Source organism: Acanthaster planci, linkage group LG16 (genome assembly GCF_054643075.1).
Source record: "Acanthaster planci isolate LZ-2023a linkage group LG16, COTS_SCS, whole genome shotgun sequence".
Taxonomy (NCBI): Eukaryota; Metazoa; Echinodermata; class Asteroidea; order Valvatida; family Acanthasteridae; genus Acanthaster; species Acanthaster planci.
This window is the reverse complement of record NC_141792.1, coordinates 13282154-13489144: the sequence shown is the minus strand read 5'-3', so window position 1 is coordinate 13489144 and position 206991 is coordinate 13282154. Positions and strand designations below refer to the sequence as shown.

Genomic DNA, 206991 nt, shown 5'->3' with positions numbered 1-206991 from the left:
CTCCGTCCTCCACCCCACGACATGACTTGAGTTTAGGTTAGAAGCAACACACCTCAGGTCAACCTTCTCGCCCTCCTTCTGATTGCCCTCCAGTGTTAGGATCCACGCAGACACTGTTGGCTCTGCAATGGCATCCTTTAAGACTCCACCTGACCACCACAACAGCAGCATCAGGAAAGCAGAGTACGATGTCAAGTATCCCACCTTCTCCATCTTGTTGAAATGGTTTGAGATTGATTATTAACCAGCATAAATTAAATGAACTGGTGGAGTACTTCCGTGTTTGGTACCTTGAATTTTATGTCTTGCAGGATATTTTTTACACACACACAAAGGCATTCTCCAGCAAAAGGGAAGCACCCAGCGCTCACGTTTCATTTTACATAACAGTAGTAGAGGTCATTATGTTGCAGTTGGGCCCTGTTGGTATGCAGGATGGAAAGTTTTGCTCAACCATGACACGTGTTGCGGTATACGCAGTGATACTGCCAAATAAGAATAAACAAAATTTTCATTTTTTCGTCCGTCAATGGTCATTGTTCAAACTTGGGCTTCATGCTCAGATGCGACTACAGGCTTCAGCTTTATACCCTAAGCCTCCCCAATGTGACACACTCCGGCTCACTCCAGACCCATTTTCTGCGACAGAAATATAAAAATGTGCATTGTAGAATCTATTCGGTTACAGTGGTAAACGATTTAAGTAAGAGACTGATGCCTAACTGACACCGAGATTTGTAACATGGCTTGTATCCAGACAAGTGGTGTATACCGTTGACGGCGTCATTCGGAGGGTGAACACGGTGTCATGTTCCATGTACTATCGTTAACACAGCGTTAAAGATTTCAAGGTTAAAAGTGGTATTGCATTTTGAGGGCAATTAAAAGCTTAAACACCGAACAAATGAGTTACATCTTACAACAACAATCTTAGTTAGGCTAAGTTGTTGAGATTTTCACCGAAATTTTCTGTTCCTCAACGCAACATAGAGGATTACACTCCATCTGCTCGATTCTTTAGATTTAGTTTCGTCTAAGATTCGTTTCCGGTTTTGCAGTGTCTGGTTAAAGCAGTATCGTTAATTGAGAGATTAGCTATATCTCTTGAAATGTTAACACATCTACAATTGCCTTTGCAAAAAAATATTAGTTGCTTCATATCAATGACATCAGTTACATTCAACATCCCAAATGCAAATCAGGACATGAATCAAGTGTTCTGAAAGGGAATTCAACAACAAAACATGCTAATCTGGATTACCAAAACTTCAGTATGAATTTTATTTACAGATATTTAATGTTACACTCTTTTATTAATCAATCAAGGAAACTATCCACCATTAAATACCACTCGTTCCCATTCCTGTGTCCGTTAAAACCGAACTTGACAAACTGAGTTGTTGCTCATTAATTAAAGAAATATTTCCTGTATGTAATAGATACCTAAGTTGATATACCAATATATCTGTTGACTGAGTAGCATAGCAAAAGATGCCAAAGTTGCCCGTTCCCAGGGTGCATACATTATCTAGCAATCAATTTATCTATTATCCAGCAATTTAGATCTTGTCTCTGTCATAAATATTCATGAACACGAAGGACCATGTCTCCTTGGTACTTTTCAAGAGAAAAAATTAAAAGGTGGAAAACCATCGGAAGTCAATTATATCGAGATAAAATAGGAAATGATAATGTTGGTAATTAATTAATTAATTTACCCTGGGAAGAGGGAGCGGCCTCTTTTGGCGAGTCCATTGGAGCTAATTAATTCATGCGTATACGGTTTTAGGTTTTCTTCATCTGTCCATTATCCCACGATTTGCTCGTGTTCTTCACGTCTTTATGTACAATGAGTTGATTTATTGCTTCGCAGTTAATCTGTTTCAGTGTTATTCCCATCTTTCTGGTGGGGTGTGGCGGTATCCTTCGTTGCCACCTCCTCCGTTGCTGCTTCCATGTTGTCAACGTTAGTTTCCTCATCCGGGGCAGAGTTACACGTAGTTGCTTCTTTAGCTGCAAGTTCGAAACACTCCCTGTTGTCACCAACGGTTGATTTGTGAGTCTCTGTGTAAGTATCAAAGGTTGACACATGTGTTACGGGTTGAGTTGGGCCCTTCGTGAGGCATCTCTGCCTTCGGTTGCAAAGGCAGATAGTAATGGCGACCACAACGACGACGAGGACGCCCCCAGCGGCCACGGCGGATGCAATGGCCGATGAATGAAGAGGTTCAAGCGTTGTGTATTCGGAATTAGGTTCTGTCACAGTGGTTTGTTCGGACTTATCCACATTTGTCACATTTATAGGACCTATGGAACAAGAGTCAGTCATATTAGGAAAGGATTTCGAGGAGATAAAGCAGTGGAATAATGCACCTTCATGCGAGGCATCCACGGTAAGATTTAGTGAGCGTGAGATTCTATCCCCGTTGTTTAGAGCTGTCCACGTAACCGTGCTTGAACTGGGTGGAGTTTGAGATATCGACATCCTGACTGTTGGATTTCCATGCTCAGATGAACATGTCATGTTCAGCTGTGTTCCAATGTTGACAGTTATAGGACCATCAGGGGAACAGATAGGGAAGGACTCATCGGGAAAGTATAAGACGAATAACGATACTACAGTAGTGGCTACGATGCTTGTATTGGAAACGGATTGGTTGTACACATTGCAGAGATAGTCACCGGTGTCGTTCCTCCGTAAATTACTGATGATGAAGTCTTGAGTGATGTTTCCATTTTCCGTCTGATTGGTCTCAACCATAAATCGCGGGTCCGTCCCTGCTACAGCATCTGCCCCGAATCGATCACGTGCCGTCGCCCACTCCACCACGTGATCTTCCTGGAGATTCGAGGCGACACATCGCATCTCAACCCACCCGCCCTCCTTACGCTCGGCAATCGGTGTTACGATCCACGCCGACGCTGTTGGTTCCCCAGTGACGATTATCGAGGGCCCACCGGTGTGAAGTGCGTACCAAACGCCCAGCAGAGAGAAATACTTCGCGATCATTCTTTCCAATTTTATAGCTCTGAAATTAGCTTCAGTTATATTACAGTGAACAGCCAATGCAAAAATAACAGTTAAGAACATACCGTGTCTATAAACTTGGTGACACAGACTTCCGCGTTTTTCATTTCCGTCAACAATGCAATGAGCGCCCCCAACCAGGAAACAAACTTTCTTTAAATTCTTTTCCCGTTGGCATTGCTAAAAGGGGTCATCAGAGATTGCAGGATGTCAAGCAGGCTTGGCATTTCAAGTTTCTCCCATGACTTGCTGGTTCCATTCATGGCATGACACTGAGATTATGCAAAAGCTGTATTCAAAGAACGCAGAAGGAAAGGACGCCCCCAGTGGTTCCTAAAGTATTGAGCGAATAAGCCGAAAAAGGCTAAAAGGCACGTACTTCGAGAACAGAGAACTTGTAGGAGACAGCGTATGGCCGCGCTGATTGGGCAGACCTCGAGCGCGCGTGTTGCAGTTCCCGAATGACATCGGACGAGCTACATTTTCAGAAGGGGCTGTTGGAATAACGAATCGATTAAATTGTATGGGGAATTTGCTTGTTTTAAGAACATGACCCCCTTTTCCGAGGTCAGGAATTCTAGGGAAACTATTCAAATTGAGCAAATTTGGGAGAAAATTTCTACTGAAAACATGTTGGGAAAATTCCAGAAATGCAGGACATTTTTCTAAATCGTACATAGGCAGTTTTACATTTGACAAAAAAATACTTGCACATTATAGAAGATCCTGAAAGATTTCAAAACAAATCACGCCAAACAAAGCAGCAGAAATAACAGCGTGGTTCTTGCAGGGGGATAAACAGTCACACTGGAGAAAATCACCCAGCGATCAATTGATCTTTTTTAAGTCCTTCAGTTTCTTCAATGTTAACTTTATCCTCTTTCATAAGCTGTGAACGTTTTATAAACAGTTATTTAAAAAAATATCAAATTAATTGATTACAATATACTTTCCTCCCCATTACCCGTGCACTCCAGGTTAAAGGCTCCCTTTTTTAAATGAATTACTTATTTTATGAAAGTTATCACCCAGTCACTGACTGGGTAGGTGTCTTCTAAAGCTAGTGTTTTAAATTCAATAGTGTTTAACCTTCTATTGTCAGGTACTTCGGTTCCGATTCGTACTGTCTCTGAAGTTCCTCCCTTGGTTTTTCGTAGTCGTCTTCCAAGATCTGGTCCTCCATTTCAATCGTCTGACTGTATGTGTGCTGAGGGCGAGTTAGTCCTACAGGTGTTGGCTCTGTGTACATTTTGTCACTGGTATCCGTCGGTTGAAGCTCTGCGTACGGGTCAGTCCCTGGAACTTGGCGCTCTTTCTTCTTGAGTTTCTGATGATGCCACTGCCTCACGAAGAAAATGTTGATGATGAAGGAAGCAGTGAAGAGAACAAGTCCAACACAAGCAAGGATGATCCATGTCGTTGTGTTGTCGGTCATCTCTTTGTCTGTTAGCTGCCAGGTGGTACTTGTGCTTCGAATGGAACTCATTTGAGATGTTTCTTTGAAATGTTCAGGTGTAGTGACGATTACTTGATCTGTTGTTTTCGCAGGGTAGTCGAAAGAAGTTGTCCCGGATAACACAGTGATTGGTCCAATCAAACACGAACTCTGTTTCCCAGGGAACTCCCGTTGTGATGTGATCGTGAAATTGAAATAGTTTCCCTCATCAGCTTCAGCGATTGTCAGCTGTAAGGTCTGAATTTCGTTGAGTCCATCCGGTGAAATAGATTGAACCCAGTCGTAATCAAAACCAGGTGTAAACCTGTGAATGTCTACTTGAGGATTTCCTGGTTCGGTGGTAACATTCATGCGAACCGTTGTTCCTGCTTGCACTGTGAAAGGACCATCGGGGTAGCAGCGGGGGTAGGTTGGTGCTGGGAAAAAGACCAGGATAAAGTCAAACACTGCGGAAGTCAGAATTGAAGCACCAACCGACCAGGAATCTTTGATCTCACATTTGAAAGCAGAAGAATCACTTCTCTTGAAGTTACTGATCGTAAGAACCTCTATCCTGGACGATGGGGAAGAAGAAAGGACCTCGATTTCATATCTCGGTACCAAACTCGTTCCATTTCTTGCTATTATTTGCATGGAGCCCATTATCAGGGAAGACCATTCCATGATGTTCTCCTCCAGCAAATCTGAAGCGTCACACCTCAGCATCAACGGATTATTTTCACGCACGGTAAATGGGTCACCGGGCGGCAGAAGCTTGCTGATATTCACCTGAGGCACCACCTGTGAATGCACTCTGACGAATAAATTGACACTAAGAACAAACATCGACAGGTGCAGACACCGACACTCACGATCCATGATCATAGATGACGAGCACTAAAGGAGTTTCTTTGATAGTTGAAAGTAGCAACGATAATCCGCTAATGAGACAGCGAATACTTGTCAAAATACAGGCCACCTCGCTATTTATGATGGAAACTGCATCAACAAGGAATGCATTCTTTTGGTTGACCTCATTGGTTCATTTTTTCACAGTTATCAGTTCGGTTTTACATGGTACAGTATTTTCCCCCTCAACCCTGTAACCGCTTGCACGGACAATGGTTTTACCTCTGCGTTTTCAGCAGAACTTTCTATTAGAATAGTGTGACCTCGGACTCAATGTAATTATGCAAAAACGATCACTCTGGAATTCAAGGGGGTTTCCCAAAGTGTAAAGCCAGCCCTTTGATATAGTGATGCCCGAAAAGGAACAAAAAAGTGATTGCACTGTTGCGGGGACATCCGGCTGTCTGAATTGAAATTTTGGAAGTTGAAGTATTTCACCTTTTTTTCTCTTCTGTCGTTTTCCTCTTCGTGAAGAGTCACATGACGTTACTATTAAAACGTTAAGCCAAGATGCTTGCGTGAAGGCTACCCTGTAACCAGTCGTCTATCCGGGTGCCAAGGGTTCACATTTTTAACACGTCATATTTTGTTGGAAATTTTGCGTCTTGGCAAAATTGGAGAGAGTCTTTGACCTAATGTTCTTCTTTCACGTGAATCCTGATGAGGCAGACTCGTTTGCATGCGAACCCATCCATAAACCAGTTTGCCCGTAGACTGATTTCAATCAATTATGTTTCTATGCATCACTGTCAGCACGGTACAAATTTCCGGGAGTGAGAGCACTGTATAGAGTTTTCATGGGACTTCTCCCCGTGGCTTAGTCTGAGCAACGCATGTAACTATGAATGAATTGAGTAGGCTTTCTTGAGGGTGTCGCCTTGAAGTACAACCTGTTGTCTCATTCTTTATGTGAAGCTTGTAGGTGCACCATGAGAAACGATCTCTTTTGGATTAAAAAGTCGGGTTCTGAAAAGAACTGGTGAATTCATGGTGCATTAACAAGCCTCACCTAGTCCAGCCATCACTCTGCAAAGTTTCAAATCTTACCTGTCTCATTAATTACCTGTGAACTGGCCTCCCACCCTAGTCTGCCTATAGGTTCATACTTACGCCCATTCATTCAGCCTTTATTTCCATTATACTATCACATCCACCAGTCTAACCGACGCAGTACCCAATCCACTTATCATCATGTCCCTTCCGCAGTCTGACCTATCCAATGAGTTACCAATAGTCAGGCCAATATTGTTCCCCTACAGCATTTCACCCCACCCACCTGCCTCACCCCACTGTAGCATTGTAAGCCCCTCCTACAAATCATCGTTACATACATGACCCCTCTCATGAACGTATTACCCATTCACAAGGGAAAAATGACACTAATTTCATTCATATTACAGCGGCAGCAGAACTATATATTTCGCGTCATCTACAGTTTTCCGCGAGCGTTTGGCAAAAGTTTGGTTTCAGTAGCAAACAACCCCTTTAAATGAATACAAGAATTTTTTAAGTCATTAATTGAACAAAGTATTGATCACAAAGTACACAAAAACTATAAGGAAAGTCCTGCAATGTTACATGAAAATATATCGAGAGCCAAATGTCATGAATTTTCTGTAAAACAAAGCAGTTCTAAAAACTTAATATTTGAAGGTTGCATATTGCGTGTTTAACTTGTAAGGTGAACCGATGCCTGTCTAAAAACAAAGTTCATGAAATTCCGGATAACATTTTTACGCTTAGTCCTTACTGAAACAGACTTGATCTAGCTTTTTGCTACAATAGACACAAAAATCAAAGAATTTCAGCAGGAAGTTCCTGGTTTGGGAAAATTATAATTATATACATAGTATGAACATAGTCCTGTTTTCCATTTAGGCTTAACCGTACTGCATGTCTTTGTATCTCCGTAGTTTTGTTTTTAAGAATCGGGACTATCTGAAATAATTATTAAATTTAAAATACTATTCACTTATCGCCCTTTACATGCATAATACATCCGCATAGTTTACTTCTTAACATGAATTCATGCATTTTTTAAAATTAATGCACATTGTCAAAGAGCATTTTTTACCTTACGAAATATCGCTTACATAACAAAGGTCTTAAACTGATAAGAAAACAGTTACGTTTACAACTGGCTAAGTGCAGTCATGTTTTTTTTCCAATGTTAGTAACATACGACTACGCAGCAGCATGTCTAAATAATTTGGCTGTCTTTCCAAGACTGCAGCGACATCGTTAGATATTTACAAAAAGTTTTCTTTCTTTATCTTGATTTTACTGATACCGTATATCATCATGACGAAATCGAAATTTGATTTAGAATTTAACGCGTAAACAAAAGCAATCCCATGTTCACTTTCTAACGACTTAAGGATGCCAACAATGAATAAATTAGATTATAAAAGAAAAGGTGTGGTGTGAAATCGGAAGCTCATAAAATACCGACTTATTAACCGCGTTGCGCATGTCTCACACAGACCATTTGGCAAATAAGACAACATAGATGTATAATAGGAGTCCCAGTTTCACGTAAGACCGGCAAAAAACCGCCATGAGCCTCTATGTACTCTCAAAAGTGTAATATGTAATAATTATGTTGTTTGGTACAAGACAGTTTAAGTAATTTGACTGACTTGTGCATATCATTTGTACACTGATTCCTAGAAGAGATCATAAGACTTTACATTATCTTTATAAAGTGAGTGCTTGTATTAATTACACCGAAAATGAAGCATTATAACCGTGACATTTTAATCTGCCAAAATGTTCACACAATCTGTAGGTAGACTAAAATGATGTAAAGACCGCGGCGCGATCAAAACAGAGACAACAATTTTTAATGCCGTGAGAATAAAAAGGCCAAATTTAACCAAAGCAAAACAGTTCGGATTATAAACAACAAGAAAGCTGACAAAAACTTTAAAAAGGTTTATTTTGCCCATATCGTGCTTTCAAATTCGCAGTTTGCTTGTAGACTGAATTTACTTCAAATCTAAATCCGCATAAACCATATTGTCACTGGATGGCTGATTAAGAAATGGTTCTTGGCAAGGCCTATTTTGTTCCTGTTTTGAAGGGACCGAGATCTGAGCGTAAGAAACCTCGTCATTGTTCGGCGTTGCTAGAGGAGAAGGAGGGGGTGGGGTCAGGGTTTGTGATCTCCTTTCCTGTAGGTCATCAGTGACTTCATTGTGCTTGCTCGCACGCTGTGCTTTAGGTTTATAAGGCTCTGGCTTCTTAGGAACTTTAACTGTCGGTGGAACTTTGGCTATCGGTTTGAGAGCTGTGATGGGTGTAAGCCCTGATGGTTCAGAAGTACTGTCTGGGTCAGTAGAATCGAACACAGGATTGCTGTACTTCTGTTGGGTGGCGTCAAAGGATTGGTATCTTGTTTCGGCTGCCGTGCTAGGAGGAGTCACCCGTAACTTTGTACTGTCATCATGGCTTGTTTCTTTGATAGGGGTGCGAATCTCGATACCTGAATTGCCTGAATCTGTGGAACACCGGGGACCCGTCACCGATGCTGGGTCTGGGTTTACCGAAGCGCCGAATCCGTCATTTCTGCGTGTTACCACGTCTGAAGCTTGTTGACTGATTGAAGGCATCGACTTCGAGTCAGTGTCGTGTTTTGCCGGTGTTGAATTTGCACTTAAAACACCTCGCTTTCGGCTAATGACGACCAAGGCCAATATGAGGACAAACGCAGCTACTCCACCTGCTGAAGTACCTGCTATTATTGCCACATTAAACGCTGAGGGAGTAGGCGTTGTTGCATCAGGGTCCACCATGGTCTGGCTGGAGTCAGGGTTAGAGTGTGAGGGTGTGGTTGTTACACAGCTTGTAGCAGGTGATTCAGTTGCATTGATGACGACAATTGGCCCAATGACGCACGATCGTGCTATGCCAGGGTAATACATGGATGAAATCGTACATTTAAACGTAGTGTCATTATCAGCATTACTCACAATCAAATCTAATGACATCACGATACAGTCATTAGCAGTTAACATCAGCCAAGAATAGTTCTCGCATTTTGTACTGCTTTCATGAATTTTTACATCGATTGCAAGGTTTCCATCAGTTGATTTACATAGCAGATTTAACTCTGTTCCATAGTCTACTGTAATGGCTCCTGGGTGGGAGCAGATAGGGAAATGCTCTTCAGGGAAAAACAACACTGAAAGCTGCACGCTCGCGGTAACAACAATTCTGCTGCCTCCGCTGCTAAATATTTCATGAACACTACATATATATTCATTAGTGTCGCCTCTTACTACATAAGTTATTGTGAATTCCTGAGTGGTCGTGCCATTTGTCCGTATTGTCTCAAACCTAAACGTGGAAGAAGTTGCTCTAGTACTGGTGCCCCATCTGAGAATAACTACCGGATCTTCAGTCCTCCACTCCACGATGTGACTCGAGTTCAGGTTGGTAGCGACACACCTCAGGTCAACCCTCTTGCCCTCCTTACGATCAGCCTCCGGTGTAATGATCCACGCAGACACCGTTGGTTCTCCAGCACTAACCACCAAACGTTGGTCATGGAAGAAAACCATACCCAGGAGGAAAAGATGGAGCCACCTCGTTCTTTGCATGGCTCTAGTTGTTTGATGTTCTCTTAAACAAGCTCACAGTCCACTCTTGATACTTGAATCAGCAACTGATTTTTCCTAGCGTTGAGGTGTTCCCATTATGAAGCACTTACATGTGTTAGTTTCTATTACCATACCTCCAGTGAAACAAATTTATTTCCACACGTATGTGCAATACGTACACTGTGTTGGATTCTAACAATGATGAAATATTTCCATGCCGCTTTTCTTCTCGTATGCTAACCAGGGTCAGCTATGCCGGAGCATAGGTCAAATTGAACTGGAACATCACAATGATCAACCCAGACGCTCGTTGTGTACCCAGTATTCTACATGTTAACGACAATAAAAAAACATCAACAACAACAACAATCCACGCATAAATATTACTCCGCTACTGCAAACTCAGGCATCGGCGTTTCGCACCTTTTCCAGAGAATTTGCAGGTTTCTCAATAAATATAAATGGCTGATAGCCTTTTTCTGTGATTGTATAAAAATCCTGTGCGTGCAGCATGATTGAAATGAACGAACTCTGAGGACATAACAAAGATATTACTGAAAGGTTTGTGGGTTTCCGTGCTGATTAAAATTAGCATGTAACTTTGTGTTTATATTGTGTATTGTATGATTTCAATTTATCTAGAACTTGATAAATTATATTATTAATTCGATTGATTAAAACAAAAATTCATGACCCATTATAAGAATGTTTGTTCATAAATTACTCGCTATTTTAACAGCCTTCTGCTTTAAAACGAAATTTCTCTTGTATTTATACAGCTGTATGGCCAATAGTTTTTGAGGGTTAGTTTTTGTTTCATATTAGCAGATGTTATACTAAACAATATACATAATTCAGCTTATAAAAAGAGGAACTGAGCGAGCGAGTCAATCCTACCACATTTTGACTTAGAAGTTTATACACTGATTATAAATTTACAATGTTTCAATATTGAAATTACATTTTAAGCGATACACCAATATTAATGTGCAGATTTCGAAAACCAAGCAGCATTATGTAACTCTTCCGTCACGCAATATCGCCATCGCTCGTTAATTGTCGCGTCATTCACAATGAAGTACATACCTCGAAGCTTATGTTACTGTTCATATTTTAAAAAGGGTCAACCATGTCGCAAAACGATTGTAAACAGACCAACTTTCAGCGGGCAAGTAACTTCCAATGTATTTGGCAGTGGAGGAATTGATTTAATGTCGCTACTAAATGAAGTTACTAAACTAACAAATATTACAGCGTCATCAAAACACCAGCTCCAATATACAGAAAAGGTCTTATTTATTCATATGAGAATGGCTCAACTTCCTCAGCCCATTTAGTCTTGGATATCACCCTCCCTTTAATTTGCCTCTCGGAACCTTCCGATTCCTCATTTGTAGTAACTGATGCACTTGATCAAAAACATTATTTTATCTAAATATTTACTCAGAAATCTGTAGGATAATGAAACTTTACCTGGTTTTGGGCATGCAATAAAAATAATAGTAGCATCCTGATGTTTTCTAAGCAAGTCTATTTAAAGTCATATTAAGCGTGAGAAAGACTAATATTTTGATGTACCCTCTGGTTCTAGGTAAACAACAGAAATGGAAAAAAAAAACTTTCTTCCTCAAATTCACAAATGTGAGTCAAAATGATCCATGTACATGCCCGTATTATCAGTAAATGGACCGCAGTAAAACCTTGAGGACTTTGTTAAATCTTGATACTGAAGCACCTTTGACAGAGAATCTTCCGACAAAGAGAACATGGTTGCGAGGTTTAAAATCGCAATGAAGCAACACCATTCACTAAAACACCCTTGAAATTGCGATCCAAAGATTGACAATAACGGTCCGTGAGATTGCAAGGATTGATTCTTAAGTGACTCCAAATGACCTTGTACGTTGTGGAAGTTAATCATTAGTGCAGTAAAATAGTTTCACATGAAGTGTTCATCTAAATTTTCGATAGATATTATGAATAATAAACATTTGCAAGGTTTATCCATGAAGGCCACGAGCATCCTCATGACGGTTTCCCTGCTAAGATGGATAAATGTTCGATAAATGTTGATTTAGATGTTGTTCTCATCGTTCTTTGGAGCGCCCACTGCTTCATATTTGTCCTCGGGTTGTTCGTAGTCATCTGCTGTCTTTTCATTCTCAATGTCAAGTGTATTGTAGTAGGTATGTCGTGTACTGGTCGATCCTTTGGTAACCGGCTCTGTGTACGCTGTGTTACTATCATCCGTCGGATGCAGCTCCGTGTATGGATCGAATTTAGGTACCTGCGTACTGGTTTTCTCTGTCAGACTATTGATGAGTCGTCTTTGTTTATAAATATGAAGGATTAAAAGGATGATTATGATGCAAGAGAGAGCAAGGAGAGCGAAAGCAACCACAAAGGCAACGATCCATGGAGTAAGAGGACATGGCTCAATAATCATGGTTCCTCTTGTTACACTTGTAATTTCTGACTCTGGACTTGTTGTGGGATTCGGTAGAATTGTGCGTTTTGTTGTTGGAGATACTGACACAGCTAGCACACGAAAGGGTCCAATGAAGCAAGAGTGCGTTACACCAGGAAAAGTCATCGATGGGACAGTGCATACGAATGTAAGATTGTCATCGTTAACGTCTGGAATCAAATCAAAAGCTAGGGTTGACACACGATTGCTTGTTGTTAATACCCATGCGTAACTGTTTGACATCATTGGTTGTCCAATAACCTTTATATTGGTGTTACTTGTATTAACTGAACATCGTATATTCAGCCGTGTGTCAGCATCTACTGTAATTGATCCCTCAGGGGAGCAGACTGGGAAGGACTCATTGGAAGAGTACACTCTCAGTCTGATGGTAGAGTTGGCAACAGTCCTGCTTCCTCCGTGCGGCAGGGGATCGTAGACATTACAAAAATACTCATTTTCGTCACTCCATTGTAAATTGGTGATGTTGAAACCTTGAGTAATTTCCCTGATCCCTGTCTGCTTTGTATCGAACATAAATCGTGGATCATTTCCTCCAACAGTAGCGTCACCCCATCTCAATGTTAGATTCTCAGTCCTCCACTCCACCACGTGGTCTTCCTCCAGGTTTGTAGCGACACACCTCATCTCAACCGGTGTATCAGAGCACACCTTGTGACTAGATTAAAGTTTTAATTTCGCACAACAGTTTTTTCCCTTTAAACGTGACCAGAGATATGGCTGTAGGGTTGTGAACAACGAGTGTTCAGGAAATTATATCTATGAATGATGGCGATAATGCGATGTCATCAACTCAGAGGCATACCTTCAGGAGTTACATAAATGATCGAGCTTTGTGTAATTTGTAATATTCTGGTATTTTTGTCCTCATCTTTTGACTCTCGAACTGCTTCATAGTGCTCTTAATTCTGTTGTCGCTCGTAATCATCTGTATGTTCATTCACTTCTTCCAGTGACTGACAGATGGTGTGGTATGTTATTGTAGATTGTCTAGTCTGAGGTTCCGTGCATTCTCTGTTACTATCATCCCTTCGCCTGTGCTCCATATTCGGATCAGCTCTGAGCACAGGCGCTGTCTTTTTGATTAAAGCTTCATTGAGACGTTTGAGTATGTGACTACGAAAAATGACAAGAAGGTTGATGATAAAAGACAATACAAGGAGGGTGAGAGAAACCACGAGGGCAGTGATCCATGGATCAAGGTTAGATGACGGAGGAGTGGGATCAACTGTTATCATGGCAATATCTGTATCGATTCCATCCTTCGTTCTCACATTTATGGGTCCCATGACACAAGAATGGGATGTACTGGGTAAGGTCAAGGATGGAATGAAACATTGAAATGTAAGATTGATATTGGAAACATCAAGGATCACATCTAGTAACCTGAATGATTTCGACAATTGATGATTTCCAATTATAACATTTGGACATGAGAAATTGTAATTTCTGAATTATGATTGTCTGATAAACATTGCATGTTTAGCTGCGTCCCAACGTCTACTGAAGTGGGTCCACCGGGGGGAGCAGATAGGGAAGGACTCATTAGGTGAGTACGCCCACAGTCTGATGGTAGAGTTGGCAAGAGTCATGCTTCCTGCGCTCTGCAGAGGCTTCCTGACATCAAAGACATACGTGTATTTATTTTCGTCACTTCTCTGCAAATCAGTGGTGTTGAATTCTTGAGTAATTTCCCAATCCCTGTCTGTTTAGCCTTGAACATAAATCGGGAATCAATTCCTCCAAGGGTTTGGTTGCCCCATCCCAGTGTTCTTATCGGGTGTGAGTCCTCCACTCCACGATGTGATCTTCCTCCAGGTTTGTAGCGTCACACCTCAACTCAACCCGTCCACCTATTTTTATGGCCTCTTTCTGGTGTTAAGACCCATGCAGTCACTATTGGTTGTGCTGTGGCAGTCATGCAGCGTGCGTGAACACCACATACATAGCATGAAAAGGTGAGCCTTGGATTCTTTTTCTACGTTTTGATACAAAGTTGGAGGGTTACTCTCATGTAATCATAAAAAAAAAGTACCAAAAACATCCATTTGGAGCAAACGGTGTCGTGTGGGGAATGTCTTTTTAAACACACATGTATATTTCTATGAGAAGGCTTTGAAAACTGAGCAGCATTCACAATGGAGTAAAGAAATATAACCTAATACCACCTTTCATATTCTAATAAGGGTCAACCAAATCACAAGACGGGGTTAGTCTGGGACATCGGGGGAAAAACCCCTAAACACCCCCAATCACTATGATTTCACTATTTCCTTGATAATGTATTTAGTTAGACAGTCCTGATGTTGATGGCGAAATATTCACACACAAAAATTTAAAATGCATGAATTCAGTGAGGCGCTAGGTTCTCGGTGTATAATGCAAAAAAAGTGCTTGCTAGGAACAACATTTAAAAAAAATAAAAGTAATCCACGTAAAACCATTTGTCTTAAGGTGAGTTAGTACTCGGAGTTTATACGCACTGAAATGTAATGCTCATGTGGATAGGATGCACTCTTTGAAAAAGGAATACATAAACGGACAGTTCAACTGTTCAAATTGCTATATAAATAGTTGTTAACGCGTTGTTCACATTATTTACATTTAAGCTAGAGTTGTGGATATATACAGATCTGGTAATATTTTTTCTCAACTTTGGACAAATACAGAAGCATTGAAAGTATAGAGCGATGAAATTGATATAAATGAAACCTCCTGTAGTCATCTATTTACAGCCATACTAAGCGCAAGAAAAAGTATCAAGTGTTGGGATAAACGCCACGCCTCTCAGCGATTAATGATTGGAGTTGTATGATGTGAATTTTGCACTGGAATCGTCTACCAAAGACCTTTACCGAACGGTGCAAACTCCAATGACGTCAACTTGGAGGTATATTTTAAAATCTGGAATGTGTGTTTTTCTCAATAACTCACGGAACCATTTCTACGATATAACCCGTACGTTTGAAGGAGGTCCGCACAAGTCTGAGCCAAAATGAGTTGCCAAAACCTTCAGATTAGGCAGATTTGGATATTGAGGGACGTGTTGCACAATATCTACCTTAGATTACCAAACTGTTTTGCTTTGAGCAAGAACTTGGGATTATGCTTAAAAGCGTAAAAGAAAAAACTCCAAACACTCTTTAATTTAAGTAGCAATTGTATGTATAGAAATAAAAAAGAGTTAGTCCTCGAGGTCATTGAAATTCACGTCAAGTATCCAATTCTACTTCCAAAACACACTGAAAGAGCAATGAACATTTGAATGTTTGACGGATTTAGATCTTGTTCTCATCGTTCTTTGGAGCGCCCACTGCTTCATATTTGTCCTCAGGTTGTTCGTAGTCATCTGCTATCTTTTCATTCTCAATGTCAAGTGTATTGTAGTAGGTATGTCGTGTACTGGTCGGTCCTGTAGTAACCGGCTCTGTGTATGCTGTGTTACTGTCATTTGTCGGTTTCAGCTCCATGTATGGATCGGATATAGGCATCTGCAGGCTGGTTCTCGCAATCAGACTATTGACGAGCCGTCTTTGTTTTAAGAGTTGAAGGGTTAGAAGGAGGGTGATGATGCAAGACAGAACAAGGAGGACGATACTAACCACGGAGACAGCAATCCATGGAGCCAGGGGACATGACTCGACAAGACCTGTCGTGGGATTTGGCTTTCGTGTTGTATCTTTGGTAGTTGGAGATTGTAACACACCTCGCACATTTATGGGTCCAATTATACAATAATGCGTTTCACCATGGAAAGTCATCGATGAAATAGTACAAACAAATCTAAGATTGTCATCAGTGACACCTACAATAACATCCAGTGACCTAGATGATATGCCACCGCTGGTTATTGATGACCATAGGTAATAGTTGGACGCCATCGCTTGCGGTAGCCCTGACTGAAAAATCCCAATTCGGGGTTCACCTATATCAGCTGAACATTGCATAGTCAGGTGTGTTCCATCGTTTACTGTAATGGGTCCCTCAGGGGAGCAGATAGGAAAGGACTCATTGGACGAGTACACTCTCAGTCTGATGGTGGAGTTGGTAATAATCTCGCTTCCTCCGCTCTGAAAGGTTTCCCTGACATTGCAAGCATATTTGTTGCTATCTTTCAGTTGTAAATTAGTGATGTTGAATTCTTGAGTAATTTCTCCGATATCTGTCTGCTTTGTCTCGAACACGAATCGGGGATCACGTCCCGCATTAGTCAGGTTACCCCATCTCAGTGATACCGGAAATGGATCTTGAGCCATCCAGCCCACAATGTGATTTTCCTCCAGGTTTGTAGCGACACACCTCATCTCAACCCGCTCACCGATTCTCCGATTTCTCTCGGCTGTGACTATCCACGCAGTTGCTAAGGGTTCTGAACTGACAACCCTCATCAGGAGTCCGTTAAAATACAACGAATGCAACACACAAAGTAAAAACAAACGCAATGAGACGTGATCCATTCTGCTCTTCACCTTGTTAAGGTCAATTTCCAAAGGAGGATTTTTGAAGTCCGATTTGAATCATTTTCATCTATGGCAAAAGTCATAACACACATGCAGCTCTGTGCGATGAAGGCCCGTGTAGTCTGCAATACGAGGTTTTGCCTCACTTCAGTTCTCCGTGTGAGCGAGTCTTATGCATGATTGAACATGGACACAGACACAATTCAGCAGAGTTCATTCATCGAATTTTTATTCTAACCAGGGTCAGCCGTGATCAGAACCTACAAATAACTATGAATCTGGCCTAACAAATGGAATCCCATCATCCTGTGCGTATTGCATCTTTGAAATTTAACGTACGCTACGGACGTGCCCCAAAACCTCTTAAAATCTTGCAGATTAAATGTAAAGTAGCCTGATGACTCTCTGGCCCAGTACTTTTCTTATCAGTTGGAATCTTGCAGCACAACTGCAATCCCACTTTCATATTCTGTGTATATTTCGTGGGTTCTGCAGTAGTAATAGAACATACATGGTTTTCACTATGTCTCACGCTGTCTAGTCAGTTGCTTACCTTTTGTCTGCGTGCCTGAAACTGAAACCTGTTCTGCTTGAAATTCACCCTTGTGCCTAATTTGCCTGTATTCCAATCTCCTCAGTGATTATGCTGATGTGGCTTTTCATATTGGTGACCACATATTTTATTTTTCTCCCATAGCCATGGCTTTGGTGTATACAGTTATAGCTGCTGTTTTATCAAATGTTGCATTATTTTATTAGCGACTGAGTAGAAATATTCACATAAACCTCCACCTTCCATCACTATAAAGTGGTAGCAGATTGATCACCATAGGCTCCGCTTTTCCTTTATTATTTAACTTCAGTTAGTGCATTGCGTATATGTCTCTCATATTTCTGAGTAAAAGCAGTCGGTTTAAATCTTCCAATTATAGATAAAAATACACCTGACTTATTCTTATTCAGTTTAATTTTACCTGCATGTCTAGCCCGATGTGCCATAACTTACAAACTTTATTAACGTCTAACGTCTATTTGTTACTTTAATTGACTTATTGAGAAAGAACAAATGTAAAATCCAGGCTTAATATTATAGGCTCATGTAAAGAAACATACAGCGTGTTAAAAACACTTTATCCAAAACCGATTCAGCTCATGTACGCATTCAGCGTAGTTTCTGTATACATGTATATTCATACGCGTATGAAGATCTTAAGCTTAACGGTAAGTAAAGTGGGCAATGTACACGCTAAATAAGAACATTTGAGCAAAGGCGAAACTCTTTAAAGTACATGTACAAACGATCGTAATGGCCGTTGCAATAAAAATGTAGAGATTGATAACCTCGCTATCCAATAGCAGGATTTACAAGCCTCAACAGTGTTTTGTCGAATCACAACTGTGTTGATTGGAAGAGTTTTCCTGAAAGTTGAAACCGTGGCTTTATCGTACGTTGAGAATGAAGTATGAAGAAGTAATTACACGGTGTACATGTATAATCTTCTACAATGAAACAAATATAATCAGTTTATAGTCACATCGTCTCCTCAGAGTTGGGGCGATTTTTCATAACTCTTGCGTACACAGCCACTGGCTCCTCCGAGATTACTGGCTGACCGACATCTTCAGATGAGTCTGGTTCTAAGTTCAAGTCAGCATAGACGAGGTGATCTGGTAGTGATGGCGTGTCACGATCGGTGCTGGTCTTGATCTGTGGAACTGAGACCTCAGTGTACATTGTCATTCCACCGGGCGATGAGGGCACAGCATAGGGGTTCTCACTGGCTGTAAGGGCGTGGACATCGGTTGGTGGGAGGGATGGGGTCGATTTGGGTCGAGTTGACTCCCCTCTACCCTGATGGTCAGCAGTGCCGTCATGAGGATCGCTAGCACGCTGGCCTTTGGGTTTGTAGGGCTGTGGTTTCATAGGAGTTTTAGTGAAAGGTGGCACCATGAAAGCAGTTGGTTTGAGAGTTGCGGAGGATCTTTCTCCCAACGGTGCGGTGAAACTGTCAGGATCCGCAGAATCAAATACAGGATTGTTGTATCTCTGTTCGTCATACTGGTCACTCACTGCGTCCACTGGTGCTTGTGGTTTGTTTGGTTTTGCATACACAGGTGGGGTGTATTCGGTTGGAGTTTGCTTGGCTGACGGTGATGGGCGAGCATAAAGGACGCCTGCCTCTGGTTCTGGTCTTACATTTATCCTAGCCTGGCTCGGTTTGCGGCAGGTTTCTTGCTCATAATCCTGGGTATCATCTTGATAGTCAAGTGCTGCGTTTTCGTAGACGCGTGACTGACTGATCGTGTGTGCGCTAATGATTGGGTTAGAGTTCAGCTCTGTGCTTGATTTGGAAGAGGTGCGTTTAGTAACACGGAGACCTCGATGTCGACAAATCAGAATCAAAATCAGAATTGCAGCTGCTCCACCAACTGATACACCTACAGCTAGGGCCGTGACTAGTGCAGATGGGTAATTAGCTTCCGTCTGTAATCCAGTTTCCTCGGTTGTCGTTCCTGTAATAGAGTCAGTCTCGACGAGTACTTGAATTGGCCCAAGTAAACAAGAATATGTCAGGGAATTGTTCATCACAGATGAAATAGTGCATTGGAATGCTAGATTGTCATTGGAAGTGTGAACTGTTAAATTTAATGACCTGAACGATTTACCATTTGTGATTCCTGTTGACCACGTGTACAATGATCCTTGAGAAATCATGATTGGGTGGTTACCAACTTCGGATGAGCATTGCATGTTTAGCTGTGTTCCACTGTCTACTGTAATGGGTCCCTCAGGGGAGCAGATAGGGAAAGACTCCTTGGACGAATACACTCTCAGTCTGATTGTGGAGTTGGTAATAATCTCGCTTCCTCCGCTTTGTAAGATTTCCCTGACATTACAAGCATATTTGTTGCTATCTGTCAGTTGTAAGTTAGTGATGTTGAATTCTTGAGTAATTTCTCCGATATCTGTCTGCTTTGTCTCAAACACGAATCGGGGATCACGTCCCACATTAGTCAGGTTACCCCATCTCAGTGATATCGGAGTTGGATCTTTTGTCTCCCACTCCACCAGGTGATTTTCCTTCAGGTTTGTAGCGACACACCTCATTTCAACCCGCCCACCTACACGTATCGTCTGATCTCTCTCCGGTGTTACGATCCACGCAGTGGCATTTGGTTCTGAACCGACAGGCATCCAAAGCATCCAAATCCACAGCAACCAAAATGTGAAAAATTGATCCATTTTTGTGTCTTCGGTGTTAGAACTGCTGAAATCCGATTCCAACAATGCGGATAAATTTTGAAGAAGTATGTACATGTAGACCTACAGTACAGCAAAGATAGTTATGCGTGAACAGTAACACGTTCCGTGTGGGGTCATTTGTCATTCTAAAATACGTTTTTGGCCGTGTACAGTTCGGGATGCCGGCTTTATACACCAATGAACTTCAATAATGAAAAGGTTATGTCTGGCTCTTTGTTCCTATTGTATATTATGCCGCGGGTCAGATGTTTGAGTTTACGCAAAAGTAGATCCTAGAATGGTCCGGCCCACGCATCGCAACACACGCACTGCAACATACAGACAACATCTTTACATAAAGTAAACTGTGAGATGAGTTTGGGTAGGCATGCACAATATTGCGAGTATGTCGGATCGGTGCATGAGTGAATATCCATGTAATTGAATTATCGTATTCGGGGTCAGCTATTCCCATATTCACAGTTTAGACTGTGCTTGGACCCACTAAAACCTTGCATTACATGGCTTGAGCTACTAATACTACGCATTCACCTTCTGAGACCGCCAGTTCGCTGATTTCCTCTGTTTCTTATAGAATCGTCTATTTTTAGCAATTGTTTAATTTATTATTTAAAGTTATTTTGAAACAGCTCAGCCGACCCTCACGACGGTACCTAAGTACCTAACAAAACATGAAAATGAGGCATTGAACAGATAGGCCTATTTAAAACTTTTCAACCCCCGCCCTCACCAAAAATAAATTAATAAAAATAGACGAAAAAAGGAAGGGGAAGAAAAAAGAGGGAGGACCCAGCCCCATAAATGTGACAAAGGCGTAAAAAGGGTCATATAATATTGCCTTATTGCACCACAGAGCGTGTAGGATCCAAACTGGCTCCGGACCCCCACGCTGTAAGGGCTTCGCGCTACGCTCTCGTAGGCATAAAACCATTGCTGCTTTAGCTTACGTCTCCCCCTCCCCCTTTGGAAAATCATGGATCCGCCCCTGAATACACTGAAGAAAAATCAACAAAGCCACGGTTGTTCTCACAAGAACAATATTACACACCCATTGCCATCTAGAAACAGCTTGTGTTTCTCTGCACTATCAAGTATTCACTTGACCTGTACCTCTTGGAGATAGATGTGAAGAAGTACATGTACCTAGTATACGTAAATCTGCAGATGGATTACGTGCAACAGGCAATCAGGTTTAGTGTACGCAGTTTATTTTCACAAAAATTATTTCCGCGTGCGGGCTTTACGTGCAAAAATGTAAGAGACCAACTGCATTGAATGGACTGCCAATAATAGTACCGTATGAGCAATACCAAACTGCGTCACTGCCATTGTCAAAACACGTCAACGGGTGAGGAATTCGAGTCTGCAAATCAAACGCACATTGAAACTACTTTATTTCCTGTTTATTTTATTTTCGAGCAAAGTTGGAATCCAAACACTGCTGAGTAATGTGACAGTAGGTTTCACTAGTATCTCAGATTGATATGTCTATAAAGGGTTTGCATGGCTGCCATCTTGCACTGTCAGTGATTTTATTCCACGTGGGTATGCACAAAAGAGGTTTCCAGTGAAACAAAAGAACTGCCCTGCAAGATGGCTACAACGCAAAGCCTCTATACGTACTGTACAACCGTTCGCTTGCACTAGAAGCATCTATTAACCGAACCTTTCGCATGAGAGGCCACGCCTCTCAATACTGGCATTTTTAAGAATCAAATTACTTCCTATGGGCGTTACGCACTACTGCAGTGGGAAGTCATTGCAATAGCGATAGTATTCTCGTTAGTGCTATAGTTATCCGCCTCGCACAGAATCACCCCCTCGTCGGTTGAAAAGAGCCACGTTAGCCCGGAGTGTTCAATTTACTGGTAGCGATGCGACGTCATACATTTTCTAGTCGTTCGTCTACCAACAAAGTTCAGTTCCGATCAAAGGAAACTCCGTTGCCAAAAAAAATAAATAAATAAATGAATAGCGCCATCTCTTGGTCCAGCTAGAGGCCCATAGGCAAAAGTAAGGTCACACTGTTTTCATACACACCATCAGAAGATGTTTAGTACCTCAACCCGTAGAGAAGCTCAAAGGATTACTGACAAGTCTACTAAATTGGGACTGACGTCGACACGATCCAAGAATAACAGCAGCCAATGACCACGTGCTGTTATGCGCTCACAATTATGACAGAAGGTCCAGGAGTCTGAAATTGTGGGCATGGATACGCATGCGGGAATCCTTAGCATTGTCATGAAGTTGTGTGGATCATGATCGAATAACTATGTTAGGCCTACGGAACATTACTAGCGTGTTAAACTTATCTCCAATCAAAAAAATTTGTTAGTTTGAGATTTTGTTTTGACTTCAGTACTTCAGTCGGGAAACTTTAAAACTCTCGCACAGTGTTTGATGTGCACGGGACGGAGGATAACTTATATTTCATGAACGGCCGTGGAAATTTGAAGGGGGATTGCTGGACATCACATGACGCTAGGAGGCGCTGTTCGTGATACAGATGCATATTTTATGCTTACTCAAACCCTAATCTTATATGAAAACAGCGTATTTAAAGGTTCTGTACTTTGTTCTCCCTTTTCAGTAATATTGGATACATTTTGGTTGTTAAGTTTAAAGCTTCCTTGTAATCCGTCTTTTTCTCGCCACGAAAAAACTGGAGCGATGATCCAATAATCCACCCCGGTAGTCCACCCCAGGGGATTCATACCCCTGGCATTCTCGCAATCAAAACACTAAAGTCTGTATTGGCGTTTGTTTTAATGCTTCGTTATCTCGCAAAAAGAAAGTGTTGTGTTATCACTTAGTAGTTATTAATTTACAGTGATATTTTGTTGGATTTCACTTACAGTACAAAACTTCTAATAACGGCCTATAGAGATTCCCAAAATTTCATAAACAGGAGAAGCAATAACTATAGTATTCATGATCTAATTAAAATATCATATGCAACATGCTGTGTGAAATAGCGATGGCTAGGATTACTTTAAATTGACTAAACTGTATTATCCGAAGATACAAGATACAAACATTTAAATCGCATCCGCCAGTTATCTTTCTGTCAGATTTCATTCTATTTGTAATATCATTTTGTATAAGTTAAAAAGCACAACCATGAATGCTCCAGTATTAAATAGCATGTTCGTGAAACCGAAAAAGTATTTCTTGAATCTTTCATAATTTTCAAACGTTAACTATCTTGTTTTGATGTTTACTCTCCGGCTTCGCTTTAGGTAGAGCCCGGGTTGACCACGCGTATTTATTAGCCTTGGCCTACTCTTGAACATTATGCTTTTAATGAAGTTTCAAACTGTAATTTAATCGACAACGGCTGCATGCTGATGTTATTTGTTACAATGGGAACAGTGGGGGCGCTATATTGGCGGCGGTGGCGGCGGTGGTGGTGGTGGTGGTGGAGGCCGAAGTGGTAGTGACAGTAACGAAGGCTGCGAACGTGGTGATCTTCCTTGATGTGAAACACTTGCTGAAACATTTGCTGGTATCTCATGATCTGGGATCATCGGAGGTTGATCTGTGTTCATGCTGGAGAGTGGCGATACATCCCGATCGGTGACGGTTACAAATCCGTCCAAATCTTGAGCGGACGCGGAGGTCGTCGCTGGTTTCTCCATCTTTGTGACGACTTTATGTCTTCCCTGATCAGAAACGGGGCTTTCCTGATCAGCGACAATCGCAGACGTTTCCTGACTTGTAGAATCGTTTGGGATCTGGCTTTGAGCTGGGCTCATGACCACACTGTACAGGGGGATGCTGCAGGTATCCGAGACTGATTTGCCATCATCGATATCTGTGATTGCGTAGGCATAATCTGTGACGCCCTCTTGTGTCGTGAAGATTTCCAAACTCATGGCGCGCTGGTCGTCATACTCGTTGGATTTGGGATGAACACGCGCGACTGAGGAGGATCGAGACGACTTTGCTTTCTTAGTGCTGAACATCCCTGCAGGAGCGGTTAACATGAGACACGCTATCATGCATAGTGTGATGAGCACACCGAGCGAAGAAGCAAGGGCTATTACAGTAGTGTTTTGAGAGCTAGGAGAAGACTCGGAGATAAGATCGATTGCAGTCGTTAACCCCGAGGATGTTTCCATGGTAGAAGAATGCTGGGGCGCAGCTGAGGTCTCAACGCTGCTTAAGATGAGAGGGCCAATGCTGCATGATTCCTTCAACGCTGGGAAGTAACGCGGTGAAGTGATGGTACATATTAAGGTCACACCTTCATCTTCAAGTCCTACCGTCAGATCTGAAGACCTGATGAGATCGCCGTTGGTTTCTGTGGCAACGAACGTATTGGTGACATCCTCCGAGTATCGATGCACAGTTATCGTCACCGCTGGGCGGCCTGGATCGCTCCTACAGCTCAGCGGGATCACATCACCGACGGATACGACTACCTCGCCGCTCGGGTTGCAAACAGGAGGACTGGTCGGAAAATAAGTGTCTGTGACATTCAAGATGACGCTGTCTGTGGCTTCAATGCGGCTCCCGCCGCCATCTTTGAGGGATCGCACATTGCAGATATAGGTACCAGTGTCGCTCAGTCTGAGACGAGAAATATCCATGTGCTGAGTAATGACACCTGTCGCCTGGTCCAAAGCCAGCTGACTTACGGCTATATTGTTGGTGAAAGACACTCCATTCCAAACCAGGGTCTTGTTCGGCGTTCTCCATTCAACTACAGGGTCTTGGGCTAGGCTTACGCCGATGAAACTACACCGTAGTCTCGCCTCACTTCCCAACCTTACCTCGAAAGCAGGTGTAACGACCCTCAAATTCACCGACACCGACTGTGCCAAGACTAATACCTTTGCGTTCACTAAGGTATAGAAAACGAAGACACCTACTACGAACTTCATCTTAACTTAATCCAATTGGAATTTGTAGGAAATAACAGACACTCATTGGATATTGCTGCATCTGAGGAGTTCCTTCACTCTGAAGATTCCCGCAGAACATTCCTCGTTGCTTTGCAAGACAGTACTTGTTCCAGTGTTGTTAAGGATCCATGTCCTGTGAATTGCAGCTTTTTTAAACAGATCGTAGAGGCTTACACGGTGGACTGTTTTCTTAATGAACAAGACAAGCAGTCCTACTTTGGTGGCTTGCGGTATTTGATCCAGATCCGGAGTACTTCAACGTCCTGGTGATGACTACCGAGCAGTAGTTTTAATATGCCGAGATAGAAGTGGAAAGGACTTCAACTTAAAAGACTTGTTACCTTCTCATTCTTTACTCGAAAGCAAACAATCGGTGACATCTGCTGCTTGTTCAACCACTGCGTCATCGATTAAAGATAACAGTCAACTTCGGTATTCCAAAAACAAGTTTGTTATTGTTTGCCTCTCAGTGAACAATGGTGACCTTTCCTTGGACGTGTTGCTAGTAAGTTCCCATTATTCTGGAGAATGGGAGTACCCATTCACTTACAGCTTGTCAATCATATTCAATTGTCGCTGCTCGCTTAACCATATCCATGGGACAACAGGTAGACAAACGAACTGTGGGAAAACTCGGTGTGCCTGGAAGTGAGTACACTGAATGGCCTAGATCGTACTGGGATCAACAGGTGTAATACACCATCATCGTCCTTTCATCAAAGCGCTCCATGATTTCTGTTGGAAATACATTATTAGTAGGCCTAGGTCCACAGAACAGTATTCAGATTATGATCCAAACGATGGAAATGAACAAACTCGAAAACTAACAAGGCAATACTGAAGCAATTAAATTCTTAATCTATTTAAAATCGAATCATTATTCGAAAGCTACAAGAAGCATATATCTGCTCCTATTCACTGCAAGGCGGCATGGCCAACACTATCGTTCATGATCCAGTGTATCTTCTGACCTGTTGCATCTTGGTTTCTGGTCAACAATTTGCCTTGATTGACCTTCAGTGATTCAACACCTGAGTCTGCTTGAGCCGACCACGGCGTCGTTGAATTATTCAACCCAACACACAGCTCAGCTAAAATATGAAAACAAAAATTCTGTTTCAGGGTGTAAGTGGAACGTTCCATTCTATGGTCGTACGTGAAATTTTTCCGAGTTGGGGGAATAAACTCACCAAAATCTACCCACAATTCTCTGTGCACCACGCCACACCCTTCACAAATGTAAAAGATGAAATACGCGTTGGTTCCCAGACTACCAATGAATCGATTATGCAAATGAGTAGCTGTTAGTTGATTTCAACCTGTTTTTTGTTTCCTAGACAACACAAATGCATAACATATGGCAGATGGTCTGCTGCTTATAGGTATAGCTTTAAATAGATTCGATTACACGAAATCGATATTGCAGAAATATTAAAGGCATAATCATGGGAGGCAATGTAGGCCTATTACTAATTAGAAAACCACGTAGAAGGTCCCTGACTCAATTAACTTTTAAACTGAAAGAAGGCATTAAATATTCGAACATCAAGAAAACTTAATCTGTAGTTGTTGTGTAAAAGAAATAGGAATTGTTTCGGGACCCTACCTTATCGTACGACTTTTTTCTTGAAACCAAAATAGTGAGGAGTATTAAAACGATTCGATTTTTGCTGTGAAACCAAAACTACGGTAATTTGAGGGGGTTTTTTTTGTTCGTTTGTTTCTTTTTACTTTCGTTACTTTTATGTGTTTCGTCTCCAGACGTGGGTTGCTATGTCCTGAATGGCAGTGAAATAACTGGAACACTTAATTCCAATTGCAAAAAAAGTACCAGATCCTCTCAATGAATTTCAGAAATCTTGTTTTAATCAAACTCCACTGCATGTAATTAAAATGGTTTAGGCCTACGCGTTGTGCAGAAGTAAATTTGAATTAAAAATCACACAGTCAAAGAAATTCTTCATTTTGCAAATACCAAACACCAGGCCATTCGGCTTAGCATCAATATATGCCGATACATGTAGACCGACCCATTGCATGTAAAGGCAGACAGTAGTGCATGTGGTGAATTTGAATCAACTACTTCATGTCAATGCACTTTGTTACAAAACCCTGCCATTCCACTGAGTGGGGTTGAATTCACATTATATACATAATGATACATACTGTGCATGACGTTTTCAAAACCAAACTGCGCAATTAATGCCAAACGAACGTGAACAACCAAGGTATAGAAAATCAACAGACGGCTTTTGGAATCAGTTTCAATGCGGCGGTCCTTTGTTGCACCCTTTCCAGGGAGCCTGGGAGATGAGTTAAAGTTCGGTCCATACAAAATACATACAAATGTGTACGTGACATTTTTAAAAAATATACTGCACAACAAAATCCATGCATGTGGGAAAGCTAACACCGGTATTTTTGTTGACACCTACACAATTACAGTTCACTTGACACAGGAGGCACGCAAACAGTTTCAAATTTTGTAGGAAAAGAGTCATTGCACCAAGTCGCGAAGGACTTTGCCGGTATGGTCGAGGACAGCCTGGTCAACAAACCGCCACAGTTGTTTTAAAATGGTTCTTTCTGCACTCAGTTTTTATAGGCTTCTTCACGTCCGATGGAAGTGAAAATGACAACGCACGTTGTTAAGCCTTTGAAACAGTCCTGGTCATCGGCTTATACCATGGTGAACAAGGGGCTACTGTCTCACCCATCACTGTCTTGCACTAGCTGGCTTAATGGGATCAGCAAGCCCATTAGGTTTTCACTGAATCAGGGCATCCGAGTGGACCACTTCGTGTGAGAGTGCTGGTTATGTCCATGCGCACTATAAAATATGCCGGGACCTTACGTTGTCGACACAGACACTTTGTTCCTTCCATTAAGACGTGCCAATTAACTGAGCCTACCAGCATGACATAATTCACGTAAAGTTTAAATTACTCCATAATGCATATCACAGTGGTTGGAGCTTTAAAGTCGGGTGCCAAAGGTCATCTACTGGCATTGTGGACGTGGTATTGACACAATGCCGTTATACTATCACGATTGTACATCATATTGTGAAGCGCTTTGGGTTTCATTGTGAGCAACGCGAGTGTCTGTTGCTGCAGTACGAGACGACTAACGCCACGGTAATAGTGCGACATGTTTCACAGACCTGCCCGTGTTGATCGGCGTGTACGCGGGGGCCGCCAGGCGGCTTACAAGGATCTTCACGTATGGGTAAGTTGTGGTTTGTCTGTTGCTCATACTTTCCGGTTAGAGGTGTGTTAGTGAACTTTGGAGGATCATACATGCAGTCATCATGCCTCTATATGATGCAGTGCATCGAGCAAAAAGACATCTCCATATGCAATCGGGACTAACTAGGCCTATCTAGCCAGAAACTACACTGAAACTTCCATGTGTGATAGGACTATCAGGCTTGGGTTCTCAATCAAAACACATTACCGAAGACTTTTCAAGTCGAAACACCCTGAGGATTGTATAGGGCATGACCTTTGATGGTCAGAGGTAAATGGACCAGTTTTCGGGGACGTGGACGATTACATTAGCAAATGACAATAAAAACTTCGTAGAGCTAACAGAATATTCCTGGCCAGCTTTGAGCTTTTTAAAGATAAGGTCCTGAAAACATAAGTCAAGTTCAAGATCTCAATGCAAAGGGGGAATTTCCACGGGTATGTAGTTCCGGACTCGCAGAGTGAAGCCGATTGGCCAAAGCAAATCAAATGTCAATTACAAATCAGCAAGCGTTAAACATCAAAGACAATTGCATTTGCTATTTAGTGTCCTTGCGGTAAGCATGGTTGTGAAGAATAATACTCCAGATGCAGAGTATGTCGAGAAATTCAAATGTATGAGCTCCTTTAGTTTCAATTTCCAGGTTTCCCCAAAGGTGAGTCTTCTCGAACGACCTTCACCCCGGAGATCCACTTTCGCTCAACTACACTTTAATAACAAATTATAGTCACTATCAGAATAACGGTTATACGTGAGTTGGGGGGGGGCGGAAGAACTTTGTATCAGTAGGGTAGGCCCCAGGAAACCTGTTGTGCAATCATTGTAATTAAAATAACAAAGCAGCCTCTGAGGCGCCGGTAATGAATAACCTCTATAAAATTAAAGCAAATATAAACTGCATTCAACCTAACAGTTGTAGGCCCTACATGATTGTGTCACACACAATTTAGATAAGGAAAGTAAGCCTAATTAGATAAAGTTAACGCCAGATGTTCAGTTCATTATCATATGTACCGTCCGCAACTGTTGAGGTATTGCATGTTTATCAACTTTCGTACTTTGCAAGCCCCAAGCTTGCTTGGGTTTCCCATGCACCTGTCGCCATATGGAGGTTCGAGGCTAAGTTATTCACGACAAGTTGGGATTTTTGCTTCACGAATTCCTTTGATCAATCGTCTTTGGTTTCATTCAAAATAATGAATAAACTCAAAGCCATGAAATTGCTATTACGAGAGTTTGATGAGTTGGAAATTCTCACAATCTCGCACTCGGTCGTGCGCAAGGTGATCTAACTTGTGTGCATTTTAGAGTATTTTTCGTTTTCAAGAACGGGCACCTGGTACATGAATGCAGCACTTTAAGCGTGCACTCCGTGCATTTACGTTTTCAAGAATAGCGATCTTTATGCCACTAGTTAAAACGACTTTTCATTAAATTTTGGGCAATGCAATACATGTACGCATAGATTACATTCATGTCAACTTTTTCCAAACTTTTTTTTGGCCCTGTTTTGTTTTCACGAGTTAAATTTTGGGTGTAGGTTCGTGAAAACGAAAATCTGTCTATTTCGCATCAGTTGTAATATTCTCGCGCACTACCGGTTGTCACTTCCTAAAACCGAAATTTTTGATAACGCGTTTTTCATGAACTGACATCCAATTGCAGGTGAGTGCCGGTACTTCATGGTATCTTTGACGAAGTGTGGTTTGTTTGAATTATTCCCATCATTTCTGCATGGCTGTAATAGAACGGGCTGTCAAATCACTCTGCAGAGTGGCAACATGAATTTGGATTTTTTTAGCTTGCCGATGGAATTAATTGGGACCGGTTTGTCGTATTAATATTGACCTGAAGTAGTTCGGTTTAGTAAGTAATTTTGTTGGAATAATTTTTTTCTGGTTTTTAAAGCCAGAACTTACAGCATATCATTCGTCATTGACTTCATTGTGGAGGGATAGATCCTTCTTTTGTATGTTTGCCTTCTGTTATTCAAGTTGGAATGGTTTCATGCCAATAAGCATGCCTATTCAATAGCCTAGGCCGGCCACACCACGCTGGGAATCTGTTTAGATTCTTTGTGTCTGTAAGGTTTTGTGGCCCGTGAAGTTGAGGGTTTGGTTAACCCACGGAGAAAAGTCTACTCGTTCCTCCATGGTGTAACAAATAAATAAGTGGAATACCGGAAGGTACGGGGTGTGATAAAACCATTCTGTGTTTCGAGTAATGGTTCTGAAAGAACCAGTGGTTTAATTTCTTCAGTAGGGATGCTTGGTGCGATGATTTGGAGAAACTTTCATCCGGAAGACGAACAGGCAGGCACATCGTTCGAAATTTCGAGTGGAACACTGGTTGAACGCTGGTTCTTTTCAGAACCACCCATAATCAATATAGGCCCCTACTTGGAGCACTGGTTCTTTCAAAACTCTTCATGCGCATTATATTGTTCACATGGGGTTACTGCAAACGTCGTATTTAGTACTCCCCCAAAAGAATGACAATTACAGTGTAGGGTGTTTGCTGATGTGTGTGAAAGTTGGGCCCTCAAAGTGAAGTTGAGAGGAGACATCATTTCAGTAATGAATTGCCACCAGGAGGTGTTTGAGGGATGATCATATTCAGAGGAAAGTTTCTCAAAGTCATCGAATACACCACGGTAACCACGAACTCAACAGAGATTGCTTATAGTGAAAATGAGCTTTATTTATGCAACTGATTTGTTTCCGTTCTTCACTAAAGATGTTATAACCATTGTTATCGGTAGTTTACTGGTCTGCATCGATATCACGTCGTGCACTACTGCAGACGGCACTTTGGTATTTCATTTTATATTGATTGGTGTGAAGGTTGACACGTACATGTAAAACAGTAAAGGCTTTTTACAGTGCGGAGAGTACTTGTAGTTACTTCCTCAGTGTAGAATTTTGGTTTGAGTTTTTCTTTAGCGCTCAAGTTCACTTTTATCGACAATGACCATTTCATTATGCTCTTTGTACTGTGTCGACACTAGGTTCCTAGAGTGCACGGCTAAGTTATGAGGCAACTCATCTGACGAAAAGGTGTGAAGACGACAAATATTTCAGCTTTTTCAAACTGTGATGTTACGTGTACACCTTGATTGAAAGACAGGAGAAGCGTCGGTCCAAGATTCCTTCGGCAGCATCTCTGACAAGTCACATTTTATCAACGATGTACTTCCTCAAGAATTTAGTGCGTCTGAAGACGGTCAAATTAAACCCAGAACACGAACCACTTCGGCGATGTCTGAGCACGCTAGATCTCACACTCCTTGGTATATCGTCCATGGTGGGCGTGACTTTGTACGTTCTGACAGGTGTTATTGCTAGTACAGCGGGGCCATCCGTCATACTGTCTTACATTTTTGCCTGCACAGCGGCCATGTTTGCAGCTTTGTGTTACGCAGAACTCGGTAGCATCTTCACAAGAACCGGTTCGGCTTACGTATTCACTTACTCCACCATAGGCGAGTTACCAGCTTTCATCGCTGGCTGGAGTATAATCCTGGAATATTTGTTATGTTGTGCAGTTTTGGCCCGTGGATGGTCTGGTTACCTGGACTCAATGCTTGACAGTCGAATACAAAACTACACACGGATGGTCTTACTTGGAGGAGAGTATTGGAAGTCACCTCTATTCGCTCCTTATCCAGACATAGTTGCTGGGATGTTCCTGGCTGTTTTCGTCGTTATCATAGCGTTGGGTGCGAAAACCAGCGCGAATTTCAACAAAGCCTTTGTTGCCGTCAATTTGACCATTGTTACTTTAATAGCGATCGGGAGTTTCACGTTGGCTGACGGCAGAAACTGGTCAGACTATGGATTCTTCCCAAATGGATTTGGAGCGACAGTGTCGGGTGCTGCCGTCGTATTTATTGGATTTGTTGGTTTCGACATCATCGTCGTTTCGGCCGAAGAGGCCTTGGACAGTCAGAAGAGTGTGCCCCGTGCCGTCATTATCTCTATTGTCGTCGCTGCATTAATTTACATACTAGTGTCAATGAGTTTAACCCTGGGTGTACCGTACTATGAGATTGACCTTCGTGCCGTTTTGGCAACACCGTTCAAATATCACGGGTTGCATTGGGCGACGCACGTTGTCGATGCGGGTGCGCTGTGCGCCATGAGCGCTTGCCTAGTAAGTGCCACCTTTGCTTTACCAAGAGTGGCGTACGCAATGGCCACAGATGGTATCTTCTTCAAGATTTTCGCCAACGTTAATTCCACCACCCATACTCCATTAGTGTCAACTTTCTTCTTTGGGTCCGTATCTATAATTCTTACAATATTACTTGATGTTAACACACTGTCCAGTGTGCTGTCCATTGGTACTCTAACGGCATTCACCCTGGTAGCAGCTTCCGTCATGGTCATTAGATACAAACCGTCGCAACTTACCCATCAGATCCAAGATATAGCCGCATTATCATCTAAGGCTGAGGACAGTGACCAAGACACCAACACTGTCCCGGATAAAGCCAGCTTTTTAAACCCCAAGGAGAACGAACCAATTCAAGGGGGTGAACTCAGGCATCAGTTCAAGTTTCTGACCATTATGGCGCGCTGCGAGCCTGGTGTCGTCCCTCTGGTTTGTTTTTTCTCCACCACCTGTCTGCAGTTTGCGACTGTCTTTGTCATCGTCGTCTTTGGCGACAACATCAAATCTGGAGACTGGTGGGTAATCCTGCTCGTCATAGTCCTGGGCAGCTCGGCTGTTCTATTAATCGTACCCATCTGTCTCCATGAGCAAGTGGACACAAAATCTGCCTTCAAGGTAGGTTCATTTCAAAGTGTATTGTACACTGTACTTCAGATGTGCAGCTGCATGGAACCGAACACCCACCCCAAAAGAGGGGCCTTTCTATGTCGCATTTGATAACTAAAGTGCGTAAGATACCTAAAATATAAAATTAACGGGAGTCTAGGGTGTGAACTTCACATTTATCTGTATAAATAAACCTAGCTTAAGGTGAATGTAAACTCTTTTTTTCCTAAGGGAAAACATGTAGTGACCAATCTAAGTGAAGGGCTTGGATGCCTGCCCCCTGAGTGTATGAATTTAGATTTATTGTCCCCTTTAAGAAATACAGACCCCTGTGTCTCACCTCTGCAAGTTGAGCCAAGGGGAGAAGTAATTAGCCTAATCACTTTCTCTTTGCGTTAACAGGCACCATTCGTGCCACTGACACCTATACTGTGTGTACTGTGTAATATTATCCTGGTGCTGCTGCTGTCTCCGGATACCTGGATCCGGTTTGCTGTATGGATGGCCATAGGTATGTATACAAACAGTGGAACACACGTGCTCCGCTCTGACGGGAGACCTTAAAAATAGTGATTCAGTGCCGTTTACATTGATTCATCCATTCTCTGTCACAAATGGCATTGTTACGGATTGTAGAAGACAGACCAGAGCGAAAGTTGGAATATTGAAACCTGCAAAATGACGGTGATATTCATTCCGATTACTTTCTTTTTCTTAAAATAGAAGAAGAAGTTTTAACTTCTCACACTGCCAGTGTTGCTTCCTTTGTCAACTTTTGCAGTTTGAAATTTAACTAAGTGGTACATATTTTACATGTATGTTCTTGTTCGATGGAGTTTATACACAACTTTGGCATCATGGTTACAGGAGGTATCGAAATTCTAACCAAGAAAGAGCAAGTGTGCTCCAAAATGGCGTACTCTATGTATGACCATCAACCAGTTCATTTCCCAGGCAGTAAAACCTACGGTGACTACATGTACATATAGGCTGTATGCTTGACACCATTAACAAACTGTTCACTTTTGGACTAAGGCCTGTTGCAGACTGGAAGGAGTCCGTGAATCCGTGACCGGTGTAGAGTTACTTACAAGCAAATCACAAGTCAATTCTTAGATCTTATCTCGGGAAATGGGGATGGAACATCTATTTGCCGTTCAGAGCCAAGATAAAAACATTTCGCGGATGACTTACGGAAAAATTTTGTTCACAGTAATCGACCATAAGTTCTTCGTTAATCAACGAATTGCTATTTCACTGTTTGAAATCAACAGGTATTGTAATTTATTTGTTGTACGGCTACTGGCACAGCGATGAACGCCTGGCTGTGAAGCAGATGTCGATCCCTAAAGATCAATACTGTGTGCTGAAAAATGACGAGAATACTGCCACAGAGTGTGTCATGGAAGGATCACTCAGTATGCCACAACCCAGCAAAAACGAAACAGAAGAATTTTTGGATTAAATACTTACTCCGCATAATAAGCCTTTAATCTGTAAGCAAGCTTCACCCTGGTAAAATGACTAGGCCTACAGCTTTTTTTCACGTGTGAGCGACGTGAGGTTCCTGTTATATTCGTCTGTTGATATTTGAGGAGGGCCCTCATAGTCAGTAAAAATCTAGTCTTTTTTGCTGACTGATGAGGCTTTCCCTCATAAAAACGGGGTAAGTTTCGTAACATTTTATTTTCAAATGTGCATGTACGACTTGAAGCTTTGCTTTTCTTCCAGTGGCCTTTGAAGGAGGTAAACTGAAAAAATGTTAACAGTTCAAAAGAATGTGTAATTGTTGGAGGAGCGTTTTTTGGATGAGGCAATTACTCAGACAAAGAACGTACCGTTGTCTGGTTTAGGGGCTTTCATTTCCCAGAAATTCGCTTTTCAATACGAATGACTGGGTCAGGGACTTTAGTTCGGAAATTGTGTGTTTGCAAATTGCCAACCTGCTTTCAAATCAGTACGTACCAGCTTGGGCTGGCAATACGTCTTTCGCAGAAATTATGGCTCATCAAGACAATTTGTCCTTTTGTTTCTTTGGTATGAATCTACATTGTAATTAACACTTTTATCTTCTGTGGCTGGTCACCCTTTCCTAGCTTTTGCTCTTGTCTATTTCTTTCTTGGATTCCTACTCCATCCCATTAACGAAGCCATCGAACTCCATCACCGACTACCACAAAATGGAAGTTGACAATTATTTGCCAAAAGAGTACCACTTCAGTACTTAAGTTCCAAAAACTCCGAGTTTTAAAGTGTTCAGCTCTTCCGTGAATTAAATCCCTGAGTCTTACAACTCCAAAAGCTCCGAAGCGTAAATTAAATGAAGTTGCCTTAATCCGATAAAGTTCATTATAAATACTGTAAGTATTTAACTGGTCCATATTCTCTTCTGACAGTGTGCTCAAGTTAGTTGCATGATTCCAGAAGATATAAGGGGATCCTTTCTACTTTTACGTCTCTACTGTTCTTTGAACTTTAAGGCGAACACAAAAGTTGATGGATTTTTACCATGTAGAAATAGATTCGTTAATGACTCAGTCTTTGCAGGTCCGTGGGTATGTTCATTTCAATTCTATTATACAATTTATATCAAATACCAAATTTAGTTTTGCCTTTCCTATTGGTCGAGAGCCCACCACGATACATGGCTAAAGGTAGTAAATATGTGTTAGCCCAGTCTTTTTAAGTTTTGTTTTTTACACAAACATGGATTTATTCCTTACATCAAGACGATGTAATAAAACTTGGAAACTTTGCAATGTGGTGGTATGACTTTCAAGTGGGGAAGGTGTACGGCGCGGCACCATTTTTGTGAATGTTAGGGAGACGTTATATGTTAATAGTAATATGAATTCGTTACTTTAATTGTATTCAAAATTTCAGTGTATTCAAAAATTGAAGGCTTAATGCAGAGAGCTTACAATTTTCCCGAGGACAGCAGTAAACGAAAGAAGTGTATACTTTGAATATGGCATATCCGCCGGACCGTACAATAAAAGGAATCAGGCAGACTTTGAGTACGCTTTATTTCCGACGGTACTTTACCTCCTTATTTTTTTAATTTAAATTTGAGATACGAGAATTTAGCTCATTCATGATTAATTTCAACAAGTTATTATGACAGATGTATTATTCTTGTACTAATATTTACTCACAAGTTGTTCTAACGAAATAAAGACGATGATATAGTTTTGCCATCATAATCGTTCCATATGGCGGCGCTACTATCAATAAAATGCGTCCATATCGAATGAACTGCACAGGCTCGTTTGTATAACATTGGATATTGTACTCGTACAGTCGTTGTATGGATAAACTTGTATAATTATGCATGTGTACAAATGGATTACCAAACAGTGTCGTCAGACATAGTCCCGGACCAATGCCTTCTGAATGAAAGGCACAAATCACCTGACTCTTCCATGTAAATTCACCTGGCTCCACTTCCATAGCAACAGGCACGCAATTGGCCCATTAGAACGGATAAAACATTGCAATTAATGCATTAACATGGACCTTAGAACACAATTTGCTGGCAGTCATTAATTTTGGCTGCAACTCATATCAGCCTTGAGCCGTGTTTGCATTGCATTTGATGCAAACTATGGGACAGAGAGAACCCCCTCCCTAATGTGTCGGTCATTGTTGTACTGGTATCTCAGGAATTCTTTTCAGACATGGGGGGGTGTGTTAAGTGCCAATAGGCTGGAGTGTGGATAGAATTTGGACTTGATGGGGGTACCCCTCTGTCCCATTTCGTGCCTGGTATATTGCATAGGACTTTCATACCCTGGACGTTAGTCGCAATGTAATGTAAACGTCGTCCAACCTGGGCTTTGTCCCATTTCGTGCCTGGTACACTGCATAGGACTTTCAGGGGTACAACTTTCAGAGACTGTTGTCATTTTGACCCAAAAAATTATCCAGTATGGACAAGCGGTAAATTATATTTTCTAAGTTTGGTACTTCAGTCGTTTCTTCAGCAGAAATATTACAGGGTCAACCGGGGCCTCGGAAGAATTGCATTTTCAGTTTAATGTTGCAGGAGGGTTCGGTTCAGACTTCCACTTTGAAATGTGAAGCTTGTTATTTTGATCAACGTGAGCGGATCAGGGTATACCTATGACCTCTTTGGTGTGGCATACACAGTACTTTACACATACATGAAGGACATTGGAAATGCATTAATGGACTTGACAATGTACAAAACTGGCAAAACTCCCGCTTCCCTGAAATCAGATCCAACTACAATGTCAAATGGAAAGCGCCTTCGTGAATTCAACAATTTTCAGTCCTTTATGCAAATGCGGCTGTACACATTTTATGGATCTACGTGTACTTCAATTTCGTCACAAATGTTGTCCAACTTAATTTTGCAAATCAATTTCCAATTTGTTCCTAGATTTCATTATCTGTAGCTTTATTCATAAATATAAATATTTGAATACATTTCAATTACAATTACTAATTTTACGCTTCTTCTGAAAACATATTCAGGGCAAATTCCCAAACAAAAAATGCCACAAAATGGAAAAGAATTATTTGCTAAATTAAAGATTGCATTAAAATTTATAACCTACAACAAAGTAGTTTACATATACTTGTCTTTCTTTGTTGAGTGACTCCATCAGAAAATGCAAACATAAATTGTTTTATCTGTCAATAAGCGAATTATGTATGAATGAATTCTGGCGCGACTATTAGTCTTTGTAGTTGATGAAGCACACAAGGTACCATACGAGTTGCATCCAACTAATCAGGACAGGGCTATCTTACATCACATGTGATTGGTTGGATGTTGGTGACATCATCCACAGGATGAGAGCAAAGTGGACAAGTATAGGCGGGATCTGCTAAGAAATTGCTCTGAAAAAAAAAAGGCAAAAAGAATTTTGATCCAAACTCAATAAAAAAACAAAATGTTCATATGTATTTCCTTAAAACAAAAATGTCGATAGTTATTACTCATTGCTAAGTGTAAGTGGTGTAAGCTTTTAAATGTTCCCCATCAGGTCAACATATGTTTTGATATCACAAATGCTGATATTTCAACAATAATTTGTAACAGTATAAAAGAAACAGAACTAACCTGTACACAATAGTAACAAAAGACATGCTGGCATCCTATATGCCTCGGCGTGGTTGGCCATTCACCACACACTGCACACTCCTTGTACAACCTTTGATCTCTCCTCAATGCCAGTTCAACCTTAACTCCTGCGGTAGGTGACGGCCGGAAAAGCTTTCGTTGAAGGAAATTATGGACACGTCTGAAGTTGATAAAGGGGAGAACGAAGAAAAGGAATTCGGCAAAGCCGTGCCAGAGCAGTTCCCGCGTCATGAATTCAAAGCTGACCTACAAGGAAAATAAACCATCGTAAGTATTTTCATTCATCCTACATATTTGAATAATTGAAATGAATTTTGTTAACAGAGTTGTTGAAAGGTCATACCTGTCTGGCTACCTGCCTTTGTGCAAACTGGGCCCTTATTCCTAAAAGTCGTTCATGAAGGAACTGATATCGACCATCTTGCAAGAAAACTAAGAAGTTGACTAGGGATGCCACACTTAATAACTTCTCAAATAGATACAGTGCCTTCCAAATCTGCATTCACAAGCAAATCAAAAGTTTAACAGCAAAGTTAAAAGCATTCGATGGAAATTCTTTTTTAACATAATTCCATGGATATAAGAGGTTACATGTACACAAGACTGGATTTTGCATATTTCTAATAGAACCTATAAAAAGGGCAAACAAATCTATTCATCAAAGTCCAATTCAGTGAGACTTACTCGTTGGAAAGCTTCAATGTGATTGGTTGAACTAGCCAGGTCAGCTGATCTATCTTGCAACCATTTTGCACCAATCAGTATGCCAGCATATAACAACCGTTGCTGTTGACTGAGGTCAGAGGTCAAAGTAGCCTCACTGCCATATTTCAGATTCATTATTCGCTGACCAAGAGTGGCACCAATTGAGTTGATTGAGAACTGTGGGAAAGAAATAAAACATTTTGAAACCAAAAAGACAGACTTAATGAATGAACTGCATAAATTCCAATTTTTTTTTAGTTTCTTAAAGTTTTAACAATACGTCAAGACACAAAGAATTATAAGTTAATAAGTCTGTCTTGAATTTCCTAAAATGAAACCTATGGTAAATAAAGTGTTATTACCTGCCACATTAGAAGTCTCAAAGCTGCATTGAGCTCTGGCTCAATATAGGCAAGAACACCAGGCTGCATGGTAAAAGCATGAAAAGCTTGATGAATCAAGTCGTCATAAAAAAAGACTCCACTTGGTGCATTACTGTTTGTGTGACTTCAGAAAAACTTCATGTACATGTACTTTAATTGTGACTATTCATAGTTACACGGCTTGAAAAATGATAATGATTAAGGTTTAGTTTAAAAATTGCAGCATCTCTTGAATAAAAATCACCAAATATGCCAAATCCTCTGATGAAGATCAGTTTGGTATAAAATCCCTAGTTTCAGATTAAAATACCTTGAAAAACTGAAAGATCCTTTGGAACTGGGCTTTAAGAAGCTGATGAAGCTCACCATCCAACTGATTTGAGTCCAACTAGAGACAAAAACAGATTGGTTATTATAAGCCTTACAAGTATCACTGTTAACAATTCTATTCGGCAAATTTGGCTAAACGATATGATTATGGACAATATCATTCATTCACCTACTGTACTTCCAGAACTGTAAGGTGTATACAGACCTTTCAGATAGCCATGTACAAATTCCCATAAACACATTTTGGCTGTTTTGATTGTGCCAACTTACATGTACTCTTCCATCACAGCTATCTGTGCAACCCAATTTCATACATGCCTTCTTGGTGAAGTTACATGTCAGATGGGGATGTTTATTCACATTATATTCTCATCAAAATGGTGAAATTCTCGAGCATTTTGCCCATCCACACTACAGAAAATCAGCAGCATGTACTCTCAGTAAGTGTCAGCTGTGTCATGCGTGTGATAGCTTGACCAGGTTGACCAATAAGCCATTTGTGAGGTAAATTTGAATAAAATCTGGTACACTGAGTTCTTAAAATTCACATGAACATAACAACTTGAATTCTCCATACTATAACCACTATTGCTATACCTCGTGAACCGGGGAGGGGGGCTTTTGCTTAGTTACATATAGTAACAATACACTGTTCTCAATAGATAAGAACGGCACAAAGGAACCAGTCCATTCCAGAGATGGTGGTCACTATGCAAAAGCTTGCCCCGAATCACAAGGTACAGGAACAGTGTCTTTGGTCTGGGGAATTCAAATTGTTACATTTCTGTGCAATCGGATAGCACAGTGTACCAGATTTTATTCAAATTAAACTCGCAAGTGGCTTATTGCAACACTGCTCAGTGCTGCTCCTATGATTTCCTTCTCATTTTCCGGTCACCCACAGATGAAAGCCGCACTGTGATTAGATTGGCCCAATTTGCTTCCATTCCAGTGACCAATCATAGTTCGGTTTTCATTTTGATGAGGTCAGGAAAACAAGGAAAAGATAGGAGCTGGAAGTACAAGTAGGTCTATCAATAGATCAAGTAATAATTGAAGTATCAATTCAAGTACATGAAGTATGAACATGAATTCTGATCATTCACCATGTTCACCATCAATGGTTCACTAATTTTCGGATTTAGGTAGCTGTTCGAGCATTATTTATTAGGCAAACTTCTCAGATGAACTCACTGCAAAAAACTCCAATTTCTCCACCAATTCTCACCTGACTCACACGAAGTACAATTTGATTTCCGGGCCCAGTTTCCTTTCCCTTGTTTGGATCCGAGGAGTCCGTGGTGGCTGCCATTTTGTTTGCTGACCCGCTGTTGATCAACAGCGCCCTCAAGGGATAAAGCAAAGATATAAACAGCCGTCGGATCCAACAAAATAGGCAGACTGACCAATAAACGTGCCCGTTGTTTGCATCATTGCACACAATGCATAATTGGTTTGAATTCAAGCGCTTTGACAGCAGTGCGGTGGACAAAGTGGACGTTTTCACCTGATTTGGGGTCCTGTTTACTTTGTTTACTGAACGTGAGTGTTAGCGGTTTGTTGTTTGCTTTGCACTACTAATTCTCACCCGAGGGAATTAAATTTGAAAGCGTATTTGGACACTCGGAGCCGAGGTAGGCCTTCTTCAGGTAACTCGTCGAGTTGTCGGCCTCAAGTTCACCCCGGCCACGTTGCACTACCAAATACCATGAGTACAATTGGAATTTTAGTCTGTTGGTAAGCTACAAATCCACACACTGGCAAAACAAGCGCGATTTGTGTAGCATTATTCATAAGAAGTCTTGTAGTTTGTACACGCACATGACGTAGCCTACAAATAATTTGTATTTTATAATAAAGTTTAATGCGGGTAGCTGGCCTTTCAGTTCAAATTAAACTTTTCAAAGGAGCCCTTAAAATAAATCAAACTACAGATAGGCCTAGGCCTTACTTTTTTATTTCAGTAAAATATCTGCCACTTAAAGTTTAATTGTGTCTGGTCATGCTGGTACATGCGATACATAGTTTTGTAACTTTGGAACTGTAAACTCTCTCAGTTTCTACGTCTGGATCCAATTGATGATTCTGATATTAATGGATGATGGCCAGCAGACGGCCTCACATCAGAGTTGACCTCAAGACCAGGTACCAGTACTTGGTGGACTAAATCTATTTTGGGCGGGTATCGCATATTTGAAGGAGTCACACTTTTCAATATCCAGAATACTGTGATTGAGGAAACTTGTTGCAGTGGAGGATTGTCTCGTCTACGGAAAAAAAGTTGCTTCTTTTAATATTTAAGGTTATTTTTTACAGGCCTAAATTTCACTTTTGTACCCTCACTTTAAATTTGAAATTCCTCATGTATGATGGGCCTAGGAATGGCACAGGTCAGATGCAGTGTTCAACGATTTGCCAAAAACTGGTATTCAAAATGAACTTACCATTGTCAGTACATGTACATATGTATGTTCTTTGTCCCTATCTTTTTGCTTACAGTCTGCAGCATGTTCCTTGATCATTTTTATACATTATTTATACACTTTTAAAATTTGTTTTGACAGAACCAACTTGTAAATTGAAGTTTTGTTCACATTTTGAGTCCAGCTCGGCTAAGAGGCAATATAGGATCTATGTAAAGATTCCTGCCAGACAAGAGTCATTCCTAAATCCGATCAGTACACCATCAAGTCCTGATGTAATAAATCTGTGTAAAAAACAGAGGACCAAGCACAGGAAAGATGTACAGATTTATCAAAATATTGTCAGATATTTTTGCCGTGAATTTGTGAAACGATTCTGACTTTTGCTTGAAAGGCACGGAGAATGTATGTACTGAGCAATTTTATGGTGCTGTATTTCTCAATGAGCACCATCCATGTCTGTATTTTGCACCGTGTTGGTGTTAGTACCCCCTCTAGTGTCAGGTTTTTCAGAACACTATTACAAGGGCTCTTCAGGTTGAGTTTTAGAAGGATTACAGTCATCATAGTCAGAAATCATTCAGAATTGTCTGACTTTCTGTTGGATCACATGCATTCACTGTACACCTGTAAACATGCTTGCTTTTAATTTTAAATTGTACAAAGCTGATCATGATCTAATCATGATAATCCTGTCATTTGCTGTAATTCAAAGATCTTTTCTGATTATTTGATTTGGAAAAGATCCATCGATCACAGTCAGGTTAACATCAGTAGTTTTCATCTTGTTCAGAAATAAATGTACATTGTAATTGATAAGTTCATTGCTAAATTTTCATGCTGAGTAATCCACCTTTGAACTTTCCTGTAATGCCTCTTGGACTCTCTCCCCACCCGCTGAGCCTTTGTTGCACCCATTATCGGCCATAAACACTGATATTATTGGCTTGAAACTCCCCATCCTACTCAGCCAGTCTTTTGGGGACCTCTCATTGTTCAATCTCAGTAATACTACACCTTCCGTTTATTGGTAAGAGATCAGGAGTTCAACTTCAGTCACCAGTAAAAGACAGACTTTTTTCTCGACAAACCTGACATTGAAGTTGGAAGTGTGAAGCATTTCTTTGGCAAACTTGCCCGAGTAGTTTCGGGCATATCCGTTAAATTCCAGCAGCTGAAAGCAAAGGCTGAATTGCTTCTATCTAAATGGATTCCCCTGGATCTGATGATGACAACTTGGCCACAGTGGCCAAAGACAGCAGTGACCATGATTTTGAAGGTGACCCAGATAATGAGAGTGACCACATCACCAGTGATACAGGCAGTGATGTAAGTGATTCTCTCCAACTTGTTGGTATAAGCTCTTGAGTGCAGTCAGCAGATGTGTTTCATGAGGCATGAGCATATTCACAACTTGTATGGTTCACATTCAGCCGAATCTTCAATGCAAGGCTGGTTTGGTGAGGCAGTTTCCTAATCCACTGTCATATCAAATTATAGTAGCTTGCTCTGTTTTCCAACTCTCAATAAGTTCTTTGTGCTTGAGGTGTGCCCGCACTCAGTGTGTTTTGGGGGGATCAAATTTTTAAATCGCAAGTCTTAATCCTATCTGTGTTGCATAACTATTCCAGCAGCTTACTGCAAACACTTGGGGTCGTGGATGAAAAGATCTTGTGTTTAGTCTTGCCTTCCAGGCTGATGAATGACCACACGCTTCTTTATATGGATGCACCACTGATTTTTTTCAAAGTGCTCAGCAAATTGACTCAACCACCACCTTGGCTTGGCAAGGGGAAACCTTCACTTCTAAGCACTGTCTGAAGCACTTCACTGCTTTCACAAGTTCTGGATTTTTATTAATGGATCTGATGAGGAGTGTTTTCACTGGGATACAGTTACCATGGCGATGGAGTCATCTGTAGGTGATGCCTGGTTTGTGAAGTGATGGGCACCAGAACACAAACTTTTATCATTGAAATTGTGATGATAGTAAGTAAACTTCTCTCTTACCCTTTGTGAAAGTTGTGTGAATGAAATGCTTTGACCTGTACAGTGTAACTTTTGTATTAAAGTTTAAAGAAGTTTGTTTAAAGAACTATATAACTAACATGACTAAAGTGAAGCAACTGAGAATATTTTAGGCTTACCGCATGTGGCACATTTATCATGCTACAACTGGTGTGTAAACGATACAAATTTAATCAGACAGTCACCTATGAACACAAAACTTGACAGATTTTGCTGCAGTAGAGTTGAGACTAATCACAATAATCCAAAGAGAAAACAAACCAGTTGACAATTATAATAAAACAAGATTAGTTATCTACAAAACTTCAAATAAGTAGTGTATATACCTTTATTTGTTTAATCTTCTTAAAAAATAGACAGGTGGAAGTTAATGAATGGATTATCATGGTGATGGAATCAGTTTGTGGTGGTTTTCGAAGGATATAAGTTTGCCCTACATGTATTTAGTGATGAACAAAGGCTGAGAAGTATTCAACCTTCAGTTTTCTATCAACATTTGAACTACTTTTCTAACAATAAGCCAGTTGTTTTGCAACGCATTTGCACATATCCAAGATTTCCGACGTGTATTTGATTTTCATTTCTGCGTACTTCAGCCAATAACGTCAATGAGAAACTGCTATTTGCTCCCCCAACAAAAACACTCAATTTGAAAATTAACTGTTGGGCCCACAGTCGACATTTATGGTGTAGCACTGTGACAGTATTTTGTCGATTAAACCGATCACAAATTCACAACATCAGTGAAAAACAGCAGAATGTGGCATAATGCTCAATTTATAGACGTGCCGGATACATAAGCTGTTGCTAGGTAGAGATTTGGAGAGTTTCCAGAATGCTGTCCAGTGCGTTTGGGCTAAGGCAGTGTTGACTGTTGAATTTTTTAAGACCAAGCACACTGGGGCCTTGGGACGCTCAACATGTGTGCTTAACGCCAAATGCACACACAACTCCAAACGAGTTGTGTAATTCTTTCTGGCAGTTTATACTCACACTTTATTACGTTGTATAAAGACGCAAGGTTTCATATAATAAAGGATATTGATCGTATTGGATATGTTTTCTGAAAAAAAGGGGGAGGTCCTTGCTTTTAAGGCTACAAAGCGTGTCAATTTCAATCCGATTCAAAAACCCGTCAACACGCATCTTCAGGAGTTGGACAACTTTAGACATTCATTAGCCATTTTGTTTTTGACAACACGACCTTGTGTCTTTCAACAATTTTACGTGCTACACGTACATAAATTGTGGATAGCGACACATACAAGTATTCATACAAGTATTCTAATTGTAGATACAGTTTTTATAATGGAACCAGTTATAGTCTTTAGTGCAAACAAATTATTTTGGGCCCATTTCTGTTTCAAAGAACACAGAAATCTGTGTTCGAGCTGTTGCAGAAAATTGCTTGAACATTTAAACCAACAAATATCTGGACTTGTTGAGGTCGACTCGGTCGTTTATACCTGGCTGCAAGTCTCCGTAGCTACTCAAGCGGTCCTTCATGATTTTGTAAATTTTTATGCGCCGCGGCACTGACCAAATCAAATCTCAGCCCCACGCTCGACCGATTCCACAAATCCCGTCGGCAAATCTGACAGTTTCCAAGCAACGTGACGCCGTGAAGTAGCGTCCTTTACTCGCGGGGGGTCGCGTGGGTAAACGCCCACCCTAGTCACACGGCCTTATCAAGGTTGCACTTTACCCCCTCCGTCGACAGGTTCGACCTGACCGCTTGATTGATTGGCGCTTCGTTCATTCACATGAGAGTGCCATGCAGCAGGATGCTTACAATTACACTGGTTGTCTGACACTTGGTGTAATCACAATATACCTTGCGCGTGTCACCAGGCACGTAGTAATACACGTTGGACAGTGCACGGTAGGCTGCCTTCAGAGTCACGGCGCACGGGGTGGGGGTGGATCTTAGCAGGGAAATTTCTTACTTCTCGGAAAGACTTTGCTTCTGTTGTTGGGTCTTTCACTGAATGCCCTCATGAAGTGAATCGGTCGCACTGGTGGTTGTTGTTTGAGAGTGGACCTCCACGTTGTGGACGCGAATTTGAGTCGTTTTTCGCTGAAACCGGACGTCAGAACAGGTTGTCGCGTTCCTTGTCTCAAGCGCGCCGCTTTAGGCAAGGACATCTGAAAAGTGGACAGTCTACTTTGAACTCTCTGCCTGTTATTGAAAGTTTGATATCTGCTAAAACTCAGCTTCGATATCATCCATTGTCATGGCTTTGAATGGAGATGAACGACTGGAGCGAGTTATCCAGGTTAGCATTTTGTATCCCAAAATAAAAACACCGAATGTTTACCTAAATTTTAAAGTTAACCCTCCCAACCCAATAATCCCAAAATGAATGAATTTTATTGATTGTATCACTAGCAAACTTTACACGTTTGATTTTGTTCATTTTGTTCTTTGTATTGATTTTATCTCCACACCATGTCTTGAATTTAATAGAGGGCTTGCATATGACGTCATGCTAGAGGGAATTTCTTTCTTCTTCTAGGATAGGCTCGAGTAAACCTTTTGTGCATTCATTGTTATTAAATTTAAATAACACAACATGTCCGGGGGGGCACTCCATGCAGGCCCTTTTTCTCCAAAATGTATGTGGTCTACATCTAGTCTAAGTACATTTGTAACGTGGACCCAATGAAATCGGCAAGTCCCCCCCACGTCCATTTGGACATGGTTGCTTCATAGGGTCCCACTTACTCGGACTAGTCTGCATTATAAAATCATATCAGAGGTAAATATTTCAGTCATTCCATGATTTTTGGGAGTGATTTTTGGATATAAATTTTCAAACTGAAACTGTTAGGCAAACTGTGACAGTGATTGGTTGGAACCAAATTTCAAGCCCTGCTACTCCACAATTGCCACAATTTTGACCTGAATACAATAAAGCAGGAATCTCTTACCACAGATCGCATTGATAAAACACTCATTAATAATTCTGTGACATAGTGTACATCTGTTCAACACGTCGCACGCATAGGCCATAGTTGCAGCAAGATTGTAGCATCGCCATGGTTTCATTGGAGAGCTCCTCAGTTGTCATGCCTTTTATTGTCAACTTTGACTCTGCATCTTATGATGCATTTTGCTTGCCATGCACCCTCTTTGTTAGATGACACAATGACCTTAAGTATACCCAGCAAGCCCTCCTCAGATCCAAAGGATTAGTAATCCTAATTAGAGTATTGTAAGCAAGGCTGCTGATAATTAATTGAATCAGCTTGTAACAGGTACTGTATGAATTTAGTTGCGAATGATGCCAGATGCTGGCGTTCCACAGTTCCTATAACTCACCAAACTGCTTGCTACAGTAGCATATGCAATGGTCAGTTGATATTGAATCCAGTGAAAAACTGTGCAGAAATTGTTGTATACATGTACATTCATGTATCGTGTCTCGTCAAAAAATCTCTGGGGGAAAGTTAATAGGTTCATGCTATTACAGGTAGATCTATTTGTATCCATTCTGATGAAAGTTTACGTGCCCTGTATCTTCAGTATGTGTCTGCTTACCACCCGGAAAGAATACTAAATTCTCTAATAATACTAAAAATATCAGCATTTGTATGAATTTCATCACATATGCTGTGAAACAGCTTATGATTATTTGGTTTGGCTTTGACAGAAAATTTCAAAATTGCATTGTTACCGCCAGTACTTCCTTTTGTTGTCACGAATAATAAAATATTCAAGAACACTTGTAATTTAGCTCAGCATCAATTACGCTAATTGATGTCAACTACTCCATTGTCGCTAAGAAACCACTGTGGAGCCTGGAGGTATCTTGTACTCTGCTTGGTGTTCTGCCCAGTGCAAACAAGCATGACACGCTAGAGCGAATTGGTTCGGTGCTGGTGCACGTGTGCAAAATATTTCTGGTTAACCAATTCTGTCCATCCAATGCTGTGCACTTGTCTGTATTCATTATCCATGTTCCGTAATTCTTTGGTGCAAGATACGTAATATATGGATTTGTAAAGACCTTGAGCTTCACCTCACGACTGTAGAAATATGACCAATATAATTTATGGATATACATGTATGCTTCCTGTCTGTAGTGCGTCTCTTCCTCGTTTTGCACTGGCTTTTTGTCGCTCAGGGTAAGTGTGGCTGAATCTGATAAACAGAACAGGAAATGAAGAATGTGGTCTCTTTTTTTATCAAACAGCAACATGGTAGAGCAGTCGTGACTGGTAATAATCATGTTTAAACTGAAAGCTGAGTTAGCATTGAGGGAAAAACTGGTTGGTTCTGTGTTTGACATTATGCACATGATGTATAATACACCAGTGCAAGGAAGGGGTATAACACTGCCAGCAGGTTGAAGCACTGAGTGTACACGTTCCTACCTCCTATCATGGAGCTGCAGCCTCCATGTTGTCACAAGTATGGTACTAAAGTAGACAAGTTGAAGAACATACATGTACAAACTGTGACCATATTGATGGGCTCCTACTCATTGATATTTAGGACTAGATCCTGATGGAGAGATTGAGAATGTTCAATGATTGAGAATGATGGAGAATTCAAACGTACACCTGTACATGTGTTTACTGTACACTGGATTTGATGTCTTTACAGGAATAATTAAAGGGTACACCCGTACAGGTGTCAAAATGGCTGTCCTAGGAAAATGGAAGATTTTGGAAGATTGAAGAGGGTCTGCTTAAAAAAATGCCAAGAGAGTTTGGTATTGGCTTCTTCAGCTGCCTACCAAAGAGAACTACGGTAGCTTCTTGATAAAAATTGGAAGTTAAAAAGTAGAAGGGTCGATGTCCAGTGTATTCTGAAGGGTTGATGTCCAGTGTATTCGGAAGGGTCGATGTCCAGTGTATTCTGAAGGGTCGATGTCCAGTGTATTCTGAAGGGTTGATGTCCAGTGTATTCTGAAGGGTTGATGTCCAGTGTATTCTGAAGGGTCGATGTCCAGTGTATTCTGAAGGGTCGTGTCCAGTGTATTTTGAAGGGTCGATGTCCAGTGTATTCTGAAGGGTCGTGTCCAGTGTATTTTGAAGGGTCGATGTCCAGTGTATTCTGAAGGGTTGATGCCCAGTGTATTCCGATACTGAAATTGGTTCAGTGGTTACTTATGTACATGTATTGCTTTTGTTTTACATTTTTCCAGAAATTAGAGGACACTGTTTTATCCAAGGAAGAGCAGGACGGTGACAGAGTGCCACCTGTCCGAGGTGACGGGGACAGTAACACCAAGGTTCCTGCCCGCATCCGTGAGATCATCACCAAGAACCTGTCAGCGGATGACCTACCACGGTTGGAAGAGACTGGCTTGAGCCCAACAGTCATGTCGTTGCAGGAGGAAAATCGGATGTTGACCAATGAACTAAGCCGAGTGGAGGACCTACTGTCGGCCAGCCGAGCTGAGAGAGATGAGATTGCTATCAAGTACCAGGCACTTTCAGATCGGGTAGGAATGATACAGCATTGTAGTCAAAAGGGCTTTCTAGAAAATAGTGGAAAACACACAGAAATAAGCAGAGCTCAAGTTTTATCACAGAAAAAAAAGAACTGTGAAATGCAAATCCTCCTAGATTTACTTCAGGCCATTTGTAATGGTCAAAATTGTGGAACTTCTGTCTGTCACAAAGGAACATTCTGAGTGAGGTGATATACATGTACATGTACAGCCTGTGCTAATAGATTGTTCCATGCACGTCTTTGTTCACTATCCCCATTCATCTTTGGCTAATAGCACAACCATAATTGATACAATATCCACTCTGCAGACCTACGTGTACCTGTACTGCTTGCAGCGCATGATGGGACTCATGCACCTGCCCATTATCCCCCCCTCCCCCGCCTTTCATTCCGCTGGAATTTACTAAAATCCAAACAATATTGCATTAGTCATCAACTTCAACCCATTTACCCAACCCCAGATGAATTTATTGCTGAAATGTTTGACAATGGTTGCAACAATGTGCATATTTCTTGTATTTGAAGCTTCATGGTCATGATAGTAGAATTTGCCACGTAGCCTGTTTATGTTAAATATAGCTGGTGGCTCGTGCTACTGGTTTGTGTGGGCTGTCGCGTTGATAATAGCTTTGTCTGTTCATGTATTGTACGAGTACTATTCTTGTCTGTACTGTCTGGTGAATGTGGAGCAATGCAAACAGTGTTTTTGAATTTAAATCAATGAAGACTACAAGCAGTTCAGGGTGACATCAATGTACATGGATGCACCATACAGTTTGAAAATCAGACTACATGTACATGTATTGAATCCTTTAGCACAAATTAAAATAAAAGCATCAGGGTCTGACATGCGCCCCCCAGAGGAAAAAAAAGGGGTGGTATTCAAGCTTTTGTTGTGAATTGTCAGGTGGGTTTTTATTTTGTTAGCCTAGCCAGTCCATGCTAACTGGGTAGGTGGAAAAAATGCTGCTTGTTAGAAATATAGAATTCATATTTTTGTGTGCACCTGTAAATTATTCCATTGATTACAACATACTGGTATTTAACATTTGCTTGCCTTGTACAGTGTAATTTCTTACATGTATCAGGTGTCGTTTCATTCATCTGTTCATATCAGGTTGTACAGTGTATTGTAATTGCATTAATTGATGCATGGAAAATGCTGATGTAAGTGAAGATGTAATGGAAGGTCAGAGCAACATGTACAAAAGCAGAGATGGAGCAAAGAGGAGGCGCAAGATCCGATTACTTTGGGAATCAACGGCCTTGGTTTATTTCCATGAATTCTCGAGATTGGATTGTCGCAAGGTTACCTCTAGTAATTCAGACAAACAAACGTTTTGTACAATTTGCATTTTGCTTTACAAGCATGCAGAGGGTTTCACGTAACCTTAGATTGATTGATTGGTACAGTACATGTACATCTATGTACTTTGCATTTCCACAACACATACTCAACTTCTATTCAATTCAAGCTCATTACTGACTGCAGATTGTTGTGTAGTTACCATGGTAACACCTGGACTGGACTTTGTTCCATGCTCAGTCTGTGTTTTCGAATTAAGGCTGCCAAACATCGTGCACTACTTGTTTCATCATTTCATTAAACCTGTTTAGCTGTCAGTATTTTTGATTGTCTGTAAAAGTTCATTCACCTTGATTGAGAAGAAATTGTTTGCTACAAAAACAATTTAGAAGAATTCATTACGTGTTTTCATTTCATTTTATGATCCAACCAACAAACTTGCGCTCACTAAAACTCTAGAAGATTGTTCGCTCGATGTGTAGAAAAGCTGGGAGAGAAATGTAATTTGCTTCTGGAGATTTCAGAGAGCACAGCTTACGAAAAAAAAAAATTCAATTTTTATGCTGAAAGCTTAGTAACTAATGACAATAAAGTGTTCTACCAGTACCATGTATCTTGGAAGCTAAGTACATGTACATATACAATGTACATGTACATGTATTAGCATGGTACATGTACACATGTACCTGTACGTGTCCGTTTTTGTGCAATTTCTATGCAATTAGCAGCAGTGAACAGGTGAAATATCAGTATCAATACATTGTCTGTATGAAGATGTAATCAGAGACCGTGTAAATTGAGGTTTGTTGCAACTTTTGACCTTTGCACTTGGCCAATCTCTGCTTGCTTACATTAATCTTCTCGTGACCAATCACAACAAAGAGTGATAGTATTTGCATATGAATGAGCATGTGCTTGCTTGTCTCATTGTGAGAACGAGGTGTTTATTTAATGGCAAGCTGAAGTGGGATGGTGTGTAATAGTAGCAAACATTTATCAACGGTCAAATTTTAATTTAAAAATTGATTTTGGCAAGCCGGGTGTTCACCAGACTGATGTTATAGGCACTAGTCACAATGTAAAGTTGCTGTGATGTGTTGTGCTGTAGCAGCAACATCTTTTGGGGATTATGACCGTTGAAAACTAAACACACATCGGCAAAAATTCAAATTTGGATAAGGCTTACCATCAATGACTGGAGATCTGCGTGTACCATCACCATTCAATCATGAGTGTGTCTAGTCTTGGAAAGCAATCTTTACCCACATTTGATGATGTTTTGTCGGAGAGTTCTGATGATATGTCTGTAAAGGTAAGCAGAACATCTGGATTATTAACTAAAAATGTTTGAAAATTAGTCTTGGCCAAGAACAGACATTCAGAAAAATTTAAGTGGCATGCAGTAGTTTCTCCAGAATGAAGAATAAAATAGCTACCCATACCTTTACTTCAGGAAATTCCTCAGCAAGGAGGTTTTTGGTTTGAAAACATATCAATAGATATTCCATTTATAAAGCCATGATGTGAGTTTGCCAGGCATGCCAGGGCACAGAGTACCCTGTTGGGGGATGGACATTGTGTAGGTCTTGAGCAGTTCAGTTCATTGATCCCTTGTACCACCCCTCACAGCATGACATGTTTAACCTTCTCACCTTAGCTTGTACCTGTCACACCCCCATAAGACCCACCAGGCTTAGCCCTACCTAGCCCTACCCTAAAATCATCACTAGGGAGCTTATCCTCCGTAGCTCTGCACCTGCTGAGATCATATTCCTGGCTTGCCTAGCTTTGCCATGACAACTTTTCTATTTCCTTTGTTCAGTGTGGTGAAACCTTGTCCAGACCAGAACAGGCCAACAATTGAATATTGTACACCTGACACAAGTAGCTTGATTACCTGGTCTAAGGACTGAATGGAACACAAGGAGGTTGTGTAATTGAGCGGTTGAGCCAATTAAATTTGGCAGAGTTTCACTCTGGATTCTGTTAACAGAGGTTGTGCCCTTGAGGATGCTGTGTTTGCCTGGCTGTTAATTAGAAAATTATTTTAACCTGTAGGAGAAAAACCAATTCCCAACAACATCCTTGGCATAACTGTCTATGACTTAATATCCATTGCATTTGTAGGCATTGGATTGGCAGATTCCAATCTTGCAGCAAGATACACGCCAATGTACATGTACATGTAGTTGCTGTTAATAGTCTCAAGAAGCTACGGTGTAGGATTGTGCCCTGCCCGACCGTACATGTATATCCACCATCTTCAGTGAAATAGTGAAAACCATTCTTTAATAGTGGGTTTTTTTACTGATTTGAAATCATGCTTTTTTCTCAGTCTCTGGGGACAAGATTTTTTACAAGCATGTGTTCTGTTTCAACACATTTCCTCTGGCTATGGTGCAGTCTTGAATATTTTGACTAAAAGATTGTGGAGGACTCTTGAACCAGTTCCCTGCAAAAACATCGCCGAAGTACTGGCTAATCATCTGATCAGTTTTGTTTTAAACCAGGACTAAGCAACCAAGTCATGTTCCTCACAACAGTTTTTTCCAGCATTACGTTACACTTCAACTGTTTGTTCAATTAGAAGATTGGATCAAGGCATTGATACAGCTTAATATAAAAAATCCAATAAATCTACCTGAGATCATCACAGATGATTTTTTTCATTGAACCTAAATTACCATTGATATGCTTCAGGTGAGGAGCTGTTCCTGTCTGGGTTTTGCTCACTCACAGTAGTTGATGGCATTTCCATATGAATAGGGGACGCTATCTATGAATGGCGCTTTATTTGACAACTTGGCCCCTGCCCACTGGCTATTGTCACAGTGACCTAAATGTTTATCTGTTCTATTACACAGATCCAGGCACTTCTCGCCAGTGCTTAAGTCACCTCAGAGTCTTGTTTCATGATATGACTTTCTTGCTGTTTCAAACTTTGTCAGGTGTGAGCTAATAAATTGGAATGTTTTAATCGCCCATGTCATTCTGTCTGTCCTTGCTGTTACTGCCTGTCTCCTATTGTCATGATGTTTGTAAGACGAAGCATGACAAATTGTTCTCTTATCTGTAGTCTGATTAGCATAATCAATAGTATTGAATTTTCATTGATACCAGAGACGCTGTGCTGATCTGGCTAAGTGTTGACGGTACTTTCTAGGTTTTCTGCGTCTGTGTTGGTCCTGTACTGTAGCCTATGTAATGCTCAGAGGGTTTTTTGCTGGGGAGGATTCTGATACTAATATTCCTTGGAGGAAAAATCCCTAGACCTTGAGACGATGAGGAGTTGATGTCAGCTAATGACATGTCTAACAGTGACAGCGAGTCAGGGTCCTATGTGAAGAGCCGTGTGGATCAAGCAAGTAGCATACCATAAGATGATGAGGACAGCATTGAACACAGTCAATGGGGACTCATCTAGGGTAGCTTTAGGGACCTTGATTACTCTTGGTAGATATTTAAATTGTCATTGAAACTTTGAGAAGTTGTTTTAGGTCCTGTGTGTAAACATTTGTGTTTCAAAATAAAGGTCGTTACTTGTAGATGGGGAAATATTTTTATAGGGCTCAACCATTGGGAATAACTGGCTATTGAGCTGTAAATGACCATATATCGATACTTATAAGACTAGGATGATACCACAGCATTCACACTCAGAGACAACTTCATCAGCTCCAAACAATTGAATTAATGTATTCCTGTTGTTGACTTTCTCGATCGTCTTGCCTAATTAAACAGAAGTATAAAGAGGAAGTTAGGAGCAGTTAACTTGAGAGTCACTGAAAACAATTAGACTTTGTTTTTTATACTGTCATACGTGTTCATAGCTGTAGGTTATTGTGGATGAACTTTGAAGAACGTACATGTACACCGTGTTCTCGGTCATACTTCAGAGTTATTATCTGAGGAAAAATGGTTTTGGTTGGGATTACAGGGACACTACTGGTACACGTAGTTCATCGGGTCTTCAAGCAGGTTTTCTGTAGTCCAAATTTTCTAAATGCCAATTTGTGGCTGTTTTCTTTTAATCTGTGGTTCTTGTGAACTGCCTGTCATGGCTGCATAGTGGGAAGATGCCATCAAGTCTGGTGAGAAAATCCATCTACATGTAGGCACCAAAGAAATCCTCGACAGTGAACTTACCTCACTTCTCAGAAAGTATGGACATAGTCGTCGCCGTCGACGGCATTCAGATTATGGCCCAGTGAGAAGATTCAGTTACATCACAAACTCCAGAAGACCCTCGGACTTCCAGGGCATCCGGAATTTGTTTGAGGCTGGGTTTGATGCACTCTTAGAGGAGGATGAGCCAGAGAATGGAACCAGTGATGGTGAGGGTACCGGTGAGGTGACTGAAACAGCTGACAAGAGCTGTGACACAGAAGAGGTGATTGGTTGATTGATGAGTGGTTTGGTTGCTGTAAAGTTGATGTTTCCTTGACAAGGAAAGATTATAAGGTCCATGTACAGTACCTGTAATGTGTTCATTTTCCTGTCATTTCCTTTTTAGTGTTGACACTCTTAAATTAGCTTTGATTTGTAAGTGCCTTCCTGATTTTTCTCTTTTGACAAACTACAGTACATGTACATATAGCTGCCATTTTTCACTCATTGCAAATATTTCTAAACAGATCTCTTGCCTCTCTCAACCAGCGTTTAGGTGTTCATCATACATGTACATGCAGTTTAACACAAGTAAGACACTGCTTTTAGAAGGAGGAAAGATGTATTATTTAAAGATACAATGGCCTAATAGTTCTGAGTCTAAAGTGGGTCCATAACATGTTTTGCAGACAATCTCGTTTGGACAATAGAAAGTCTGTCCAGCGTTGAAGGGATGAGCCACCCTGGTTGATTCCTCTGTGTTTTGATTACAGGTTTATCTCCATCACCATGGGAGTAACATGCATCCTCAGCTAAGAAGATTGTCTCTCATCCTCAACTTCTTTTCTAGGTTGATTAAATCCCCTGTGTCTAACCACCTAAGACTCTGCTCCATTCACCCAAAGGATTATCCCTGTTTAAATAGAAGTGTTGCCCAACACTGGATTAGTGTGTATTTAGAGAGCAGTGGAGTCGTTTCTGAAAACTCCCTGTCCCAAAGCAAGAGCGTAGCAGCTCTCCTGACCTGAGTGTTATTGCTTTTGAATAAGGATTTTTCTGTCTCCAAAAAAGTATGAACTGAACACTTGTTACAACCCAAAGTTGATAAAAATGTCTAGATTGCTGCTTTAGTTTGTATGATCCTCATGTGAAATATGCACCATGGTTCATACCTGTGCACCTGCAGTAGTCATCAAACCTTCATAGGGGTAATTCCAAAAATTAGGGGTCCATTTTTTTTCGTTTCCCTGTCACATCTGACATATGATTTTGTAAGTTCAGAACACATTTTCTAATTTCCAAGGGTGATGAATTAATGCAAATTACCTGCCAAACAAATAGTTATAGTTTAAAATCAAATTCAGATGATATTTCCATGTCAATAACAAAGGTCAGATGTAACAGGGACACAAAAATGTCACACTTTTGGACCCCTAATTTCTGGAATTACCCATATGCAAGTAAAAGGTTGACATGTCTTAGAGTTAATTTCAAGAATTTCCAAACACCATGATTGCATACTACAAGTACATGTACATGATGTACAGCATGTCAAAGCAATGACGGATGTCATTGTTTAAGGGTATGTACATGTAACTGCTTCTGAAGAACGTGTCATTGTGCAGTGCAGGTTTTGTGTACAGTACATATGTTTGATATTCTATTTTCCGGTAATGTTTGGAGTCTGTTGTACTGTTTTTATCTTTTGGAATTAATCTTTTGTCCGGTGTTTTTCAGGAAGTCTGAGTTTCCTCTCATCTGTTGATGTAGTCAAGTCCTTGTTCCTTTCATTGCATTCATTATTTCATCTTTACTTTCCCCGAACAGTTGGAGTCATCATACAAGACAGATATCGGCATTGAACGTGAGCGAGAAGAGCAGAATCGATCCTTGGTTCAGCAAAATGTGGAGCTGAGACACAAGCTGGAAGATGAACATTCCAACTATAAACGCAAACTCCAGGCTTATCAGGATGGACAGCAAAGACAAGCACAGTTGGTGCAGAAACTTCAAGCAAAGGTAAAGAACTGGTGTACCGGTAATTGATGGGCCTTTATTCTTGGAAACAGCCAGTTCATATATTGCCCTCCTAGACCTGCCTTGAGGGGTAGCTCTCAGAAAGACACAAGTTTGATACAGTCTCTTAGACATGGATTGGCCACATGCATCTTCAAGACTTAAGTGCCTTTGTACTTCTTAATTTAAGCAGGTTTCAGAGCTCCACTTTAAGACGGTCTAAAACAGCTGCTTCTCAGGCTAACTGGTTTCATTGTTTGCAGGTGTTGCAGTACAAGAGGAAATGTGGTGAGCTGGAGGCTCAGTTGCAGGAAAGAGTTGCTGAAAATGAGCAGCATAGATACTCGGTATGTAGCATTATCCAAAATAAATATTAATTATTTATTTCCTGTGTAATTCCCCTGACAGCCACAAACATTTTTCTGCTTTACTCACACTCTAAAGAAATCAACTTTCTCACTGTTCAACACCGTTTTGTTTTATAGTCTTACTTGGTATAAAAGATTACTTTTGTTCCACAAATACCTTGGAGATTCATTGAAAGAAGTTTTGAAAAGAATGTTCCATGACCAAGATAATAAAATGAACTTTGAGGGAAAAATTGCTTGATCCTAAATCATTCAACTAGCCAAGTTTAGCAGTTAGGTCTTTCACTTTGCCTGAGTACGAAGAGTGTCAGAAGGTGAACCGCTGGGATTTCAATTGATCCTGATTATCTTTTGCTTACTAAACCTGATAGCTGAGAAGTACGACAGACTCTCTCCAGAGCCAGCTGGAGACAGCTGAAGCCCAGCTCAAGCTAAGAGAAGAGGAACACTCAACTGATCTTGAGAATGCTCTCTTGAAACTTGAAGAAGAGCAACAGAGGTGAGATCAATCAAATATTTCTTGCATATTCATCAAAATGAGGGCATTGAGGGCTGGAAATGTTTCTTCTCCGTGGTTCATAAGTTACATTCAACGCACTGTATGGGATTTTTATATTAACTTTTTCCATCCCTTTTTGGAAATTTACACAACTTTTCTTCCCCACCCTCAAGGAGTTCTAGCCTAGCTCACGTCAACTCCATCCTACGAGAGCAACTTGATCAATCCACTACGGCCAATCAACACCTGACAGCTGACATCTCCCGACTGAACTCTGACTTGTCTAAAACACGAGATGACCTGGAAGTACGGGAGAAAGAGTGGAGAGAGGAGGAGAAGGTAACTACTAGACTGGGAGCCTGTCCTTGCACATGTAGGGGGGGGGACAGAAGCTAATAGACACAGCTACTCCTGTAAACCTTGCTGATCTGGGTTTGCAATTCACCTGATCACTTTGGTTGGTTCCCATCTAAGAGGGAAGCAAATGAAAAATTGTCAAAAAATGTTGCTCACCTTCGACCTTAACTGCAAAGTGGACTCGCAGATATTGAGATTCTTGCAGCATGAATCATGGTGAGACTTAAAAGCCTTTAAGTGACGACACGATGGTAGCTCTTGAGAGACATGTACTGTACTGGTTCTAAAGAGCTCATTGCCCGTAGCTTTTCTGAATGGGGCATTTCATTTATGTTGTCTCTACATATTTACTTTGCTAATGATTTCCTGGATTTATCTTCCGTAAATTCCAGTCCTTCAATGATTACTTCAACAATGAGCACAGTCGTCTGTTAGCTGTCTGGCGTAATGTGGTTGGCTTCCGACGTGGATTCAGTGAGATGAAAACAGCAACTGAACGGTAAGACCATGAACCAGTTTATCATGATGTAAGACCATAGACTGGTTTATCATGGTGCAGGACCATTAACCAGTTTATCATGGTGTTGGACCATAAACCAGTTTATCATGATGGAAGACCATTAACCTTTTTTTCATGATCTATCCACAGAGGCAGCTCCTTCCAGATGAAATAGAGAATTTTCTTCATAACTTTTTAGCCACATATATTTGTCCGTTTGTGAGAGAACCAACAATACGATGATTAAGAAGGCACCAGTCAGAGTTTTGATGGAGTTTGTTTCTCATCTAAAAGACAGTTATTTCTTGAACTTGTACGTTTTGGATGTTTTCTTAGGGATATGGCACAAGTTCGCGCTGAGATGACCCGTATGTCTCGCAACCTCCACTCAGCCTGCTTGAACCTCAATGCCAACATGCGTACTACCGAGACCAGCTCTGTCGTCCAATTGGAGAAGGAGCGATCTGAACGACTGCAACTTGAACAACAGCTCCGCGATAAGGTCAAGGAACTATTGGACCTCCAGGCTAGGTTTGACATGGAGAAGACAGAGCTTAATACCAGGTAAGGAAGTGGGTCGGAGCAAGAGTATGGATTTGATCAGTGACCCGAGGGATAATAAAAAGTTAACAGTGGCTTGACTGATCTTTTCCAATTCCCATAGTATTTGCAGGAGTGAGAAGGTGATTGACGAAAAAACAATTCAAATCACTGATTATTATCACCCTTGGTTCTCGGTGCCCTGAGGCTAGCATTCAGAATTGGAATTTAAATTTGCCATCAAAGGAATGTTTATTGCCTTTAAAAAGTAGCTTGTGGTGCTACTTCATTCGCCCTTTGTCTCCAGAAGGTTCGGAGTTAGTCAGGATGTAAATATGCTATTTCAAAGAAGTCCAGAATAAAGAAGAGAAGTGACTCTGACGGTGTATTTCGTATTACTCTTTAAAATGACAGGATTAATGAGCTGACTGTGACCAATGAGAAGTATAAGATTCTTTTGGCTGAGAAGGACAACCAGCTGCGAAATGCAGCGAGTGCTACCAGCATCAGCCGAGTGACCATCTCACCCTCCCAGACTCAACCGCTGGAGTCTAGCCGCACCGAGGCATCGCAGCAGCAGCAGTCGCCGTCGGATGTCGTGGATGAAGGCGAGACGCTGCAGTTACTGCGTGAGGAATGCGAGGCACTGCACACCGCGCTGCGCGACATTGCTCAAGTGGTCATCCAAGATGCTGATATCTCAGGGACGGCTGATGGCGATATGAATGGTATTGGAGAAGATCCACAGGAGAATGGATTGATGTCTGATGTGACTCTGCCATCTCCCTATGCTAGGTCTACTCCACTGAGGTGAGATTATTTTGTCTTCCAGAAATCTTTGACATCTGAATACATTTAGATCAGGTTGCCAGAGCGAGAGTGTTCTAAGCAAAACCTGACAACTTCACTTGGTGATGATACCTTCTCCCCTCAGACGTTCTCAATCACCTGGTCGGCCCTACCAGCTTCACCGTACTCCTTCACCTCGTCGTACTGTCTCTCCAACTAGACGCACCCTGTCACCGTCTCGATCTCGTTCACCAGCCTTTGCCGAGTCGACTTACTCGGCTGTCCAAGCTGCACTACAAAAGCGACAGCTACAGGTTCAGGTGAGTTCTACCAAACTTAACGATCTCCTGATTTTCTTTCTGCCTTTTGTCAGAAAGGATTTGGTTTTGGCTCTTCCTCTGCCAAGGGAATACAATGTGTTAATGTTGTGATGTTTCAACAGGAGCTGAAAGTCAAGTTGAACAGCACCAAGGAACAGATTGCTTCCTTGAAGAAGCAAGCTGACGACGGGGAATCAGAGAAAAGACATCTTGAACGCTCCATCCAGGGATTGAATGATGACTTGGAGACAGCGAAACGCCAGACCGATGATGTCAGGAGAGATCGCGATAGACTCCGGAACTCACTTGAAGCGACAGGGAGGTAGGCTGCATAATTTTAGGATATTTACATCAAAAATATCAACTTCATAATAAGGTCAGAATTGGATTTAAGATTTACGACAGACTTCAAAGGACTCATCAAGTGTTTTTATGTCAGGTAACAGAAACTTTTTGTTTTCTGCATTCCAATAGGTTTTCAAATTTACATCTTTTCAATTGTTTGCTTTGACAGTGAGAAGTCAGCCCTTGAGAATCTTCGTCGCTCACTGAACGAACAAATTGAAGCCCTGAACATGGAGAACGAGAGGATCCAGTCGGCAAATGCTGAGCTGCAACGACAACGAGACAGCTTGGAAGACGAGAGAGATGATCGAGAGAAAGATATGGGTCGACAGAAGAAAGAGATTGATAGAAGGTGAATGAGAGAAGAAATGATGAAGATGAAACATAGAAGAGTAGTGACCGTGAGAGATTGGGTCCAAACTTTGATAAGGAGGGAAAACTAGTGAAGATAAAATGGATCAAAAAAAGTTGGTGCAGAAATTCTTGAGAGAACATTCAAAAGCAAGGAAAAATGGGTTTACATTTATTAGTGATCTTTTCTTTCTTTCTCAGCCACAAGCTTCTTGAGCAGATGGAAGGTAAGAATTCCACCTTGAAGGAGGAGATAGTCAGCCTGAAGGAATCACTTAACAAAGCCACCCTGGAGAAAGAGGTTCTGGACCAAGAAAAAGCAGAAATCAGTGAGTCCATACCAGTCTGTCAAACAGAATATCAATCGGGAGAACATTCTGACAAGTTTGTACGTATGCAAGCAGGTTTAGTGTAGGGAGTTGAGGCAATGGATGACAGTTTGGCACTGAAAACCTCTTAGGTCAAGTAGCAACTGTTTAAGAAATGCATGGAGGTATGTTTAAATACCTTGCTGTAACATCGCTAATATCTACGCATGTATTGCTGTGTTACTTACAGTTTTATGAAGTATTCTTACCACAGCTAGTCAGTAATAGAAATGATTGATCACAAACGATGTGTTATACTGTGCACCATACAGGTGCTGCACTATCAAGAGCTGAGCTGCAGAAAGCTGAGCTAGAGATGAATCTGAACAAAGTGAAGACTGACGAGGCAAGTCTAAGGGATGCTCTTCTCAAGATGCAAGCATTGAACGAAGGACTGGGACAAGACAAGATTGAACTCAATAAGATCATCATGCAAGTAAGAGGATGACTTTGATTATTTGGTTTGAGAAAGTGTAACAGTCTGTGTTGTGAAATCTCTGTTTTCTTTTTAATTTTAAGATTAATCCTTGACTGAAAGTATATCGAGTTCCTAGATCTTTTTTTAAACTTCGTAAATGATGTAACTGAATGGATATCGTCCACTTGTTTTCACCCAGCTTGAGAGTGACAAACAGGCCTTGTCCTCAGAGAAAGGTCACCTTGAGCATGAGAAATCCACCATCCGGGACGAGCTCGCCCGCATCGAGAGCGAAAAGATGGATACTGAGACGGAGAAGATGGGTCTTGATCAGAGCTTGAGCTTGGCGGAACAATCCAAGGCTCAGCTGGAAGATGATCTGGCAGCTGTCAACAGAGATAAAGCAGAACTACAAGATAGCTTGTCACAGGTGGGTGGAGTCAGGCTGACATGGGAAGGGGGGCAGGGAGCATACCTGAGCACCATGAATTGATTGAATCTAGTTTTTATTAGAGAATCACAGAGCAGCCTTTTACAGGTGGGCAGAGTGAAAAAGTAGGCGGAAGGCTTGATGAGCAGCTTGATAGGAGATTAAAAATTTACTGTTATTTTGGTATTAAGTAATAATTTCCAATGTACTGGCTTCTGGTTTTTCATGGACCATCCTAAGTGACGTTTTAAACTATTTGCTGTTTGCCTTGATGTAGGTGAGTCGTCAGAAGGCATCCCTTGTGGAGGAGCTCCTTAAATACCAGCGTGGTCTGGAGCAGCAAGCAGATAACGTCTCTCGGATTGCCAAGGAGAAAGAAGAGTTGACCAAAGACAAAGCCAGCCTGGTGGTGCAGTTGACCGCCGCAGAGAGGGAGAATCGGGCACAGAGCGAGGTCAGTTGGTCATAAAGGAAGTCGATTTCAGATCATGTCAAAGATTGTCTAACAGATTGGATGGGAGCTCTTATAGATCTCAAGCTTTAAGGACTCGGTCTGGTGAACGTCTTGCTTTTATTGTACAAACTGTCAGATCAAAATAAGGAGATGAAGCCTTCAACCATGTGTATCACATGAAGGTGACATCTACCTTAGAAAGGAATCAAAGCTGTTGTCTGAGGCACACTGAAGCTGCAATTCTCACTTTAATTTTGTATTTTTGTTCTTTGTTTTTAGGTGATAGCTGCTCTGAATAGTGACAAGGACAGTCTAGAGACAACCTTGTATGAAGCTCAGCAGACCGCAGCTAAGTTGGAGAACAGGAAGGAACAGCTTGAAGCTGAGGTCCAGGAACTGCAGCTTGCTAAAGAGGCCATCACAGGTTTGTCCAATTGGTTTGGGAAGAGGATTTTGCATGGTTTAAGAAGGCAGAGCAACTGCTAATCTGGAGTGCCCTCCAAAATGAGTGCAACAAATGTGTCGTTAATTCCTGCACAGTGTTTGATTTGGGAAGATTTTGAAAGGTTTCTACAAAATATGTCCAGGCATCAACCAAAACAAAATCAGAAAGTAAAGATGGCCAAAAAAGAAGCAAGTCTTATTTGGAGTATGTTTGGTGTTGTAGTTGACCTTGCTCGGGTCCGTAAGGAGATGGAAATTGAAGTGACCAAGCGAGACAAGGATCTGGACCTCTTGAAGCAGAAATTGTCTCTGGGAGAGAGGGATTCACAGCTGGCCATCAAGCAAAGAGAACAGATGCATGAAGAAGAGATGGAGAGAGTCAACCGAGAAAAGGTAAGAAGGAAAAAATAAAAGGCTGTTGACGGAGAGACCAAACAAGAAGAAGCAATTGACGTACTCCAAAAGTCAGTTTATCCAAAATTTGCCTTCTTAATGTGATTTCAACAGCGCTGTTTTCTTAGCATTGTGCAAAAGCATTTGAAAAACAATATTTTCGTGTGACAACAGTCCATCAGAGCTAAGACAACATAAGTGAACAAAGTGTTACAAATGTTCTCGGTGCAATTGCTCCCGTTTTTTCAGGAGACAATCCGATTGCAGTTGGAAGGGGAAAGAGATGAAATCGTTCATAAAGCTAACCAGGAACGGGAGGAGCTGGTGGCCAAATATGAACAGGACAAAGAAGCCATGGAGGAAGAAACTGCCATGATGCAAAGAGACAGAGATGAGAGTCTCCTATTGGCTGAAAATGACAAGCAACAGGTAATGAATATGCACGAGACAGAAATGAGTCTCTTATTAACCACTTGCCGCCGGGGATTCCAGTTTTGGACATGTATTCTTTATATGCATTGCCGGGGTCTCCGAAATTGGACAAAGGGAACTGGGCCTTGTAACAAAACACTGTACACTGTGACAAAGACCAGGTTGCTGGGAATTACCAAAATATTTTTCACTCTCAATAGTGGAGATAGTCCAGTGCTGTTTTGAAACAGTATACCACAGTTTGGGGCATTCGATACAAGCAGATTACCACCAGGGACAAAAGCGCTCCACCAGCGATGAGCCACACAGTACCCCTGCACGCTACTCTGGCCCCTATTGAAAAGAGGTCAGCAGCGCACTGTGCCAGTTTCATGAACAAAAGCAAATTACGTAACACCGCACAATCTGGGCTCTATTTACAAGGTGGCAGGCCTGGCTGAAATACTCCAGCGTCAGTAGATGCTGTCTGTCAGATTAGAGTGGAAACCAGACAGTGTTTTGTGTGGGTTTAATTGTCCAGTAAAAAAAGAAATGAATTTTTAAAGAATTTTGAAAACACAAATAAAAAGGAAAATTATCCCGTCCCAGCATCATCAACATACATAAATGCCCCTGGCGCGATGTGGTTAATCAGAAAGGCTCAATATTCCTGAAGTCTTAATTGAATCTCCTGGCTTTAAAGAAGGAAATTTTACAAAAAAAATAATTATATTTGTCCAAATGAATGTTTAAGTAATGAAGTGTGTGTTTTAAAGGAGAAAAAAAATTTTCCTGAAAATAGTAAGAAAACAATGATGTGTTGATTGTGTCGAATATGGTAATCATGTACATATTCTTTGCGATAATTGTTGCTTTGTCTTTGCCCATTTCTTTCCCTTCAGGCCTTGTCACTCGCCCAGCAAGAGAAGAATCAGTTAATGGAGAAACTGAATAACTCCCAACGAGAACTGGCCAATGCATCCATGGAGATGGATCGATTGAAACGAGAGGCATTCACCAAAGCTGAGCAAGACAAGGTGACCACGAATAGTCCATTTTGTTGAGAGGTTGAAAAAATTCACTCCTTTTACAAAGTCCCTCCTGGATGCTGACTGATTTAGAGCTCATCTTGGAACTTTGTAGTGACTTTTCATGGTTCTCAAACAAGGCAGCCTTTTTTTGGTTTTGGGACGCAAGTAATTCATTGAAGTTTTTGTTATCTTTTTGAAACTGTTATTATTTCTTGTAGGATGCTCTGAACGCTTCCATCATTGAGTCCAAGGATCTGAGAGGAAAGTTTGAGGAAGCCACGTAAGTCCATTAAGCAATCTTGACAACTTCCTATTAACAAAATAAATTAGATTAAAAATGAACTTCATGAATATGATTGCTTTGCATAAGAACTCTTCAGAATTCCTGCAGGTGTTCATCAATTAAGCAGACTTCACTGCACTCCACTTTGATTTTCTCCTCTCCATGGTATAGTGAAGCACACGAGAGGCATGTTCGTGAACTGACATCTAACATTAAGGACCTCCAGAAGGCAAAGGAAGCTCTGATGAGAGAGGTCAATGAACTCAAGACACAACTCAAGATGGTGGAGGAGAGTCGAGATGGTGTGAGACGAGAGTTGATTGAGGCTCATCGTAAGATTCGAGAAGGTTAGTGGGCAGAGGGTTCATCAGGGATTAGACAAAGGAAGCAAGTCTGTTTCCTCAAAGGTGCTTTTATAAACCAAAATAAATAGCAGCTCTACCACCGTACTTTCTTAAACATTTCAAGGACTTTGCAGGAGTGAAGACAGTAGTGGCAGTCGTTTTGACTTTAACTGGTATTTGATGTCTCATGGAGGGCAGCTAAAATAAGCCATGCCTCTTGTTTAGGATGCCCAATTTGTGGTAATTGCCTAATCTCAGTTTTTGTTGTGATTATGTTTTGAAGGTGATGAGGCAAGGGAGGTTATGCGTAAAGAAAATCTGGACATGAAACGGCAGTGGAATGACGAAATTCGTGAGAAGGAATCAGTGACGAAAGTTAGTGAGGAGCTTCGAGACAAGGTGAAGAAGACAGAAGCTGAGAAGATGTCATTGAATCGCAGCGTAGAGGACAAGGTTCAACGAATCAATGGTGAGTGGAATGCTGGGATTGATCAAGACGGAAAATGAGATTGAGAAATCTTGGAATGTGCCATTTAGGACCAACTCTTCAAATACTGCTTGGTGTCTCTACACTTACTGGTGGTCAGAAGTTAGCCGAGTTTTAACCTCTGTTAATTTCCAGTTTTGGAGGAAGCCAAGTCCGCTATTCAGAAAGAAGCCGGTGAATTGAGGTCTAGCTTGAGGGAAGTGGAAAAGTCACGTCTGGAAGCAAGACGAGAATTACAAGAACTCAGGCGACAGGTAAGTAAAGATGGTAGGAATGTTTACTTCTTTGTCTGTTATGAATGGGATCATTTCATGATCTACAGTTTTTATGAAGCCTCTTCTCTGAATGGTAGTTCTTGATTGGATACTATGTCGGAGCAAACATAACTTGTTGTTTGTACCTAGGGTGGTGTAGAATTAACCCTAACAGTCCTCAATCCTTCACCTGTTGGAGGACTGAGGACTGTTCGGGTTAATGTGCTAATTGTTTGATGGAGTATGAATTGTAGTGAAATCTCAAATCACTCTAGCTAAAACTGACCCCGCTATTAATAATGCAACAAAAATTAATCACTGAAATATGTTTCCTCAATTTCCCTGCCAGATCAAAACCCTTGAGACTGAGCGAACTAAGAGAGTCAAAGAGATCGAGGACCTGATGGCTCGCCTCTCAGCTGCTGATGCTCGTGAGGAAGACAGTCGCAAGGATATCTACTCCCTCAAGCAGAAGATCGTGGAGACAGAATCAGCCCGCGAGGCCATCCGCAAAGATGCTGCCAACCTGCAGCGACGCTACAACGAGTTAGAGGAGGAGCTCCGCCTACGAGAGAAGGATTACCAAATGGCACTGGACGATGCACGCAACACAGAGAGGAAGCTGTCCGATAAGCTGAGGGTAACAGAGACGTCGCTGGAGTATGCCAACGGGGAGATGGGTGAATTGAAGTTGAAACTGAGTGCTGCCGAGGGACGGATTAATGGCTTAGAGGCTCAGCTAGCTCAGGTTGAAGGTCAGAGACAAACACAATTTCCCGCTAGAGCTAATTCGTAGATTCAGTAGTTTAAACTGTGAGATTGTTGACAATGAAAAAACAAGAATAGTTGCATTTTCGGTCATTTCAGTGAAGGAAAGAAAAGAACAAATCCACCAAATGTCAAATCTGAGTTGCGTTAGGACTCACAATTTGCCACATTGGTTTCATTCCTTTGGGCTGAGATTATTCCAGGACTGAGCAGATATCAAAGCAGTCCAGGCAGTAATTAGCAACGTCGAATTAGCATACCTTCATGAAAAAGCACTTTTTAGATTCAAACTTGAACAAGAGGGTGTTGGGTAGGGCTGAGTCAATTTGAATAATTCACTATTCCAGAGCAGAAAATACATGCATAAATAAGAGACCAAGTTCTGTGAATTAACTTGCAGAAAACCTCTTGCAACATGTCATCATGTTCATTTATTTCCACAGTTTTGCATACATACGATTTCAACTTTCAAACAATATATTTGACACGAGGGGAAAGTCGTGGAGGTTAATTTTGCTCTTTATTAAATCTTAAGTTACAAAATTGATTTCAAGTTTATCCTAAAAATCGTGAAGCTATCGCTCACGATTGATCCCTGATGCATGCTGTGGCAAATCTCAGTGGCTTGTGTATCACCGGCGCCCTCTTTATACTAATGCCACGGTGCGCACCCGATCGATCACGCGGAGTTGCAAAACCATTGTCCATTCAATACTGTTGGCATATTAACCGTGCGTGCCGTGGCTGTCACTAGAAGACGACTTCGAACAAATGCGGACCAATGTACCCAGTTTCTCAGCTAGTTAATTACAATTAATTCCTCAACAGTTAGTGGCTTTCCCTTCTAATCCTTGGGGAAATAATGGCCACTTGTCACTCTCCGACATAAAAATCCCTACTGTTTTATCAAGTTGACGTTCGGGAATTACAAATGGCAACTGCATCGTGTTTGGTAGGTTTTGTGTACAAAATATTGGGAGCCAAGGACGATGTTCGGTACAGCCGAATGTTCGGTATAGCGTATATTCGGCACAGCCCTAGTGTCAGGCCAACACATCACCTCGTTTCTATTTTATGTTTACCTAAACTCCTGAATGTCAGAGATAAAACCATTGATGTCAGTGTACTGTTTGTGATTGTTTCCCTAGGAGCCAAGCGTGATGTAGAATTCAAGCTAGGTAGCCTACATTCAGCCCTCCGTCGTACCCTGGGTATTGGTACAGGTGCTGTACCATCAGGTAGTCCAGGATCTACACTGAGAGCTCGCAGTCCAAGCCCTGTAAGAAGTCGTCGGACTCGCTCACCTGGCAAAGGTAAGTCAAGAATGAACAGCCTTCAGCGAGAGCGTGTTTCATTTAGTTTGGTGAGCTTGAGTAAATCTACTCTGGGCTTAATGAAAAAATGATGTGAGAAGTATGAAAAAAACTTGATCTCTGGATATCTTTCCCTGAGAAGTTCATGTATTAGAAAAAACTTAATTTCAGGGGAAACATAGTCTTGGCTTCTCACTCTGATCCCACTTAAATGACAAATTGTGATTTTTTTTGTGCCTAACATTTTAAAATTAGTTTTGCCTTTTAATGAATCCTTCCCCCATTTTAATTTCTTAATGCTTCCGTGCAGTAAGCTTCAATCTAACAGCAGGTAGGTCATTGAGAGCCAATTTATCAGTGAATATGATTTTTTTAACTCATACACAGCTTTTGCATATTTATTTGCAAATTGACACATCTCACAATTTTAATTGCAAAGAAACTTCCGACAGGTTTGCAGTGGCACTTGTTATGATGCAGCCTAGCTTTGTACACCCTGTTATGACATTGTTGCAATGACATGAACACAGTCTCTAATATCAATAATCACTTCTTGGATTTACCTCGCTTTTTACTATTCATCTCAAAATCATTTTAACAATCCAAGATGATTTACCTTCCACTCCTACTAAGATTCTGTGCATTAAACATTTTCAGTCTACAAAGCTCCCAAGTTGACACTTGATGTTGGTTTTGAGTTGAAAGTGCAAACTTCAGCCACATGTCAACAGTACCACCTGCAATTTTCTCTCTTGGTGTTTGTTCATTCCTGATTAACAAAAACAATTTTTATCGTCACCTGCATTTGACATAGCTTTGTACCCATTCATTTGGATATTGTAAACAATGCATTGATGTGTGAAGAAAAATAAAGCTAAATGCCTGTTTGATTAATGGGATGGTCAGAAAATCTGTCACAGCAAATGCAGTGCTCACATCAAGTCTGCTTTCAACTTTTTTCCCCCTTGGTGCTTTGCAGCGAGCATGGATATTGCCGTCACCCATTCAGCTTCCTTTTTTCTCACGCAGGTTTTGACAACACATACACCACTACTACCGATGGACGAGGCAGCCCCATCCCACGGACTGGTTCTCCGGACCGCTCTCGTAGCCCGGAACGTAGCATGTCACCAACTCGTCTTGAGCAACTTGTGGCTGACATTGACCCTGAGACGGTCCGTATTGCTCTGCGAGACTTCTCTCAGCAGCTCAAAGAGACAGAAAGGCAGAGGGTGAGCAAAACAAACATGACATTGCTGCCAAAGTGGGATTAACCAGAAGTTGTGATGTGTGGACATCAGATGTTCCTTGATGTGGACAGCAGTCAGGTGGCATGGTGTACTGGAAACAGTATTATGCCAAGGCTTATGTCTGACCACTTCATTTCTCAGCTCTGAGAGGTCCAACGTTGCATCTTGTTCTGTTCTTGGCAGGGTTCTAGTTCCAGCTTGTCAACATTTCCAGCTTCAAAGTATTAGAGTTGGTTGCATTTAGCATACAGGAAAATTGGTAGGCGTTGGAGAACGTTAAAATAACTTCAGTCATTCGTGGAGGGAAGACTAAGCCAATTTTTTCTTTCTGTTTGCAAGGACGATGCACATTCCAAGATCAAGAGTCTGCGTCAGGAGATGGCTGAGATGGATGAGGATAGAAGCCGCATCGAGCAACGTCTCCAGCAGCTACAAAAATCTCTAGGGGAACTAGAAGAAGGCAAGAGAGGAGCTGACGGTAGACTGAGCAGTGCTCAGACGGCGTTGATGCTACAAGAAGAGACTATCAGAAGACACGAACGGGAACGCAAAGGTGAGAGGAGAGAACGAGGGATTGTAGAAGGAATTGACGGTAAATTAGGAAGTGTTCCAAGGAAACCAAATAACCAAGAACAGACAAGTGTTGGAATAGAGGTTGTGTCATCCTCCAAATTCACAACAATTTTAATCTGGTCCATCTGTCCTGTCATCCATGTTTAATTGTGCTTGTCAACTGTTGACCAAGTGATAACCTTAAGCCTGACCTTAAATCCATCAAAACACACTAGGGTTGAAAAAGGCATACCCTGAAACTGTTTTCTTTTATGAAACTTGTTGCTCTGAAAGTGTCAAGACTCTGCCATTGGTTTGCTGCATAGTGTGGGATCGTAAAGGATTGAGGAACGTTGTCAGCCAAAAATGCCTTGGTTTTTGACATACTAAAACAGGAATGCAAGAGAAGATTCACACTATGGAACGATCTCTTCAGTCCTCGGAGAATGAGAAACGTGCTTGTCAAGACAAGATTGGAAAGATGAAACAGAACGAGCAGCGTCTGGAAGCAGACAAGCGCCAACTTCGAGATACTTTGGAAGGCTCGGAGAATAGAGGCACACAGCTAGAGTTGAAACGTCGGGCTTTGGAGGGTGATCTACAGCGACTGCAGCTGTCGATGAATGATCGTGTCACCGAAAACCAGGTATGACAGAGTTGCAAAGATTTATTTTGTATCAAGAAGATGTTACTTTTCAGTTACGAGTTTTGCCCCTACGCTGACATTTAGTCATAACAAAGATGGAACATAACCGGGGCAAAACCTGTTATGACAGAGTTGCAAAGGATGGGATTCCCTGAGAAATTTTCAACTGAATGCATTTCTTACATTGTTTTAATAAGAGGTTGTCTTTGTTAGGCTAAGACATTTCAATGGAAAATTGTCTTTTGTCTATTAGGATTAAATCAGGTTTAAAATAGAAACAACTTCAGGTAGCAGTTAATCACACATTACTTGCAAGCTCTTTGTAAGATTTACAGTTAGTCATCCCTTTGGATTTGTATGTTCATTCCTTGGTACCACCATTTTCACATCATCAGGTCTGCCAGGAACGAATCGACACCTTGATGAAACAGATACAGATTCTGGAGAGCAAGAACAGCTCATTGCAGCTGACAGTGGACAGGTTGTCAAACGCCCTCGCTAAGAGTGCAGAAGAAGAAGGTGACCTCAAAGGAAAGGTATGGAAAGCCTTATGTGTATAAATTCACTAAGTGAGAACAGCTCATTGCAGCTGACAGTGGACAGGTTGTCAAACGCCCTCGCTAAGAGTGCAGAAGAAGGTGACCTCAAAGGAAAGGTATGGAAAGCCTTATGTGTATAAATTCACTAAGTGAGAACAGCTCATTGCAGCTGACAGTGGACAGGTTGTCAAACGCCCTCGCTAAGAGTGCAGAAGAAGAAGGTGACCTCAAAGGAAAGGTATGGAAAGCCTTATGTGTATAAATTCACTAAGTGGGAACAGCTCATTGCAGCTGACAGTGGACAGGTTGTCAAACGCCCTCGCTAAGAGTGCAGAAGAAGAAGGTGACCTCAAAGGAAAGGTATGGAAAGCCTTATGTGTATAAATTCACTAAGTGAGAACAGCTCATTGCAGCTGACAGTGGACAGGTTGTCAAACGCCCTCGCTAAGAGTGCAGAAGAAGAAGGTGACCTCAAAGGAAAGGTATGGAAAGCCTTTTGTGTATAAATTCACTAAGTGAGAACAGCTCATTGCAGCTGACAGTGGACAGGTTGTCAAACGCCCTCGCTAAGAGTGCAGAAGAAGAAGGTGACCTCAAAGGAAAGGTATGGAAAGCCTTTTGTGTATAAATTCACTAAGTGAGAACAGCTCATTGCAGCTGACAGTAGACAGGTTATCAAATGCCCTCGCTAAGAGTGCAGAAGAAGGTGACCTCAAAGGAAAGGTATGGAAAGCCTTATGTGTATAAATTCACTAAGTGAGAACAGCGCATTGCAGCTGATTATGGATAGCATGGCAGATGCATTTGGTAAGAGTGAAGATCTCAAGGTAAAGGCAGATGTACCCCGTGAACACAAATATGAGCAATTACTCTGAAACTGCAATTTCCTCCAAATTTCAGTCTACCAAATGGGAAAGACCTACCTTTCACATAGAAAGTCTACCTCCATGTTGATCAAGGTCAAGACACTAATTATTACAATACTTTTTTGTCTGTTTTGCCCTCTATAGCTGCAGTCACTGTCCATGTCTCTGAATGACAGCACCGTGGAGAGCAGTCAGCTGCAGGAACAGATGCAGCAGCTGCAGCAGACGCTGTCACAGAGTGAACATGACCGACGTGTACTACAAGAGAGGTTGGACACAGCTAGGTATGGAGTGCCTGATACTTCAAAATTCACCTAAACCTTTTCAGTACTTTATGTTGGATGGACCTACAGCCATATTAGGAGGGCTCAGGGCAGTCGTTTGTTGGCAAACACAAGATTCAAGATTCTTTCTTGATCTACTAAATTTGCACTGCTAAAGCTTCTTACAAAGTAGAAAAATGCACTTTGTCAAGCCAGGTCCGACCTTGACACCAACCTGATGTGTTTTAGGGCTGGTATTTCTTAACCCTCAGACATGCTGGATCTGAAGCCAAGAAGCAGAATCATCAATTGATGGAACGAGTCCAACAACTCCAGAATGAGATGTCTGACATTGAGCTCCGTAGGATGGAGCTGGAGGGACAGGTCCGCAGCTTACAGGAGGTAAGAGTTGAAACTTATCCATTTACTTGGACAGATTTAGGATCAATCAAAGCCCCTTTTTTCCTGTCAATCAGTGGAATAGATGTGTGTTGTTTACAATTTTGCTGTTTCTTCTGTCGGTTCATAGATTCTGAAGCAGCGTCAGGAATCAGAGGACAATGCTCTGGGACAAATCCAACGGCTGCAAGTCCAGAAGCAAACCTCCCAAGAACACATTACCATGCTACAAAAGGCTTACGCTAACCTGGAAACGGAGAAGAGAGAACTAGAGCGTAGCACTGGACGACTGGAGAAGGATAAGAATGCTCTTAAGAAGACACTTGATAAGGTGGGGGAATCTTGATGCTGTCTTTGAAATGTAGTAGAAAATTTGGTTTGAGACAACTTCAGAGAACCTCTGCTAGTACTTGGTGAGAAGTGGCATAATTTCAAGACTTTACTTTTTCTGCCCTTGGCAGGTTGAGCGTGAGAAGATGCGCGTGGATGAGGTGGCCATGCGAGTCTCATCTGAGAAGGGAGCCTTAGATAACTCACTGAGTACCTTTGAGCAGGAGAACTCTGAGTTACGACGTCAGGTACAGGCTTTGCAGGGATCACTGGCTGAGACAGAGCAGCAACACGCTCAGAGGTGAGTGCAAGGAGTAACTCATTGAGCTGTTGGCTAGAATTAAGAAATACAACCAAGATTGAATCTCAGTGCTGGCAGCCAGCAATCAGTTCTGTGCACTTTTAAAAAGTAAATGAAAAAGAGTACTTGGTACACAAGAAAGCAGTAGGCTTGTGTAGTTGAGTTTCTGAGATGGCGCTGTCAACTGAATGAAAAGGGTACAGAGATAATGTATGCAAATCCAGGCTATGCTCGTCATTCTGTACCAAAGAAGTTTCTGATCGTGGACATTGCCCTTTGTCGTGTAGGTTGATCGAGCTGACAACACGTCATCGCCAGGAGACAGACATGGAAACAGAAAGGCTGCGCACTGCACAGCTACAAGCTGAGAGGATGCTAGAAGCCAGAGAGAGGGCTCATCGACAGAGAGTCAAGGCCTTAGAGGAACAGGTGGGTAGAGGTCATAGGTCAGTCAGGGTCATTGACCGTTACTGAGAAGATGGTAGAAGCTAGAGGGCTAATAGAGGGTCAAGGCCTTAGAGGAACAGGTGGGAGAGGTCATAGGTCAGTAAGGGTCATTGACCGTTACTGAGAAGATGGTTGAAGCTAGAGGGCTAATTGAGGGTCAAGGCCTTAGAGGAACAGGTGGGAGAGGTCATAGGTCAGTTAGGGTCATTGACCGTTACTGAGAAGATGGTGGAAGCTAGAGGGCTAGTTGAGGGTCAAGGCCTTAGAGGAACAGGTGGGTAGAGGTCATAGGTCAGTTAGGGTCATTGACCGTTACTGAGAAGATGGTGGAAGCTAGAGGGCTAATTGAGGGTCAAGGCCTTAGAGGAACAGGTGGGTAGAGGTCATAGGTCAGTTAGGGTCATTGACCGTTACTGAGAAGATGGTGGAAGCTAGAGGGCTAATTGAGGGTCAAGGCCTTAGAGGAACAGGTGGGTAGAGGTCATAGGTCAGTTAGGGTCATTGACCGTTACTGAGAAGATGGTGGAAGCTAGAGGGCTAGTTGAGGGTCAAGGCCTTAGAGGAACAGGTGGGTAGAGGTCATAGGTCAGTTAGGGTCATTGACCGTTACTGAGAAGATGGTGGAAGCTAGAGGGCTAATTGAGGGTCAAGGCCTTAGAGGAACAGGTGGGAGAGGTCATAGGTCAGTTAGGGTCATTGACCGTTACTGAGAAGATGGCGGAAGCTAGAGGGCTAATTGAGGGTCAAGGCCTTAGAGGAACAGGTGGGTAGAGGTCACTCTAAATTATTCCAGCCTAGGTCAGTCATAGATCACTGACGGATTAATCATCATAGGATGTTTGTGACCAGTATCTATATTTTATTTTCTTCTTTTCAGAACATGACATTGAAGGACCAGCTGAATATGGAGCAGAAGAAACGTCAGCAGTACATCACGAGAAGCAGCAAGACCTCAGATGAGATCCAAGACCTCAGAAACATGCTCAGTAAGTCCAGTCAGTAATACTCAGCTTCCAAGATTGTAGTTATAGTGAAACAGTAGATGACTTGGCTAGGGCTAAGGCAGCCACCGGCTGACAGTTGTAGCCACTTCTCATAGCTGTCTGTGTTAATCCTAGGCTATGTTCAATTTGGGCTTTCAGAGCTACGGCTATGTCTGTTGTCAGTGTGTCCTTGCATATTTCTTATGGGTGAAGAACTCAGGGGTGAGATTTTCAGCTTTTTAGCTGGTTTCAGCTTTTTTTTTCCTCACTGGCTGTGTACAAAAGTATAGCAGATTTTCACAGTTCAGCTTCCTTATGCCTTTTTTCAGCTGTTTTCAGCTCAATCTCACCCCTGAGAACTAGACTTAGCAGTAGACAACAGACCTGGATGCAGCCTGAGCCTCATGTCTTATCAGGCGGGCCTTGTCTAGTACCCTGACTCCATGCCGGATATTGTATCACTCACTAGCACACACTTCCATTCTCCTCCTAGGTGATTCCTTAAACACTGTCTCCCGGGACACCACCCTAGATCCTGTCCTCCTCGAGCACGAGACACGTAAGCTGGATGAATCTATGGGCTATGGCTCAGGCTTTGGGCCCACCTCGTCTTTGACAGGCAAGCATCGTAGCACACGGAGCTCATCACCTGTCCGTCTGAGTGCCCAGGCTACTTCAACTCCTGCACCTGGTAAAGGTAGGTCACCGTTACCAATCTCCTGACATTGATGTGAACCTTGACCCTTTTAGATACTTCAAACTGCACCTGTAGGATTGTGCAGGATTGAAGAACGTAGATTCCAGTCTCTCGTTCTCTTTCTGTGCATTCCACCAAATGGTTGTATTTCTGTGCACGAGCTCATTAATATTTTGTGATCCAACAAGGTTTTTACATTAAGACATGCCATAATCAGGAGGGATCATAGCACTATTTCTGTAAATCCCAAATCACAAAAAGCCCCAACCTTTGGACCTATTTTGGATGGAGGCAGGTGGATACATTCAGAGCTGAGCGCATAGATTTGCTACTACTTTGGGGTATCTTGGGGGAAAGGTAAATAAAAAAAATTGCATGGCTAACCCCCCAAAAATTGAAACAAAAAGTGATTTTCTGGTCATAATCTTGAATTTCCAGTGAAAAAACGGAGGCCAACCTCTTCACAAAGAGTCAACAAGCGGCGCTATTTCGGTCCAATTTTGCAGTTTTCTGTGGGCACGTATTTGGTGTAGTGTAACCCTGAGCCCCTTACTAGTTCAAATGAGATTGAGTTCTGCACAGCCGAGGGTTTAGGAGGAAGATAGTAGTAATGAATTCAAATAGCCCGGTATAGACGACGTTACTCATGATCATGAATGTATTTTACATTTAATGGCCATGTTTGTATACTGATTGCTATTTTCACTACAGTTGTGAAATTTGAGTGTTTGAATGAAGATGTCCTTTGTTTAATAATCAGATTTTTTGTAATTTTTCTGTATTTCTCAGAGTCCAAGATAAAGTCATCCCCAAGGACTCATGATCGGACTGGTTCCGTTGGTCTGAGCCCTGTCACACGTCGCTCTCTCAGAAAATAAACCGTAAGCAACTTGATTTTTCTTCAGTACCTGCAAGTAATTCCAAGTATCTAAGAATGGAATTTGGACAGGAGGTAACATTGCTTCAAGACCTGCCTTCAGAGTGACGCTAACATGAAGGCTGATTTCTGTGGGTTTCTGAACTGAAGAGAGTTGTTTAGCGAGTTGATCATGTCAACAAAAACTGTTAACAAAACAGTTCAAGAACGTTCCACATCACAGAATATTTAAGGATGGTCACTCCTTTCTTTGCCAAAAATAAAAACCCAACTTTCTGTACTCCGTTACATTTATGCGGAGCAGATCCTTGAAATAACTCCCTTGGTTAGTGGTTTTTATCGAAGCTTTTTCCCAGTAATCTAAGGAGTACCGATCCATTCTTTAACATTGCTGCTGTACACAGAAGCCATACGAGTGGAATCAAATGGAAATGGTTGATGTATTTATAAGTCATGGTTGGCATCTGATTTGCCAGAGAGAGATGTAGCCAAACGCTAGCAAGTTTGTGAAGTAGAAGTAGCAGTTACTGTGGTTTTTTTTCGGTCAACAAAACTGAGTCGTTGTGATCTCTTTCTTTTCAAACCAAAGCTCGTTGACGTTGTTAGCAGTACAATAGCTTGTACAGTGTACCTCTAATTAGCCTGATCATCTTCTATTTTAACTGTCCAATTCCCTTCTAAACTGTTTGCTCTGTGAAGACCTGTTGAGAAAGAGGATGATATGATTCAAATTATGTATCCGGGGGACAACAGCTCTCTTTGATGCTGAGAGTTATTTATCTGGTGCTAAAATTGTTGGATTTAGGTTCAGTTTTGGTATCAGTTCTTCTTGTAGAACTACTTTGGCTGGCACTAAAAAAATATCCTTGAAGAGAAAAGATTGCATTTGGTAAGGTCATTTCCTGTGATGTGGTTTGTTCAAAGAAAAAAAGGAAGTCTTTAGCTTGACAGCTTTAAAAGCAAAATGATTTCCTCCGAGTTATCTAGCTGAGAATTAAGGAAGAAAAGACTGGCATTGAAAAGATCCCCAAACAGTATTATACAGATACAGATTGATTTCATGAAGAATTGCAGTGGCTTCTACTGTGCTCAAAGTTCATCATATTTCATGTCAGGCTTGCATAATATGGCTCTTGACAAAAATACCTTAACAAGTGTAAAACTTCATCTTCCATTCAAAACAGAAAAGGATGCTGCTACATTAACGACTTTCTCTTTAAGTCAAGAGTTAATTAGGCAAGCTCAGGTTTGTTTTTGACCCAACAGTAATTAATAATAATTCAAATGAGCTGAATAGATCAATATGAATAGTTAAGGACTGTGTCTAAAAATGAATTTTTATCACTTTCAAATTGCACATTTGGAAATTCTAGTGAGCACATTTGAGTAAAATTACCCGCTAGATATAGTTTACCATTTTAGCATGAAAAATTTAAAAGATCAAAGAATTTTTAATGAATGAGGGAAAGTTTCAGATTTAAGATGTCTCGGCTAAGAAGATTAATAGACAGTGGATTTTAATCCAATTTATCCTTTCAAAACGTGTATATATTTGAATTTTTGTACACTAGTTGGCACAGTGTAAACAATTCTTGATAAAAGAAAATAGATTTTGAATTTTGTTTTTGTCGTTTCCATTCTAAATACTCCAGTCACACAAGTGGCATTTGGAATGTTGTGGTCCACTTTTGTTTCTTGAATCAGTTTTGAAATTCAAGAACGTGTGAACAATGTGCTCTGCATCTTTTTTAATTCCAAATGTTCTGAGATTCCATCTAGTTTTGAAGATATTTTTCAGTGGGAATTTTAAACTGCAAATTGATTGATGTGTATTTTTTTACTGTGTGCTTTGAAAGGTGTCATAAAAGCTAAAACTGAATTTTAGGTTTGAGATCAAATCTGTATAATATGAAACTTGATGTGCCAACAGAAAATCTCCTAACATTCCAGTAATGTTCTATGGACTTGGATTGTAGCATTGCTCTGTTTTCTGCGGGTCATTGTCTCTTTTAGGTATGATTTTTACTGTACCCTGTAACTGTCGCTTTTATTGGTTTAAACAGGAGTTGGTTTTTAATAAGCATGCCTTATGCCATATTTCAGAATAATCCCGACATTAACCCGAGCAAAAGCTTTCATCTCACTTCGCAGTTGTAAGACACAGACTTGCTTGCGGAATATGTCCAACAAGGGATACCTTGCACGATATGCGGTAAAGGGGAACCCCCAATGTGATGCACAAGCTGTATACCCTAAGGCTATTGAGCCTACTGCACCCCCCTCGGAAATCTGAAAGGAATTACAAAGATTCCATCAACACAAAAGAAGACACAATAGAGGGGGGGCCCCCTTTGCCGCATATCGTGCATCATATGCCACAAAGTGGGCTTTTGTGGACACTGCATGATTCAAAAACATGTCTGGTTCCTGGACTTCAGCCATATTTACGGGCAGAAGGAAATTGTACTTGGCTCTTTATTAGTTGCAGTATCTTGAGCAATTCTTCACAATGTAGAAAACTCCCCTTGTCGGTGTTTTTGTTGCTTACAGTGACCATTACAATGGTTTGGCAAGCTTAAAATGAATCTACCAACTACTGACATAGACACATTTATATCCCAGAGTGTTCAGTAGAGTAGTATTTACATGTACTTAAAGGAGAAAGTATTTAACTTTAGGAACACCACAACCATGTTTTGTTGATTGATTTCATTGTGTGTGATTAGTGAATGCATGAATGTACATTTTTAACCGATAATTTAATTTGCTGATGCTCAGTCCTGTTTGCAAAATTGTTTTTGTGTGCTTTAATTTGGACGTACATGTAGATTTTGTGAAACCCAGAAAACACTCTCTGTATTGGATGGTTTACGGATACCAAAATAAAGCCATTTGATTAATAAAAATCAGAAATTACTGAAGTGCCAATTCATTGGACATTGAGTCAACATAAGTAATGGCCAGCAGAACCACTCCTACTTTACTGTGTCAGTAACTCCATGGCAGATTCCTCGACTTAGATGTGCACTCCTTCCAACTTTGGATCTTGCCCTGTAATAAGCTCCTCATGGGCACTTAGCCTCCAACCCTTCCAATCTAATCCTGACAAGTTTCCAAGACCTCTATTCCTCCCCATTTTAGCCCTAGACTCCCTCCCCAGACATTCAAGCACTGTCTCTTCTCTGTCTCCCATAGTTTTCCAACCAATTCTCAGCAGAGCAGACTTAAGACCAAGCATCATACTGCAACGTACTATCCAAGTTCCATCATCTACTCCCACCAAGAGTCCCAGCCCTCAATGTTCCACCTGACAGTCCGAAGACCTCAACCATCCCAAGCCCTTGGCCATCCACTCCCCAGTCTTCCCATCAGATCTCAACCTCCCTGCCTTAAATTTCGGCAGAAAATATTCTAAGTCCAAACAATGGAAGGTTTAACATTTAGAAACGAGCACATTTTTTCAAGAAAGTGCCGTGGCATAGCGGTTAAGGACACTAACTGCTATGCACAAGGACCTGGGTTCAATTCCAGGTGGGCATGCACAATTTTGCTAAAAAACTTAGTAAAAAAAAAAAAAAAAAAAAAAAAAAACTTCCTTTTCCGGGGACCCCAGGTTTTGAACCGGGGTCCCCTCGGCCTGGCAGCCAGCAAGCTAACCACCAGGCCACAGGCCTCTTCAAGAATTTGTGTTCGGAACTTATATTTAAAGGTTAGATTGCGCAAGCTGAACAAAACTGACCTTTGACCTCATTTGAATAACAGCCAAAAATTTGAATTATGCATTAGAGGACAGAGTGCGGGTCATTACAATGGTAGACAATTTATCGGCGTGAACACATTTGCATATATTGGAGTGGAGACGCAACATGTTCATACTTGGTCAAAAGAGGGAGCTGTCCAAACAAATCATTTGCCTATGTGAATTAAGGAACATTTGCCCCCCCTTCAAAATTTAACAAATATTTCAGAGAATAAAATCAAAAACATTACAACTTGTACTTAAATTACACGCATATCATGATTGCAAAAAGTACCCCAAAACTTCTCTGATATTGTAAAAATTGATTCACAGAAATTCCTCAAAATCAACTTCTAAAAATGTCTGACATGTCTGAGCTATTACAGTCCAAGATGCCATTTCATAGATTTCTTTAAGTATTCAATTTCTTTCCTTATACCACTGTGCTACAGTTCAAACTCTGCGGGAACTTTTAAAAATGTTTCCTTATAAGCAAAGATACCCTACAAAACTTTATCTAATTTCGGTATACTTCTTTGATCCTTCTTCAAATGTAATTTCATTTTGGTTACAATATTTAACGCTAGCGAAATATTGAACATCTAACTTGTAAGTTTCAATGCATTATGAAAACCCAAATTCTCCATTAAGATTTCCAACATTCAAATGCCTAGAATATGCAATTAACACAGTAATAATGTACAAGATCTTTCAAGTCTTTCTAACAAATTCAAACTCTGCAACTAAATGATCCAATAGATGTAAATTGATGTCAAGGTTTTAACTGTCATATCATACATTTAATTTTGAGCCTTTGTTTAATAGGGAACGTTCATGCTACGGTCTCCAATTTGGTTCAATTACTGTATGTTTTGTCATTACCCATCTATCCCTCTCCTCCCAAAATGCTCCGACCCCAGGCCAGTGTCTGGAAAGGCCAGTGTCTGGAAAGGCCCGTGTCTGGAAAGGCCAGTGTCTGGAAAGGCCACTGTCTGGAAAATTACTAAGTTTTGTGCAATCCTATCATTTTGCACCTGACACCTCAACAATAAACATGTTTTTTGTTCTATACCTATTGACTGTTTAGTTCTGGTTACAATTACTGAAACTTTAATTAATGTGAACTTGAGATGAACTTCATACATTCAAACTTCACGAGAATGTATTTGAAATGTTCAATTTGGCCTTGAAATCCTGAACAGGCTACTGATGTTTGTGTGCACAAACCCCATTTTGGAAAGATCCTTTCCCTCAAATTAAGAGTTATATGCTCTCTGTCCTTGGATCCTGCTTTAATACTGTAACTTTTCTTGTCAGGTCCACAAAGACATCAAAGTTCCTCTGAGCTAAGCTGCAAACTGGAATGCACATTGCAGTTCACGCTATCCCATGATTCTCTTCAAGTACAAAGCCAAATGATCCAATAGGAATTGCCCAATCATGTGTGTGGATATACATGTACACTGGATATAGTAGCAAAGAATGACAAGTAATTCTTATCTGTAATGATAAAATGACTGCCACTCTCTGAAAGTAATTATCAGTCGCCTGCTTCATTTTTAGACTTGGTCTCCATGGCAACGGCAATCTGTCTCCAACAGTTTGTACTTGGGAGGTCTAGATTTCCTCCAATTTGCACATGAAACAAACCGCATGAAGGCAGAACTGGGTACCAGCAGATACTGAAAGACATGAGATAGAGTTGAAGGTAATCAAATTATACATCGTTGGGTAAAGCTCATCACGAAAACTTGAAGTGGCTAGGACAAATACACAAATTTATCTGCTAGCTACAAATTCACTTTGATAGGGTCACAGTACCGTACCTTTTGGAAGTTTGTAAAATGATATTAAAGTTGGAGGACTTGGGACTACATTAGTGTCATTCATGAAATTACATTTTGAAATACAAAACTTGCTTAACAAAATGGACAGGAAGGACAAAGGCCAACACGGAGATTCTATAATGGGACTGTCACAGCTATGTGTGCTACATACTTGACTGACTAGAAGACCAGATGCATCTTGACAATCTAGCTTATCAATAACACAGACTGACCCTGACAACTTTCATTAAAAAGGACAATTTGTGACTTTTACCTCAATGATGCAAGCCAAGACAAAGTTGAGAAGAGCAAGAGCAAGTATGCAGGTCTTGAAGACGTAATCAGGCAGAACAACCATCTACAACATCATGAAAGACCAGTCAAAGAAATCAAGCAAACAGAGGCGGTTAAAGGCTAGCTTGCAAGCACATTTTATGTAACTGAGAGACCATAAATGTACTAAAGGCTAGATACATGTAATTCATTCAGAGATATGTCAAAGGTCGTTGATTGGATAAGTATACTGCCCTCAATCCGGGTACAACTCTCTAATACATTACGCACCTCCATGACTTTCAGAGTATGCTCCGTTGGCACATACAGAAGCAATGTAGTACCAACAAACTCAACGATCACAAAGGCTGAATACAGACCTACAGAAAATAAACAAAAATCAGACATCAAGAATACCAAAGGAGTTTGACTTCATTTCAAATCTTAATAATTGGTTTTTCTGATGGAGCACACCAACTAACACCACTAGCCCGGTAGTCACCCTCGAGTGAATCACTGGTTAATCTCTTTGAATATCTATACTTACGTAGCTTGTAGAGTGGTTGACGGAATGGTCTCTTTGGGGTGTAGACCACGCCCACTATGATGTATTGGAAGCATGACACAAGGAATACGGAGGTTGTTTCTGAACAGACAACATGTCTTTCATCGGAGACGATTTTCAGAGGCACATACCTGGAACAATAATGAAACCATTATGACTCTCTTACAAAAGCCTTTACCAGCATCAAAGGAACTAGGTTTGCCCTTAACACTTTCTATGCATTGTATGTTGAGTCTCAAAAAATATTACTGAAGAACTTTAATAAAACTTATTATACATTTAAGAGAGACAAACACACGTCTGAAAATAACCTGATGATATTTACTCCATCTTACCATGGCATGGCTTGGAGCAACAAGAATGTAGCAGTCTGAATCAGGGCAATGATGATAATTTGAGAGATGAGAGAGAAGATGACCGGTGACGTCATGAGCTTGGTTAGTGGTCGCTTGACTGAGATCTTGTCATAGGCATCACCACGGCTCACTATGGCAACATCCCCCAAAGAGTAAGAAACAGGTTAATGAGGGAGCAAAGATCAGCTCACAGTTTGCATAGTATGGTCATCAAAACTTTGGCAGGTGGAAATTTGATTACTGTCTTAAATCTTTCTTGGCAGCAGCTTGGAGGAAGGAGGATCTTTTTTGGAGGGGGGGGAGAAATTCCAGTCAAATCTTTCCAAGAAGACTGTTGTTCCTACATGGCCTGAAACTGTAAGCCATAAAGACGGGAGAGTTTGGTGATGCATGGGAGATGCATCATCAATATGAAATAGTTACAGTTCAAGCTTGAACGTGATAAAAGGAACCTAAACAGGTAGAATTAGTATCAGCAATTAACAGATACAGGACATTTGCGAGACGGTGAGGCGATTTGATTGTCTCACCCAATAGGATAGTTCCAGTGCAGAGTGCTAAATCAATGTAATGGAACTGCAAGTCAGTCATTGTAGATGGAATCTATCAAGAAAAATAGACATATCACTTTAAATACAAACAATACATATATCAATGTCACTGTATTCAATCACATTATGGGCTGCAATGAATAAGAGATAGATTCATTGGATTTGAACCCAGGACTTCCTGCATTTTGAAGTTCAAGCAGTTGGTGCATCCTGTCCTAGCAGATTTTTAGCATTCATTTAGCAGAACTCCAAAGACCCCTTTATGCATGATGTACGTACAGCATGCTCAAGGCAGAGCACCCTCAAGGCACAGCATGCTCAAGGTACAGAATGTTCAAGGCACAGCACCCTCAAGGCACAGCATGCTCAAGGCACAGCACGCTCAAGGCACAGCATGCTCAATGTACAGCATGCTCAAGGCACAGCATGCTCGAGGTACAGCATGCTTGAGGCACAGCACGCTCAAGGCACAGCACGCTCAAGGCACAGCACCCTCAAGGCACAGCATGCTCAAGGCACAGCACCCTCAAGGCACAGCATGCTCAAGGCACAGCATGGTTAAGAAGCAAAGCCATGACTGCAATGAAATGAAGAATTTTTTAACAGGATGTAGCTTTTAAAAAGTTGTTTGTGAATAATAAGCTCCAAAATTTGTTCAAAAATATTTTAATGCCGGGACTGTGATAAATGTAACTATGAGAAATTGTACTTCATGCTCAGACTGAAAATGAACCCAATAGAACCTTCCTAAGTCAGTCAAAATCCTTCACTGTACACAAAACCAATCAATCTGCCAATGGTACATTAGGCCCTCGACAGGCTATGGGCCTACTCTGCTCTCTGTGATCCTGCATGAAGCTATATATATGAGTATGATTTTGAAAGACCTGCATAATGAAAGGGTCAGGGTTTACATGTACATGTATGTAAGCAAACTTTATGTCTGTGTTTGAAGCCATGTTGTACTCATCATGTGCCCATTTTATGTGAGAGCAAATGGTCCAAACATTAAGTTCATCCTTACCTATTCTTCTCAGAACCATTACTCTTAATAATATAGAAGGGATCAAGTCCACATGGTGTACCCACAAACCTTCTCTCAGTCTAACTTCTACCATGCAAAGCTTCAAAGCTTTAAATTTTGTCGTGTCAGTGCAACAAGGTTGTAACTCTCATTTATTTTATAGTACAGGAGATACGACCTTGATGCACTGATGCAATGATTTGTGGCATTAGAAAACTGGTTGGTTGCTTGTCTAACAATGCTTCCTAACGACTGCAATGATTTCCTGTATGACTGTTGACATAACCCTATATTTCACACAAGCAAGACACAGATTTTCATCACAATGTGCACAAGTCTGTAGTAACATGTGGGCAACGTCACTGAAGAATTTATCACATCTCCCTTCAAGCTCAAACTGGGAACTTAAGTTCACACCGTTCCAAAGATGCACTTCACATGGTCTAGTAGTCCAAAACAGCTACAAGTAGGTTGCAGAAAACTGCCACTCGAACAATCTTATTTCTCACTGGCAAGTTTTTCCTCAGCAAATTGCTGATATCCGGCAGCATTGGCAAAAATGTTCTCAAAAATAAAAGGTAACTCATGAGGTAACATGAAGCATTGGAGTTGGTCTAATGATTCAACAAAGCTGTTAACCGAACAAGCAGCAGATCTGAGTTGACAGCTTACGAAGGCCAACCAAACTGATACTTACACTATACAGGATAGAAACGGTGATAAACATAATCATCGCGTAGACAGCAAGATATTTGAATAAACCAAAAGAGGTGACCAGAGCAGCTCTCCCATTCCTAATGGGCAAATCAAGCCAACAGATTCAAATTTATCAATTTTTAGGGTCAACAAATGAAAAATCTTTAATTCTCTTATTTTGGCAGAGAGAAGCAAGTTAGATACCTTCAAACTTTGTTTCCATCTGGAAAAGAATTCAGCATTTGTCTTCATGGAATCAAATCCAAAACAAAACTTCCTTCGAAGAGAAAGCTCTTAAGCGCAATTTTACTTGCAGTTCCACCAAGAAACATACATAGTTTTCTAACCGCAGATTTTTTTAAAATCAGTTTATCGGGTACTCCTCAGCTGTAATCAAAAAAAGCCTGGCAAAACTAGAGGATTCAGTGAGATTTCGGCCTGAAACCAAGAAAATACGGAAATCAAACTCTGTGCCTCCATCACTGTGGAAACAATCTTCTTTGCTGACAAGAACATAATGACAATCACATCTGCCAATGATGAATGAGCAACAGGAAGAAGACTTCAGTCAAGTCAGGTGATCAGGATTACCCCTGGTCAGGTGATCAGGATTACCCCAGGTCAGGTGATCTGGATTACCCCAGGTCAGGTGATCTGGATTACCCCAGAGGCGGACGACAAATCACCCAGATGTTGAAGTAGAATTATGCACAAAATGTATGGACGTGCTGTCAGTGTCACATGTAACATGTTGTGATGGAATTTACTCTGGTGAGCAAAAATTGTGATGCATTAATTTGCTGAGGTGCTGATTGGTGATAGTGATAGTTCTACGATACAATGTCTGATTTTACTTCAAGTGTTAGAAACGTATTTCTTCAATGGCACTAAAAACATTACAAGAAGGTGGAGTTATTTGCTGCTTGATGCAGGTTGTTATGAACAGTAACATTCTCAGCTCTACTCCAATGACTGACTATAAAGAGTTAGTAACAGAAAAAAGTATTAGTTGAGCCCAAAACAACCCAAGAGTCATCTTGATGATTTTGAAGCATTTATTTAATACTGAATAATTCATTATTTACTATTCTGAAAATTATCTGATGATGATCAAACCATTGTACTCGCTGGGAAATTTTGAAGGATTTAGCTTGTAAACATGTTATTCTCCAACCAAGCATGGTCCAGAAAATTCTGTTATTTTTTAGGAGCCAAGCACCCATAATATCTGGTTATCATTCATAATGCAAGCTAGCTTTCAGCCTTAAAAAACCTTGCCGATTTCACAGATCAAAATGAACGATCATTCACTCAGTACTGAAGATATTTGTGTAGTGAAACAGGTTAGGCCTAAAAAAAAGTTGTGTTTGCTCTTTCACTACCTATGTCTAAATTTCACAGGGCACCAGTAAGCTGTTATGGGAAAAAATTAGGGAAAAAGTGGAACTAGACATAAACAAAACAGGGTCTGTTTTAGATTCAATAAGGTGCAAAAAAGTTCAACAGAAAAAAACATGGAGCTAATGTTGACGACTACTCCAAAGCTATGGACTTGAGACTTACTGAATACAAGATCATGACAGTGATGAACTGTATTATGGCATACAAAGCCATATATTTGAACATGCAAAATGAAGTCACTATGGCTGCCCGACCCTGCCTGAGAGAAAAACACAACAGAGATAACCTGAGACAATGCCGTAGGCATGATGCAACCTATCGGCAAACAAGGAGCAATTTCTGAAGTATGAATGACTTCTTAATATGCAATTGTATCAATGAGAATGGGTTAAATGATTCCTCCCAAAGCAATCAGCTCACGCCAAGAGAAGTTGCACGTCTGAGGAGATTGCCAAAGGTATCTTTAAAAAGTATGTCTGGTATAAGCTACTCTCAAGAGCAGCACCCTCCACATGACCACCTTCTCCGACCACCACATCTTCTACCGACCACACCCCTCTTACTACACCTTCCACCGACCACACCCCTCTTACTACACCTTCCACCGACCACACCCCTCTTACTACACCTTCCACCGACCACACCCCTCTTACCACACCCTCCACATGACCACCTTCTCCTACCACCACATCTTCTACCGACCACACCCCTCTTACTACACCTTCCACCAACCACACCCCTCCTACCACACCCTCCACATGACCACCTTCTCCTACCACCACATCTTCTACCGACCACACCCCTCTTACTACACTTTCCACCGACCACACCCCTCTTACTACACCTTCCACCAACCACACCCCTCTTACTACACCTTCCACCGACCACACCCTCTTACCACACCTTCCACTGACCCGCCCCCTTTACCATACTCTCCACTTGACCACCTTCTCTGACCACAACATATCTAGCGACCACATCCTCCATCTTCCTCACCTGATGAGAATAGGCACACATGAGATGTTGGGGATCTTAGATGTGAATGGTGAGGCAACGGATGCCTCAGCCTCTGATAGTGAGATGCCAGCATGGGCAGTCTTAAGTGCCCCACAATCATTAGCCCCATCACCGCACATCCCCACAAAATATTCCAGATGTTGGAACTCCTCCACTAATGACATCTTCTGATTAGGTGAGAAGCGAGCAAAGATTGTTCCCTTGACGATGACCTGGGGAAAGGAAGAAGACAAATTCTGGTAGCAACCAATCAAACCACACGATTTTACTGCTGCATATGCATCGGGAGTCTGCCATGTTAACTATTTCAGACTGCACTCTCAGATAGTGGTGTACCCAGCTTTTAATGTGAGAGGGGCTTCAGGATTATTCAAAACGATGTTGAGGAGAACAAAAATATAAAAACTTTACTCACGGTCCCAACATCCTTGCTTTTATTTGCTGGTGTTGTTATCTTAGCATTTTGGTGCTAATATTTGATCAATAAACCGAGTACTTTCTTTCCTACTCACCTATGAAGTATTCTTAGTAAAAAATCTGTTGGGAGAGTAGGGGGCATTTTCCCCCCACGAGCCCCCCCACCCCTGGGTACTACTGTCCAAATCCTAAAGATAAAGCCCAGGATGTTTGAGAGACCATAAATTACATTCCAATCATTATTTTACTATCGTCTCTGTAGTCATGATCATCAGATTTGATTGATTTGAAGGGAACTGATGTTTCCTCTATCTGCAGCTTACATTTTGCAGTTGGTCAGGAAGATGTTGCAGTATGGCATTGTATGTTGTTCCATCCATAGCATAATGAGTGTTACTGGTAACCAGGGGCTTATCCACTAACATTGGATTGATTTCTTCCTTGAAAGTCTGATCATAACCAACAATAAAACAAAACAAAGAATGGCAAAAGGACATGAAGTTAGATTTGTAGCTGAAATGATAATTTATTAAATTTTCCGGTCCAGGGTAAAAGAAATCATTTCAAAAATCTAGACTGAGTAGTTGTTTTTGCATCTCTTATAACAGCAGGTTGGTAAAAAACTGACAGGAAAAATGGGCATACCTAATAAAGAGTTTCTCTTATCTTAAAATATCTTCTGTAAATTCCTAGCACGGTCTACAAAAGTTTGTATAAAAAAGAAATGGACGACACATACATCTGCATTTTACTGCCCTGGGCTTGAGGGTACACACGGACTGAGTTGAAGTCAGAAACAAATTTGAACATTACCATGTGAAGAATTTTCTGAGAGCTCTTCTGTGTCCAAGCCCAGGGGTTGTCATTTTTCTTTTCCTTACCTTCAATTCCAGTGCCTCCTTCTTACTCAAAGTGAACGGGATCTGATCGTTAATTGGAGTGTGATCCTCAGCAACTGTGGTATATGTCAGTATCGGTTTGGGGTCATCATGACAACATTCAGGCATCTGAGCTTGGACATGAATGATCTTATCCTGAGGTGCACACATGCCACACTTACGGGCCACATTGATGGCTGTCAGTAGATTATCACCTGACGAAGAGACCAAATAGAGGGCCACAGACATTTCTCATATTCCAAGACCAGAGAATCTGTGAATACGTTTGTATGAACATTAATTGGGGAATGCAAATAAATGTTAATGCCGAGAGGCATAGATATGGGCTGTTGCCCACTTGTTGTCCACCTGTTATTGCTAGCCTGTTGTCCACCTGTTATTGCTAGCCTCTTGTCCACCTGTTATTGCTAGCCTCTTGTCCACCTGTTATTGCTAGCCTCTTGTCCACCTGTTATTGCTAGCCTCTTGTCCACCTGTTATTGCTAGCCTCTTGTCCACCTGTTATTGCTAGCCTCTTGTCCACCTGTTATTGCTAGCCTCTTGTCCACCTGTTATTGCTAGCCTCTTGTCCACCTGTTATTGCTAGCCTCTTGTCCACCTGTTATTGCTAGCCTCTTGTCCACCTGTTATTGCTAGCCTCTTGTCCACCTGTTATTGCTAGCCTCTTGTCCACCTGTTATTGCTAGCCTCTTGTCCACCTGTTATTGCTAGCCTCTTGTCCACCTGTTATTGCTAGCCTCTTGTCCACCTGTTATTGCTAGCCTGTTGTCCACCTGTTATTGCTAGTCTCTTGTCCACCTGTTATTGCTAGCCTCTTGTCCACCTGTTATTGCTAGCCTCTTGTCCACCTGTTATTGCTAGCCTGTTGTCCACCTGTTATTGCTAGCCTGTTGTCCACCTATTATTGCTAGCCTGTTGTCCAATTGTTCTTGCTAGTATTTCTAATATGGATGACAGATAATATGACTTCCTTTCAACTAACCTGTGATCATGACAGTGCGTATGTTTGCCTGATTCAACTCCTCAATGACCGGTTTCGTCTCTGGTTTTAGTTTGTTCTGCATGATCATTAAGCCCAAGAATTCCAGTTCTTTCTCCACGTTCTTCCTAATCAACAGAGACAAGTCAACATCAGCTTCTCGTTGCAGTCATTTCCTGCTCTCTGTGACTTTTCTTCCCATTGAGGCATTTTTTAGGTATGTACATAAGCAACATTACCACACACCCCAAAAATCAAATAAAAAATCATCAGTTTTGTTATTCGATCATTTCCTCAACAACTTCATCATAGCCATTAATCCATATAAATTAAATACCTTTGAATATTCATGAGATTCTCCAGTGTTTTGTCCGAGTCAAGGTTTCTCCAAGCAAGAGCCAAGACACGGAAGCCATCTTGCGTGTAATCACTCAGCATTTGCTGAAAATTGTCAGGAACTTAAACAAAAAAACCCATAAAACTGAGATGCACAGATCCACAGATGGATTCAAGCACTTAACATTATTATATTTAAGGAGGTTACTTTTATTTTGCCTTTCAGAAAGATTAAAAGATTCTGCTTTGATCAAAACATCAGGCATAACTTTCTCTAAGTTTTTTTTCAGCATAACAGTAGCAAGACCAAAATGAACATGAACATGAACATTTGATTTGACAAGACACTGATTTGTAGATCCATCAACACAAAACATTTCCTTGAATTCACATCACCTGTTTCTGGTTTGGATAATGACCCGATCATCTCCGGTGAACCCTTGACGTATGCGACCACATGATCCTCTCCTTTGGTCTGAGCAATGACGCTCATCCGTTGTAGGGCAGAGGAGAATGGAAAGTGACGTAAGATGGAGATGTGGTAATCACCCTGGCAACCAGATGGTTTAAAAAAACGAGCGAGATCAAGAGCATGAATTCGTCACTGAAAATTGAAAGAAAATGTTTAGGTCTCAAAGATTAAACAATGTCTCTCCATACACCCGTCCACTGAGCACTGTGCTCAATCTAAGCAACTGAAGAAGGCTGAAAACTGACAACCGTTGTTGAATTTGATCAAAATAAGGTCAGAAAAAGATCAGCCAAATTCAAGAGGTTACCATTTCTACATAAATCAAACTTAACTTCATCCGAATGTTGTTCCTCAAGGTGCCATTCTGAGAGAGTTAAAGTAGTTATACCAAACTAATGATTATTGAGAAATAGAATAAGTTGACTTTTCATTGAATATTCAAAGGCTGATGTAATTAGAATTAGGATCGGTTAAAACCAGAGTATTACCTTCTCTTTATGTGATTCGCCAATCTTTATGACGTCCTTTGGTGGCTCTACTTTGATGAACTTTTCTGCGGAAGATCTATCTGGCTCCTTGAAAGACTGAAAATAAACATGTCCGCCGAAACAAGTTTGTGATGCACAAAGATTAAAATTGTACTGGCAGAATGACATACAATTTTTTGTATGTCTAAGTTGCAGGGGCTAACTGACATGTAAATCAGAAAATGTCACAGAAAACTTTGCAGTTACCCATCCCGTTGCCTGGAACATCTTCAGGTCAATGGGGTCACCTGATAATTCCTCGTTGACAACAGCCAATGAATGACACGTTGCCATGGTAGATGTGAATGGACCAGTAGAAAAACTTGAAACTGATGTTGTCAGAGGCAGAAATCTGAAAAGAGGTCCAAAAAATCTGGAGCACTTACTCACCGTCAACAACAGGCCTATAAAGACTTCTGATATCAATGGCGTCCAAATCGGTTTCTGTCCGAAGTTGCAGCAAGGAGTTAACGGTCCAAAATTTTCTGGGGTAAAAGGGTTGTTACAATTCTGCCAAAGGACAAAGTATTTGTCTTCAATATAACAGAATCTAGAGACAGAGTTGATATACGCAAGGCTAAATATAACCTGTGAATACTCTTTACAAAATCTCTAAGAATTCCCATTGTGACTTGTTTTTTTCTGCATAAAAACTCAATTTCTGATTTTCATCAGATTTTTTGAATTACCAACCTTCCATCTTGGGCCATCTGCACTCCAAGCAGATCCAGTCCATCTTCAGTCAGAGTACCAGTCTGATCAAATAAAAATGGTACTACTGAAACCTAGCAGTGGATGATTACCAGCCAAGCCATGAGAGTACACTTGTAAGTTAAAGTGGATTCCAACAAGATCTTGATTACAGTGCACCTGTCCCTGAGGCCATATATAGTGATTGTCTCTGTAGACATACCTCAATGGACAGAACTTCCTACCTACCTTATCAAAGCAGAATATGTCAATGGTGCCACTCAGATTAATCCTTTGCGGACTGATGCAGAATATCTGTTTAGCTTTGAGTCGTATCTGAGCATAGACCATTCCAATGGTCAGAGCAGCTGGTAAGGCCGGGGGTACGGCAATAGTAATTATATCCAAGGCCCGGATAATGATGCGTTCAACCTTCGCCTGATAAACACACAGAAAATCAAAATAAAACAAGTCACTTTTCAATCCTAGACCCCAAGAATTATGAAATATAAGCAAGAATCAGATCTGAACATCTGAATATTTAGCAATAGGCATATCTGGAAATGCGTGTAAGTGTACAAAACTTTGAGTTCTTTGGAAGTCCAGATTTTCAAATTATTTCCACTTGAATTGAAAATTCAAACTGAAAGATGACTTACTCCTTTGAAGGACATCATGATGATGGCATAAACGAGTCCAAACAGTGCTGCGAAGTACAAAAAGTTTTATGAGAAGTAGCAAACTCTAAATCTTCTTGTTAGCACTTGTTGAAGTGATGTAACTTGCTCCAAGCACTGTCTTCACGTTTTGAAATGTTCTGAAGATTGTGAATATTTTATTGGTCTTTGCCAATACGCAGGAGATTTAGGGATGAAGTCTGATCTTTACAAGCTCATGAGGTTTTTCTAGAAAGCTCAGAAAGATGAATGAGCATACAGATGCACTAAAACCTCACATAGGATAAGACCAAAAGATTGTAAACATTGGCAAGTTTTGTTGGATAGGAAAGTTGGCGATGAATGATATTTCTGGAAATCATTCCAAACAGCAACCTACCAATTACAGCCAACATGCCAATAAAGCGTAAAGCGTCACGGTGTAGCTTGAATTCCATTGGTTTAGGGTACATGATAGCCTGTACAAGACTGCCCTTGGCAGTAGAAAAGCCTGCATAAGAATGAAAGAAAACACAGTCACAACGAGAACAAAAACCATATTCTTAAACTAAAGATTAAGTTTGATCGTGTGGAACTGAATTTGGACTCCAGTAAAAGCAAAACAATAAAATAAACAAAGATTGGGAAAATCTCTATTTGAACAGGAAATCTGACACTATAAATGCATAAAATTACTTTTTCTTGCCAATTATTCCAAAAATAGCTAAGTCAACAAAACCAGTCAAAGTTCAGTCATTTCAAAAATCACCATTTGTACATTTCTGTGAACTTGTAGTTCAATTCTTCAGGTAATTTCAATTTTTAAGAAGATGTATAAGTTAGAAATGCAACATCCAGGCAATTAAGTTCAACATACATCGTACCATTCCAAGACAATCAAAATGTACAAACCTGTCTGGACAACCACAGCCCTGACTTCATCTGTGCCTCCTTGTCTTGTTTGTATCACCTTAGTGCCACAGAATAAACTGTTACGTTTGTGTTCCAGGCGACTGTACATGGTCAAGCGGTCATCTTGATGTGAGAGTGGGGTCTTAGTAACTGGTACACTCTCCCCTGGTAACCAAACCACAAAGAAACATAGCACGGTGGTAACCCTAGCTAATGTGCCAATGACCAAGGAGGCTTATCTGTCTTGATGAGAAGTTTCAAAATTGAGCCCTGTTCTTCACATTCTTGAAAAACCTTTGTCCTGATAAGCCATTCACAGTTATCCACACATGGCAACAACTGTCGCAAAGTGTCCTCTCCGAGGACACACATGTACAGGCCATTAAATTTGCCATCTGCACTCCTTGGACTTTTGAAATACTCGCTTTATTGTGAGTTTAACCAATATACCGGAAGCAGACATCAGCCTTATATTGGGAAACATGCTAGAAACTAATTAGAACACCAAGTTGATTCAACCCAAACTCTAAAGAAATTAGCATTCTGCTTTGAAGGGAATTCTAGAGAAGAAAGATAACACTATCTTCCCACCTGTCAGTGAGCTTTCATTGACGATGCAGTTTCCAGCAATAAGCAGCGCATCACACGTCATCATGCAGCCATGATGAGGAATTACAATGACATCACCTGGCACCAGAACCTTTTCTGATACCTCCACAATCTCTGTCAATCAGACCAAGAAACACAAAAGTCTTTTCATGCATTTGATCATCTCAAACCTTCTGCCTTGAAATGCAGCCCTGTCTTTCACAAGCATCAGGCAAGTGTTAACATTGCCTAAAAATCTTGTGATCTGCATGTACCTTAACCCACAAAGAGCTGGGGGAAATCTGCCTCCCCTTCAACATATTTTCTGATATCACCGCAGTGCATTTTTTCAAGAGTCGAACCTTTAGGGGCGTTTAGAGTAACTCTAGATATTTAGGTGTCGGTGTCATTTTGACACCATTTTTGCATAAATCGAAAATACCACTTCGTGCAGCGTGTATTTCCCCGAGACGGGTCAGCCCAAAGTGTATACTTTTCCACTGTAGTGCTAAATGCAAGCCTACTTGTTCAGCAATGAATTTCAAATGATCATCAGAACAAAACCATACAGGTATGTTTGATTGAGTTCAAACATCATATTTGTAAAGCTGAGGAGTGTGTGTAAAAGCATGCCAAGTTTTGTCCCCACCCCAGCTGTGAGATGACCCAATATAACCCGACTCTTTTAGGGCTAATGGATGAATTTTTTTCCCAGTAAACTAATTCCGTGAGCTTTTGGTGCATATATTTTCCAAGTGTGCTCACCATTGTTGGGACGTAAGACTTTCACCATTGTGTCTGAATGTACCATGTTGCGCAGAGTCAAATTTTGCTGTCATCAAAGAACGACAAATGCAACAATTGAGTTCAGAAAAACATAAAATTGTTCTAGATTAAAAGAAACACCTGATAAGAGCAGACAGTGAGATCTAAAATATCACTCCAAATTGACGGATAGTTTCCCTAAAATTGCCCCTTTTTATCATGGCAAGTACAGAATACCTGATATCATTTTCTCTGTCATCATTTCTCAATGCACCTTACAACCCTCACAGAGGGATGTAAGCAAATAAGGACATGAATGGACCAAGACGGACCTACCTTCCTGGTTGTATACAGTGAAATACTGATAGAAATTGCTGACATGATCAAGATGCAGGCCGAGTAATAGTAATACTCATCAGAGAGCCACACGGATACACTGAAGATTTGAAACATGTAGAATGGATTCAAAACCTGAGGACACAAACGCAGAGTTTACAGGATAATGTCTGAGATCGTACTCTTCACTAATGCCAGAAATTCATGGCCTAGGTTCAAATCCCCCTCAAGGCAAATCCCCCTGAAGACAGCTAAAACCACTTCTTCTCAGAAGAGTGGACGTGAACACTGCTCCTCAAAGACCTATCCTCCCTAAAAATAAAACAACACAGGGGGAAAATTCAAAATATTTGTTCTGCTTACCTCCTGAACAAGAAGAACTGGGATGGAACGCACTTGAACATGAATGACATTCTGGCCATAAATGGCTCGTCTAAACATAAAGAAACACCCTAGATATCACTAACAGCAGCATGAGATCTGGGGAACCAGACTATGTACATCTCACGATCTTACACTGCTTTCTCTCAGGACCTCTACAATTATCACAACTCCACAATTTGAAAAGGTATTTTACTGCAATTCTGAATAATGCCATCATCTCATAACACCAATCATCATCCATCATCTTATAACACCAATCATCATTTATCTTTCCATCTGGCAAAGCATGTACCCCAATTTAACCAAAATCTCAAGTTTTTCTGGAATTAGTCCAAGTTTCCTAGTTTTTTTCTTGGTTCTTTCATAAGTCCAAATTCCAAACGTTAACCTTCCTAAACCAGTACATGAATTTACCTCTGTTCAGACTGACTTTCAGTCAGTCCGACTGCATACTCCTCCAAGAATGCATTACAAGGAGTGTCAGTCTCCAGGCCCCTGTAGAGAAGGAAAATAGTTGCTTACCCACAAAAATGATAACAAATTAATGCTTATGAAATTGGTTTACAGGCATAATGTTACATACATCCAAGCTAAGCAAGCATATGTGGGTAACATAAGAACAGTTACATGTAAATGTAACAAACTTATTTTTGGTATCAGGTGATTTAAGATTTAACTTTCGTTGAATGACAGTTGCAAAGGCTATTCAAAACTTTGGCAATGGACAAGGACCCAAACCTGAATGATAGGAGGACTAGATAGTGTAGAAATGACATCAATCAATCAGTAATTCACCTGTACTTATGCACTGGTAACCACCCCGCTATGAGAGAAGGATTTTACCTAAGACGGAATATGTCATGCTGGATGAGATCCAAAACAAAGAAAATCTTGTGAAATTTGAAGAATCGCAGGTTCCCGTCACTATCGACAACATTTCTCTTCACAACGGTGTGGAGAATTTTGTGACTGCAACCACTTCAAAGAGAAATAGGGCAAACTGAACAGAAACAGCAGATAGCATTGTGTTGTAGTTTCAAATTCCTAAAATTACACCTTTGTCTACACATTTTCATGTATTTGCCATTTTCAAGGAGGGAATCCGAAAATAAAAAAAGATTCATAGATCGAAATTTACAATAATATAAACCTATCACTACCCTGTAAATAAAAGGGGTACCAAAAACAAAATGAAAAAAATCAATAAATTTGATTTTTAAACTATGTAGGGGAAAAAAGAAACCTGCTTTCAAGTATATTTACTGGCAGAAAGCAAAGAAACTTTTATATAACAAGGTAAACAGGCAAAGATAGATCTCTGAACTGTGGAACCATTTATAACAGAGATGCAAATGATCTACTTACCTATTATCTTTAATAAGCTTCCGTCGAATGACACAGACATGGTAGCGCTGATAAATATCCTGGTAACATAGGTTGGAACAAACACACAAATCAAAACCCTGAAAGCATGGATCTACAGGTAGAGAAAAATGGACAGTGTAAGAGTAGATTCTTGGAAGGCACATTTATTTTATGCTTAAATTGTTACATGCAGTTGTAATTCAGTTTCATATTCTCAAACCTTGATGAGGACAAAATCTGCCTGCTTAAGATGGCAAGGCCTACACATGCACTTGAGTTTCCAATCTTCCTTCCAGTAGAAAACAAGGAAGAGAAATCCCAGAGAGAGAAGACCACCGACCCAGCAGATTGCTGTCAGTAGAGGATTCTTCCTATACCCATGACATTCCTGATGCAAGATAACAGAGTCCATCATAAAACTGTTATTTATGTACATGTACAAGAGATGTACACTTCACTAAAACAAGTAACCGACTGACAGTTCACACAACATCAACTTCTGGTGTATGTTCTGCTAAAGCAAAGATCTGGGTGTGTTCTAGTTTTACTGATCCATGATATTGGGTTAAAACCAGACCTTCAAACTGCAAATTCAACAAGCAGGGATCTATTTACATGAGCCAAACTTACATCAAATAATGCAAAATACCCATCCATAGACAACTTCGACAGTTCTGATCAATTGGCAACAAATATGGAAAGCTATTCCCCCAAACTGGAAATGTGCTCAATATTGTAGCTTTTTAATAAGGTGTCAGGCTCATTCAACTTAAAATGTTCAAAATTCACTCAAGAGGCTTGATCCCTTTATTAATTCAAATAATGGCAAAATATTGATTCCTTCAATTTTTTCATATTCTCTGAGGTGAAATATTTGGCAAAGCCAAATGTCAAACCATCAAACCATCAAATCAAAGATTACATTACCACTTTTTCCAACGTGCAGTTAATGTCTAACTGCAAACAATGATACTTACAATATTCTCATTGGTGTCTACCTCCGCTGTGACCCAACTTGAACTTGACATTGTGATGAGCGAAGTCAACAACTGCTTCAGAAACTTTCAATCTATGTACCTATTTTACAAGACACAAATCTCACTGGAAGAACTAAGGAGCAAAGATTTTAAGCCTCATCTCAATCCTTTTTATACTTGTGTACGGATACAGAGGTTTACAATCTTTACCTCTCTTTATGAAAAAATGTTTTTCTTCAATAACTGCATAAGCATTATCATGTAGAGTAATCCCCCAACAACAGTAGTTACATGTACATAAGACAACACCAAAGCCAGCCTGTGCATTTCAGACAAGCATAGTGCACACTGCAGAGTATTTATTGCTTTGGTGACAGGTACCTTACAAGGGACCTAGTGGAAGTCAAAGATATCAGAAATCTCGCACAAAGTCCACAAAAACTTCAGTTCTTATCTGCCAACAAATTAAACAGGATTATCAGTGATTCTCTCTGTATACTTGTACATGTGCCTTGGCTGGTCATGCATCCATGCAAAATCAGGGTTATGGTTTTAAAACAGAATATTTCTTCCAAAATAAATTTATTCAAATCTCGCAAGAATGGTTGATACATAATTGAAAAGGGGAATGTACTTTACTCCAGAGCAAAGCTTTTGTAATAAAAAATGTCGTACGAGTATCTTTAGAATTCACCAAATGATGATGATCCAGAGATCGACGTGCTTTCAAAAGTTGACAAAATTTGTCCCTATTTCAATAACAGTCTGGTGACCCTTAGCAAAGTAATTTCCACTGCAAAATTAAGAAACCAACAGCACAGTATTACATGTACGTGATGCATGTATTTCCAGCACACGTCAAAACTGGCTTGTCCTGAAATGCACATATGTCAGATGTATTTTTATACCCAAAACTGTGAAAAAGTTGAACTTACATGAAGATTCTCTTCCAAAAAGCTTAGGTCAGAATATTCAAGCATTGGGGTTAAGGGACACAAGTCCCTTCCATTTTCTCTAACAAAAGTCTGTTAGGCCTATTTATTTTCAACAAAAACTACTATTTCCAGTGCAAAATCGTTTTTGTGAATTTGCATTTTTTTGCATAAACAAGTCTATTCCAATCCATATCTCTGCAAATAGCAAATTTGACAGAATATGTTAATTAAGCCAACTAGTTAGGACCCCTGGTTCTATCATTTTCTCCTATACCTACATGTAGGCAGTACTTCTGATTATGATATTTAGTGATACAGCCCCTTGAAGATGCAGAACTTCCCTGCTTATATACCTCCCACAAGGACCGGCCCACTGGCAACCCACAAGGCAAGCCAGGAGCGTACAAGATCCCCTGCTAATGTGGCAAAGTACATGTACATTAGCGAGACTGGCAGGGGCCTACCTACCAGACTCCATAAAGCCCGTGGCAGGAAAAGAGAGTTTGAGAAGTCAGCCAACATCAAGCACTCCCACAATGAAGACCACCAGATCAACTGGAGCCAAGCCAAACTCATCACCAACATTGAATATTGGTACTCTCACTGCCTCAGAGAAACCATGACAAAATCCTCAAGCACAACACAGTACCACAAGACATCAGTTTCAACATCAGTGACATATGGTGCCCCATTGTCATCCGAGTTCCTATACCCAAGGACATGTACCTAGCCTATGGGTTCCCCTATACCCTAGGACATGTACCCAGCCTATGGGTCCCCTATACCCAAGGACATGTACCCAGCTTATGGGTCCCCTGTACCCTACATGTACCCAGCCTATGGGTCCCCTATACCCAAGGACATGTACCCAGCCTATGGGTCCCCTGTACCCTACATGTACCCAGCTTATGGGTCCCCTGTACCCTACATATACCCAGCCTATGGGTCTCCTATACCTTTGGCAACCTTACCCAGTACTACCCTCCTTCAGACTGACACATCTCACTGGTCATCTAGCATTAGCATTCCATATACTGCTTGAATACCTTTGATTGGATCCTGAGTTAATTAGCATGCTCTCCATGCCTCACCGCCTGCAGACACCTTATAAGCTGCTTCATAATTGGAATCCCTGCAGTCTCCCGATGGCCGACAGAGCATGCTATACGAAACACAGAGTACCCTGCGGTTCTTTTCAGAACCACACATGCTTGAAGGATATATGTATTCTTGCATGGTGCTACCACAAACCTATAACTTACCACCTTCACCGTGAAAAGCTTTAAAGCTCAATCAGAATGTTAACTGTACTGAACACCATAAAATTTCAGAACTGGCACACTGCAAGTTGGTTGTTTTCATGGAAACTGAGGGCAATTACTGGTAAAATCCACTATTTGTATGAAACTTGCATCTGTTTGGCATTCCAACAAAGTGGAAAAGTTATTTGTGCCATGTGCACACAGCATGACCTCCATAACGGTTGTCTGCACTTCATGAAGAAAATTCTCTTTACACCTGGTGGGTGCACATAACCAGAATAATACAACCATACAAGTACATGTACCTCATGGAATCATGGATACAAAGCATTGTATGTAAGCCTCAGCTGCTTTCAAGAATTTACTCCCACAATCGACTATGGAAACTGAACAATAGGGAAAAATATCTGTCTCACGTAGTTCTCTGGTTGGAAAACAACCCAGCTAGTACAAACCACATACACATCATAAGCGCCCTTTGAAAGTAGTTCTAAAAAGGAGAAAAATGTCTGATCAGAAAGGATAAGAATACATGAATTTCTGGTTCGAAAGGAGCACTTCCTATTTAAGGCTAGGCAAAGGATATTTTAATATCCAAAGTGTACTTTTTGTCTGGGTTAACATTATTTTCAATTTTTGTTTCATATTTTGCTGTCTTTTTGGTTGTTATGCTGTGATGTCATCCTTGCTGGGAGAAAAACCACAAGGTTACATAGGTTGTTCACAAAACTTCCTGCATTCTGAGATTGGGCTGGACTCAATTTTCTTTTCTTTGATGTCCCTTGTTCAGGAAGTATATCAGCAAGTCGGACATCCTGTCTCAGAAATGTTTTTAGTCAGTAATTCCACAATACGAACAGAAAAATCCATGCACAAAACCACGTCTTTCCTACAACGACTGTGCCTTCACTGAGCTGTACAGGTAAGCGTGGATAATTTAAAATGACAAGGAAAAAAGTTCCCTTTTTTCATCCATTCAACCTAATAGGGTCATCAAATAATTGTCAAGGAGAATCTAAAGTTACAGAAAAGTTTGTCTCAGTGGGCATAAATTTCATTGCTGCCACTCTCCATACAACATATGCAGGCCTATGTTAATGTAATAGCAAAACAGGCCAAGTCAGGTACGTGTACTGGTAGGCCTAGCTGAGTTTTATTTTAATCAGGGCCAGTAAGTCATTTACTGTCAAGGTTCGCAAAGTAATGTTAGGCATGATCGGTTGATCTGCGTGATTGTTCAACCTGTGTGCAATTAGCTAATCTTTATTGCAGGAATTCGTCAATAATTCTGCCATTTACAGCTGTGGAACACTGTTTCCTGAAAGGGAATAAAGTTGGAGATTTCCAATACAGGATCAATAAACTCAACAGACCAACTGGGCGATCACACAGATCAGCTGATTACACCCAACACAGGCTACAAATACTATTTACAAACAGTTACACTAATGTTAGCCTACATCCTGATAAATTCGTCATGTCCATTACATGGAAAAAGAAAGTTACATCCTGCCGGCCTCTCCTTTTTTATTAAATCCCAGTAAAGCTTAAAAGTCAGTCAAAGCTGAACATTTTTCACTTTAGTCAGGAAATCAATGATCTTGACTCCTCACAGACTTGTTCACAACTGCTGAAGTGAAGTCAGGATGAAAAATTCTTGTACTGTTGTAGCCTCAGGCTAACTACATGGTCTTCAGCCTTGAGGGCCAAGGCCAACGCCTACCGTAGGTACCGGGAATGAACGTGTGCCTTACCCTGGCTTGTGGCCTTTAGTTAATGTGCGCTGTGACTATCTTGACAGTAGTCATATTAAGTTCATGTGCACACATAATGTCCTGCCTTCTCATCAGACCTTGTCCTGCCTGGTGAAGAACTTCGGTATTAAATTATCCCGTGGTCTAAGTCAGTCAACGACTGAACACTCGTGGATGCACGTGCCAGTGTAGCGTGCGTGGTGGTACAGTGACCGCGCTAAAGCAAGTCGCGCAACCTGGAACTAGAGCGCCCTCTACATCATGACATCCGCTAACTCAAACGCGAATATCGCCCCCCCCCAAATGCCCACACAATTTGTACTTGGGTTGAGAACCCAGTCAAATTTGTGCTGGTAAAATGGCTTATAATTTCTAATATCTCCATAAAGCAAGCTCTGAATACCTGCGTTTTCAAGGGGGGGGGGATAATGTCAGTCTATGCTTAACTTAAGATCTGAAGAGATCCCTCGCACAAAAGGTGACCATTCCATTCACATGGCATGGAACCATTGAAAAACCGTGAAGTGCAGTCCCTGTGTAGGGCCCTAGCGCTGTTAAAACCAGGCACAGAATAATCATAAAGAATTTTGTATGTTCCCCTCCATATAACGGATTACTAATATTGTTTGATGGTCGCATCGTCCCTCATCAAAATCCGTGGTTGCGTAGAATTTGCGTTTTACGGTTACTAACCGGTACACCAACTGAATTCAGAAATTTCAAGTTTGGTAGGTCAGACCACAAATACATCTAGCTTTCGACTTCAAAGTGTTGCATCCAGAATCATACACCTTCAACGGAAGTGCCGTAATTTCCCAAGTACATGTAGTTATGACCGCCAATGAGATAGCCGGAGGAAGAAACCACCAGCCCATGTTAATAGGGATTGTAGGACATTCCAGTCATAAAGAATAAAATCATTTCCAACATATTGTTGTGGGTATTTGCGAATGCCTTGTGAAAACATTACAATCTTTGGGAACACTGACTGCAGGGAATGTAGTTTTCCCCTTTAAAACAAACATAAACTTTCATTTTATTAATTTCGCAAGAAAGTAGTACATCATACATTCTAAAAGGGCATTATTAAACCCAAAATAAACTTTGAAGAACTGTTTCGAAGATACGGACAGTTTTTATGCAATTTTAGTGCAAATGATCGAACGAGGCGAACCAAATACTTGAGGTAATGGAGAGCTTGCACGATGTGTCCTTTCTGAGGGTAGCCTCAGATTTATCATTCAAATTCAGCTATACTAAAACGCAAAATGTACAGTCAAATTATTTCCCAAGCAGCAAAAACAAAACCATAATTATATTATGCCACTTTGTATAACGGACACACACTGAGAGTTCCATATTGCAATAGTTATCAACAGCCGAAAACTACACGGACATTTTTGGCTTGTATAAAGAAGTCCATTTTACACGACACGAGTAACGAAGCGTATTCATTGTCTCATCTAGCTACTGTCCTGCTGAGGACAAGCAAACACAAATTTGGACAGGCAATTGGCTTGTTTCTAATTTATAAACCCTTTTTTTTTAAAATGGTGAACAAGTCGTCAAGTTTCCTTCCAAAATACAAAGTGCCGACGGAAATATTTCCTCAGATAGCACCAAGCGGTGTCAGTTTCAGAAGGTTTCCCAGGGAAAGGATACGCAGTTTTTAACCTTGGTTGGAAAAGGACAGACAAGCATATTTTGTAACCCAGACGCAACCCTGAGTGCGTTCGATTATTATTATTTACACGTCTTTCATTATGATATTCATATGATTAATTTTAATAGTTACTCAGTTTGCTATTAAAGTTTATTTAACAACGAAATAATTACCAGTATGTTCAACAGATGTTACAAAATGTCGTGCACAGGTCAAACACTGCATCTGAGCATATCATTAACTATTAGCCTATGTAGTATTTGCAAGCTACGCAAATAACCTACGTAAGTGTACATACATGCAATAATTTATGTACATGTACAAGTAATTCATTATACAGCCGAACACCGATGAATTCCATATCTGCTGTCGGCCGTCGTCTTTTGCTTTTTGTTGTGTCCCAATTCTGCCATTTTCCAGTTCCAAACATGCCATTTTCCGTCACCCGTCGCCCGTCAAATGGGTTGCAAAGGACCTGCAAAAGCCGGGGTTTAGCAAATGACAATGTGATGATTCCATTCACTTCTAAGGATCTTTTCCCAATGAGACAAGTACAAATCCCACCTGCAAAGCATATACTAGTCCCATAATTAATGCCAATAATGCTAAGCTACCCCTGCCCCTTGACAAGAAAATGTCGCCTTTCTGAGAATTCAACCAAGTGTTTTTTGGGCAAAACATTTTCAGCAAAAGTGTTCAGGCCAACTTATCCGCAGTCTAATTCTAATTTGCATACTGTAATAATGTGCCGACTTGCTTTCAAATTCTAGAAAGAAATCTGCCCACCGATACAGATATTCCATTTTTTCCTCTCAATTTCACATTGAAATTCAGAAATACTAGACAGTGCTGTGGATAACAAACTGTTTATTAAATGTATTGTTAGGGGGCAATTACCACTTGGTTTAAGTTTCAGAAAATATGACATGTTTGTTTTTGTGGGTGTGTATGACATGGTGGATAGATAGACCAATGAGAGCAGGTAGTCCAGCATATCAGCATTATTTGTGGGGCTAACAAGTAACGTCACTGCTTATAAGACTTCTGTGAGCCTACCTGTAACTCAAGTCATGTCTAATTTGGAGTATACAGCAGATTTCATCATAGGTATACCCACCCCCCAAATAATGTTGAATCAGTTAGTCTCTTATGAAAACTATTAAGGAATCAAACATTGTAAATAAGTTATTATTTACTTTCAGTTCTGTGGGATATCGTGAACGGAGAGACAGAAATATTACATAGGCTATAGGCCTAACGTCAGGCCGTTAACGAGTAAAGTTACGTCTAGAGTAGCCAAGTTATCGAGAAAAACAATCTACCCTAACAAACGTCTATTTTGTTAATTTATGTAACAAAAATTGGTATTATTTCATATACACTTTACTTTACCGATGTTAGTCTTTAAAAATGAAAGAATATTATTTCTTCTTTCAAGTGGAGCTCGGCGCAAACGCAAAAACGAATACATCTTCTAGTTCTACTGCTTGTATGACAGTCCGGCAGGCGTGGTGGATCGATCGAACAAGTATATGGACATGTGAAACGATCAAGGGTCAAAGTTAAAAATACCACTGCGCAAGCGTGACAAAAATTAAACAAACCACGGACGACGGCCGACGTACGTCGGCCGACGCACGACGGCCGACGCACGACGGCCGACGCACGGCGGCCGACGCACGGCGGCCGACGCACGACGGCCGATATAGAATTCCATATAAGAGTACTGTTGATACATGTACAACATCCTGCTTATAACAAGTTTAAAATTGGGTTTCCTAGTCTTTGTATTCTTCGTCTTTCAGTACTGATAATTAAGTCCCATTATAAACAAATATGGTCTTAAAATCTCAAATCTTATTCTAAGAAAATTTAGCTGTCATAGCTTTTAAAAATTACCCGGCGATAACTGTTGTTTCATTTCCTTCGCTAGTGGGTCAATCTATAAATTAGGGGTCTATTTTTGTGTCCTGTCACATCTGACATATGATTTTTCCCCGAGTGATGAATTTATGCAAATAACGTTCCAAACAAATAAAAATAAATGTAGTTTGAAATCAAATTCAGGAATATTTCCAAGTCAAATTACACAGGTCAGATGTAACAGAGACACAAAATGATGTCACACTTTTGGACCCTGAAGTTATAGAATGACCGTATTACACTCCCTTGCAGGGTTTTTGAAAAAGAGCTTTTTTTCCTCTGATTATGTTTAATTCTTGGGCCCTTATAATTACTTGCCCATATCCTAAGAGTTTGGTATCGTTATCGGCAAGAGAATAGTTTCATGAATAAACAAAATGCATGCCACGCATACACGTTTCAATCCGGCCATTAATTAACAAGTGCCAAGTGAGCGCCGCACAACAACAAGCTCTTAATTTACAATTCAGTTTTGATCGTTTTTTCCGTTTCAGTGTCCTGATCTGCTGACTTGGGCTGCTGTAGCGAAATCGTTCCATACAGAGACAGAGGCGAAGTTACATTGTCGTTGGTGATGATCTTATATTTCGGTTGATTACTGGTAGCCTTCCTTTCGCGACCCTCGACACTGTTGCAATAACCGTATGACCCATACACCAGCAGGCCTGAGAATAATAATGACATTGATCTGATGAGGAGTATTTAGAAACTGGAATAATACGTTCTCATCTGGGTTCTGATGCGTAAAGATGTTTTGTTCAAAAGCTTCAGTTTAATACAAAATTTGAAAATGTTAAAGACAAGTCTAATGGAGCCTCAGTGAATGAAATGCCGATGTGTGAATTATTAATGCAAGGTCACCCCCTTCAGCATGAAGTAACTGTGAGCATGCGAAACAATCTCAGAAGACGGCCTTGCTCAAATAAGCCACTTGCGAGTTAAAGTTGAATAAAATCTGGTACACTGTGTTATCTGATTGCATAGAAATGTAACAATTTGAATTCCCCAGACTAAAGACACGATTGCTATACCTCGTGATTCGGGGCAAGCTTTTGCATAGCGACCACCATCCCTGGTATGGACTGGTTCCTCTGTGCCGTTCTTATCCATTGAGAACAGTGTATTGTTGCAAGGCGTCTCTTGTGTAACTAAGCAAATGCTTACCCCGAATCCCAAGGACATATGCAGCAAGGTATGAGACGGAGAGACCCCCCCTGCTTTGTGTTGGTCATTGTCTCACAGGAATCTGGGGAATTCCTTTCAGACATCTTGGGGGGGGATGTGTTAAGTAACAACAGTCTGGAATGTGTATAGGGATTGGACATGTTGGGGGGGTACCCCTCGGTCTCATTTCTTGCTGGGTATACGCGAGGTATAGCAACAGTGGTTTTAGTATGGAGAATTCAAGTTGTTATGTTCACGTTAATTTAAAGAACTCAGTGTACCAGAATTTATTCAAATTTAACTTGCAAATGCTTATCACACAGTATTATGCAAATTAGAGCACAGACGCAGCGCAGTGGAGTATTAAGACTAACATGTGACTCACCTAGTCCAGCCCAGATTGCAAATCGAACCCACGTGACCGGCTTGAGCAGGACCATTAGAATGATATCACAGAGTATGCTTACCATGGGAAGGTAGGGCACTAAGGGTACCTGTGGAGCGACGGAAAATATATTTATAAAAATGGAGAAAAAATTAATCGAAGAGTCCCACATACAATTGACCTAAAAAATGTGTAAAACGCCAAGCTGTTAAATGTAACCCTTTCACTTGAAACAAATTCATGAAACTGCTACACGGAATCGACATAATCCTACATTCCTATTTGCTAAGTCCTGCCAGTCCTAGTAGTCATGGGAACTGCGCAAGTCCATGGATCTGCGTAGCCGCCACGCCAGTGAAGTGCAGCCCAATTAAAACAAAAGTGGCATCGCGAAGACTGCTGTCATCCGAAATTTATGAGGCTCACTAAATATCCAAGACAGCATAAACCAAAAAATCTATGTTTCTTACACTGTATCCATGGCCGTTCCTCGTCTGATTGTGCATTGGTATGGGCAGAAATGTGACGATTGCCAAGGTAACAAGCAAAATCATTGAGAGTGCTGCCCACCATTCTCCAGCCTCGATTGACTCCCATGCCACCACACCAAACACCACTACTGACGTCTGTAAGATGACTGTTAGAAACAGACAGACGCACACTACCTCGCCCGGCTCACGGTCGGCAAGAAATGTCAGAAACCTAAAGTGTCGCTTCAAGCTTCCCTCTGCTTCCAGTACATCGAGAAGTTCCCCGTCTGTGTTAGCTTCTTCAGGAGCAACCATCCCTTTCTCTTCGCCATCACTGTCGCTTAGAGGCATGGCAGGCTCGACCGAGCTAGCTCTTGAGCTCTTTAAGCCATGGGAAGGCTTGTACCTCAGCACAATCACTGCACCAGCAACAATTGCATAAGCCATCAGTACGCCTATGGACATGAACTCTACCAAGGCAGCCAAGTCAAACACAACAGCTAAAATGGCTGAAAGGAGACCAAATAACACCGCTGCTACCACCGGAACTCGAGTTCGCTCAGAAACTTTCGCCAGGAAAGCGAATAGAAGACCATCGTTAGCCATTGCATATACGGAGCGAGGTAACGAGAACAGTGTACCAAGGAGGGATGTAAACATACCACACAAAGCGCCCAATCCTACGACATATTTAGCCCAAACCAACCCATGGAGTGCCAATGCGTAAGAAAACGCAGCCTCCTCGTGTATCTCGTAGTAAGGCATCGTAAGCGTCAATGAGACTGAGACTGCGACGTAAGACAGACCGGCAAACACGATAGAAAGGCCCGTGGCGCGAGGCACACCCTTCTCATGATCAAGCGCCTCCTCGCTTGACAGTGCAATGGTGTCGAATCCGGTGAAAGCAAAGAAACAGCTAGCTGCTCCTGAGAACGCCCCAGCGAAACCGAACGGCAGAAAATCGCTCCAGTTCCTCAAATCACCCAAGAAAGTACCGGAAACAAACACAAAGACAACCACGGAAAGGTTGACTGTTACCATGACATTTAGGCATCTTGCTGATACTTTAGCGCCCAGAATAACGAAGAGTAACACAAACACCAGTAAAATTCCGGAGAAAAGATCGGGATATTCTGCAAAATACTGTATGTGTATTGCATGACCTCCAAAGATAACATTCTTCGTGAAGTTGCTCAAACGATAGCCAATCATTTCGTCCAAATAGCCGCTAAAGGAACGCGCAACTGCAGCCCCGCCCACAACGTATTCGAGTACCAAGTTCCAGCCAATCACAAAGGCCCACAGCTCGCCAATCGTGACATACGTATACGTATAAGCAGATCCTGTCACTGGTACGCGAGAGCCAAACTCCGCGTAACACATCGCCGCCATGATTGACACAATGGCTGCAATGAGGTAGGACAAAATGACAGCAGGACCAGCGGTTTCCTTGGCAACGACGCCAGTAAGTACATACAACCCTGATCCCATCATCGTCCCCATACCCAGAATAGTCAAATCTACGGTTGTCAGACATCGTTTGAATTGGGATTCGGTAGAGTTGACGTCAATAGTCTTCAAGCGACACACACTTTTCAATGCACTGCAACAAAACGCCATTTTCGCTGGTATTCTAGATGATAAGTATCTTCCGAAACAGCTCGATGTTCAGGTCAGAGTCTGGTGAAATGACACTTCACAAAATATCTCCCATGATGCAACATTTACCTGGGAAAGCAAAATGGTGAAAAATCTTGTAATTAGTTTAAATTGTTAGCAGTCTAATAATCTAGTAGTCTAAAATTTTATCCTTTATTATTTTTGAAGTGCAGTGCGAAGCGCTAAACGTGGCAAATTATTTTCTGGCAAAAATTTCATCGTCATATGCCACAGAATCAGGAATAATCTATAAGCGAACGGACCACAGGATCTTGGAAATGCATGTGATCGTCCATCAAAAAAGAAAGTGAGGCATGGAACCCAAAATAGTCTGGCACCATCCCCATTTGACACATTACATTGAAGAAGACAGATTCCAAGAACATGATCAAAATGGCTTCCTTACACATCGGGCCTGTGGAGGCGAGGTGGCACCAATACGCTTTCTGCTAACTGATGAACATGTAATTCGTTGGTAGATGGTATAGGCTTTTGATGTTGGGGCTCGTAGTTTCTACAGCATTGAGACTATATGTAGACGAGCGTGGTTGTAAAATATTCGGTCGTTATAACGACAGTTTAAAAGGGGGTTTGTAATTACTCGTTTCTTGAAAGTACCACTGTTGAAGTGTGGATATTGCAGGTAAAGTGTAGGATATTTCCATGCATATCGACAGTACATCCTCTTTGCCATAATTTGGTTTATATAACTGCGGGTATTGGAGATGAATATGCAGCAATAAAAACACAGTCCAAAGTATTATACTAAACTATCATCGCCCGTCAGTGCTTACAAGTGAAAAGCATACTGCTGGGTGAAACACCATACACGTGATATGCAGTCTGTCTACATTATGAACATGTATGATTGTGAGCATTCATGCTGTCTATGAAGATGCGTGCTGAAGTCGCCGTTCTCCAGGCAGGACGCGTTTGTCAACATATGGTTTTCAAGTCATCATCAAGTGTCGAGCTCTGCGAATTTTTGATTCAAGGATTGACTTTCTGCTGTTACGATCAACGCTAATTAGGTTTAAATTGCAACCCGCATAAATGCAGCACTTTCAAAACAACTTATAAAAGTAACGGGTACAAAACGTCTCTTTATTACGTTTGTGTAATGTATATGCAAACACAATTTGAAGACTTAACGTGTGTGTCATGAAGCTCTTTCGATGTTTATTAACATTTTATTAGAATTTTTATTCCTGGGGACAGAACTGTTTTGGGAAAAAACACTTTCAATAGAAATGTTCGTCCCCTTTTCCAACAGTGTCTGGTGTGGATGTGGTTTCACTGTTTCTCTTCCTTACACCCTCATTAAACCTGTTTCATCCGGTAAAGCCTTAACCCTCAAGCCAAGCCACTAAGCCTGTTATGTTTATGTGGGCATCAAAGAAGCGCAATATTAAGTTCACAACTTTTCAAAGAGCATACAAAACGAACACACGACAGTCCTCAATTCATTTTGCGTGAGTATTAAAGACTGTGGGTCAGAGCTGAGCCAACCTGAGGCGGCCTTGGATACCAGGTTTTCTTTGTCATTCTCTTGCTTTAGATGAAAAAGAATTAGCCATGAAGCCGTCTCTGACGAATACATGGCATAAAGCGAAGGGCAAAAGGCATCCTTGGCTTGGGAACAACAGGTTGCAGAAATACGTTTACGGTTTAGGTCGTACAACGAAAAGTACGATGGCGTCCATAGCCACCATCAATTAAACATAAAACTTTCCAAGTGTTTGTGCTCAACGGGCTCTGAATTTCCCATAATCCATCTTACAGGCACGACAAACAAAATGGCACTGTCTTTTTGTACATAAACTTCAAGGGGCATCACTCGTTTTGCATGAAATCAGTTCCTTCGTCAATGTAACAGTCCTCTCAAGACCTCCCCACTGATTTTGATTTGAGATTTGAGAAGGTAAGGGCTAAAGGACGATGACCATCTAAACGCGCGCTTCACAATAGTGCGCCTCCAAGAGTTTGCGTTGGCCAATCGCAACGCTCGAAATCTGTCGACCCAAACATGCATTGGGTCGACAAGTTCCGGGCATCTTGATTGGCCAACACGTTGCCAACTCTTGGAGGCGCAAGACTGTGAATCACCCGTAATAGAAGTGATATCGGCAATTTGTGAAATCAAAATGTAGAATGCATGTTACTACTACAAAGTACATGAACATCATTGCTATATAATCCTACCATAGAATCATGAAATATGAGGTTTTATTCTTTTTCATAGCAGTGGAAATTATTGCACGATATGCTCCTAGCTTATGAACCGTCTCGGTTCACTTGGAAACACTTTATTAAATGTACTGAAGCGTTATCCTTACTAATACATACGCAGAGTCAACACCTGGCAGACTGGAACGGTGTTTAGACCTAATCTGTTTAGGCGAATGCAATTCATTGGCAGTGTTGTAACGAGTCACTGAATTTGGTGACTTGAGTCAACTTAAGTCATTTAATATTGTGAATCGAGTCTGTAGGTCCAGAAGTCACTCTGTGAAGCCGAGCCGAATACCAAGCTCGAGTCAATTGGAGTCACAAATGTTTGAACAAAATAGGAATAAAAACACAACTACATAAGTCATTTTTTGGTATTTGATTAAGACATACAGAAAATAAATTGGAGTCATTCGGTCGCAGAGACTCGAGTAGAGTCGAGTCATTTACCAGTCGGGAGTCGAGTCGAGTCGCCAAAAATTGTGACTCGATTCGGACTTGAGTCGAGTCCAAGTTGACTCGAGTCATTACAACTCTGTTCATTGGAGATTTTTGAGAGACTGATTACATTCAATAGTGAACAACTAATGTTTGTCATAATTTTTATTGCCAGGAGCAAACAGGAACTTGAAGTCGGCTTATTGACGCTTTTGAACCAAAGTTCATTCACATGTCGTCGCTCCACACTACGACAAATTTTCTACTTTTATTAATCAGATCCGAATTTGTCAATCACAATAAACTTTGCGGCATTTATGCAGACGATGAAAGGTTGGGACTTGTTTAATGTATTTACATAGAGTCACCCTTGGAACGAATTCATTGTACCATATGGTTCTGATAACCATTGTTATCGACTGCATCAGATCAATCACTTGACAAATTTCCCTAACTCACTTTTGTTTATTTGGGTTTAATTTGTTGGTTTTGTATGCAGATACACAGCAATGTCTGTCAGTTCTTTTCATTATGAAGTATACACGTACTTACATAAGCAGATTCGTATTTCCCACTAAAACATGCAGCTTGTTAAAAAGGCAGGCTACTACCGTATGACACACACAGAGTGATGTCCCATGAAAACACTTTCAACATCCTCGAGTCTATCAGATCAACGGACAAACTCGGTCGATTTTACACTTCACACGGAGAGGAGCATCGTTAAAAACATGATGTTAGCGTCTATACTCACAATTCGATCGTACAAACAGGAAATCCGCCGCTCTTTCACTTCCAGCTACAAACTTAACCATATGGCAGCATAGCTGACATGTCAAATGGCGCATAGGCCTATAAAGGCTATAGTTACATCGGCCTTCGACGTGCTTAGTGCGTGTTATAGGTTGGCGCACCAGTCACGCATGACTGAACGCAGCTATACATGTACATTCCGGCAGAGTTCAACAGCGCGACCGGAGACACGTGAAAAAACAAACAAACAAACAAACAAACAAAATTAGAGTACAAACAGTGAATTGTATTAACAAACATCTGTCCACCGCAGGTGAACTTTTGTGAAAAAAAGTCTAACCACTCTCCCCGAAACTGTAACTAACTACAGAATTACTTTCCAAGACACAAGGTTTGGAACCTTTGTTTGATCTGTGCAGTCATCAGCAGAATCTGCTAGTCCAATTGGCTGTTTTCAGTGACAAGGCCACAGATTTGACTTATCATCTTCAACAGATTACATGTGTGAAACATTCCACCGTTGTGATATGAAATTTTGATTTATTGATAGATAAATGATTGAATTCACTCACGAAACATTTTTCAGAACATAAATGCAGGCAAATATTAAACTAAAGTTTAAAAAAATGGTTTTCAAAATTGTCCCTATCAATGATGAAAAATTTTCTTAAGCGTTTAACTCGAATTCCTGGTCGGCCAACAGTTGTTCGCTATTCCTTGACTGAACCTTAACCTTCTTGGGTAAAGCGAAATACAGTTTATCCCAAAACAGAGGATCTGTCATTTTTAGACAGCGGCTTGCTGACATGTAAAGCCGCAAATCTTCTCCCGTCATATCTTTCGAAAACTCCTCCACGATGACAATGATGATACGATTCGTCTTATCCCGAAGCGTCTGCGCATGTGCTGCTTGAAATTCCAACGAACGCCACTCGTTCTCCAGAAAGCTTGGGCTGAGGAGTAGTATTGTTCGTTTGCTCGTATTTATTGACTCCACGATGGTAGTTGCCACGGAATCCCCAACCGGGAAATCGCGGTGGCGTAGACACAGGGTGTACGGGGGCGCTCTCTCTTCCAACCGTGGACCTATAACGTTGATCGCTTCTTTAATGTTTTCGTCGCTGTAAGCAAGGTAGGAATCGTATATAAACTCATCCTCGTTCTCATCCTCTAGGCTGTGAAACCAGTGAAATCCCAAACGAGTGTACAGGAGAACCCTTATGGTAAATCGATATCTTACCGCAACAAGAGTAACCACAAAGAAAACAAACACAACGGAAGAGGTTACGGAGAGCGCAATAACGTTGCTCTTAAGAACAACTTTGGTGATGACGTCACTGCTGTTCGTGCAACCAAAGTCTTCATCAGGGACTTGCACAACTGGTGTCCAAAGGTCCGTTTCGTTGGTAACACAAAGCACGTGTTCTAGTTGCTCAACGATACGAAAGTTCAGCTGAATCCAGTGCTTAAGCCAGAGCAAAGAACAATTGCAAACAAGTGGGTTACCATAGAGACGCAGTAATTGCAAATTATCCGTTGTGTTAAACAGACCCTCGGGCAGGCCGGCTAGATTATTGTCGCTCAAATCAATGCTTTGTAAGCCTCGGCTGGACGCAAAGACATCTGGTCCCACGTGATGCAACCTGTTGCCGTGAAAATCAACTGTTTTCAACAACACCAATGATTTCATCTCATCGCTGTCGATTTCGTACAGCTGATTATTTCCCAAAGACAGCAACTGAAGGCTTGATAAGTCAGAAAAGGTTCCCTGAATTATAAAAGTAAGATTGTTTCCAATCAACTTGAGGCTCTCTAGGTGAGAGAGGCCTGCGAAACTGTCAGAGGGGATGGACGAGATACCCGTATTAACTAAGCAACCTAGACACTCAAATGTAACCATAGTAACGGGCAGTTCTCCAAAGTCAGCCATGGCGACCTCTTCGGAGCATATTATAATAGGCGCGTTGTCAATTGTTCGGTTGAAACAATGACACCCTTCGATGACACAGGATTCAAGCGGACACCAAAATGATTCCTTCTCTACTTGCATGAAATGTTTCCCTTTGACAAATGAGGGCGCTTCACACACGAATTCTTCGATGTCGACCAGCTCCACGGGTCCCAAGTTTTTAGCGTTCTGTTTAAGCCAGAGAGATAAAAGACAGCCACACGAGAAAGGATTTCCGCTTGCAAACGTACGTATTGTCTCTCGTTGCACCTCCACAATAAAGTAGTCAATAAATTTTTCCGGCACTAAGCTGAAATCATTAAACCGAAAGTCAACCAAGATAAGTTTGGGAGTAAACGCGAATGCAAGCCATTCCAACTGTGACAGGGAATTGTTGCGAAAATTAATTTCTTGTAGCAACGGTAAGTTATAGACTGCGCCCGCGCGGAGCATGCGCAGATTATTGAAGGAGAAGTCCACGCGGACGAGTTTCCTCATCTTCGTCTGCAGCAGGTGTGGTTTGACGTCACGAAGTGAATTATGAGAGATGTTAAAGAAGGCCAAGTGGCCCAGAGGTGACCCGACGGCTCTAGAATCAAACGCAAGGAGGGAGTTACACTCCAGGTGAAGCTCCTTCAGTGACGTAAGATCATCAAAGATTCCATCTGGCAAACTGCCAAGACTGTTGTAACTGAGATTCAAGAACTGTAGGAGACCCATCCCACGGAATGCACCTGCGTCGAGGGATCGAAGGCGATTACTTTGCAAGTCCAACACTCGAAGAGAGGACAGAGGAGCAAAGGCGCCCTCTTCGACCACAGTGATATTGTTCTGGTGAAGATCGAGTTTTTCCAAGCTGTGGCATCCCTCAAACGTTTCGTTATGCACGACAGAAATGTCATTGTTGTTCAGATACAATCCTTTCATTTTACTTAACCCCCAAAACGCTCTTGGAGCTACCGTTTCCATATTGTTGGAATTCAGAGAGAGACTGCTAATGTTCTTGTTGCACTCCCTTCCAAATGCAAATCCGGGCAAGGTAGTAAGTTTATTAGTTTGTAAGTGGATGGTGACTGTTCTGTTCCCGATATAATTCGTAATTTCCCCAAAAGCTGGCAAATTTTTTGGTCTCAGAGAAGCGTAGAAGATGTCAACCATCCGCAAAGAAGTTGTTGTTGAAAATGTATCAACGTCGATTTCCTCCAAGGAGCAGAAGGTCAGCTGAAGACGTTGGAGACTATTGGCGTGCTTAGCAAGTGTTTCAGCGGTCAAATTGTGACCACTTCTGTCAAAAGGACACGTGAGGTGGATCAGTTTTGCTGGTGGGATAGCCTCCATTAAATAATCGAAATCGACTCCAACAACGTTGCACTGTACCTTCATGTAGACGGTAGTGTTTGGGTTCCGATAATGCACATCATCACACAGGCAGTAATCATAGTCAGGCACGCAGGGAAGTGACCTACCACTGCCTGCAGTGTGACCCACCGAGCCACGCTGCTCGGGTGTTAAGGTCATCACGCGATGTCCAGGATCGCCGATATCTTGAGTGTGGCATATCGACACCAGCAACACCATCAGACCAAGCATACGCCAGATAAAGACTGGCAGAAACGAAGACATATCGCTCCTCTTAGACGAACAATACGAATGAATCGGTAGAAACGGTATCAGTGAATATCTACGTACGTGTACTGTGTGAGAATGCTTACATCCCATTATTTCACCCTCCAGGAAGTATGGCACACGTTCTACTCGTCGCTCAGCAAACTTGAAAACTGATTCACCGTGACACAAGCGTTCAATAGAGTTGCAACATTTTTAATGACGCGCTGACTCAATTTGTCTCACGTAGTGCAACGTCAAATAGTTGATTAGGTGAAACGTGTAAACAACATCCAAACAGTATATTATAATTTTGCAACTGATTACAAGTGGCAATGTATCGACGTCGTTAGAAAAAATGTTGATAGCAGCGGGTAGTACACGCCGTCCGACTTGTACAAGTTTAGTTTTAAGCTTTGTTTACTGTGTATCATCCCACCGCTGACCTGCTGGTTGTGACGTAACACAACCCTTAATTGATACTGGTATCGGTTCACAGGGTTTCACAATATGCAGCCTGGTCACATGGGCTGATTATAAGACAACGATTTGTGGTTTATCTTCCATTTACTTTCTTTTTTATCCTGTTCTGTCCATTATGGACAAATAATGGACGTGGTTGTAGAACAATAAACACGAGGAAGTGATCGAAGATATAACCTGCATTATTTTTTAATAATGAAACGACGGACAGTGTTCTAATCTATTTTTACCAACATGAATAAGCTTAGAAGGAAAGGGTAAATGACTAAAAGTTACCCATGTGACTGTTATTTTAGGCCTTAAAAACATATTTAGCGTCTTCGCCCGCCTCAATTTTTCTTTGAGAAAATTGGTTAAAACCAGCAAAAAGTCAACTGATCAATTGGATAAGGAAATATTTGCAAGCCAGAACCACTAAACTCTAACGTTAGACTCTTTTGGTGACCGTGTGATCCCCAGATCAAACGTCTTCAAATTTATGCGTACGGTTATGGCTGTAAATTGCACAAGCGCCTAGGGAAGTGGCGGGCATCTAGACATAAAAACGAAAGATAAATCTCCTGCCTCCTCCTTTCTATTTTTCATGTTACGTTTTTACCAGGCCTTATTTAAATTTGATGTAAAGCATTAACTGTCACCAAAATGGACAGCGAAACAGACGATGGACAATGTAACAGACGGTCGTGACTATCCACGATCTCCTTAAATTGTGAATCTCAAACAAATACAACGAAGTTTGTTTAGCATTGTGTTGAAGATTGGTTCGTGGAAATAGTGTGTATTGCACAAGGTCGGTCTTCCGGCAACAGCGCATACCTAAAATGAAGTGCGTCTGAGGTCATTAACCGCGCACTGAGAGGTCTGCCCTCTTTATAATGGAGATCAATGGGTCTGTCATCTCCGTAGATATTCCATAAAAAGACTATGGTCCTTTATCGCTGCCATATGCGTCGACCTTTGCCCTTTTTGAAATTTCGAATTGGCTTTTTCTCACTGTGACTGGTTCCCAGCCCTGCTTTTCGCCAAGCACACAAATTTGTCATGAAGTATATATTGTTCATGTATTCTGTTGAAGAATGGGTCCAGGTTGTTCATCATGGTACACAAGTAAATAATGATGGATACTCTTGAGAGTAATGTCATCATAACGCAACGCCTCATATTGAGTTAGGTTTCTCCAGTTCTGATGCGTCCCGTCGGTTGTTTGGTGTTTCTGATAAACCTATAACAAACCTACTTATCGACTGTCACCCACAACTTTCCACAATGTGGAGTCAGTTTCGTAATTAATTAAGTATCCGCTTGGGAAAAAATATTCGCACTTTACATGGAGATCAGTGCCTCCGACTTCTGTTGGCATTCCCCTACGTCGTAGATTACTGCCAAGCACAAGCAAACTACAATTTAAATGTAGGGTTTTTTTACATCTGTCCAACCATACCCGACTGACTTTGAAAATTATTTTAACCGGTACACTGAGATTCAAAAAACAAGAAAGTGTCCAACCTTCTTTCCGGTGTCAATGTACCTTCAATTGATATTGTTAGTGTCTAAAGATACTTCGTGCATTGTCATTTAACGCTTGAGGGGTACTTTCATTGTCATGTACATGTACACATTCAGAAAGACTCAACCGGCAGATTTAAAGTAAGGATATGAAATATCTTAGATGATGTGCGCAGTCACATCTGTCGTCCCCTGCTCATACTGTTCATGTAATTCTCCTTATGAATAAAGAGTCATCAAATTTTTATTTTTGTTGTCTACACACGGTGAGGATTTATTCCAAACAAGACATGATAACGTGTATATGGTACCCAACATTTCAAATTTTCCCTAAAAGTATCTTTGAGGATCTACATTGTCAGTTTTTTTCTCATGATGCAACGACACATCTTCACAAAGTATATAAACACATGTATTAATCTGTAAGAGAAACTGAAGTTACCTTGGCAACATGTTCAGACTTGTTAATTAAGCACAAACCAACTATCACGAATTCATCCAACAATTGACGCTTATTCCACGTGGAGTTGATACTGTATTTAGATCCCTCAAACACATGCTGGGGAAAACTAAAAGAACCTGATTACATGTACACGAAACATCCGCAATTAAGGAGTAAAATTTTCAAATATTTAGGTTTTTCTCTAAAATAGTTATTAAAAGGAACGGTTCGATTCTGAAAAGACAACAAACACACGCAGGGAACCCAGCACCCCCAATCACAGTTCTTATTCTACAAAATAACATAAACGTTTTCATTTGTGCCTGTACGATATTAAAGCACAAAACTTAGTTTGAACAGTGCCGTGAGTTAAAATTTTAAAAACAGACGTAGTTTGGCTTCCACCGTTCTGCGTATCGTTCAATATTTCTACAACTTTATAAATCACACACATACGTGTTCATTAAGTGTACTTACAATAGATCGAGCTGCATTTTGGAATGTTAAATCTATAAGGACCTACGTGTAGATGATGAGTGATCACTGTCGTTAGACCTAGCCTATATATAGCTACTCAAATTCAAACTTAGCTGCTAAAACCTAAGCTTACAGTTGCTTGCTGCTACGAGTCTACAGGCGAGGATTCATGGAAGGTGGGGGTCGACCTCGCTCCCCCACCGCACTGAGACTAAAAACTAAGGTAAGTGCACCAATACCATTGGAAATAATGTATGCGTAATGTTTCATCCTCGTTTCCAAGTGTCCGAAAAATGAAAAATAGGAGACTTTGAGACGCTGGTGGCAGCAGACACACCGTCTTTTTTTTTTTTTTTTTTTACAGTTTTGCGAGCGCTCAGAACTAAACATGCATGCTCAGAACAACGTGTGCATGCTCAGAACTGGTAAAAGAGACCGGTGTGTTTGCCGCCATCAAGCGTTTCAAAGTCTCCCATTAGAAAAAATTCTCTGGCCTGACCCCCGACCTCCCCGAAAAAACTCCTGGATCCGCCCCTGGTACAGTCCACTAATTCAAGCCCCATTGAAAACAGTGTAAAATCAGCACTGTTCAGGGCCCAATAACATGCACGCCAACATCCCTGAGATTTCTGAAACACAAATGAAATTCTTGTCTGGTCACTGATCTTTCAATTTCTTTGCAGTTCTTTGTGGGTTAACCAATTAAATTTTTAATTATTCCCACAAGGCAAAATTACCCCTCGAAAAGTGCTTTTTTCCGAAGTCCGATCGCAGCCATTTTTTCAAGTGGCAACCCTCAATTTTCTCGGGCACTTAGTACCATTTTTCAACCGTAGTTTTTAGCCATTCTGCTCTCATATGAAATCTCAAATGCAGGGAGTTCATCCTGGCAACGATTTACACAACCTCACCATTTTGGGGGCTAAATAATCTCCTTGTTCAAAAGATACTGCGGGGTACTTTTAATCCTTAGGAGCTGGCCAGTAATTCTCACTTGAATTAGTGGTCTGCAACTCTCTAGGGTGCAGTCGCTCCTGCCGCTGTTGTTTACATATTGCCGAATTTCCTGCTGCATGCATGTTTCTGTTTTCGCTACTGTGGCTACCGCATTGTCTACGACTGTTTGTTGCTGCTTCTGTTATTACGCCACCGTGCTGTTTTTTCTGCGGATGCTGTTACAGCCGCAACGAATGACTGCTGCTGTTGACACTGCCGTTAATTATATTGCCACCAATCATGCATGCATGGCTGCATGCCACCGGCGCTGCTTCTGTTTTCTGTGACTGCCGATGCTGCGACATCTGTTACCTGCTATGCCTGCCCCAAGTAACTGCCGCTGCTGATGGTGCTGTCGTTATTTCTAACACTGCTGAAGTTGCTGTCACGGCCAAGGTCTTTCGGGAAGAAAGCGCGCACACGTAGTAAGCATAATTATGGCTGCGCTGATTGGACTATTGCACGTGCGCGCGCGTATATGCTATTGGAATACCGAACTGGTTCATCGATACAGACCCTGGGGAACATCAGTACGCGTTTACAAATGTACAGGTTGGCTCCAAGAACACTAACGATGTAATAATATTTATGATGGAAGGGGCCATACTAAGAAACAGCGATCTCGTGTGCACAAGAAGATTATAAAGTCCTTTTACAGAGCACTAAAAATCCCGCTTAGATTAGAAATTAATAGGAACAACGACTTAATGGGTTTTTCTGAAGAAAAAAACTGAACACAGCCAGAAAACCTGAGAGAAACTAATAATCAAAGTCGTAACTGTGTACCTTTTCAATGAGCCGCTCACACTTCTTACCGCCAGGGCCATTTGTGCGCATGGGTGCATAATTATGAATTTATTAGTGAAAGGTCTATTGTTGCTACCAGTACCATTACTCCTGCATATTTTTCGGTTGCTGTCTCGAAGTCGATGCATTATTTCTAACCATTCAGGTACTACTGCAAGAAAATCTGGAATAGTAAGGACTTTGCTGGTGCTTGGTCATGTGACCATAGGTACTTAATTTCCACAATCAATTATGCGCATGCACACATTTATGATGTTTTTTTCATCTTCCTGTTGGAATATTCTCCACAAGTTTCATTTCATTCAGCAAAGAAAGTGCGAGACATTGCCAGGACATTTTCTTTAAAATAAAGCCGATGAATTTCATTTTCTGTACAAGTTACTGTTTCCATTTCCATGGACTTAAGATCCACCTAACATCTACCGTTGACGTCGACGAGGGAAGGGCTGTGTTGTGAAGTAAGCCATGGTACATCCCATACCGAGCTCCACAAACCTGCCGATCAAGACAAGACAGGAAAAACCAATTAATAGCAGAATAAAAAGCGACACAAATTTAAATTGCAACGGCACTGAAATGTAAAATATGACCACAGTATGAAAGCGTGTCAGCATTCTTAACATCAAATGAAACATATTCAGGGAACTTGTTTGACTGAGTGGCTCCCTTTTGTCAAGTGATAATCGACTCAACTTGAAAATCGCTTATAACATACCTGAAGCACGTCTGGAAAGCATACCAGCCCCACTCAGTAGGTTGGTTGGCGGCGCTGGCTATCATTAGGCCTAGAATACCATACAAGCCTAACCCTGCTGCAGCGATACCCAACACAGCCGTGATTGCAGAAATACGAAACACCTGAAAGAAAGTGTACAAACAACCTCTTTGTAAAAGGTGCCTGCCGCCTAGTCTCTTCTACCTACTGCTTACTTTTTTGCCATTTTTGTCAGAAGCGAGCGACGGCAATTTGGGAAGATCAATGAAAGTGCCTTGTGACGTTATTCTTAACCATTGATCGTGTAAATATCAGGATTACCCCTTGGCTATCCCGAGCTATACAAACGAACGGAACCATGCAATGGTTCCGGATCTCTTCATTGCAATGTGTGGAGGGAACCACTCTCAACCACTACCAACAATCAAACATCTGATAAAATGGAGGAAAGCGATTGCAATTCTAACAGCCTATTTTCCATCGAGATTAACCCACGTAGAGATTTCAAACTCAGATTTTTTCATTGTGTCGTATTGCATGTACTAATCGACAGATAATTTGAAGGTGGCGCATCACCAGAAGTCAATGGTTTTGCCCGGTAACCAGTATTGATTCTTTGCAAAAGTAATTCAAGTTTAACTTGCTAATACACGATGTGATCCCCATCATAAGAGACTGATGGCGGCTAAGGCAAACTGACCGTATTGTCGAGCATATTCTTAAGCTTACCCCATATTTACCCAAGCTTAAATTAATTGTTACAGGCCAAAGCCTGAGAACCCTTACCTTTTGGGTTGACTTTTGTGGTCGGCCGGAACCAGATATTTTACTGCCAGACTGCCTCTCAATTTTCCCACCAAGTTTCACAGATGTCGAACGGGTACTCTTACTAGACTGGTGAGTTGTCTGCTTCAGGGTAGTACATTTAGACACATTACTCCTGGTGGTGTAGTCTCTGTTCACACCGCCGTTTCGCGGAGACTCTTTCTGGCCCTCGTCGTTGCGTTGGGATGACTCAGTCCCATTCTCATTTGCCTCGTCAACTTTTTCTTGATTCTGAGAGTCGGGGCTTTCTTCACTTAAGGTATCAAGGGTAGTGATGTGCGATTCAACTTCACCATCAGCAATCGTTGATGGCATCGGCGCAACAGGGTGCTGGATCTTGCCAGCCTGACCAATCGAGAACACGGGCTTAATGTCACTGGTGTTGAGTTCCCTTTGCCGAGCACTTTTTGTGAACATCGACGTGAGTCCTTGGGAAATCTTTCCCGAGATTATCGAGCCGGCATTCGTTTTGAATGAGCCGTTACCATCTATGGTGCTCCCATCTCGGACTGAGATGTCATAGAGTGTCTTACGGTTGTGTTTTTCTGTGCTCATGATCTTCCAGGCGCTGTAAATGTAAGTCAAGCTGAGAATCACACCCCACAAGACAAAGAAACCATGGCAGACGATGCCTATGACTAAGATGGGGAAAAGTAAGACCAAAATAAGACTGGCACCTATGACCAAGGCGAAGTGCGCAATAATGACGCCAGTCAGGAACCACACACTGCGCAGACGCGACGTTCTCGTCATGCGCATTTGAGATATGGATATCAGTACCCAGTTGACGAGTGCAAAGGCTGACGTCATGCAAGGGTAAGGCGTGTTGATGAGTATGACCCCGAGGAGTAAAGGGATCCTCTGGTAGAAGAGATAAGGATCCAGAAAGAGCATCAAGGTATTGCTCAGACCCAACAAGAAAACCAAGATGTTTATGCAAGTGAAGACAGGTTGGACCGACTTCCTGGAGCGAGCGCCGTTACCCACGGCCCGGTTCTTGCAGATGCGCAAGACAGTTGCGTAGAGCGCATAGATGCAGAGCAAGAGGAACAGCGTACCGAAGCCGTACTGGTGGACGGGCCACCAGATGCCCCAGACCGACCTGTCCATCCCCGAGAAGTCAGGTGCGATGACTATGACAGTGTTTGCCTCCTCGATGTCGGCCGAGGTGAACGTCAGATCCTCTTTTCCATCAGTCTGTGTCTTGGGGTCTGGCTGGGTCTTTGTGTTAGTATCTGCCCAAGGTTCTGCTAGCGCCATGTTGATGAAGTTCTTCGACAATCTGCAAACAAGATTTTTAAAAAATGAAGTATTGTAAATAGAAAACTTAAGTTTAAGGTTTATTTTTTTTAACTTTTTTCATGATGCAATGAACATACAGCGTACATATGGCAATTTTCGTAAATAAAAGTCATTTCTCCAGTTACGAAATGTTTGTGGCATTAATATAAAATTATTGGCTGTTTGATGCATTCGCATTGTATCCACGGGAGTTTTTGGAAAATACACTTGTAGAAGTCCATATGTATCTCGGCATCTATTCAACTCTGTTCTAATCTTTGATATTTTCAAAAACCAAGAAACACAATGCCCCATCAAACTTTTGTAACAATCTCACAAGGTCATCAGTGATGGGTCACTGGATAAAAAGATGAATATACACTGATAAGTCTTCATCGAAGATTCATGAAGCAGCATTTTATAGTGCATTGGAGACCGAGTCGACAAGCATATTAAACAAAATCGATCCTACATGTGAATACAATAAAAGTTATTCTATTCAAATGCCACAACTTTCTTTTAGTCCTAGGCACTTTGAGCAATATAACGAATTTTCGTAAATGTTTAAAGCAACTGTAATGAAAATGATGTATGATTATTTATACCGCAATACATGTATTAATTTTTTCCTTCGCTGGTCAAAATAAGAAAGAAAAGGTAACTTTGCCGTGCACAGTATGCAGCTGTATTAAAATGTATTTTATATTTGTCACGTATCCACGAACGAACCTTTCATGACCTCCCTTTCGCTATTAAGGGTGTGTGCATCTCTAGAGCAATGACAATGTCAGATTGAAGTTGGCCTTCACGTTTTGTCGCCATATTAAGGGAACGACTTTTTGAGCAACAGGACTCGAAAAAGCAATCATGCCTTCGCGCCGTTCTTGTTTATTTTGGCAGTGCGAGGGTTTTGAATGGCAACAATATTACGGTTTTCGAAATACAGGAGTGGCAAGCGAGTGCCTTTAATCAGGGCACGGTGTCCTGAAAAACAAGTACCGGAGTGACTGAAGATCCGGCAGTGAATGTACTTCTGTTGTACATGTAAAACACATTACAAGGGATCGTTACGATCTGTAAGTATCAGTTATTACACTGCATAAGACATTAAAATTGCCCTTTTTGCGCAGTTTTTTCCTCGTTACATACTTCTAATCTCAACCACTGCATCTTCTCAGGTTCTTCAAAGCCAAGTGGCTGTCCTCAGAAAATTAAAAAAAAGAGAAAAATGCACTGCCAAACCCCTGCAAAAAACTGGAGTGTAAAATTCAACGCTGAAGTCTGTATCAAATTACACAGAACTAGTGCTATATTCTGATTCCACCAAAAAAAAGAAAAAAAGTGCAATGAAGCACAACTTGGTTTTAAATTAAATCGCCACATTTTAACATGTCACTAAGCAGCCTGAGCAGGTACAATCACCAACAATACTGTGCACTATAGGTCAATGGTGCATCAGAAAGATACGTTTTGACTTTTTCTACCGTCTACGGCTCAAAAAATTATTCAGAGTATATGTATATAAATTGAACTCCCTATTTAAACAAAAAGCCGAAATATCGAAATATGAATTGTACATCATGCGTACATAGTACATGTATAATTATGTACTTATTATCCCATAACAATGTATAAATTAAAAGGAATATCATACCTCTTAAACACGAATAACTGGTAGCAGAATTAAGAAATGTTGCGCAAGCCTGCTTGTGGCTGGTTCTCAGTTTGTAATAGATTCTTCGATGTTTGCTTCAGCGAGACTCAGTGACCTCTGGTAGATTCAGTATCAGTGGTTTCCTCTATATATACCACACACATATAGGCTTATGACAATATCCTGCCCATGCTGAATGCGACAGAAGATTGGCTCTGATTTGACGTCATATATTTTGTCAGGCAGAGGTTGATCACGTGATTTGTTCAAGTCACGCACCTAACTCCAATTGGTTACAAGTTGCTCAGGGAAACCCACTGAAGGGCACGTTTCCATACGCTTTTCTTTTGGTTCTTTCTGTATCCGAATCAACGTCCCTCATTGACCTCTTCCCTGCATAAGCATACGGATACCTTAAGTCACGTGTTCTCTGCAAAGCGATGGCTTGGTCCAATGAATCAAGCTGTTCTGTTTTTTCTATAAACAATACGCTATGCAGTTTTCACCTGTTTCACTTGATTTTAAAGCAACTACTTTTAGAAATAAAAAGAAACAATTGCACTGAGATTCGATTTACAAGAATTGGCTTAAATATTTATATTTCTTAACGAAAGAGTGTTATATCACCAATTTGTTTTTAAAAGATACAACTGATCCACCCCCACTGTTAATGCTTCATCATCTTGATCTATAGTAAAGATTGCGGTAACACCATGTATATCCACTCCCAGTTAGAATCCTGCAGTCTCCTGAAGACGGACAGAGTACACTGTTCGAAACGTCGAGTTATTCCCCGGTTCTTCTCAGAACCACACATACTCAAAGAAGAGATAAATACATGGTGTTACCGCAATCTTTACTATAGATCTAGTTTCTTTCACCATGAAAACCTTTAAGTCTTATACTTCATCATCTTGTAAAGTATAGCCGATGTGTACTTTGCCCCCCCCGGAAATTGTGTCTCGTTTGCCCCTCCCCTGGAAACCATCTTGGCGACGATTATTTATAGCACTACATCAGATCTTCCTCCTCGGCTGTCCATTTACCGATCAACCCAGAGAAAGGTTCGATAGCCACAAGGAATCAGGAGGATGACAAACGACGTAAAGCGCGAAAGTCTAAAGCTTTATTAAAAGAAAAAAAAGAGGACTTTGAATCCGAAAGGATATCCCACATTTGTCTATAGGTCTCAGTTTAGGATATCTACATTGTACAAGGGTGCCCATCACATTACTCGGAATCACTCTGAACAGTTCAAAATGTTGTCTTTCTGAGCTCGTGCCATGCACCTCAACCACGGGGAATAAGAATGCGACTTGGTGCCGATATTTCTCTCTCGCAGGATAAACAATTCAGTATTTTGCGTTCGTCTTGATTAAGGTGTACCATACGCGTACAACTGGACGCCCTCAAGTTAACTGTACATTTATAAACAAAAAGACTGCTTGTTTCTTATACCATACGATTGAACAAAAGTAAATTCCATCCAAAAATTACCTTGACCGGTGTTGATGCTGAAAGGAACAAATTAAATCTTTTAGAATTAATCCTGCAGGGTCTGTGAAAGACCAAGCCCCAATTTATTAAAATTGCCCTCAGGTAAAAAGCATCCAAAATGCGTCTTTTGCAATTATCGCAAAGCGAAGACCTAGATGTCGACTGATCCGCAAGCTGCGAGGCCGATCCTTACATTACTCGAAACGCCTATGCCACATAACTTTTTATTCGATTTTGGAGTTCCTGGTAGAAATTTTCTGTCGAAGACGTCAAGAGCTAAAGTGTGAATTTTACTGGGGTCAAGTTTGAACCTTACAGGGTAAAAATCTGGAATGACAAGATCCAAAGGTCCACAATCTAGTGAAGCAGAGAACAAGTACAAACCTCAATTTGACAAGAACTCGTCAATTTTCCTAAATGAAGTCCGTGCACACACGTAAGGAAACATCACTGGTCTCGCTCAAACCTGCCCCGAAATTTAAAAGCCAGACAGAGGTTGACATTGCAAAAGACGAGGCAGCACAGTATGAGTGATAATGTCGAAAATGCTCATGGATGAACTTCAGACAATGGCGGTCTTCCGGAGCCATAATGGAACTCACGTGTTTTTCTTTGGATCTCTCTCTCCGGAGTGGAATCCTTACTTGGCCTATGCAGAGTGCGCGCGCTCGATATCAACGAAACGACCCGTATGAAAAAAATGGCTAGAGAGCGAGACTGCATTTAATTATGCATCACCTCAAAATTTCGTTTGGACTCACAACTTTGCGCCCAAGAAATCATCTAAGGATTATCTCCCGACATCCAACCATTATAAAAGAGGTCCGTATAGGTCAAAATGCTAGGCCCTTATAACTTGCTGCAGCCTAACAATTCGTTCACGATTTGAGAAGGCAATGCAATTATCCGTTGATAAAGGGTTCTACACTGGTTATACTTTCATGCATATGCAGACAGGAAAGACAACTCCGCTGCAGTGGCGTATCCAGATGTTGGGCTGGGGACGGGGGTGGACTTTTTTCCCCCAAAAGTATATTCTCAGTCTTGAAAGAATTCTAACCCCCCGCCTGGCAGATGGTGCTTTTAATTCCTTATACAAATTGGCAACATACACCCCCCTTGCTGGATACATCACTGCTGCTCTGCAATTGAACTTGAAGGTCATCTCAATCCTTAACAACAGAGACTATCGGGTGACATGATTGATAACGGCAAAGTTTGGCCTTCTGTATGCCGAGAGAGTTGGGAATCCTGACAATGCGATCGCAGTTTGTCGCACAATCCGCTTAAATAAGATGGAGGACCAAATTGATACCTGGATTATTGATTTCAAAATAGCATCGGCACACAAAAGGCTCGTCACGAAAGAAATTTGTACAAAACGGTGCATACTTAGATGACATGAGGAGATAAACGATAACCTTGAAGGGGCTTCGCCTTTTTTCATGGATGAAACTGATAGAATAATGGACAGAATTATGGACAGAATAAGACAATATACGTTTTTCTCTCGATGTTCAATTTTATCAGTGGCGTGCATGCGTGCACATTCCTTTTATACCGTTTGGACTGGCATTTCTACGCTGTTTCGATAAGCCAACAAGCGGAATAAGGCCCGATCCCACTGGGTTCAACCAACCGTCTCACAATCTCATCATCGAGATATTTTGTTGCGTAGAACCAACCACATTGCATACCTTACTTTGATGAAACAAATTCGCGACTATAGATATCATTTCACCCCGTTGTTCAGACCACATTGTCCACTATCACTTAAAGAGTGACCATTCTCAAATAGGCACTCCTAAATTGGAAATACTGACAGACAGCACATTTGACACGAACATCACAAGTATAGTCCATCACGTATGATAACTATCTCTATGTTACAATGCATGCAGATATATATGATCGAAAGTAGTAGTTGGCGCAAGTTACGGTTTCCAAAGTATAGACCTAATGCCTACTCGCGAGAAATGGTGTGACTACAAAATGTCCGTTATCATAAGGAAGACAGGTTGCCAGTTTAGCGACGCATAGTATGGGTTAGACATCGAAAAATACCATTTACTGGCCTGCATTCGTCAATTAAATTAGTAACCTTTAGCGCTGTACATGCTATTCGCCATAATATAGAACGTTATGCTTTAAGCACGATGACGATGAAGGACACTTTTAAGTTCAAACATTACATGTACACTATAACGTATTTATCATAGTTTTGCTCAATCTTTTTGCCGTAGAAATCTGATTAGTGTGACAGAAAATTCAATTTAAACCACTTTTCAGAATGTCATGCACAATAAGCAGAGTATAACGTGTAAGAAGAAAAGCATCGGTTATTAGGAAGTTTGATTTCGAAATGATATAAGTACAATGATTCAACTCCAACCATGTTAGTGTCTGTCCACTGTGGCGCATCTCTAGTTCTGACCCCGAGGGATCCTGAAAAGGACTGTCCGAAGTTTCCATTCGGAAACGAACCCTATCTAAAGGTTTTGGCAACAAAAAACAAGATTTGAAACTTTGCATGCTGGAGGCTATAATGAGAGATGGTGGCTCTCACAGACGAGATAGATTCCACATAGGTGTACCACAAACCACCTTTCTAGTCTGTACTTCGATACAATTCACGGTCCGGCGGCGCCCGTCCACTCCTTGAACGCAATCTTTTGTCACTATGAATGTTTCATTATGACTGGATTCATGGGTGGACTAGTGTGTGGTCTGCATTCAACGGGAATCACGAGATAGGCCTATGGGCAAGTTACGTAAAACACGAGAACGTAACAGAAACTTATCCACAAATTACCCGAAAAAATGTATTGAAACTGTCGATCCCGCCGAAAAAAAACCCAAAACGTTAATTAATAAAAAATCTTTAGACGTAATGTGAGATCTGTCGCTTGGTTTCTGTTTTTAAATCTTCCCACAAACCCACCTTAACCCTAACATTCCTGAATCCTCCAATTTCAATATGATTTTGCACACACCCTAGGGAGTTCGGGAGGTGTTATGGTTACCAGGTTCTACAATTTGAATGTGGTTCCTGATATCATAAAGTCGGTATCCGCGAAGCCAGTTCGGATGCCAAGTTCTATGAGAGACATCCAGTCTTCTACAAAAAGTGTGATCTTAATCAAGAAATCATGAGTGTGTATTTTTCAAACTTTAAATTTTGATGAGCCCATCACAGACTCATTCAGAACACATGCTTAAACGAGCCACAATCAGCCATTTTCGTTAAAAAAAATGGCTGTGCATGTGCCAGGCAAAATATTTCTGAACACTGAAGACGGACAGTAAAATTCTTCCTCCCTCACAAGCTTCTCACCATCTCTCAGATCAATTCTTTTCAATTATGCCTGAACTGAACACTTACCCATTGTTGGCCGATCAGCGCGGATGGTAATATTCCCAGAGTGACCTTCAGAGCACTTGTAACATACGCGTTACGCCAGTGTTGTAGCGTCACAGCAGGAAACCTTCATTATACTTCGGTGTACAAAAACTGGCTATATCCACTGTGTCTAATAACATATCTTTAATGTGCCTCAGTGATAACTTCCTCGTCTGCGGGTTACGATTCCTGTGTACATGCCACTTATTTTTGACGCTAACTTTGAACTCCGCGGAGCTTTGTGTGTGTGCAACGTGCATCGCCTGATGTCAAATGTTGCTCTGCACTCGGCTGACTACACTCTGCCACAATGGGCGCTTGGGTTAACAATAGGTAGGCTAATTACGCAACGGTAGGAAAAATGTCACAAAAGAGACACAGTGCATTGACAATGAGCTTCCATCGTCATTGCTGGTACTTCTTTTGTTCGATGTTCACAATTCAAGCTAAGGTACAACACACTTCAGCTGTCTTGCCGTCGAAAACTGGCGTCTCACAACAATGGCACAGTTACCTTTGCCTTAATCGACGAAAACACGATCCTCTTGTGCACTTTTACAGAAACCTGGAATATTGACAAGTTATCTAAGCTACAAGGACATGAGCTACAACCATGCCTAACCCAACCAGATTTTGGGAAGAACGATTCTCAATTATAATTTAAGTACATGTAGATTCACTTTGCCGACGACGTTACAGGGTGGCACGGGCGCGCACATGCAGAACAGATTTTCAAAGGCGGGGGGTGTAAACGGCTCAATTTTAAGTTGGTTTATTGATATGCCTCACTACAAGAGCATCTCGTACATCCTGGCATTCTATTGTACAGCTGGTAGACGGCTATAGCGTAACCACAGGAATTGCAGCCAACTTGACCGAAAGGCATTTCAAATAGTAATAACAATGGATACACGCTCAGAGCTTTCTCGCTCTTGCATTTAATTCAAATCTCTTAAAATATCACGAAATTAACAACAATCGATTGAAATACGGCCTATTGTTGCGCTTGACAAGATACAGTAACTCAAGACGTGTCCGAATTTATAGTTGGCTATATACAGCTGAAGAAAAAGGGAAAAAAAGCTTCTCGGCATCGCCAGCTACCGCCTTCAGCCATCTCCCACTGACGCATGTATTTCCACCGTTGGAACGTTGTAATTCCGACATCACCTATTGAATCTGTCGAAAGACCCTCTGTTAGAAGAACCAGAATAGGCCTATATAAATTACCTCGTACGTAGAAATGAACAAATACATCTGGAACCTCCTCTAGAAACAGACAGCAACTGCTAAATCTTTCAACTGATATTCAAACCTACTTGATTACAATTCTTTTTAAAAAGTTAATTAAGTTAAGACATTAATTAACGGGTACTGATGAGGTTTTCAAACTACTGTATAACCTCTTTTGTAACCGAGTTTCAATCTACTACGACGACAAAAAGCAAGGCCCGTAGGATTTAATGTGTAGCAATATGACACCCTTGAATGGTTAGCCGCCAAACTATATTGTATCTTTAAGTGAGGTTACAAATCTCCCTCGAAAGTCCACCAAGGCCAACATTATTAGCCTAAACTAATGTAAGTACAGTGCAACATCGCTCCCTTGCAATATCATTAATCACATCGACCAAACTCATTTCCTCTGAACCTTGGATATTATTCAAGATAAGCTATAGTTACTGAGACAAACCAATTTTCTGCCAAACACTTGGACATGTATCAATCCCAATGCTCCGATCCGTTCGATTCCCTTGAGAAGAGCACTCGACAGTGCGCGTCCTTGTCACGGTTTAAGTTGGGAAATAATTATCAAGGAACGTCAAGGCGATACCAACAGTAACAGCGGCAACGACAAAGAGCTTATGATAAGAACTATTAAACCTTTTTCTTGCAAATACAGAAATAATTTAGCATAAACTAATAGGATCTTCGTGGAATTCTGAACCTACTCTACCACATCGTGAGATCACGCGCTCCTAGCATATGAATGCGTGAGGGAATTATTTGATCGTTTGATGGCAACATAAATTTAAGCTCAAATGATTTTCCTCCGATAGTTCTTTCCTTTTTTGCCATACATACTGCAAACATAACCTCTACGTTTCACTCTATCGTAAGACACGCCACACTGAGCATTATTACATAACTTCATCAGAAATGCTTTCCTACAGCGCCTGAAAACTGGAATGAAACAAGGAGTAGTTTCCACATCAAGAACAACATTAATGTTATAAAGCTGCTTTCTGAAGTGTAACTACTGACAGCAAAATTAGAACTGCAAATCATCCAAGGAAGCAGGATCCTGATTGGTTCTTTTAAAATCTTATATTTTTGTAGTTGAAAATTGCAGCGTTTTAATTATATTTTTTATTTGATGGCTGCCTATTGGCATAACGCCATCTCACTAAATGTACGACATGTAATACTTTTTATACCAAGTAAAAACATAAAACCAATGTTATCTACAGCTCGAGCCAAGCTCATGAACATTCTTTGAATATCACGATGCTTTTACATAATCTGCATTTACAACGGACGGTATAGTCCATTAAAAGGTCATAATTACGTATGTGCCTCGTGAAATCTCTGATCTGATGTATACGTCACATATTTACCTTGTTCATCAACGAGCATCCGATATACGCCTGTTTTCCGCTTTATTGATAAATACATAAGCTTCCCTTCACAGTGCAAACAGTTTGTTTACGGAGGGATGGCAGTAAACACACATCGTGTAATAAGCCCGTTCTGTATTGCGAGGCAGGAAAATCATTTGGGGAAAAATATCTGACGTCACGCCAGCTCCAACATGTTTTGGGGGGCCTGTTTGTTTCGCACGGATCTCGATCAGTGATACTACGCTGGTTCGCACCATCCACTGTGCGGGTTTTGGTGTCCGTAAAGCAACGAAGAATCACTGATCGTGATTCGGTACGTTTGAAACAAACACGGCCTTGGTGTTTAAGATTCAGCGTATAATACGCACACGCGTAATGGTTGTTACAATTGGCTGATAATATTTTTGTGCAACACTGCCTGCGCTGTTGGAATACAGGACTGTCTTTCCACTAATATGTACACAAGAACAAACCTTACTCAGAGATCTTCAAAATCACACTTTATTTACACTCGGCAATAACTACTGGAGAGAGATGTGGCTTCAAAAATGATTATGAAATGGTTAGAGACAAACTAAGATCATGATAACCAATCAGATACGTTTCAAATACGTAGAAACCAACATCTATTAGCAACATCCTCAATGCTTTTACCCTCATTCATCTGGAGTTCGATAATCTTTCTGAGTGTATCATGCCTTGATGTCTTATGTTCGACGACACACCATCAGGCTAAGGATGAGATAACCAGCTCACCTATTACGCGTGTTCCTTCGCCAAGCAAGATAGGACAGCGTGATTCCAAAGCAGAACTCAATAGATCTGAGGGAATTTCATAAATAAAGACGAGTTAAATAAATGCTTGTAACACTTCATCAAATAAATTTCCTATAATTCACAAGGTGATACAGATTTTTACGGCTTTCTCCCGTCTCTATATGTCAGTCTGTTTAAGAGTCATTGTACCTTCGGGCCAGCCGTGTTCCTGTGACCATGTCAGCCAAGGAACTGCACATCGGCAGAGCCGCAAAGTGTCACTGTATAAATGCCATGTCTTTTGTCGAACACATGACATTTCTATAACCATAATTTGATCCCAACAAAAGTTAACAGAAAGGAATGGTTATCGCGCTCTCGTGAGCCGACTTACGACTGTGAGAAAAGGTCACAGAGCAGTGTGCATGTGGTGTGCATGTGTTAAAGGGGATGGGCCGTGCTGGGAAGATTTCTTGTAAAACATGCATAAACACATAAAACAAACATACATATAACAAGAAAACACATCTGCATAATTTCAAAATGGGCAGAAATATGTTAAAAATTATAGTTTCTCGACCCTATTTCACTCCCTCCAGGTTCAACGGTTCAATTGGGTATATATCGGTTGTCTTATTTCAAATAAAGCTTGACCAAGTTCATACAATCATCTTTTCTTCTGAATAATGTATTTTTAATCACCTGGAGCGATTTACAATACAGTGTGCTCCAAGGTAACAAGCACATACATGGGGCTGCGTCACCAAGTAGCACTATGTCGAGTTAAAGCCCTGAAAGAATATTTGTATAGTTTCAGGTGTGTTACATGTTATAAAACTAGTCACTAGTGCTATGCCCCCGCGGCCTCAGGAAAAAGGACCCTCTTCTGGCCACTCACATATATATAGACGTGCACTGGTGACCTCATAACCTATTTAGGGGCCGTTCATAAACATGATAAAGCATATACGCAAGAAGGGGCATGAGGTTGGTTCCGTTGCGTACACCATGTGTACAGGGGGAGGTGGGCTCAAGCCGTGCCTACACCAAGGGGGGGGGGCTGAAAAGTCGGCATTTCGTGTATACGTATTCTATGAACAGCCCCTTAATGCAGTGGCACAACAATTTTGGTCAGGTGGTAGGAGCGCGTTACATGCCTCTGTGCGTTCGAGTGTGGTGCCATTGCAGTTATGGCGTTAAAGCGGAGAAGTCTATGGACAGTATGGGCAGTATTGTGTACATCACTCCTATTACTAAATTCGTTACCTTTGCAAGGTTTGGTAGACGAACCAACCTTTGACATCGGACACAGGTTGCAGTGGATTGTTGAAAACGATCATCCCATAGACACCCAGCACAAAGCAGAGCAAGCCAAGAAATGACGTCATCATGCTAACAATCATGACTTTAAGGAGTGGATTTGGCTTCCTGCCAAAAGTTTTCAATCGCCGCGGGGACCACTTGGGGATAGGAGCTTTAGTTTTCGTCGCCAATTCTGTACTAGGATGGCTACTATTAGTCATTTGAAGGACCTGTTGGGATTCACACTGTTGTTTGTTTTCATTTTCCTTGACCACTAAGGAAATACTTTGGATGCTAGCTATAGCCGGGGTATCTGTGGAGGGATTGCCGCCAGTATCACCGCCCTCATGATTCACAGACAAGCCAATTGGTGACGTCAGAGATCCCTCCTCTGACGCCCTCTGGAGATGCAGCTTATCAACAGCTGTGATAAACAGGGTATTCCGGTGTTGTCTATTAATGAGGTGCAAGTTTCTGACGGTCACAAAGAAGCCGACAGAGAGAATTAATCCCCACAGGGTTGTCAAAGCCTGGCAGACAAGGAGAAGCTCACATTTCCCTGCCACATTGATAACAACAATATCAATAACGGCTATGAGCAGAAAGTGAGCTGCAACGGTACCAAGTAAAACTGGTACCCGCTGGAGTTTCAGTCGCTTCGTCTTGGTGAGTTGCCAGAATGTATTCTGTACTAGCATTAATGCAGACGTAAGACACGGCACTGCGAGGTCCTCCAGAAATTGCACCACCAGTGGAGGCAACACGTTGCGGACGCGATAGGGATCAGTCAGAAGGAACATCGCTCTCAAGAGTCCGAAAATTATCATGAGACTTTCAATAGTCAAGAGGAACTTTGTGTTGTGATTACTACGGAGCATCTTGATGGATATGATGACTGAGATTATCACAAGAATGATACAGAAGCTCGCAAAGGTGTACGCATGAATGAAGATGGCTTCTTCTAAGGACAAGATGTCATCAATGGCCACGCACCCAAAGGCACTGTCGTTAGCATCCATGTTTTTGCCTGCAAGTTTAACGAAATATCACAGGTATTCATGGATTAAAAATGAAGTGTGAAAAGCAGATGACAAAATCCAACCAATACACGTAACTCAAACCCATCACAGCTAGCAAATCAGGGACCCTGTAAGCAAAACCACCTGTAAACCAACTACTGTAGCAAACCATTCAGGGGCCAACCTACCTGCCGCTCAACCGGCATAATTAACTGGGTAACTGTTAACAGCCCGCTAGTCAGCCAGCGCTGTATCCAGCCCACCAGTTAAACGGCCAAGCAGCCAACTGGAAAAAATAGCCAACATTGTGCCCAGCCAACTCTCCAACCATGCAGCCACTAAGCTAATCCTCTCAACCAACCAGGTTGCCAGCCATCCAGTAACGACGCAACCAAACTCTACTAAGTCATATCACTACATAACACATCCTCAATAGATAAACAACTAGCTTCTAAACAAAAAAGGTTTGCGGGTACACTATGTGGGAAATATCTCTTTTGTGAAGAGATGTGGTTCTAAAAAGAACCGGTTTTTTAGAACCACACCTCTTCACAAAAGATATATTTCCCACATGGTGTACCCGCAAACCTTTATCGTTTAACACTCCCACCATGCAAAGCTTCAAATCTTACTCAACTAGCTTCTATTAATCATAACGCTTAAGCGTCGAGCCTTCGAATATGCTAACTTATATCTTTAAAAATGCATATTTTAAGTTTTTGAAGTTCACAGCATAAATTACTGCCCACCGATGCTATGAATTCGCATCGCAGCCGCAAATAAATTATCGTAAAAGAAACTTTACATTTACGAATGACAATTACCTTAAATAGAAGACTGCTATCAGTTCTTCGTGCTCCAAGAAGCACTCTGTGAAAAAAATGCAACAAGTTCCTGGTGAGGTTTTAACCTATTTCACAAATATGGAAAATGGTTTACATGAAGACTCTTGCCCAGGTCCATCCAAAGGAAATGTGATTGCTTCCTTTGTTCCATGAATTATATTTTCAAAACCAAACAGACGTCAAAAGTCGACACATGGCGTCTAAATGAGTCTTGCACGCCTACTGCCGGCCGTCTGTGTAGAAATCCATAACACAAAACGTTGAGATGAAAACTAAAACTCAGGTAAGGCACACGGTAATATCCACTGTGTCGGTACAATGGTAACTCCTGTGTTCCCATTATGACAGGCTTTATATTTATATAACGGGATTTTCCCCTTACCCAACGGCTTTACATAGTTCAATAACCAGCTCACGAGACACTTTAGTCAAATTGTTTTGGATATTTCCTTGTCCTGTTTAAATTCCCACTCATTTCTACGCGAGGCCCAGCTTTTAAATAACACTTGACAGTCATTGTGTCTGTTACCTGCGCAAAGAAATCTGTGCGATCGACCATGCAATGCCAAGGTTTTTCCCCCACTTGCCCCTGGAATGACAGCGACACTATCTAAACAATATTTTAGCCATGAACTTGTACACGACTTCCCGGTTTGTATCATGCCCAAAATGAGTCCAATATTCCACCGTATTTTCTTCGGCCATGGAAACACAGCCGTTTGGGTAAGATAAATTCTTGTTGTCGCTGCCCTATACAGAGTCCGCTATCAACAGATCATGGTTACAAATTGGTCGAACGTTTTGGTTTAAACGATCAATGCAAAATGAAATAAACGAATAATTCAAATGTATAGCACAGATGGAGGTAACCCCTAGCACAAGTTGCACAAGTCATGCCTGCTCATTTAACAAAGTTGTGAATATTGTAAATTCATGTGAATTATTTTGAAGGCAGACCAACTCAAACCTTCAGCAGTGTTATAGGTTCGTTTTTAAGACCATTTCTTGAAGAGCCAACTAACCGTCTCATGTGCGTCCGGGAACCGCAGAAGAGGTAATTCTCCAAGGTGACAAGCGTCAACTCCAGGCCAGACAGTTGCCAAACAAATAACGTTGACCACCACCAAACGACTAGTAAAAGCGCTGTTTTCAACGAAAACGGGTTAACTTCACAACGATCGAAACCGTCCACCCCGTGCAAGCAAATTTCAACCAAATATTAAATTGTCGCAAAACCAACAGTTTGGTGAAACGACCTACCTCCACTTACCTTCACAGCAAGATGTGTTTGGTTTATCCGCCTGATGCGTCTGAAGTGAATCACTGAAGCGGCGTAAAGTGACTTTGGCCTATTTGACATCACCGACATCGGCACTCATATGCTAATGACAAAATCTCTCGAGCGAAGAGTTAATGAACACCACGGTAAAGTGAATGAAAAACGATTTGGTGTTTACCTCGCTGCAGGAGCCTTGAGACTGATGAGGTGATGTTTGACTATGCCTGGACGTAGGCCTAGGGGTCGTGCGTCATTTACACGAGGCACGTTGACACAACCTCCCCGCGCTTCCCGTTGGGGCGTGGAGGCTTAATTGTCGCTTATACGCGATTTCTCGCTCTTTTCATTAAATCAAGTATCGATTGGTCAAGCTCCAGTAAATTACCGATATATCGAATTACTCACTGACCATTCCGAAACCAGGCTGCTCTTGCGTTTTGCGATGCATTATTTAATGCTCACACAGCGCACTGTGTGCTCAATACAACCCATTCGCGGGATAAAGTGTAACCAACAAGGTCACTGCAGTAAGCCGACTGCGGGTTGATGACTTTGTACAACACCATGCCGAACAAACTAGTCAATCCTGTGCACACGATTCTCTTTCAGTAATTACAAAAGCGTGTTGTCAATCTCCGCAATCATAGAAATTGTAAAGAATAAACTAGAAGTCCAGAGATGAAAAACGAGGAAATGTCAAGTTAACATCGATCGCTGTGGTTGTAAAACACCTTGTAGCAATAAAGTGCATGATCTCATTTCTTCTTTTCCTGTTACCCAAAATTTCCCCGAGCATTCTTGTGGATAGTTTATTGTACGCTCTGACAGAACTATATGACATTGCAGTTCAGACGTCACGATCGCTGTCAATTTCGATGCCTGGTTTCCTCCTTTCCAAGGCCCCTTTTCACGGCCAATGCACCCAACAGCAACACTCTAAGACTTAAAGGTTTTCACGGTGAAAGAAACTAGATCTATAGTAAAGATTGCGGTAACACCATGTATTAGCCATGTATCAGTCTCCCGAAGACGGACAGAGTACACTGTTCGAAACGTCGAGTTATTCCCCGGTTCTTCTCAGAACCACACATACTCAAAGAAGAGATAAATACATGGTGTTACCGCAATCTTTACTATCGATCTAGCAACACTCTAATCTGCAGCAAACAATCACATGTATGGTCTCATACAACGCGTTTCCAACTTTTAAAGTTAAAGCTGACATTACTTTAATGTTAGAAGTGGAAATGCATTAAAATGATGTGGACATTATACCATGTAGTTAGTATTAGTAATGCACAAGGGTTAAGGCCAGTACATACCTCACGCAAAAGTAAACATGAACGCCAATTTGTGACGTAAGATTAACACATTTCGATCGGGTGAAATGTCGCTGTAAATCTTCATGACGTCAAATTCGCTTTGCTTTCACATACGCCTGAAGTACGAAGAGGCCGAAATGTATTCCGTTTTTGCCTGTATCAAGTGGGATTAATTATCAGTACGGTCTTATTTAATGAGGCCATTCGGGACTGTGGGGAGTGAAGGTCGTTAAGTTTAGATTAATTCGCTAAGGCCGTGGACGAGCACACCAGCTGCCGACTACCAACAAATTGCTGCGATGCAACTTAATGACTTTGACCTTAGCGGGTGTTTACCAGCCAGCGGAGAAGTGGTCGGCTCTTAATTGAATAACAGACGATGTAATATAGCCAAGGTGGCAAGATTCGTTCGTTGAGAATTGGTTTCAACCATGACTCAACAAGATGAGCATATTGGACACGAACTCTGCAGCAGTCTGCTTTGATTCATGTCAATTATGCTGCGGAATAATTCAAAAGTTATACAGCCTACATCTTTATTTTCTGCCCAACTTGCGATTTATATCTTATGACCATGACTTGCATTTCCAAGGCAGATACTGCATACCACAAATCTGTCCAAAAATCGATTCCGCGATGGCGTGTAAGGGGGTAAATTTGTGACCCGTTCTGTAAAAGTGAGTCACATGTCTCTGGATCTATTTTTGAGTTTTACTTTGTAGTAGACTGAGGAATATGAGCTCTATGTTTGGATGTGTCAGTCGCTTTGGTACAACGAAAAGGACATTGTGGAAATGTTAAAATGTTGAGGATTCCTATTGCTTACACACAGAGTTAGATTCTGGAGACATGTGACTCATTTTCACAGAGCGGGTCACATTTCAAGAATCTCGGGAACGTATACAAGACCACGATTGTAAGTTTGTCCATGTCATTACAGTTCTGAATGACATCTATAAAGACATTCATACTTCAACTCTCAAGGCGACGTAATTAGTAAAATATCTTCCGTCATGCGGCTGTTTCAAGGCCGATAAGGGTCTTTCTTTTAAGACAAGCACTGTCAAAACAAACTGGCTATCATTCGGTACATACAGCATGTCCAGAGCTTATACCGATTCTCAGAATATTGGGGGTTGAATTTGCAAAACACAGGTTGCTTCCTCTGGAGCTTCACACGATTGAACCAAGGTACTGACCAGTAATTACGAAAAGCGACGACTTCGAGGTTAGTTTAAAATATGATTTTAATTCCTTAATTAATACAAAATAGTACTTTACACTTAAGTTATGCAATATGCAAGTATATTTACATGTACTGTCTGTTTTGTACACTTGTTAATAATTGGTTAATTTACGACATTTCTTGACGGGGAAACTGTGTTCTCAAAAGCGAACAAGAAATTATTTTAATAACAATATGGGCAGGACGGGATGAATATTCCTCTATAAACTGAACTGGGACGGCAACATGACTTCGTCGAGAAATGGCTGTGAGCGAGGATCATCGAGCCATGATGAGACTTTGCGAGACTCGATGAGACTTGGCTAGGCCCAACGTTCCTCGACGAGGCAGCAGTATGTTTGTGTAGAATTCGGAATAATCTTAGTTCCCCCAGCGAAAAGCTAGTCTCATTCACAGTCTGAAATCCACTATTTTTACATGTCTTCTCAAAGTGTCAAGTCACAAAACGGGAAAACACCTGTCTATAGTACATGTTAAGTTATTACCACCAGCTACAAGGTACACCAAGATATACAAGGTTATGTACACATCACAACTTAGGATTTTGAGTACGATCTATTATACAAGCGACTCGTCTTGTGATTACTGTACAATTCAAGACCCTGTATACATTTCGCTTATTAGAATAATTACATTTGCACAGGTTAAATGTACACCAGTTGAGAGCTTTCAGCCTTGTAAACGACAACGTCACCACCCTCCACTTCAATTCCAAACTCTGTCGAATCTTTCCCTTTGCTTCCGATCCTCCTTAAGCTCTCAGGAGTTGCATTTACAATTGTCCATGTACGCATTTTTCTAATTCCAGCGATAAAATCCTATTTCTGCTACTGTATGAGTGGAAGGGAGCCCAATAAATTAATTCTATGGTGCAAGTAACACTTTCAGGCTTTTTTGGGGGGGAGAGTGAAGGATGCGTACACAGTCGTCACATTGTTAATGTACTTCTATTTCACTGTGGGATCGAGGCTGCTTTTCTTTCCTCAGTCCTGGTTCCAAACACACCATTATACACAGAACATACACCTGTACATTGTACATGTACATTGTAGCTTCATTCTCTACTGTTAACAAATACATATTCAGAGGTCAAATGTAGTCTAGCACACGCTTCGATTTAAACAAAAATAGGCTTCAAGACCATTGGCTTTATCGGCTTAGGGGCGAAAGCAGATCCAGAATTGTGGAGGTTTTAAAATTTAAAAAAAGGTTTTTTTTTTCAAATTTTTGTCTACGCTCTGACTGCTTTAGCACTGTACTTGCTTTGAGTATGGCATAAAACGATGCTTTACGACATGTGCACGTCAATTAACTCACTCATTATATGTGCAGTGGAGTCAATGTGATAAAGGACATTGAATTTTTACACCGATTCGAAGGACCTAATACTATTCAACTTAATTAACAGAACATATTAACTCGTGCTTGATTTGTTGATTAGCTGACTGTTATTCTGTCAACTTAACACTCATTTATGATTAGCCTATGTGTAAATGCATATTCAAGGCTGTCCTTCTGTCATCATAATACGGCCGTTTCACATTAGTGCACCACCAAGAGTTTGCAACGCATTGGCCAATCACAATGCGTGAAATTTGTCGACCCAATGCGCGTTTGGAAAGGGTCGACAAATTTCGCGCGTTACGATTGGCCAACATGTTGCGAACTCTTGGTGGCGCACTATTGTGAATCGTTCACATTGGGTCATTTGCGGCAGAACGCAAAAGAATTATTTCTAAAACTCGCAGTTGCTATGTTGGCACAAAGAATATTTACTGCTGAAAGGCCATGGGTGATATGTGGTTTGTCGATTATTGTTTCGTTTTCAAATGATTGTGAATTTAAAATTAGGAGCTGCAATCTACTTGAATGGTTGATCAGTTGATAAATCTTTTACTTTTAGTAACTGCATTGGAAGGGAAGTATTTTTAGTCTGACATTTATTGGTAGGAGCGAATGTGCCATAAGCCATTCCAATCACCATATCTACTTTATATTGACTTCTACACAGTGACAAAACTTAGTACGGCAGTGCAAAATTCTAAAACAGTACTTTTATACAGCTGACAACGATTTGAAATCTATCTTGACCTGTAAAAGAGATTACATTTTAAGCATTATTTCAGTATGTTACTACGAGGTTTATTTGGTGTATGATAACAAACTAATTAAAAAACTTGGAGTTAGCAATTAGTGAAGTTTGTTTTAAAAACAAAATGCTTTGAGCAAACCTTTTTGGGTGAAATACGAGCATTTTCCTGTGCTCTGGATGAGTACTGAAATGTGTACCTAAAAGTCTGCTAAAAAAGACTGTATACTTTCCCCAAAGATCACTTGACGTTTTGAAAGCCACGCCCTAAAAAGAAAAAAAATTCTCAGGACAACTGATCATTGAGTATAAAAAACCAATTAAACACTGTTCCAATTCAGATAGATAACAAGAAGTAGAATAGTACACGGTGCACTTGCTTTTATCTCTTTCAGATTTAAAGTGATTAGTATCACATATTATGACATCTTTACACGCAATTTATGTTTTCGTTAATAATGATGAATACCCTGTATAAACTCTTCTTAAGAACACACCACCAAACACTAGCTACATTTAAAGACCAAGGGCCAACACAAACAAATTCAGTATCGAAGCATTTTGACTGGATTCTCAAGGCGATCATTTCAAGGGACTTGGTGATGAATGAACCAAGGCTCCACCCATCACAGCTTCAATATTTGCTGCATCACTGCCTTGAGAATGGGACATCAATTTCTCACTGATGCAACTCACTTTCGTCATCGCCATTACCAGATCCTACCAATGATTTCTCTAAATGTAGAGCTAAACTTGATTGACATCTAACACATTCCATGGCTGTGCGGTATTTATCTATACACTGAATGTGTGAAATGCAATTACAACTGTAGTTAGTGGATTTAGAGCCAAACAGACCCCAGGAGAGCTCAACAGTGTTTCACTCATCAAAACCATAACTCAAGACAGATTTTAACCAAACAATTTACGTACTGTTTCAATAATAAAGCCACCTTATTCCTGCTTAAAGTTTGTAAAAAAAAACAAAATGATAACACAGTTTTTGAATTTAGCAGATTTCTTTTTAGGCTGTTTTTAACAACACTTTTTAAGGATATTCATCAGCCAAATACTGATTTGGACGAGGAGTAGAAAGGCAGGATATGGATACTTCACTTTGGAGTGCTTCAGTTTTCAAAAGCTTGGACTTTATTACACCGACCCACTTGAAATACAAGTGTGGTTACAGATTACAGATAATAAAGGCCTTGAAACAATTGCAATTCCCGTACTGTTTTCTACCCTCATTAAATGCCCTGCTGCATTTAATGACCTGGTCTCTCTCAGCAAGTCATACTGACCAAAAGTTTCTGGTAGATACAGAAAGACGATCCACTCACCCAGTATCCATGGACATCTGGGACAAGAGCTAAGCATCAGTGAGTGTTGGAGAAGTGCTCTCTTCTATCCTAGCTCAAAGATGCTGTATCATCTACAGACAGTCAGGTTACATCACAGATGCCTGGATCACCTTGACAAATTATGTCAACAGAGTCAAAGGAAGTAAAAGATTACATAGATAATCTTGATGAGTAGTGAAACATTTGATTATTTGTATTACCAAAGAGGACTGAATTGCAAAAATATAATTCATGTATGCTTTACGAACTTTGCAATTTCATAGCAGGTCCACAGTTCATGATTTCAAACACATGTAGTGCCTTGACTGTGCAGGAGTTTTAACGAATTTGGTACAAGCCAACATTGTTCATCCCAACCTTCCCAGATCCTTCAAAATCTCTTACATGTGAGTTTTAGGATTTTGAAGGGTTAAGGTTAAGATCCTGCTACTACATGTATTAGACTATTCTTTGCAAATACATTTTACAAAAGTGTCAGCTGTATCTTTATATTGATTTTACATCTATCAAAACTTCAAGGTTCTATACAGAAAATTAGAATTGACAACAGATGACATCTACCTTGTTCTTAAAAAGTTAACGAGGCTGACAATTCAAAAGTGCACAGAATCCTTCCCAAAAGGCAACTTTTTTCTCCAAAATGGGAAATGACACCTGACACAGCATAGTTGACCCTTTACTGAGCAGCAAACAACTTAAACCCACCTGATCAATTGTGTTTGGCTCTGATGCCTTTGGTATAGCCAAGCCAGCGATCTAGGGTCGTCTTGAAGACTGGATCTTGATCTATGGAAGTCAACAGCTGCAGCTGAGCAATATGAGTTGCATGATAATCCCAACGTGCTAGATTTGGAGCTCGTCCTAAAGTCACATGACGCAAATCGTAGATTGTACCCGTCCCTCCATCATACAATAAGAGGAATTTTCGAAGGGATTGCATCCCATCTTCAAAAAGCTGAGCTGCTTCCCGGCCTTCCTCCGGTGAGGCTATCTTCATTAGATCATACAAGCCAATCAGGCTGTAGATGAAGCCGTTGAGAACATAGGAGCTGGGTGTGGTCGGGTATTCCTCGTACCACGTGTACTTATCAAAAAGAATGGCCTTTACACCACCCTCTGAAGACAAAATCTTGTAAAGTTTGGTTGCCCTTAAGCAAGCATCTAGGTATCTCCTGTCTTTAGTCTTGTAGTAAGCTCTAATGAGAGTGGAGATAGCCTGGCCTTGTGCCATAGCAGAGTACCAACCTGGTGACAGAGTCTGGAACCCCGTCCCAAGGAACCTCTCCACCTTTACCGGCCACCCTCCCTTGCCGTCCTGGTTCTTCAGCAACCAGTTGGCAGCGTCGAAAAACTGCGTCATATGGCTGGACGAGGACAGAGTCACGTTGTCAATCCGTCCGAATCCATGTACTGAGAACTTGAGTACTTTACCTAGTACTGTTTGAACACTGGTCACATACTTCTTGTTGGTCTGACCAAGACCTTTCTGGTAGTCTACTAACAAATCACGGGTGATTTTCCGCCACTTATGGCAGGGTCCAATCCCGTAATAGATATGGCTTCCTTTATGGATCACTTTATCACCTGTGGCCATATAGTGGATACTGTGCGTCTTGTCTTTTTCGTCCTGAACGGTCACCGTGATTGTTGCATTGCTCATGAGGATTAAGTCAAAGGAGAGAACAAACAAGCGTCTATTGTTTAGAGGAAGAGTTGCCCCTTGGCCAAGAGATAATGTATCTGCCGGAAAAAAAAACAAACGAAAAACAACCTGATTTCCATGAACCATCAGTCATCAGAAATTAATCAGAAACAAAACTAAAACACCTTTGGAGGAAAGAGATGTTATTATACTCACTGTTACCACTAAAATACTTTAACCCAATCCTTTATAATGAACTGTCAATCTTGGAGACCAAGATTCATCTGTAAAAGCATCTTCTCACACATGTACCAAGAGTATACAGTAGAATTGCTTCTGAATATAAAAGGACAGCCACTGCGAGTATATGGGTTAAATTTGAACAAATGAGATAATTTTGATGTATCATGTTTCTAATAAATTTGTCAAGGCCAGCTGCTGCCTCAGGGCTGAATTTCAGAAAGCAAGTAAGTAAAATAACCACTTGATACCCAGTAAAAACATTTGGCTTCAAATAGCAATTATCATTCTGGTGTTGACTTATTGTATGACTTACCGCTGGTCTGAAATTCAATGACATTTGATCTTGCTGTGTCGTCGTAGACCGCTGAAATTTGACTGGCTCGATCAGCAAGGTTCCATCTCTCTACATCACCTTCCTCTCCGTTCTCAAAGACTTTAATTTTAGGTTCCTTGGCAGTCAGATTCTTACTGTAATGACTCAGGCCAAACTGAGCCACTTGGATGGCGTAAAAGTAACCCTGGACCCCCCACTGAATGGAGATAGGCACGCCTAGAAAGAAAACCAATGATAAACAACTCAAAAACTCAAACATGAAATGAAATCCCTCTCGACAGAAACAATATTCCTATTGATGTGGCATAACTCAGTATGACCTACTGCTGGTTTTTTTTGTTTTGTTTTTTTTAGTTATTTTTCCAAATACTTACTTCATGGATGTGCTTTCTTGCGTTACTTTTCTATTTGGGTTTTGGGAGACATAGGCTTTTTGGCGACAGTTTGTTTATTAACTTTTATGTTTTCCTGGGAAGCCTGCTGTATCTTGTGTTTGTCTTGCATTTGGAATTGCCCAAATAAATATTATAATTATTACAGGAATTGTTTGCCTAGAGCCTTCCTACCTCAACCTTTGATCAAAAACCAGACATCTCGTTTCTCTTGTTAATAACCTAGAGTCTGCAGCTCTTTCTGATCAACCTGCTGACTTTGATCACAGCCAGCACATTACATGCCTCTACCTGAAAGAAATCTAGCCACTTAAATGGCTTCAATAGGAACCTGTATTCTTGTAAGCCGTTAGCCAAGTCATTCTGAATAAAGACTTACCTTCCACCCCACTTATCATTTTAACTCTCTCTCTTGGTTCCACGTTGTAATGACCAAATGACATAAATTCTCCCTCTGGTCTGTAGGGAGCTTGCTGGTAGATGCGAGCCACGCTGTGTTGCCATTCAAAGCGATCGTAGCTAAAACATAAAAGACAAAACGAGGACATAAAAAGCATTAGTCCTGAACTTACAACCTAAGATGTTGTGACATTGAAAATCTTTGCTTAATTCTGACGTTCAGCTGTACCTTCAGTTATTTTACTTTTATTATTCTCTGTCTCCTCTATCTTGTAATTACAGCTACATATGGATATTATTGTGACATATAAGAAACCAGGCCATGAACAAGCCTTTGCTTACTGCTTCGTATCCGCCATTTATCATTTATTTTTCCATTCTGTAATAACTTTGTTTCTTTATATTGTGATATCTGTATGGAAAATAAACCAAACCAATTAAGATTCACCCCCCTAAACAAACAAGGCTTAAATCTACACCTGTACATGGGTTATTTTCTCAAAAGTCTGACATTGTCCTCCAACTTCCGAAAATCTGAAAATAATTAACTGTCTTTTGTTTTTTTATGTCTGCTAAGGAGGTTCTAAATGTCACAAATGACACGTCTTTAAAAATTACTTGTAGTCATCACTTGATGCTGACTTTCACTAAAAAAACCTCTAATCTGAATAGTGTATTAACCCTAACCCCCTCGGGACCATGGAAATCCTGCATAACCTTGTTGGGTTCAGCATGGTTAGGATTAACAGTTGCAATGATGGCAGGTTGAATACCAAGAAGAATGCAAAGTGTAATAGAGAGGAAGTGGGGAGACAGGTGTTTGCACAGCTGTTTTGCCTGTGGCAAATAACAAGCATGATGATCCCTGGAGCTCCTTTGGAGAACTTCTCCAGTTTCAGTTTCATTTTTAAAATAGAGTTAATTGACAGTGAAAAAGTTTCACGTTTCTGTCAAATTATATACATGTACAAAAACAAAATGCACTTTGGAATCACTTAGCTCAGAGTGTAAGTTGACAATAGGTCTACTGCAGCACAGAAATATAGATACTTCCGTGACAATTTAAGTGATGAACATTTTCCTTCAAGACAACAATTCAAACGTAAATTGGCAAAATGGACTGGAAAACTTTTGATATTAGGACTGTCTGTGATGGTTGTACACAGGTGGTTCAGCTTCAGCAGTCAAAGAAATCTGGATCCTCCTTTCCTTCATTCATCATAAGGTATTCAGATGCTCAAAACCAAGAATTTGATTTGCTTTGCCATGCTGCTAAAGAAATTAATAGGCAGACAACATCTGAAACCAGCTAGCACAGATTAGCAAGCTGCCGCCTTCTGCAGCCCATTGCAGCCCACTCTGCTCCTCTGCGGCCAACTGCAGTCCACTTCCACCTACTGCGGCCCATTAACGCCCACCGTGGCCCTGCAGAGTCACAAAGTCTCAACTCACCCATCATATTCGGCAATCTTCCCATACACCTCAAAGTATTTCTCTATAAAGGAGAATGGCAGATAGACCTCTTGTCCTTCACGTCGTCCTTGAATGGTGTAGTCACCGTTGATGAGACATTCAATCTCTTGATAGGAAATTCCTGACGAACGCAGGTCACTCTTAATCAGGTTGTTTGATTGATGAGGTTTGTCTTCATTCACCTGAAATGACAAAGTTCATGGCTATTTCAAAACCAAGTTAGCACTGTGGTACCTTCCTTGCTTTTGCTGTAAACTTCCTCCTGGTTCAAAATGTAGATCATCTATATGTATGTAAACGATATCGCGGATAAGCAGGAGGTTCGAGTCCCACTCACGACAATTTGTGAAGTTTTTTTTATAAACTTTCAAATGCACCGAGAATGTAGAGCCTAAGAACATGAAGAAAGAGTGTGACCTGATTTTCCAATTGACATTTGGGCTCTTTCTCTGCTTAAACTTGATCTTTCCTTGATTGTCTTCTCAAGAGAATCTGACAAAATTGTGGTGGGACTAGAGTAAAAGTTTCCTGGGCTTATGGTTTGCTGCTATCATTTGAATTGCAAGCTCAACACATTTCATGCATGATCTTTGGTCTCTACACAATTAAGTTTCCAACAATCTCACCATCTTGGCCAAATGTCACTTTGATGGCAAGCATTCAGGTGCCGATATGGTCACATGATAAAGTTGGAAATAAATTAGCATGTGCTGTACAGCGGGTATTGTAGCCAAGTCTATCTGTGTAAAATCATGCCTTTTACACGGGGCTGATTTCTTAGATCTCCTATGCATCAACTATTGAAAAGACAGGTTACCAACTAAATTGTCATGGTCTGTACACTGCCTGTGACTGGTCCCCTGCCAAATTCTAGCTTAGCACGTAAATACACCAAGCAAGATTTTCCACCCCCGTAGAGTGATGAAATTGACTCCAGAATGCAAGGTCTCATCAGAGGGGTACCCACCTGTCCACGAAACCTTAAACTCTGACCAAGACTGGGCCGCTGCAAAGATCCCGTCTCCGCCTCCTGACTCTGATGTGGCTCCGCCTTGCTCCTGAGTTTGATTGTGCCACCCTCTCCCCCACTGTCCACGCAGGCCAGGCGATAAGTCAGAATGTTGGACAGCACTAAGACGACCACCAAGACTGGAAGACGACAGACGGACCGGGACTTGAACAACCTCATAGCAGGGGAGGATGTCAGGTGACTGGGAGAGGAATGCTGTATCAAGCAACATCACATCAAGCAATCAAAGAAACATACATGTAGCATGAGGAAAATACCATGAATATTGAAGTTTATCTTAGACAGGAATCAAGCATTAATAATGCCATTCTGTAAGAGGCATAAGTCATTACTAATAATTTTGTTAGAGGAACAATATTCAAAATACATGTACTGGGTAAAATATAAAAGACTGAAATTGAAACTAAAGTTGATTGAAAGAAGAGAAGTTCACATGTAAATATATTTTCCACCAAGATTCAATGACTTTTGTACTTGTACAAGTATCATGACATGTACGTGTGCAAAAATTATGATGATTTCAATGACGTTCAGTATTTAATTTGACTTAAACTAAACGGGTTAACAAACATGACAAGCTTGCGGCAAACTGCATGCTCAGTATTTCAGAATCTTGACTGGATATCACCATTAGGCATCATCATCCAGTGTGACTACACGCCGGCGCTGTGCAAGCAGGAATGAAATCTTCCAATAAAAAATAAATCATGCTACAGCAGTACAACAACAGAACGCAAGCAACGAATTTCCAATGTGTATCCCAGAAACTATCCGGGTATGTCGGGCTCAAGTAACTATCCACTGGGTTGAATGTTGAAAGAGCACAAATTTTGAAATTACGAGAGATGTGAACTGCTTAATACTGACTATTTTTACACTGCTGACAGTGACCTACACCGATATGACTGACCAAAGCAAAATAAGAAATGACCAGACATGCCGCGCCAGAGCACGGCTTCTTAGTTCAGTGAAATTAAGCCTAGGCCTATCATGCCACCTAGGCCTACATGTATTTCTTTTCAGACATGTCACTTGTCAGAAACATCTCCAATCAGCCAATGAAAATTTCCAACGAACATGATGGATGAACATGATGGATGAGATGAGGTAGAAGGAGGTTGTATTCCTTCCGACCTGATGTGGAATGGTGACTGATTTTCTAATCCTCGACCACAAACACTCGAGCATACAGGTACTTACAATGATACTACTTACTTAATTTACTAGCATAGGCCTCATGCCATGCCTAGGGACCCTCACTCTGGCTCAGTCCAATATCTCGCCACATAACCTTTTTTCTAGGTCGTAAAAGACCCGACAGCCAACCCAGAATGCCTCATTGTTGAATTCTATCCCAACAGGAAGATGTTCTTCCGTCGCAAATACTGAAAAATCTGCTTACCTTCATACGTTCTTCGTCTTTTGCTACCTTTTCGTCTTGACCAAAACATCACATTCCTCCCAATTAGTTCACATCGCGAACGCAGCTGTAGTACCTACACCATAGTTGCAAAACGTGTAGTTCATGTTGCGACTTTCCTCCTTCTGTACATGAAACTGAAAAAAATGAAGATTCCAAGATATCTCGATAAACAGCTGCTACTTAGAAATTAAGGAAGTTTGCTACTGCCAAATTTTCCCCGAGTTGACAAACAAATGATAAATAACTAAATGGGATGAAATACATGTTTTTAGAAAATTATTGAGAAGAGGGCGCTTTTGGACTGGCACTTTCCGTCCAAGAGAGGGCGTCATAACAATATAAACACACTTTATCATTGTATGGGACAACCTGGCACCTGGTGTAACTAACTTCCGGTACAATAATAGACGGAAAACACGCTTCCCGCTTTGTTTTCTTGTGCTGTTTCCTATTTCCACTCGATGGATCGCGTCCCTACTGCCATAGGAGAGAGCACTGCTATCGACTCTATCAAATCCAGCTTGTTCATCCTGGGTACTGAGGACATCATACAAAGTCATAGAACCGCGCTCACCCTCTTGACTATATCTGCCCGTTTTAGGGGCGGATTCAGCAATTTTACCATGGCGGGGGGGGGGAGTCAGGCCGGAGTTTTGTTTTTTAATGTCTCATATTTTGCGGACGAGGATGGTACAACATATACTTTGTTTTGTACTTGCTTTAGTTTTTTTTGTTTTTGTTTTAATGGCGCTTTCACCAACTCGGGCTATTTGCGCCAACAACGGTACGTTTATTCATACACTTTATTCATCACATTACGGAGTTAGGAAGAAGGTCCAGTTTTAGAGGCAGGAGGAAACCGGAGTACTCAGAGAAAACCTGCGAGAGCGAGTATTTAGTTCTTTTTATTATTTTCCCCATTTTTACTTGTGTTTTGGTCTCTGAGCATTGCGGTTTTTTGCGCAGTACGAAGCAGAAACAGAAGGGCACGTTAACAAAACGTGACAGCACTGTTACAAGTCCATGAGGTTCTATTCACTGACGATAAGCTACAGAAACGATTATTTTTTAGTGGTTGCCACAAATGTTAATATCCAAACACGCCAAATCACACAGGAATGAAACAAATGACTTCTTGAATATAGTTTAATTTTCTCGACAGATTTTTGCACGGTACTGGACACGAGTTACACATGTAATTACAAGTATAGTAGCAATAGATACGCGATTAATTTAACTATCAATACAAGAGCACATGCTGTTCATGTGGACATAATTTGCGCTCGTTAATAGGAACATGGTGACAGCAACCTCAAGCTCTAGCTTGGAAATTATATCAGTATCAACTGCTCCCGCGCAGGTCCCTCAAGAAGAAAGCCAAAAAAACCATCAGGAAAATCATGACATTTAGTCACTCGTCTCAGATTGGGAAAGGAGGAAGATAGAATAAAGTATTTTAACAGAAACAATGAACAGTAATCATGACAGCAGAGAAACAAACCATTTAATAAAGGCCACTCTGCAATTAGCGTGCCCCTATTTATCATAGTCGTGAGCTCCAGTAGCTATCTCAGCTCTAGACTGACACATACATGTACGTATGTACATTATTAATCAGCGAGAAAAAAAGAAACAACTCACAGAGCCATAATGAATGCATTACACCTAACCATGCTGAACCCAACAAGGTTATGTAGGATTTCAATGGTCCCTAGGGGTTAGGGTTAAAAAAATACTAGCATCCTCTACTCCTCTCAGCCATGCAAACAAATAAAAATCGGGACAAAGGTTGTCTGAAGAGTTTTTCCGACATCTTAACCTGTAGGCCAACATTTTTCCTCGAAGAAAAAAGAATTTGAACAGAATTAAAATACTTATAGCCGCTACATGTATGGCATCAATTAGCATAAAGGGCTGAAGAATGCAAAATACATTTACTGACTAGTTCCCCATCAGACGTTTGTTGGTCATAAATATTTGCCTTTTTTACAAGATTTACAGATTGTGAAGCTCAACGCAACTAGTACTTAAGGCTTCAAAGTGGTTTCAATTTAAAGTGCTAAGTTACTGTCAAAAACATAATGAAAGAAAATGCATTTTCCACCCGTGGACCACGCAAAGGACCTTCCTTAGAACGTAGGTTACAGTTTCTACTTCCAACACAATGGACAAATCACTCAAAGTTCCCAGGAATAAACATGATCAATTTTAAAGAAATTCTTGTAAGAATAGCCAGCTCCAAAGTATAATTATTTCTCTTAGGTTTTGAAAGTTAGACCCTAATACCTGGTTGGTTTATCAAGCTATGTGTAATCTAAACAAATCAACTGGACTTTTGCTGGCTCATTAAAATTTCCAAAATAATAAAATCTGGCACATAAGTATACTACCATCACAGTGCTGGAATGCTCTACAACCATTCACTTAGTACTCATAAATGATCTCTTGAGTATCAAAATACAACTTTCGTCTGACATGTCCATGCCCTATTGGCTTGCAAGATTTCTCAAGTCTGAAATCTGCCAAATTTGTCTGGTTTTAAACCACACTTCCTTGGAATATCTTTCCCCTTCAGACCATCTTCTGACCACACTTGGACCTGTAGACATTCCAGCACTGGTAGGACAATAATTGAAGTTTTCCTTTCACAGGGTTTCATGATTCTGTTTCTTCAGAGGTTGCTGAAATGTCTTCGGGCTCGATGATCTCAAATTCCTCTCGATTGTCTGGATTGGAGCTAGATCCACTGCCGTCCTCCTCAACTTTCTCATCGTCATCTTCATCATCTTCGTCCATCTTGTCCTCCTCAACATCCTCTCCTGCCTCCACAGATGGAGCCAGTACCTCCTCTGCGTCTTGGCCTTCCTCTTCTGCCTTTTCCTCCTCGTCCATCTTGGCCTTCTCTTCTTCTTCCTCTCCTTCGGCCAAGGTCTTTTCTTTGGTCGAGTCCGTGTCGGGTTTCTTTGCGTTGCACTCATAGAAAGGTTGAAAGGAGTCCAGTATTCCCACATCAGCAAGGAGATTGGGGAAGATCCAGAGATGGATACGTCCCATGGAGCCAGACCACAGAAGCACGAAGAGGATCAAACGAACTATAAAGAGATAAAGTGGCCAAATCAGTCAAATATTGGATTTACTCAAACCAGTTTGATATAGCATTATCATTATTAGGGATCAACTGATGATCGGACATCGGATCGGGCCGAAATCTCACATTTTTATTTAAGCATGAAAAAAAAAAGGTTTTTTTTTTAATTTGGTGAGATAAATGAACAGTAACACCATGGTTAAACCTGTGTAAAGTAGGCCTATCTCCAAAAATTACATCTTCACGATCCGTGCCGCAACAACTCAGTGCAGGAACCACGGACCCAAGGAGCAGTCAATGTACATGTACATTTGTCCCATTTCCATCGACCACCATGAAAAGAGTCAAGGAACTACACCGCATGTAGCACCTCGGGGTGTTGGTGATTAGTCTGAAAGAAGCCCGGGATTTAGCCTTTACTCAAGGCGTGCGTGGCTACCCGAACACACAATGCGCACCTCTGCCGTTGGCATGATGAAGATACCAACATGAGAGGCGAAGCCACGAGCTGAGCATGGTCCACACGTGCCATGCGTGTCTTGAATAAAGGCTAGCAGTGATTCAGCCGGCCCAAGGTGCTGTGTGTCCATTCTGCATGTACGTGTACTGTAAATGTACGCACTGTGTGAGTTGAGTTTGAATAAAACAGAACATCATGGGAGTGGTGACGTGCACAATTCTCTCAGTTAAGGCAAAACCTAATCCTATTAACGGTAATGTGTAAACTGATATTTTAAATTTTAAGGGAGTACACGTTCTGTGTTGTCTTGAGCAGGCCTACACCCTGTTAAGGTTGCGTTTTCAGTTATTGTCAGTAAAAACATTGGCATGGACATCGGATCGCAGTTACAGCCTACATCGGTTGATCGCTATTCATTATGTCTATTGGAGGTAAAAAATAAAGAAATCCTACTGATTTGAGGAAACATGTCATGATTCTAACGTTCTTATGACCCCCTGCAACGATGCAAGAGAAAGATTTTGAAAATACAAAGACAAGCAAAGTAATGACATACTAGGGCACCAGCAAACTGGCTGAACCTGTCTACGGAAACAGAGACGTGAGTAAAGTCCCCTTCCTACTATCCCCCTTTACAATGTCATTATTGTCAACCTACTTATTGCCAAGACCACGACAGTTCCCACCAATCCAGCTCCACCAAGACTCAGATAGTAAGTACCAGCTCTCATCCATGGAGGCCAGAGAGGAAAAAGGCAGACTGCAATAGCTCCAACAACTGGAAAAACAATCACGATAAATGACAGGTACTCAACAACCTGGACAACAGTATAATTGATTAATAGAAACATTGACGGACTGGGCAATATATCAGGAACATTGTGTAATTAAGTTCACTATATGGCACCAGAGACCCAGAGTATACCTAGTGAAATTTTATGGAGAAGACATGAAATGACACCAACTCACCCAAAAGTAAGCCGTAGACATAATACATTGGTTTAATAGGATCATAAATCCAAACGTAAGCCTGCAAACATGAAAAAAAGAGAGAAAATGAAACATTGGGTAAAAGTACAAGCCTGGAGAATTGACGTTGAGTCAGTGCTGTCTCTATGTAGCAACTCTGTGGCATGTCCCTCATATCAGTCAGTCTGTAGCTAGTCTGAAGGCTGTGTCAATTTGTCTCAAAATGGAGCTATATATGCAATCACACGTATGAAGCCAAACCATGGTTCACAATATGCACAATGCATGATATCTAGATGCTCAACCAACCATAAAAACTTCACGTGTGAAATTAGGCTCCTATAACATTCAGGCTTTATTTTCCTTAAAAAAAACCCTCCCTGCCCACAATTTCGACCCGGGATTCGAACCCACACCCCATGCATCACAAACCATTATGCTGTAATCGCTTAACTACCGCAATTCACACAGGTCGACAGTGTTTTTACTGTTGATATACCGATGAATGGCTGCAACGCGTGTCTAATACACATTGGACATGCGCAATACACACACAACCACCGTGGCTTGGCTTCATACGTATGGTTGCATATATATCTCCAAAATGACCCAAAGAGCAAACTCAGAAGATCCAAGCATACTTACATCATTTCCATCCCTGAAGACTTGATCCTCTGTGTGTTCTAGCTTGATCTTCCTTTTGCCTTCCTTGTTCTTCTTGCTTTTGGGACTCCCTTCATCCTGAAATAATGACCAGGGAAAATCCATCACTTGCGTTTGGGCATCATCGCATCAATGGTTACGAATCCCACTTGATCACTCAGGAATATCTCTCCAGAAGGTTAGAATCAGTCTCATGCACAGTCTTCATGCGATTAATGGAATGGTAAAACCTTAAAATACACCATGTTATACCGCTCATTTTATATAAAAACCAGCTAATACATGACATGATAAATTGACAAGTCAATATGTTAATATGGAGATGTCAATATTAAGATATCATAACGACTGAATCAATCATTATATCACAATGCATTTATATTGACCGGGCAGTAGTATAAAGTTGACTGGTTAACACTATTCTATGTGATCAGTCACTAGAATAACTCACCTTCTCAGTGATTTCTTTCTCTGGCTTCTCTTTGATTTCCTTCTTGTCTCCTTTTTCTTTCTTGCTTTTCGTCTCTCCTTTCTTCACATCTTTCTCGGTCTTTTCCTCCTTCTTCCCTTCCTTTTCTTTTTTTTCCTCCTTCTTGTTCTTTTTCACCACCTTCAGGGCACGATGGAACATTCCCTTGTGCAAAAGCCTGAACGGGGACAGAAATCAAACCCAATAAAGACCAGCTGTCAAATGCATGAACTATCATGCTGAGGAAACTTTGAAGACTTGCCTTATAATCAACTTGAGTTACAGTCGGTCAGTCAGTCAGTCCATGGGTAGTCATTTGTCAGTCAGTCACCAGTCAGACACTGTCATGGGAACTAGACAGAGGCAGATGGAGTTTCCCTTTGTGGGACTATGATACATGTATGCCCAATCATGTTCTATAAAAGTTTACATGGTTTGGTAGATATCGAAACAAAATCAAATCGTACCAAGCAAACAAGAATTCACAGATTGTCTCACCAATTTTCAAATCATCAAATTCACATCAATATTTCACATGGCGTCAAAAAGACATGTGACAAGAATTTAAGAGACTAATACAATGGTGCCTGGTTCTTCACAAAGGCAAGGTACGGTGTCATGGCGTCAAAAAGACAAGTGACGAGAGTTTAAGAGACTAATACAATGGTGCTTGGTTCTTCACAAAGGCAAGGAACGATGTCATGGCGTCAAAAAGACAAGTGACAAGAGTTTAACCCTCCTTTAGTTTTACAGCACAAATATGCACAAGTGCCCAAGGTCACTCTCTTGCACATTGGTGCAGTGCACAACACGACACAGCTGTGCTTCTTTGAGGTGTTTACCAAGTGACCCAAAGAGTGACTTCAGCATAGGAGGGTTAAGAGACTAATACAATGGTACCTGGTTCTTCACAAAGGCAAGGTACGGTGTCATGGCTTTATTAGAATATTTTATTCCCCAGTGAGCTTAACAGCTACATTCACAATACATGAGTCTTAGTTCTTTCAGACAGTGTAAAGCAGTAGAGGAGCTCATTATCATACCTGTCAAGATAATGCACCACTGAAGACCTCGTAGTGAATAAGATCTCGGTATTCCCTTTGCCTGTGGCCCACTTAGAATCCAACATCAAATCCACAGCCTTGGATCCTGCATTGTCAATCAAATCAGGATATGTGAAAATGGTTTCAGAATTTTAGCCCTACATTCCTAGGTGAGTCTGCTTCCAGAAACTTTCACAACTGACCACTGACAAGAAATCAAGGGAATTTTCTTTGCACTTGGACTTTGAAAAGATTCTACCCTCAATCATCCTACAAATCCCTAAAACAATTTGGATTTTAGAGGCTCTGGAGGAGTAAATACAATAGTGGTGATCAAATTTCTGCCAAAAAGGGTAGTTAGCTCAGTGCTTTTCAATGAAGATGTTCAACTGTACTAATCACAACAATAAAACTGTCAAGAATTCTATAACCTCAGTATCGCACCGTTATTAAATTCAAACTACAAGTTACCAAGCTATTCTGTTGATACCTGTGAAATACTCGACTTTATGTCCCATAAAGTTGCTGGTTTTAGTGGCAAGGTTAAAGCGAAGATGTTTGCCGATGGCTGTCTCTTCATCCGTAGGCTTCTCCACCGGCCCATCCTATGACATTCAATTAAGAAGGCATGAAATCCCCTCTGCTTTGCTTTTCCCTGCCCATCTTTAATATCCCCAAGCTAACAATTATTCACATACTTTTGAATTTGGCAAAATTTTGTTTATTTATAAACTGAGCTTTTTATGGTTTCACATTTTGCAGTTCAAATTTTGACAAAAATCCAACATGGAATGATATTTTCAAGAACATTAGATGTCACCAAAGTGAAGTAATGACATTATTTGCATGAGTTGGATCTGTTATAGTAAAACCTACATCACCAAACTTCATGCATATTGCAAAGTCATTATACAGCATTTTAGCTGTTCTTCTGAATAATCTGTAAAGAGAATCTCGAATTGGGAATAAATCTGTGATTATTTAGGTTATGCAGTTTGAGAATAAAAATTACATTTATTTGCCATATCTTGACTTCCCCCGTTTACTATGTCTCTCTTTTTAAATTTAATTTCAAGTAACACACCGAGTAAGTTCGATGCGTGAATATGTATGCACAAATTTAGGCCATTCCATGATTATCAATATTTTTCCCCTTTTTTAACACCTGGACAACGTGACATTAAGGCCCATAGAAAGAGTTTCATATATGGATGCCACTTGACACCCCGTGCACAAAGCCTAAGACTAAGAGACTGTTTCAGGCCTTCGTATTTTTCCTCCTGAATTGAACTCTTCTGGACATGTTTTGCTTTCTAATGCCATAATGGCTAACAGGTCGCTGTAGGGAGTAATTTATACTGATGTCCAAATATGAAACTCTTCCCGGGCCCGTTCATGGCATATGCATCATGCATGGCTCTATAATAGTCAATCATGTCAATAGGCCTAGGCCTACTATCATGACTATTACTTAGTATTATACTATTACTCATGTTACTAGCTGAATGGAGCGCTGAGCCTGTAGAGACGAGCACAAATCAATTTTCAGTTAAGTTGACTTCAGCAGGCGCTGAACACTCTACGTCCAGAATAAATCAATGAGACTGTTTCAATGTTTACAGTAGGCTATCTCATCTGGATAAAGCTTTGCCTAACTAGGCCTTTCGTGACACAGATATGACAGTCGGCCAACTGTTTGTTTGTGTGCAAAAATGGCAACAGCTGTCATGATCAACGCAATTCAAACCTTCCTAATTTTACAAATCTCAAAGCAATGCAGTATATAAGTATTGCCAAGCGAAAGAGGTTTCAATTGCTGACATTCCATATCATGACAAACCCAACTATACATCTCGGCTGTCACGAAATGGTCACTTACATCTCTCTTCTTTCGTCGTCGGCCTGGCTGACGCTCCGCCATGATTGTTGGCAATTATTGTTGTATCAATAGAGGGCGCCAGACGAAACAGGCGAACTCAGACGCAGGTACCGTTTGTTGTTGAGAATGCGGAAGCACACCCCGGACTCCATACCCAAATCAATTCTGGACAAACCGCCACAGCTTTTGGAAAATGTTAATCATGAGAACATTTGTCCCAAAAGTTACACAAAAAGACAAACTGGTTGACATATCTACAAATTGTAATTCGCATGCACGGTTGAAATCACCTTTTATTTTTTCGTCACAACTTCAAAATTCGTTGAATGTTCGCTGAAATTGAATTTAGTTTGAATTTATAGGTACCTAGGACAGTTAGTAGTATTTAAAAGAATTTCGCCTGACTCTGTATTAGGTCAGGAAGTTTGTATCACATTCACTCGGAAGGGCATGCAATGGTAGACTTAGTTCATCTATTTTTATACGAGGTCACAACTATAAGTTGATAAAAAGCTCAGCAGTCCATGTTCTAAACATTGAGAAATATCAACAATCTACAAAGCTGAAACATATGTACAAAAACTGCAGGTTTGTAGGCGCACTTTGATTTTAATTAAAGTCAAATTTTAGGTTCCAGCCCAACGTTTTCTTCAGGGGTTATGTTATACCATCGTATTATGTTGAGAACAACAAAGATGGTAATTTTTACAATGGGCGTCATTCTCAGACTGTTTCCGAAATTATGTACAATGATTAAAGACTTTTTTCTTGAGAGAAAAAAAAACAAAGGCAAGAGATTAAGACCTTCCTTTCTACAATTTGCGGCATACCTAGGATATATTATAAAACGTCTTTTACTCGAACCGAAGAAGACTTGGGCGTTTACTTCAAGACCATCTGCGTAGTATCAATACAATAATGAATATTTATCTCCAAGGTTGGCAATTTACGGGTTTATATCTATTCAAACTTTTTCAGAGCAAAGCTTTTAACACGGAAAGCAAAACTGTAGGCCCTACATAACTTGAATTTCATATTTATTTTTACGTCAAATAATACTGAACTGAAGGCGGTTAGCTTTTTATTCGTGGGATCTGGGGGTAAACATGGAAGCAATTATATAAAAGTTATATATTATAAATCAATATTTTACGGTGATGACCAATTTAAAATTTGCGATTACTTAATGTTTTAGCCATATTAAAAGAGATGGATGTGATGCTTGGAACCTCAGATAGTCTGGCACCACCCCATCGAGCAGATTACACAGAAAACAATAAACAATGGCGGAGATCCCAGGGGTGGGCGAAATACCCTCTCCCCCACACTTTTTGACGAAGGGGATTACAAATATAATTACCCGCCCCCCCACACCCACACACTTTTCAAGTCACTGACTACGCGCACCCTTGAGGTGCCTTTCCATATGCGTATCAACACTTGTGCCAAGCCTTGCGTATCAGCCAAAATCGTTCCCGGAGCGATTTTGACGACAATGCAACGCACACGTGTGTTCCGTTGACGGAGTCGAATTTTGTGTCCGTGGAAGTGAAACGCATGAACGCATCGTGTACGCAACGCACCCCTAAAACGTACATGGAAAGCCGCCTTTAAGCCCCCACCACCGACTACGCACTTGCCGGGGAGGCAGTGCTGAGTTTTCAGAAATCATTGCCTTCATGTGTGACAAGAAATCTCCAATCACGACGATAGATACATGGCACATAATCCAAATTTTCACCACGAATAAGCTTTATTCATCGCGTAGATTACCCCAAAACCAACACGGTACTTTCTCACTTTGTGCACACTTCAGAAATTGACTTGAATGCCATCTATCCTTAGGAATCGTCGCTCAGGCGGATTGGTTTTATCTTGAACTCTTCATACGTTGGTAGGGAGACTTTACGGAAGCGTTTACAAGACAGAAACCCCATCAATGTACGACTGGAAACGAGGACGAGCTGGAGAAAAAGAATGCAAAATAGGGAAGTTCTAAAGTTGAGTGTCTGTTATTTGCAATAAGCTGTAATTGATTTAATGCACTGAAATCAACTCGAGGTGAAGGCCCATTTTCACGCCGAGCAAATGTTAAGGTGTCTGTCAATTAGCTCACAGATTGCAACAAAAACACCAGCCGTTTATAAGCATGATTACTGACCTCTACCAACGCAGATAAGATGAAGTTGAGCAACACCACGCCAAAAATGATCCCCTTGAAGCGAAAGCTGGGGATATGCTTCAACTTAATGGGAGAGGAAACAACGTGAATTCGATATCAGAACAAAGTGCAAGCAATGGCTACCAAAGGAAGAAGGAACACGACACGGACAAGGAATACATTTTGTTCATACGTTTATCCTGGTCTAAACAAGCAGTCCCAAATTGGAAAAAAGACACGTGACTGTGAACCTCTTTCCCTCTGACCAATCAATCCATGCTGTAACTGTTTTTCAAATACCTTAAAAGAGTCCAAACCTACATTTTTGTTAAAACCACCAAAAAAATTTCACAATTTCATTATAACAATGACGTACCTTAAAAAGATCTTCAATCGCCGTGGGCGGATAGAAGAGAATGACCAGGCTACATGCGTGGATTATGATCAAGTCAACCAGATACAAATCTGCAAGACATGACACAGGTTGGTGATTAGTTTCGAAAACAGAAAACGAAGCAACTTGTTTGCAGGAAGATTGTGGATCACAAACGAAAGAAGAAAACCGCTGACTTACGTTGAGGTTAAATTTAGTAGTCGAATCCTTACCGCTTTAATACTTTACGGTTTGAGATATTGACCTTGACGATGTCAGTGGTCAACTGTGTGATAGCGATGACTGCTGGTGACGCAGAAGTCCACTTTAGATATTCTTAATACATTGAATGCTTTCCCAAACTAATTGCATGTGGGTCTCATCAACGTCTTGAAAACGGTCAGTTTTCGAAGTTGACGTGAGTCATAGTCTAATGATTGTGAAGCATGCAGCAAATGTTTACAATTGGTATAGATGGCTCTCCGATAGGGTTTCCTGGGCGTGTAGATGATGGCAACTGTGGAATACTGAAACATTGACACCAGAAATACAGATGTCGTTTCCCAGGCCACCAGGTTCTTGGAGTTTTGTTCGGGAACCAGAGGAACAAACCTGAGGGGAATAATTAGTAGTGAAGGACAACAGACGTAAGAATCCAGAGCAATTTTTTTTCTATGGTCAGGTTACTTTGGATCAGTAGGATGCCTTAGCCATTGTCAGTAAAGTACCGTAAGACTTCATTCTCAATACGCACGATACTGTAAAGAAGGTAACGAAAACGGTGAGGAAATGTTTCAGAAATAATTATATTAATAATTATTTCCATATAAAGCTTGAACCACGAGACAGTTAAATCGTTTCATTTATGGCTAAGCCACGCTTTTTGACAGTTACCACGGTTGCTCCTGGAGAATGAAGAAGACAGCGACTTGACAGGCTGCCTGAATAGCGACTTGAGTTATCACAGAGAAGATCACGGGGAAGATAGCCAGTTTACTCGGCGGCTTCTTGGGTGCGATGACGTGGTAAGCGTCATTTCGTCCCACTGTGTTATAAAAACGACCGGTAATAACAACGTACGGTTCACTTCTTTATCCGGTTCATAAGTGACTTCGTCACAAAGGCAGACGCGCCCCGATTTGCAGGCTCCCATTGGACAGTCGCTGAAGTTGCGCGTCAACTGCCGGTTCCATGGTTCCATGTAAACGGCGATCAATGCATGTAACCCTATATGCTCTGCATGTGCAGTGGGCGTGGTTTGAACTGAAGTGACGTCACACTTACGAACCGGATAGACCAAAGGGTCAATGTTGAGGGTTTGAAGTAAACTTCCAATAATTTTTACAAAAACAACGCAATATATACAAAGCGTTACATTACTGTTAACTTACAAAAATTTTATGTGCAAATTTATAGAGATTACTCACTGAAGAGAACGACTGTTGTGCAGACAAAGATGTCGGCGTACATGAACATGAAATCGCTCAAAAACGAATGAAACTGATGTGGACAATTCAAAAGAAACAAGAAATCGGTTGTTAAACAAGTCAGATGGTAAATAAAAACACATCAATAAAATGCATGGAAGTTCGAAAAATAGCTGGGCACGGAGAAGTTGGGTTTTGTTATTCCTTGAGATTGTTTTTAGCTCGTTTCCTGGATGATGCCACTTGATTCAGACACGGCCCACGGACTGAATGGAACAGAATTTGAATTCTGAATGATTTATCAACATGCGGAGGGATCGTGTGAACTTAATTAAGGGAGGATTTGGGGTTAAGTGATTGTCAAAAACAACTTAATTGTAAAAAAAAGTCGACGAACGAATCAAATGTTTTAGATCGTGTTGGAAAAGTTGAAAAGTTGTTAAAGTTTGGACATACCGAGTAACAGATGATGACGGTGATGAACTGAATCATGCTGTATAGAGCCAGGAACTTGAACATACCAAATGACGTCACCAACGCAGCCCTACCATCTCTGTAAATATTGACAAACGACGAAAAGTGTTCCCTTAAAGTGTGATTTTCATTTTGTCACCTGGAAACTGAGGCCATCTCTCCATCTTGTGCCTAGAGGTGCGTCTTGGGCGTATACCAGTCTGAGGGAAAACGATTTTGTGTTTGGTTTGTAAAGAAAGGAGCCACATGATGCACAGTTGTACTTGTGGCTTTGTGACGATTCTCCACACAGACATAAGTATAATTGAATAAAGTCTTTCTGCTGTGATTTAAACTGCAAAAGAAAAACCGCAAAGTTCAGAAATTTTTAGCAGGCATTTTGTAAAAGTACTGTTCTGCTACTGACGTCTTCAGGAATCGGCCTGTGTCTCCGTCTGTGTGGTTTTGTGACATTGATGCTGTTGACTACGCATGGTTTTATTTTTGATGGAGTCATCTATTTATTTGATATTATCTCGTCAGCCAACCGGTACTTACTTGACCACTGTAGGAATGCAGGATATGTTTTGTATTTTGGACGTAAATGGTGAAGCTACGGAGGCCTCTGTTTCTGTCAGTGCCACTCCAGCGTGTGCTGCCTTTAACGCTCCGCAGTCATTAGCTCCATCGCCACACATACCAACCCGGTACTCCAAATCTTGAAGAGACTCAACAAGTTGAGCTTTCTGATCTGGTGTCATTCGAGCAAAGACCGTGCCTTGAACAGCAAGCTGAAAAGAAAAAAATTAACAAGAAAATTGAGGAAATGAAAGTTTGGTGGAGCAGTTTTAACCGAATAGCCCAAGCTGTTGACAAATAGAAACAGCTTACTTACTCGTGAACAATAAAAATGTACGATTTTTGCCTCAGAGTTACATTGCTTGAAACTGAAAAGTGTCTTTCATACATGACGGAAATTAAGCTATTATGTTTAGCAGACTATGCCTACCTATGCATTGCCGAGTACAAATTAATTTGATGCTCATTTCTAATAACAAGCAATAAAATGACAGATTACAGCAAAATAAAACCAAACGAAAGAGAAACAAGTTACTGTTGCCAGGGCGTCGGTGTTTAGTCCCCTGACTGCTTTGAATGATTTGCCATCAAGTGCGTAGTGCGTCCTACGACCAACTGTGGATTCAATCTGAAGATGGATCTCGTCACAGTCCTGAGTAAAGCAGGATTGAACATAGACGCATTTATTTAGTGCTTGTTTAATTTTTTAAATATACCGGTATGTCTTTTGTATGCATGCGTATTAAGTAATATCTTGCTATTATTACACTTGAGATAGGGATTCTTCGGATGATGTCAAATATGTTGACCATTAACAATGAACGCAATAATGAAAGCGAGTAATTGAGTTGCCGTTGACGACGATGAAACTCACGTCACGATGAAAATCTTATTACTTTGGCTTCAGTGTTAAATATCCGATGGAGGGATTCTGTATTTCGATATGTATTAAAGCTGCCCATTTTCTGGATTTTGCCTAAACTGAAGAGTGATGGCCCCTTACTCCATGGTCAAGGTGATCCTGACCACTCGTCTTCTTCTCCTTGTATCCTGTCAGCCGAGTAAGACGCAGTTTATTTCCTTCGTTATTCTCCTCTACCTCCACTCTGACAATGTCTTCACCCGCTGGTATCATGTCACATTTACGAGCAACGTTGATCGCTGTCAAGATGTTATCACCTACAATCAAACAAAATGGTGAGACCAAGGGTTAAAATTCAGTTGGTAATCATCAAGCAAGTAAAGCAAATCCGCCCACACGTATAAAACTCTGCAACCGAGTTTCTCAGCTAGATTTAAATAAGGGAATAAATATTGTGCTTGGCCCATGTTATAAATAACGCCAAGTTATCCCCATTCATACTGATACCTTTTTTAGTCTGATAGTCAAAAGAAGTCCATACATGTATGTGATGGATTTCCAACGATTTTGTTTTTGAATTTTACTTTCACTTTCCTGAACACCCTGCTCATTTTATGGTATTATTCCTTGAAGAAAGAATCTCCTTACATTGCGCCCGCGGCGAGCCGCGTCCATACAGACTTTTGTCCAATCAGAATCAATCAAATTTTCTCGTTTCTAGGTGCGTGCGCGTGAATTACACAACGGACATTATCAAAATACACGGTCAAGCTGCATGTTGTTGAATAGGGAAACTACATGAGGTAGTTATGAATTAGAGTTTAACACCATTAGATCACAGGAGTATATATATCATCGTGAATTCCATGGCTTTCTTTGCAAAAAAGCAGCTTTGAGTATAACGTAGGAGATAAATCATGGTTACCAACTCACCTGTTACCATGACTGTTCTGATACCAGCGGCTTGAAGCTCCTGGATGACCGGCTTGGTCTCTGGTTTAAGCTTGTTCTGCATGATCAGTAGGCCCAGGAATATCAGGTCATTCTCCACTTGGCTCCTGAGAAAAATTGGAAAGTGATGATGACGTAAGTGCTACTACCACATATTTGGGTGGAGCTTACCGTAAAACCCTCCGCAGTAAAGGCAATGTACAAAAGCACTCCGACGAACATCTCACCGATTTCACCCCAGGGAGAATTCTGTTTTGAGGGCTACCAATCTGTATTGAGGTTTCTCAAGATTGATACCTGTTTACTTGTCGTGCTTTATGCCAGGTGAGATTTGGATCAAGCTCTTTGGTAGCCAAGGCAAGCACTCTAAGTCCATCCTGGGTGTATGAGTTGAGTTGGTCTTGAAAATTGGCAGGAACTGTTAGCAAAGACAACAGTTAAAAGAACCACAGGTCCGAGGTGAGGAGAGATAAGAAACTGGCTGTTGAATCTATACCTGTTATCATTTTTGTCATCTATAATGTCTCTTAAGTCATGGTTTATTTGAAGCTGGCAAATAGGACTTCGCCCGGAGCAGCAATCCAGTTTGTGTTGGTAGCATCCGAAAAGGTGTCATTCATTTTCGATCCATTACGGTTAAGATTGCCAGATTTAGTCCACATGTATTTTCACATCATTTTCAGGCAAAAATTGCGGGTTTATTTTTTACGATAATTCACTCTTACTTGTTGCTAATTTGGAGAGAGACGCTATCATTTCTGGAGATCCTTTGACGTAGAGTCGCATGGTTTCTTCACTCAGAGTGCGCGTGATAACACTCATCCGTTGAAGGTCGGAGGAGAACGGGAATTGCCTAAGGACACCTATCTCACGCTCATCCTGAAATCAAAAGGGACACTGTTATTACCTTGGAACTTCGTTCAATCTTTAATTGTAAATGTGGAGTAAAATGAGGACGAACCAACTTTAAAATCTGCACACTGCAGTTTAAGTTATTAGAATCTTTTGGGCGGCAATAGACCGCAAACGAGAGGATGCAGCTTTGTGTTTTCTCAAATAAAACAGAAATTACAGGCATAATAGCCTTAACTGTTTTCAATGGTGACCGTACGATGGTGGGTACCAGTATGTCAAAGTTTGTAGTCTCCTTGCTAGTCGGTTCCTCCAAGTCCTGCAGAAATTGGCATCGATATCAAACAGGATAAGGCCGTGATTAGAGTTGGCACAGCACAAAAAGAATAGGTCGATAACTGCATGTAAAATAAAGCTACTATAATTTTAAAATTGCTATTACGGAAGCCAAAATAGGATATTAGATTTAGTGGATGATAGAACTGTACATTAAAATCGATTATTAGAACATTAAATTCGATTATCGATTCCAATATTTAGTATCATTCCTAACCGAATGAGTATCAGTGATAAATGAATTGATCTTACCCATCCCGTGGCTTGAAACATCTTCAGGTCAATGGGGTCACCACTTAATTCTCCATTGATGATGGTCAGAGAGTGACACGTTGCCATGGCAGCAAGGTGATGTCCAGTGGTATCGTCGGCAACAGATGTCTTGAGTTCACCAAAACTGAGTCAAAGAAAAGGAAACTCGACCAGCATCTCGAAAGTACATGGAAAGCGGTATTGTCAGAATCTTTATTACGTTTAAGCAAAGAATTAAAATTCTTTCATCACTTGAAAATCATAAGATGCACATGGGACTTTGGTTCCAAAAACTGACCAATTTATGTTCAATTATTTCTATTCAAAGAAAAGTAGCAGTAAAGAAATGAACTTAGTTAAGTGTGGAAACTTACAGGACTTACAAATACACGACTTTTTTGAAATTAGGAATTGTTTATATCCGTAACAAACTGTCTTACGTCCCGCTTCCAGCAAGCTGGACTCCCATCAAGTCAAGGCCGTCTTCGGTAAGGGTACCAGTCTGTACATTGTAAAAGGAAAACTAGATTTTTAATTCTGCTTAAGATACAACCAAATCTTGCAACATCAATGTGATTTATGATCTGCAAGAAAGTAAGTGACTCAATGCCGCTGAGAAAGTCTTAAATTTTCTTAGCCGTTAGTCTGAGCATTCTCAGGTATTACGCATTTAACTGGTATGATTAGACCCAGTTTGGAAATGGAACGAGCAATATCAACAACAAAGCTACCAAGCAAGAACTTCATGCTCACCTTATCGAAGCAGACGACATTCAGAGATCCACACGTGTTGATCCGCTGTGGACTGATGCAGAAGATACCTTTAGATTTCAGACGAAGCTGAGCGAACAGCATGCCAATGGTAAGGGAGGCAGGTAGAGCAGGTGGCACAGCAATTGTGATGACATCCAGAGCGCGTCTGACAATGTAACTCCCATCGTTCTTTCAAAAATGAAGACATGATTTAGACAACTTGTGAAGCTGCATATAGGCCAATAAACGTACCTTTTCACCAACAATGTTATACGTCAAGCCATTTATAATTCTCAAAAAGTAAAGCAAAAATGTTTGTACTTACGCCAAAATTGACAAAAACTACGATTGCGTAGATGATACCAATGACAGCTGGAAAGAAAATGGACGCAAAATTGAAAGATTTCAGAGAAAGGCTGTTCCATTCAGCCAAGAATTTTTATTAAAATGCAGCCCAAATTTCTATACTCACTGAAGAAAGTTACAGAATGTATTCTAATGGCAAAGAAACAAGTTCTTTGAGATATGTTCGATGAACTTACCAAATGTGGCGAGTGCACAAAGAAAGAGTATCGCATCTTTCAACATGCTAAAATCCATTGGTTTAGGGTAGAGAATGGAGCGCACCAGATTACCCTTAGCAGTCGAAAATCCTGTAAAAGATACGTTCGGTTACAGTTGTCGTCCGTCAACCATTATGCGTAGGCCTATAAGCCTTACCCGAAACAGGCATCCGGTGTCTATAGCTACATAGGAACTATACTGAAGCAGGGAAGCCAGGAATGGCCCTCCACAAATGCTAGACAAATGACCCTGTGCTTAGATGACAAGGTTCTAAGCCTACCTTTTGGATTGTGCTAGTGGTAGACAACATGACGCAAACGAAATTATGTACAAGGTCAAAACATAGTTACCCGTTCGTACGACGACCGCTTTAACCATCTCGCCGCCATAGTAGCGCGTCTGTATTATGTGCGTTCCGCAGTACAGCGTATGGCGTTTATGTTTGTCTGCATTGTATCCGGAGTCCTCCTCACCGTCTGATCCCATGGCGCAAGGCAACGGAGTCTTGGTCACCGGAACACTCTCACCTAGTGGAGATAAAGATATCCCTTTGGTCTAAATATTTGTATCTTGATAAAAATATTATATCTGCTCAAGCGCAATTTTTTTGCATGAACACTGACCACTAAAGAGACAATTAAATAAGGAAAAGCCACAAGATCAATTATATCTTAAGAATTAGCTTTATAAAATCAATGTTTCAAGGTTTTTTCAACTGTAAAACACTTTCACTTTTACATTCCAGTCGGTAATTCCAAGTTGGTATCAGGAAAGGTCAGCCTGGATTATGAAAAATTAACATGTCCCAAAGTCTGATTATGACGCCGACAATGATGAGAGTTCTCGATGACATGCATCAACTTTTCCTCACTCCTGCAAACTACAGACGGCTCCACATTAATTAATTGCGCTTGATATTCAACACCCCCTTTTTTCCGACCCCCCCCCAAAAAAAAACTCCTGATCATCCCTTCGGCAATTCGTGATGACGACATCGGAGGGTGTGGTCTTACCCGTCAACATACTCTCGTTGACGATACAGTTGCCGGTCAGTAACACTGCATCACATGTCATCACGCAGCCTTCAGGAGGAAGAACCATGACGTCCCCAGGCACGAGCTGGTCTTCTGGTACTTTGATACATGCTGAAGGAAAACAGCGTAAACATTTTTCATAAAAGAGAAATAATAACACGAGATAAACGTGTATATGTTTTATATGTTCACAGCAAGAAAGATGGGGAAGTTTGCATCAATCTACAGGAAGGGATATACGGACTTAGTTTTGCAAAATTTGTGTTTAACGCAAGAAAAAGGTTGAAAGTTTCAATGAACGTTACCTCCGCTTTTTCTCAACACTTCGACGGTTGTGTTGGACTCAACCATGTCCCTTAGCGTAATGCTTTGCTGAAGACAGAAAAAATGTTGAAATTGCAACTTTACTCTCAAGCCTTAATTCCTGCAACTGTCCTAACTGGGTTGGTGACCAAGCTACATCAGTGGTTACTGGATCGGGCAAGGTTTCGTATGCTTTCTTGGTGAAGTAATAGTCACTCCAGATCGTCACTTATTACCTTTCTTGTTGTATACAACGCCACTGTGATAGACACAGCAGACATAAGGATGATGCATCCGCTGTAGTAATAATAGTTGTCAGAAAGCCACAGTGCGACGCTGAAAAGCTGGAAGATGTAGAAGGGATTTAAAACCTGCAAAGAAAAATGGACCATAATCAAAGAACCGCAACCGTGTAGACAATAGCTTCATCATGTTGCACTTAGTAGAGTTTACTCTACCGAAGTACTTCAAGGACACCAACATCTTCTAATCACACATATATTAGAGAGATAGATTACAACATTATTTTTCTCTGCCTAGGGTTGGCCTTTAGACCACTTTACCAAAGATGGAAATTGCATTTAACCTATCGGACAATGGATCACGTACGGGTACAAAATTCCTGTTTGATTTCCTGATATTTATAACGTACCTCTTGGATGAGCAGGACAATGATTGGACGTACACGAATGATAATTTTGTTGTCGCCATATAGGAATCGCCTGTGACAGAAAAATTGAGTCTACCAAAGGTCTCTAAACTCGTTGATTGATGCGAGATTAACTTTTGTACAATATACGATGACACATTTGATTGGAAATGAAATAGGTACACAAATGTGTTGTTGACATGTGCTCTGCTGTGCGTGGTGGATACAGGTAATGGGGTGGTAGAAGTGGGATCTTCACCAAATGCAAACCTTACCTTTTGTTTGCCTCTTTCTCGGAGAGACCGTTCTGTAGCTTGTCATAAAATTCAGAACAGCTGTTGGCACCATCGAGAACTCTGGGAAGAAAGGATAAGGTGGCAAGGTTTTATGGAATATTTCTTTAAAAATGCATCATTTAACACAAACACGTATTCTTAAAACATACAGAAATAGCTTAAACAAAAATCGAACCCCACGTACATAAAATAAAATTTCCATAAAGTAGCTATCTTATTGTAACGGATAATTAATTGATTACACATTTAAGAAGGTGTTACCTGAGCTTAAAGAACGTTTCTTCTTTTGGGTCCCACATGTAACGAACTTTCTGAAATTTCACGTACTTCAACATACCGCCAATCACGACATCGCGGTGTAATAATTTCTTAAGACTCTTTGGTCCACAAACACTGAAAAAGATCATTAAGAAAATGGAACAACGCGTGGATAACTGTAGAGAAGAGTCGTTTGTTTCTTCCCATATTGAATGGTAAGTTACTGGAATCATTATTGGCTCAGTGGCTTTTTCCTCGCCTTCAACCTCTACGACACAGGTTGGCATGTGGATCTGATTCCGTGGGTTTTACCTTTGAATATTTATATCAGGATTTAATGCCAACTCTAAAACTGGACATTATGAGGTCGTCTGTGTCGATTATAATCATTCTGTGACTGGTGCCAAATGCGCTCACGGATGAACTGACATGAAACGAAAAGAAACGAGCAGAAATTGAATGGGATGGAATGGGGATGGGTGGAGAGTGGAGGAAATCAGCTCGAATTAAATCAAATCATATCAAGTGAATTGAAATCAAATAAAACCAACTCATTTCAAATTAGCTGTGACCGCAAACACGACAAAATGATGAATTCCTGATTACATTACAGTTCATAAAACGACACAGCAAAGTAGCAAAATGATTTCACACCACCTCTTTGAGTTTACTTCCATTGTCCGCAGTGGGCAAACGTGGTAACGTTGATAGATATCCTGTAATAAAATTTTAAAAAAAATCTTCAGTAATTTAAGTTTGAGGAAATAAAGCTATAGGTATCGCTCCGGTTACTCTACTTGTAATTTCCATGGCATTATGCTCAAGGAATGTTCCAGCTCGCCTTTATGATGATGCTGTCAGCGTCCCTAAGATCACAAACCCGACACGTGAACTTAATCCACCAATCGGGCTTCCAGTAGAAAACAAGAGCTGCAAGTCCTACGGTGCAGACACACAAAGTATAGCTCAGCCACGTCCATGCTCTACTTCGGTGATACCCGTAACACACCTGTAACGTACCAATCAATTATTTAAGCCTACCTTAGGACAGAATATTGTGGTCGAACGGCTGGTATCGAGATTCAGACAGAAGAAATTTTGTCAAAGTGATACAACCTTGGAGGATAAGAAACTAAAAGATGACGCAGACATCAATCTCACATGATTTGCCAGCACACACAATGCATAAAGAAATATGGTATGTCTTGACCATTGTTGCTGACCGTGAGATTTCTCTTTAAACGTAAACTGATGTCCATGTTCGAATCGAATAAATGCTACTTACAAAGGCGTCATCTTTCCCCTCCTGGATCTCAAGTCCTGCCTTCTTGTTATTAGTACGTCCTGCCATGGTTATTTCTCAAATCAAACGATGTCAGGTCGTTCTATGAGAAGACAAAGAAGGGAAAGTTGGAGATGAGAGAGAAGCAAGAAGGTAACTAGAGGAAACAGACGCTATAACCCCTTCAAAAGCTAATGTGCCACTTCACAGTTGTTTTCCTGTCAAGTTGTTCTTGAAAGACACAAAGCAGTTTTGCAGTGTATAATAATTTAGCTGGGCCAATAAAGTGCCCTAGAAAAAAAAATTGCCTGCTAGAGGAGACGCCTCACAAATTGACCACGAGTTGGTAAGTAGAATTCTAACCTATAACGTTTCACTCATCAATGGATAAAGTATCAAAAGCGACAGCGTTTTAAAAGTTTATCCCGATCATGGATCCCATTCAGGAAAAGGTATGTAAAAGAATCCCTGTAGTCAGATGAATAATTGGATGCGTCATTTTTGCATGGGTACTTGGCACTAATGTGCCTAAGTGCCAGGCTCGTGAAGTTTGGACTACACAGGTATAATCAAGGTTAAAGCTTCACCAAAGTGTCGATTTGCTTTTCAACACAAAATCTGCAGGGATATGATGTCTTGCAACGCGTAAATTTGCTTTTTTTGCATTTGCCTGCCTTTAGCGTGTGTACGGCTGATCTGAGTTGACACCATTCACAAAATATGGGTTGCAAAATGTGTACTCAACCGGGTATACCAGAATAGTTTGAACCCCAAAGTACTAAAAAAATATTAGAATTTCAGATCATGACAATTGGTCAAGCCAAACTAACGATAAACCATTCCGACGTTTGACAAGCTTGCAAAGCAGTTTTTTTTACCAATGTATAAAATGATTCCTTCATAATTCCTGTCTTTACCTTTGAGAGGAAATCCATTCACGAAATCCGAATTCCTTGACACTGTCCAGTCAGCTCTTAGGATCTGTCGGTATTCAGAAAAAGTGAGAGAAATGCACAGAAAAATCTTACCACTCACCTTCAAAGTGTAGCGGTAGGTATGTTCAGAAATAAAATATTTGTAGTGCAAATACGACAGACCCGCAAGCTACAAGCATGTGACCTAGTCAAGGAGTGCGAAGTTTAAGGTACAAATAATATCTATTTCATCCAAGGCAGTCTTTCTTATGTTCTAGCCAAATAAATATTTGTTTTCTGAAAGATAAAAGCATGTATCACAAAGATCTTTCCGGTGAAAGTTCATCATATCCAGATCGCTGTGGTTCAGCTAGGTTAAACACACAACTCATTTTGTTTATTGTTATACCCCTCAGTGCCAGTATGCAGTGCAGGGAGTCGTGATTGATGGAATTATCTGTAATTGGAACGGGGGGCACAAACCGTGAAAAGAGAGTGGATATGGTGATCGCGTTTAGGATTTTCTGCATAAATAGACAGCCTGTCAGACACAGTGGGTTCGATTACTTCTTATCTCGTAGTAACCCGCGTGTCACAGCAGGTCTAGATGAACAGGCGCTATCCTTGGTGACAAACGAACGATCTCAGCATGCTCAGGCTATTCCATGTACTTGAACTGAGTCAAAAGGTCATACAGAGATTAAATCTGCAACACGAATTTGAACTGTTAACGCAAGAGACATCAACATTCACATAACAGACTTTTCTTTCACATCATGTACGACTTGTGGGCCGATTTGCCTCAACATGTAACTTTTTCTGAACTATTCTGGTCTTAGACTTCAAGTCTAAGTGCAAGCTGTCACATGACTTTCATATCGAACACACTCGGCCTTACAGGAGTTAGGAAAATGACCTAACAGGTTGGAGCTGTGCAACACGAAGATCGAGGTTGTCAATACAGGCTCGAGGCCATTTTTTTTCCCAGCGATGTCTTTCTGATAAATTAGTTTTGTATGTTCTTCTTTAGTCTCGCCAAGTAGAGCCCAACCTTGCCTCGCCATACCTTCATGAAAAGTCGTTACAATGAATGATATCAAAATATAGACACAAATAAATTATTTTGTTACTTTTTTAAACAGGACGTCACCATCCTAGAAGACAAACAACATAGACATGATCACTTTCTTCTTTATTTGACTTCTGTGTACAAGTACTTCAAAGACGTCATCTTGATAAATACCGAAATTAACTACGTTTTCCTATAACACACGTCAAAATTATGTGGCATACATCAAACCAAAAAACTGTATCACTCGATCACCTGATATTTGTAACTACAAAAACATCATGTGTCGTTTATTAACCTGCATACCTCAGGTAATTCAACAATGAACGCAGACAAACATGATTTACCACCATTTGAAAAACATGAAATCAACTGACATCACTGGATCCTGATAAAGAATGCAAACGTAAGGACATCACAGTCAATTTCATAACAGTTCATTCACGTCAAGATAAAAGGCTCTGTTAAAGTCATTTGTAAAGTCTTGGTTTCCAAGGACAAACCAAACTTGCATAACTATGAACACGCAACAATTCCTTTTCTTCATCTCATTTCCTTAGAGTTCCTTTGCGAGATCATCATCTCTATGGGCGACGGTTGCGTAACTTTAATATTTATCTTGCTTTTGAATCAACTATGAAATTTAAAGTGGTCTCCGACATGATACACCAGGTAGTGTCAGATGAAGCCTCACTTACTTTTCATTAATGCATACACTTGGTGTCAACAGAGTGTGACAATTTTACCATGTCGCAGAACGTAAGATCAATCCGACGGTCGTAACACTGAAAAGGGGTGTTCCATGTTCCTATATCTGCACGTACAAGAGCGCAAACATCACAAGTTTTCTTTTCCGGAAGACACCTGCGTTACCGTTGTTAAATATTACAGTACTGTATATACTTCATTGGCACGTGCATGAACAACAAAGGGAGAAATGACGTCGACGATGCGTTACCATGCCAACGCCACTACTGAGTGCCCCTTCTCCGTGCGGCGAAATTGAGGTCATGAGCAAGCGACCGATTTGATGAACGTGACAACCGCAATCGCAAGGAGCAAAGCAGCCTGAACGCAAAACCTGCATGGAAGTCGAAGGACACTTTACGAAATCAAGTTTAACCGCCATTCATCCTTAGGAATTGTCGCTCAACCCGACTGGTTTCATCTTCAGCTCTTCATAAGCTGGTAGGGAGACTTTACGGAAGCGTTTACAAGACAGAAACCTCATTATTGTACCGCTGGGAACGAGGATGAGCTGAAGAAAAAGAATGCAGAATAGGAAAGGTCTAAAGTTGAGTGTCTGTTACTTGTAATAAGCTGTAAAATAATGCATTGAAATTGTGAGTAATAGCCTATCGAACGTAAAGCTAAGGTGTACGTCCATAGATCAAATTTCACACGTTTTAACCAAACACCATTTTTAAGCATGACTACTTACCTCTACCAAGGCAGATAAGACGAAGTTGAGCAATACTACGCCAAAAATGACCCCCTTGAAGCGAAAGCTGGGGATATGCTTCAACTTAATGGGAGAGGAAACAACATGAATTCGATATCAGAACAAAGTGCAAGCAATGGCTACCAAAGGAAGAAGGAACACGACACGGACAAGGAATACATTTCGTTAAAATGCTCACCCTTCGCAAGCATTTCCAAATTGGAAAAAGGGCGCCTGACTGTTAACCTCCATCCATCCTGTAATTGTATTTCAAATACCTTGCAAGAGCCCAAACGAATATTTTTGTTAAAACCACAAAAAGGTTTTCACACTTCTATGATGACTTACCTGAAAAAGATCTTCAATCGCCGTGGGCGGATAGAAGAGAATAACCAGACTACATGCGTGGATTATGATCAAGTCAACCAGATACAAATCTGCAAGACATGACACAGGTTGGTGATTGGTTTCACAAATAAAAAAAAAAAAAACTTATTCGATAATTGTTACAAAAGCGACAACAGTTATTGATGGTGACATCAAAAAGCAGACGTTACTTCAAAACGTTACTATGGAAACAGCACTAATGGTGTCACTGTTAATTGAATCGTCACGTCATGACAGTCAGTTTTCGAAGTTGTTCATAAACGATGCACTGATGACTGTATGCAGCGTTTACAATTGGTATAGATGGCTCTCCGATAGGGTTTCCTGGGCGTGTAGATGATGGCAACTGTGGAATACTGAAACATTGACACCAGAAATACAGATGTCGTTTCCCAGGCCACCAGGTTCTTGGAGTTTTGTTCGGGAACCAGAGGAACAAACCTGAGGGGAATAAAGAGTAAAGGACAGCGTAGGTTAGAATCCACTGAAATTCAAATGTCTTTCTCCTATCTGCCTCGAGAAGGAGCACCCCCTCGTAGGTTAAAAAGAGCCGTGTTGATCGGGAGTGTTCATTTTGTTGATAGAAATGCCACCATATTCGCGTGTATTTCTAATAGTCGTTCGTGAACCAGCGAAGTTCTTTTCTGACCAAAGATGCCTCTGCTGCTAAGAAAAGTAAGGTTACTGTGGATCGGTTGGACACCTTATGGGCCAAGAATGGCCAGTATTGTCAGTAAAGGAAAGTAATACTGAAGAGAGTTTAAGCATACACCCATGCAGAATGCGACAAAAACCTATCGGAAATGTTATATACAAAAATCAGTGGTTTCCCTCAGAAGGCTTGAACAACTGTACACACATGATCGTTACATTCATGGCCAAACCAGGCTTTTCAACAGTTACCATGGTTGCTCCTGTAGAATGAAGAAGATGGCCACTTGGCAGGCTGCCTGAATAGCGACTTGAACTACCACTGAGAAGATCAGGGGGAAGATAACCAGTTTACTCGGCGGCTTCTTGGCTGCAATGGCGTGGTAAGCGTCATTTCGTCCCACTGTGTCAATTAATGGAAAGACACGGTCAGACGTTGACACACTACTCATTTTGTACTTAGTCTGGTGTAAGTTTGTTAAGCGCTTTCAGTAAATTTCCAATTTGTAAGTGAAAAATCGAAGGAGAGTACTCACTGAAGAGAACAACTGTTGTGCAGACAAAGATGTCGGCATACATGAACATGAAGTCACTCATATTGGACTGAAACTATTGACAAGTGAAAATTTTAAAATCAATTGTCAAATATCAATCTAGTAAACAAAAATGCATCAACATATTCATTAAAAAGATTATGTAATGTAAAACGTTGCTGGACACAGGAAAAGGACTTAACACTTACTCTGTTTTCGAGGTTTTATTTCACGCTTTTCCTGATTGGCCACGGTCCACGGACAACATTCAAAATACATTTTCGTTTAGCATCTTAGAAAAGACTGAATTTCAAAAAGCTGTAGGACCAGTGAACGTGGAGGAATTGTGTTAATATTAGGGGATTAAAAGTTACGCAATCGTCCCAAACAACTCAGTCCTCAAAAAAGGTTGTGAAGTCAACGAAAGGATCTAACGATAATTGTTCATGTTAAAAAGTTAACGAATTTCTAAGCTGCTTTTGCAAACTGACCGAGTAACAGATGATGACGGTGATGAACTGAATCATGCTGTATAGAGCCAGGAACTTGAACATACCAAATGACGTCACCAACGCAGCCCTACCATCTCTGTAAACATTCATTGATTATGAGAATGCGTTGAATTAAATGGTACTTTATTTATCAGTGCAGTTGGACACTAAGGCCACGTGTCAATAAGGAGCGTCTCAGACATTGCCAACAGCAAATAAGTAGTGGGGCGTTTATCGATGAGAAAACGATTTTCTATTCAAGTGTGAAGAAAGTAGCCACCCAATGTAAAATTGTACCTACTGCATGTACATGTACTTTGATAGCAATACATGTACATTACAGCACAGATATGAGTCTGAATGAAATATTTCTGCTGTGTGCCTTAAGGAATTTCTAGGCTATACCTTTTGTCACACCTTAATGAATTGTTTCTGCTGTCTCGTAACGTTGTGCTGCGGACTGAAAAATGCAAAGCCTTTTTGGAAGGAGTCATTATTTAATTTGATAGATATTTGACATCATGTACTTACTTGATCAATGTAGGAATGCAGGATATGTTTTGTATTTTGGACGTAAATGGTGAAGCTACGGAGGCCTCTGTTTCTGTCAGTGCCACTCCAGCGTGTGCTGCCTTTAACGCTCCGCAGTCATTAGCTCCATCGCCACACATACCAACCCGGTACTCCAAGTCTTGGAGAGACTCAACAAGTTGAGCTTTCTGATCTGGTGTCATTCGAGCAAAGACCGTGCCTTGAACAGCAAGCTGAAAAGAAAATCTACAAATTTGATCTTTTGACCAGTAGAAAGAGATTAAACGCCCCACTTACTCATGAATAAAACGTTTCTAAACTATTAAAGTCAGGGGTATATTCGGATCTGAATTACATGTCTCATGTATGAACGACAATATTATAACCGATTATGTTTAGAAAACGTAATAAGTAAACAGTATCGAATACAAATGAATGTAATTTTCAGTTTACATTTGCGACTTATGTTAAACATTATGATAGAAACCACATTCTTACCGTTGCCATGGCGTCGGTGTTTAGTTCCCTGACTGCTTGGAAAGACTTGCCATCAATTGCGTAATGCGTCCTACAACCAACTGTGGGTTCAATCTGAACGCGGATCTCCTCACTGTCCTGAACGAGACAGTCATTGAAGGATTTACCGTCACTTGATGTGCATCATTGTAGATGCATTTATGATTTGTAGATGCTTGCTTCCGAATATGTATTTTGTAAGCTAGGCAGTATCTTAATGGCGTTTAAACGACGATCATTCAAGCTATATGATCTCATTGTATTGATGATTGAAAATGAATGCAATGATTAAACTGCTTGGGTTATTTAAATTCATTGTGTACAGGAGGCCCGGTGTTTACATTTTCCAATCAACAAGATTAAGATTTCGCGATAAGGCAGCAATTGTTCAGTACGGCGATGTCGACGAAAAGCATGGACAGAATGAACGCTGGAAATCTGCTCAAGTCGGCTCGAGGGTAAACTATCAGGTGGTGTAACCCTCTATCTGATGCATAATAAAGCCACCACTCTCTGCATTTTGCTTTGTTTTCAAATTTTCAGCTTAAGAGTGATGGCCCCTTACTCCATGGTCAAGGTGATCCTGACCACTCGTCTTCTTCTCCTTGCATCCTGTCAGCCGAGTAAGACGCAGTTTATTTCCTTCGTTATTCTCCTCTACCTCCACTCTGACAATGTCTTCACCCGCTGGTATCATGTCACATTTACGAGCAACGTTGATCGCTGTCAAGATGTTATCCCCTACAGTTAAACAAAATGTCTACAATTCAGAAGATCGCAATCCTCAAGCATAAAACTCTGCAACCAGTGTCTTGCAATGAACTAATCTTGAATAATAGTAAAGGATCATTTGGCTACAGGACTATTTTTGCATCATGATGAGTTTCGCCGTTTCTTCGCAAGGTAAAATGTCACGGAGGCAAATCATGATGGCCAACTCACCTGTTACCATGACTGTTCTGATACCAGCGGCTTGAAGCTCTTGGATGACCGGCTTGGTCTCTGGTTTAAGCTTGTTCTGCATGATCAGTAGGCCCAGGAATATCAGGTCATTCTCCACTTGGCTCCTGAAAGAAAGAATATATTTTGAGAAACCTTGATGACGTAAGTCCTTATATTACCACATATTAGGGCGAAGCTTATATACTATAAATGCTTACCCTAAAGGGCAATTTACAAAACAAAAGAGATTTATCAAGGACAATTAGGCCTAAGTTAAGCCAAAACCTTCTAGGCGAACATCTCACCAATTCCGCCACAGTGAAGGTTCAGTTTTAAGGGTTACACATTAACAAAGAGGATTCTCACGAATGGCACCTGTTTATTTGTTGTGCTTTATGCCAGGTGAGATTTGGATCGAGCTCTTTGGTGGCCAAGGCAAGCACTCGAAATCCATCTTGGGTGTATGAGTTGAGTTGGTCTTGAAAATTGGCAGGAACTGTTAGCAAAGACAACAGTTAAAAGAAGCACAGGTCCGAGGTGAGGAGAGATAAGAAATTGGCTGTTTTCTTTGAAATATCATCTCTAAAATCGTGGTTGATTTGAAGCTGCTAATTTGACTCCGCCCGAGTGATTTATCACGCTTTTAAATTAGTCAGCACTATTGATCCATTGTGAACGAGACTGCCAGATTTAGTCCACATGTATTTTCACATTACTTTAAAGAAAAATTGCAGGTTTATTTTTTACGGTTGAATTTATTCACTCGTACTGGTTGCCAACTTGGAGAGAGACGCTATCATTTCTGGAGATCCTTTGACGTAGAGTCGCATGGTTTCTTCACTCAGAGTGCGCGTGATCACACTCATCCGTTGAAGGTCGGAGGAGAACGGGAATTGCCTCAGGACACCTATCTCACGCTCATCCTGAGATTGAAAAGGGGCACTTTCAATCAGTTAAAATGTGGTAAATGAGGACGACCAGTTGTAAGTGTCAGTGATTTAACTAACAACAAGAATCGTTTGGTCGCAGAAAGGTTGAAAAAGGAGGGAGCAGGATTTCGGTTTTCTCAAATAAACCGCAAACGAGAGGATGCAGCTTTGTGTTTTCTCAAATAAAGCAGTCATTACAGGCGGAATGTCCTTAACTGCTTTAAATGGTGACCGCACGATGGTGGGTACCAGTATGTCGAAGTTTGTACTCTCCTTGCTGGTGGGTTCCTCCAAGTCCTGCAAAAATTGGCATCGATATTAAACAGGATTAGGACTGTGATTAGGGTTTGCACAGCACAAAAAGAATAGGTCGATAACTGCATGTATAATAGACCTACTATAATTTTAAAGTTGCTTTTACGGAAGCCAAAATAGGACATTAGATTTACTGACACATAGAACTGTACATTAAAACCGATTATTAGAACATTAAAATCGATTATCGATTTCAATATTTAGTATCATTACTAACCGAATGAGTATCAGTGATAAATGAATTGATCTTACCCATCCCGTGGCTTGAAACATCTTCAGGTCAATGGGGTCACCACTTAATTCTCCATTGATGATGGTCAGAGAGTGACACGTTGCCATGGCAGCAAGATGGTGTTCAGTGGTATCGTCGGCAACAGATGTCTTGAGTTCACCAAAACTGGGTCAAAGAAAAAGGAAGCTCGACCAGCATCTCGAAGGTACATGGAAAGCGGTATTGTAAGTATCTTTATTACGTTTAAGCAATGAATTAAAATTCTTTCATCACTTGAAAATCATAAGTTGCACATGGGACTTTGGTTCCAAAAACTGACCAATTTATGTTCAATTTATTATTTTTGTTCAAAGGTATAAGGAAAAAGAACTGAACTTTGTTAATTGTGAAAACTTAGAGGACTTCAAGACTTCAAATACACGACTTTTTTAAAATTACGGTTTAAATCCGCAACAAACTGGTCTTACGTCCCGCTTCCAGCAAGCTGGACTCCCATCAAGTCAAGGCCGTCTTCGGTAAGGGTACCAGTCTGTGGATTGTAAAAGGAAAACTAGATCTTTAATTCTGCTTAAAATACAACCAAATCTTCCAACATCAATGCGATTTATGATTTGCAAGAAAGTAAGTGACTCAATGCCGCTGAGAAAGTCTTAAATTTTCTTAGCAGTTAGTCTGAGCATTCTCAGGTATTACGCATTTAACTGGTATGATTAGACCCAGTTTGGAAATAGAAGAGCAATATTAACAACAAAGCTACCAAGCAAGAACTTCATGCTCACCTTATCGAAGCAGACGACATTCAGAGATCCACACGTGTTGATCCGCTGTGGACTGATGCAGAAGATACCTTTGGATTTCAGACGAAGCTGAGCGAACAGCATGCCAATGGTAAGGGAGGCAGGTAGAGCAGGTGGCACAGCAATTGTGATGACATCCAGAGCGCGTCTGGCGATGTAACCCCCATCGTACTTTTACAAATAAAAACATGATTGAAACAACATGACAGGTGCTATTTTGCAACAGGTAATTAGACAAGAAAAACGTACATTTTCACTGATAATGTTACACATTTAATACTTGGATGACTTTCTTAATGTAAAACAGAAATGTTTGTACTTACGCCAGATTGGACAAAAATGATGATTCCGTAAGTAAAGCCAATGACAGCTGAAAACAAAAATGAATATTGAAAAACGTTGATTTTACGACGTCAAGAATTTCGATTTCTATTCAAACTATACTACCTTCACCGTGAAGATGGGGGTTAAAGACTGTATTTTACAAAAAAAACACAGTTTGATGAATTCAGTTTGGAAGAACTTACCAAATGTGGAGAGTGCACAAAGAAAGAGCAACGCGTCTTTCAGCATGCTAAAATCCATTGGTTTAGGGTAGAGAATGGAGCGCACCAGGTTACCCTTAGCAGTCGAAAATCCTGCAAAAGATGCGTTTTGGTTACAATTGCCATCTTACGGGTAAACGCAAGCCGTACCCGAAATAAGCACGGCTGCCATTTTGGACACGGGGAAACAACGGGAAGGGCAGTAACCACAGCCAGTCATGGCTCCTGGCAGACACGACCAATGACCCGGTTCTCACACTGAAGAGGAGAAGGATGACTGTCCGATGATTTCAGTGGTAGAGACCACATGTAAACGAAAGTACCGAGGTTCAAACATACCCGTTCGTACGACGACCGCTTTAACCATCTCGCCGCCATAGTAGCGTGTCTGTATTATGTGCGTTCCGCAGTACAGCGTATGGCGTTTATGTTTGTCTGCATTGTATCCGGAGTCCTCCTCACCGTCTGATCCGCTGACGCAAGGCAACGGAGTCTTGGTCACCGGAACACTCTCACCTATTGGAGATAAAGATATCCCTTTGGTCTAAATATTTGTATCTTGATAAAAAAATATTATATCTGCTCAAGCACATTTTTTTTGCTTGAACACTGAACACTAAAGAGACAATTAAATAAGGAAAAGCCACAAGATCAATTATATCTTAAGAATTAGTTTTATAAAATCAATGTTTAAAGGTTTTTTCAACTGTAAAACACTTTCACTTTTACATTCCAGTCGGTGATTCCAAGTTGGTATCGGGAAAGGTCAGCCTGGATTATGAAATATTAACATGTTCCAAAGTCTGATTATGACGCCGACAATGATGAGAGTTCTCGATGACATGCATCAACTTTTCCTCACTCCTGCAAACTACAGACGGCTCCACATTAATTAAGAGCGCTTGATGTTCAACACCCCTTTTTCCGAACCCCCGCCCCCCAAAAACCCTCCTGGTCGTCCCTTCGGCAATTCGTGATGACGACATCCCAATACAAACTTCTGTAGAGCGGAGGGTGTGGTCTTACCCGTCAACATACTCTCGTTGACGATACAGTTGCCGGTCAGTAACACTGCATCACATGTCATCACGCAGCCTTCAGGAGGAAGAACCATGACGTCACCAGGCACCAGTAGGTCTTCTGGTACTTTGATACAATCTGGGGGAAACCAGCGCAACAGTTAATCAACTGAAAAATAATATGACACACCAAGAAAAGGGTTGAAAGTTTCAATGAACAGTACCTCCGCTTTTCCTCAGCACTTCGACGGTTGTGTTGGACTCAACCATGTCCCTCAGCGTTATGCTTTGCTGAAGAAAAAAAATAAGTCGGCCTGAATTTGAAATCCTCCTGTACTGCTGTACCATGATTAAGAAAAAGTCCTTCTAGTCAGTCTAGTCAGTGTTTTGCGCGGGTCAGATATGGGCGATTTTTCGCACTTTTTGGTCCAAGCTAGTTATGCCAGACAGTCACTTGTTACCTTTCTGGTTGTATACAACGCCACTGTGATAGACACAGCAGACATAAGAAAGATGCATCCGCAGTAGTAATAATACTCATCAGAAATCCACACCCCGATGCTAAAAAGCTGGAAGATATAGAAGGGATTCAAAACCTGCAAAGTAAAAAAAACAAAACAAAACAAAAAACAAGTGAATAAAGACCTTAATAGGCAATGGATACTTAGGAGAGCTCACACAATCTTACACTCCCCGAAATATAAAGACAACATATTTTCCCTTCACTTATATTCAGGATAAATATTCCAACACAGTTCCTCTATGCCCGGGATTTTGTCTTTGGGTCATTGTCCATGATGCAAATGAAACCAAATCTTATCAGGTGGGACACTGGATCATGTACAGGGAGTACAAAATTCCTGTTTGATTTCCTGATTATGTATAACATACCTCTTGGATGAGCAGAATAATGATTGGACGAACACGAATGCTAATTTTGTTGTAGCCATACAGGAATCGCCTGTTATAAAAGAATGCAAGCCACCAAATGTCACCAAAACCGGACAGTTGCTGTTTATTTTTGACCGTTTCACTTCGGCCCTCACTAAATAAAGAACATCTATAATTTGCCAGATCCTTTTGAAATTTGACATGCTCTTAATTTTAATTTCATATAGGACAGCGTTTTGATGTTGTTGTCATGTGAAGTGCATGGCCTAGCTCATGGCCTGGACTGGCTTGTCTTGGAAAAGAAATACGCATTGCGTAAGAACAACATTTTCTATTTTCACTATATATTGGTAGACAAGTGAGCTGCTGACCTGTGTCAGCAGTGGGATGGATTTCACGTTGTAGCAGAAGTGGGATTTTCACCATTATGCAAATTTACCTTTTGTTTGCTTCTTTCTCAGTCAGACCGTTCTGCAACATGTCATAAAATTCGGAACAGCTGTTAGCGCCATCGAGAACTCTGGGGGGAATGAAGTTGCCCAGTTTTATGGAATATCTCTAAACAAAGTTGTGTATGAATTGCATTATGTTGCACATATACTCTTAAGAAACATTTAGAAATACATGTAGCTTAATTAAAAGCTTAAATCCACTCATATGCAAATATAAATGAAAATTAAATTGATTCCTCATCAATTCTATATAGGTTTACAAGGATCTTACCTGAGCTTAAAGAACGTTTCTTCTTTTGGGTCCCACATATAACGAACTTTCTGAAATTTCAAGTACTTCAACACACCGTCAATCACGACATCGCGGTGTAACAATTTCTTTAGACTACTTGGTCCACAAACACTGTAAAAGGGATGATCATAAGAGAATGACTTTAACAAAATCGGATGAACGGAAGAAATACCTATGTTTTCTTTTTCTAACTGACTGTGACTCAGTGCAAACACGGCGAAGCAAAGAACTCGAAATAACAAAGTAACAAAATAAATCCGATGCTACGGTACCTCTTTGAGTTTACTTCCATTGTCCGAATTTGGCAAACGTGGTAACGTTGATAGATATCCTGTAATAAGATTAGATTAAGTTAAGCAACTTAAGCTGAAACAAAAACAGTTGTAAGTATAGCTCCGTTCACTGTGCTTGTTATTTTCATGGCATTATGCTCAATGAATGTTCCAGCTCGCCTTTATGATGATTTTGTCAGCCTCCCTGAGATCACAAACCCGACACGTGAACTTAATCCACCAATCAGGCTTCCAGTAGAAAACAAGTGCTGCGAGTCCTACGGTGCAGACACACAAAGTATAGCTCAGCCACGTCCATGCTCTACTTCGGTGATACCCATAACACACCTGTAACGTACCAATCAATTATTTAGGCCTACCTTAGGACAGAAATATGGTATTAAATAAAGACTCCAATTTCACATGATCAGCAAATTTGCCTGCAGACGCAATGCACAAACAAGCAATGGTGGTGTGCCTGAGGGTTGCTTAGCTAGACTTTTAAATTAATATTCAAGCATAAAGATATATGTTCAATGTTCGAATCGATTAAATTCCACTTACAAAGGCGTCATCTTTCCCTTCCTGGATCTCAAGTCCGGGCTGCTCGTCACTGGAGCGCTTTTTCATAGTTGCAATTCCAATTTCAAATAAATCGATGTCAGCTCTTTGTAAGAGGAGAGGAAGAAGGGAGTCGCGGGGTAGTAAAGGCTGAGTTCGGGCGGCTTGTTCTCGTATGTTCACGAACAGCTCGATTTGTTGTTCGTGGGTCAGCCGCTCGAACGCCGCGAACAAACAACCGGTTAGTTAGTTAGTGACAAGCAACATGCAACATGGCGGCGTGCATGTAGGCTACGTTATTCGCGAGTTCATCTTTTCCATATAAACAGGAACATTCATTTCTGTGTTACGGAAAATAATCAATGTTAATTTTGCAAAACTTCCCATTGTCTATAGTTTTGTACGCCATCTCTCTATTTTTTGCGGCTCTTCAAAAATCAAAATCTCAGGAGTTTTTCCGTGTGTTCCTGTAAAACCCTGACGAGGAGGTGGTGATCCTGTTCCACGAACAGTGTTCTTGAGTCGTGTTCCCGCCGTTCGAGCGCGAGAACAAGAAACCCGTGTCAAGAACAGGCCGCCGAACTCGACCAAAGAGAGAGAGAGAGGTGAAGATGAAAGATATTCAGTTAGGTAACTAGAGGGCGCAGTCGTCATAACCCCTTAGAAACTTGCAAGCCCTCCACAAGTATGAACTTGTCTTACTTATTTTTCCCCAAAGTTAAGTAACACAAAACTGCTGCAAACTGCTTTCTGACTCCAATGACCTAAAATACAAATCTCAATATATGGAGGGCCTGACGTTTCGATCCGATCAAAATCTTTATCAAAAGCCAATTTCCCCTATAAGAAAAATTCTGCTAGGGTCGAAACGTCAGGCCCTCCATATTTTGAGATTTTTTTCAAAAGTTTCAAAAAACACTCTTTCAGTGTAATTTTTCCTGGGCCAATTGAGCGCCCAGCAATAAAACTCCCATGTTGTAGAAGCCTCTTTCAGCCAAAATTCATCCAAAGTCATAAAGTATTTGATTTTTTTTTTAGTTTAAGTTGTCCATGAGTAGTCAAAACATTGTTCGATTACGTAGCATGTGATTTCCTTCATAATTCAGGCTTTTACCTTTGAGAAGAATTCTGTGCTCGAAACCCAAAGTCAGACAGTTCTGAGGACAGTCCCGTCCACGATCAGTTGGTATCCCCACCAGTTCATGCAGCACAGTGAGAAAAATGAGGAAGATCAAACAGTCACCTGCAAAGTGTAATGATAGAAATGTTCAGATATCGCAGGCTTCAAGTTGTGCAAATACGAGATACCCGCAAATTACGAGCAAGTGGGAGTGCGAAGTTTAAGGTACAAATATCTGTATCATCATCCACCCCAAGGTATAAGCCTGAAGTTTATACTATGGCATACTACATGTATTTGTTTAACGAGAGATAAAGCATCTTCTATGAAGATCCTTCCGATGAAAGTCCACTCAATGCAGAGTGCTATCACTAGTTTTGATACACTAAACATACAAACCTATACTTCTGATTAATGCTTTAACCTCAGTGTTTGTGCGGACTGCATGAAGATGTGATTAGGAGGAGTTACTGTGATTTAAAGGGAAGGAGCGCTAAACTTTAAAAAGTGTGTGGACGCGATGATTGCGTTCTTGGTTTTTTTAATAAATGACGCGAGAAAAATTGCGTTTGTTGGATCAAGTGAATCGGATTTTTCAATACCAAGACCAAGACTTCGAAAAGTGCCTTTCTGATAAAATAGTCCATTTCATTTTATTGCTGGGAGAGTGGGTTACCAGGCAGTAGCCCTCACTGCCCAGTGGATATTCAACGCTGGCTTACAACAATTTGGCGCGTCTCTTAACAGGAAAGCGCCCTCTCGTTGGACTGCTAAGCACAGGGAGGCAGTGGGTTTCAATCTAGCTATAGGATATGATGTTAAAACCCAAACGGAAGATTGTTCAGTGCATTTCTCCTGAATGCATAAATTCATTTGATTCTATGTTAGGTGACGGGGATGGGAGGATTTCCCTCATGAAAGCTAAATTTTACGAACATGACGATTGTACTGTAGCCCAAGCCCGACCTGGCAGTTTTTGCGATGATATGGAGCCCTTTGTTGATAGGACGACTTTCCAAGGCTCCAATTGTGTCAGCATGGCCTATTTAGCATAGTTGCGATCAGGAAAGTTAGTGAACTATAATGCATGCTAATTGTAGGCCTAAGCGTTTGCTGCAGACCCAATTCGTGCAAGCTTGGTGTTCGAAAAAGAAAAAAGGAAGAAAGCTTAGCTCAAAGTTGTTTGTATTCAATATGGCGACCCTTCAATTTATACCTTTACAAACGCAGTGCTCATTTCGCAGTGAGGAGTTATATATATGTATCTTTTGTTATCCTTACAGGCTCTTCAGCGTCGTCGCGTTTAATGAATAGTGAACATACTACTTTTATTCAATTCAATTTTCATTCAAATTCACTTTTTTACAGAAATGGAGCGAGCAGTTTGCTGCAAGCATTTCCGGCTCAAAGAATTTTACTTTTGTATGACTGCCGTTCGCCTTCACGCATGGATAAACATCTCCAGCGCTTTTGTGCTGGCTTGAAATGACTGGCTCATACAGGCGTTTCCGTGTTTCGATTTGCCATCAGCGTGTACGGGGTTTACATGAGCAAGACTAAAATTGCGAGCGTATTAGGTAGCTGGGAAAAGTTCAGTGGCAGTCTCCTCGTGACTCCAAAACGGAGGGTTATTGACGTTTCGATGATGCGCAGTGAGTGGGAGGTCACTGATCACAATCCCCCACCCTGATGACCCCTCTGAATTCACCACAAGCTCCCAGAAATAACGAGTCATTGGTAATTTGGGGCAGACGTAACACCAAGTTGGGGAAAAGCAGTCCGCTTTCAAGAAGTTGTAGGAATTAAGCCCAAGCTCCATCGTCTTTAGCCAGATGGTGTAGTGGGAAAGGGCGCTACGTGATAAGCTCGCGAGACACTTCAAAGTTTAACAACTTCAGCACTAAGCCAAGAGTTAAAACTTCAAAAGAAACTCTAAATTGCGAGGCTTACAAAAACCTGTGAGAATCCCGAGGTTGTACCAAATTAAAATTTACTGCTGTTGTTGGCATGCTAAAATGGGAATTTGAGACCGTAAGACGCAGGGTATTTTATTAACGCAAACACACCCAGCCTGTGCATGACATGTTTTAACCGAGTACCCTTTCGTGACCGAAGCGTGGCACATCCGGGTTCGCCAAATGCCACGGGCGACTAGAGGGATGTGATACCCGACCATTGTCACAAGAGTATTAGAACCTGCTTGCCTTTGAATTGACAAGGTGGGGATCATGACCTTTTCACCTCTGTCTGGTTTTAGTCACTAGACACATGTTGGGCTTTTTACTGACAAGCCCAACTTTAAGACTGAAATACACCGGTTGCTATCTTATCAAAGTTAATACTGCTGTGTCTATTTGCAAGTACGCTATACAGGCTTTGCGTGGCAGCCATCTTGCAAGGCAGTTATTTTGTTCGCCAGGAAACCTCGTTGGTGTATACTCTGTGTTCATCGCCTCGAGATGGTGATTTAATTCTTTTTGGCACCTTATGGTATGGGGGACCAAATACAATGAAAAACCTCCAATTTGTTACCCCGTTCAATTCGTATACACCACCTTACATAATACACTTAAAAACTGTCCCACCGACCTACGTGTGTTTTGTTAGAACAGCCATAAGCAAATGCTGCCCAGATGCTATTTTGGGCCTTTTAGATCATCAGGAGTACAAAGAGGGCGCTCTTTTCGGTCAGTACTTCCTGGAAGGTCGACAATACCTATTTCATAAGGGTATACCTATTCATCCGCGAAGACGTCCAGATCTTGGTCACCGTGTAGCAGTCTAGGCTCCAATATACAGACACTCCAAATATGCATAAACTGAATTTTCCCATCTCAAGGCAATGCATTTCCGGTATTTTGGTGTTTTCCAAGATCCTGCTGGGGCGTGTAAGATAACATACTTCACTTAAATCAGAAAGGTTTGTCCTATGAATGTGACAAAAACAAGAGACGTAAATACAGGCTTCTATAGAGCAGAAGCCTAAGAATCACGCTTTCATCGTACGTATTCATCAAATCGCACGACAAACACCGCAGAGAGTACAATGTTCACCTGTACATGTCCACGGAAATGACACTATCACAACATTGTATGAATAATTAATTAGCAGCGTATGTGTATAATGACACACACCTGCAGTTACTCGACGGGCAAATTGCAAACCAAAATGTACTGATAACAAAAGCAATAATGACAACCACCACAACGGGACAAACTCAAGGTGCAACCTACCCATTAGATTCACTGACATATCTCTGCACTCACTTCATTTCATTGGCACCTGGTCATGCATCCAAATTTAAACCCCGACGAGTAACGAACTTGGTTTTGTCCTTTATTCCCTCAACGGTCTATTTTAGTGTCGAGGTTGTACCTTGAGGCGGAGATGGAGGACAAGAGTTCTATCACCAGGATAGGCTCAAGTAAACCTATTTATACATCAGAATAACACAGAACAGTTCCAAGGCACCAGGAATACATAAAACCCAATGTAATTCAACCAGTGAGCACAAACATGACTTTTCATCGTGCCTGCCTGAGCCAGCGCATTCTTGAATCGTTATTACCTCTGCATAATAAACCAAAAGACGTCTCGCGTCAGTGGATCCCACCTACCAATTCAAAGGACAGACATTACTGTCAGTTTCATAACTGTGTATTCGCGTCGGATTAGATGCTCTGCTATCCATCTAGCCTTTGTTCCCAAAGGATGGACAAAGCTTTAACATACAAATTATTCATAAACATGTCACTGCTATGTAAAATGCTCATTAATAAAGGCAATGATATAAAAGATGTAACAGAAATAAATATTTATATTTATATAATATTTTTCACTCTTTCACGTGGCCCATATAGAGGGATGAGAAACAAGGAGCAAGTTTTCAGTGTTTTGGACATTGGGTTGATCTCATGTTCTGCAACATGGTGAAATTACAACCCACTTGATGACATCAAGTATATATAAATCATTCATTGATGACGCACGAGCAAAGTTGACCTCCCCCAATCCCACGAAGTACATCATGGCAAAGGTCAGTTAACTGCATATTCATGACAACATGCGTAATGTATAAACGAAACCGTCGCTTGTAGAGGTCATGAACTCGTAGAAGGCTTTTGAGGAAACGAGATGAAGAAAATAAATAGCATTGTATTTACTCGCTTGGCACGGACATGAACGACAAACGGAGAAACACTAGATGTTGTGTAGTTGGAGGCGCCAACGCTGCGTTACCACGCCAACGCCGCTGTTGGGGAATCCCCTTCTCCGTACCGAGAACTGAGGTCACGAGTAAGCGGCAGATCTGATCAACATGACAAAGCGTGCGTTTCGTAATGATCTCGCCTGGTACGAGCGCTGAATGTGGGATATTCCACCCGCCTATCCGCCCGCGATCGCGTGGAACGAAACAGCTTCAACAGGAAACACTGCACATGTTTTAAATTTGAGCTGTCTGTTATTAACAATTCTCGATAGTATCGATTAATGGATGTATTGTAACTGGTAGACAGGCAATCTCAACAATCGTGTTTTGTCATAGATTGTATACAAGGCCTAGCTAACACCCGCCTCGTACCACTGGAATACGGAAATAATTTTGCCAGGGGGTGAGTGGAAGGTCCGTCGTCATCGGGAAGTTCAGCACTGCAAGTCGTCAACATCGGTCACATATGGTCACATGGCACATTTTAATAATAATAACAATCCTCCAATCTACAGCTGAAAAGAACTCATAATTAAGTAACTATGTTGGACCACAGTCAGAGAGCCTCGCCTAGGCCTACTGAAGGGTTGAAGCCGACCAATATCTTGTCACTGCGGGACCGCCAGTGGATGTTACGGGAGAATTCGGTGGTTCATCTGAGGAGGCACTCTTGTCCATCCGCTCAGGCCCAACCCGTCATTGTTGAGAAATTGACCGACAAAGCAAAAATGGTCAACATGCCCCTAAACGCCATGGCCGCACCGGACCTCGCCATGTGAGTCCAATTTCTTAAACTTTTTCAGAATTTCTTCAGCAAATGTATATATTCATTAGTGTACAGAAATTCTTGTTTAGAAATAAACTGTTCACTTAGTACAAGTTGCAGTGTCATTTTTACAATCAATTACAAATCTAGAAGAGCGAAATGATTCACATTTTAATTGAACGGGCATGATTTTTAAATCCTTTGCAAATGTGAACTGCTGTAGTACTGTAGTTAGCCTGGTTGCCCCCCACAAAAAAAATTGAAGTGCAAAATTTAACTTTATCAGCTAAAACTAAGCTGTCAGTCGCCATTTCTGAAATTTAAATCAGTCGAATGATTCGAGAAAGCTTGAAGGGCGATTGATAAGGACACCATACTCAAAAACAGGATGTGATGGATTCGAGTTTTTTCGCGGGAAAGTGTGTGAACGATTTTCTAATAGGATGTAAATCAGTCACCAAGCATTTTCCGAGAAAGAACAAGCTTAAAAATCTTGGCTCGATAGCCTGTGACACAACATATTGCGATTAACATTCAAACAGCTGTCAACTATGTTAATTTACTTCTTTCCATAAACAGCGTTCACCAAAGTTTCAAACGTCATTTTACAAGCGTTTGTTTGTCTTAATTTTTGAAGTTTTCACAGTTAAGCATCCATTTCGAAGGAAATATCAAAGGAACGTGAACGTTATCTTACCCATTTTCTGTTGGAAATGACGCTGGGGTAATTTGGATTTTAAGAAGGTTTGGGTTGGGAAAATATTTCAGACACAAAATTGTAAAGATCATTAACCGCGAGAGTCATGGATTTCATTTCTTTTCTGCATTTATAAAAGGAATTTCATTTGTAAATATACAAAAAGCATTAATCAATTATGAAACAAACAGTAACAAGCAGTTATAAAATATTTAGTTCTTGTGGGAAAAATTCATAGTCATTCCTAATGAGCTGACATGTTGACCCCAGATTAAATGCACAAGATCGTATTACTGCTAATAATAACACAAATCCTGGAATTGACGACTATGAGGGAAAAGACACAACGAACGGTCATTAAAATCTCCTGATGTGATCTCGCATGGACAACATCATGGTTCATGAGTTATACCTCGGAATCAGATTTCAGAGTGGCGGAAAGAGAAAAACCGCAAGTGGATGTCATTAATTTGATGATCGTCAGAACAAAGTCAATGCGAAATTTTGTTTTTTAGGATTTCCAGAAATGGACCGCGTGGGGCTGACAAAGCGGGCCGTGGTCACACTTGGTCACATCAATGTTCTCTCCTTTTCACGCATAATTCCAAACACTGAAATTTCAAACATGACATTTGAAAGTAAACTAACTACCCATCCTTTGCGGTTAGTCCATTATGCTCGACCGAATGATTAAGGAAACTCTAAACTGTTTGCAAGTATAAATTTATATTTAGCCTGAATTCACAGGACATCGTGAATTTCAGGAGCCAACACGCCAATCTGTCCTCCGATTAAATCATAATCATATTGAAGGAGCTCGTGCCCGAGTCAACTTGTGCGTCAATATGTGCAACTATACCACGAAACTGTACCGTTCGAAGAAGAAGCAGCAATGTGGGTTATGGCGAAAATGCTGGGATAAGGTGTGTTTCAGCCACGAATACCTAAGGTGCATGCTGAAACTATCGGAACCGTTATCACCGAAATCAGTTGGACTTGAATTAGATTCACCAGTATATCCATAGAGGGAGCAGCGTGGTAACCTACATTGGGATGGAAAATTTATGAGCAAATTTAGACGCTGTCAGAGGTAAAATTGGGATGGGAAATGGATTATAAGTGCTAATCGGGAGGGTGAAAAAAGATCGTAAATGTGAGACCGAGGTGCTAAAAATAAACGATAAAAGAATACAGGAGGACTACAAAATATTTCCCAAATCGACTGTTGTTTTACTGGTGTGTCCGTGGCCTTATTTTGTCATTTTGACCTAAACGATCCTGGTTTGTAACGCGAAAACAAACTCTGGATTCGCACCCGGTTAAAATCTGCTGTTCCGACCGAGACCGGGAATGGATGAAACGCGACCTGGAAGCAACGCGCGATTAGCCCGCCAACACGAGCCGGTTCGTTGCACATGTACGCCGTCGCTCAGCGTCGCGGGGCGACCCAGCCACACAAACACCGATAGAATAGCAAAACTCCCGGAAGGGATTAAAGACATTAGTGTCACGGGGGAGGGGGCCACTAACTTTTTAAAAAGGGAGAAAAAAGGTATACATTTGTACAAAATGCGGGAAGGAAATGAATTCACCAATGTGCTTATTGGAACTGGCTGCCTTACACCGTGAATGGTTTGTCACTTTTCTGCAGCTAAGTACTTTGCCCCTGCCCCGAAAAAACATTGCGACGCCTTTGGTCATGGACGGTCACGTTTACAAATTGCAACTTCAACATGGTGTCCTAAAAAAATGTTTATACATGTGAAAGTCAACAGGCTTGTATATTTGCGTCATTTTCAAAGACAAGACAATTTGAAATTATTACCTAGGCCAATCTCATTAAGGTGATTTGATACATATTTTACATCGTGATATCTCTTCTTGTAAGTGTTGTCTACATCATGTTTCAGTGACTGTTTCGTTATTAGCATCCAGACTTGGTCTCTGTGAATAATATTGAGCGACATGTTAATCCCACGGTATAGCTCGAATTCTGTCGTTAAACCTTTGACATTTAGAAGCCCCACTTCAGACCATTCAGAAATGCTGGTAAAAAAGACCAGGAGCTTATAGAAATGCATTATTAAGTATTTTGTTACGTATGACTAGACATAGTTGGCCTAAAATTATAAAGGGTTTGCGGGAACGCCATGATTTTTTTTCTTTTAATGGACAGATTTTTTAGTTAGGCCTAACAGTGTACAGACTTTAAAAATAGTTTCAGGAAATGACGACCCCAGATTCATAGTTGAAGGAGCAGGCGATTCCCCACGGTCGTGGATTCCAGAGGGAGGTAAATGGATCATCTCCAATTCCCCCGTATTTTTGAAAGAGCGCCTGCAGTAATTTTATAATTCCTCCAATCACCTTGGTGTGGGTACAAAACACGATGGAAACCTACATTCCTTCATTGGAATGCGCATGTCGCGCAGGTCTTACTCATTCCCCATATTTCGTGGCATTTCACATGAATGACCGACTCTTCCCAAAAAACAGACCGAAGAATTAAGAATTTGCTTCATCTACAGCATTTAACCTCTAGGACTGAAATCGCCAGTCAGAAATAATTTCTTGGTGTTTTTCCAGATATGACCAAATTCAGGAACGAAGCTTTTCACAAAAAGAGGTTTCGTGTCCGAGAAGAGTTCACGTTTTGCTGAGTACAGGTTTTTTGGGGGGTGAGCAAAATTCCCAGTGGGCGTATTATACGCGGATTGATTGTGCCGAATTGTGCAAAAATTCTTCGAAAAAACTGACTCATGGTACGATAATAGTGCCCTGGATATGTGGGGTCCGATCTAAATCACAGAAAAGAGCGAAACTTGGGCTGCAACAAAGACTGGTTTCTATGGAGCAATCTCACGTCAGCAGTTAATAAATATTTTGATTTTTTTCCCCACAGCGTTTTTCTCCATTGAACATTCACTACGTCAAAGACCATACAACAAGAATGTTCAACAAATTGTGCTTAGTTGAGTCATAATTATGTGCATAGAGCAAGGGCTTAGAAGCAGCCCTGTTTGTTGATACAGACAAAGCATATTCCCCGCCCCCAATTCCTCTCTTCCTAAAAAAAGGACGAACAATCATCCATGGCATGTTCTATTAACCTTTCGTCATCCAAGTTTTTATCATCCATGTTGATATTATGACTTCTTGTCCTTAACGTTTAACGGTTCAGGGCTTACTTGATCTCAACAGCCGCGTAATGTAATAACTATGATTTTGCATTCGATACTTTTAGGCAATTTCCCTGATGAAAATGGAGTATGATGACAGCTAATGAAATTCCAAATCAAATCAGAACAAAATTTCAAAATGTACCCTTCCTCTCAAAGTAAAACTTTGCCGTGCCAAATTTCGCCTCGGTTTTATGTTAAGATGACCACATTGAACCCGGATTTTAAGCGAACTATGCAGCCCTCAGCTCCAAAACCGTTTAAAATATGCACACAGCTGTTCCACTACAATAGCGTATCAGGCTTTTGGGGTGTGTTTGTGAGGGGGGGGAATCAACACGCAAATGCGCTTTCGGGCTCATTCAACATAATTATGGGGAAAACCATAACCTATTTATTATTTTGATAAATGAATACATGTATACCGATTGGTTTCTTTCTTACTTACCTATGAAATAATCTCAGTTGAAAACAAAATTGTAAAAACTTAAAAAAAAAAATTATAAAAAAGTCCGGGGGGAGTTGCCTCTGCCGGATACGCCACTGTTCCACTAGTATTTCGTTTACGTCTTGTGCAACGAAACATTTCATTAACACAAAACCTACAACCTCGGAATATGCGATGCAGTTACTCTGCATCTAAAGCATTTTCATCAAAAGAGAGAGAATTGAAGCGCACACTGTAGAAAACACGGCTTGATGTGCTTATTGGGGCCGTTTTCCAATACTCAACTTCGGCTCCGTCTTAGGCTTCAACTGGTTTTTTTTACTAGCTGACTTTGAAGCTGTAAGCGCAGTAATCAGTCTAATACTGCCACAGAACATCAAATAAGACGCAAGAAAGCCAAAAATTACAGTAATCCAATGTAATCCAAACGCTTCAGGCCCACAATCGGGGATTGGTTTTTGGAACGAAGCCTGAGACGGAGACGAAGTTGAGTATGGGAAAACGGCCTAGATCTTTTCTTATCATAAGACAGCCCATCAAATATCAATACGCACGGTGTTCATTTGACAATTCTGAATGTCAGGGGTGTCATCGATTAATATAGCATAGTGCGTAAGTCTTGATATCGGACCACTTTGTTGGCCTTCGTCCTTTTGTTATTAGGACAAAGGACACGGACAAACTGGTCAATGGAGAGTCCATACAAAAAAAGTAGCTGAGCCGGATGTATTCCGCGTTCTGTCGTCTGTGTGCATATTTGTAAAGACTGACTGAATAATCTCTTCTTCTTAAAAAGTAAAGACAGGACCACACCGAACACATCTCCTTGCAAAATTTCTGAGTCTCTAAAGTTGGAGGAAGAGCACAGATACGTTCCGGACTCTCAATTAAATTGGCTTAGTGGACACAGCTTTGCCGCTCTTAAGCTGACACTGCTCTAAGATCTGAAATGTACAATTATATTTTTCAAGACCAAAAATATATATATGTGCCTTTTCTGCGACTGAAGAGGAACACGAAAACTACAGCTTTGGAATAGAGGAATTTCCGTCCCTCCTGAGGACTTTTCTCAGTCATAATTACCTTAACACTCCACTTTTTTTCACAAAGTAGGTCTGAAAGGATACAGTAGACCACAAATTTCTTGCTTTTGAAGGACACGTCGGAGTTCCTTTTCGAATATGTGTGCTAGCAACGCACTTTAGCAAGTTATTTGTGCACGAGGAAGTCTTAGTTGGCTATGGTTGGGTTTCGTTTCGTTGGAGTTATTTCCTTACTACGACAAATAAGCACATGACACCATCATGCCCAGCTTTAAAGACATTATTTCGTTTTCAAAATTGCCAGGGTAGTATCAAAGTCGGTGTCAACTAAAATGTTAATCTTCAGTCCGTTACTTTGTGCATGTGACATATTATTTTGACAAGATGTATTTTGATTCCGTGATAATCAGAACAGAATCACCCCGAGATAGCCCCTTTGAGGGTTCAATTATTTCAACTTTGCCAAATTTTGATATGTGGCTATTTATGTTTGCTCTGAATATCATAAAGAGTGCGTGCTAGGATATACACCAGATTCTTTAGCCCTAACTCTCTAGGATGTGTAAAACCTGAGTCGAAATTAGAGGATTTAGCACTGTAGAGGGTAAAAGGAGATCGGCAGCTGAATACAAAAAAAATGGAGATGCACCAAAATAAATTCCACGGAAAAGACAATTAGAATGGCGGAACTTCCTCCGCCCCCTCCCCAGAAAACTCATCACCACGAGTGTTCTGGTCATCGAAGCCGGGTGATCTTGACAAGGGGTGTTGAAGATTAGTTGCGACGTCATCGCATTCTAAATTCTAAAATGGCGATGTGAAAAATTCTCCCTTGAACCTTTGAACTGCTGTTAATTTTAAATCGATGAGCAGTGTTTCAAGAAAGATTTAACGTACACTGATTCACACATGTCAAATGTGTCGCCGATCATATCACTCGATGTTAATTTGATGCTGTAGGCAGTGTGGAAGTAAGTGGTTTTCATGGCTTTGGTTTTGGCGGCAAACTTTCAAATAACTTAGCAGAATAGTAACTTTAAAAAATCTTTGCCAGACACTGAGTCCGTCACCATATTCATTCTCTTCATTAATCGAGAAGAAAATGTGTAGGCCTATAGACTAATCCGATTAGACGTCATAACTGCGGTGGCACCGCACTCATACGCATATTCTTCAGCTTGACGCGCGAGTGCGTTTGGCAAATCACGACACCCTATTGGTCGAAAAGGCATGTAACGCGGGCGTACCACCTGTCCACGAGCGTTGTGCCACCGCAGTAATGGCTTCTAATTCTGGTGGTCGAATTACACTATAGTTACGAGTTGGATCAACTTTAGGCCATAAGTTTGTTGGCCTAATCACGGTCCCTCAAGGAATCTATGATGCATTTCATCAAAAATTAATTCACACAATTTCTCAATAATTAGGCGAGCACGAATAGATCACACTCTATCAATAACTCTAACTCGTCTGGTTATACTTCCATGTCTTGATTATTATAAATACTGGCAATTTTGCACTTTGTGTTTTGGATTGGTGGGGCATGCAAATAAACCTGTAGCCTGTTTTGTTCCCAAGTCAACAAGGATAAGGCTGGATATCATTGTGTCATAATGCGGTCGATGAAGGGGACGCCCCTAAATTTCCACGAATCTCGTGCGGTCATTGTTTATTCAAATCACAGAGCGCCACCAAGCGTCCAGCGAGGACAGAGCAGGCAAACTTCTCGGCGCATTGTCTCGACTTGGAATGGCGCCAATGACAAAATGATTGACCGACGTGTAAGCAGGAAATTTTGTCTAAAAATGCACCAGCGATTTTTTTTATCATGACGAGATCGTGAGTAAAGCTTGCCAAGTATCCATCCTCTAGCTTAACACACAGTAACCCCAATACAGTGATTCATTTAACTTTTCAAACACAATTACACATGTGTATAATAACATTTTTTTTTGCAATTATCTGGAAAAGATGCCACACCAAGAGGGAGAAATGACTCAAATCAAAGTCACCAGTCCTTGCACGCTGTGTTCTTCTTCTTCTGCACCCTTTTATCAGTTGGAAAGCTTGTCATGTTGGTTGCCTTATACCAAAGTGGTTTGAATACTTGCCTGTGCAGCATTTCAATGTCGATCGACCTTAGCTTGTATCATTCGAGGCAATAATAGTCTGGTGCCGCTGACAGGCATTCATTCCAGTTTTGTCATGAATAGTAAACCTCGAGGAACGTGACGAAATAGAGGCATTGAGACTGTGGTACATTTCGCAATACTGACATTTCCGCATTCCAAATGAGTGACACGACTCGACTTTTAACGGTCAAAATTGAACTTTTCAAAATGCAAAATTTGCCTGGGTTTTACTGGTAATTTTATAAAACGCCCACAACTTTAGCAACCAAAAAAAAAACAAACCCCACAACAAAGCGCTACATATTCGTATCCGAATATTCATTTGTGGTTATCTTAACTTCGTGACCAGTTCGAAATCAGAAGAAACTACCCAGCCAACAGCAGGGATCATAAAAATGGCCTTCTGCCAAACCAACTGATATATTTTGGGGCACTGGAACGGACACACCGTGACAAAGTGTATTTAAGCTCGTCTACTGACGTACAAATAGTCCCACTCTCAACAACTTTGTGGACAGGGTTTTCTACGGATGTGGGTGTTATCTTCCTTTCTCTAACCGCAACGAAAATAACCAACAATTTTGTCACTGGAAATAGACAGTTAATTCCACTTTGTCAGTGCACATCCACCATAAGGTTTCCTAATACAGCATGAAAAGAGGTTTATCATCATTAGCAAAATTAGTGAGGAGATGTTTTAAACGAGGACTGGAAGTATAGGGAACAGTGTAGAAGTCTACTCGCCTCGCGCAGAGGGACACGTACCCACCTGTGGGTAGTTTCGCGGGTCCCGGGTAAAAGACCATGCAGGCATAACATGGGCAGTTGATAAACTTCACAAACTGGTCCACAGGAGGTGGTAGGCAGCACTTGATAGCGTTAAACGCATAGTAATAAGCAGGCCTATGATTCAGGATTATGTCAGCAGGCTCACGAGTGAGTATTCTTATTTTGAACTGTTTTACAGAGAGCCTTGGTAGAGAAGAGGCAAAAGCTTCTTTACTCCCCGTACACCCTACAAATTGTCAACACCTGTTCACAAACCATTTACTAAGTCTAATCTGACCTGGTGCCTGCCAATCCCCGTTTCTTTTGGAATTTCCTGTGCTAGATTGCGTCAATGAAATCATTCCTGTCCGGGTCCATTTTTTGGTTTGAGACGCTGCCAAGCAATGACGCTATGTCTTGTCAGACTTGTGCAGGTTTGGACTGCCAAGGCCTTTTAATGTTAAACTTAAACCCTGTTTGGGTGTGTGTTGCTGTTTCACCGTCATGTGATGACTAGGAAGCAGTGATGTACGAAAATAAACTTATGTAAGCGAATATACCGTGTTGAAAATGCATTAAATTTGTGTAACTGAAGTTGGGCAATGAAACTCATTTGTTACTGATTCGTTTACTTGGTAACGAGTTCATTTTCAACAATATGGGAAAAGTACTCACGATGACCTGCAGATTTTTTCGACAATTCATGGTCTCAAGGTTAAAAGTTTCCTTTCAAAATAACGCACGCTAGTGACAGTCGTATTTCCATTTTGTGGCTTCCTTCTTCCTGAATTTGAAACCTCTCTGTGGTCATTTCTCAAGTTGTAATTTCCCTGTCATTAAAGCGGTATGTATTTTGGTAATGAAATGGCAGAAAATTAGATGAAATTGATGAAGTTTGTGAAGAAGGATACGGAGGTTCACGTGTTGGCATTGTGAGGCACCGAGCCCTATCCTGAATCATGACTCTGTGCTCATAAAACAGCCCGATTGAAGACAAACTCCCCACAGCACCCTATAGTGGAGTATGGAAGGGTTCCCGAAACAAGGAAGGGTGTCAGAGTGCCATCACCCGACCATCACGTACAGCTCAGCGTACGCTCAAAGGTGTTTTGCGGACGAGGGCGAATAGAGCCAATGTGTGGCAGTTATTTTGTGTCGTATGCACGAATAACCTGTCCACACCCTGGCTGTTGGCTGATAGCATAATGTGTCGCCACTTAACGGACACAGGAGTTGCGACAGCTCTAATTCCGATCAATATGATTTAAATAGACAAAGACTGATGATCTAGCCTTACTTCTCCGGCTTAATCCCGGTGGACAGCGTAATTTCTTGCACGTTCGTTTGACATGCAACATGCGTGAGCATGTGTCTGCCAATCCGTCAACGAAATGTGGACAGACACTATTACTGAACATTCTTAAAGCTATGGATGCCATATTCTACAACGCAAGTATCTCATAGTACTTCAGTCTTATCCGCCCTGAGCAGGAGCACCCCCTCATCGGTTGAAAAAAACTATATTGGTCGGGAGTGCTCATTTTGTTAGTAGCGATGCGACTGCAACGCTTGCGTTTTATATTCGTTCGTGAACCAGCGATGCGCAGTTACTACCAAAGGTGCCTCTGTTGCTAGGAAAAATGCACCTTCTCTTGGTCAAGCTCGGAGCCCATAAGAACATTATTCTGATTGGTGCCAGAAAAAGGGGTCATGATTACTGATATATCAGGCGATGATCACGAGAAAATTCGTATAAAGTCATGGTCTCCCTGAAACTCCAAACTTGTCCAGCTTAACATGCAGTCTTTGTACATGTACTACTTACTCATGCAGTTGACAATTTCTGTCTCTTTCCATGTACTTATTCACTTTTGAAGGTTAAATGCTATACAGTCGAGGGTTGAATATTGGCCTACGACAGGATGGAACAACAACTCCACTGTACTTGTTATTGAGAACCAAAAGATTTCGCATCGGATATGAGAAGCATAGATTGCCTCTCCGGGTATCCGAACAACAGATTCTGTACCTCACGAGTGGTCACCATATCCAAAAGAAAGCACACGTGAGTAGCCCAAGGGGCATTTAACTGAGTCATCGCATCACCCAGAGCTACTCTGATAACATTTCCGCTCGTCCCACGCGCTCTTCTGGTCTCTGTTCACGCTCATGCCAACCAGACGGTGCTGGCTACTTTATTGTCTCGTTTCCCATGTCCTGACTCCTCAAGAAATTCGGCTGGAATTATCCCTTTGTTTCGACACTTTCATTTCAATCAGTACCGACTAATTGAAGGTGATCAAGGGAAAACGTATTAGCTCATGGTATCCCATCATTAGAGGAAAAGGCACTGCCTCCAACGATACATCATAGGACACTTGTTTGGGGAAGTTTTAATTTGCTTAATGAGATTGTCTTTGGACATGTTGAGAGGAAACCTGTTAAGTCTTGCTTCGGCATACTATATCCGCAACGTCGGATATACCACACTTCCTGTTAACCTCGACTCAAGGAATTATAGTGAACCAGTTCCCAGAACAGACTGAGTGATTTCATGATTTTAGGTGTTTTTTTTCTACTTTGAATGCACGTTCGCGACTACTGCATATATAAAACCATCATTATAGACAACAGCCGAAGGCTGTTGCAAACAGACTGACTCTGACAACAGAGCAAGGCAAGGACTGGAGTACAAAAGAAAATTTCTGAAAACGGACACAGAATGGGCTAACAGCCACTGAAACGAAGTTCATTGTTTCAAAACTGTAGTTGCTTCAAGTACGTGTACCGAGGTAAAGTTGACCAGGGTTGAATTTTATAGAAGGATTTAAACTGTGTGGCTCGTGTACTATAGCTGCAAATTAATGCATTTGCAAAGTTTAGTGATTTCACTATGAGCTGGCTTGTCGCAGATGGATTATCCGAACCGAAAAGTGAAGTGATAGGCCTCCAACTTGACCGCGTGTATAGAAATTGTGACAGTTATAAATTAGTATCAAAAATCCAAATAGGGCGGACATACAAAATCCTCAAGAAACCACAGCGAGCACAGCTATAAGACAGCACAATTCCACTGAAATAAGTATTGCCCTAGCCAAGGCAGGTTGGTCTGACTGGAAGACTGCTTCGGGATCTTTTGACCTTCTGTGAAACATTTGATTGTCTCAACGGACGATCTGCTACGCGTATAACGAATGGTTAGTCACTGGCCTGGCCCCCAACTTACGCTAATGCCAATTAGACTTCTCCATGTAGGGTAAGGAGGGGGAAGCCACGGTTTAGTAAGAACGGAAAATGAGATCATGTCAGCAGGCCAGAGAGCTGGTGACAGTGAGTGTAATACTTTGCACATCTTGCTAACCAGTCACAACGGCAGACTCCTCTTTTGTTACACGCTGCCCGACCTCTGGCCCACACAGACCGCGCAACGAGAACGGGCTGTATCGCCATGTTGCTGGATTGAGCTCGTGGGTCTCAAGCACGCTAACTGCGGTCGAGGACTTTACAGTACACGCGCTTCATCGGCGCCTACCACGGGTAGTACTCTACAAAAAAGGAACGCAAAGTCGCTGGCACCACTCGGCAATAACAACAGTAGTTTCTTCCTCAATATATCACTCGAACTTGTACACAGCACTATAAATTTTCTGACAAGGTACGGCCTTATGTTGTGGAATTTCTAATTTCTCTTTCGAGTTTCCGTAAATTCCAGCGAAGTTCTCTGAAGCCCGTAAACTTGTTCAGTGCTCTACCTGGTGACTGGCGAAGCCAAACACGTGTCAACTCGGAGGCACAACTGGAATTTCCCGGGAACTTCTGAATGTGTTTCAATAACATCAAACATCGTGTTAGTTTCAATTCGAGTAACACAGTTCAGGATTTGCCAAGGTTTCCTTGTTTCAAAGCGGCAGCAGCTACTGGCTAAGAGACAGAATTCAGTTTGTTGCTGGCGTAACCATCCAATAATCTTCGGCGATGGAATACCCAATTGAGGCAGTGCTACACTCGTCCCCTGGACAAGCATCTCCGATGTTCTACGCAGAGAGGTAAGTACAATCAAATGACATTTTCTGCGTGAAAAGGGGGTACTACAGCATTGCTCAACACCCGTGTGAACTCACCCATTCTGGATACAGTTCACTGCGGTGTCGAGACTCAATATCGGCGACCTTCTAGTTCGATGGTTGGATCGACTGTAAGAACCTCGATATATCGGAGTTTCAATCTTACTTGTTTTGTCAAATTTTTGAATGAAATAATGTGAAGTTCTGGACTATTCTATTCTACATTATTAAAATAAGCAAAATAAAATAAAACGGACAACAGTACGAGTAAGTGAAGCAATAATGGGCGACAAAATAAACGAGAACTCGAAGGCCAGACAAGAGGTAATCGGTCTACCCCCCAAAAAAATGTTCTGAGTAAAGACTAGGGAGTAAGTTCTATTCAATCACCGCTATCAAACTCCAGGGTGAATGCTGAATTCGTCGACATCATCATCAAGCAAGGTGTTATGGGTTCGAATCCCACTGGTACACAAGCCACCTGTAGATAGTCATAATTTTGTCAGAAAGGGAAAACATGGAATAACAATGTTGCGAGAAATTGAAATTACATTTGTTCGGAGGCTTACCACAAACGTTTATGGACTTTGTGTTCATAAACGTTTGGGATCTGATCAGAGTGCTTTGATAAAAGCTGACCAAAAAAACAGTTTCTGAACTTTTTGTAACAGAAACGGTCTTCCGTATCACAGTTATGACACTGAAAGTGCAGCAACTCGGAAAAACTAAAACATTCTCGCACAGGCCCCTATCATTATTTACACACTCACTGTGAAAGTATGCAAACGTGCAGTTTTTTCCCTTCGAATTCTCGACTTTTTTGTTCACATCTATCCTGAAATTTCCACAAAACAGCAGGAACGATGAAGGGTTTTTCAGCCACTATAACGCGCACTGTGCTGGGGTTGGAATTCGGAAAGTAAATACCAAAAAATTTTAAAAAAATGTTGTAGTGCATCATTACTCAACAAGTAACTAAATTTTGTGCGCGCAATAACCACAAAGCGAACTCCAGGGTTTACAAGACAGTAATGCGTACTGACACTAGACACAGTGCAACACTGTACTTTTTTTAAACCAAATTGTTGGCTATAATTACAGCCTGAGAGTCTTCGACAAATCTCAGCTTTGTTAACATGTGGCACGTTCAGTTTAAGGAGTACCCTAGGGAACATGTTTCCCGAAGTGAACACAAATACAATTAGTTGAGATCTGAACACACCGTTCACGTGGTGGCTCTGGGAGAAAGCGAACCAGGAACATCGTGATAGCGTGACACGAGGACCACATCAAAACGAATGACCTTAGTTATAGTTTAGGGACAAAAATATCTAACCACCGCGGGCGTGAGTCCAACAACTTCATTACTCACTTGAATCACACTGCTAACACTTAAACATTTTTCCACAGAGGTAAC

General features: G+C 41.0%; 17 protein-coding genes, 1 long non-coding RNA gene and 1 pseudogene across 34 annotated transcripts in view; 4 read left to right on the top strand and 15 right to left on the bottom strand.

Annotated features, from left to right (window-relative positions):
- Nucleotides 1-1254: 1254 nt before the first annotated feature.
- LOC147796531 (uncharacterized) lies at nt 1255-3462 on the bottom strand. Its single transcript, XM_087147490.1, has one exon. The coding sequence runs from the start codon at nt 3089-3091 to the stop codon at nt 1874-1876; it is 1218 nt and encodes a 405-aa protein (XP_087003616.1). The 5' UTR covers nt 3092-3462; the 3' UTR covers nt 1255-1873.
- A 63-nt stretch (nt 3463-3525) lies between these two features.
- Nucleotides 3526-6750, bottom strand: LOC147796530 (uncharacterized). The gene has a single exon (XM_087147489.1). It carries the CDS (start codon nt 5346-5348, stop codon nt 4113-4115), a length of 1236 nt encoding a protein of 411 aa, XP_087003615.1. The 5' UTR covers nt 5349-6750; the 3' UTR covers nt 3526-4112.
- Nucleotides 6751-6886: 136 nt separating this feature from the next.
- On the bottom strand, nt 6887-10179 carry LOC110979044 (uncharacterized). Its single transcript, XM_087147488.1, has one exon. It carries the CDS (start codon nt 9971-9973, stop codon nt 8360-8362), a length of 1614 nt encoding a protein of 537 aa, XP_087003614.1. The 5' UTR covers nt 9974-10179; the 3' UTR covers nt 6887-8359.
- Nucleotides 10180-13878: 3699 nt separating this feature from the next.
- On the bottom strand, nt 13879-19488 carry LOC147796529 (uncharacterized; annotated as a pseudogene).
- A 4045-nt stretch (nt 19489-23533) lies between these two features.
- On the bottom strand, nt 23534-25722 carry LOC147796528 (uncharacterized). The gene has a single exon (XM_087147616.1). It carries the CDS (start codon nt 25073-25075, stop codon nt 23570-23572), a length of 1506 nt encoding a protein of 501 aa, XP_087003742.1. The 5' UTR covers nt 25076-25722; the 3' UTR covers nt 23534-23569.
- Nucleotides 25723-27218: 1496 nt separating this feature from the next.
- Nucleotides 27219-36384, top strand: LOC110979136 (cationic amino acid transporter 4-like). Its single transcript, XM_022234696.2, has 4 exons — nt 27219-28324; nt 31353-33133; nt 33527-33635; nt 34399-36384. The coding sequence occupies exons 2-4, from the start codon at nt 31532-31534 to the stop codon at nt 34587-34589; spliced, it is 1902 nt and encodes a 633-aa protein (XP_022090388.2). The 5' UTR covers nt 27219-28324; nt 31353-31531; the 3' UTR covers nt 34590-36384.
- Nucleotides 36385-37377: 993 nt separating this feature from the next.
- On the bottom strand, nt 37378-55154 carry pex2 (peroxisomal biogenesis factor 2). 2 transcript variants are annotated; one of them, XM_022234697.2, is made up of 9 exons: nt 55020-55154; nt 52060-52177; nt 40881-40998; nt 39633-39710; nt 39302-39364; nt 38919-39116; nt 38578-38730; nt 38214-38480; nt 37378-37990 (listed from the first exon to the last, which is right to left on the bottom strand). In XM_022234697.2, the coding sequence occupies exons 3-9, from the start codon at nt 40962-40964 to the stop codon at nt 37892-37894; spliced, it is 942 nt and encodes a 313-aa protein (XP_022090389.2). In that variant the 5' UTR covers nt 40965-40998; nt 52060-52177; nt 55020-55154; the 3' UTR covers nt 37378-37891. The 2 variants fall into 2 exon arrangements, with proteins under 2 accessions (XP_022090389.2, XP_022090390.2); XM_022234698.2 differs by lacking the exon at nt 38578-38730.
- LOC110979138 (uncharacterized) lies at nt 41241-79525 on the top strand. 6 transcript variants are annotated; one of them, XM_087147611.1, is made up of 39 exons: nt 41241-41389; nt 49257-49556; nt 56808-56999; nt 57260-57343; nt 57736-57863; nt 58037-58202; nt 58613-58719; nt 59056-59283; nt 59674-60069; nt 60194-60368; nt 60491-60690; nt 60883-61065; nt 61266-61393; nt 61705-61868; nt 62050-62280; nt 62558-62734; nt 63014-63158; nt 63402-63571; nt 63821-64000; nt 64885-65019; nt 65232-65293; nt 65468-65643; nt 65924-66109; nt 66263-66381; nt 66731-67136; nt 68298-68462; nt 68773-68793; nt 69492-69694; nt 70052-70265; nt 70660-70910; nt 71306-71446; nt 72460-72599; nt 72851-72980; nt 73108-73308; nt 73439-73608; nt 73896-74037; nt 74933-75041; nt 75532-75735; nt 76525-79525. In XM_087147611.1, exons 2-39 carry the CDS (start codon nt 49434-49436, stop codon nt 76611-76613), a joined length of 6441 nt encoding a protein of 2146 aa, XP_087003737.1. In that variant the 5' UTR covers nt 41241-41389; nt 49257-49433; the 3' UTR covers nt 76614-79525. The 6 variants fall into 6 exon arrangements, with proteins under 6 accessions (XP_087003737.1, XP_087003733.1, XP_087003734.1 ...); XM_087147607.1 differs by lacking the exon at nt 41241-41389 and adding an exon at nt 43090-43404; XM_087147609.1 differs by lacking the exon at nt 41241-41389 and adding an exon at nt 43843-44064.
- Nucleotides 79526-80456: 931 nt separating this feature from the next.
- Nucleotides 80457-102527, bottom strand: LOC110979106 (polyamine-transporting ATPase 13A3-like). Of its 5 annotated transcripts, none has more exons than XM_022234646.2 (30): nt 100345-102527; nt 98364-98463; nt 97607-97774; nt 97387-97445; nt 96865-96999; nt 96436-96516; nt 96001-96070; nt 95638-95772; nt 95302-95368; nt 94540-94671; nt 93949-94113; nt 93437-93547; nt 93040-93086; nt 92630-92818; nt 92384-92445; nt 91898-92042; nt 91652-91747; nt 91088-91241; nt 90693-90813; nt 90359-90483; nt 89359-89570; nt 88801-88926; nt 88040-88272; nt 87206-87302; nt 83902-83974; nt 83351-83501; nt 82998-83146; nt 82742-82830; nt 82452-82535; nt 80457-82033 (listed from the first exon to the last, which is right to left on the bottom strand). In XM_022234646.2, the coding sequence occupies exons 2-30, from the start codon at nt 98412-98414 to the stop codon at nt 81911-81913; spliced, it is 3450 nt and encodes a 1149-aa protein (XP_022090338.2). In that variant the 5' UTR covers nt 98415-98463; nt 100345-102527; the 3' UTR covers nt 80457-81910. The 5 variants fall into 5 exon arrangements, with proteins under 5 accessions (XP_022090338.2, XP_022090339.2, XP_087003741.1 ...); XM_022234647.2 differs by having other exon boundaries at nt 100561-102527; XM_087147615.1 differs by having other exon boundaries at nt 102049-102527.
- A 790-nt stretch (nt 102528-103317) lies between these two features.
- LOC110979068 (cationic amino acid transporter 4-like) lies at nt 103318-113144 on the bottom strand. 3 transcript variants are annotated; one of them, XM_022234569.2, is made up of 4 exons: nt 113000-113144; nt 107920-109647; nt 107450-107558; nt 103318-106565 (listed from the first exon to the last, which is right to left on the bottom strand). In XM_022234569.2, exons 2-4 carry the CDS (start codon nt 109537-109539, stop codon nt 106360-106362), a joined length of 1935 nt encoding a protein of 644 aa, XP_022090261.2. In that variant the 5' UTR covers nt 109540-109647; nt 113000-113144; the 3' UTR covers nt 103318-106359. The 3 variants fall into 3 exon arrangements, with proteins under 3 accessions (XP_022090261.2, XP_022090262.2, XP_087003564.1); XM_022234570.2 differs by having other exon boundaries at nt 112798-113125; XM_087147438.1 differs by lacking the exon at nt 113000-113144 and adding an exon at nt 109985-111604.
- Nucleotides 113145-113263: 119 nt separating this feature from the next.
- On the bottom strand, nt 113264-117130 carry LOC110979067 (protein toll-like). Its single transcript, XM_022234568.2, has one exon. The coding sequence runs from the start codon at nt 116663-116665 to the stop codon at nt 113666-113668; it is 3000 nt and encodes a 999-aa protein (XP_022090260.2). The 5' UTR covers nt 116666-117130; the 3' UTR covers nt 113264-113665.
- Nucleotides 117131-118787: 1657 nt separating this feature from the next.
- On the bottom strand, nt 118788-130918 carry LOC110979069 (uncharacterized). Of its 2 annotated transcripts, XM_087147508.1 has the most exons (5): nt 130617-130918; nt 125738-125882; nt 122764-124084; nt 121978-122120; nt 118788-121757 (listed from the first exon to the last, which is right to left on the bottom strand). In XM_087147508.1, the coding sequence occupies exons 3-5, from the start codon at nt 124060-124062 to the stop codon at nt 121682-121684; spliced, it is 1518 nt and encodes a 505-aa protein (XP_087003634.1). In that variant the 5' UTR covers nt 124063-124084; nt 125738-125882; nt 130617-130918; the 3' UTR covers nt 118788-121681. The 2 variants fall into 2 exon arrangements, with proteins under 2 accessions (XP_087003634.1, XP_022090263.2); XM_022234571.2 differs by lacking the exon at nt 125738-125882.
- Nucleotides 130919-131390: 472 nt separating this feature from the next.
- Nucleotides 131391-140159, bottom strand: LOC110979207 (uncharacterized). Of its 2 annotated transcripts, none has more exons than XM_022234809.2 (4): nt 138448-140159; nt 137157-137202; nt 135278-136340; nt 131391-134077 (listed from the first exon to the last, which is right to left on the bottom strand). In XM_022234809.2, exons 3-4 carry the CDS (start codon nt 136330-136332, stop codon nt 134008-134010), a joined length of 1125 nt encoding a protein of 374 aa, XP_022090501.1. In that variant the 5' UTR covers nt 136333-136340; nt 137157-137202; nt 138448-140159; the 3' UTR covers nt 131391-134007. The 2 variants fall into 2 exon arrangements, with proteins under 2 accessions (XP_022090501.1, XP_022090502.1); XM_022234810.2 differs by lacking the exon at nt 138448-140159 and adding an exon at nt 138200-138438.
- Nucleotides 140160-141924: 1765 nt separating this feature from the next.
- glce (glucuronic acid epimerase) lies at nt 141925-151664 on the bottom strand. 2 transcript variants are annotated; one of them, XR_015428029.1, is made up of 8 exons: nt 151390-151664; nt 149925-150182; nt 148937-149139; nt 147465-147604; nt 146673-146909; nt 145180-146214; nt 144454-144584; nt 141925-143115 (listed from the first exon to the last, which is right to left on the bottom strand). XR_015428029.1 is itself a non-coding variant. In XM_022234631.2 (7 exons), exons 1-6 carry the CDS (start codon nt 151393-151395, stop codon nt 145184-145186), a joined length of 1875 nt encoding a protein of 624 aa, XP_022090323.2. In that variant the 5' UTR covers nt 151396-151663; the 3' UTR covers nt 141925-144584; nt 145180-145183. The 2 variants fall into 2 exon arrangements, 1 of the variants encoding a protein (XP_022090323.2); XM_022234631.2 differs by having other exon boundaries at nt 141925-144584; nt 151390-151663.
- An 878-nt stretch (nt 151665-152542) lies between these two features.
- LOC110979150 (translocation protein SEC62-like) lies at nt 152543-160132 on the bottom strand. Its single transcript, XM_022234712.2, has 8 exons — nt 159982-160132; nt 158593-158707; nt 158103-158208; nt 157042-157237; nt 156573-156668; nt 155928-155988; nt 155617-155736; nt 152543-154502 (listed from the first exon to the last, which is right to left on the bottom strand). Exons 1-8 carry the CDS (start codon nt 160021-160023, stop codon nt 154066-154068), a joined length of 1173 nt encoding a protein of 390 aa, XP_022090404.2. The 5' UTR covers nt 160024-160132; the 3' UTR covers nt 152543-154065.
- A 110-nt stretch (nt 160133-160242) lies between these two features.
- LOC110979124 (polyamine-transporting ATPase 13A3-like) lies at nt 160243-174781 on the bottom strand. 2 transcript variants are annotated; one of them, XM_022234676.2, is made up of 31 exons: nt 174764-174781; nt 174284-174347; nt 173370-173469; nt 172926-173093; nt 172742-172800; nt 172088-172219; nt 171806-171886; nt 171534-171603; nt 171118-171252; nt 170884-170950; nt 170558-170689; nt 169895-170071; nt 169523-169633; nt 169306-169352; nt 168981-169169; nt 168668-168729; nt 168228-168372; nt 167878-167958; nt 167513-167666; nt 167085-167205; nt 166770-166894; nt 165978-166153; nt 165510-165626; nt 164954-165186; nt 164399-164495; nt 163943-164015; nt 163410-163560; nt 162979-163127; nt 162519-162607; nt 162143-162226; nt 160243-161945 (listed from the first exon to the last, which is right to left on the bottom strand). In XM_022234676.2, exons 3-31 carry the CDS (start codon nt 173433-173435, stop codon nt 161823-161825), a joined length of 3414 nt encoding a protein of 1137 aa, XP_022090368.2. In that variant the 5' UTR covers nt 173436-173469; nt 174284-174347; nt 174764-174781; the 3' UTR covers nt 160243-161822. The 2 variants fall into 2 exon arrangements, with proteins under 2 accessions (XP_022090368.2, XP_087003572.1); XM_087147446.1 differs by lacking the exons at nt 174284-174347; nt 174764-174781 and adding an exon at nt 173730-173880.
- On the top strand, nt 166834-169246 carry LOC147796527 (uncharacterized). Its single transcript, XR_015428030.1, has 3 exons — nt 166834-166922; nt 167112-167246; nt 168255-169246. It is a non-coding gene; the product is annotated as an uncharacterized LOC147796527 (long non-coding RNA).
- Nucleotides 174782-175451: 670 nt separating the features above from the next.
- Nucleotides 175452-191124, bottom strand: LOC110979125 (polyamine-transporting ATPase 13A3-like). Its single transcript, XM_022234677.2, has 31 exons — nt 191002-191124; nt 188261-188389; nt 187150-187252; nt 186766-186933; nt 186586-186644; nt 186293-186424; nt 186009-186089; nt 185570-185639; nt 185140-185274; nt 184903-184969; nt 184686-184817; nt 183999-184175; nt 183642-183752; nt 183438-183484; nt 183097-183285; nt 182785-182846; nt 182338-182482; nt 181987-182067; nt 181611-181764; nt 181217-181337; nt 180842-180966; nt 180465-180640; nt 179882-179998; nt 179384-179616; nt 178853-178949; nt 178365-178437; nt 178081-178231; nt 177470-177618; nt 177139-177227; nt 176791-176874; nt 175452-176607 (listed from the first exon to the last, which is right to left on the bottom strand). Exons 3-31 carry the CDS (start codon nt 187213-187215, stop codon nt 176485-176487), a joined length of 3414 nt encoding a protein of 1137 aa, XP_022090369.2. The 5' UTR covers nt 187216-187252; nt 188261-188389; nt 191002-191124; the 3' UTR covers nt 175452-176484.
- A 1457-nt stretch (nt 191125-192581) lies between these two features.
- LOC110979081 (receptor-transporting protein 3-like) overlaps nt 192582-206991 on the top strand; it is a 33473-nt gene continuing 19063 nt past the window's right edge. Inside the window, exon 1 of the mRNA XM_022234593.2 lies at nt 192582-193252. Coding sequence (XP_022090285.2) covers nt 193020-193252 — 233 coding nt within the window. The 5' untranslated portion in view covers nt 192582-193019. The remainder of the gene's footprint in view (nt 193253-206991) is intronic.

Bases quoted from the DNA above. Each gene is read 5' to 3' on its own strand.
- LOC147796530 (XM_087147489.1), bottom strand. From the start codon at position 5,348: ATGATCATGGATCGTGAGTGTCGGTGTCTGCACCTGTCGATGTTTGTT.
- glce (XM_022234631.2), bottom strand. The intron at 147,605-148,936 runs GTGAGTTGAGAC...TTTATGTTTTAG, and splicing joins AAGATTGCCGAATATGATGG to CTACGATCGCTTTGAATGGC. The intron at 146,910-147,464 runs GTAAGTCTTTAT...TTTTCTTTCTAG, and splicing joins AATGATAAGTGGGGTGGAAG to GCGTGCCTATCTCCATTCAG.
- LOC110979067 (XM_022234568.2), bottom strand. From the start codon at position 116,665: ATGGGATGTAAGCATTCTCACACAGTACACGTACGTAGATATTCACTG.
- LOC110979068 (XM_022234569.2), bottom strand. From the start codon at position 109,539: ATGGCGTTTTGTTGCAGTGCATTGAAAAGTGTGTGTCGCTTGAAGACT. The intron at 107,559-107,919 runs GTAAGAAACATA...GTCGCTCCACAG, and splicing joins GGAACGGCCATGGATACAGT to GTACCCTTAGTGCCCTACCT. The intron at 106,566-107,449 runs GTGAGTCACATG...TATTATTCTCAG, and splicing joins TGCAATCTGGGCTGGACTAG to GCCTGCTGGTGTATGGGTCA.
- LOC110979124 (XM_022234676.2), bottom strand. From the start codon at position 173,435: ATGGCAGGACGTACTAATAACAAGAAGGCAGGACTTGAGATCCAGGAG. The intron at 166,895-167,084 runs GTATCAATCTTG...AATTTTTCTCAG, and splicing joins AAAGCACGACAAGTAAACAG to GAGCCAAGTGGAGAATGACC. The intron at 162,227-162,518 runs GTACGTCATTGT...TCTCCCATTAAG, and splicing joins CGATTGAAGATCTTTTTAAG to TTGAAGCATATCCCCAGCTT.
- LOC110979069 (XM_087147508.1), bottom strand. From the start codon at position 124,062: ATGGCGCTAGCAGAACCTTGGGCAGATACTAACACAAAGACCCAGCCA. The intron at 122,121-122,763 runs GTAAGGGTTCTC...ACTTTCTTTCAG, and splicing joins CACAAAAGTCAACCCAAAAG to GTGTTTCGTATTTCTGCAAT. The intron at 121,758-121,977 runs GTATGTTATAAG...CTTGATCGGCAG, and splicing joins GCTTTCCAGACGTGCTTCAG to GTTTGTGGAGCTCGGTATGG.
- LOC147796531 (XM_087147490.1), bottom strand. From the start codon at position 3,091: ATGTTCTTAACTGTTATTTTTGCATTGGCTGTTCACTGTAATATAACT.
- LOC110979150 (XM_022234712.2), bottom strand. From the start codon at position 160,023: ATGGCGGAGCGTCAGCCAGGCCGACGACGAAAGAAGAGAGAT. The intron at 156,669-157,041 runs GTGAGTTATTCT...TCATTATTTCAG, and splicing joins AGAAAGAAATCACTGAGAAG to GATGAAGGGAGTCCCAAAAG. The intron at 155,989-156,572 runs GTAAGTATGCTT...TCATGTTTGCAG, and splicing joins TCTTCAGGGATGGAAATGAT to GCTTACGTTTGGATTTATGA.
- LOC110979138 (XM_087147607.1), top strand. From the start codon at position 43,282: ATGGATTCCCCTGGATCTGATGATGACAACTTGGCCACAGTGGCCAAA. The intron at 57,000-57,259 runs GTAAAGAACTGG...CATTGTTTGCAG, and splicing joins TGCAGAAACTTCAAGCAAAG to GTGTTGCAGTACAAGAGGAA. The intron at 61,394-61,704 runs GTGAGTCCATAC...TGCACCATACAG, and splicing joins CCAAGAAAAAGCAGAAATCA to GTGCTGCACTATCAAGAGCT.
- LOC110979207 (XM_022234809.2), bottom strand. From the start codon at position 136,332: ATGGATGCTAACGACAGTGCCTTTGGGTGCGTGGCCATTGATGACATC. The intron at 134,078-135,277 runs GTAACGAATTTA...AAATTCCCTCAG, and splicing joins GTCTACCAAACCTTGCAAAG to ATCTATTGAGTTCTGCTTTG.
- LOC110979044 (XM_087147488.1), bottom strand. From the start codon at position 9,973: ATGCAAAGAACGAGGTGGCTCCATCTTTTCCTCCTGGGTATGGTTTTC.
- LOC110979136 (XM_022234696.2), top strand. From the start codon at position 31,532: ATGTACTTCCTCAAGAATTTAGTGCGTCTGAAGACGGTCAAATTAAAC. The intron at 33,134-33,526 runs GTAGGTTCATTT...TTGCGTTAACAG, and splicing joins ACACAAAATCTGCCTTCAAG to GCACCATTCGTGCCACTGAC. The intron at 33,636-34,398 runs GTATGTATACAA...TGAAATCAACAG, and splicing joins TGCTGTATGGATGGCCATAG to GTATTGTAATTTATTTGTTG.
- pex2 (XM_022234697.2), bottom strand. From the start codon at position 40,964: ATGGCAGCCACCACGGACTCCTCGGATCCAAACAAGGGAAAGGAAACT. The intron at 39,365-39,632 runs GTATTTTAATCT...TTTACCATGCAG, and splicing joins GGATCTTTCAGTTTTTCAAG to CCTGGTGTTCTTGCCTATAT. The intron at 38,731-38,918 runs GTAAGTCTCACT...TTGTGAATGCAG, and splicing joins ACATTGAAGCTTTCCAACGA to ATTTGGAAGGCACTGTATCT.
- LOC147796528 (XM_087147616.1), bottom strand. From the start codon at position 25,075: ATGAAGTTCGTAGTAGGTGTCTTCGTTTTCTATACCTTAGTGAACGCA.
- LOC110979125 (XM_022234677.2), bottom strand. From the start codon at position 187,215: ATGAAAAAGCGCTCCAGTGACGAGCAGCCCGGACTTGAGATCCAGGAA. The intron at 183,485-183,641 runs GTAAGTTCTTCC...TTTTGTTTTCAG, and splicing joins TTGTGCACTCTCCACATTTG to CTGTCATTGGCTTTACTTAC. The intron at 177,228-177,469 runs GTAAACGCTGCA...CATGTCTTGCAG, and splicing joins GAGAGCCATCTATACCAATT to ATTTGTATCTGGTTGACTTG.
- LOC110979106 (XM_087147613.1), bottom strand. From the start codon at position 98,414: ATGTCAAGTTCAAGTTGGGTCACAGCGGAGGTAGACACCAATGAGAAT. The intron at 97,775-98,363 runs GTAAGTATCATT...ATCTTGCATCAG, and splicing joins TAGACACCAATGAGAATATT to GAATGTCATGGGTATAGGAA. The intron at 82,831-82,997 runs GTAAGTATAGAT...TATTTTCTGTAG, and splicing joins TCAACCACTCTACAAGCTAC to GTCTGTATTCAGCCTTTGTG.